The following is a 286673-nucleotide window of genomic DNA, read 5'->3' on the forward strand; positions in this document are numbered from 1 at the left end:
CATTGCAAAGTCAAATGATGGGAGATGTTTCTTTTGTGGAAAGCTGAGGAGTGCTAACAACAAAAATATGTCACTTTTCTAATCTCTTGAACTTCTCTGTCTCTCCCTGCCTTGCATTATCTTGTTTACTGTGAATGTTTTTTTTTTTTCAAATAATTATGTCTTTGTTTTATTACTGCCCCTGAAATTACCATTAAAACAGCCTGTAAATAAACATAGTTATTAATTATCAAATCTGCTACAGTTTGATGACTTCTGAGAAGAGTGGTTTATTATTATTATTTTAAATAAACTTACGAGATGCCAGTCTTTTATTCATGATCTGAAAGATATTTTTGTGGCATACAAATTGACAACACTTGGATAAATAACCTAGTAGTGTAGTTTTGTTAGGTTTAAGTACTACAGTAGAAAAATGGCTGCTACTTTATTCTCCAACATTATAACTGTATTCTTGAGATAATAGCTATCATATCTGCAGCTGTAAATATTAGTAAAAAGAGTGAAAGATTTCATGCTTATTAGTAAATCATCAAGACTGCAGTTAATGCAGCTTCATTTATGATGGAGGAGCGTATACACCAAACAAGCTGATTGTTCACAGTCTCGCAGCTCAAGAGTTGCCCTTCTTATTATCCATCCATAAAGCCCAAATAAAAGATTTATCAATAATTAATAAGGCAATTGTTGTAAACTTTACAAAGCCTTTCTAAAGTTTGCCTTGAATGTAGTAACAATACTATCACAATAAAAGTTTCAACATTCAATACTTTTGTTCTTTTGTTAATTAGAATTTGGTGAGTTCACATAAAACAAAACAGAGCCCTCAGTACACCAAATAAAACACACCTAAAACATGCTGCAAAATAAATAAATAACTGAAATGACCTGAGACAACACTATTACAACTAGTGTCCATAGATTTGTCACAGTACAGGCTCATACCATTGTCACATCTGCCTGATGGAATAACAACAACTGACTATTTTGCAGCTCTTGATTTCCTTGAAGCGCTTCAAATTCACATAACATGTTGGTACACAAACCATGTGTTTTGGTGTCATGGAAGTGACAATGGTGCAGAGGAAGATCTTCAGGGTACAATTCAATGGATATCCTGTATTTACTAGTTTTTGTGCATCTGAAACTTGTATTTACTATGCTTATGGTGTTGTATACTAACATCTAGACAAGAAAACAGGAAAAAACGACCACAACCTTTAACGTATTTATTCTTGCATTTTCATAACATGTTCTGGTGTCGTGGACAATCCCATCAACCAGAAACATAACTGTGTACGCACCTGATTCGCTGGTGCATCTTTTGCGTCCGTTCATTGGCTACTGCCATGCCATACGCGTTGTGATTGGTCTAATTTCCAGAATAGGAAGTGTCGATCAGTAGTAGAGGCTTAACATGGGCAGCTAAGTAGTATCTGGTTAATATAAAGTAAACGCTAAAGCTTTTGCATCTCGTCCTTAAACTTGGATGTCTTTGAGTTTCAAGAGGTTCTCGGTAACTAATTTTTAGACCGAGAAGTTAGGCCTCTGACAAATATTGTGTCTTATATTGGTCTTTTGTGTGGCACTAGCGTTTTAGCTGAACGTCTGCTTAGCCAGTTACTACTCTGTTAGCTTAGCTTTGCATTGGAATTTGTTAGCTTGGTTGACAGATACAGCAGCTAAAATTAACCAAGCTGGCATCCAGAGCGAGTTAGGTTCCGTTTTGTCCGGGTGCATGCATGTGCATGTGTACGTGTGTTTATTTATGCTACTCATCATAGTGGGACTCAACTGCACCTGAATGTTTGGTGATAGAAATAGCAGCAGCTACAGCTAGCAGATTGTTAGCTTGTCAATAACAGCAATGGGCTCTAAGAGGTGTCTAAAGACGACGAGAACGTTTTATTTTTTGACCATTCTGCTGATAGTCTTCATCAAAGGAATAAGATCTGGTAAGTACCTCGGCATTTGCTGTATTTCTGGGCTGCGCGAACAGAAGCAACTGTAACGTTACGTTTCTACTACTGCTGCAAGCAGCTGTTGAAGTTTAACTGCCAGCTTCGTCCATCTCAAGCTAACTCTGTCTTAACGGCTGCAATATTAACACTTCACAGATGAAGAGCAACACGGGAATGACGGACCAGAGCTGAAGGTATGTCATACTGCAGCTATTTGATGTTAGTCTTCACGTTAGCATACCAAACTCTGAGGACGATTGACTTGAATTAGAAGTTACAAACAGAAATAAACAACAAAGCAAACCTCCATACAAACCGCTGTTGGTGTCTCCTACCTGCTGTCTTTTATGGGTTGCATTTGACAAATCATACCATTGCCTTGGCTTGTGTGTTATTCCAGAGTTTTATGGTATGTTGACACTAGATTCACTTAAACCTAGGCAAAAATAAATACATTTGAAATATACTTCACCTTGATGTTTTAAGTATAAAGCATCAATGATCCACAGCGTTTGCCTTATGTAACTGTATTCAGCCTGTGTTGACATGTGACCCCTCTAATTTCAGCTGTTCCATTACAACAACCTGTTGTTTATCTTTCCAGTCTTACCATGACCCAGATGATGAAGAGGAAGACGTACATCTGGCATCAGTAATTGTGACAGGTGCCTCTGTGACCTCTGCTCATGATGTCTCCCAGCCAGAGGAGGAGAAACAGTCACCTGGAGATGGACTGGAGGGAGAACAGGCAGAGGACCTGCCTGACCAGCCTCCTCCAGCTGAGGAGAAACCTAGAGAGGGTAAAAACTCAAGCTTAAACTCAAATAGAGAGCTGTAAATAATTCACAAAGTGCAGCCAGGCAAATCCTCAGCATAAGAACTGTGTGGTGTCTTAATGGTGAGCATGCACACACAATCCCTAAACATGCCTTATTGTTTTTTATATGTGGACTGGTATAAATTAAGTTTAAGTTTTTGTACTGCTGAACATGCTCTTTTGGGCCATGGTTTGTTTCTTTGGTGTTTTCTAGGTGTCTAGCTTCAAATGTGTGTGTGAGACAGAGATCATGAGCTGGCATATCTTCTGTCAGTGGTAGCTGGCTCACTTTTGAATACGTTATTTTTACCTGTGCCATTTTAAAAGCTAGGAATGGATAGAGCAGTAGGCTGACTCAGAGGCTTTTCTATAGAAAACTTTATTTGGCTGCTTAGCAGAAGAGATGTAATCAGATGGAATAAAACAGAGCCATGTTACCTCTGCTCGTGCTGTGTTATGATTATGACAGTAGATCGTGTCAGTTATATTTTGTTACTGTAAGGCCTCACATAACTATGCTTAGCAAGGGTTTGGTGGGTTTTTAGTGCTATATTTTAGGGACCTCTAGTCTGTCAGTAGATTAATTGCCCTTGTGTTCTCACTTTGTTTTAAATTGCATCTGTTTTTGAGAATGAGCATGATCCTGGCTTTGTTGAGTTTTGACACATTAACCTGTTTTCAGCACTGCTTACTCTGAGCAAAGGCGTGTGTGGTTTCAGGGCAGCGCCTCATTGGATAAATGGTTAAATCCCATGAGAAATTAACAGTTCCCTGCACCTGTGGCTCCTCTTGCATTCAGTTACATCATTTTACTTTGGGATTATTAACTCTTTTCCTATTGGCTTTTTGCGTAAGTGTAATATTGAGCTTAATATGAAGATGATGATTTGTGGAAGTGAATTTAAATGAGCATTTTTAAATGTTTTAATGCAAAGTTGTAAATCCATAACTGTGATTGTTTGATCTATTGATCACTATAATAATCTTTTATACAGTTCCTTTGGTGAATGGAGGTACAGCCCACGGAGAGCCCTGCATCTTCCCATTCCTCTTCCAGGGGAAGGAGTACTCGGACTGTACAACTGATGGACGGGGGGATGGACGGCTGTGGTGTGCCACAACCTACGACTATGACCAGGAGAAAAAGTGGGGTTTCTGTGAGAGTAAGTCTTCAATTTAGAGCCTTGATTTTAATGAGGTAACATTTTCAAGTGTTGAAAGCTTATTTATCACACAAAGCCAACAAATGTACATACATTATAGAATTTGATTACTGCTAAGTATTTGCTCATCCAAATAAAACCTTTTTAAACAGCTACTGAAACCGGTTATGGATACTGGTTTGAGAGCACATCATGGTTTCATTTTCAGAATTATTATGGCCCCCACTGCTGCCAGAGTTTTGAAAGCCTTTATTTCATCTGTATGCTCTTATGGGCTTCTCTTCTCTTTCCATTAGCGGAGGAGCAGGCACAGCAGAGACTGCTGGCAGAGGAGGCTGAGGAGCAGTATCAGACAGTCCTGCGCATGCTCAATGCCACCACCAGGAGGACACAGAAGAAAGAGTAAGTTTCTTCCTTCTGATTCATCCCCACAGTTCTTATCAACCTGATTTTGAATCTTCTGTTTTTTAGACATGTAGGATAAAAACGTTTTGATTGTGTTCTTTATGGGGAGTAAATACAAAATTCATATTAAAACTTACCTAGAGTCAGTCAAGCCTTTTGTGTCCGGACAGTCAGCTTATGTAGCCTGAAGCTTCTTATTTACCTAGTAGATGTTATCTGATTGTAAATTTAGTTATGGTATGGCTATGCCTATTTTATGTGTTCTTTATTACCTTGTGACTTTGGTCAGGGCATCCTTATTTGATTAAGATGTCACAGTACTGTTTGTTATGCACACATCATTTTTATTATGCCTGTGTCACTCCGACTTCACCCAAGCTCTGTTTATCCAACCACTCTCTCAGATTATATGAAAAGCTGCTCAAAGTAGCAGAGAAGGGCCACCAGAAAGCCATGGAGAAGGTGGCATACGCCATGCTGTTTGGAGATTACATGAACCAGAACATCACCAAGGCCAAAGAAATGTTTGAGAAGCTTGCCATAGAAGGGTCACCCAAAGCTCAGATGGTACAGTTCCCACTCAAAACATTTACATTTCACTTGAGTGTTGAATTGCATTTTGACCTGGCATCTTATTAAAGATGCTTGATTGTTTGTGCTTCGATGATCAAATATGTGACATTTTGTGTTCCTCAGGCTCTTGGCTTTCTGTATGCTGCAGGACTTGGAGTTAATTCGAGCCAAGCTAAGGTACTTTTTCATTCTGTTTTACTTATGTCTTCAAATTTTTGATTAAGCTCGTTCTCTTTTGTAAGTCACTTTAGGGAAAAAAAACCATCTCCAAAATAAAAATAATGTCTGACACTTTTTCCAACAATTGTTCACATATTCTCTGCTTCTTAATTTTTTGTTTTGTTTTTCAGGCCTTGGTTTACTACACCTTCGGTGCACTAGGTGGAAACTTGGTCGCTCACATGATTCTGGTGAGTCCACTGGTCTGTCAGAGAACTGTTTACAGAATCACTCAGTTTAAGGTATTAAAATGCCTTTTCCTCTCCCTTTATTAGGGATACAGATACTGGGGGGGTGTGGGTGTTCCCCAGAGCTGCGAGTCAGCACTAACACACTATAGGCTTGTGGCAAATCAGGGTAAGAATTTGCTGCACTTAATCAGCAAATACTCAGCTGTCATGTTCTGGTTCTTTTGGACACATAACCTCATTAAAAGTCTTTCTCTCCCATCTGTTGTTTCTCCACTCTGCTTTCTGTCACCACCTCCAGTGGCCAGCGACGTGTCCCTGACAGGGGGATCAGCTGTGCAGAGGATCAGGCTTCTAGATGAGGTGGAGAACCCGGGCTCCACCAGCGGGATGTTGGAGGAGGACCTGATCCAGTACTACCAGTTCCTAGCTGAGAAAGGAGATGTACAAGCTCAGGTAAAAATATATAGTTGTTATTGGCCTTTGTTCGATAGAACAGACAGCTAAAGATTCATCTATTCATACTCTGATGTTATGAGTTGATGCCAATTTTTAAACAAATAAACTCAACATGGATTCATTAGGGGGAAAAAAGGGTAAAAAAAAAAAAAAAAACAACTAGAAAGATGACAAGCATCATTCTGCTTTCCTGGTCAAACAGACCTCATGCTGCTTTTTGTGACAGCTGTTCAGTGACAGTCAAATATAGCAATAGATGAAATTGAGAAAAATCTGTTTTGAAATATTCTTGGTTTCAAATAGCAGTTCCACTTGTAGTTATGATTTTGTACATCGTGTCCTCTGCTTGCCAAGTTGTCCAGTTGCTGCCTGTGATCTAATAACTGACATAATATCTTTGTTTAAACACATTTTCAGTCCACATAGTCATTGCATTATGTGAAGATTCAAATATTTGTCAGCACTTTTTTCTATGCATGGACTTATCGTAACAATATTACATTTGCATAATAAATAAAACAATTATTTATAATATCAATAATTCTTGCTTTTGTTTGTAAACTAGTCAATCTAAAAGTCTATAGTTTAATAATTTAATTTAATTTATTGTTTTATTTTTTATAGTGCCACAAAATGAACAAGCCCATGTTTTTTACTATTTCAGGTGGGATTGGGTCAGCTCCACTTGCATGGAGGACGTGGAGTTGAACAAAATCACCAGGTAACTTTTTTTTTTTTTTTTTTTTTTGGTGAAGATTGCTTTGAATTATTCTTGGGGTTGGTTTTTGCACCAGTCAATGTATTTCTGATCCTTACTGTCCAACAGAGGGCGTATGACTACTTCACACAGGCTGCAAATGCAGGGAACACACATGCCATGGCTTTCCTCGGCAAGGTGAGTGAGATAAAGCTGAATGTATTTTTCTGTTACTCCCCAGTTTTATTGATTACACCTTTCCTTTTTTCTCTTTAAACGGACCAGCTTGCTGTGAATTGCCCTTTTCTATCAAAGTATCTATTTGATAATATTCGGTTTTCTTTTTACCCATCTGTTTCACTTCTGTGTTTGCAAATATTATGAATATGTAGCCCATACTGTGTGAGAACTCAAGAGAAACAGTCACATAGTTGGAGAGAGGCAAGAGAGTTTAAATTCAGTCCAAAATAAATCAAGCCAATGATCTGGCATTGCTGTTTTAACAGTGGGCGGCGCAGTGCGTTTGTATTTGAGTTACGTTTTTGATTTCCATGTCCCTCAGATGTACTCAGAGGGCAGCGAGTTTCTCCCTCAGAACAACGAGACAGCCCTGCAGTTCTTCAAGAAGGCTTCAGACTTGGTGAGCATGAAGCTGTAGAATAATGTCTTCATCTCTATCTGAACTGGGTAACTTACCCTCCAGTGTTTGCATCAGTGTTGATCATTGCAGTTACTCTTTAAAAGAAAGCAGCACTCCTTATACCTATAGACAGAAGAGCTGTCTGTGTCTGTTAGTGCACACACTTTTACCTGTCAGGTGACAGGTGTTATTCAGCTGTCAGTATTTGCTTTGACGCGGCCCTTTTCATTTACTGGTTGTTGTTTTTTTTCCATTCAGGGTAATCCAGTTGGACAGAGCGGCCTGGGCATGGCCTATCTGTATGGAAGAGGTGTCCCAGTGGTAAGGAGCCTACAATCCTTTTGATGTTAACTCTACACGAATATAAGATTTGACCCGCTATGACTCATTTTAGTTTTTAGCTTATTTTCGTATTCTAACCTGGCAGCTACAGTTTTTGGCTCTATGAATAGAAGCAGGGAAAAAATAAATCTCAGTAGTTTAGTGTATGAGGCTTTCATTTTGTGTCTCTCATGCTGAAATGAGAGCAGCCATTTGAAAGTTGTGTGTTTGTGTCTTCAGAACTATGAGCTGGCACTGAAATACTTCCAGAAGGCAGCAGAGCAGGGCTGGGTGGACGGACAGCTCCAGCTGGGCACTATGTATTACAGTGAGTGTTGATGGCTTAGTGTGTATGAGTGTGTGTGTGTTCTATGTGGATCTGTGCTTGTGGCATACAACGTCCCACAGTGGCCTCCTGTCATAGCTTTTCCCTCTTCTTTGTTGTCTGTGTGGTAAATCCAAAGACTTGAATATCTCTTTCTTTTACTCGCCTTCTGTCTCCTTCTCTTAATTTTCTTCGCATCGATTTTATTTCTGTTGACTAGAATTATTCTTTTCTCTTCCATGTGATTCATTCTTGCTCTTTCTCTTCTTCCTCATCCCCCAGATGGCATTGGTGTGAAGCGTGATTACAAACAGGCACTCAAGTTCTTCAACTTGGCCTCACAGGCAGGCCACATCCTGGCCTTCTACAACCTGGCCCAGATGCACGCCACTGGTACTGGCGTGATGCGCTCCTGCCACACTGCTGTGGAGGTGAGCCGCCCTGGAGTTGCCGCTCCTTTCTCTTCATTATGTTGAAATGAGGAGAGATCGAGAGCCTCTCTCTGCTGTGATTCAGCAATTACTCATCCATTAAAGCCCATATGCTGCCAATTGTGTAGCTCCTCATTTGAATGAACACTGAATATTCATTCTAGTTTTCTTCCAGTGATCATTGTTTACACTCTTGTATCTTACTGCAAGTTAGGAGGTGATACAGTTTACAAGTCACAAACCTTAGAAACTGTTAAATAGACCCAGTTTTTCCATGCGTCACACTGTGAGCCTGTATTTTTTTATTTTTTTTGGTAGCTTTTCAAGAACGTGTGTGAGCGTGGCCGCTGGTCAGAGCGTCTGATGACGGCCTACGGCAGCTTTAAAGAGGGAGAGACGGATGCTGCGCTGGTGCAGTATCTGCTGCTGGCTGAGCAGGGCTACGAGGTGGCCCAGAGCAACGTGGCCTTCATTCTGGACCAGAGTAAGAAAAAACATGACTTTAGCAACATTTAGCAACATGAGAGAAAAGGAGCATTTAAGTGAAAATGAAATCGGCTTCAGTAGTCTTAGCATTACCACTACCAAACTCTCTGACACTGTGAAGCACAGTTACCTCTCTCTGTGTTTCCTTATTCTGCTGTGTGACCAGTTGGTGATCTAACAATGAATATTTTACATAGATAGTATTTACACTTGTTTGCCTTAAGTTAACCAAACAGTAGTGGAACCATTCACATGAATCAAGTTAGTCTTTGCTGTAGTTTAATCAGCTTCTGTGAAATTGATTTAGTGAAACACAAGTTGGAAAAAATGCTTCTATCTGGCTAAGTAAATTTTCCAAAGTACTGACAACCCCCCAACTTTGGGGAAAAAGAAATTCTAACCTTTCTTAAATGTTTTTTTTTGACTTTGTATGGATTGTAAAACAAAAAAAGAAGGGGCAAAGATCTTCAGTGAGAATGAGACATACCCTCGTGCTTTGCTCCACTGGACAAGAGCTGCAGCACAAGGTGAGTCCATACAAACTCTGTCCCTCATCCAGTTTACGTCTACGGCTAGATTTATTTTTTAGCATTTCACCTTTCTCCTTTGTCATGAATCCATCTGTGATCGGTTTACCCAAAGAAAACTAGTTGAATTTAGCTAAAGCTGATGCATGTCATTGTCTCTCCCAGGTTACACTGTGGCAAGGATAAAACTAGGGGACTATCACTTCTACGGCTACGGGACAGATGTGGACTATGAAACGGCTGTCATCCACTACAGACTGGCATCAGAGCAGCAGCACAGTGCCCAGGCCATGTTCAACCTGGGTTACATGCATGAGAAAGGCCTGGGCATCAAACAGGTGAGCAGAGTCTCATTGCTTTATAAATGCGGAGTATGGTTACTGAAGTTGTGGGTCTCAAATTCAGAGATGCTCAGACTGATTTGTAATCCAGGACTGTTCCGTTTTGTTTTCTGCAGGACATCCATTTAGCCAAGCGTTTCTACGACATGGCTGCTGAAGCCAGTCCTGATGCCCAGGTCCCAGTTTTCCTGGCACTGTGCAAGCTGGGCCTGATTTACACGCTCCAGTACCTGCAGGATCTTAATGTAAGTACATCCTCCTAAATTCTCAGGCTGGAACTGTGACAGTTTGGCTTTGAAATACAGGCTCCAGATAGTTAAAGGCCTCTTCATTAGATGGAGCTGAAATTGATCAGATGTGTTTTTGTCCTCTGTCCTTTCTACATTTGACTCCTCTCCTCTCAGCTGAAGGAGCTGATTTCTCAGGTGGACCTGGACCAGCTCCTGGGCCCGGAGTGGGACCTTTACCTTATGACCGTCATCGCCCTGCTCTTGGGCACGGTCATCGCTTACCGACAGCGGCAACACCAAATCATCGTGCCACCTCGTCCACCTGCCCCTGCCCCAGCTCCGCCTCCCAGACCACCTCAGGAACAGCCACAAGCCCAGGCCGAGACCCAGGGTCAGGGAGAAACGCAAGCCCAGGGCCCGGCCCACGAGGAAGAGGAGCAGCAGTGAGAGGAAGCCGGACAGAGTGAGGGCAGGAATAAACAGACAGAGGTTGTGCCAGCCCACTGCACGGAGCAGCTGGTGCTTACTAACTGAATACCTGCTAGTTTGAGCAGCACCTCTCCCACTCTGCCTGCTTCACTCCACATACTGAAAAAAAAGAAGAAAAAAAAACTACGATGGCTGCTGAACTGCTCAGTCCCACGGCTCCATTTCTCCATCTAAAATGTTCTGGTTCTGTGCTTAGAGCAAGACTCCAGAACAGTGTTGAGAGGATAATACAGGCTTGGGACTTGTTAGTCTGTGACTCAGGATACTTCGAGAAGCACCCATGTCCTCACCATGGAAATAGTCTTGCAGTTTGCCAGATCAAAGACATTTTGGTCAACATAGTTGAAACCTGATATGTGCATTAGTCTCTTCTCACTTTCCTTTTTTTTTTTTTGAGAAAATTACACTCAGTTGAACTGCTTCAATCCTAATTTTGCGCTGTATTTAGAAAAAAAAAAATTTAGTTGGGAAAATGTGAACTAAGGTCATTTTATTTGCTAGCCCCGGTCTAGTTGCTAAAACAAGTCATATTTCTGCATGTTTCACAGACTTTAGGCACCTTTTTTTCGTACACCCAGTGAGTGAACAAGTTTTTGCATTCGTTGCATTGCCATTTTGCGTTTTTAGTTGTTTGTTGACATGTTGTCAGGTCAGTGCGTTTGCAGAGAAAGACAGTTTTTGTTCATTCACCATTAGTGACCGTGCTAAAATGTACTTAAGCCATGTTATATCATCAGTATCAGAGCAAGACACATGTTAAGTGGTTTACTGTAATCGATGGAAAAGCTGGACTGGATGCTTGTTTGATAAATTATTTAATTTTAAGCGCACAGGTTGATGGTTTTATGTTTTCAACATGGCAGACATGTAGAGAGAATGAGAAGCTGCTCAGCTGTCACCAAAATCCCTGATTCCGATGCTGATTGAAAATTCACACAGACGTCTTTCACTCTGCAAGCACAGTGAAAGCAGAGTGCACAGCCTTTTTAAAAATTCATTTTAAATAGCAAATGTCAGGAAAAACCGATGTATACAGTTCAGTGAAAGGAAACAGAGAATAGTTTTTGAAATTGTGTTGTACATTGGTGTGATTGGTTTTGTTTTGTTTTTCCATCAGCATACTTTAATTCTTTTTGAAGATAGCTCAGTTGTTTCCATTTGTCTTTGTTTTTTTTTTTTTTTTTAGTTTATTAAGCCTTGTGTTGGCTGAGGCAGAAATTAGAACAGCTTTAAAGATAATACCTGCGTCTCAAACTCTGGATTGCTGGATTGTTTCTACAGTAGAGGAAGGATTTTTTTTTTCTTTTTGGTTATTTAACTTCAGCTGTTGTGAGAATTTCCGCCCCCTCACCAAAGTCCGAGTGTGCTCTGCCTACACTTTTCAGCTCAGATGGACCTAAATCTGAGCCTGAAACAAATAAAGCCATGGTTTGGCCATTCAGTATTTATCCAAACTAGATTAGAAACTTCTAATTTTGACACATTCAGTTTATTCTCCAAGCTCCATGCGATCAGTTCCACAGTATGTGCTTGTTGTTAGGATTATTGAGAATTTATCTGCCAGTACATCTGCATGAAGTGTATGAAGTCAAAAAGGACAGTAAAATGTTATTTGCAGGAAGATAGTAAATTATTTCCAAGCTGCTTCAATGACACTGATGTCCCTGCATTCATGCATTGATACCCACATAACTCACAGTTTGTCTAAACTGAATCACCGGTGACGATTGTCGTGAAGACTGCAGTTTTACCATCACAAATACAAGTTTATAAAGAAATTAATAAATGACATATGAATATTTAGTGGTTGTCAGTTTAATTTGACGTTCGGATTTTGTCCTTATTGTTAAAATGTCAGTGTCAAACATGAAAAGAGATGTTGTGGCTATCAATACCATGAATGATCGTGGCCTAATGCGCTTTAAAAATCAAACACAGTATGAGACACTGTGCTGCTGACATTGATTGAGCAGTCAAAATGGCTGTCAGTGGACCCGCGGGTTGTCACTCAGCTTTAGGGGGTGGGTGAGACAAAGAGACGGTGCTGTAAAAACTGAGCATCACATTGTGCAGTCTGTAGGGGTGACCCATTGACTGGCCCATACGCACTACTATGGAGTGGCTTTGGATCGCCGTGGCAACATGTGTGCTCGTGTCCTGCTCTGTCAAAGGTAAGTGCTAGAACAAGCAGGAGGGCAGGGCACACGTGGGGCACTGTGCCTATATTTATTGTTACAGCAGCCTCTGAAACAGGGCCCTTTTTTTCAGACTGTGGTTCACATTATATTAAGATCTGGTTTCAAATAAACATTTAGGTTAACTACAAATGTCTACGGCTAAAGTAAAGACTGGTTTAGAGCCCATTTTTGTGCTGTAAATAATGTTGAAACTACTTGTTTTATTGATACACAGTTGTCAAGAGGTGGTTTATTGGGCCATTTGAAAAGTCTGAAATGGACACTTTGGAAATAATCCTTCTCTCTAAGGTAACGACTGGTGGTGGGAGTATGAGGAGGGGATACGACACTACAGCAAGGAGGCCCTCAACAAGGTACTGTTTACACCTGCTTTCATCACTGCACATAACAAGTTCAGTGTTAAACAATGGCTAAGATCAAAAATTGAATTCTTGCGACATTACTATGTTTGCAGATGTTTTTGTTCATCATTCAAACAGTCATGTTGACTTATGACTAACTATGACCAAGAGGTCCTGACTGACAGATTAATAACAAAAAAACATGCAACTGGATAAAATGAAAACAAAACAGTATATGTAAACAATTGGTAACCTACTTTTAAGACAAGAGAGAGGTCACCATGGGGTGACAACAGACCATACCACATGGGACCAGTCGGCATCCTGAGTATGTGCAGAACAAGCACAGCCGACAGGCTAAAGACATAAGCAAAACAAGGGCCAGGCAGCTAAAGATGTTACAGTCAAACAATGTTTTAAAAGATCCCGATAGGAATCTAGATAGATTGGTTTGAAGCTGTGTTCTGAGTCCCACAGGACAAGCATTTCATCAGGACAAGGAAATTAAGGATGTGATTGATTATGATCTGACAGTGAGCTTCGTCTCTTGTTTCCTCTTCAGGAGTTTCCGGAGAAAACTCGACCGGTGAGCTTCAAGCATCCTGTGTTCCAGTGTCCAGACATGAGTCCTTCTCCCTCTGTCCCCTCATCAGGTCTGCTGCCGTCCAAATCGACCCCCAGATCAATCTGTTACCTGTGTGCTGAAACACTCGATCCGACTGATGACTCCCTCCCTCTCTTTTCCCTCTTCTTTCTCTCCTCTCTCTTTCCTTCCTTTCACCCTTTTGCTCAGTTGAATTTGTGAAGGCGGCAGATATCAAAGTCATCGCTGCCTTGGGGGATTCTCTGACAGTAGGTGTCATTTGTTGATGCTTTCTAAGCTGCACTAGTTATACACTGCATGAAATATCTAACAGAATCTAATGTTTCACCATTCATTCATTCATTTTGCTTTACTAGCTCAGAACTACTGAGGAAAAGTCAGTAACATACAGGTTTATTTGTGGAATGATCTTAAACTGCAAGCACGGGGGAGGATGAATAAGGAAAATACAACATTAAAAGCATGATGACTAAATGTTGCAGTAACAATGCAGCCAGATTAGTTATTACTGGTCTCTTGTTGTGATTGCAGCACACGCACACTCACCACCAGGCTCTCTGTATTTTCAGTAAAACTTAACCACACCATCACATCGTCCCTTTTTCTCAGAAAGTGTGTCTTTCCTTTCGTAGACGGCCATAGGTGCCAACGCCACCACTGTCCTCGGGATTCCTATCGAGTTTCGCCATGTGTCGTGGAGGTGAGAGATACCACGTGTGAAACCTGGACCACATGGACACCACATGATATGACCAATATTCTTGCACCTCAACTTTTCCGGCCACAGGCCATGAATAATTTTGTTACATGTAATTGTGTGAGATTTTCTCTGTTCATCAGACTGTTTTCTCAGGGGTGTTTCAGCCTGTAAATAACAGTGTTAGCATTATCTTTAAACAGAAATAAACATAAACACTTCTTGGTATTAATACTTTTTACTTCATCTTGCAGTATTGGAGGTTACGGGTCATTTCAGGATGTCATTACTTTGGCAAGTAAGATGTTTTAATCACCGATGATATCTCAGCCATCCCTCAACGTTATTAGTCCGCAGTCAACCAAAAAGAGAAAATTCAATACATTTTCTTTTACTTATTTACTTTCCAATTGTTTGTTTTAGACATCATCAAGCTGTTCAATCCTAATCTGGTTGGTGCTGCTCCCGGCAAGACGGTTCATGGGATGCAGGCTCACATCAGTGAAACAGGCTTCAACCTGGCTGTGACAGGACATAACACCTTGTAAGGCCTCATCTGTGGGACGAGCGCTGTTTTCAGCCTGCAGTTATTAGGAACTAATGAAATCATCCCCAGTTTCATATTGTGAACTGAGAAACCTTGGCTTATTTTGCAGCCACTAATATCATAACCTTCTATCCTTATTTTAGCTGTGTTTGGGCTTCAGGCTACTTTTACTATGAAATGATATTCTTGTACAAAAATGTATGAGCTCTAACGTTCTGCTTTATTTATTAATGACGCTCATATGGATGTTGTTGCTGTTTCCTTCTAGCAATCTCCCCGGCCAGACGAGGCATTTGATTGACACGCTGAGAGGTTATGAGGTACAGTAATGCCTCTGTTTTCACTGAAGTGGAACAGCACAGTGTTGATAGGAGTGAGCTGGTTATTAACACTTCGAATCAGAAATATCCTGCAGCGGGGAACTCTCCCTGAACCCGTTTTATATGGAGCAAATTTACACTGACTGTGTTGTCTGCAGGGTCTGAACTTCGAGGAGGACTGGAAGCTTCTGACCATTCTCATGGGCATGAATGACATCTGTGATTACTGCAAAGATAAGGTCTGCCTCCTTGTCTTTTGAATTTTTGAATGCTTTGAGAGTCGCTGAGAATGCTGAGAATGTAATTAACCTCTGAAGAATGTCCACGTTCTTTCCAGGCTCTTTTTTCAGTGGATAACTTCATTCATTATATGACCGTCTCCTTGGAAATGCTTATGAATGAGGTAAAAAAAAAAAAAAAAAAAGGAAACAAGACAAACTGTATTTGGATTGATTTTTTTTAAGCTTCAGGGATTTGCAGTACATGCTGCAACTTAGAACACGGCCTTCTTCTCCATGTTGTGCTGCAGGTTCCTCGTATGATCGTTAACGTGGTTCAGATTCTGCCCATGCAGACTCTGAGGGAGGTGCAGAAGCCCACCCCAGGGTGCCTGCTCCAACGGTGAGCCACTCTTTGAACATTTAAATGAAACTCTCCCTTCACTCAGAAATATGTTTTGCTCATTGTTGCTTCATTTTGATGATGCATGTGGAGAGTTTGACACTAGAAGGCTGTTTTTACATTTGTCACATTACAATCTCCCCCGTTTTTTTTTTTTTTGTTTTTAACTCTGATTTAGGTCTTTCTGTTCGTGCCTGATAGAACCAGTAGCCAGGTCTCCTGAACTTCGGGAGCTGGTGGAAGTCAATCTGGAATTCCAGGTACAGTTAATACATGTTTACTGAATGTGCATGTTATGGGGAACGTTTTTTAAAATCATTATCACTTCCCTTATGTATAATTGATTTTCGTGCCACTTCCATCCCTAGAAAAGACTCGAGGAGCTGCTGTACAGCGACCGTTTCTTCAGGGATGACTTTGCTGTTGTTCTTCAGCCCTTTCTCAAACACGCCGACCCCCCCCGCCTCCCGGTAATCTGTCTCACTCCGAAGGCCACAGCGGTATCAACGTGGCAGAAGTGTCTGCTTTCAGGGGATGGATTGGTGTGAAACATTACACAGTGATGGTTGAATCGTTAGGATCCTGAGTGTGACAGCTGTAGTGTTTAGATTTCTTAACACGAGGCCTGAAGATAAGAGAGAAGTCACGTTTCACCAGCAACACACTCTGTCAGTAAATCTACACAAGTGTATGTTGTGTCTTTCTGAGCAGAGCGGGAAGATCGACATGACCTTCTTCACTCACGACTGCTTCCACTTCACCATAAAGGGACATGAGGAGCTGGCCAAGGGACTGTGGAACAATATGGTGAACAATGACTTGACACTGCTTGTAGTTAAAGGTTAAAGGTCAACAATCAGCCCACTGCCATTCAGAGTGATGTACTGTGTCAGGAATTGCCATTAAAGGATGAAATAATAGAAAATATAATGGATGACAAGTGTCATAAAATGATAGGCACTCTTATTTTTTAAGCATTAACTGTTACAACAAAACCTTTTTTTCTCAATATCCTTCACTGTGTTGCTCCAAACTGATTTCTCCTCTCTGCTCTGTCACAGTTTCAGCCTGAAGGAGGAAAGATGATTGTGAGCAGTTTCTCAGACCCCATCAGTCTCATCTGTCCACCTATGGTAAGACAGGTCCCAGTATCACAGTGGTGTTACTACACCAGTGGAGCAGGTGTTACCTGTGTCTATAACCTGAAAGGTTTCATGCATTTACCATCTGATCTTCATTCTTGATAGTGTGGTGTTATATTGGGGGAAAAACAGATTAGAGCTAGCTGAATGCATTTTGTTGTTGAAGGATGTTTTTCGCTAATGCAGTTGTTAGCAGGGACTTTTTTGAGATCTTTCTCTGCATTCAGACCTCTGACACTTTCCCATCAGGTGTTTAATAGCAAACCTTTTAATGCCGGGATCACTCAGTTTCACTGAATCATTTTCACCATGTATGTACGAGTTTGCTTAACATCTGTCTTCTAGCTCTGCTTTTCCTAGAAATGTAAATGTGGGGTGTTGTCTCAGCTGTCAGAACATCTTAAATACACCAACAAAGACTTTTAAGAACAGTCCCTGCAACAATAATATAAACAAGACCAAAAGGAAAATCATTAATTACATTTATATATAGTATAATTCTATAATTTATATACTATGAGGCTCAAAACAACACAAAGCAATTGTAACATCCCATCTTCTCTGTGTGCCATCTGTAGGAACACCCGTATATCTTCACCCGACCAATCGCAGCCAAGTCAGGCCACCCTCCACTTCAGTCTGACGCTCCATCACAGGCGGCCACCTTGCTGTTCTCGCTACTTGTGGGTTTGGGACGTCTTAGACTTATGTAGCTTTGACTCTGCTAAGCTATCTTTACTGTGGAGATGATCTCCTACAGTGGATCACCTGCAAGGGAGAGTCTGTGAGCCGCTCATTGCAACTTTGCATATATGTGGCCCCAAATACCAGCATGGAGAAATTACTTCAGTTTTAAGATATCTGAAAACCCCTCTGATAAAGTGACAGTGAGTCCTGCAACCTAAATATTTAATTTTTAAGAAGCAGTTGGAGGCGGTGAAGAGTTTTAGTTGTTGTTGGTGAGCAGATTGCTGCTCCTAGCAAAAAGTTTTCTATTTTGTTTTTAAATTTTAATTTATCCTGACTGCACCACGATGAATTATCAGTTAGACCACGCTCATAACTGTGGGGATGAGACAATCTTCCACATTTCTCCCACTCTTATAAGTATGATAATATACTATGATAATATACTTATCTTATCTTATCTTATCTTATAGGTGTATTTCTTTTTAAGAAAGGTCTTGCCTAGTGCAGTTTTAACTATACTGTATTGCTTGATATAAATTGCAGATGTTGTAATTAGTGAAAAAAAAAAGAAGTAATCCTTTTTGAATTGTTCATGTGATATTTATACATTCATACATAAAACATTAAACTAATTAGACTTTGCCCAAACGTGGAGTGAATGTCTGTTAGATCAATGAAAGTGTTTTCTTAGATACTTAGTCAGTCTCAGTACCTCCACAGAATCCTGAGCCCTTCAGGGTTTCAGTTCTTCGGATAAAGTTTTGTGATGTTCCCAATCATTTTCTTGAACTGGCAACGTAAACGTTGCAACACATTGCATCAATCGCAACATCATTTTCCAATTCATTTACCTGGGAGGTCGACTGACAGCAACATGCCGTGTGTATGCACCGACACACAGAGGGGCCCTGCTGAAGGGCCCTGATCGGCTCAGTGTAATGATGTTGAGGATGAAAAAGAATTTGTCGTCCATCTTGCCCTCTGCAGATTTTCCCAGAAAGCTGTGACTTTTCAAACGAGAGACGATTTAGTCACACGTCTGTTCCTCAGATCTTCAGGCTGCTGTTGGCCCACTTTCACTTCTCAGTCCCCCAGTACCTGCATTATTATTCACTGAGCACAAGAAGAGACAAAGTAAGAGACACAGTGAGAACACTGAACAGAAAACTCTAAATATTGTACACGAGCGGTGGGATCATTGTTGTTTATCTATACACACAACATATCACCATTCTGTGATATAAGTCTATGATGGCTTTCCTATTCATCTGCTCTCTGGTTAAACAGAGTGTATAGTACAGTATGTATTGACTGTTTAATTAGTATAACTACAAGAGCAGGTGGAAGCTATATTCAGCTCATCTCAGGTTACTTTGATTCGCTCCGAAATGTTAATTTAGCTCTTGAATGGGAAAGAAAAATGTGCAGGTGTGTACTTAGCTTGGTGGTTGAATTATGTGGACTAGAATGGGAAGGTTTTCTGAAACCTGTTTCAAGGTAAACATATCTCACAGCAGATAATGCAGATAAAATCCTTTGGACACTGACTTTGAATGGGAATGGCCCCCTTTTTAATGTGTTTATTTAGTAAAACATTTTCAAAGTAAAGAAACTTGAGCATAAACAGAAGATTTGTTTAAAAAAAACTTTTTTTTTTCACCAATATTTCAGTTGACCATGCACTTTAGGATCTAAAAAGTAAATTTCCTAATCTAATGTTTTACCTTCTCTCTTAGATGCTGCACTGGGCTGAATTTCAGTCAGTCCTTGTAGCTGTCGGATTTCATAATGACCTTATTATTGCATTCAAAGAAAACCCTCTTCATGTTTAAACAAAGCTGTTGCCGGTTTATGCGGGACAAATATGGATCCGGCTCTGACGCAAATTGGCCTTTATTGTCTCTCTGAAAGCATAATGAGATCTTTGGGATCTCAGTAGACGGTGCGGTAGGAAATTTGAAACAGCAAACAGTCCAGCCCACACCGTGGAAACCTCTTTGTCTGCCCTGTTTTTTAATGAATGTGTCAGTAACAAATGAAAAGAGAAACTGACCTCATAACCCCATGTAAATGTGGAACTTGGTGCGTATGAGGCAGAAGAGAACAAACAGTTTTAGTATGTTCCATAGGTTGGTTGTACATATAATAATACATATGATCCTCTTAAATAGAAAGGCTTTATATAATGGTACTGCAAGACAGATACCTTAACAGTAAATTATTTGTTTTGTTTAGAGTCTTTTAAGTGAATAGTTATAATAAGAGTACATGACACGCAGTTAATTAATGCAGAATAATGAAACAATGCAGCCTGTATAGTGTCAAGAATTCCTGTTGATCGCCACTAAGAAAGGATCACATTACTATAAGTTTGTGTGCTTGGTTAAAGCTTAATAAATCTCACTTCATTACAGTGAGCTAAGTTTAAACAAGTTGGCTCACTCTCGTCTTTTGGTTTTACTGCATCTTTTTCCTCCAGTTAGTCCACTCCTTGATAAACCTCCAAAAAAATCAAGTGTATTAGAGGGAGATGTTGAGATTTTTGGTCTGCTGGTGACACTAGAGAAAATGTCAGGGGATCAGTTGGTAGGATTCATCCTCTGCGACCTGAATATCTGAATTTCATGCATCTCACAGCTGTTGAGATATTTCAGTCTGGATCAAAGTAGTTCCCCTTTCAGAGAGGATAATCATGAGTCATGCATGGGTCTGAAATGCCCTTTCTTATGCAATCATTAACTTATGAAGCATTAAGTGCTAACCTAATCTCATAAACTCACAGTGACTAGATCCTTTCTTAAAGACAAGCAAGTTCATAGGTATACATGATTTAAATGTGCCTTTTTTCACCCTAATATATTTCTTTATTTATTAGTTGAGTGATTATTAACATCTACTGTGTATTGTATGTTATGTCATACACAGCCTAATGTGTGCTTCTTTTGTTTGTCCACAGATAAGAAGGATAAATGTCCTGGGTTGTGAAATGGATTAAGAAATGTTTTTTTTTTTTTTTTTTTTTTTAAATCTTTCTCCTATTCAGGCCACCTGCTCACATGACCAAAGTGGGCACTGTAACAGCAATGACAGCAATAATTTTCAATATACTGTCACCTAGCAACACATTCAGGTAGTCAGGAGACAAGATCAGCAAATACAGTATGAAGATACAGCTTTGTCCTGTATGGGAGTACAATGTGATGGAGACGGAGACACGATCTGGGCGTTTTGTTCTTAGATGCAGGCTGTTTGATCAGATTTATGTCCAGACATTTGCCAGTCATACAACTGCAGTTTCTTGTTTTATCTTTTATGTTTTGGTTTTATAACAATCCAGCTTTGCAAGTCTTTTGGAGTTCATGTAACCTGGTGTACATTACCAAGCCAAAACCTGCAAACAGTTACAGTAAAATAAGATTAAATTAAATTAAATTAAATTAGATGCTGAAATCTCAACGTTTACACTATAGCATACAGGAGCCAGTTCGGCTCCATAGGTTTACCTATGAGGTACTCTAAACCTGTACACGCCCTGACAACCACTGAGGTATGATCAGGTACGATAGTAATAATTTGTCCCAGGATGATGTCACTTCCTTTCTCCACATCGTCCTATAAAAAAAAGACGGGTGCTGTTGCGGTGAGGTGTTGGTGGAGAGACCGGAGAGGACGGAGGCTCCCGGGTCACCGACGCTGCAGGAGATTTAGCTCTCCAGAAATACCGAAAGGCGGCTAAGTTTTTGTTCAGAATGCGTCCTTAATCCGCTGGACTTTCTTCAAAAGGGGGGAAGAAAAAAAAAAAGAAAAGAAAATCGAACCTTCTGAAATAAAGCTTCGCTATTTTTCGATTCCTGGAGAGCTTAACGCGCCTCGTTTCCAAACATGATCGGGAGAGGACTGCTCATCCTGACAGTACTGTCCAACTGCGGTAAGAAAACAAACAAACAAACAAACAAAAAACCTCTCTCAAGTTCAGTGATATCACCGCAGAGTCGGTTTGACGGGAGGAATCTGCAGAAAGAGATGTGACTGACTGGGTTCAGCACCAAGGACAGCGATCCGCACACACGTCTTTAATTGCAGCGGAAAGACGGAGAGATTTCACCTGCACCTCTGGCACATTCGGTCCCATGTTACTAAAACTGTCCGTGTGTTTTAGTAACACGGTAACACTGAGAAAAACAGTAGAGCTTTAGGGATTATAAAAACTGCATACAATGACATGATGACACATGTTTCTTTGCTTTTCTTGCAGTTCTGTCATTGCCAGTGACTTCAAGTCAGCTGGAGAATGAAGACGTAAAGGTAACATTTATTATCATTGTCATTATTATTATTACTATTATTATCATTTGTAATTGTATAAATAGTGATAATATAGTACTGTTGTAGAAATGGCAGTGTTACAGCCCCCTGCTACTGTTGTATGTAAGCCTATAGCAGTTGAATCTGTGCCACAAGAACATTCAGAATTCAGCAAATCATATGCATTGATAAAAATGTGCCAAATGCTGCTTCACTACAGGGGATCACATCCTTCTCTCCTGGCGTGCCACACTCAGAAGGGAAGCAGTGATTACAAATACTTGATCCAAGCAATTTATTCGCCCATTTACTCATTTAAGTACCACCTCCACTGGGAGCCGTTTCAGTATGACCTTGTTAAAATCAATACCATTCTGAGAGCAATGGAGAGCCTTGACCTTCATGATTTGGTATTGGTGGATCCATTTCACATCTTTAGAGAGGGAGAGTGTATGAGAGAGAGAGAGAGAGAGAGAGAGAGAGAGAGAGAGAGAGGGAGTAGTTTCTAGAATTGGGTTTGGAGATGAGAGGATGTGAAGGGAAGATGTGGACGATGTGTTTGAAAGTACTGTGACTTGTGACTTGTGAGTAACATCCAAAGATCTGAGAGGCAGGAGCAGAACACTTTGAAAAGAGAAGTGAGAGAAAAAAGGATCAGGCATGTGGGATGGGCTTGACATTGAACGCACAATGGGAGTGGAAGTGATTTTGATCTCTCATCTAAGAGTTTTCCGTCTTTGAATTAGTGGCCGAGTTAGCACGAGAACTGCGCTCAAAGAGATGCAGAAGAAGTTTAATCCACGAAACTGTGTAAATGTTTTTACCATGTAACCCTCAGCTCGCAGTTCTTCACTGACTAACCAAAGCTGACAATTAATACAACTGAATTCTTTAATATTTTGATCAAATAGGCATTAATCAGGCAAATATCGGGATGTCACAGCAAAGGCTTTGTCTTTGTCCACAGGTGATGAAATGCATTGTGGAGGCGTTGGCAGATGTGCTATCAAGGCCCCATCCGATGCCTGTCAGTCAGGAGTGTCTGGTCGTACTGAAGACAGGTAGGAAGACAGCTGGGTCATTCTGTCTGTTTAATTGCTTCCACACAGGGCGTCCCTATTTTTGAATGCTGTTCCTGCTGTTTCATAACCTAAGGCCTAACCTTTTTGCACATCCATTTGTCATGAAAGCAATCAGTAAAGTAATCTGCAACTCCAGCACAGGGATTTTGGTCAGGTTGTCTTCTTCACAAAATTTAATATAGAAAAAAAAAATGAGTCTGTGAGTTATGCATATGTTCATCTTCATTATGATAATCTTCATCATTATCACCATCAGGCTTCTATTAATCAGGGTTTGGCAGTTTGTTTACATCCAGCTCACTCTGTGTGAACTGAAAACTCCATAAGATAAGAACAACTGCATTTCTACAGACTCAGTATGTGCTCTCCTTTTTCATCACGAGTGCATGATGATGCCTTATGATGCCCACATCATAAGGTTAATGGATTGATGCAATGTATGCTGGGTAAAAAAAAAAACAGACTGCATAGCTACATAGCTAGTGTATTACCTTGATGCTGTCCTTGTTGTAAAAAAAAATCAATCAGAGCATTACTCACCAAGCGTTTGTTACTGAGCGAGCGCTGTGAGTGAGAGAAACTGTACACATCTAAGGGGGATGGAAAGAGGGGGAGAAAGGGGGAGTGACAGCTGTGGAAAGACAGAAAAAAGAGAGGAATATGAGGACAGGGAAAACGAAAGATCACACTCTGACATTGGAGCACTACAGTACAGCAGCTGTCTCTTTTTTTCTTGTGCTTGCTGCGTACAGATTACAGTGCCGTTTGTGGGTCAGCAGAAAGTCCAGTTCTCTCTGCTGCTGTTACTCACTGGGGGAGTCTTTGTGGGACAAATGATTAATTGTGCTCTTGCTTTGAAAGCAGTAAATTTCAGGGCAATTAACTCTGATGAACCACTGAAGCAAACTGCTGAGTCTTGTGAAAAAGTGAAGGGGAAGGACATATACCTGTGTTTTATCCCCCCGCAGGATCATTTTCATCGTCTTTTATCTGGTTTTTCTTTCATAAGCGAGGTATTTAACCACTCGTTTGCATGCATTTTAATGTGTATTTGTGTGTGTGTGTGTGTGTGTGCAGATGACAGGCTTGTTACTATCCTTCGCCATCATAACTTTCTGAAGGAGCTGCAGGAGATCGCTCTCCAAGGTGAGTCACCGATCACACACAGCTGATGGCTGTTTGTGCGCCGATCATGCTTGTTTACACGTAAATGAAGACGTGACAGGTGGCACAGACAGAATAACAGATGAGCTTGAATAACGGATCTTAATTTCAGGCGGCCAAGAGAAAGCTCAGCTGCAAAGAGACGCTGCTACACCTGACCCAACGACACAAACTCCTCAGACTACGGATGACGCATCTGGTGAGTCTCCTCAGTGGCTCTGATTCATGGTAAAGTGTCGTGAACAAACAGCGAGGCGTGGCCATACTTTGCTGCATTGTTTGCTGCCGTTTATTTCTTATCACAGTTAAACAACATTTTCCATTTTGAGGAATATATAATCAACATCTTAAAATGCACCAGCTGTCAAACTGATGTATTACTTCCATTATTTCCCATTTTCTGTTGTCAGCAAAACGGTGGCTGACAAACAGTGGAGAAGTGCTGAGGTGAATTTAAACTCTGCTGATGCTTTCTGTGGACAGAATCAGGTCATACACGCTGAGGTCCTTCCACCTGACAGCACACCTGGCCTTTTTTTTTTTTTTTAAGTCAGGGATGCAGATATGGAACGAGTAGAAAGGAAAGAACAAGTACAGTAATGACAAACATTTCTATTACATAAGGTGCATTTCTACCAACTCTGATCTGCTGTATGTTCTCTGACGTCCAGGCTTAAATAACTCTGCAGCAAATATCACATTCACCATTCTGTGGATGAATCTTATGTATTTAAGAAAATTCATATAATAATTATATATGTTGCTTAAAGGCTATCACAACTTCCTAGAGCCCATGATGTCTTCAGATTGCTTACCTTGTCCAACTACGGTAACTGTCCAAAACTTAGAAATATTCAACTGACCACGATACAAAACAGAGAAAAGGAGCAAATGTTTACATGTTTGCATGTTGCTGTGAGGTTTTAGTCAGAAACTTTAAGCATCGTGTATTCGCAATTTTTGTCATTGTCATGTAAAATCTGACATACTGACCTGCTACATTAAGCAAAAACACAAAAATCTGACAGTTATAGCACAAAATGACCAGTGTGATAAATGGTAGAGCTTTTGTGTAAGCACCTTCCTTTAACATCACTGAAAAATCAATTTCTTCCAGTATATTAAATTTCCACCCCTCCCCATTTTAGATCGATCCATGTTGGAGGCTTTAGGAGGCCCCGGTGAAAGATCCATCCTCTCCCAGAAGAGGAGGACAGGAAATGGGGAAGGAGAGGATGAGACCCTGAGAGATGGAGGGCATCACGAGGACGATGACATTATTGAAGAGGTGCAAGTGAAGAGGGAAGATGACGAGAGCCCAGGAAGTCACGTCTCTGAGTCTTCGGATGAGTGGACCGAGGGCAAGGCTGCAAAGAGGGAGGAAGAAGGAGAAGGAGAGGACTATGAAGAGAAGAGAGCAACATCAGAGGAGAATTCAGAGGAGGAAAACATGACAGAGGATAAAAAAAGTAAGAAAACATTTCTGTCTTTTGTTTGTCACGTAACTGTTACTGTCAATTTTAAAAGCACCAAAAGGAAAAATAGGTACAAAATTTAAAAAAAAAAAATGACAGGAAATATTCAGATTCAGATTTAGAGCTGGATATATTAAGGGTCCAGTCCAGATTTATTTTTGCTCAAGACATAAAGGACATCCAAGCAAATTAAAAGACTGACTGAAGTTGACCAAAGGCAGATAGCTGAGTCTTAAAACAGGCACAGTGCAAAAAACAAAAAAAAACTGCCTTGTAGATGAAACAGCCTGCCACCATGGGACTGGGTGATTGATGGAAGTGCTTCCATCTACATGATGAATTTCAGCCCCCCCTCCGCAGGGGAGCGAGGCCAATATGGCTGGCATACTGAGAGCACACCAGCAGAAGTGATTAAATATCTCCATGTCCTAGAATTTAAATGAGCTGCTGTGCATTGGTTACAGCTGGAATCATTCACCATCATCTCTAAAATCATCCTTAGATCAAAACTGCTGTCAAGATTTTGCATTTCTGTCTCCAAACCTTTCAGCAGATTAACAGGGAAAAGATTTTTTTTTTTTTTCTGAGCTACAATGGCAAAGTGCAATGAAATACGTATACTTATTCTACAAAGGGGAGCCTCAGCCAAGTCATCTGATTGCTCCCACCATGCTGTTAATTCCCATAAAGCACCGCTAGCAGTACTGGGGGCCAGGCTGCCAGTTGGCAAGAAATATTTCATTACAAGAAGTGCATTCTTGCTGATGGTGGAGACTCTTCTGCTGGTGGCTTGGAAGAAGTGTTTCAGTAAGAATACAGACCAAAAAAAAATTGAACTCTGATTTTTTTTTTTTTAATTCACAGGTGCAGCATCTGAAGATAAACCCAGGAAGAAATCAGAAGAAAAGAAGTTTGATGAAGAAGATGAGGAAGAGAAAGACAAGAGATCTGCACTTTTCTCACACAAACAAGAGGAGGAACAGGAGGAGGAAGGGGAGATGAAGAGAGGGAGCAGGGAGAGCCTGAAGCGATGGACCAAGAGAGGCAAGGGCTTGCAACTGAAGAAAAAAGCCGGCGGAGAGGAGGCGCAGCAGCTCCGTGGTCAGCAGGAAGTGCCACATCATTCGAAGGAGGTCACAGAGGACGAGGAGGAGAAGAAGAAAGGAGACACTCAGAGGAGTCCAGAGGAGAAGGAGCTGCAGATGATTGCTAGAAGAGCACCAGAGGAGAGGAGGGGGTCTGAGGAAGAGGGGAGTGCCAGCAGAAAGTCAGAGGTGAGCTTTCCTCTCCCTCTGTCTTCCAGCAATAAAATCTGACTTTGTGAAAGAGACAGAGAAAGTTTAAAGGAATAGTTCAACATTTTGGAAAATAGGCTTGATTGCACCACTCACATGTTTTTATATATTGGCTAATGACAACAGCCAATTAGCTTAGCTTAGCATAAAGACTGGAAACGGGGGGGAAACCAAGGTGACAAGCCAAAGGTGACAAAATCTGCCTCTCAGCACCTATAAAAATCACTAATGTCTTATATATATTGTTTGTTTGCATATGAACAAGAAATAGCCTGACACATAACCCAGGATAAAACTGCAAACTGTCGTTACACTTAAGTTTTTGTTCGAATTAGACAACAGAGATCTAACATCAGCAAGGTTTATAGGGGCTGGTAGTTGGATTTTTGACAGGGCTGGGCCAGCTGTTTACCCCTGTTTTCAGTCTTTGCAATAACTGAGAGTGGAATCAATGTTCTCATCTAACTCTTGATATGAAAGCGAAATGACTTCATGCATCATTTTATTTTCTTTAGAACAAGGCTAACTTTTTCTTGCTGTGGTGATGAGCTAACAGGTTTACTAGTTCAAGGCCAAAAAAAAAACAGAGTAAGGATTTTGTATTGTGCTGTTCTAAAAAAAAAATGAATTCATCCTACTCCTCGAATCCCATGGAGATGCAAAATGGCACTGTTGCTGCCTCGCAGGATGTTCAAAGGAAGTTATTTACACAATGATAGCCTTGATGGCAGCAAACTGTTACACATTTGTTGTAACAGAGAGGCTAAAAGAGGCAGCTCTGGTCACAATGTGTCCTTGTTAACAGCCAGAGAAAGAAAACATATGAAAGCTGATTATGTTCTGATAACTTTAGAGCTGTCGCGCGTGAAAAGTTTGCACATGTATATGATTGTTTGCACTCTGAGGATCTTTTTTTCCCACTTGCTGTCCTCCCATTATCTCTGCAGGAGCCAGAGATTGAAAGCCTGGCAGCCATCGAGTCAGAGCTCGAAAACGTTGCCCAGAAACTCCATGAGCTGCGGCGAGGCTGAGAGAGAGAGACTGGTACAAAGTTGACACCGCAACCTCCTCTGCCTCCTCATCCTCCTCCGCTTTACCAGCTGCCTGGTTTCTACAGATAGAGCGTGTGAATATGTGACAAGTTTTTATCTTTTGCTATTTTTCTTCAGGGTGTCCACTCCCGCCACACTGCTGCAGCCTCCCTTGTGACATCCTGTCCCTCACATAGAGTAGCAAACAGTAGATGCACACTGCGACCAGACACGCATACAAAAACACACAAATGTGCAAGTTCTGCACATTAAAAAACGTGCATACATTATTTAGAACATTCAGCAAGGCTCCCAAAGGGAAAAGTCGTTCTGTCAGTGAAGGTTGACATCTTGTTTTCCTTCATTTTCTCTGACAATCATCTCTGTCTTTCTGCAAATGTGTCTGCTTTTCAGATTATTTTTAACACTGCACACTGATTTATGTGAAAGGCCGAGGCAGATCCAGGTATACACACACCAACAAGGTGAGGTTGTACAGTAACGGCATGTATACATGTACAAAGCTGTTTCTGAGATGCTTACTTACTTATAAGGAAGAAGAACACATGCTTACTTATTATTATAGATACAGTTGACACTAGTCAAGCCAAGGCAATAAGTGAACATTTTTAGCAGATAAATAGCTGGATTGTAATCTAAAGCTGAATGAAGTTTATGAATGAAGTTTATGTAAGAAAAATAAATTGAATAGTTTATCTGGAAATCTCTGTTTGGTAAGTTCCTTTTAATGCCTCTAAAAACTAATAAACATTTGCATAATAGAATTAATGCAATAAACTCTGCATAGTAACAAATTTACAACTTCGTAGATATCTTAATAGACTGTTTAGCTGGTTCAAATGATCATTTTTATCACATGGCACCTGATTAAATGTGAGAGAAACTGGTAAATACAAGTGAATTACCAGAGTGAAGATTCATTCAATACTGTATAATATAAATACACACACTATACTGTGTTTGTACGCACACAGTCCACAGTGAACCTAGCTTCTCACTGTGCAGAGACATTAATTCACGCTGTAGTTTCAGTCTGAACTTGTTTGTGTCTGTGGGTGACGAAGCTGAGAACATGAATCATCTCACTGACACGCAAGCTGTTTATACAGTATATTCAGTTCCAAAAAAACAACATTTTAACCCTTGGTTTTGGCATCGGCATTATTCTTTGGTTGTTACTATTAAGAAGGAGAAGCCAGTGTGAATTTGTATCATACTGTGCAGGGTTAACTGTTTTTGTTTGGACAGCAATATGCTAAGCGCTCTTGAGCAGAGGTTAAAAAAATAAATAAATAAGTGGACTGAAAGGAGACAAGAATAGAATGTGGGCAGAGGAGAAAATGAAAATGTGAAAAGTTCCTCTTTCTCTGGCAGTTTGAATAAATATAGCTGCTGTAGACACAGCTGAAAACTGAAACTGTAAAAGTTTGTACCTCTGTGCGCGATCAGGCAACAACACATGCAAATACGAATTCTTAAATGGCCTGACAGAGGACAATGCTGTAACAACTGGAGATGACATAAAATATTCATGACAACAAAATGAAAAGGGCACCAGATGGCGACATTAGACTGCCTCAGTTCTCTTTTTTTTTTTTTTTCCTCTGAGTGCTGTCGGAGAGGGAGATTTGAAAGTGCACCATAGTCACGTTGGGGACTTTTTGTTCTTTGGAATCAGGGTTTGTTTTTTACCATTTTGTCTGATGTGAATAAAAAAGAAGCAGCAAATGTGCTTTACAGCATTGCTCATACAATTAAATTTAAAACACTCAGCGCAGCTTGCAAACCAACAGAAGGCCATAGTCATTTGGTAAACAGCCGCCAGTCCTGTGCATTGTTCTTTGTTGTGTAAGAACTCGCACATTTTCTACAGTTAATACATATGTATTAACTTATTTACTGAAGAAGTGCTCATCACATGAAATCTGAGGAGTTCATATGTTACTCCCAATGGGGGAGTCACAGTGTTAAGCATGAACCATAGAATATTATAGGATTCATAAAGAAAAATCATTCATGATTAACCAGTTTTCCCCATTTTATTCACTTCAGCTGTAGACCTGACAAAGTGCCTGCGTGGCTCTTGAAGAGTGAGATTTGTGTTCACCATTAATTATTACTTGCACTGTAGGAAAAGTTAAACATAAACAAATAATGTTCTGATCATGCAGGTAACTAACACGTGAGTCCTGTTTCTAAATAAATGTTAAGATGTAACATGTATAGCACAGGTTTGAAGGTAAGTAAATCCTAGTTAAGTCATATGAATGCATCAAAATTAGAGACAGAACAGCTGGAGAACACCTTTGTATAAAAAATATAACATTTTATTTCCAGCTACAAAGTAAAACATGTAACATTTTTGTCACACTTCTCAATAAAATAGTAAAAAATACTGTCAACAAAAAATACACTATCGATACATTTTGAAGCACAGAACAAATTTGGCTTTTAAATTAACTTAAACTGTACAAATATATACATCATTTACACATCCACAATAAAAAAAAGGAATGAAATTACAATTCTTCCAGTCTTTTCTTCTATTTTTTGTACAAAATAGACACTTGGTTTCTTCCTTCTGACCTGAATCAGTAATAGTCAAAGTTTTTTTTTTTTTTTTCCTCAGTGCCGTGGCAAAGCCCACTGTGTTCCATATCTAACCCGAAACTCAGCACGCTGCTTGCTTTCTCATCCACATGTTGGACGGAAACTCTGACCTTTCCTCTACTCTGAGAGCAGATTTAACAGCGTAGCTACAGACAAGGCTGACATTCAGGCCTGCGCTAACAAACACAAACACAAACACACACACACACACATGCATACACACAAGGACACATTCAGACCTGTTTGGACAGGGGAACACTGGCCTGCTGTGGTCTGCGTGCTCCCTCTACAGCTGCTTAGAGTTTGCAGGTCTGGTCTGGGCTCGGGGGGTGGGGTGGAGTTATTAGACAACTCTTTTTTTTAGAGAAGGTCAAGGTTTAGATAAGGTATGAAAATGCATACCGTAAAATGGACGGGTTTTATAAAAAAAAAAAAAAAAATTTCAAGGAGAACGGGCGGAAACCTGACAGCAAGTTTGTCAAAAATAGAAGTTATAGTGCAGGAATCTCTTGGAGCTGCTATGCAGCCCTCTGTCTGAGTCTATGTGGCTGATGTGCACCAGCCATACAAAACACAGACACTTAGACAAGTGTCTGGACTACTTTTACAATGAGAAAATGACAAAGTAAAACATGAAAAAAACATATATACTGAGCTGCAAAATGAGATGGAGTTCTTTTTTTTGTTTTCAAGTCATATGCTCTGATCGTCCTTGAGTGGCTCATGCCATGTCTCCCATCATCTTCTTGTAATACATGGACTCGAAGATGTCGTTCTCCCCAGGGCAGTTGTGGTGGCAGGCGCAGGACTTGATGAACATCATGTGTTTCTTCATGACCTGTCCGTCGGGGCATTTGAACTCCATGGGCAGGGTGGTGGTCCTGTGGGGGGTGCAGCAGCGGCCGTCCAGGCAGACGCCGCAGAACTTTGGCCTGTAGGACTTGGTGGTGGTGCAGCCAGAGATCTCAAACTTCATGGGCTTGGAGAGTCTGGGAGTACGGATGCATTTTTTTCCTTTCTGAAGGGAGAAAATAGAGGGAAAAAAACAACTTCAGCAGGCATTCTTTAGCAGTTTAAGTGTGTGTTTCTTGTCTGTACAGATTATGAGAGCAGAACAGCTTAACAAAAACTCACCCTAATGCTCTGCTCCAGCTGTGACTCGCAGGGTCGCACCATGCACAACCGGGTCTGTTTCTCAAGGCGGCATTCACGGTTATCATTGGTGACCCTGGTGGAGATCCCAAGGCCACAGGTCTTAGAGCAGGCGCTCCATTCAGTAGTCTGAACCAGGCAGTTCTCCCTCATCAAAGAGGGATCTGGACCATAGGTCTCCTCCTCTCTGTAGGCTGTGAACACAAGAGGAAACACTGGATTAGAAACACCATCCTGATCACCGGTTATCTGAGTATAAACAGCAGCAAAAAAATACTTAATGATGCAGAAAAGGGAGACTAACTTACCAGGTAAAACAGAGCCCATGAAACTGTGTCTGTAGGGAGAATCACACTCCCACTCCTCGCAGCACTTCCCTGGCACCTTGACCCGTCTGGGCATGGGGCAGTCGGGACTGGGCAGCCGGATGTCCATGGAACAAAGAGGGACACAGCCTACAGCTCCATCCAGACAGGTACACTGGTACTTGCAGCTGCTCTGGAAAGTCTCTCCGCTCTTGTACACCATTCCTCCGAACACACAGGTGGCTCCCTCTCGGGCTGTGGGACAAACAACATGGTAAAGGTAAGAACTGAGTTCACACACTAAGGATATTGAAGGTAGACTCCTGTTGTGAAGTACAGTACGATGTCACAGAAAAAGTGATTCCCTTTTATTTTTTTTTCAGTTGCTCACCTGTGCAGACTCCAATGCGTCTGTTGATGGGGGCTCCGAAGTCACAGTGGAGGCCTTTGTGTGGGTCACAGACGTCCTTCTCTGTGCAGAGCTCCCCCATCTGTTTGGCGCACACCCTGCAACAGCCGCAGCCGTCCAGCACCAGGCTCACTCCTGGGGGACACTGAGGGGGAGTGGCGGGGCACGAACACTGGCCGCTGCACTCCTGACCTGCAGCCTGAGGTAAATATCATCAGGTAAATATCATGTCAACATGTAACCAGCACATTAAGAACACAGTGTCTTTTAAAATTAAAGCTTATGTTTTAACAAATGGAAAGTTTAAAGACTCTAGGCATTAACCACACGATTAAAGCCTAAGCCTACAGTAACACAGTAACAGCAGTACAAAGCCGTTTTCAGTGATTTTTCTTCTGACTTACCATGTATGAGAGCAGGATGCACAGGAAAGGCAGCAAAATAATTTTCTTCATTCCAGCAGACATCTTTTCTTCCTTGTAGAAATAGATTCTAGTTTTTCCTTAAGCCTCGATGAGAAGGTCTTCCTTTCGTCTTTAAGAGTTTGAGCTTGAGAAACCTTTTCTGATCAAGTTGATCTCTTGTCTCGTTTGTCTCGTAGCGTTTCTCTGCTGCTCCGGTCACAGTCTTTCTTTCTTGGTGAAAGCTAGAGTTTAGCTTCGGTAGAGGAGTTGATCTGAGTTCTGACTGGAGAGGCGAGCTCCCTTTATACTCGCTGGCCCTCGCAGCACGTCACTGGGGGCTGAATGGAGAGCCAGCCCTGGACAAACATGGACATACTTGGCATTCTTTCCTCGCTTCCTGACCCCCACTCCAGACATCCCACATTCCTGCTGTCTGAAGGCAAGGCTCTGCTGCTCGGCCAAACAACACTGCCTCTCTCAGAGCAGCTTTCATCTGGAATGGGAGGTTAAGTCTGGTTAGAGACCTGGGACCCCACATTGGGAATTCCTGAAGACTGACTTCACAAACAGACAGCCGGTACCTATAAATATTAATTTAAAAAAAGGAAGAACAGAAAAAAAACTTACAACACAGTTCAGAGTTTTACATGAAAGAAGAACATTTTAAAACAACAGGTAGAAACTCATAAAAATGCATAAACATGCAATGGTTTAATAAACTGATTGATGTGTGATGGATGGTTAAGACTTTAAGCTCACAACAGCATTCCTCAGCTTTGGCTTCAAAGGCACACAGACTGCATGTACTTTAGTAATTTAACAACAAGCGGTTGGGTAAAGGAAGTTCATTCATGTCATTAACTTGAGCTGGTTATCTATCAAGGTGCTTGTTCCAGCTCAGAGACTTGGCAACTGCTACAGTCTAACTTTGTCTTCTGTACTTCTGTACTTGTGGTTACATCTGGGACACTGCAGTGGCATTTTTAGCCACTGACATCAGTGGCTGAACTGCAGAGTATTACTCATTTAAGCACACACGAGCTCATGAGCATGAATGAATGAAGCATTTTGAACACAAGTGTGGCTTATTTTGTATGACACACGTAATGTACAGATTATTTTGTAATGACCTTATTCCCTTGCCTTAGCATTCGTGCAGTGGAAACAGAATCATTTAACAGTAACAGTGGTGAAAGAAGCAGTCTGACTCTTCACTGAAAATATTAAAAATACTCCAGAATGAGTAAAAGTCCTGTATTTAAAACCCTTCTTCAGTAAAAGTACAGCAGTGTTATTGCTAAATGTACTGAGCATCAGCAGTGAAAGTACTCATTCTATAGAAAATTATAGTGGTCTACCTGTTCGAGGTGGAGCTGGTGTTAGCTACTTTACATATAGTTACTGTAGGTTTGGTACCCCTTGACTAGCCCCTAAGGGGGCTGTTTTCTGAACACTTTTGTTATGTTTAGAACTCTCTTGTGGACATTTTGACCTTTTCAGTCTTGTTTAGTTTGTTAAGTTTTGTTAATAGTTTCTGTTTTATTTTGAAATCATAGCCCTTGTGTATCTTGCCTTGTTCTACTTCCTGTCTTTGTCTTGTTTCGCTCCATTTGTGATTGTCTGCCCCGCCCTAATTGGTTTCACCTGTTGCTCATTGCCTTGTGTATTTAAGTCTCGTCGCTTCCTTGTGTCCTTGTCAGTTTGTCTGTGTTCATACCCGAGTCTGTGTCTGTAACCAAGTCTGTGTCTTCATCTGTGCCACATCAAGTCCCTGTGTTTGTTCATGTTCCTGTGCCTTGCATTTTCCTCCTCATGGACTTACCTTGATTTCCTTTGTTTGTAAGTAAAGACTTTTGTATTTTTGTTTTTGTTTTGTTCCTAAGTGTTTTTCTCCTTTGTGGATGATTTTTAGTTGTTTGAGTTTTGTTCCCTGGCCCTGGACACTTCCAGTGATTTTTGGTTTATTAAAAGACTTTAAGTTACTCCTAGCCTGTCTTGGGGGTTTTGCGTTTGGGTCCAAGTCATTGCTCCGCCGTGACAATCTGAGGGGATAGAAGATGATTATAATGGAGAAGAAAAGAAAAATGAAATAAAAGTTCTGCTGTGCAGATGTACATTTATCTTTTGGACCCTCCACCAATCTTTGCCTTTAGAAAATTTGACGACTTTGGGCCTCCAGCAGCATGTGAGATGTTTAGAAAGGAAATGTTTCTTCTGACAAGGCAAACACATGAAATTGGACAAAACAGCCCCACACTTAGTAGCCGAAAACGATTGGGAACTGCTGGTTTAATCTTTAAGCCTTTCATATCCTCTTGTAAATAGTTCAAGCTTCAATTAATTCCCTCTTGATTTAGATTTCTTTCTTTGTGATGCAAATAAATGATCAAAGTCGAATGACACCCCAGTTAGATTAATATTCAGCCAAACAGAACTGGCAAATGATGAACTGAAAATGTATTTTGTATATGCTTCTGTCATTTATTTTTGTTGCTGAATACTACAAGACGATCTTCATGAGAGTTCTTTACCTGAGCTGAATGTGTGGCCCTGCCAAGGTATGCAGGACAGGTTTTTAAAGGCTGATGTTCTCAGTGAATGGGATTTTCAAAATGGATGTTTGTTGATTTGAGCATTTGGCTGCTTTTCTTGCTTTGTGCAAAGGTAACTTTTTTTTTTTTTTTTTTTTTTTTTAGAGGATTCTGCTGAGAACAAAGGCCGAGGGATTTTATTTCACATTTGACATGACATTTTGACTCCACCGGGTCTTAGTAAGGACAAATGATGAGTAAAAAATCCTGAGCTGAGTTTAGTGAAAGTGCAGCCCAGCCCATTTGGGCATGTGGGGCAGATATTATGGGAACAAAGGCTACATGTTCCCTCGCTTCTCACCTGCCTAATGAGGTTTAGTCTGTGACCAACTTGAAAGGCCAGGTGTGCCCTGTCCCTGGCCAGGCTTATTTTACTACATCAAACCCTGGAGTGGAGGATTGCAGGAAAGAGGCTAGACGGAGGTTTGTGTATTTTTTTGAAAAAGGGGGGGATCACACACCAGGCCAGACTCTTATGAAAGGCGGCCCTGCTCCTTCTCCAGCCAGCGAATCGGAAATGAAAAACTCCCAGAGAAACCTGGAGCTGAAGGAATGTGAAGGAGAAGCCAGCAGACTGGACTGTTACTACAGAGGAAGCGTTCCCATATAAGGACGTCTACTCTTCTCCTAATATGGATATGTTCTCTCTCTATGCTGGCTCAGTACAGTAGGGACTCCTATTAGACCCAGGAAAAGCACAGCTGTGAGTGAAAGTGTGGTTTGTGTGGAGTATTCTGTCCCTCAAAACAGATCAGAGAATGTGTGTGTGTGTGTGTGTTTTATGTCAGTCATCACAGCCTCAGGGCTTGGTAATATCTAAAGGAAGCAGCTTGATGGAGGAACGCACTCCAGCCACTCTGCAAAACAATGTTCAAACTTAGCTGACATTGTTATCTTACGTGCAGAGTAATCCAGTGTCTGTCAGGCTGTTTATCTTCCATCATAGGCAAGTTTTTGAATGGTTTTGAGGCACTTCACTTGAAGATAGCAAAAGTGGAGTTAAGTCCTATTGTATTTTCTTCTCAACAAATGCACGATATAAGCATTTTATCAGACAGAATCAAATCTGGCCACGTAACTGATAATTGAGGATCTATGCATTACTAGAAAACAAAGTTAAAATTAGGTGCTCAGGATCATTTTGCAGTCAACAGAAATCTGAATGAGATTGGTTCCTGCTTGTTTTGTCCTGGACAGTCATGTTAATATTTTTACTGTAACCTGGGAACTGTAACTGCGAATGCAGAACATCAGCAGGCTGCGTACTCTCTGTTCTGCAGATCTAAATGTGTGGATGGGCTGAGTGCAGTGGCCAAAGGAAACACACGGCTCTGTGTGTGGTAGGCCCAGATATGTCTAACTAAGTATAGCCCAAGATATTTGTCTAAGAGAATAGCCGTGGGTTAAACTCAGTAATCAGAACTGTGGTGGTGATACAATGTCGGGGCAGTGTGCTCAGCTCTGTACTTGTTGGCATCAGTGTTGTAAAACATACCTGTACAAGCTGTTGGACCTATAATCCTAGACACTTTTGAACATTGGAAAATGTTCAGAGAGCTAAGTTTAAGTAGATGACACTGCTACAGTCCCCCTTCGTCCCATCACATCACATAAAAGTCACTCCTTAAAGTCTAAAATGTCAAATTGCTCTGCAGTGCCCCCATTAGCCTCGCAAACTTTTATCAACAGTGTGTGTAAATGTAGGAAAATGAGGTAATGGATGTCGGCAGGGCCAAGACTAGACATGCTGTATACAGAAACACAGAACACTGGAATCAGTCTCTCTTAATACAGCTGACTCCAGTATATTCAATAGCAGTTACGTCATGCTCATGTATTGTTTAATTGTTCGCTTACTTCCAAATGAAAATCTATCTCAGCACCCCCACCATCACAGAGAGAATAAGCTGACAAAGTGATGCTCCTAATTTAGCTCTGAGGTTACACTGATTTAAGGTCATGTGAACCTCATAGCAAATCCAAGTCAAGGCCTGCCTTCTATATTAGTCCCGGTTTACGTATGTTGCTGTCTGTCACTTATAGCCTTGTTACTTCACTGCTCATTTCATAGTTACTGTGTGACATCACAAGGCCACACAACCGGGTCAGCTGGGAAGTTTCCAACTTTAGGATCTGCGGAGATGACACATTCTGGCCAGGCTATGTTTTTATCTGCCCACATCAGGCTCTGGTGACGTCACTGTCCTCGTTCAGTCTCTCCTTCAGGCATGGAAAGTGGAAATTATTCTAAGTTTTCTTGAATACATCGTGTGTGCAGTTGCTTCACACCATGGCTGAGGATGCCATACCTGAGTCTGATGTCACAGAGGAGCCCTCTGTGTCCTCGGGGACATCTCCTGGCTGTTTCCATGGTTCCCGCACACTGCTCATATTCAGAGCAGCTGCAGTCATACCTTCCCAGCAAAAGCTAAACAGGAGGAAACACATCAAAAGCAAAAACAAAAACAAAAAAAAACAAACAAAAAAAACAGGCCAGTCAGTCACATCAAAAACCCTTCAATAAGGTTGCATTTTTGCTCCACATTGAGCCAGATATAAACGTTAATGCCACAGTGAACATTTTCAGTACACAAAGTACTACTAAAATTCTTCAATTTGTTTTGTGTACTTTCCATTTTATGCCAGTTTGAGAAAAGTGTGTGAGGTTTGGTGGATGCATTTATCCAAGCCATGCTAAAGTACTTAGTGGACTTTCTTTGTACACTCACTTGACAGTTTAATAAGTACATCAAGTTAAAATGAATGCTGCCCTGCCATAAAGTCTGTCTTCATGAAGGTTATAATGTTCCGTTTTTGTTGATTAACCTTCAAGGTCATTTTGGAGGTTGTAGTTTAAACTGCAACCAGACAGTATATGTACATGTACATGTATATGTATGCAAACCAAAGAGCGTTTTTCTCAAAACTGGATCCATATTTGAAGCTTGGGTTGTGTTATCTGCACTCAGCTGTCCATTAAACTAAATTCCATTAGTGGTAGCTGGCAGGCTATTTGAGGAATGTTCCATGGCTCTAGCCTTCAAACCAACCATCTATATACCACTGTGTAAACTGAACATGAAACCGAGATCTCAAAATGATTTTCCTGCCTGCATATTTCTGCTTCTTTGAACTCTTGGTCTGCCAGCAGAGAGACGGAAAAGTTGAAAACAACATGGCTGCAAACAGGACAGAAAATACTTTAGGCATTTTAGTTGAATTTCAACAAGCACAATGGAAAGAAGAAGTTTTTGTAGCAACAGCACACACAGCCACTTATAAGGCAGGCAGAACAAGGACACAACATTGCCAGGACAGTAGAATAAGTGCATAACATTCCTGTGTCATCTGCAATTTGTGTGCTTCATCAGCAAAGCAAACAGGCTAATAAAGACGTGCTGGGAAAATAAATTGCTGCCGTCTTTTACAATTTGCAGCATGTCTGCAAAAACACTCGTAGGCAAAATTTTAAATGGATTGGATGGTGATCTGTTGACATTTAACAATGGAGGAGAGACAGGTCCATTACTGAGAGATGAAAGAGTTGGAAACTGATGGAAGCTTTTTGAAGCCTGTCTATGAAGAGACAAGCAGTGGAAACTAATAATGGATCCGGAGCCTTGGATGATTTGTTGAGATTTAACAATGGGGTTGGTGGGTAGATGAACTGTCAAGATGGAAACTGTGTCTATTTAAAGACCAGAGTGGTGGAAAATGTTCAGACTGGAAACATGCATGAGACTCAATCTTTTTCAGGCACAGCCTGCACAAAATAGTTGGGTTTAGGATTACTTGGGGTAATGGGCCAAGGCATAATATATTGATTAATGCCAGAGAGGCATAGTTGGAAGGCGGACTGCATTTTTTGGTCAAATTTTCTCATAAATCATTTAGCTAGGGACATCTAGGGGAATGCATTTGCCAGTCTGAGTTAACAAGGGAAGGGATATCACTTTCATCAGCCTTGGACAAAGCATTTTTTTTTTTTTACTGGGTGCCTGGGAACATTTGTACAGATATAACAGGGGGATTGATGGGTAGCTGAATTGTCAAAGGCAGAGAGAGAGTGGAAACTGCCTATTTAAAACCTGTGTCCTGGAAAGTGTTTAGACTGGAGACAGTGATGAGAATTTGGCCAGTAACTCTTTCAACAAACAGCAGAAACTCATCTCAGCTGTAGATTTACTGCCACACACATGGATATGGAAGTCAGGTGGTCTTTACTTAAACACAGCTCCATGTGGGTCCAGGAGGGCCACTGTTCTGTTTCAGTGACCTTTCAGCAGGAGGTTGAGGGGGTTTCTAATCTTAGACATCATGTCGGTCATGCTGCTTGATTCTCACTGTGCACTTCCTCTTCTGGACCTCACATTAAACCATAATGGTTGGATGAAACCAGGCAAAGTCTTAGGGCAACCTAACTTCAATCCTGCATGCTGAGCCAGTTCTTGATCACCATGAAGCAATTGGTAGTAAAATCACTTATCTTTTTTCTTTTTCGTTAAATCACACTGTGAACTCTTAGGGTCATGGAGGGTCTATGACCGTAAAGATGGCCTACCCTTCACAGGCGATGGTTTCTAAATATAGCATGGGTCCTGCCACACACAGAGCTACAACTACAATAGAAGCATTTAACTGGAGCTCATTCAGAAAGACAAAGCTTGGCAGTTTGCTGAATGTCTGTTGCTTTAAAGGAATAGTCCAGAAGAAACCAAAATATTTGTGGCCCACAAATGAGATTTGGACAAACTTAAGTGTGCACTCTGAATTGACTAGAGTACTGCTTTTTTTTGGTTGGATTCCTTTGTTTTCCCTCTGTAAATCTAGAAAATTCAATCTTTGAAGGTTCGTTTAGTGGATGTCTATGAGGTTGTTCAGCTAAATTCAGCCACCTCACCAGCACTTCACGTGCATGCTCGAGCTGCCTTCTTTTTTGCCATAATCCCGCCATTTTATTTGGCCATTTCTGAAGCAGATGTGTCTTTAGCCATGGGTCTCTACAGCACCAGAATCAGTCAGTTTGAGTGTACTGTTATTTTTTCATTTCAAAGTGACTTTTATCATCAAGATACTACAGGACAAGAAAACAAATTTTCTTTTCAGTGTTCTTAAATTTACTCACTTTGTGGTCACTGGACCACAAAGTCCAGTGAGTTTTTCTTTTTTCAGTGTTTGATTTAAAAAACAAACAAAAAAAAAAATCAAAACGTGAACAGTTCATAGTGAAAGTCTTGTGTGTAAATACATATTCTGTAGCTTTCTGAGGCCACCGTTTCCCTGCAGGAATGTCAGCTTCCCCCTATTAGCTTGGCACACGACTGCATACTTCAGCTAATTAGCTTCCTGTAAAAGCCTTGAATAAAAACATCGGCTTTAATCACACACTGCTGCTTTGTCTCATTCGCTGCCAAGGTAAATGTTACTTCAAGCACAGAAAAAAACAGACATTTTGCTTTGTGGGTTTCTTCTTCCCCAACAGGTGTTTCAAGCCATGATGTGTAGCAATCCAGGTCAAGACTTCACCTTACCGTCCCTCAACATCAAATAAACTCACACTGTTTTTCTATCATTAGACTTTTTAAAGGCTTTCATTAAATTCATGTGCTTTTTTCTCTCTCATACTGAGGTTGCCTGAGATGTCAAACTGGTCTCGAAAGTGTGTGTTTACTGTCTGTTTTACTGGATGGTTTGGCTGTCAGCAGGAGAACTGTGCTGTCATACAGTTTCATATGAAGCTCAGTGGCTGCTTTTACAGTTTGTTTGTTTACTGTCAAAAACAGAGTTTACCCGCTACAGAGTTTGCTGACCAGTTTCTGATCAGTGAGCAACTGCTTGCCAGTAACACAAATCTCTATTTATGGCACCTGAATCAAACATACTGATTATTTACAAGCCAAGCTGCTTACCAGTTTTTAGCTTTGTTCATGTATGAACAAACATACACTCTTGTGCAAAACTTTATTGATTCAAATGGAATAAGACAAAAACTCTCAAGAGATTAGGAGATTTTCTCTTGTTTGATGTTTGATTTTCTTTTGTTATCTTAGAATTTTTGAGTTGTATCCTAGCCACAATAGATACTGATATGGGTTAGGGTTAGATACTTGTTCTGATGTGTTTGATCATATCACATGACCTTCAGAGCAGATTGATTTTGCTCAATTGTCACAGTATTGTAAGTGTTCAGACTTGAGCACTTGAAGGTCATGTCCACGTATGCTGATGGAGATCAGAGAAAGCTCTAGGCACTTTGAAAAGAAACCGTTTTGTCAACTGCAGTTTTCTGGGTTAAGAATGAACTTTGAAACTTAACTTTGAAGCCAATGTGGACAAGGAGTCCAAGGGAAATTTGAATATTTATAATTCCATCACAACTGAGCAAACTCAGTCTGTGGATGAAGACCATGTGATATGACTAAAAATTCCAAAATGGCTTCTAAGTGGACCTTAAAGGAGTACTCCAGTGATTTACTGTCACACGTCCAAAAAGTCAGAGGATTCACATGAGTTTTTTTAAACTGTCAAAACTGATGGAGTAGATGTTGACACATCCTGACTTTTAAGTATGGATCAAGCTCCAAAAATTCTGGATCCTACTTTTCCCATGAAGCAACTCGATATTGTATTTTTGTTAGACCCTTCCTGCCTGGTCAGCGACCATGCCTTTCTGACTCCGCAGCGGCAGTTTGTAATGCAGACTCTCTGTTTTAAATTTGTACTCTCCAAACCCTGATGACATCATCAGGCTTATTTTCTAAGACTTGACAAAACTCCTCCAGGGCCACAGAGGACATTATACAACACAGGCTAAGTAGTGCTGGGTACTGGGTTTTCTCAGACAGGTTAGTGCTCTCCACAACAAATAAACTGACCCTCATGTGCACAACCAGTTGAGTGCCCCTTTAAGCTGAGATTGTATTGTTTATAAGGCGTTAATGGATAAAATAAGAAGCTGTCAAAGTACTGATTGCTTTAGTTTGTCTATAGGTACTTTAGAATTAATAATACTGATGGGTTGGTTACTAAGTGTGTCTACACTTCTCATGTAATCAAAATTAGTGGCTGTGGCAACTGTATGATTACTGGCATGAATTCAAAAAGGTCTAACTTAAGAAATATGATGTGTGCAGTTTAAACATAAAAACAGCCCCATGTTTAGGCTTCCCATGGCTGGCACTAACATCAATGCAGAGAACAAAAAAACACTGTGATCATCTGAAAGAACAATGTTCAAGCCACAAGTGCTTTTATTAGGGAAGTGTGTGATGAGTGCCTCTCATCACTGCTGGAGTTTTGGCGTTGCCAGTGAAACCTGGTCAGACCCTCTGGCATCAGCAACAAAAACCAGCGTCTGTGTGGTGTCTGGAGTGAAAGAACATTCAAGGTCAACAATAGATCTGTTCTTTGATGAAGTTATTAGTGCTGAACACTGCGAAAGGGAATGCTGTTTTCAGATGACTAGTGGCAGTGAACAAAAGGTGAAAGATTAGTGTGAGTAGGATTGTTCTTTCATAAACAGCTGTGAAAATATTACTCTTTGAGGGCTTTCCCTTTTGCTGGGCTGTCAATGTAAACACAAATGTGTTCTTAACGAAATAAAGGATTAAAAAACAATTGTATTTGCTGCTTGATAAGACACTGGATGGAATAACGAACTGTGCTTTTGTGACTGGTGGTTTGGTGAACAAATACTCATTTTGGGAGCAAACTGTTCTCAATAAACTCTTGATAGAATTGTGCTGTGCCTTATAGAAAGAGCCTGGCCAGGTTTCCCATCTGCTCTAATTGTTTCCAGATATGCAGTTTCTGCACAGTGGCTAACAGGACCCCTCCCTGTCTGTCTGTGTGTCTGGAAACGAAAAGGCCTCTCCCCATCTGTCTGTGAGCTGCAAGGTCAGACTGCAGCCTACACCCTCGCCCCGTGTCTGTCTGTCTGTCTGTCTGGTGGCAATCTGACCCCTCTGTGCTTGTATGTGTGACTGTTAGCTGGAAGGTCACAGCACGTCTGTTGTTACTCACTGTTTTTGCTCTCCTTTGCTAAAAGTAGCCCTCACAGTCTCATGTTTTCTGTGGATCCTGAGTAGAATGGCTACTGCATCTGTGAAGGTAATGATGACCAAGAGAAACCGAGCAATGCATTTTTCATAAACCCAGTATTTCATCAATTGGGGGACAGGACAATGGATATATGTTGTAGAAGACACAAGTTAAAAAATGAAGAATAAGTTCAGGTTATGTGTAATATCTCAACTTCAGCAAATAAATGAAAAAAAAAAAATCTGATCATGTCCAGTGCTGACAGAGTGTTCTTTACCTTGCAGCATACCTGCCCACAAACTGACTGACGGTGGAAAATATTATGCCCTCATCACCTGCTTCACAACAACATGGAATATTCCCCAGCTGGAACAGCAGAGGGTGGATTCCTCAGCAAAGTGAGGAGGAAGTGATGACGCAGGAAGGAGTCATCGCTCAGCTAGCTGTCAAACCGACAGCAGATGACCCAAGTTTCACATGTTTCTCCTACCTTAGGACAGACAGCAAGAAATGTTTTTTCTACTTTTCGCAGAAATGAATCAGAGCAAGAAACGCAAAAGGTTTAAAACTTGCAAATATGCGGTGATTAAACCATGATGTCCATTTGGGAATTATTACAATGCAAACAACGGCCAACAGAAATGTTGTACGAACTATAATGTCGGCTTCAGGGATTACAAGTTTGTCAGATTTACAAATCTTAATTGAGTTAAAAGTCGTTAAACGTCACCATCTACATGTGTTACCCCCTAATGTGGCTCATGCATCAGCTGTGAGCTCACTGCTATTTTTCCAGCTGTATCCAGTCGTGGGCAGTATATAAATCCATCAGCAGCAGCAGAGGAGGAGGAGGAGGCAATGACGCAGGAAGGAACTATCACTTGGGTATCTGTCAAATCAGTGACAGTAAACTAGGATTTTAGTAGGAACTGATGTAATGCATTTTTATAGGTCTGACCACATAAAGAACACAGTATTTTCTTTTCCAGAGCATTGTAGTATTAAACCGCTGTTTTCAACTTTAAGCAAGCCACATGGGGTCACCAGGCATTTTTTACACACAGTTATTATTTCTCAATCCAGGAAACAAGACTAAAAGTTAGATTAAATCGCTTCTTAAGGGCATTTCTACAGCTCAGAGTCCTGCAGGATTAAAGATGGAGGCCCACTAGCTAACACTGAGCCTCCTGTACTATAAAGCAGCAGAGCCAGAGCCCCTTGTGAGGTCTCACTTACAGCACAATGATTGAAGGGTGCGACAGTTACGTAACTTCAAGGTGTCGTGTGATGCTGTGTGAATGTGGAGCCTTGTCCCTGTGAGGAGAGCCTTTATAGGCCATGTCTGACAGGTAGGTGTTCTGTCACAGCATGTCAATGCGCAGCCTGTCCCTGAGGCCCGTTTTAGACTCTTTCTGGTCCCAGCACATTTTCTCTTTGACCCTTTAAACACTCACTTTGCTTAATTATCCCTGAAGTTTCCAAATTGTTTCTCTCACCCAATCTGATTTCAGTTTTGACATTTTTTTTCTTTTCTTTGTCTCCTTCACCCAACTGGTTTCTCTTTTTTCTTTCCCTGTGTCTCTTTTTTTTCCCCTTTCCATGACTGGATAATGGCCAAAGATCTATTACTAGCTCTTGGTTTAATTTCACACATATGTAATGTTCTGTATTTTGCTACCAGGTATGTTTTGTCTATACTTGCAAAACCAAAACCTCACTTTTCATAATGACTTTCACTAAGCATATATAAATCGAAGATTGCACCTTTCTTACTCTGCAACCTTTTGTGGTTAACTGTATTCTACTTTACCTTTGCTTCTCACGGTAACTGTACCCAGGTATGTTATTCTCCTGCCTTTTGGACATGTGGTTTAGCATGCCTGGCAGGGCGGCAGGCAGCTCCCTGGCTCGGTGTGTTTATGCAGGTGCAGGACATTCAGGACACACCGCCCTGCAGAGTATTTTGGAGGGGCTTTTCAGAGCAGCCTACCCTGCACTATTAGAAGGGGCCGCCTATATGTGGCATTTAGTGGGACAGCCCAGAAAAGGCATTTCCTCAGGTTACTGGAAATGTAGCAGTAAAGGTTTTGAAACAGAGTCAAAACTCATCATTGTGAGAAATGTTTTAATGATAGGTGAAAATAGATGCTTAGAAATACATTGTGAGATGACAACATCATCGACAACAACAAAGCCCCTCAATGTGCATTAGATCATCCACCATTTTTTCTTAATTTTTATAATTTTGCATTTTCCAAAAATGCACGTCTCAAAAAAAGTTTCTTGAACATCTTAGTCTAGACATCCAAAGACAGTGCTTCTCATCTTACTTTTCATTCATGTATGTATCCATACATGACAATGGATGAATGCATGGAAAAACTGCTGGGTTCATATTTCCAGAGATGTTTGTCTCAGTGAAACTGAATTGACCACTGAGGTGTTGACTAACTGCAAAATTTTCACATCAGTAGCTTTGTCATACCAAAATTACTCTTTCCAACATACTTTAAATACATATAGAGGAATATGCTTTCATATACTGAGATATGAATAGATGTTTTATTCTCAGTTTTTGAAAGGATGTCTGGTCAAAGTTCAGATGGTGTCTTCACTATTGGAACAAAGTTGTGATGTACCTGACATTTTCACAGAAAGAATCACATCCAGGTAGCCACTTTACCAACAGAATCAGGCTATTCACTTTAAAAAAAAAAAAGAGCTTCCCGAAATCCGGGGTTACAGTTCATATGGCAAGAGAACAGTGGTCATCAGTAGCAGAAATAATAGGCTGATTGTATGACATGGTTTCATTGTCAGGAAGGACAGGAAAGAAGAATAGCATTGCCCTGCTTGGCTCGCTCTGTTCTGTAAAAAGTTTCCAGGATAATGAATTCCTCTGGTTTGGTCAGCCAACAGTAGAAAAGAGGAGAAAGGGGAGGAGGACTGAAAGTATGAGAGTGAAAGCCTGAGGTGTTTGTCCGGTCGGGACTGAGGGCGTTAACAAGCTTGCCGCATTGTGGATAATTGCAGATTACTGGTTAGATAAGTGGATTGACTAGAAATGAATGTGGGGGAGTCCAAAAATGTAAAACAACAGATTCAAGTTCCAGATTTTGTCTTGTCTCTGAATGCAGGGGAAATTTACAATGTACAAGTCTTCAGGAATCCTGGTGTTTCAATCAGACATATTCATTAAAATACCAGAGCAAGAAGCTCTGTTAAAGAAAATCCTGCAGCGACTGAATTGAAAGTGAATTAGAAACCATGCCTGCTGGCAACAGAGAGCAGAGTTTGGTCCAATAGGCCTCTATCTGTTACTCCTCACATTAACGACCTACTCTGGGGCTGGCTGGATTTACAGAGTTTGTGATATGCTCAAAGTTTATAATATTTTAACTCCCCAGTATGTTCCACTTTAAAGCATGTGAACTTTGGCACCAGCTTAAAATGAGCACATGCTCAATGAGCCATACTGTTGCTGCATCGGTGCAAACACAGATGCACACCTTAAAACTCAGTAAGTACACACACACACAGTACACTGCGCTTCCACATCGGAGTGAACTAGGTTGAGAAATTTGAAAGAAAACAAACAGGATTCCAGAGCGGTGTGGTGTGGCGTGAGGCTGCTGGACTGAAGCACAAAGAGAGGCCTGTTCGCAGCGTACAGGAGCATTCCAGCTAACAGAACAGGCTCTGGGACACTGTTGACCTAAGCTACTTTAGAATGTTTGTGCAATAGCTTTTGACCACTTGATTAAAAATATCGTTTGATGCTGGAGCGACCGTGTCCTAGCAAGGGGCAGTTCAGACTGGTCTGAGCAGAGCAACATGTTGCCGCATGAGGGGAGGGCTCTTATGAAGAGGTGAGCGCTGAGCCGCTCGCCTGGAACAGTGAGCCACAGTCGAACCGTTGAGGATGAGCGTCCATGCTGCCTGGCAGTTGATTCAGTAATTATATAATGTCAGTTCCGCTGAAAAATGTGTCATTTTAGACAATGTCCCAACTTTTTGACCATGACTGCATGATGGGCCAAAATCTCATACAGTAGATGAGCTGTTTCATGGTTCATTTGTGTTTGGCTCTATGAGAGCAATGTCCATCAGTCTGAATTTCGTTCAAGAGCATAGGTTTAGAGAGATTAACATCTAAAGGTTTTTGTTATGTTTCCTGCCAAAGTTTCACCTTTCACCAAATGCTGATTGTTTCTTCTAAATGTCTTTCATTGCACAAATGGTCTAGTTTCAATATGTGAAGCCTTAAGTTTAGACAAGTCGACAAGAAGAACTGAGATTTTGGATCCGTGATTTGCCATAAAAAATGTAGACCATGGAGATGAATGTGGCCTGCTCTCCTCTCCTCCTGCTAATACCATAGAATTGCCCTTGAGCAAATTTCTTTAAAGTCCAAATTGCTCTGGTGGAGCTGCCCACTGGACCAACAGAAGAAGACTGTGGTTGCAATGGACAGCAGCCAGGTATGAATGTGTGTAACTTTGTACGTGTGAAGTAGGGTGTTGATGAAAGAGAGCATGTGTGCTTGGCAAATATTCCCAGGATAAATTAAGTCAAAAAGCAGAAGCCTGTACTGAGATCTAAAAAGAAAACATTTGATGTGGTGGCAGATTTGTGCCTTTGAGGGTCGGATTGAACCGGTCACACAACAGAAACATGGGGATGGATTTAACTGAAGTCTTACTTGAACCTGTTTAGCATGTTGTGTATCTTTGGTTGAGCAGATGCTGTCTGAACCCTCAGCAGATAGAAGAATCAGATTTTCACTGTAGCAACGATGATGATCTCATCTACTATCATGTCTTTTTCTACTATCCTGTCTTCTTTCTCATGTCATTTAATCAACATGGCTAATTCACTTTCGTCTCATCTTATAGTTTCTCATCTTAACCACTCAGAAAAGTTAATGGTATCTCTATTCATATCATTAGTAACTGTTATCTTTATTCATTTCATCTCAGTTTCATCTCATTTGTACACAGTAGTTCATTTATTTCATGTCCCATTTCGTCAGCGACTGATAATCTTATTGCTTTTTATCTCAGTCCCATCTAATCAATATGATTTATGTCATCACATCTCATGTAATGTATTGTTATAAAATGTGCTCTCATTTGTTTTTTGCGTTATTTATCATTTCATACTGTCGCATACTCATCAACAAAACATAGCTAGAGCAATTCCCAATTCCGTTTTATTTGACAAAATTGTCTTGTTCAAAAACTTCACAGTAAAAAATGCACATTGGGCCAACCAGAAAGAGAAAAGTAAGCAAAAAAGGGGGAAAAAAAATAATAACTCACTTCTCAAGAAGAATCAAAATAATACACAACAAAAGAATTTGCTCTAAACTGCCTTTTTGGCTATACCCTTAGAGTTTGGGCCCAAGGCAGGAGCTGTGGAGTTATCTCTTCCAGCACACTTACAATAACAACAATATCAAATAACATCAAATAGAAGTTCACTTAAACTTACTTTAAAAACACATATTTCTTTTTAAACAAGATACTTATACTGGTCATTTCACGCCAAAAGACAAAACACCCCTCCCACTCTACCACACTTGGTTTCTTCCCCTGTGAACCCCCCTGTTAAACCAAATGGACCACCCCAGGCTAGGTTTGGCTGTTCCTGGTCTGACAGAGGAAGGAGTGCAACAAAGGAGACAGGTGAATACAATTTAAATTCAATAAATCAAATTCACGATCACAGTGTGTCTTCTCTCCTTCACCCTCTCCTCCAAATGCTCATACCACACACATCACCACCAGCAGTTCACACCAGGATCAACATTCTGATAAAATCTACCTGAGAAAGAGTGTGTAGTGCATGTGCCTTACTTTAGGGCACGGGGTCTCCCCGTGACACTCACCTTTTCAAACCTTGTTTCATCTTGCCTCTTTAGTAAAGACTATTTTATCTTGTCCTCATTGGTGAAGGTCACCTGGTCTCATTTCATCTGTTTCATCTCATCTGTATGTAATGCAATGTAAGGGGGCTGTTTTCTGAACCCTTTTGTTTTATTATGAACTCTTTTGTGGACGGTTGAACCTTTTTGGACTCTGATTTAGTTTAAGTTCTGTTAGTAGTTCCTGTTTTATTTTGAAATCATAGCCCTTGTGTCTTCTCTTGTTCTACTTCCTGTCTTTGTTGCGTTTCCTGCCATTTGATTTGATTGTGATTGATTGTCTGCTATGCCCTAACTGGTGTCACCTGTTGCCCATTGCCTTGTGTATTTAAGTCTCATTGTTTTCCTGTGTCCTTGTCAGTTCGTCTGTGTCTGTACCCAAGTTTGCACCTTTGTCTTTACCTGAGTCTGCCCATGTCTTTTCCTGTGTTAGTTCCCCGTGTTTGTGTACCTGTGCCCCTCGTTTTTCCCCCCATGGACTTGCCTTTGTTTCCTTTGTTTTCAAATAAAGACTTTCGTGTTTTCGTTTAGTTTTGTTCCTGAGTCTTTTTCTCCTGTGTGGGTGATTTTTAGTTGTTTAAGTTTTGTTTCCTGGCACTGGACTCTTCCGGTGATTTTGGTTTATTAAAAGACTTTTAGTTTACTCATTCGCCTGTCGAGGGGGTTATTGCATTTGGGTCCTCAACTTCCCTTGTGTTCCTGGCTGCCTCAGTCCTGACCCCGTGACAATCTTGTTTGTATTATCTCTGTCTAATCTTTGTGGTCTCATTTCATCTCACCAGTTCATCTGGTCTCATCTCAACAATGAAGTTGATTTCATTTCAATTTGTCTACTCTCTTCTTATCTCATCTTGCCTTATAAATTCATATTATCTCCTTTTTCATCTCATGTGTTCAGGCCATTTTTTCTCATTTCGTCTCAGTCCAATCTAATCTGTAATCTTTGTTCCTTATCTCAGGTGTTTGGTCTTCTAAACCAGCTGTGATAAACTCAGCTACATCTGGACAGTTGAACATAAATGGCAGACAGTGAAATGGAAACAAGCAGTCTGAGAATCCCCCCGGTGTGAAAACATGACGAACATATCACACCACTGTGAGTAAACCAGGGGCCTCCCTCCTTCACTCTTTCCCTCTCGTGAGCTCTCTATCTGCCTCCCTGCCCTCCTCGCCCCCTCTCTGTGTCTCACACACTCATCCTTCCTCCGTCTCTCGCACAGACTTGTGGTCATTCATATACCTGATGTGTTTGTGATGGAAAGCTGTGTTTGCTGAGAAGCTTTCACCTGACCACTGCTGCTGCCCCACCTATCAACCCCTCTTAACCTTTGACCTCTGTAGCCTTACCTGCCTGCTCAAACACACCTACACACACACACAGTCTTGACACCTCTTGCTCTGTTAGCTTTGTCCACTGCTGACGTCAAACGCCTTTCACTGCAGCTGATTAACAGGTATAATTCACTTTGGGTTCAGGATCTGTAAATAATGGCTGTGCAATCCTGCTTGTCTGGTGTTTTCCGGTAAGTGCACCACACTAACATAAATAATTGAAAAATAATAATACCTCAACAAGTATTTGAATCTCAACTTTAAATGTTACTTTGTGCAAAGAAAGGGATCATGTCTATAAAATCCATCAACAAATCCAATTTCAAAGGAATTTTCATTAAGCACAGTTTGCAGTGCTAACAGTCTTGATGATATTATCACCAGAGTGATCCCTGAATTCATATTTAATTTCAAATCAAAAAGTACTTCTTCAGGATTTGTAAATGTTAAAGTATGATAATGCTGAAACTCCAAATATACTTTTGTAATTGTATGTAATTGCTGAATGTGTTGATAGCCGTGGTAAGTTGTTAGCTTAGGTTTTAAGCGTTAAATTATTCATAAATGATAAATGAGGATCTTTTCCCGAGTTTAACTTTGATTGTTGCTTATTCAACCATGAATATTTCATGTTATAGAGAAATACTTTTTAAAACCAGGTTTTCGGGGGTTTCAAAATCAAAGCTTTGCTATGATCCTCCACCTATGTCTGTGCATCAATAACTCCCTCTCTAAAAATATTTTAGATTCACGTAGACTCTGTGTGTGTGCAGTGCACAGCAAGTAGCCTTATGCTCTGCTTTTTCCATTACAATTACATTTTTAATGCTCGCTCTTAGACAAAAAAGTCGAGCAAGTTAGACTGCACGTAGCTAGCACCATGGAAGGAAAACAAACACAGAAAATGATGTAGATTTGGTTCCCTAATTGCCTAAAATTATGCAGTTTGGATGGAACACCATTTGGCTAACTCTGCTGGCATGTTTCTCCTTTTTCGTCCAAATTCTCAAAGTGTAACTGCAGTCCAGCAGGAACCTCTAACGCAGAGCCAAATTCCTCCAGTCTCACCATGACAAACACCCACAATTTATTACCCACCATTATAGAAACCAGGAATCAAATACCTACCCCTGTACTAACCGACACTCTAATTCCTATGGTCCTAACCATGGTGAAGCCCCAGAGTTAAATCCTTACCACTGCATAACAATAACAAGAGCAGAAGCTTGGCACGGCCTTGCTACTAGTGTGTGCACTGTATGTCTGTTTATGTGTATGTGTATGTGTATGTGTATGTGTATGTGTATGTGTGTGTGGTCTGACCAGTGCCCACATCCTTCCAGAGTACCAACATGGCCACCTAGGAGACACACATCCATTCCTCAATTACTTTGCTGCCTTCCTCTATCCCTGCATCTATACCTCATTCTTCATCCCCACCAACAGCAAGGCGGTTGGAGGTTATGACGTCTGTTGAGTTACACAAGGTCACCATAGTTTGTCTTCCTGCATTTTTCCCTCTTGGTTACATTCCTCTATACAAACAGTCGCCTACATATATAGGAGATGATATGAGGTGAGCAAACCAGGATGGTATTTAACTTGCTCACACAAAATGTAAAAAAAAGAAAAGGCGAATGGGGAGGCTGCTGGAAGCCCACTTTACTTTCTCTTTGTTACAAATGAATAAATCAATGCACCGTCCATTTGACCTGTAAAATCACTAAATCAGAGATGTCTGCAGGATGAACAGCTGTGCAGCTCACACTTCTAAGACACAACTCAAGGTTTTAAGCTCATCATCATACAGGAACAAGTTTATATAGGAGACTGTAAACAGGGTATAAGAGAATTGATATGGAAACAAGGATAGGACCTTTTTTAGTGCAAACTTGGAGAGGTTTTTCACTCTGGCACCCACCCAAACTAATGAAAATATAGTGGTATCCCTATGATAATGGGTGTAGGTTTAGCTTGAACTCTGGTAAGGACATTTTTAGTTGGACAACAAATATCCACAATTGTGTCAAGTGTGCATTTGCTCTCTATATCTTTTGGGTTATTTAGCAGCTTAAGAAATTGCAGGCTAGGAGACAGGAGCAGGATGCTCCTGAAAAACTGATTAGTTCATTGTTAAATATACTTTATCAGAATTAACAAACTGTCAGATTCAATAATTCATGGTGATACCCAACTAGATATGATCTATGGTGCATTTCATTGGTGCATTGCACCAATGAAATGTGCAATGCAAATCGATGTTTTGACTTTCCCGCTCGTTTAGGGATGAGCACAATGTATGCTGTTCACTGACCATATGGTTTCTGGTTATTTAAGTTTTTCAGTCATTTACCACTTGCTCCCAACAGTAGCTGACAGCATATTAAGTAACACACTACCTGGACTTATTTGATGTCACTTATTTGTTCTTTTTTTCAGTGCAGAGGAATAAACAGGTCAGCACAGGTGTACCCAGGGTTTCTTCAGTGTAGGAATTTTAACTTTGAAACGGCAGGTGAGTGCAGCGGTTTCCTCTCAGCGTGGAACATCCTGTCACATACCTGAGAGCTACTTCCTCTGCAGAAAAACATCAATATTTACCAGAATACACAGAAGCCTCTAAATCTAAAAAAACCCCTTACCCGCTAGCATGTTTTTCTGTTCTAGTGCCAGTTGTCATCCCACCAGTGCCAGTTGTATCTCATCTTTATTTATGACTTTTTTTTTTTTTTACTAAATATTTCTTTTCAGAGAGAGTACACCACAGAGAGGACTTTTCGACAGCAAACATGCTGCATTCCTCCTGCTGGTCTGCAGCTGGATTCCAAAATAAAGTTTACATTCCTGGACTGCTGAGAGGAATGCTGCCCTCTGGGGCTCTGGACCAGACCTGAGGATTACAAGTCAGGGACCACGGATGGAGACTGGGATGCTGAGTTGCAGGTACATTTTGAAGATGTCAGCAACACAGACTTTATGTTCCAGACTTTAATGATATAACTTTTGACCATGTGTGCACTGATCAGATCTGCAGACTTGATGGGGAGAACACAGAAATGGCTGTTTTTTGTTTTTGTTATATATTTACACTTTAATGATAATTTTGTATCACTTTGTCAGTCATGGGAACTCATGGTACTATCCTAACTGTCTTGATGATCTACCTATCTTGACACAAGTGTGATTCTCTATGTTGAAAAGGCTTATTTAATATTCATCAAGCTAAATTTAACAGACACACAAACAGAATTAAAATTTTTACTGTTTAATTAACTGACTTAACATTCATACAGGTATTACTTACAGCCATAACATATCAGTACTCAGGATAATGCACACCACAGCATTAAAAACATGTCACTCTTCAAGTTTTAGTAACCCTTAAAAATACATGTGGAATCAACATTACTCCAAGATAAATGCAATTTCCATTAACATGATTGTCAGAAAACATCCTGTGGGTTTTAGCTAGCCCTCAAAATTGAGGCCAGGAGAGGAGAGTTTAAAAATAAGATTAAGTTATGAGGAGGACGAGGCTATTGCTAACAGTTTCAGCTGAAAAAATAATGTAGATTTTATAGCTGTTTTCAGTCCATCTGACGAGAATCATTATTCGCTGATCTGCACCCCAGAGCAGACAAAGGATTCATTGTCTTGCTGAAGGACACTTGTGCAGGATGTGCTGCTGAAGGGCTTGAATAAGCAGCAGCCACTTTGAAGAACAGGCTGGACTTTGATCTAAGCTATTTAACATGGATTGGACCTAAAGAAATCTCTTATCAAAGCCCTGACTGGCTGTGATAAGGGTCTGATGCAGTTTGGAAGAACTTGGTTTTGTTCTGTAATATAAGACGTATCATTCTGTTGACAAGTTTACCCTCTGCAGGTTTGCTCTACTGTAAACAGTGGGCAGTAAAGATATGCTAAATGGCTATTGTAGGTAGTTCTCATAAAAACTGTTATTTGCTAAATGGCATAATCATGGAGAGAGGCAGTCCAGAGAAAGAATGCACAGTAATGGCATTACATGATGGTACATTATGGACTTGGTGGTAATGGTTAGCAATCCAGCACTGCCCCCTGCTGGCAGCATTAATTGTTTTCTTTGATCTGATGCAAAGAAAATGTCTTTTTTTTTAAAACCAAATTTGCACATGATCATCATGGAGGGAATACGTTACAAGGGGCAGTGCACCAATTTTACACATAAAGGTTTACTTGTCAGCAGGAGCACTACTCAGCCTGTGAAATAATGTTATCCTTTTTTTTTCTTTTTCTTTTTTTCTTGGATTTGGCTTAAGATTTCAAAATTTTCAGAGAAAGCCTGTGTTACAAACTGGGGGCATGGAGTTTGAAAGGCACGAGCTTTTACCAGGCAGGAAGGCTTTAACAACAGATGCTATTGAGTTGCATTATGGGAAATGTAGGGTCCAATGTTTCTGGAGCTTTTAGGAGCTAAAAGTCAGGATATCTTGGCTTCTGCAGCTCCAATATTGGCCATTCTTTCTTTAATCTGCCTCCTGCGAGTCCCCCAACTTCACATGAGACAAATATTAAATTGTTGGAGTGTCCCTTTAAGACTTAAATTTCATCTGCACATAAAACATTATTATTATATATTCAATCCTCCTTCAACAACCAGTATTTGAGTTTCTAAAATGTTGTGTCTCCTTGCTTCTGTCTCTGGGGAAAAGAAGGAAAGTGTCACCTTCACTGTTAGAACAACATATTTAGATGAGCTTTTAATGGAAAGGAATACTAACAGTAACTTATTTATTACTTCAGTGAGCTCAGTGTTTGCCCACATGAGTTATTTATCCAATTTATCCGCACCATAGCAGAGTGAAATGTCTATGTACAGTCTCTCCTGTGAGTCCAACTTCTGTCATTATTTATGATTTTACACACCCGCAGGCAAAATGAGCTTCTGTGCTCCAGACACATTATGCTTTTATAAAGAAGGAGACTCATCAAATGGTTACCACCATCTGCAAGTTCAGCTTGGATTCTTGTTTGCTAGAATCATGTGTACCTTTGTGAAGCATTTTTCTTCAACTAGGCAGTAAAAGGAAAATGACATCGACTGAAAAACAACCCAATAATTCCTTGCAAGTGTTTGTCCACTTAAAACCAAACACCCCCAGCTTCCCCTGCAGTAACTTTGCACTCGGTCAAACTTTCCTGAGTTTCCTTAGCTGTGACATTTCTGCTTGGAAGGAAAATCCTGCTCAGCTCTTTGCAGCAACCTGCTACTTTCTGTGTGTGTGTAGCCAGCCCAAAATATTCCCTGTCCTACTGACGCCCAGTTCAACCCGTTCTCTGCCCTAGTGATGCATTTACAACACTGTGTCCAAATCCTCCTCGTCTCTCAATAAGCCAAGGAAACCTTTGCTTTCTGCGTCACAGCAGTCTGTTACTTCCACATCCCGGTCCAACTCCAACAGTGTCTGTTCTAACATGTACAGGCGAACTCCCATCTGCCCCCTGATCTCATCCTCTCAAAGCTGCCTGAAATTTAATTCCTTTGGTCTAAGGGGTGAAAAGGAGATGATACATGATGCGTATACATGATTGGCCTCAACTATCAACAAGGCATTTATTCGGCTGTGGTTAGCTTTGGATGAAGTCCAGTCTTAGCCATGAGAACTTATGTGCATTTCCTTATATGTACAAAATGGTTAATGCGCTTCTCAAGAAACAGGAACAAGGTCTTGCATCACAATCAGATATAATTGATGATAGCCTTGTTTAACAGTAAAACAAAAGCATGCAACAAAGTCAAGCCAAGAAAATATTTGTCTTTGCGTATTTGTCCAAATGATGGCTATGCATAACATACAGCTTTTTAAAAACCTTATTTGAACCTTTTATTTTCCCAGGGAAAGTCAACTGAGTACACTTGCTGTTTTTCCAGCATAACTTCACCTTACATTTACAGTCCTCTACTGGGGAACACTAAGTCCTTGTACTGAAGTTGCTGAGATAATTGCCTTGCTAAAGGGAAAGTCAACAGCAGTTATTGAGGGTAGGAAGAACATTACAGATTTATTTCCCCTAAACATGTTCCCAGTCAGTTTTTACTCTACTAACCTACTGGCTGTTCCTGCCAAACCATTTGAAGCATTTTATATGCAAAGTTTACTCTTCAACATACAATGGGCTTGCTGAAGTAACTAGATCCAGTGTATTTATAGCTAATGTAGAATGGTTGGCACAAGTGTCTTTGCAGCTTAAACTAATCTTTTAATAATTTTGCATCACATCAGATTGCAACGGTCAAAATCGCAGAGGGTCTGTTGACCACTGTTTATAGAGAGAATATGCTTCTTGAAGTGAAATTTAAAGTGTGCCAATCTGGCAGTGTGTTGAGATTCAATATATAATAAAGAAAATGTTCACATACTTATACATACTCCATTTGAATGCTCACCATCTCAGTACTGTCATAAAACTCTGGGTAGAACACTGTTATTCAAAGTCACATGTGCCTAAATAAAACAAGCACCAAATGATATGTAAAACAATGCGTCTACTGAGTGTCACCCAGCAACCAACCTGTCGTTCAGTTAGGTTTGAATGGAAAACTGAAAAACAATCTGTTTTTGCAGTAACAATTATGCTAATACAAGAGGAATAATGTAAAATAATCTAAACTCAGAGGCAGCATGTAAAATAAATCTACTATTAAATATTACATTGAAGAGGTTTAGGTTCAGTACATTCAGGTAATTTATTCGGCACATAGTAGGCAGTTAAATCTCAATATTAAAAACATAAATGTGATCATAATTTTACATGTGGGTCAAACAGTTGTGGTAGGTAGTGTTACTTACTCTACTTTGTATTTAACCTCATGTGATTTGTCTTGGCAGGTTGTGGTTCCTTCATGCAAGTGATAAGTCATTTGTCAGTCACAGAAAAGTAGTGCGGATTGGCTCTCAATACTTTTCTGTGAGCAAGGTAACGCGCACACAGAGATGTTTCCATGTATCGTGGCTGATTAGACTCTTCAGGACCACGACTGATTGCCATAGCTACAGCCACTTATGGACACCTGTGTGGTACGCAGGAGTTTTAGATAAAGCAAACCAAAGCAGGTTAAAACAAACCACAAACCACCACTCCAGCTTTTACTTGACCCTTGCCTGCACCGTCTCCTGTACAGGCTTCACAACATTCTTTGTGTGTAGTCATCTGTGGTGTAATTCGGTTTTTGTAATTTGATTTAATAAAAAGGATTATCCTTGACATACATGTAATCTCTCTGAGCTACGCAGTTAAAAACAGTTTGTCTAGCCAAAGGAAACACACCACCTACTTTAAGTAACAATAAACTCTTCCCCTTCTTATTTGATAAGGAGACTGGCTGATGATTGGCTGAGAGTGGAGTGCAATTTAACATCTTGACCACAAGATTCAGGGTGAGTATGTACAGTTCTTCCTCATTTAGCATTAGAATAGAACAACATATATTTCAAAAGAATTTAACTATTAATTTGAATTAAAGAGAACTTAAAGTACAGGAGATATTAGGTTTAAAAAAAAAGTCTGTACTGTCACTTGGAGCACTGCATTAGAATAAGCTGGATGTAGTTTGTCTACATTTTACTATGGCTACAAGGCTGGCTTTTGTCTATCAATTTAAATAGTGCACTTGATTCATTGTTAAGATGCAGAGAAACTTTTAGCATGTGAAATTTTCATATGTAACCTGATAAAAGAAAGCAGCTGCAGAAATATGACAGTTTGAAGACAAGGATCTGAAGGTGAATCCCCTCTTACCTGTCTGCACGCACTTGCTGCTTCATTGTATCAAGAAGCATTGTCTATACTAAATATTATTTAACATTCAGTTCAATGGAGATATTCTCAGCATTATCAAGGCAGCAGGAATAGTTACTCAGCAACAATGACTGCAAGTGAACACAGAAATACTCCACCTGCACTTGTGCCTTCATCTGACAAACAGTTGAGGATGAAAATCTTTACACTTTCCTGTCTAAGAAAATCATAGCTAAAATCAGAGACAAATAAATCAATTAAAGCCGATTATAACAATAAAGCTACCAGCGCTAGTTTGGTTTCACAGTGAAGGACTGTGCAATCCTGTCAATGAGGACCACAGAATCTTTAAAATATAATCAAACCAAAGAAAGACAGTCTGAACGACTCGTCTCATGAGAAGGTTGGGGCGAGAAAATGAGGAGGTGGAGGGGAGGAAAGACCGTACTTCATCCTTTGTTCAGGCTGATGACTGAAGAGGAGAGGAAGAAGCCCTCATTTGCCGACAGATCCCCAGATGATAAGTCCTATTACAACAGCAACTACAGCCAACAGTATCATCAGGATGCAAATCTTCTTCCGGGAGCTCCTCTGGGTGGGGGAGAAAAGCACAAAGTGGTTGCTGTAGCAATAAATAAATATAAAGGTATCATCTGAATTTAATGGATTCTTTCATTCAGGCTTGATGATGTTTTGAAGTGACTCACAGATGTAGCATGAGTCACATAACCTTGTGTAACTTTTTTTTTTTTTTACTTCCACTCTTATGCCTCTCTCCCTAAGCCTTTAAATAAGTAAGCAACTGACTAATAACTTTGTTACACGAGGGAGTCAATGTGCAGGTGGTGGAGAGTCATACTCCACACGTACTGCTACCTCAGAGATGCCTCGAGGAATCAGCATTGCTTAGATTTCTTCCTTGAGGTAGCAGTTACAATCTAAATTCTCTAAATACCTCTCCACTCCTCCTCTCCTTATTCATTTCCTTCGGTTTGTATCTGTCTTTACTCTCTTCTGTTAATTCTCTTGTCAATCCTCTAGGTTTTACCTGGTAGTCTGAAGCACGCGCTAACTGCTGGGTGGCGTTCTGGACATTCACATCTGCACTCTCCACATTGGCTTCGATACTGTCTGCAGAGCACACAGGTAACACACACACAGTTTTACTTTTTTTTCCCCCCACAACATAAACCCAGTGGATGCAAACACAATATGTGTAAGCGACGGATGCTCACCTATCATGTCTCCCTGCTCGTGCACCATCATGCCCAGGTCTTTGAAGATGTCATTGATATCGGTGATGTCAGACTAAATCACAGAGCATAAAGACAGATGGTTCACATGAAAGCGGTGCTTGAGGTGTCATTCGTGACTTTGTTGGAGTTGTGCAGTGGTGCTGTCTTAGAACATTTCGTTCCTCGTTTTTTTTTTTTTTTACCTCCAACTGCCTGATGGCCGACTCTCTCTCCTGAATCAGCTTCAGGTCGTCTTCAGTGATGGCTTCGGTCTGAGCCTGCACCTGGGAGTCACTGCAGTAACAAATGTAGATGCATTTATAAGAATTAAAGTAATAACTACTATAATAACAATAACAGAAAGGATAATAAACGGAAATAGAAGAGTGACCTTGGGAATGGAGACACATCTCCAAAGCCGTCCTCGGGCTGGCCTCCCTGTTTAAGGAAATTCAGAACGGTTTGAATAAACATACTTGCAAATATGCACTGTGATTATAGGTACAGCACCAACTGAGAAGGTACAGGTTGTTGTAGGGATGTTATAATGGCCATGAGCATAATGACTCATTAAATATAATTTGATTCAGTACGTGCAGAACAGGTTGTTGTCAAAAAATGTATGTATAGTGACATAAAGCAAATAAAACCTGCAGCCAAGATTTGTTCCCTACCAGCCATTTAAAGCAGTAAGGAACTGTTCCTGCTTATCTGTGTGAACACAGCAGATACAGATACTTTTCTGTGCACCGAGATAAGCGGTGAGGGAACAGAGTTGCCAAGCAAGCGGGCTCTCCCGAGGGAGCAGGTGCCTAAAACAGTCACAATTAAAAGGAACTGTCCGTGGCACAGCAATGTGAGAGCTTCCTGTGAAACTCTGCCTCAGCAGCCCCTTCCAGAAAATATTTTTTGCTACTTGGACTTAGTGTACTGCAATACAGCGCTTTCAAAAGGAAGAGAAACCTTTTTTCACATTTTGTGAAGATTACAATCAAAATTCAGATCCAGAACAAGACTGTGTGTGACTGCAGTAATACTACCATGAAGTCCAAAGAATTCCATGTACACTATAATTTAGGGACATGTGGAGGCAGACATCTGAAGTGTAGCAAGTGCTGGCAGCTCCCGAGAGCACAACAGGCTCCATCGTTGGGAAACAGAACACTAATGTAGAAATATATAATAAATTTATAATCACTGGTGTCAGTGACAATACACATGATAAGATAGCAGTACATTAATCAGTGCTCTCCTCTAGAAATAACACTCAGAAATGTTTAAAAATGCAGCCTATCCAGTCCTTTTATGTATTGCAGTTTCTTTTTATGCAGATACTGATATCTGTGATAAATATTTACTTGCTGTCTATTTCACTGGTCTACACGCTGACCCTGGTGACCTTGCAGGCGCAGCAGGTTGCTTACCGACACCCTGGAGCTGGCTCTGACTCTGGCCACAAACTCTCTCTCTTTGTCGGCCGCCTGCCGCTGGGTCTTTTGGAAGCTGTTTAAGGCAGCGGAGAAGTCATTCAACAGACGATCTTTCTGTATCCTTCTTTGCCGCTAAGAGACACAAAGAAAAATATGGCCAGATAAGCCACAGAGTTAAAGTTACAAAAGTTAAGTCTCTTTCATTTAATCCGTCCAGTGTGGAAATCTAACTAGAAACAAGAAGGGAAATTATGACTTTAAACAGCAGTTGAGGAGAAGGTTATAGAAGAGGTCAGTACCTGATCAGGGCCAACAGGAAGTGCACTGAAAGCCTTGATCAGTCGGTCAGTCTCCTTGGCCAGCTGGTTGCCTTGTTGCCGTTTCTGTTGCCTGGTGACCAGAGGAAAATGGTGTCACGTGGGCAAAATGTTTTTTTTATTCTTTATTTAAACAACAACTGGCAAGACTTTAATGTAAGACAGACATCAGGCATCATGGGACTCAGTATCAGTCCAACATTATCTTTAACAATCAATCACTTGACTACTATGAAACAGGAATGGTTGAAAAATCTCAGTTTTTGCACCTGTATTTTAAATGTTTACCATAATAGACTATTCATGCAAACCCAAACCCCAGCCTCAGTAACTTACAGTGTCTGTCGGAGCTGGCTGCTGTCCTGCTCTGTCCCCAGCAGAGACACTGCCCTCTGAAGCTCAGAGGCTGGTGAGGAAGAAAGAGAGCAGACATTTGGTTATCAGTACTGAAGCACCTCCACAAGTGATTCACATACTAGACTCAGTGCAATTTCAACACTCTAGCTGATAATGATGACTTCTTCTCTGTGTGTGTGTGTGTGTGTGTGTGTCTGTAGTGTGTATACAGTATTACTCAGCAGTGTGAGCTTCTGGATGTTGGAGCTGATGTTTTGAACTAAAGCATTGGGCTCCTCTGGAATCCCAGCCTGGTAGGCCATGATGAAGAGCTGCGAGGAAACACAACAACACAGTCTGTCACTTCACTTATTTGCTTACTTACTTACATGAGACACACTGAGATGTCATTACCACAACTAGGGCAGTTATTTCAGTTAATCTGAATAGTTTCAAGACTTTGGAACCTGCAATTTCCTGTCATGACTTAGACTTAAAAATAATAGATAACCTTAAAGTAAAAGCAACTGATTAACTTGGTCTTAGGGGGCTAGTAAAAGCAGTAAAAGCGGCCCCATGTTAACCTGAAATACCCAGGAGAGTCTACATACTTTGGTCCATATAGTGTAGCACTGCTGCCCTTAGAGTTAGAGGTAAACCATGAAATGCCAGCCACATGGCTGGTGAATCAAGCCATTACCACAGGGTCATTTATAACAGCTGGTGGAGCAGGGCTGAACATATTTAATTGCAATTTGTGATCTATTTTCTAATGTTGCATTTGCTCTCATTTATTATCTATGGCCTAAAATGAAAGGGGGTTGGATCACTGTTTACTAGAAGCCAGCCATGCAGACTTCCTGTGCTGCTGACTCAAGAAGACTGAAACCATGACCAGTATGCAAAAACCCATCTGCTAAGAAACCCTCGAAACTGAGGCCAGTAACCAAACCTGCCATTACAACGAGAGGGGTGAATTTTGATAGTGTTTATTTAAAGAAAATGACTCATTGAATAATACTTATCGCTTTGATTAGACTTGTTGCGCCTCTTTGTCTGCATGTATTTGTCCATTTAATGCAGTAGTCTGACTGACAGCGAGAAAAATGCGGAAATCAGAGGAGTTTCCAATGACAAGAGGAGGGGGGTGCATAAACGATCATTACTTATCAGCCACTTCTGCTCCTCAGACTTTAAAGCTGCTTGATGTGAACTTTAGCCCACAGCTGACTCAAACACGCAGTGGTCATTAAGTAACAACCAAAGTCAAAGCAGCGCAATTTGGAGATTTCTCTCTCTCCCCCTCTGGTTTCACGGAGAATAATTTCTCTTAATTTCTTAGTTCCTACACGTGAAAACAGCATCACGACATCAGAGTTTAACTCGCCAAAGTGTCCTTATTCGCAATCGTTCCCTAAATGTTTTGCTTTGTGTAAAAGTTTGCTGTTTTTACCTTTCTGTTGACTCGCAGCGGCGGTTTGTTTCCTGATTTTCTGCCACTCCCCCGTCACATGATGTCTGCAGCGCTGGAGGCGAAATCACTGGGAGGAATTCAAAGACACGGGAAAGATCACATGAAGCATCAAAGGTGAACTTAGAGCAACTTTTATGTCTTTCTTATGTCTTTTTCTGCTTTTTAAATATAGGAATCAGCTTGTCAGTGATTCAGTCAGAGATTCAAGAATTTAGAAGTCATACTGGTGTCTCTAAAGGTTGTAAAGGTTTATTTTTTGTTAAGTTTTATAAGTTACTTAATTATTTAGCTGTTATTTATTCCCAGTAGCCTGCAAAAAGTCCATATTCTGAGGAAGATGCTGCTCCAGTCCCCTCCTGCTGTTACATGGCCAGTGACAAGTACATGTAAGAAGTGGGAAATTATAAATAACTTGGGTTAAAATAAGTTTTAGTACTGTTTGCATTCCTTCAATGCACAATGTCTCAGAACTGTCAGAACTCAGAACTGTCTCCTTTATTTTTTTTGGAAATTTGGGAACTTAGCAGCCTACACTATACAGTGAAAAAATGACTGATGGAGGATATTATTTTGGCAGATTCCAATATTTTCAATGATTTAGTTAAAATTTGGATTATTTACATCAAGTGAACAAAAACATTTTTAGTACAGAACATATTTCTCCACCAGTATTTTATTTCTGGCAGTGAATCATGTTGGAACATTAAGTCAGAACATTAAGTGCTATTAAAGTCACAAATCTGTGATTTTATGGGACATCTGCTGTCATGTATGAGCCCAGCAGGACACAGTGTTTGCACATCGAGGTTCAGATGGGTTAACCACACAGTGACAGACTCCAGTTCCTGAGAATCCAATCCCTCACCCTCTGTTCAGTGTTAGTTTGCACACCATAAGCCTGACAGATTCACATTTGGTGCATGCATTCAGTCAGGGACTGGGATTGAAATAAAACCTATGTCAAACAGTGTGCAAGATCAATACCATACTGACCACGAGAGGACTGAAGCATATCAGCTTGCATGTCTCAAATCGGTTGACCTTTTGTGTTGAAACTACAACATGTGATAAAACTCACATGGAACACATGCGAGTTAGTTGGACTCACCCTGCCCTGGGTTTTTAGGTTCAAAATATGAGGGTCATGTCCTGTGTTATCTTAGTCTGAACTCATGGGGCCTAAAACTCTGCACACTTCTTAGAGAAAGTATAGGCAAACAGTACATTGCCGATACTCAAGGGCTTGATGTTCTGCCGATGTGGCTTCACCTCTGTCCTCCAGCAGGATGTACAGTAGGTCTTATGCTGTTATCAGTCTGCAGAAGAGTTCACAAGGCTGTGTGTGAGCTGAGTGCGTGCTCAGTAGGTTCAAAGGAATATCATGTACAGTATACACCTGTTTATTTTAAGTAATAATGGGATCTTGATCATATTACATGGATCACTGTGAATAGAATAGTTAATCACTTTGAAATTTAAAACCAATGTGGTATTGAAAGAACATTTGATGGTGTTAGATGTGACAAACCTCCATTAAAAAGGGTTGAATCATGCTGAAAGTCTAAACCTGTGCGATTTCTTTCTAAGTTGTCCTCATTCATGTTCTCACTGTATCGATTCTCTGTGTTGATATGTATATGATAGAGATACTTTCTGTTTCCAAGTATTTGGATAGCACTGAGCTCTATGCACACACACATTCTCTTATCTGTCCTTCAGTGAGGGTCCATTGAACCACGTGTCACATGGACTGATGGGAGTGCGTGTGTTTGTTTGCTCATGTGGGTCAGAGCATCTGAACGCGAGGGTACATAAGCTTTGTTTCTAAGTGACAGCTCTCAGTTCAGAGTACATGCTCTTGGCTCCATCTCTCTGTGTAGTCCCAGCTCCTCCGTCATGCTGCGTCCCGCTGTCCTCGGTCTCCTCCTGGCATGTGCTGTGTCTCTCAGCACCTCTGCTGTAATTCTAGACAATGGCATGCCCATCCTGTGGGCGCAAACGGCCAGCCAAGTGACAGACCTGCCGATACAGAATGGCATTCTGACTCCTGATCCCTGGCACTTCCTTCATCGTATGAGTCTGTACCGGCTGTTGATAGCTGCTACAGACCCATATATGGGATCTATGGGGACAAATGCTACAGACAGTCCTCTGTGGGGAATGCCAGTGCAGCTAGGATGGATGCTGACTTCAGGTAAGATGAAATATCATTTCTTTTTTTCCCCACAACATTAAAAAATAAATGCTTCATAGTTTGTTTACTTTTGCAAAGTGATGTACATGTGAAGTACATGTGCAAATGTTCACCCCTGGTAATTTTTTATTTTGAGTGAACATGACACCATAACGCCACCTACCAAAGACTCTAGACACAAACTGATGGTTCCATTGTCAAATGTCTTTGTTTGCGCAGGGCGTTTCGCCGACCCAACCGGTGCTACAACCTGTGGTCTGCAAACAGGAGATACTATGTGTATTTCTACTCAGAGTTGGTGGGGCTGTAAGTACGACAAACATACACACACACACACAAACACACACACAGAGGGAGGGAGAGAGAACACAAACTACCTCTTTATTTCTCTCCAGGTGTGAACTATTATGCCTCTGCGCTGCCCTTCCTGTCTGCTGCACAGCAGGGCTTCATGGGACCAGGAGTTCAGGTACTTGTACAGTTGGACAACAGAAAATGAGACAGTAAAAAAAGAAAAAAAAAATCAAACATTAAAAGCTGCACTCCTTGAATATTTTTAGCTGCTGTTATTTTTATGTCCTCACACCGATATTAATAGTTATGAGGATAAATGTAATGATGATTGTTATTTCATCAGGTCCAGATGCAGGTGCCTGAAGGTGTAGAGGACTTTTGCACCACCTATGTTGACTGTGCAGCTCGCTACCCTGATGCCATGTCTAAGTGGGATGCCTTTTTTCAGGTATAGGAAATACACACACACACACACAAATCCACACATCGTTGGTTTTATGTATTAACCCTTTTGAAAATACACTCAATCTGAAAACAAAATAATACACTTTTTAAAGGGCCATGCACTGATAAGACACACAATCAGTCCAGTCATCACAGAGGCCTAAATTGACTTACTTTTTCTCTTGTATCGCCGGATGTACAGCACTACATTACTTCTATGTCTGTGTTTAAAGGGTCTCAGGTCTGCATTTGAGTCTCCTCTGCCTGACGATGAGAAGAAAGACACTCTCCTTGGTCTCTACTGGGCAGCCCAAACGGCTTCAACTCAGGCCTCTGCAGCATGCCAAGCCAGGTGACTTATCTATCTATGACTAGCTATTTTACCCTGCTACCAGTCTTCATGCTGAGATAAGTGAATTGTCTCCGGGCTGTAGCTTCATGTTCAACATACAGACATGAAAATGTTTTGAATCTTCTCATCTAACTCTCAGCAAGAAAGCAAATAACTGTATTTCCCAAAATGTCAAACTATTCATTTAACCTCTCTCCTCTTGGCCTCCCTCTTGTCCTCCCCTCTCTTTCAGGCAGAGCTACTACTCCTCTGTAGAGGTGTCTTTTGCTAACAGCTGGCTGAACTCAGCGGAGTATGTATCGGCCTCACACTTCCAGTCCAATTTGGAAAAATCTGTGCTGTTTCAATCCCCTCTGCCAAGCCGAGTTTTACAGGTGTATACTTACGACCTAATCCAATCATTCATACCTAAATCTACCACATTTTTACGACTTGTTTATGCATCTGTTTTTATTCCTCTCCCATCTTATTTGCACATCTAGGTGGGCGACAGTGCACCTAACATTGCTGATTTGAGTCAGGAGGAGAACCACACCCTGTATGTTTTCTCCTGGATGCAAAACATCAACACTCTGCTTGGTAGGACACACGCACGCACACACACACACACACACACACACACACACACACACACACACACACACACACACACACACACACACACACATGCACATACACATGCATTTTATGACATAGTGTTTTGTTTTTAAATTGAATTTATGAGCCTTTAAGGATAACCATGATCATGTCATCTACCAGGTGGGACTCTGGTGCGTGTGTGGAAAAATGCCATGTGTTCAGTGACCACAAGACAGAAAGGCAGAGAGATGCTGGAGCAGCTCCTGCTCAATCCCAGCTTCGCCACAAACTCTTTCCTGTCCATCATCACTGGAATGGCTACCAGCTGCTGAGGCAAACACGCAAACACACTCACAAACAGAAACAAAGAGAAATAACAACTCCAGTTACGTAATGCTTTTCACTTTTTCATCCGATTGTTATTTAATTACCATCAAACTAAATAGTTCAAGTAAGTACTGACAGTACGTTGTGTCAGGTCAAGCAGCTAATCCTTAGTGGGTATTGCAAGTTCTTGTCATGCTCTTGTGAATGTGTCCCAGTAAAATGTCAACAATCCCTCACTTTTACTGTCATTACTTAACTTTTTTGAGGACCTTGTACCTGCATTCTAATCAGTAATACATAGCACAGCAAGATGGCAAAGACAAGACGTAGAAACTCTTACATCTGCAGCCAACTAGGGTCTCACTGATTTTGTCCCAGGATAATTACAGTATGTCACGGTGTGTGGGGTAGATGGCAGTGGTGGAGAATAACTAAGTACACCTACTTAAGTACTGCACTCAAATGCAATTTTTAGGTACTTTTAATTTACTTGAGTATTTACATTTCATGCTACTTTTTATTTTTGCTCCACTACAGGGAAACATTGTACATTTTGCCTCAATAGATTTACTAACTGTGGTTACTAGTAACTTTACAGATTTAAATTCTACACATAAACTATATAAAACTAGTATCTGAATGCTTCTTCCAGCGCTGGCAGATGAGTTTAAAGTTTAGATTTGATTGTTGCTGTGAAGTCCAGCTGAAGTGTGATGCCACTACAGCTTCCTGTTTAAAAATATGACAAATGCCATTATTTACGTTTAAATTTTCATGCATCCATGCACATGTCCTATGTGAGCTGGAGATTTACTCCAGTCCAATAGTGCCCCCTAGTGGTTACATGATGTACATACCTACCTGTGCTTATCTAGCTTTTCCAATAATAGAAAGTGGTGTGTGTGTGTGTGTGTGTGTGTGTGTGTGTGTGTGTGTGTGTGTGTGTGTGTGTGTGTGTGTGTGTGTGTGTGTGTGTGTGTGTGTGTGTGTATAAAAAACAAACCTAGAATAAATATCTGTTGGCCTAAAGTAGTGAAAAAGTTTTGGACCCACTACATTAGCTGAACAAGCAAATTAACACTGGAAAAGACAGTCACATGGTTGTGACCTGCAAGTTTATTCTGTGTCCCTGTGGTAGTACACAAAGATGTTACCAGACAGAGTGGCAGTTATATCATTGGGGGAAAATAAAGGTGAAATGACAGCTGGTCTGCTCATTCAGTTATAACTGATTCATATCAGACACAGCCATCTTGGCCAGAGCCATATAAACACTCAGCGCCTATTTTCAGTTTGTCTATACAGCATTAGTGTTTCCTGGTAATGGATTATTGAAAAGGAACAGAAACATTTCAAAGAGAATTTCTGTAAATACACTTTAAAGGAAAGATGGGAAACCAGTAGACTGAAGATAACTGGGAAACCTCTGGCTCATAGACGGTGTACGAGAAAACAAATGATGGAAAAGTTTTTTTTCTTTTTTCAACACAAAACATAACTTTTACTTTAACAAAATACAACACAGAATTTAAATCACTGTAGGTGATGGCATCAAATAAGAATGACACCCAAGACATTTTCAAAAGGAAGACACAAAGGGTCATTATACCCGCCATGGAAAAGCACAATATAAAAAAAAAAACCCTCTGTATGTTATAAACATCATATGTCTATGCTAGCTCATGATTGTCAGTGGAAAAGCAATATCAAATACAAATTCACAATAACAAAACACAAATGCAGAATGTGACATCCTGTAAAGGCCTGTACACTATGTGTATTCTAAGGACATTTATTTTTCTTTTTAGAGCTTATTCTTGGTGTTTACTCCTATTTATGGTCAACCTTGTTTCTAGAGAGCATTAAGTTAGTGCTGCCAATTTTTGCTCAGTACAAAAACATATATTACATTATTGGGCTTTCAAAGCTTTTAGTTCTCAATTTTACAGGAAACCAGTTAAACACATCCTTTACTCACATGGTAAAACAAATGCAGAATATTCAGAATGAATCTGTTTATAAAGGCATTAAAAAAAAAACTGTAAAAATTCTTACATAAACTATGCCAATTTCCACACAGGACACACCAGTAAATACTGCTTCCTCAGGACATGGACAGGCTATTGAAAATAGAAATGATTGGAGAATTGATAATACACACATAATTTACAGCAGTGGTTCCCAAACTGTGGAGTGGGGGCCCTCTGGAGGGGCGCAGAGGTATTGCTGGGATGCACATTACCCAGGGGTAAAATGTTGGGTGAAACCATAAAAGGTGAGGAGACTTTTATCACAGCAGATTATTTTGACCTGACCTGCGCAGGTTTGACCCATACCAACATTAATAATAAACCATTCCCCTGAACAGCAATTGACCAATCATAGCTTAGCAAGCCTGTCACCTTGCCTAGCGGTCCTCAGTATAGAAAGGGTCTGATGAAGTTTGTTATTTAAAAAAACCAAAAACACACGTGTCAGACTGTAAGGAATGGATTAAACTGTATGTCTAGCAGCTGTAATCTAAAATCTCCAAACTACATTATCAGACTATGTGGGTTTACAGTTTACAAAAATCCCAGTCCCACTCCACTTGGCCTCTCCTTTTGTTACTGGTTGCCTTTGTATTGTGACTGGCTGATAAAAATGCAGAGTAAAGGGCCAGTAAGCTTAGGGTTAATGACTAAGCTAAGGGTTCATGACAGCAAATGCCTGGGAACCACTGATTTACAGTAATAATGATCTCCATGACAGTAACATTGGACCATTATCAACAATGCATAAATAAATGTTTAATTCTATGCAAAGACACATCAAATATTGTGTAAAAGTGTCACACTGAGCACCATGCTATCCTAGTAACTGCAAGGATACAGAAAACAGACGTGGATTAAAAATGTCAACACGCTCCAAAAGGAATGATGGTCAGGGCTGTTTTATTGCCCCATTTCCTCTTAGCGTTGGATATAAATTTCACCAAGCTTGACAAATACTGTGAAAGATGGCATAACTAACGTTGAGTCTGTCCAGATATAAAATAGGAATGTCACCGTAAAGTTTAAACACAAGAGAGGAGTAGAGCTGGAAGGAGAAACTTAAACAAACATCAGTCAAACCCACTCAGGTTCCCCCACTGTAGAGCCTGAGCAGCAAAGGGAAGCAAGTGAAACAGCTTCAGCAAACACTCTGTGAGAAACACCTTCCAAAAAAAAAAAAAAAAAATCAGGAGAGAACAGCCAGAGATTTCAGACGTTTGGTTTAAAATCAATACGTACTTCACATACACACGTTCTACACAGTATTGGCCTTTTTCATTCTTGCTTTGGATTCTTGCCGTCTGCTGAGTGGTGAGGTAGAGAAATGACTGAATGGCAGACCTTCTGTTAGCTGACTTATGGTCGAGATTGCATGTTGATGGCGTTTGCATCTGGAGTGTTGCTTGGCTTATATGAGAGGTAGAGGATCTCTGCGCCTCACACAGGAAACTGCCCTGAGCCTGCTAATGCACTGGAGTGTGTGGGTGTGTGAGAGAGAAAGTGTGTTTGAATCTGTGTGTGTTTGATTCTATATGAGATAAAGCTTTTGCTTACGTGTTGGCATGTCAAACAGTTATATGTATATGTACAAATATATGCGTATATGTGTGTTGAAAGGAATGTCCAGGCGTTTTTATGCTTCTCCAAAGGCTGAGGCCTTGTCCTTTAACAGGTCCAGACACAAATGGCAGCTCCAGCTCCCTGTGGAGAGAGGGAGAGAGAGGGAGAGAGAGAGGGAGAGAGAGAGGGAGAGGAGGAGAGGGAGGAGGAGAGAGAGAGAGAGAGAGGGAGAGAGAGGAGGAGAGAGAGGAGAGAGAGAGAGAGAGAGAGAGAGAGAGAGAGAGAGAGAGAGAGAGAGAGAGAGAGAGAGAGAGAGAGAGAGAGAGAGAGAGAGAGCATGTCTGTGAGAGGCTGAAATCTTTGCCCTTCTTTCTCTTTTCCATATATAGCTTCTACTTGTAGCTGCTTTCAAATCTACAGCTCATGACATATATAGTATTAATCCACTGATGTACTGTATAATAAAACCTGCCGTACCTTCAGGAGGCTGGGTCATTGGAGGCTTCAGGCAGTACATATGGTATCCTCTGTCACAGTCATCACAGAACAGCAGCTGGTCCTACACACGCAGCACACAATCAACATCTTAAATAATGTATGAAATGTGCACAGGGGGCAGGAAACCAAATATAGACCCCAGTGTGTGAATCTGTGTAAATCGCTTTGTTCTACATCTGTGTAAAATGGTGCTATACAAACAAACTAGGGTGCTGATGTGGCTGCCTCCTGGATTCATGACAATACGGCTTTTTCTTCAAAAGAAGTCACAGAGTTATGTTTTTTTTAAATTTGGAATATAAAAGAAAACCTTCTAACATCATGGGTAATTTGTAAAGTATATACGAATTAAAAGTATATATATCTGCCTGGCATAAATTCAGTGTAACGTATTGTCAATGACAGGCTGGGTGCCGGTTGAGGATAGGTCACAGCATCAAAAGAAAAACATGTCAAATTTGTTGCAGTTCAAAGCAAATTCAAAATGAAATCTAGAAATAACAGTTGAACACTGATGTTTTCATACAATCCTTCCTCTGCTGCAGTGTACTTACATCGTTCTCTGAGGTTCCACAGAGACTGCAGGACTTGCACTCGATGCACTGCCACTGGTACGTCCTCACCGCCTGCATCATGTTCTCGGTGAACTGCAGGCATGTGGGGTGGCCTGCGAAGGGACGGGAGAGGAGAGACGAGAAAAGCGCAGAAGGAAGGAGGGGAGGACAGAGTGGATGGACAGAAGTGTTACCAAAGCAAAGTCAGTATCGTTTTCTTATGTAATTGTTTATAAGGTGGCAGAAGCTCTGAATCGACTGACACACTTGTAAACATCTTTATGTTCATTTCATCAGCATGGTATTTACATCATCTGTTATCTGTTTGCCCCGGTCATTCTTTGATATTGTAAATTAGTCTTTTCAATATTTTTTAAAAGAAAATTGTTTCTGCCTTCATTCAGAAAATACTCCAAGATTGTCTTTACAAGAGCCAGCAGTAACTGTAATTGCACCCAATAGTGCTGACAGTCCATTCAGCTGGATGAAAATGTAGCATCAAAAGCAATCTAGCAACAAAAGACAAGTGATTATACTGTATGTCTGAAAAACAAAACACAAGCAGTGATGTGTGTGCCGCAAAACACAGCCAAGTAGTACTCTATCATCTACCCTTAAAACTACAGCCGCGACAACACATGAAGAATGATTTTTGGTACATGTAAAATTATCTTTTTTTCCTTGCCATAATAACAAACATGTTGCCCTTTATAACCCCCCCCCCCCCCACACACACACACACACAGCCTTACAGTGCTGTCAGCATCTTATGAGTAGTTGTCTGAATCATCCTGGTATCAATGGGGTATCAATGAGCCATGAATGAGCCATAATCAGGGATGAACTGATTTACATCTAGACACGTTCCCTGTCAGCCTCTGACTGGGGAGTAAAGACAAACGTGACCTGAGGAGAATTTAAAGCTGCTGTCTGCCTCTCAAATCAAACCAAGAAATTGCAGTAGGGAAGAAATAGATTAATAGATTAATAGACGGGCCTATCATCTGAAAAGGATAGCACTTAGCTGCAGGCATTAAGATAAGCATTTCTACTCAGCAGCTACTGACAAAATGAAAGCATCTAGTCCTTAAAGACAGAGAGGAGCAATGGAGTGCCAATTGGCTCTTACCTCTCGGCTACCTGGCCTCTTTAGCCAATGGCGTGACTCAAGAGTCCATGTGCATCCCTCCCCCTGCCACCTTAGTAGCCATGTAATTTACTCCTTTTTCTCTGGTCCACCATGTCTGCTATTAACCTTTTCAGTCCAGACTTAATTAGGTTGTAGCCGTGAAGTTTAGCCTACGAGCTTGATTATCTGAGGCAAGCGAGGTCGAGTGTAAGGGGTTTAGTTTTTGTTTATGAAAAAATGGAAAATGTCTTAATAGTAAAATCCATATGAGCATGGTAAAAAAAAAAGCCACTGTATCCATCAGAGACAAAATTTTCAAGAAGACGCTGGCTTTACGTGTAAATAAAAGAGTTCAGAATAATCCGGTGACTTTTCAGGTAGAGGTGTCTTCGAGGGGAGCCTCTGTAGTCCAGTCTGTGCCTTCAATTTTTCAGTTTTCCCTCAATGAAAACATTAAATCATAAAAGGATTTTTATCGCCACCAGGTCCAACTAGTCAAGCCGTCCTGTTATCAGCTGTAGGCCACAGCATCATCATCGTCTGAATATAAAATGTCTTCCAGCTCTGCTTCTTCAAAGCCATGAAACGTGGAGGCCTCGCTGTCTGACGCGCTGCCGAACAATTCTTCTAGAGCACTCATCTTCCTCCCATCCTTCTTCTCTCCTCCTCTTCCAGCTACCATGAAAACATCAGCGTCAGAGCAACACAGATAAGGCCACACACTGTCGCAGCTGTTCTAACAAACTCTACCGTAGCAAGAAAACATCTCACTTGCTGAATTGAATAACCCTACTCTCGGTTGAGCTGATTCGAGAAATGTTTTGATGAGATATCCAGCAGATGCGGTTTTGGCTAGTGTGGGGGGAAAAAAAGAGGGAAAAGGAAAAAAAAAAGCAGCCAAATATGCCATAAGATAATGCATGAAAACTGAGCAACAAAAGAGTGAAGGCATGTTGTCAAAAGGCAGAAGACCTTGTTGATGGACGAGGCTGACATGGAGAAGCATGCAGGATGGAAGCAAGCAGCGGGGCCTATGAATCGATAATATTTAAAATGGAAAATTGCAAAGAGTTCCAGGCGGTGGTTCTCAATTCTCGTGGTCTACAAGGCTCATTGATAACCCACTGAAAAGGCACTGTAGCAACATGAAAGCTCAACTCACAACATAAATGTCTAATGAAATCTACATCATCAGCTGAAGACACAGGCTGGTTTGAACAACTATGACTTGAAACCACTATCGTTAAGAGGCTGTATTTCAGTGAACTAGACTAAACTGTGAACATTATTGTGAACTCTGAAGGCCAATATATTGTAATATATTACCCAAAGAAATTATGTAATTATTAGTTTATAGATATATTTGATGCACAGTCTTAAACTGCATCAGATACGCACCATTTTAGTCCATGTAGCAAAGATAAACATCGCAAGGAAGCGAGGAATACACATGAACAAGATTGTGGATAAAAAGGAAGTAAAGGGAAACAAAAATGAGATGTGTAGTAGACACAAATTAAAGTATGAGTCCAGCAGACAATTAACTTCTGAAAATCTTGTATATTTTATAAAGAAATAGTTTGACATCTTGGCAAACAAGGTTATTTTCCTTCCTAACGAGAGAGAAATTAAAGATTGATATCACAAAGCAAATAAGTCTATTTCTCAATATGCTGAACTATTACTTGAGTGGAATTCTCCTGCTGTGCTATTAAAGCCACTAATTTGACTGGCAGGAAAACAAAGCTATTACTTGTGGTCTAAATGGTGATGTCAGCCAACCAGAAGTTTTAACGGAAAAAGTTGTGGAGGTTGGGGGACTCACCAGAGCGTCCACAGTCAGAGCAGGACACCAGCTCCTCAGCCTGGCCTGTCTTCCTGTTGGAGTCCTGGTCTCCCAGGCAGAAGTCACAGTAGTCGTTGGGGATGATGGCGCCATCTGGGCCTTTCTGAGCTGTCAGCAGGAACAGACTCATGTGAAGGGAAGGAGTATGTGCATCGAAGGTGCTGCTGTCAGGAAAGTGTTAGGGCATTTTGGAGCTAGTTTTACAGAAAACGTCCGTTGCTCTATGTAGCATCTTACGTTTGTGGTTGTCCGAGCTCTGTGGAGGAGATGGGGGCATCTCTGTTTCTTTCTCCTCCTCACCCTCCTCCTCCGCCAGGTGAGTGTGGGTGTAGTGGTAGCTCAGGCCAGGCCGGTTCTTGTAGCGCTTTCCACAGACTACAGATTAAAAAAAAAAAAAAAAAAAATCACAGGCCCATTAGAAACATGTAAAATATTTGTGCAGCATAGAGGAGCTAGTACAGTGGACTGCTCAAAATCAACTGTCATCCCTGACTAAAGAAAAAAAAAATAGATTTTACGCAAGATGAAAATTTGCAGATACAACTCACTGTCAGTATTCATGTCTGATGGTTTGTACTCTACAAAAATCAGGTACAGTAGAAATGTTCAGTTTAACTTGACTGTCCCAGTGCTGCTATAGACAGGGTTACTTCTCCCCCAGCTGTAACTTGATCTGGAGGAAAAAGTAAAGTGCATCACTAACTATAATTGTGCTGTCACAATATATCAAAATATAAAATGTAACCGATACAGAAAACAGGGAACTAATAGATCAAGACAATCAAAGATGTAGGGCAGACATGAACAAAAACTGAAGACCACTGGGATGATGTGACAACAAAATTTGAGAATCTAGTTAGTAACAGGACACAGTGAGGTGTACTAAAAGTATCAGCCTACAACTTCTGTAACAAACAATGACTTCTTTGGGTTAGTTTTGCTTGCTTTTTACACCACTACTGATACTATCGGTTATTATAAGCAAACCATAAACATTAGAGCTTAACTTCATTCCGTTGTCACTGTACTGTGACACCATCACTTACTATGTAAATATAGTTTATATAAAAAGAAAAGAAGCAAGCATTTTGTGCACTAAAATTACACTTACACAGGCTATATATCTCATCTGGCATTGTCCTAGATTTTGGAATAATTGAGGAACCTGGCAGTGAGCACAATAAAGCTGTAGCCATCATAGAAGTTTCTCATCTATGTAGTGTCTTATTGCAGTGCTACAGTTTTACCACTTTGCAGCCACGTCTGTCTCAACTTCAGTTAGTGTGGCCAAATAACACTAAGCTGGAAAACTATCCATCCCTTTATAAATTAACTTGCATTGCTCCTGCCAGCCCACGGTTAAAGACTAATAACGATTTTAATTATCCAAACACTTCTACAATGGCTACATCTGTGGATCACATCACAGCAGCTATATAGTGGCCTAAGAAACATGCATCCCTCAGCGCAACATTAGCTGAGCTGCTGCTAAAGCATCATTTGCTGCATACCTTGCAATGAGCAAGCATTAAGGCACACGGAGTAGCGTTAGTGGCATGCAATGCTTGCACTGCAGGAGGGGATGCCTGTACTAGCGTAAAGCATTTAGAAGCATTAGATATGTTCAAAGGATTAGCATTCGGGTAAGCCATTCCCACACCAGATGCCCATGAGCAAAAAGGCCAATCATAAAGACAAGTTCAAGGTGCCCCTAGAAAGACAAGATGCCGACAGGTTCAGATACCTTCTTCAGCCTTTTTTGAGTTATGCTTTTGTTTGTATCTATCTGGAACAGAGAAGACACAAAAGCAAACAATAAAAGGAAAGACAGAACAAGACACAAAATGAGGATTTATTTGCTTGAGGCTCAGTCAATGTGGATATCTCTGTCCACATCCCCATGGCAATTCATTCTTGGGGGATTCTGTCCAAGTACATAAGTGGCATGCTAGTCAGGTCTGGATTAACAGCAAACTCTTTCTTCATGCTGCAGAGGACTGCTCTTAGAAACAGAAGAGGAGAAGGCTCTGGCTGGAAGATGAGAGAAAATGACTCTTCCGATTGATTCTTCTCTGTTTTAGAAAAACAATTTAGAGCAGGCATGTAGAGAAAGGTTTCCTGACAATACACCCTAAAGAAATTAAGTTACAGCAGATAAAATATGAGTCTTTGACTAACAAACTAACAACCTGATCACTTCATGGCACGTGATGTACAAAGAATCAGGCTTTCTTTTCTCTTACTGTCACAGACGTAAGGTTTGTCCTGGTCATCCATGTTAACAGGCTCTGTCCTCCTGCGACTTGATCCTCTGTTCTGAAAGGAAACATAACATTCATCTGATATGTAATCCTCCAACACAGGAATATTCCAACACAAAATGTTATTTAGCTAAAAGCACTGATGCGCCTAAATATCCAATCCTTGCTGTAGAGTCTTAGTTTACTTTTTTGTGTTAATGAAACTGTGTTATCACTTTTCTTTCCAACTCCACACGTAAAATCTATGTTTCTGTCTCTGACACTCACTTTGCCTCTGTTTCTGTTCTTTCTCTTTGGAGTATCCAGTTCAAAGTCTTCATCATCATGGAAACCGTCCCCATTTTCTTCCGCCTCCAGTACTCTCTATAGAGTGCAAACACACAAGAAGAAATAGAGAGGGTTAGGTGTGAAAAGAGGGTGAAGACTGAAACACAGAGGTATGGATTAATGTTCTGATATTTCTACTGCTCTCAGTTGCAAACACTGACTTCATTTCTAACTGTTTTATTTCTTTGTAACGCTGATGTCAGGGACAGGACAGGAATTTTCTGGTGACACTTGACGTGTGGGTGAAATACTGTTGACATCATAGAACACTCACCCATAGTGAAATTATTCATTTTAATACTAATGCTACTATCACATTTAATATCTGTCAAATGTTTTTTTCACCCAAGTGAGTAAGGAGAGAGAGAGACCGGGATGATGAGCAAAGGAATACTGATGAATTAGTATTATTAAATTCACTTACTGTTAAGACCTCATATGTTTAATATGGATCAAGGCACCCTGATCAAATGTGACCATGAGTGTCTGTGAAGATTCACAAACAGATTCAAGAGTCATTCAGGTCATGCTGTGTCTAGAAATGCTAAATACAGGTGCACTTGTTTGTGTACTTCTACACAGGATCTGCATCTACTAATACAGAACACAGATTCTACTTTAATGATGTCTGATACACAATAAACATAACAAAATACCTGTATTTCCAGCAATGTCTCCTCTTCCTTACTGATGCTGTTTTTTTTCTCCAGCAGGCTGTCCCCCCTCAGGAGGGCCTCCAAGGCTGTGGCCTCCCCCGGGGGCACCTCACGCTTGGGGGCTAGCTCGGCCTCTGAGAAGGACATGGCAGTGGAGAAAGAGAAAAGTACTTCAGATGGAAGGTGTGTGTGTGTGTCTGTTCTCTATAGGTAATAAAGGAAGTTTTAGTAACAGTGGCAGGGCAGGCTACCAGATTCAGGCTCTCTGAAAAAACCTAAGTTGCACCAGGTGCACAGCAAGAAAGGAAATAATGAAGAAAAACATAAGAAAACGCTGCTTGTAAACCTAAATTATATCTCACTCTCTCTTCTTGCCTTTGCCAATTTACGTTATCTTTCTTCCTCTCCCTCTTTTCATTTCCGTAGAGATGAACTTGCTGCAACATTGACTCTCTGTCCTCGTCTTTGAACTCTAATACCAGGATGAAAACAGAATGAAAGTAGGGATGTGATAAGAAAGGCAGGGAGTGAGCTGGGCTACTGAAGCTGTAAGACACTCTTATTGAATACAGAGCTGCAGTGCCACTCTGACTCCTCTTTTCCCTCCTCCTTCTTACCCCCACCATACACTATATGCCTCCTCCTTCACCTCTGTTCTCTGCTGACACCCCCCTTTCTCTTTTATACTGAAATCCCTCTTTCCTTTGCTTTCCTCTCCCCCCATTTTCTGTGCCCATCTTCTTCCCCTTTTATAACCTCCTCACCTCTTGTTTTACTCTCTGGGGCAAACAGGGAGAGAATAACTGGAGCTGAATGTTTTGCTCTGCCAGCAAAAAGCAGAGAGCATCCTCCACTCCAGGCACACATGAACAAACATTCATATACACACAATTAAATCAAATTAATCTGAATTTCCTTTTCAGCTAAACGTCAATAGACTGGCACCATCCCTGCTAACGTCCCAAAAATGTACGTAAACAGCCCTCAGTGTCGCATACCCTCATGCATGAGCTTGCACCTTTTTGACACTCTCAGCAGCTTAAACAAGGGGTTTATACTAAGGGAAGCAAAATGGCTGCTGAGGCGCAGTCCCTGACTTGAGCAGTGACATGTAAAAGAAAAAAGCAGAGGATCTACAAAAACGAGGAATTAAATTCCGGTTTCAAACTCTTTCTAAGTAACCTTGCGACAGAGCCTCTGTGTATCTTCACACACTCAGACAAACCTCTCTGCTCAGGAAGCATTAAATAAACATAAAGCATTTCCAAAAGCCCGAGAGAGGAGCACTCACATTCCTCTGTCGTGTTATGATAGATATCTGGGCCAAACTGCAGAATTGGATCTCAGGAAAACAAAACTGTAGGCTTCTAGTGTTTCACCCTCAGCTACAAAGGCTTTCCTGCCCTTGCTAACTAACTACAGTATATTGATAGTTTTCTCTCTCTTTATGTGCTTTGGTTGCTGGTTGGTTGCAGCTCTGGAGAGTTTCTTCTCTTTTTTTTTTTTCCTGAAAATGACTCTGTCCTCTGCTTAAAGTTGAATCGTTCTCGGTGGAAAGCTCTGAAGTATTATATTGCGTCTGGAAGACAGCGAGGGGGAAACAATGGTGTGGCAAAGCAGAAACAAAGACCTGCCTTTATGCCTCCCACATATTAGGTTCCTGGGGCATTCCTTTGCTAAAATCCCCAATAGCACAGACATATGCATGCATGTATGCACACACACACATGCACACACACACACACGCACACACACACACACACACACACACACACACACACACACACACACACACACACACACACACACACACACACACACACACATAGGCACATACACATACAAAAAAAGCACACCCTTCTACCTCATAAGACTTACATTCTAATGCCTCATGGACAAATGATTATAGAGGCCCAGTTAGGGTGCTTCTGTGCCGTAAGAACAAGAGCAAGAGTCTTGTGTGGGGGTGTTTGTGTGCTCATGTATGCGCGAGTGTGTGTGTGTATATGCGTGTGTGTCTACTGCCAGAGAACAGTGAGAGGAGGCATTGATTCAGGGGAGAGAATGAACCTGGGGACCTGGCGAGAGAGACGGGCTAACCAGAGCCAGATGGTCAGATAGCGAGCATTAACGCCACTGAGCACGCCTAAAGCTCTGTGTAGCTACACAAGAGCACCAAGGGCACAAACACAACATGTATGTGCATTTAAGTAAAGGAGGTCTGACTGCAAAAATGAGAGGGTGCACCACTTACTGTATGGTCAGTATTGCTGTGTTCATGGCTTTTCACTGTGTATGCATGTCAGTGTGCTGCTGGGGCTCTGTGTGTGTGTGTGTGCTGTTTGTCTTACCTAGTCGCAGCTCACACAGGCGGAGCTGGGGATCCAGAGGAGGGTGGAGTCGCCTCTTCTTCCTCCAGCAACGAGCAGGGTAGGTATACATCTGTCCTGCTGCCTGGCCTGGACACACACACACATGCGGATAGTATACGCACACACAAGCAGACACACAGCCGCACAGGAAGAATTTTAACAACCATTGGCGAGCTTACTATTTTAATAAAACTTTCACTGAGACCCCTCCACACACATGTTCACACAGCCACACACACAAAAAATACACATAGAGGACTAGTCTTGCTTAATATGTCCTGATTTCAGCGCTCAGGCTAAGGGTCCACTTATTTTGTGATATCCAGTCAAGAATCCAAATCTAGTTTATCAGATATGACAGTGCAAAATGGTTACTTAATGCGGAGAATGGTTATATTCAGTTTCACTCCAATTCACTATTTAAATAATAGTGCCTTATCACTATTTCAGCAAAGCAGGCTTCTTGTACTTTATTCGAATATTCTGGTCTCTGCTCTGGTGTCTAATCATATCCCTCCATTAGCTTAGCAGAAGACAGAGATGGAGGGAGAAAGGGTTTTTTTAAAATGTGTGCATGGGCAGAGACAAAAAATCAAGAAAAAGGAGGGGGGAGGGATAAACCCAGAATAAATGCATATAATGTGAGTTAGGTCTGCCACAAAGTATAGGGTGTGGCCTGGAGGGCTTTGCATACAAGATGGAGAGCAGGCTATTTGTGTCCAGCTCTTGGTAAAGAGCAGATTGTTCCCTTTGGCTGTACAGGCGACCCAGATGTGAAGAACGCATGCTGACTGTGCATCTCAGGAAAAATGAGCAAGTAGCAACTCATGAAATATACAACATGTTGAAATTTTATATTTTTTTTGTATTGAGGGAGGAGATCTATAAATCCATCCTGTCCATCATTAATATTTATACGTGTTTGCTTATTTGTTGTCTTGCTGGGAGTTAGATGAGAAGATTGATGCCACTCTCATGTCTGCGCATTCAAAACAAGATTACAGTGTTTCTCACCTGGCTGGCGGTGGCGCTTTTCCATCCAGATGTAGCAGTTGTTCTGTGCCACACCAGTTTGTGAGTCCAGGAAGGGCATGCGCACGCTGCGCTCGGCACAGAGACGGGCATTGTAGCTGCGACAGTGTTCGATGGCCTCCTTGTAGAACTGGTCACCCAGCCTGAACACAGACAGACAGACAGACAGACAGACAGAGAGAGAAGTATCAGGCTCATTATCATTTACCTCCGCAACAACTGCCCCATTCATTCAGCATCTGAAGTAGATTGAAAAAGATATTTATTTGTGCAACTCAAGTTACCCACAAGTAACATAACAGTCTTATTTTTGCTATTGATCCAAGCTATTTGCAGCATGCTGCTTCGATTTCCGCTTTCTGAGTCACTCCTGCTGTTGAAGCCCTATCAGTTGAATGCTAACATTTTTTTGAAAGTTAATAGCAGTAACATGTGCTCAGTGGCTGATGAGCTGATATGGTCTGCAATTCAAGTATGAGCGGGCCTGTTCAGTCCTGATTAACTTTAGCTTAATAAAACAGGCTCAGACTTCTCTCCACGTTTTGACTCGGTTTGTTGTGTAAAGTCTGGATTTAGTGCAGACATCAGATGCAGCACGGAGACAGCTGAGCTGAAAAGTAACATCTACACAGGTGGGGCATAATAAGGGCTGTGAAGGCACAAACAAACAGGAAACCATGATGGATCGTAAGAGTAGAAGAAATGTTTTCATCCCGTCAAACTGATAGATGAGTCAGACGGCTGGGTCGAAGTCCACAGAACACACACACACACATACACACTATCGACCAACCAGAGGGTATGAATCAGGATGTGAGGCATTAATAACCTCCACAATCTCAGTCTAGAGGCAAGAATCAAAATTATCCCACTTTTGCCACAGATGAAATATCCACCTTGGGTTGCTTATACTTTATTTAATTATATGGCTGAAATCCAGAGAGAGAGACAGAGGAAAGATTGTTGTAATAGGATTTGATCTTTAGCCAGCAGGGGCACACATGGCTCAAGAATGGCACTTGGATCTCTTGCTCTTGGAGATATACCCAAAGCAGCAGCATCTTGTCTTGTCTGTCCTTGTTTATGTGTATACACGTCTATCTGCCAGTCCCTCTGACTGTCCACAAGGAGAGATGGGCACTCTGTGGATTCTCTACAGAGATATGTAAAGAATGCCAAGCTGGACAAAGACCAGCACTCTGGTCACACTGAATCTCACAAAGATGTGCAGTGTTTGGAAGTGGAGGGAGCAGAGGGTGGATGGAGGAGGAAAAAGACGAGGGGGAAGGGAGAGGGGTGAGAGGGTAGAGTGAGTATCAAGAGGGAGTGATCCAGGTACTGCATGTAAAAGAGGAAGGGAGAACTAACAGAGGAGGCTACGTGGATGAAAACGGTGCTTGCTTTGCACAAGAAAAGAGAAAACAAAAATATGAATAAAAAGGCAAAATGGAGACATTGGACATGTGGAGTACACATGAGGTTCCCACCTCACAGCTGCGTTATCGCATCTTCTTTACGCTTGTAAAAATGTGAATTACACCCCAGCTTTGGCTACTGCCACATCTGGACAAAGATCAGAGGTGAATGGGAGATTTGCTGCTTTTGACATTTAGACAGTTGATGAGATGTGCTGAGAGGGAATCACACGTGGGTGTATTTTTTTCTGCTGGACAGAAACTTGATATAAGAGGACAGAACAGCTACCTTGCATTGCATTTTATTAAGAGAGGAGTTAAATTTGATCAACACTGGAACAAAAGTGGCTTTGGACTGACATCAGGGAGAGCCAGGCTATCTGTTTCCACCCAGTTTCTAGTTTTGATGCTAAGCTAACCATCTCCCGGCTCCAGCTTCACAGATTTACTGAAGTGGCTTCTATCTTCTCATCCAGCTGTTGGCAAAAAACAGTTAACTTTCCAAAATATTGAAAATCTTGCTTCTTGAGGTAAAGATATCTTTGCCTCATTTAGATTTAATTTTTAGCAGAGAAATCAGCACTAGTGATGTACACCAGAAGTCATCCAAATCATTGATGCATCTGTTCACACAGTTTGTTACAGTAGTAATAAACTGTATTTGCAGCAGCAGCACAAGTAAAAAGTAAAACCTCTTGTTGCTCTGGGTGCACCTGCAGTGCCACAGTGTATGTATGTATAACGTCTGGGCTGAAACACGTGGCGTTTTTTTTTTTTTTTGTTAGGAAACCTACAGTAATGAGGAGTGCAGCTGGTGTTTTTGGTGCTGCATTTTTTTTTACAATATGACAAACCGGCAGTCACAGTTATCTATTCAAATCCAAATCTCCAGAAGAGACTTCCTGTCACATAACTCACATTCCCAGAGGTAAAGCGTTATCTCTGCTGTCACTCTTTGTTCCCTAAACTGAAGTGTCTGTGTCTGTCTGTGTGTGTGTGTGTGTGTGTGTGTGTGTTTGGACCTACAAGCATTTCTCCTCATCTGTCTTTCCCTCTTTTCCTCCCTGTGTCATCCCATATTGCCTGTATGTTACTGTCCCATTTCCAACAACAAAGCGCCTCTATAATGTCCCTGGGCGGCTTCATAAACTCTTACATAAGTGATTGTTCGTGCCTGCTTGTTTGCCTGCTGTGAGTTTGTCTGTGTGGTGTGTTCCTGCGTTTGGTTAAGTGAGAGTAAAGAGACACCGTGTGTGTGCATATGTGTGTATGTGTATGCCTCCAGGACCATCTGTCAATGGGTTGCCTGACCTGAGACATCCTCCCCCACCCCCTCTGAACTCGATTCAACCGTCGGAGACTGTACTCTTGGTAAAGAGCCTGTCCTGTTTGTACCCATTAGTCGACTGTATGGCTGATCCTAGTGATGGTGCTTATGTAAGATGAGTTTTGCATGTCAGAGATCACATTCCACTTGGTCAACAGCTTCCTGGATACTGATGGAATCTACAGTTGCAGTGTGTGTGTGTGTGTGTGTTTGTGTGTGTGTGTGTGTGTGTGTGCGTGTGCGTGCATACATGCGTGTGTGTGTGTGTGTGTGTGTGTGTGTGTGTGTGTGTGTGTGTGTGTGTGTGTGTGTGTGTGTGTGTGTGTGTGTGTGTGTGTACCACTGTGATTGTCTCAATTGCTCCCATACTTGCACAGAGAGAGGCTTTGTGTGTGATGGTCACTCTTATCACTGCCAAGTACAGAAGCAATGATGGGCCATTTCATCAGCTAATGCTAATCGTTTACAGGTCAATGTTTCCAGGTAAAAGCTTATAGAAATAGAGAGGAGAGGGGAGGAAGAAATGAGAGGAGAGCAGGAGCCTCTCTGAATTTCAATTTCCTCTTTTGTTCTCTGTTTGGACATCAAGGGCTGTCACCCTTGCAGGTGCCCATGAATGATTTATCACAGCCATAGGGAGACATCACTGGACAACTGAGGTGCTAATTTCATTTGCATTGAACTTCAGGTGGGCCAATAGAGTCACACACGCTCCCAAAGACCCTGAGCTGAGTATGAAGGAAGAGCTTCTGAACATTCTGAGTGAACATTATGAATATTCAAACATACACTTAATCCTTAGCCGAGGGGGAGTGGAAGTTCTATGTATCAGCCTTTGTGTTTGCATGTCTGCTGTCATTCCTCTCCATCAATCTTACTCTCACTATGTATCATTCACAGCACCTTTTTTTCCTCCTTGCAAAATAGAATAATTAATCACTAAAATCACTTAATGGCATAATAAATCACTGTCACACTTATCTTGTGTTCATCAAGTTCTAAAAAGTTTCATGTGACACATCTCAGTTTCCTACTTTTGTCAACTTTTATCACTTTTGTCGATTTGTCAAGTTAATTTTTCATTAACTTCTTAACTGTGAGGATTTGTTGATTTTCTTTGTTAATACGATAGTATGATTGTTGGTCAGATTTATTTAAATATGTCACACTGAGCTCTGGCAAATTATAATGAGCATATTTTACTATTTTCTGACATTTTCAGGCCATATAATTATTCAATTAATTGAGGAAATAATCAGCAGCCCTGCTTTTTTAATTTTTTTGAAATTATGGGTACCATAGCTCCCGTTTTGCTGTATTAGATTAAAGCAAAAAAAGCTAAACAAAACAAAACAAAAAAATTTCCCTGAGGCGTTTTGTCAGTCTTGTCCTCCTCGCCTCAGTTGACCATAATCACACCTTTGTCAATCATTTTAATGAGCTCTGTACTTTGAAGCATCATCTCGGCTGATGGCTAAGGTTACAGCATCCAGGCCTTTAGGAGGATCAAAATCAATTCAAGACACAGACAGGCACAGAATTATAAAATAAAAAACATTTTGTTTTTAAGTTTTCTTATTATAATGTAAAAATGAAAGGTTTTAGGTGTTCATCTCAGAAAACAGATTGAATTTGAAATTTAAATACTAACATCAGTTTCTGGTAAGATGCAAAAGTTGTGTGGATTTCACTCTAACTAACTGGATGACATAATTCACACAGAGGCGTCTTAGTAATAAAGCTTGGAAATCTGCCCAAGGAAATTTTGAACACAGCTTATGTGTCAGGGAATGGTGGAGGTTTATCTGGGAACAAGATAGTGAGACCACATGAACTCCAGTCTGGGCGAAGAATTAGCAAGAGGCCCCAACAGAAGTGCAGGAAAGGGCAACAGCATATGGGCACTGATAGGCGTCTTTGTGGCATTTAGTAGGCCAAGTGGGTAAAGCAGACAGTGGGGAAGACATAGAGGAGGAGGAGGAGGAGCCAACGGGGCAGAAGGGGAGGGAAGAGGAGGGGTCCGATGTGTCCCGGGGCACACGTGTTCCCTTTCAAACCCTGACACACTCATTTTTTCTCCAACTCGCGGATGTGTGTACTCACGAGCGCACTCTCACACACACGCTTGTCCGTGCGCAAACAGTCACACAAAGGGAATAAAAGGGAAAGGTGCAGGGTTCAGTCGGAGGCGGGGTGGGGTGGTGGGTAGACCAAGCAGCTAAAGAGGAAAGGGTGTTGCAGAGGGGAAACCCTGATTCAGATGCTGCTGTTGTTTTGCTGTGGAGGTGGGGAGGTAGAGACGCTGAAGGCGGGTGAGGTGAAGGAGTGTGAGCTGGCGACGTGGGCTGAACGATAAGTCACTTCAACTCAGCACAGGGTCACTGGGGGAAATATGAGAAAATGTGTCTCCAAAGCACAAGATTCCTATTTGATATGTGAAGAACAACACATAGTCACATTTCACCTGTCAGGCACACGCACACACACACACACACACACACACACACACACACACACACACACACAAAAAAAAAGATAAGGAGAGGAACATGTGCCAGCTCTATGTGCAGAATGGGGGAAAAGGATTGATCACTGCACAGAGCTTTCTATAAAAAATGTTCCTGGCCATTTAATTCCCCACGCCTGGAAACCATTCCCGGACATTCTCAGTCCCTGGGCTCAGATAGACAAAGGCCAGGGTTCGCCTCTGTGCTGAGGGTGTAGTATAAATGTATGCAGTAAATGCAGCCAGACAGTCTACCCCCCTACCCACCCACCCGCAAACCTCCATCATTCACCCACGCTCCCTCTCACGTAAATTGGGGGGAGGGGCGCACAGCGCATGCCCACGCACATAACAAACATACACAATACAGACAATCCCAAACACACTGACCTCCCTCCCGCTTTCTTCTCCTTTCATTCCCCCAAATCACATCCCACATCCTTTCTATCCTCATGCAAACACAGCCACACCATTTTCCACCTGAGTTCTTTGGTTCATTATAAATCCAAACCTAATGACAAGAGCGAAGGTAGAATGGACACTAATTATGCACATAAACACATCTCTGCATATGAATTACGTGACTCATTTGAATACTTCTCATGTCAGCTCTTCATTAAGTCCCATCCCACACGGCCTTCCAGGTTTTCATAACAAAGAAGTCTTTGTAAAAATGAGAGTTTAGATAAATCAAGTAAATACGCACGGTTAAATATGACTGAATGAGTCTAGAAAGCCAGACGTATTTACTGCCAGCTGCTGACGGTCGTAATTCATCTTTCAGAGCTGAGCACTAGCAGGAGAGGAGGGCTAGATCATTACCATGTCCTTATTGACTGCATATGATTTACCGGCCACATCCTGAGGACAGATGACAAGTATGCCCCATTGTTTCAAACAGACAGTGGACTCACACATCTGTGCTGCCTGGAAAGTAGACCACAGCATTATTTCCCAGGCTAGTAACTCACATGTTACGTGATATTAGCCCTTACACTCCTACACTATGATTTCGCATACAGTTTTGTACTGTGGCATGGCTTTTCGCATGTATGTCTGTTTTGGTAGTCACACATACACACATTGTGTTCCCATTTTGCAGATATTGGATGGGGGGGGGGGGGGGGGGGGGGGGGGGGGTCCCTGCTGTATATGAAGGGCAGATGGGGCTCCCTCCCTCCATCTTTCCCTCCGCCCCAGCATCACTGTCTTTCTTTCTTTACATGTACCTCTCTCTCTCAACAGATGGGCCCAGGAGAATATTGGGATGCTCCTAATCTGCTGCTCTACATGCACAACTGCAGAAACACAAAAACAAACATACATATACCTACAGTATCTACAGCCTGATCTGGTTTGGTAGAATACAGCAGGTTAAATGATTTTCTTTTGTGGCAAATTCAGACATTTTTGGCTGTCAACACTTAGCTCTACAATATTTACAAAAAATGTTAGGTGGATTATTGCACATTATTACAAAACTGTCTTGAGTGAACACAGATCGATGATATATGTCTCATAAATCCACACCCTTCCACTTAAAACAAACAATCAAGTAAGTACCAAATTCCTGTCAAATCATGCTTTGTTGAAAGCATTGATATGGCCTCTTGCACAACAAGATTCTGTGAAGCAGTCTAACTCTCTGCACATTCCACATGATCAGTGGTAAACATCTGCTGTCAGCCAGCAGAAAGACAGACATGCATTAGCTAACATAAACAGAGCTGAAAGTTACAAATAAATCCCTGCTCACTGAATACTTTCATAGTCCATTAATAACTTAGTCAGTAATAAGGTATTTTTTCATATTTGGCAGTGTTTGCATACTAAAGATAACGTATGCGGCTGTGTGATATAATCTATAAATCAGAAATTCATGCGCAGATCATCCAAATCAACACCGTTAAAAGTCATCAGATTTTAACAACTTCAGGGAAACTGCACGCCCCTTAAATCGGTATTAACGTTGCATTCTTCCCATAAATGCATGAAAGGAGGTCAGCACTGTGTAATAACATACAATAATCCGCTATGTTTTGTGTACATCTCTTTGACTTCACGATCCGCGCAGTGAGCGAGAGTCGCCCTCTCAATGTGCGCTTTGTGACATTAATTGCATGAAATTATCTATGCAAATTCACCCGTCCAGCACTGACAAAGAGCTCTGCATGCAAACTTTCTGTCAACCGTGTTCATATAGCCGAATGTGGACAATGGCAACTTTCTGTCTAAGTGAAACCAAGTCTGAATGCAGACATTTACGCGCGGACCGGGGATGCTTTCTCTGCAGATTGTGCACGAGCGCATGCTTTTATACTAATATTACACAATACATAAACAGGCATTGGTACCTGCAGATAACACACATACACGGAGACTGTCCAAGTACATGGCAAAGTGTCAATTTTGTGATTCTAATTTAAACGCGCGTTTAACAATATATAATTCGCATGAGCAGTCACTATATGTAATCAAACCATCCAATCATTTCGTGAAATATTAAAAATGTACTTACGATTTTAGTGGATTATGAATGACAGTCGCCATTTTCCTGCAGGACTGTAACGTAATATTCCAAACCTCTGTATAGTTTGGGACCCTTATGAAAAAACACACAGCCAATGCGATCCTGGGCACTGTGCTTCCTACCAATGCAACCCCAGCATCAAGGCATTAGGCGTGGCTTCAGAGAAGTCTGTCAAAATCAATGTCCCCGTCCTTAAATTGGAATAATCCCATTAAATAAACTTGATTTACATCTAATAGATTTAAAAATAACATGAGTATGATACACCATGAGCTAAATCGGGGTGTTCTGTCAATAGTTTTGATTGCGTTAGGGTTTTTTTAAGGGCTGTTTAGAGAATAATCCACCAATTTATAATATAATACAGCTACTAATTTTCTCACTCAACTCAAAATTATCAGTGGCCCAAAGAAAGTGTTCAGAAACTAAACATTCTGAGCAGCTGCCTCAGTACATTTCATCCGTCAATCCAGTTAAATAAAATAACATAATATTCATTTTATCATACCGATGCTTGGCAGATACGCTCACTAAGAACAACCGATGAATGCCTGCCACGTCAGATATTATTCTTAGCAATAGGCCAATGGATTACCTTTGGAGGCGGGACAACATGGCTGGAACTTCATGTACAGTAGTAAGCTCATGAGGTGCTAAAACTGTAATGTTATATCAGTGTATTAAGAAAATAAAGATTGATTCACCTTTAAAGCAACGTGCATTTGACCTACTGAAACTATCTTTACATTTACTCCTGTTAAATGTTCGGCACTAATACAAAACGCGTCGAGAGGGATGTGTGGCTAACATTAGCTCAAGAGTGCTAATGATAGGGACTTGCTAACTTGTGCTAACGCGTAAACACGCTGCCTCTACTAGCTTCACACACTCGCATACACAGAAGTGAATGAAACACAGCTTAGTGTGAGGACCTTTACTACGGGGGGCTCAAACTGCAGGGATGAAGAGGTGGACCTGGCGAGAAGGGCAGCGACCCCACAGGAGACGAGGGGCTGGTCACCGCCGTGGTTGGTATAGAGACAACCGGCAAAGATCAACACAGGACGAACAGTGGTATGTTGAATGAAAAGCTGGCACATATTAGAGGTACTTAGTTTCAAGAATGCGATTTGTGTCTTAGCACTTCCCAGCATTTACAGTGTATGTAACATTTATCCTTAAATCGAGCGTTTCTTCCTTTGTTGTCACAGGTACGGGCACAGTGATGCAGGGCTGTCTCATAGAGCATCTCAGGGGAGGCACGATAACCAGTCTGCCTCTTCTTCTCCTTCTTCCTCATCTTCATCCTTATCTTCGTCTTCCTCCTCCAAGACCAGCAGTGCTGCCCCAGGTCAGTACCAGACAAAAACCCTCTCTCTAATCAAACAAAGCTGCTTCGTGTGGACTCTTGTCATGAATACTGGTAACACAACCACATGTGAAGGAACCATTAGAACACACAGCAACAGCAAAGAAATCTGGATCAGTCTATGTGTTTGAACATTGAAATAAATGGTCAATATTCCAGCTGTAACTTGGATATCAGGGGGATTTAAATTAAACATATGGAGAAAAGATGTGCATGATTGTTCTGTTGTCAGAGCTGCCTGGTTTCTACTTTGACCCGGAGAAAAACCGTTACTTCCGTCTGTTGCCGGGACATAACAACTGTAACCCCCTGACCAGAGAGCAGTTGCAAGAGAAAGAAAGGGAGAAACAGAGAAACAAGATGCTCGCAGAGGATGAAAAGCCAAGAAAAGTAAGTTTGCATTGGACGGGGAATAATCTCCAGCTTTCTATTTGTTTTCTTTTGTACTTGAAACTCCAACATATACTTTCTCTTGCCATTAGTGTATCTTTCAAGAGGAGAAATTTATGTAAAAACTGAAATGCCTAATTTGTATTTGTCATCAAAATAAAAGCCTATCATATGAATCCAATTAAAATATGTGGTCTCGTAGACTGAGCTCAGGCATTTTGGCCACAATAAGGACAGACTGTTTGTCTGCAAATTGTCACTCACTTGGTTGCTCATTTACAGTCACTGAGAGGACAGTGTGTGAGAATTCAGTGAAAAGGAACACGAAAGAGTTCACTGTTGATTTTGGTAGAAGCAAGCAGACGTCCTGTCATCTGGTTTATTTCAAGAGAAGAAATAAATGTTTTCTATTGTAAAATGACTACAGATAGATCAATTTTTTCAATTTTTTTCCCCCACCATTAGCTGGGAACGAGCCACGTTCTAAAACTTGTGTGCCTGGATGGGTTTCATCCCTGTTTAATCCCTGATATCTCCTTCTTCTTAGAAAGCACCAAGAACAGGACTGAACACTTCACTGCTGCTGCAAAAAAGGCACCTTGGTTTGTTACCTGAGAACTCCTATTGTAGGTACTGTATCACACTGATGTGTGCACGTGCATACCAGGGCGTAGAGCTGTTCCCCTTGTATCCCATACATGTTTCAGTACCCACAGCTGTAATACATTACAGAAAACAACCCCAGTGAAACAAAGACTAACTTCAATCCTAATCAGTTCTGTATGTGTAGAGTGAGGGTTCTTTGGAGTATTACCGACCACTAATAATGACACTAATTATTTTTGACATGGGTTTCAAAACAGTCATAAAAAAATAAAGAAACAAAAGCATAGTAAAACATAGTCAATATATTGTGCTGCCCAACAGTTTGAATGTTATGAATTTAATTCACCTACAGTTGCAACACCAGCCTAAATGACTGATATTAAGCCCACTGGCAAACATTTCTTTTACCTCGTATTAAATAAATAGATGCATTCACTTTATTAAATAGCTGAAAGGAAGTGAGTCAATTATCTTTGTTCTGTGGTTTGTCTGCAGACATTGGTAGTCAGAGTTGCCATGGTTACTGTGTGTCTCCAGGTTGGTCCACGAGGTGAAGGTCAGTGGAATGAGACGCCACAAACTAGAGATCCAGAGCACAGACAACAGCAACCCCAACACTGACAACTTTAGACTTATAGTGGTGAGAACACACACACAAAACACCCCAGGACTAATACATAACTTAACATATTGACTAATTTTTTTGTACATAATTTAAAGTTTTTTTTCCCCCTAGTTTACTTGCTTTTGCTTAATCCTCCCTTGTCTTCTTTGTTTTTCTCAGGGGGACTCGGCATGTGAGCGAGTGTTTACAGTCAACGATGTGTCTCACGGAGGCTGCAAGTACGGCATCATGAACTTCAGCAGCAGTAGCCGGGGCTCTCTGTCTGTGGAGATGTGTGATAACCTCTACTTCACGAACCGCAAGGTGGGAGACTGTCACTAGAGCTGAAGCAGTGACTCTGAATATGTAGATGTCTCTTGTATTTTATTGTACTTGTGCTTTTCCCCACATTGGTTTAGTGGAATTTCTATTTGTATTAAACATTAAAAAATGTAGATAAACCTCGTAAATGACCTCAGACACTTTGAATCCTCTTTAAAGTCTTTAAAGTACTGTATATCTACACAGAGACAAATTATATTATTCAATCCTAAAAAATTAAATGTTGTAAATGTTTTTAATCCAACAGCAGTGACACTTCCTCTCTGGCTGAATGTGTTTCAGGTGAATTCCATCTGCTGGGCCTCAGTCAACTACCCAGACTCCCATGTGTTGTATCCTTCTTCAGCTTTAGTAGAGCTTTTAGTCAGTCCATTTGTCTTAACCCTCAAGTGCTGCTTTGGCTTCAAAAAAGAGGATCTGTATTTAACATGCTTTTATTAGAGTGGAAATGTAATGTCTCATCTCTGTCTAGAGCAAAATAGATTCCACAGAGTCACCCCTTTATTTTTGATTTGTACAAGTGTCTTCTCAGTATTTGGTGGATGCTGCCTCTATTTCCCTTGACTGAGCTGACTAACAGGCTGTGTCTGGTCGGCGTGGCAGACACCCCTGGCTGCGTCAGTTTACTTCCTGCTTCCCTCTTCAGCAACTCCAATCCAGGTTAGATTAAATATAACATTCTTTCAAACTACCCTACTAAATTTGTATTATTCTTAAGGCAGATACTTGTAGTTACTTTGCAGAATAGTTAGTTATGGTCCATTTGAGTCCATGACTGGTTCCCGTTCAACATGCGCATATGTCTGCAGACAGAGGGTGATCAGAAAGGACATATTTCATGTTGGTATTGTTTGGTTTACCCCACATTAACATTGCTCCTCTTCAATTCTTCCTTCTCTCTCCTCAGACCAGCCTGGGATGCTGTGTAGCTTTAAGATATCCACAGCCTGGTCTTGTGCTTGGTGTCTCAACCCACAGTTTGACAAGACCTTCAGCACTGGTCTGTTCCATAACCATTCTTCTTTCTACTCATAATAAAACGTAGTAATTACAATAAGTCATAATCACTGGCATCTGTGGAGGATGTTGGTTGGTTTGGCTACAGCTATCGGGAGTTAAATAATCTCTTAAATCACACTCCGTGTTTGGACAGAAACAAAACTGCAGCAACACATGTTGGAAACAAATCATTGAATGTATCTGTAGTTCTTCAAAGGCTACGAGTGCAGAAAATCAAACATTTTAAAAGCCATCTTGGGGTTCAGGTTTGCTTTAGGGTCACAGATGCTTTTAATGTGTTTGAAAGATTGTCTTGATAGCATTTATTCAAGTGGAGTACAGAATAACTTAATTGCTGATAATTGTTGTAGATGATTAAAATAAGACAGCCCTCCACAAACGTATAAATCTAAAATAATTATGTGTTCTTGCATGTGTTGGCAGGCCTATCTCGTAGGGTAATTGTAAAAGATGCAGAGACGGGCCGAACACAGACGTACAGCGTGGGCAGCGATGTCTTGGCTCAGCAGTTTGCCCTCAGGGTGAGTCATCTGTTACATTAAAGCAATGAAAGCCCATTTGAGTTCACTGGAAATACGTTTAGTGTAGGTTTCTATTTGATATGTCTAGGAACAACACCAAGCTGAAGGAGAATACCAAGGAAATAAAAAGACCTCCCTTTTTCCTCAGGTCCCCGTGCTGTTTAACGGTTGCAGATCAGGGGAAATCTTCAGCATCGACCTGCGGCAGCGTGGCCGCAGGGATCAAAGCTGGAAGGCCAGCCGCTTCCATCAAGAGTCAGCCATCACCTCCGTCCGCGTTCTCCAGGATGAGAACTACCTGCTTGCTGCTGACATGCTGGGCCAGGTCAGGTTAAACACAACATTTTGTCAAACGGTGGGACACACTTTGAGTCCTGCTATAAACATTTGGTTCTAAATTACCAGTATGTTGATTATGTTTTGGTCCTGAGATGAGATTAATGTCCCAAGAGGAAAGATTTGGCATCTGCCACACCAGTTACGTCATTGCCAAGAAGGGCGCTGACAACCTGTAACAACTTAGTGGTCATAATGATACACAGCACTGTTTATTATGCAGTTAAATCTGCAAACTTTGGCGACTGACAAAGTGTTAAAAGAATGACAGAAAGGTATCATTAGGGTAAAGAAGATTGTAATTGAGCTGTTTTGGCTTTTTACAATTAAACCCAAGCTGTGTTTTACAGCTTTTTATCCAATACAAGTCAGTATGAGAAATTCTTTTGGACTCAGTCCAAAACTTCAGCACAGGGTCCAAATAAAATCCTGAGATTTTTCAGAATAAAATGTAAACATGTAAACCCACACTGTTATTGCTTTAACTTTGTGTGTTTTCTTCATTTATGTGTAGATCAAGCTGTGGGATGTGAGGGTGACAAAGCCAGTGCAGGAGTACAAAGGACATTATAATGAACATGCCTACCTTCCTATTCACGTCAATGAACCTGAGGGGCTTTTGTTGGCAGGTAAGTCACCACAAAACCTGCATTCACTGCTGAGACTGAGTTTGTTTTTCAAAACTCTCACTGTTTGACTGGTTTGTGTTCTCTCCACAGTGGGTCAGGATTGCTACACGAGGTTATGGAGCCTGAAGGACGGCCACCTGCTGCGGACCATCCCATCACCCCACCCAACTGCAAACGACCTCATCCCAAGTGTCGTCTTCTCCTCCAAGTTGGGCGGCTGCAGGGGGCTCCCCGGCCTGCTCATGGCTGTCAAACACGACCTGTATTACTTCCCGTACAACACTGACTACCAGGAAGGAGGAGAGCAGCAGACTGGATTTTATGAAAACACTGGTAATGCTTCCACTCACACATGATTTAAAAACAAAAAAACAAGGACAAACACACAAATGGTGTTATATTCATATACAAAACCTGTAGGTATTGTATAATTGAAAGACCTGTGTGCAGTGAATTTCCATAAGGTTGGACTGAACTTTTGTTTTGGAAGATGACCTCATAAAAGTTACATCTGTGTCTCAGGGGAATGTTGTTTTTCATAGACTTGTTTTTGCCAAAAGGAAATAGAAGTGCTACATACATGAGTGCACACAATTACTACTAGTTTACTGCAACCTTTTCAAAATAAGTGTACTTACTTAAGACATGATTGATTTTAATTTGTAATGTAATTCAGGATTTTTCTAATTTGAATTTGTGATCAACACTGTGTTTATACTGTAGATTGACAACTTTTCCTAATTGTTGTTTAAAATAATCATTAAACACAGTGATCTATTGAATTATTTTAGTTCTCTAAATGATACACAAACACTCACAAAATTAGTTTCTGCAGTTTAATACATACTGTATGAGCATACATGAACATAAAGGTATTGATTTGTTCCATGTGATATCTGTAGTCATTGATCATCTCTCTCTGAGAGGATGAGACAGTTCATTCTTTCAGGTCAAAGTCTGTTCTTTCAAGCTTATTTGTTGACATCATAATCAAACCAACTCTCCCAGTCAGTTACTGAAAAATATCCCAGGTTAACTAGCGATACAGTCACACCTAACAAAGCCTACGTGTGACAGCATCATTTGTTGCATTTATAAGACAACTGTCCGATATGATCTCAGCCGCAGCTCACTTGACGCTGCAGCTCATTAAAAGCTCCTCTCTAACCAGCTACACAGCCTGAGTTGACAGAGTAAAAGATTTACTCTTCTAATTCTCTCCTGTTTTGAGGGGCCAGCCTCAAAAACAATGGGTTGAAGTCTTCTCTCTACCATATTGCTACTGTGAGCCAGCCACTCTATAGAAGCAGTTTCTGTTGCATTTTATCCCACTGCAGTCAGATTTGTCTTGTTAACAGATAGTAGTTTTGACATTTTAAAAACAAAACAAGGCCATTTAGAAATTTCCCTGTTAAAGTAAACATTTTTTTCTCCATATATGTATATTCTATGTAACAATTTAAACAGTCAATGTGGACAGCATTATTAAGGCTGTTCTATTATCATCCACCCATTCAAATGCACAGACAACCACAAAGGATCATGGGATTATGTTAAGTCGTTATTACTGAGTAATTATATAAGTTGGAATGCATCTCGGTGCTACAGTACATCAGTGGCTTCTGATTGTTGTAATTCTCCTGAAGCCAAAGAGTGGCAGGAAAGCTAAAGCTAGTAGGGCTGGAGCAGAGGAAAATTACAGTACATCCAGTCAAACGTGGATCTGAATTTATTGTGGTGGATCATTTTTCAGGTTTTCCCATCATTTCCTCTAAAACCAGTCCTGAAAGTTATATCCAGGGCTCCTGCAGAAACAATCATAGACTAAAAGTGCTTACCTGGAATCAGTTAGTACTATTATTATTAAACGGTTTACACATGTAGCCCCAGACTAAAAAAAAGGTGCTAATAGTTCTAGTGTGTCACACTGGGAGGGATTGTCAAAGGGGTAAGGGTTTCATGTGCATCAGTACAAATTTGAAAGGGTCTAAAGGGGCACACGGAAATTCACCTGAACTCAACTGTAAGCAAGCATTTACTGTACAATACTCACTTTCATCATCTCAAGTTGTTTCACCTCATCTGTCTTCTTGATATTCAAGTCTCACTCTGACTGGTATTCTTCACAGTGTAAAATATAGGCATATTAAAGTGAAATAGCATCGACTGAAGTCGATCTGAGGGCCGCGTTTAAAAACAAAAAAACAAGAAACAGAGTCCAACCTGTCACCGACTGTCAGGTGGCAGCCAAGAAAAGCCACTAAAAAAAAACAAGGATTTGAAGTCTTTCAGCTAGAGTCAAAATTCCAGTTTTTGTAGAAGTTGGCGTCCTTAACCGTTTCCACTCTTGAGTCCCGCTCCTGGTCCTGCTAGAGCTCCCCAGGTTTCTGGCTGCAGCCGTTGCAGACCCTCACGGGATGATCCCAGCCACGGGAGGGCACTGAGCGTCGCTCCTGAGAACAGTCGTCACACACCCCCTGGCCACAGGCACGGCAGTGGTGGATGGAGAGACGTGGGGTGAACTCCCTCTGGCAGTCGCAGCAGGAGTGGATGTCCTGATCTGGGACCCAGTAGGCCGGGCGAGCTGCATCCTTCACCAAGCCTGGAGACACATAAGAAAAGGGAATGTCATGGTAAATATAACTGAACAACCAGGGAGTCCACTAATAGAGCTATTTGTGACTCTGTTTTGTTTCAGGAACTGTGAAAAACCAGTTACCCAATAATTATAGCTTTGCTCCTCATAATTACTGGACCCACTGAGGGTAAAAGAAAAAAAACAACAGCAATTTCTTTCTACCATAATGTTCTACCACATTTTACAGAACCAGGAGTTAATAAAACTTTCATTGTTGAACAATAGCTGGAAAGAGCAACAATTTCAATTAGAAGTAGTCTTGACAAAGCAGTTAGATCTAATGCTCACCGAGAGGTATGTCGATAGCACCGACTACAGCTCCTAAAGTGTTCTGAACAGCCTCCCCGACCTTCCTGGCTATCAGTGTCCCTCCTTCCTCTTCCAAGGCAGCATCCAGCAACTCTACAACCAGAAAACAAGAACTTATCAGCTGAGACACTCTCAGACTGTTCAGAATCACAACCTGAAAACTGATATCATGTCACACAATTAAGAAGGACTTGTGTAAAAGTGTCTCAGTACACAATGGTTCCAAGTGGGACTAATTAGCATACCTGTTGGGATTCCCCTGTTGTGAAAACATGCATCGCAGACTCGCACAGGTGCAAGACCCCAGCCCCTCTCCGGTACTGGGCGGGTTTTGGAGGAGCAGGCGTCACAGAAACCCTCTCCGCAGGCACGGCAGTGGTGCTTGGTGTCGTTGGGCTGGAACTCTTCTTCACATTTATGGCATTTCTACATCACATACAAAGAGGATAACAAGTGAGTCTGATGCCAGTTGCTAGTGGAACATTTTGATGATAAGTTTTCACTTAACAACATGGATATTTTTATCAAATCCGGTTTGTATAGAGACTACAGGATGTAACGCTTGTGTAACAATCTGGGTATTGGCTATTGTATGTGCATGTGGGTGAGGACTCTGTGATCTAAATCTCAACCATCTGTCCTCACTTCCCAAACCACCCCCCACAACCACTGCTGCATCTGAGCAACAAATGTTCCTCATGGAAATCACACCTTTGTTTTAGATGTTGCAACACTGCCACTACAGTCTGCCATTACACTGGCAGACTACATTTTAGTCATGTACCAGGATAAGGGAGTTGGGTTTCCAGTAGGCGGGAGCAATCTGGTCAGTAAGCCAAGAGGTGACTGCTTTGGCAGGCTTGACGCTGAGTTCAGACACTGACTGAGAAATGTATTTCACTCCATCCAGCAACCTCTGAGCAGCGTTGTTGTTGTCTTTCAAAAAGCCGTCAGACTGAAAAAAAAAAGGCAAGGAAAGAACAACAGAGTTAAGGTACAAAGCCTTACGGGATGACAGCAACAATTTATTCATGGCGTTTGTGCTTCTCTACTCAGCACCAACAAAATTTTGTGTTACTTTCCTGGGCACCTTCACACACGTCCAACTGGCAAGAATTAATGACAAATGAAGCTCAGAGTGGATGTGACAACATCCATTCGACTTAAAACCTTTAAGTTCTTGGATTGCGACTTTGTTTAATTGGTTTAAGCAGAATCTCATTTAGGCTGTTCCACTGTGGCCTTACCCCAGGCCAGATGTGCTGGATTTCTGTTCTGACCACTGTTTCCACTGGGTCTTGGTTTCCATACCAGTACTGCCTGCTTCTATAGATCACTGCACAGTTGGGGCATTCAATTACGTACCTAGACAAAGACAAGAAAAATTATCTCAGGTCGAGTATCAGAGGGACAGATTAGTTAGAGTATAGTCAGAGTACTTTCTCTTGTTACAGTTCAGCAAAGCAGTCAACAGTAAATGGACAAATGATTCCAGTTTAACAAGTAGGCGGAAAACACTTGGTAATGTTTTCCAATTTTTTACCATAACGAAGAGGGATGTATTAAATTATTTGTGCTTGCGAGGAAGCTATTTCCAATCATTGTCCAAATGGCTCTGCGGCAGATGGACTCACCCAGACCAGGCGTAGATGGCCAGGCCAAACCATGGTGAGTCAGACGAGGCCGTCGTTTTGGGAACCACTATTACCTCCTTCCCTCGCTCGTAGCATGCCTGAGAAGTTCAGCATAGACACTCAGACAATCACCACGCAAACCCCCTTAAACACACGTATGTGTGGCGTTGTGGGTTCATACTTGCCTTGCACGTGTAGATGCGATTGTCGTACTGTGCAGAGTAGCGGCAGCGATGTTTGGCTTCGTGGTCGAGACCCTCCTTTAAGTGATTCATGCTTCTCTTACAGCCTGAACTGAAAGAGGGAGCAAACCAAGTCAAACACAAAGGCCAGAAATTCTTTGTTTGCAGTTTTAACAATAAACTTACCAATTATTTTTCAAAATAAAATGCAGCTGTGATGCTTAGTCATATAATTAAAAACTATTTATGTAGTTGTAATTTATAGATTCCCCCAAAGGGAAAGTACAAATGCAAAAGCAAAGTGTTTCATAGACACAAACTTAAGACTCCTGTACTCGTGTTTTTCAAAAGCTCAGTAGATTTCGCTGTCTCTGACTGAAAATATTTCTTGCTTACATAAACACAAGTAAAGGTCACAGTAGAGATGCAGTGACTGAACAATGGCACCCACAGCTGGGGGAATTAATACAGTTAAACCACTGAGTGAAACTAAGAGAACAGTGTACAACCCATAGAGAAATGAATGTACCAGTACACTGTGACGTGTTCCTTAATTATACCTCAGAGATCACATGTGAGAATTTTTCTGTCATGTTTGTTTTTCTGCGTCATGAATAATTTCTGTTTACAGGCATGGTCAATAAGTGAGAGACACGTACCCACAGCTGAGGCAGATGCTAGAGCAGGTGAAGTACTCATCTGGAAAGAAGGAGTTACTGGTCATGTGCTCATCTGGAATCTCTCCACTGAAGCGCTCACTCAAGGCCTGAGGTAGGGAAGAGTCAATAATACTCACTTTAGACAATTCTGGCTCTAAATTAACTGTTCCTTCATTGTACATAGCCAAATGCCCAGATACATGGCTATACAATTCACATTTCTTCATGCAGGAAAACATCACTACCTGCAGGGCCTTGTAGATGACACTGGCAGAACGTGGTGAGCGGGTGGTGTTGTTATCCAGCTGTTGCTCCAAACTGCGCAGCAGGCCGCTGAAGTCTGTGGGAGGGTTGTAGGTCCGAGTTCCTCGGTACTGGATGGAGCTGAATGCTTCTGGAAACAGACCCAGCTTCCTGAAACGCTCCTGAAGCAGACGCTCAGCTGATTCAGATGGCTTGTCTAGAGATGGTGAGACAGACAGACAGTCAAGAAGAGGTTAACCTGAGCATCTCTAAACAATCTCGTGCTTGTCTTTATAATTTAATTCCTACAAAGTACAGTCCAAATCACAAGGGTTGTTTGATGTACCTGATCCTAGTAGCTTGGTGTGGACGGTCTCATGGAAGATGATCACCGCAGGGCCCAGAGTGGACAACGGGACGTCCAGGCCACAGCGGCTGGTAGTTGCCTTCAACTCCCTAGTGAAATGTTTTAAGTAAGCATCCGACGCATCGCCAAGGAACTTGAATAGGTCGTCATGGAGACGGTCAGCATGGGTTCTGTAGATGACCACATCAGAAATAGCCAGGACCTTGAGAAGCAGCCGGGTTCGCTGACCCTGATTGGCTCCTGGTGACCAGTGTGAAGACAACAAAGAAATGCTATTAACTGTGGAAAAGAACTTCCCCCTAACCTTGTTAGTTTCATGATATAAGGCAAATCAATTCTTTGTCACATACCAGCCCCAAGTAGTCCCTCTGTGTCGATGACCACCACCCAGTGCACAGGGTCCATAGCTGCCCAAACACCCACAGTGCAGGACTCCTGGGTGGGCGAGGTCTTGAACACTTCTCTCCCAAGGAAAAATGTGTGGTTCAGGGTGTGGGACTTGCCCTCCCCAGTGTTCCCGAAGATGGAGACCACCTTGAGGAGCTCATCTGGCCTGCAACCCAGTCGTCTGACAAACTCCTCCTCATCCTTCACCTGAGAATCCACCATCATCAACATCAACATCAGCCACATCATCTTAACATCACATTCACAAAGTGTGAACAAAAGATTAATAACGTTTTCTCACACACTTACCTGCATCTCCTCCTTCTCGTCCACCAAGAGGAAGCTGCACACCTTCTCCAGCTTGGCCTTCAGGATCTCCATCTCTGACTCCCCAGCAGTCACGCTGTTTTCCTGGGGAACTTTGGCTGGAGGATAAGGTGTCAGAGGGTGCTTCCTCTTGTTGACTCCACTGTGGGTGCGTTTCTGGCAGTCCAAACACAAGTTGATCTTACAACCCTGGCAGCGCACCACAGCTCTGAGCCGTCCGCCATTGACAGAGCAGCTGCTGTCGCCTTTACAGGAGTCACAGAAAGGAACGTGTCCTGGTGCAATCCGAACCCGATCATGATTCCTCATTCGCTCCTGGCGATGGAGCTCCAGTTCACAGCGTGCACATTGCAAGCTGCCACATTCATCACATTCAAACGCAGCCTCATCTGAGCCCCCACAGGCGTAGCTCTCCTGACAAACTAGGATTGTGTTCATTCCTTTATCTATAGCTGGACCTTGACCACTCGTGTCAAACCTGACAGATCAGGACAGGACACAACCACCGATGTTGATAAGAAGAGGGAACTATGACTTTCAGTATTACTGAGAGTAACTAGGATTGCAAAAGCAATGCAGGTGGAAGACACAAGGTTATGGCACGGTTAAGCAAATCTATAACCAGATGTGATGCAACCTTTTTTGTTCAAATTGTCCGAATTGCCAATTCACTTATGTGTAACACTGTTGAAAAATAAAATGAAATGTTCAGCTGACCTTGTTAATGCTCATTACCAATGAGGATATTCAGTCTGTAGTAAAGTCCACGCAGCAATTCAAAATTCACTTGTCCAGATTAGTAATGACTTTATGTTTTGGCACAACAGTTTGCTAGCTAACATTAGCTGCCCTGCACCTCTTGTCTTGCTTTAATAATCAGCTGTCGATGCCAAGTTGCTATTTAACAGCAGCTTGGCGTGTTTTTCATCATGCCTAAACAATACGCTATGAAACTCAGCAATAAACAGTCACTAGCTACAATTAGCTAGACGACGGGACACACTTCTGAAGAAACAAACAACCTTCATTTCAATCGACTGACCTAGCAGCGGCTACTAGTCCAACGGGTGACTCGTTAACTTAAACGCTGCCTCAGCAGAGGCTAAAAGTGGACACGTACACTGTCTAACACCATACCGCCGACTGCCACATATAGAGAAGGCTAGCTAGCTGCGCTGTTTTGTCTCAGACCTTGTAGATGTTGTTGCTTTTACATCAGCTGATCGGCTTGTTTTTATCCAGAGGTCAAAAGTCATTAAACACAGTGCATTTTGGGTAATGAAGGAGTTATCCGTTGCATAGGAAAACAAGCACTTTTATTCTATTTATAAACTTATGAATTATATTTTATAGTACGCATAATAACGTAAACTCCTCGCATGGTTTCTAAACATACTTTTACAAAAGCTACTTAATCAAATTGCAAGGCTCACGGTGAGAGGATGCTAACCGCTGCCCATAATGCTTTGCACCTTCCAGCGGCTGCAGGGTTTGTTTTAAATTTTGTCCGGCGTACACCGAAACTTCCCCATGTGGACGGAGACAACTCTTGGCAGCAACACGGTGTACCAATATCAAGTGCTACATCGTATAGGGTTTATTGTTAGACGGTGAGTTCCTCTGTTTGCTGTGGAGCACGCAGGTCTCCACTGTTAGCTAACAGTTGGTCTTTATTTTAGCCGCTTGAACCACAATGAATCCGACTACCCCGGTGTAAAAAAAGGAGCGCGGCTAATGTGCGGATTGATTTGTTTTTTGGCACCGGTCTACTTGTTCTTGTGCTTGCAACGTTCTCTATTTCTGTCTTTTTAATTTTTTCTTATTTTAGATTTAACTGGAGCAAGGCTATAACCTTAAGTATGTATGCATAGTTTCCCTTTTACTGTCGTTAAGAAAGCACCGCTGTCTGCCTTCATATGTTGCTGACCTTGTCTGTTCACAGCCGATAGCCAACGTTAGCTCAGCGCTAACCTAAGTGTGTTTCTGAAACTTCACTCAGTGCTCGGGTTTTTCTTTACTTTCCCCGTTTTTGTTGCGTTCATAATGGAAGATGAGGCCTTCACAGACATTAATGGTAAACCAATATCTCTAGACTGTCAGAGTCACTCCAGCTTTTGTAGGGAGTTCACTGTCAGCTCGCCCAAAGTGTCCATCGGAAAGGTGATGGTTTACACCTGCTCTGTTTGGCTTTTAGCATACGCCGTGTTCTTCTTTACACAGGTAAGACCGATGACTTGCTATTCCTGTTTATGGTTTATTGCCTGGTCCTTGTTTATAACCAGTACTGTTCAGCTCCATTAGCTTTCATGGCAGTGAGATATTATCTTGATGGTGTAACCAAGACATTTCTGGTGGTCAGGCTTCTCTTTGTGATCTGTAAATCTGAATGATACTCTGATCAAAACCTGCATTTGAATACCTTTCTCTTGCAGAACACTGCTGTTCTGTCCAGTGCCATACTCATCACTTTGGTCGGCATGATGCTTCACATCCACTTTGTGAAGGTGGACCACGAGTCCCTGCTCGTCATTGGGTCCTTAGGCATTCAGGTGTCCTCCAGCTACGCCTCAGGCCGCGAGACCACCACTTTCATTGAGATGAGCAAGATCAAGGATATTGCCATCAATGAAGCAATTTATATGGTGAATAAGGACCATTTCTGCTGTGTGCAGCAACATTATTCATATCATTGTATGCTGCTCATTCCGTGGTTATTTCAGTTTATGTTTTTGTGAAAAGTGGACTGATGTCTAATGTTTTCATTTCAGCACCAGATCATCTACTATCTTTGTGTATTGTTGAAGGACCCCACAGAACCTGATGCAGTGTCAAGCGTTGTGCCATTGTTTCAGGTGAGGATGAATGCTCCTGATGGTGTATCAACAGCTCAGACAGAAACTTGCTTTTGGCAAGAGTGTTTCAGTGTTGTTTCTCGTTTTCCTCCTGCATAAAAGATTTTCATGTACACTGTGTAATTCACAGTGACATGTTTCCAGTGAACACTGTTTATTTGTCTTTCAGAGTTCAAAGCCCAGGCTGAACTGCTTGGTGAAAGTTTACAGAAGCTGTCAGGAGATTCTTTCAAAGTGCTGACGACTCACAAGTCATACGTTAGAAATGTTTGTGGTCATGCAGCATGCTTTTAATTTTTCTTTGCTTAGGTCATTTTCTTTCTTTTCAGTGGATGAAAGCAGTAAGTATCCTTCCATCCATGCACTGGCTATACCAGTTGTCCTTTTGAAGGTCATGGGCGTGGGAGGGGGCAGGGTACAGGGTACACCCTGGGCAGGTCGCCAGTCTTTCACAGGACATATAGAGTCAAACAACTTTAGAAAGCAGGCAGGTTTTTTTTTTTTTTTTTTTGATTTGATTTACAGTGTATTTTGATAAATTTCCTCCTTTTTGTCACCTGTTTGAATACACACGATGAGAATAGAATCTGTTGAACACAAAAGAAAGCACTGCCTTGTTTTATAAGATAATTATTGGTGTTATAATGTTGTATTTTGTTGTGTAACTTGAATAACTAGTCTTAGACTACTTTAAACCCAAAGAGCCAAACTTTTTAGCTGACACTGTATTAAAAGAATTTCTATTTAACAATTTAGCTTTTTTACTTATTTATTCATTAAAACTTGAATTAAGTAATTATGCCAGTTTATGTATTTTTGTGCATTCTTACACTGTAGTTTTTGATAAAAATAAATTTGATTAAACATTAAACAAAATAATTTGCAGTCACTGGTAAATAACTTGCTTGTGGTCAATGTTTTTGAGGACCTTTACTCTCCTCCCCCAGTAGGGGGCAGCATCACACTAATTCAAACTTAAACACTTCATTAATCAGACTGAAGAAAACTGAATCAAGCTCTATTATTTATAAAAAATAGATACATGCACATGCTCATCTTTTCCCACAGTTAATCCTGTAAACAAACTGCTTCTGAATTGACTCTGTATGTCTGCAGGAAGCTTTAGAAAGAAGTTACTAAATGAGATATATAAATGTGTAGTGTCAGTTGTGATGTGTCTAGAGTATATTTTTGTAAATAACATCCCCGCCTTCTTCCTCTAAAACATTTTCACTTCCTCATAACTGTACCTTTGTAGAGACATTTGGTCACGTTTACCTCAGTTGTCTGTTACCTTACTTGTGACTGTTGATATTACCAGACCTGTTTTCAGAAATGTTACTCGAGGTTAACTCGCTCACCAAATAACAATGGCAGTGTGTGTAGGCTCAGCTTCAGAATAAGTTTCGTTTCAGAGGACTGACACCAACAGTTTGCTGAAGAGTATTGGCATTAACTCCTGATTCCCGCAATTCATAAAGTGTAGAAGAACATAGATACTGACCTGGCATTACTTTTTGTCTTATAATCTTGTTGAAGCGTATTTTTTACTCACAGGTAATGTCAATGTCAAATACTTTTTTATTATTCCTAGGCAAAGAAGCAAGGGCTTAGCAGAACCGAGTCAGGTACATATAATGTAAACCATTTTGTTTAAGTCCTGTATAAAACAAACCAAACTATTCCACACAAAATTTACTCGTGGTCGCAACTAATTTATAACAGTGTGACTGAAAGTGTAATAGGTATCCACTGCCAACAGTTTGAAGTTCAGAGCCCTTGTTTTCACCACCACTCGGCCTGTATTCCTCACCAGGCCTTATTTTTTCCATCCATTCTAATTCTCAACGGCCATCTGCAGCTCGCAGTCAGACCTGTGTGTGAACTCTGTGCTCCACAGGCCAACAAACCAAGCAGGAGGGTGTGATTTTTATGGGGCAAAGCATTATGCTGCTGTGGAGAGTGGCCCTCTGACGGGATAATAGTCCCTCCTGGAGGTGTGAAATGGCCAGGAACCAGCTAGGGGAGAGAACCTGGGAGTGACCAGGAGTGACACCTCAGGGCTTCTGAATAGGCCTCATAAACAAGCAGCAAACCCCGAGTGTAAATCACAGGTGGGGTAAAGGTTTGGCAGGGCAAAAACACAGTGAGGCTTTCTTCAGTCAGAGGTGCGGACTGTTAATTACCCTTCTTTATAATAGGGTTGTAATTGCACATTAACTCTTTTGGTTCAACTACAGTATTTCTGTGGATGTTTTTAACATTAAAATACTCATCAGTAAAGACAACCCCTGTGGTCTTACTTGTTGCTGCAGGTTTTCGTTAAATTTGTGTTTTTTTACATGATGCACATACTTTTCTGTTCTCTTAATGGTAACCATGTAAAATCAGCTTATGGTGTTAAGGGTGTGAGAATCTCATGGTTTAGTGGGAGAGGAGGGATTAGAGTCCCACTGAGACGGGGAGTTGCCCCTTTACCTCCTGCAGAGCGTGCACACACACACATGTGCACGCAAAGTGTGGATGTGTTCTACACAAAAACACATCCACACTTTGTAGTTCTACATTTTGAAAAATGCACTTATTCACTTTCTTGCTGAGACTTAGATATGACACCTCTCTTAGAGTTGCCTGTTAAATATGAAGCTGTAGCCAGCAGCAGATTAGCTTAGTTTAGCACAAAGACTGGAAACGGGGGAAACAGCTAGCCTGACTCCCTTGTCAACACCTTTAAGGCTGACTAATTAACATATGTGTATGTACTGTATTGTGTGCATAACATTGTATTTTGTTTGCTTAATCTGTATATAAATATGAGCATAAAAAGACAATGCATGGACATTGCTCCCAGCCAAGAAATAGTGCAGCACATAAATCTCTGTCAAATTGCAAGTTGTAGTTTTTCCATGCATGGATTAAACAAATGAGGTTAAACATGTTAATTAGTGAGCTTTAAAGGTGCTGGTAGTTTGATTTTCCTACCTTCCTGCAGAGCTGGGTGAGCTGCTCCCCTCTGTTTCCAGTCTTATGATAAGCTAAGCTAACCAATTTTTACATATTTTCCATATAGATGTGAGAGTGGTATCAGTGTCCTGATCATGCTCTCAGCAAGAAGGTGAGTAAGTGTATTTCCCAAAACACACAGAGTCACACATTTACTGAATGTGCCCTTTATTCTGAGGTACATAGGAGACCCAGCTCAATGGATTTAAAAAGACAATGTGTAAATTTATAATAAAGTTCACAGAAATTGAATTCAAAGGCCAGCTGGGTGTAAGAAAAACTCTTTTATCACCTTAATTCTTTGTAGTTTTGTGTCTTGTGTATTGAGTTCCTGGCCCACAGGAAAAAGAAGGAAGGAAAAAAAAAGTACTATGGTATTGTTTGAAACATGTCCGTTTATCCGCTCTACCTACCAGTCCATACAGGCAGGTGTAACTTGATGTCAGTTTGGATTTGAATCTCAAAAACTCCCTCCCTGCCTCACTGGTAACGTCAGAGGAAGTCTTACCGGTCACTTCGTTCTCTCTCACTAAACATGCGTGTACATGTGTTGTGGTCTCATATGGAAGTGTATTCTCCTGTAGGACATATGTTTGCATATTCCACTGACAGCTTTACTCTGTTATGGAAAGTTAGTGGAGAAAATCTTTTTTTTATTATTATTTTTGGGCAAGAAATATTGTGAGGTTCCCTTATCAGTTTACCCTGACTGTTTGTCATCAGAGCTTACCTTGGGGACTCTTAACTGCCGAACCTTATTGTTCTCCCTAACGCTCAAAATGTACCCGATCACCTTTCTGTCCAAACAAGTGCATCACTTTGTTTATGTGCAACCAGCATAGACGGACCAACGCAGCCTGATCACCGCAAGAAAAAGAAAACTGTAGGGAAAATGTCCAGAATTAATACTCTGAAGACAATAAAATATTGAAATAAGTACATATTTGGTTATAAAATAAAGACAGTAAAAATATATTTTCACTAACTGACACACTACTGTTCAATGGTATCAACAGATACATGCAAATTTACAGAAAACACAATCTTTTGTACTAGTTCAACAGTGCTCAGCCTCCTCTACACAAAACTCAATTGTGTTCACATTAATAACAACAGAAGAACAGATAAGACTAAGCTATAGGCTGGAGGATAAGCCTGGTCTGCTGGGTGGCATTGCAGAACCGGTCTCGGCACAAAGGAGCATTTATCAGACTCTGTGGAACCTTTTTGGTAACATGATCCACTGACTACAGGCACTGTACATTGTAGCTGCTATAGCTCACTGCGGGATAAAGTCCATGATATAAAACAATGAGTCATTTCAAATCCTCCTCTAGCCCCTCTCTTTAGACCGTCTTCTTTAGTGACACTGAGAGTCTTTGAGTTTTTTTTTTTTTTTTTTTTTGGTAGTAATATATCAGTATATGTTCAAAGACTTGTATGTTTATGTAATCCATCCTCCCCCTTACCAAAGGCTGTGACATTATACTGCTTTTGACGTCTGCAACCACAGTGATAAATTGTTTTGGTTCTTCAGGGGAAGACTTGCTCTTTTATGCTCAGAAACCAGTTTCCTTCCTGGAGAGGAAAGTCCAGTACTGCCCTTGATCTGTCCTCTGACAGAAGAGGACGTTGGACCTCAGTGTTGAGGCTGCCAAAATGTATTTACCCAAGCTTTTATCACCTAATCCAGCCAGCCAGCTGCTATTGTTGCTGCTCAGTGAAACTGTTAATGGTACTGTCAAAATGACTTGATGATTCAGTTGAGCCTTTAACCTGGTGCCAGCCAAGCTCCCTCCTGAGTTTTCTAATCGGCCAATCAGTTTAAATGCAAATGATAAAAAAAAAAGTACAATGAAACAAATGCAACTGATTCATCTCAGGCCACACCCTCACAGCGTCACCTGGTCGATGTGAGGTAAGCGAGACGAACTTCTAGTCAGACCAGCTGGCAGAAGATAAGAGAGCCAGAAGCCTGCTCTACAGGTCTGTCAGGAGAGCTGACAGCAAAGAGCTACCTGCAAACACACATCCGTTTTCTCTGTTTGCCTCTAAAGAAAAGAGCTGAGCCATTGTCATGAGTGTATGTGGTTTTGTGTGTGTTTATGTGTGTGTGTGGAGGCCGGTCTGAACTGCCATATTCAAATGTGGCCACATTTGAGCTGTTACAATGATGTTTTTAATTGGCCTAGAATTATGTGATTTTGTGTGTGTGTGTGTGTGTGTGTGTGTGTGTTTGTGTGTGTGTGTATCTTCATTACATTGCTCTGGTCCCATTCCCATATCAGTAATATACTATTGCTGTGTGATGACAGCTGCTCACTTTCTTCACTTTAAGTGGTGCCTCGGAGTCTGTGACCAGTGATTGAGTCAAAACTAATGTTGTTTGCATAAAGCTTTAAAGGCAGTGAATTAAAAAAGGGTCTTCTAATTCGTGGGGTGTTTGTTTAGTTTTATTATTTTTACAGTAAATCATGAAGAAGAAGCACACCACAAACAAACCCACCAACTGTTATGGTTTTTGGTGATGCCGTGTAATGTTTTTGTGGTGATTCACATCCATAATTTTGTGTCACGTCTAATTGTGAATCATCCGGACAACAAATACTCCTCTTACACCACTACCAATGTAATAACAGGGCTGTTTGCTTCACGTATGATAATAGATAGGCACGAGCAGATATGTATGTCAAGGATAAGTATGCGCGCTCTGTAATCTGCTGTTGCAGAGATGCGAATTTTGAAGACGTCATGCCACTTGTTCAGAAATACCCTCATGGTTACCACACTCCGGTGGCATGCGCTCCTCATGTGAAATGACCTCACATGTAGCAGACAATGGACAGGATGAGTCAGAGAAGATAAGAAAAAACAGTGAAGATGAAAGATAGGAATACTGTACTGCAGTCTGTGTTCTTTGGAAAATCTTAATTTCTATCTGTCATTAAGGTTATAATGAAAACCTGGTCCTTCATTAGTGGATGCAACATGTGAATGACCGACCAATAGTAGAACAAATCTGTTCTCTATTAAAGTTGAGTTAAAGCAAATATTCCTTTAAGTTAACACACATGAGTTACAGTTAATGAAAGATTTTTGGAGATAGTTTAACATGAAAATTACTTTATATCATGTGATTAAAGATTAATCTGTTGGGATTAATCTCAGATTTATTCAGTATCAAAAGTGAAAGCCAAATTCTGTAATGAGGTTCATCCTGGAGTATCAAGGTGTCATGATCCTGACTCTTGGGAAGCCCCACAGCAGGTTTCTGTTACTTCATGAGTACGTGACACACCAGTGGTGGGCAGTTATTCAGTACATCAAGTACAGTTTTGACGTACTTGTAAAACACTTGAGTACTTTTTTTTTAATGCTACTTTACAGTCCTGCTCCATTACATTTCATAGAAAACAATTGTATTTTTTACTTGACTACATTTATCTGACTGCTAGATCTGCTAGTTACAAAACATAAAAACTTCTAAAATTTGATGAGTTGTTCAGTTAAAAAAAACTGCCGTATGTTTGGTTTGATTTAGTGAAAAAAAAAATCCACCTGTGTAGGAGGTATAGTTCAAGCCGTTTTCCCTGAAAATCAACCTGTTTCAAGAAATTTCTCAAGTCAACTCTTTCAGAATTCTAATCGTTCATTGTCGGTGGAGCAGTTCCTGGCTGACTGAATCTAATTATGTTCCTATTAGTCTCATTTCCTAATGATATTGGATTGTTGTGTTTTAACGGAGACATGCCAGATGAAAAAAACAAAAATGGACAGATTCTTATGAAAGTGAAGTTATCTCTTTCTTTTTTTTTTCTTCCCAGTGAATGTGCCCCAACCACACAGACGCACTCCTTCAACAGTGGTGACACAAACAGCCTGAGTAAGCCGATTTACTGTGCTGTGAGTAACCGGACAGCAACCAGTCACTCTCTGCTGAACATGTTCTGACAAAACTTATCACACTCTCAGAAAGTTGAGTGACACACACAAAGTCTATTGCCATTAACCCATTAGGCTACATCATGTGTTGGCAAACAGTCATCAGTGTCTGTCTGCCTGAGAACCTGTGTGTACCTGTATGCACATTCGTACCATATATTCAAATATATGTTGTTTGGGGTATGTTGACACTGGTGTGAGTGCATGTATGTGAATCCACATGCGTGTAGCAGAGGTTACATGGGACAATGGGAGTTGTGCTGACTTGCATCATGCCCTCACTTGCTCACTGCCACCATGTGTGTTGGGGAGATGTCACAACACCCCCCCCCACCCCCACCCCCCCCCCCCCGCCTCCCTCTTCTCTTCACCCCCCACCCCGACGCCACTGTGAGAACACTTCACCCCCTTGATTCCCAGACGTGAACACACCCAATGTACAGACTCACCTCCAATCAAATCTCACACTTCCCTTATGCAAATGACGCTCAGTATTCCTTTCTAAATGTGGTTAACTGTCACTTCTCAAAATATACTCACACAGTCAATTCAAAAGGGCCTCGGTCCATCTCACCATCTCCTCTCCAGTTTAGCTACAGATTAAGATGCAGCTTGATAAGCAGCATGAAACCAAACTAAATCTCACTGCTGGGACACGCAATTTTAATTCTTTACTTACTGTACCTTTCATATTACAGTATATAGACTGATTTGATACAACAGGGAATCAAAATTGGCAAGATCAGCCACACAGCTTTAATCTAACCTAAACACTTCTCACTGTAATACAATATTGTATCTTTCTTTTTCCTCCACAAAAGTAATTGTGCACGTTTTTTTTAAATTTAAATAGTATTTCTTTTGATTTTTAGTAGAAATCCCTGATAAGTAATTCCGTCCAGTAAGTTACAGTTCCAAAAGAAGGGGATCTGCAAAGACACTTTTTGTTACCAAAACAAAGACGGCTGTTTGGCTGTTTAATCCACGATCAGTGTGTATCTCACACTTGATAATAATGACTGGATTTGTTTCTCCCTGCGACCCCCGACTAAGTCGTTCAGGACAAATAGCTGTTGAATCTTTTAATTCAAATCAGAAGGAAGGTGTTAAGATCTGACTCCTACTCTCTATTCTAGTAAGATAATACAGTTGTTTGCTGGCGATCTTCAAGAGAATAGGTCAGCAGATGTGTCCTATAGAGTGGGTAGTGTGTTGATAAGATTGTGTCACCTTTAGTGAGTAAACCATTACTCAGACTTTTGCCAGATTATGCCTTTTCATCAATGAAGCAAGCTTGGACATACAGAGGGCTGAACATGATGGTTTCACAATAAACAACAACATCAGATTTATACTGTATGTACAAGTCATAAGCAAAATTAGCAATTTACAAAATAAATGTACTTATTTTAATAGTACTTAAAGAAAACAAGATGCATACATAAAAATACAGTCAGAATTTATGAGAATTTGCTAATTTATAACAATAGAATTTCAATTTTTTTTTTTTTTAGTTTTTAGAGCAAGTATAGAAGATAAAGTGTTTTGCACCTATGCATATATTAGTACTTACATCCTGTACTTGTGTAAACAGGTTAGTGATGCACAGTATTTCAGCTGTATTGTGTGTTTCAGTGTGTATGTCCTTTTTGTGCTTAGAGAATACTTACTATAATGAAGTCAGTCAAATAACAAATGTCACAACATGATTGTGAATTCAGGGAAAGCACATTATAACAGCAGCACTTTTCACACCAGTTTCTTCTCTTAACACTACAAACACAACGGCTGATTGCACTACTTTTTCACAGCTGTAGTATCCTGTGTGTCCTGGGCTGTGTGTGGAGAGCTAACAATGTCCAGCATGTCTACAGGTCGTCAGTAACATAATGAGACCTGAGAGGAGGCCTGATTGAAGTGCTAATGCCCTAATCATTCCCTGAGTTCTGAATGCGCTCTTCAACTGTCTCATCTCGAAAGCTGCATGTACTTCAGCTCTGCACCACTTTGATCATGTAAGGTCACTGATGGTCACTATGAATTCATTATGTCCTTTGATGACTAAAGAGTAAGATAAAGGCTAAAACTGACAACATTCTGTGTAATGGAAAGAACTGTAGCTGATAATGCAGTGAATGGCTCCAGTGTAATTCAGTCCCTTAGATATGACATTGCAGGGTCCAGCAATGTAAAATGAGCAGAGGATTGTGATTATCCACAGCTGTCGACTTTGCTTGCAAGTGTTGGAGGCTGTTTGCATATCAGTCTTCCTGTGTGTTACTCAACTGCATGAATGACCCAGAGGATTCATGGAGGCAAACTAAAGCTGTTAACTGTGGGACAGAAATAATCGTTGTTGCCTCCAGACACAGTCAAAGTCAGGAACTGGGACAATTCTCGTTGGCTTTGCTTGACACCGAAACTGACAGTTTATGTTTTCACAAAAATAATGGGAGTTTTTTTTTCCCCCAACAGACTTGCGCAGTCAATATGTCAGTGACAGGTTGGCTTTTGGTATGCCAATGAACTCTACAAGAGAAACACATGGGAAACAGGAAAATAGACAATTATATGCAGTGATAAACAAAAAACACAGCCCCCCAATTATAATGTCCCGCACACCTGTCACCAATTCTCAGAAACATAGGTCTAGGTAAAGATAAAAATACAACAACAGCAACAACAAGAAAAATCAGAGCAGAGTTTTTCTTTTTTCCTTTCTTTGTTTGTGTGAAAGAGACACTGTGAGCCTTGCCAAGTCTTCCCCAAAGCATAACTGTTCAAACTGCCAATTTAGATGACCGAGGAGCAGCAGTAGTGAGCCAATAGGCTTTGTCCTCGTCCAGGCAGACCTGTCTGTGCACCTGCTGATTCCCAGGCCTCTTTGCCAATCTTCGACTACAGTGAAACCCAGCAAGAGTGAAACTGGCCCAGAGCCAGAGGAAGACCTGGTTGACTACTCCTGACACAATTGCTAAAAGCAGGGGATCCTGGGAGGAGGACCAGCCCTAAGTGTGGAGATGAGAAAAATAGATGACTAACCATGAGAAGAGAAAGAGAGGAGGAGGAGGAGGAGAAGGAACAGTTCACTGAACTCCTGGGAACCTAAAACCTGTCCGACGTGGCCTTCATGATTGCTCAATGATTGTGCTATGACTGCACAATCTGTATGAGTGTTTGTGTTTGCATCATGTATGAGTGGATAACCACATATTCTCTATATTGTTCATTTTTTTTATATTTTATGTTTTTGAATGAAAGTGAAAGATTTTGCAAAACATCTGTGTTGTGAATGAAAGACCAGAAAACAGTTCGTGTGGAAAAGAGTCATAAATAAGACATGACATTCAAGGTTGTTTCTCACAGGACTCTCATGGCCTGTCTTGACCCTGGGCTGCTACCTTTCAAGATGTTAACAACCATAGTGCCCCTGACCTTTGCCTGCCCTCACACAAACCTGAACATCCCTTACCTTTCTGCAAAACACAGAGCCACATGGTGTAAAGCAACAGCGATGGGATGAATCTTTTTATGAACAGTGATCACATTTCAAAGTGTTCCTTTGACTCCTTCCGAGGACACTAAAAAAACAGAGGAATTAAGACTGTCTACATTTAGATGATATTTCCAGTTTGTTACAAATTTGTGTTCCTTTTTTCTCCATTGCATACATAATTTTTCTCAATCAGGACAACAGTGCACTCAATAAATCAATTGCTGAAACCTGGAAACATAGTGACATTGCTGCAACAAAGTCTGTCAGGGCAAGAAACACAAGCAGTCAGACAATCAAGCAGGTTGTAAACAAGCCAACAGTTTAGCTAGATCACCATATAAAGTTTGTATGGCTAACATATTATCAAACAGGGGCTTATTTGCCTATCTAGCAGTCATGGGGTAACATTAACATTCATTTGGGGTCACTTTATCTTCCCCTGGTGAATGCAAGTCCAAAATTCACTTTCCTTTTAGCTCTGTTTTGGTCTCCACCAACTTCTGAGGGCAAAATTTGGTTTAGAGCCTTTTAGCTGAAAACAGGCTGCTCTTATCTGTGTCCAGAAACGATGATAGAACTGTGAGAGTGAATTTAAATAGTAATGTTGTGGGCCTTAAAAACAAAACAATGAGCGAAAGGACACCAAAACATTCAATGGAACTGAGGGAAATTGCAGAGTTGGGAGATAATTCTTTGTGTGTTCATGATTACAAGTGGCCCCTTTCACATTGTGCAGTCATTTGATTTGCTTTTACTACAAAAATATGAATATATTAGAAATATATTTCTAATATATTCATATTAGAAAATATGAATTTAAATCCTTGTATACCTTTGATATTCTAAGAATGTCGGTGGATCAAGCTTTCCAAACGGCCATGACTGGTACCAACTGCTCGCTGTGAGTCAAATCAAAGTTCATCATGAGTCCACTTGTGTCAGCGGTGTCAGGTGACAAAGCACCAGCTCCTTTCTGCGACCTCTCCATACGAGGTCATCAGGCCGAGACGTAGGATGTCCCGCTTTAACCCATTGATAACAGCCGTTCAAACAGAACCCTGACACATGAAGGCATGATGGACAGCGCACTGACTAATGGCAAACAGATTGCTGATGTATTGGGGTGAGTGTGTGTTTTTAATCCTCTTGCTCGTCTGTGACTCATCCACCCTGCTCAGAACAAATGCACTGCAGAGCTGCTAGGTCCACAAGTCTTTTATAACCCCTTGATTCTTCTTTCCCTGTCATGTTAACCCCTGTTTGCTGTACAAGGAATCGTCCGTCCACGTTCATTTTACTCCAACTCTGGCTAAAAACATACACTGAAGGTCTTTTTATGCAGCTAGGTTACTGAGGTTGTCAAATTTTATTAACAATGTGCCTACCACCATTGTTGTAACAAACCAGCGCACTGCTGCTCTTTATTTGCAACCGGTGAATCTGACTCAATCACTCCTCTGAATGCCACTCTCCCGTGTCTCTAGCACTTTCAAAAAAGGCACAACCAGGCGCAGCAATCAGTCACAGCATGGCACTGCCAGACCATATCAGCAGTCATGTGGATTGCATTAGAATTGGTCAGCCCACGGCACAGCTGGAGACCAGAGGTTACTTATCATATCCTTGGATAGGGAGACGGTTCAGGAAAAGTACCTGGTGTGGTGATGAGGATTATTCAGACTTCCTGTGGAGAACAGTGCTTGCTGCTTTTTAATGCTTTTGGTGTCTCTTTTTAAAAACACTTCCCTGAATGCAAAGTAATTGTTGCTATCAGACGTGATGACTGATCATGACTGCGGATTGTGGACTCATAACACTGCAAACATGCCGTTCTAAAAATACACAAAACACAGAAGCTATCATTCGCACTTCATTTATTTGCATCACATCACTCCAACATGTAAAAAAGACGCACAGGTCAGAGAGGGCAGATGGACAGTGATATAAAATTGAACAAAACCACTTTATGGAGAGCATCAATGCATTTAAAATCCATGTCTTATCTAATATTTCATAAACATAAACATTACATATGAACTGTTTTAACAAACAGAATAGGTTATACAATGAACAGACTTCCACAAGAAGCATAGTAAAGCATTGCCCTGGTTCTGGTCACATACATACACTTGTATATCCACCAGGTATCATTACACTGGATTGCAAAATATGATTTTCTTTTGTACAGTTATCACAAGCACAACGCCTTTTCTTTTAAAAAAAAAAAGTGTATTACCTACACTGACACTCACACAGTGGCTGTTTAGCATCCTCTAACTCTGTACACGCTGGGCTATTCAGAAGATAAGGAGTGTATTGAGCATATAAACAAAGAGGGGCATATAAAAAAGCCAGGCCAATGGTGGAGGTGGTGGGAGGATCCGCAGGGTGGAAGTAAAGACTCCTGCAGTGCTTGCTTATACAGATGCAGATTGATGAGAGACGGGAACAAAAAGCCAAAGGTTACTGCTCCCATGCAACCTTTCACATCAGACAACAGGATTTTCTAGCAAGTTCCTATGCCAATCTGAAGATTCACACAAAGGACACACATACATTTGTTTCTGATTTGTCTCAAGTAAAATCCTCCTGCTGTGCTTCTTTATCAGAAATGTTAGAGCTGATAAAATTCTAGTCAAGATGAATGTTAGGGGTGATAAGGATTGTCAGCCAGAAAATACCCTCCCAAACCAGCCAGGGGAGCTTTCACACACAGGTAAGAATGTGGCACCTCGCACTGCAACCTGAACTTGCAGCTCCTGCATATAAAAAAGCTGGTGCAGCCAGACTGCAAGAATACAACAAAGAAGTGGCTAACGCCCATCTGCTCAAATAAAAGCCCTGACACTTTCTGTTTCTATCTTGCTTACATTAAAAGGCTGCAATTGGTTGCAAAGCTCCCAATGCAAATTCTTAGCATTTACATGATGGCCTGGTTTTTCTTTCTGTGGCTGTATGTTCAGCAAGTTACCCTGATTCACTGTTCACCTCCTTTAAAGGTTCAATTCACTGCTCTTTTCTCTCACCAGTAGTGGATACACATGAAAGAATATGCATACTTAAAAAAAAGTAGACTGTCTTCTGTTGTTCTAGAACAATATTCATTTGAATATAATGTGAATAACACTGCTGTTCTGAGGTCTATCTAATGGAGAGTGAAACCAGACCCTGCCTGAGAATGACCCAGAATCCTCTCTGCCTTCTCCACTGATGTTTGTTCCCAATGCTCACTGTGCCCATGTCTTGCTTCTCTTACACCGTTTGGCAACCCAGAATAAAATAAGCCAAATAATTAACAAGAGGAAGATGCTAAACTACCACAGATAGGGCCTGTGACATCAAGTCAAAGTAAGGAATTTAAATAAATAAAATATTTGTCCACGACCCACAGGGTTAACGGTCTGAGTTCAGATGAAGCAGAAGAACTTCTTCCAGCTGCACCTGGAAAAAGCTTTGGTGCGCCTGTCAGAAAACCTCCTCTTCTTGGTCTTGCGAGCTTTGTTCTTAATGGCGGCAAAGATGGCCGCATCAAATGCCTCCTTCAAGTTCTTTTGCGTGAGTGATGAACACTCAATGTAGTCCGTAGCCCTGATCTTCTCCGCCATGCTCCGGGCTCGGGAGTTCAGCACTGGCTTGACATTAGATTTGTCCAAGTTGATGAGGACGTTCACGTCCAGTAAGAGGTCCGACTGCGTCCCAACAAGTATGATGGGCGAGGATGGGTTGTAAGCCCGAATCTCTGGAACCCACTTCTTGGTGATGTTGTGAAACGAGGTGGGGTTGACCATGCTGAAGCACAGGAGGAAGACATCCGTGTGAGCATAGGATAGAGATCTGAACTCATCAAACTCCTCCTGGATGGAACATAAGGACAAAAAGCAGAGTTAGTGTCAATGAAACTATGAACAGATATGTTTGTGGAATGAGTGAAAGTCACTGACTCTGAAACGTCAGGAAAAGATCACTCATTAAAATGAGTGGTGAAATCTTGTTACTGAGTCACATTGGATTAAGCAGCAATGTGGCACAGTTTGCACCTTCATAGTCTCTTGTATTGTATTAACAATAGGGATCTGATGCTATATATTATGTGTAACATAAATTATCAATAGATTATCAATTATCAATAGAAGAATTTAGTATTACAAACTGTATACTAAAAAAACCCAAAACAACAAGCTGTGCTTGTCTTACCTGTCCAGCAGTGTCCAAAAGCTGAACTTTGACCGGAGATCCTTCTACTTGGACCTGACCTGTTGGAAACCACAGACATGTTTATTTATTTCTGACATATTTCAAAGAGATAAAACATCAATAGGACATACTGAAGGCAAGACACCGAATAAAATGTTTTGAAACTTACTAGAGCTACCTTCAAATATTAGTATTAGTAACTAACCTACAAACAAACATCATTTCAGAATAGCATATTTAGATCTGTGTAACTATTAAATGTATGTTGTATTAATGTGGAAGTAGTGGCACATAATTGCCTTTAGGTCCAAACTAGATTAGTAACACATCACACCAGCACTCATGCAGTTACTCTATTCTTAATACAACTCCTCACTCTATATTACACTGTCAGAAAAAACACCTTGGAAAATTGGTCAAAGCAAAAATACGAGTTCAGATCACTCACCGGAGAACACATCAAAGCCTGTCTGCTTGTACTCTGTCGGGTAACCATTGGAGGTGTAGCTGACAATCATGCTGGTCTTCCCGACGGCTCCGTCTCCGACCAGCATACAGCTGATAACACCGGGCTCCAGCTCATCCTCCCGGGTCAGCCCGCAAGCGGAGGGCACTCGGGACTCGTGATAAAAGTAATCCATATGAGGTGGCATGTCGAGACGCACATTAAACTTCTGACTGCAGACTCCTCTCCTGTCTGATCCTAGAGACTAGATACTGAGAGAGTCAGCTGAGTGGTCTGTCTCTCACATATCTCCAGGCTGCTTGTCCTGCTCTGACTGACGGGCGACATGTGTGGGATGGGACGTTTGTTGGGCAAGTTTGTGCTCAGATATGTTCTGATTTGCATAGACACTCCCACAGAGAAAAAAAAGCTTCATGGGCAGACAGACAGACAGACAGACAGATAGAGTTCCAATTGTACCTCAAATTACCTAAAAATATATGAATTTAAACTTGAAAACTTCTCATCTATCATTTACTATTATTTATTGCTGTTATTTTAACGTGTATTTATTAATGTATTGCTTCCCGTCTTTTTTCTTTTGTCACATTTTCTTGTTATATTTAACTTAATGTATAATTTATATGGATGTATTCATTTGTTTTTTGCGAGAGGGACAGATGTCATGCACCTCCAATGCCACGGTTCTTATAACACAGTGTTATCACGTCTACGCTCTAATTTTGGGCGAACTGCGCCCCCCTGTGACAAAGATGGGCACTACACACTAAATGTGATCACATGATTCCCTGTGTCACCTGATTGTCCGAGTCCACCCTGTGTGCTGTGCAGTCGGAAGCTAAGTTAGCTGTTATGATAGCGCGAATGGTTGATATTTCATATATTCATATGTTTATGTTCCAGTGTATAATATATTCTACACTTTGCATCTCAGTTTAGATGATGCGGTGAGAGGAAATGCGTTGGTGAGCCCTGAACTGGGGGGAAGTTGTGATAGCTAGTTAGCTAGCTGTTTAGCCATGTCGTCTTAGAATTGACTCTTCGCCAGCGTTTCTCTCTGGAGAGAATTTATTTCACAGGTGTTGAAATAAGGTGAAATAAGGTACATTAAGCCATGGCTTCAATTCTTGATGAGTACGAGGACTCGCAAAACACAAGGCAGAGTGCGCAGCAGCACAGCCGCCTGTCGAATGCCAACATCGGGATAGCACATTCAGGTAGGTCGCCCTCCTCTCGGGAGATGCTCCGTCAGATCAAATACATGCAAGGATGTATATTAGGATTATCAATGCGTAATAAACGTTAAAGTTCGGCCGCCATTTTGTGGAGGCATCCTTGTACTGACAGAAACGCTTTCCTTCTCGTTAGGTTTTGTGAATGTGAGACTTGAGGAAGAGAAACCGATATTCAACAAGCAGAGAATCGATTTTACACCCCCAGAGAAGATAAACCATCTTGCGGTCTGCAACAATCAGCTCTGCATGAGCCTGGGAAAGGACACCCTGCTGAGGCAAATAACACTATCATAAACACTTAAAACACTGTGTTAATGGTCACTAGTGTTTGTATGGTTTTGATTGGATTAGTTTGAGTTAATGGCTGTTCTTCACTGTGATTAGTACTCATTTGCTGTTATTGTTGTTTACTGAAGCCTCTAAAAGAGTTGTTATTGCTGCTGATAGTAATGTTTTCATGTTCTGTTGTGTACAGGATTGACTTGGCCAAACCAGATCAGCCTAATCAGATTGAATTAGGAAGGAAAGATGACAGCAAAGTGCACAGACTATTCCTGGACCCCACAGGTGAGAAAAGTCACACCGTGTATTCAGATTTTCAATTAATTTCATTTCATGGATCATAATTACATGAGTAATTTACTATATTGTTCATTGTTGGGTACTCTGTCGTAATTCATGAGGTAAAATTATATGGGAATATTATCAGCCATGAAACTCGTGTCTACTATGGCTTAGCTTGGATGAATGGAAATCTACTTTTAAGACAGCATTTTTAAGTTATTAAGTAAAAATGTTTCAGAGTCTACAGCAACACCAGTGCCCCATGCTCGATGCTATTGAATAATTTATAGTATAACTCTGGCAGTGTCATGGTTATGATTTATTAACAACAGCAGCCATGTCCCTCCTCCATATTTTCCTACTGCAGGCTCCCATGTGCTGATCAGCCTGAGCACCAGCGAGTGTCTGTACCTCAACAGGAACACCCAGAAGGTACGCAGTCTGTCCCGCTGGAGAGGCCACCTCATCGAGAGCGTGGGCTGGAACAAGCTGCTGGGCAATGAGACCAGCACGGGACCCATCTTGGTTGGCACCAGTCAAGGCATCATCTTTGAGGCTGAGATCTCTGCAAGTGAGGGCAGCTTGTTCAACACCAATCCAGACCAATACTTCAGACAGGTCAGAGAATGTCTTATTGTCTGAGACGGCAATATTTGGTCATAAGAATGTACATTTTTTGCATATGTACTGTTTGAAGATATTGCTCGGTTTACCCATGTTACTATAAGTAATACTGACCCACATGTTTTATTCCTGCCTAAACAATTCCATGTTCTTATGCTGAGGCAGGTCCACGCCTTGGAGGAGGATGGGAAGCCAGCACCTGTCTGCTGCCTGGAAGTGGAGCGTGGCCTGGAGAACAAGTACTTCATCATCGCCACCACCCGGAAACGCTTGTTCCAGTTTGTGGGTAAGGTGGCCGAGGGGTCAGAGCAGCAAGGCTTCAGCTCCATCTTCAATCAGAACCAGGACCTGCTGCCCAGTTTCCAGGAGTTCCCAGCCAACATGGGCTACAGTGAGATCACCTTCTACACCTCAAAGCTGCGGACCTCCCCTAAGGCGTTTGCCTGGATGATGGGTAATGGTGTTCTTTATGGTCAGTTGGACTACGTCAGGCCTGATTCCCTGCTGAGTGATGTGCAGGTAAATGTTTGCGTTTGGGAGAGTATTCACATGTCTCAATAATGTTTACCTCTATCTAATTTTCATTTCACATACTTCTCCATATTTCCTCCCTGGCAATCAAACAGGTATGGGAGTACACCCCGGACATTGACCTTACTGTCAAAAAACCAATCTCCATTGTGCTGACACAGTTCCACTTCCTGCTGTTGCTGCATGACCGAGTTAAGGCCATCTGCACTCTGAACGGACAGGTGGTATATGAGGATGTGTTCCCAGATAAATTTGGCACCCTCAAGAAGATGATCAAGGACCCAGTTGGTGGGTTGGTGTGGATCTACACTGAGCGGGCAGTTTTCCGGTATCACATCCAGCGCGAGGCCAGGGACGTCTGGCAAATGTACATGAGCATGAATAAATTTGATTTGGCAAAGGAGTACTGCCGTGACCGGCCTGAGTGCATGGACATGGTGCTGGCAAAGGAGGCTGAGCACTGCTTCCAGAATAAGCGATACCTAGAGAGTGCCAAGTGCTACGCACTGACACAGAACTACTTTGAAGAGATAGCACTCAAGTTCATCGAAGCCAAACAAGAGGAAGCCTTGAAGGAGTTCTTATTGAAGAAACTAAATAATTTGAAACAGAGCGAGAGAACGCAGATCACCTTGCTCGTCACGTGGCTAGCAGAGCTCTACCTGAACCGCCTCGGCCAGCTGGAGAGTGATGGCAACAGCGTGATCTTTCAGGAGACCCGTGATGAGTTCCGCCACTTCCTCAGCAGCTCCAAGCACAAAGAGTGCCTGTTCAACAATCGCAGCACCATCTACGACCTGCTGGCCAGCCACGGCAACGTCGACGACATGGTTTACTTCTCAGTTGTCATGCAGGACTACGAGAGAGTGATATCCCACTACTGCCAACATGATGACTACAGCGCCGCTCTGGATGTGCTTTCCAAGCACTGTGATCAGAAGCTTTTTTACAAGTTCTCCCCCGTCCTCATGCAGCACATTCCGAAAAAAGTAGTGGACGCGTGGATTCAGATGGGCCAGAAGCTGGACCCAAAGAAGCTCATCCCAGCTCTGATGAACTACAGCCAGATGGGCAGCACCCAGCAGATCAGTGAAACCATCCGCTACATGGAGTTCTGTGTGTACGAGCTCAATGTGACTGAGGAAGCAATCCATAACTACCTGCTGTCGCTCTACGCTAAGTATAAGCCGGACTCTCTGCTGTTGTATTTGGAGCAAGCAGGTACACACGCTTCAGAGATACACTATGACTTGAAGTACGCTCTTAGATTGTGTGCTGAACATGGCTACCTCCGGGCCTGTGTCCTGGTTTATAGGATTATGGAACTGTATGAGGAAGCAGTGGATCTTGCTTTACAAGTAAGTGATGCATAATTACTTACAGAAAATTATCCAGATCATTATTAAAAATCCCTGTTCTTTGTAATCTTTGACAAAATTTGACAGGTCCACTTACTTAAAATGCATTTATTACCCATAGGTAGATGTCGACTTGGCCAAGGCATGCGCTGACCTGCCTGAGGATGACGAGGAACTGAGGAAAAAGCTTTGGCTGAAGATTGCCCGGCATGTTGTGCAGGAGGAGAAAGATGTGAAGAAAGCCATGAACTGTCTGTCCAGCTGCAACCTGCTCAAGATTGAAGACATCCTGCCCTTCTTCCCGGACTTTGTCACCATCGACCACTTTAAGGTTTGTAACCTTGTATTTCCTTTCAGGTCTTTTGAGGAATGTAATCATTTGTAGTCAAATTCTATTCACCATGGTTTCTCAGGAGGCCATCTGCATCTCCCTGGAGGAGTACAACCAGCACATTGAGGAGCTCAAGCAGGAAATGGAGGAAGCTACAGAAAGTGCTAAACGCATCAGAGAAGACATCCAAGAAATGAGGAACAAATACGGTGTTGTGGATTCCCAAGAAAAATGTGCTGCTTGTGACTTTCCGTTACTCAACAGGCCCTTCTATTTATTCCTGTGTGGACACATGTTCCACTATGACTGCCTGTTCCAGGTAAAACCATTTTATAGAATATCAACTCAGCTCCAAAAATTCTGAACAGGTTCAGTGTAGTAATAATTCCCATATGTTCCTTTTCCTCCTTTTAGGAAGTGACCCCTCACCTGTCGGCCTACAAGCAGAGTCGCCTGGACGAGCTGCAGAAAAAGCTGGCTGCAACCACGCAATCCTCCAAGTCACGCCATCGCCCACTGCCCAAGGACGATGGAGACACTTCCAGCCTGGGAAAGGGCACTGCAGGCACAACCCGGGAGCAGATAAAATCGGACATCGATGACATCATTGCATCTGAGTGTGTGTACTGCGGCGAACTAATGATCAAATCCATCGACAAGCCTTTCATTGATCCACAGAAATTTGAGGAGGAGAAATCCAGCTGGCTATGAATGAGGCCTCCTGTTCTCCCCATGTGGAAAAGAGACACGACAGTCCACTATTTGTATGCTTGTGAAATTGCATCATCCATAGAACAGACCCAGTCAGTTGATACAGACATTAACCTGATTACCTGTTGGTAGTGCCTACTGTTGAAAACTGTGTCAGCTTCAGTTGCTTTCCTTAGAATACACTTCTTTTGATGGTGGTATATGAAGCTGATTTAAAGACCTTTGCACTTTGTATGGAAGCATTTAGTGAAAAGTGCACATGAATTGACACTGACGATGTGGTGATGTAAATTAATGCCAGGACTCTACAGTACATACATGTGCCTGAACCTCTGATTATATTGGTTGAAAAAGATTCAGATTTAACTACACCATACACTGATTAACAGCATTAGCTTATGCACTTGTTTGTTCCATTAAAATATAACATGCACTTGAACAATATCTGTTTCTCTCTAGCTGAGTTCAGCTTCTCCAATCTACAGCCTGGTGTTCATCTAGCAGTTAATGTGGGACAGGTTAATAAACTGATACTTCATATATTCTCTGTTTTGCAGTTCAGTTGTGGCAAATTAAAGAGCATCAGTACTGATGGACTGATTATTCTGGTTGTTTAAAGTGTAGTAAATATTTAAGAAATGATTTCAACTATCAGCTGCACTGAGAGAAATCAAAACAGTTCTTCAGAAGGCCATCTCCAGAGGAATTAAAAAAAAAAAAAGCTGAAGCAGAACATGGAAAAGAGCATATTTACACAGCACAAGAGGAAGATGTGTAACTGATGGTTTGGGATTGAGCTGTGGTTTAACAAAGATTTGTTTCGGCCACTTTGACGGCATTATTGGTTTGATCTACCTGCTCCATGTGTTTATTTTCTGATTTAAAATGTGGTCTATATCACATAATCATTACTACTATAAATTACTAAATTTTATTATACTTATAGATATAAATAAGCATTTAATTTTTGAAAAATGCCATTCACTGTCAACACCTGAAGCCAGATAAGTTTATAATTGTCACGTTTTTGTGGGCATTAAACTGCCTCACCTAAAACGGAGTTCCCTTCTGATGACGTAAGACGTAGCTCGGTAATCTTCGCAGTGAGCAGACACTATTAATCAACATCGGAAATTCATCGATACGTTTGCATTAGTTGTGCCTATACGGCCCAGAACGGTATATATGGTGGACGTTTAGCGAACTTTATTAACTAAAGGTAGCGCTGGGATGTCTTGTCACAGTCGCGTCCTTGGAGATATCGAAGAGCGAACGACCCTCTCTCTGCGATTGATTGAAACGCCTGCTCCTTGCTGTATCCTCGCCATGGCGTCGTGTCTCTGCTCTCTCAGTAACAGAAAGTGGCCGCCTCTCTGCTGTTGCTGCCGACTCAAAGCTCACAGACTCGCTCGGCGCCTCAAACCGCCATTTTGGAGTCAGAGAACCGAGAGTCGGCAGCAGCGACGAGAGAGACGAAAAGGGGGACACGGGGCCGAGGTGAGAGACTCCGTGGTGGTTGTTATGGCGAAGGAGCAATGGGGGAAGATGGCCGGGAGGGAGAAAGAATTAAAACATGGGGATCATTCGTTCACCAGGCAACCGAGTCCCCGCTCGTGTCCGCAACAAGGGTACGAGAGGCGCGGGCGGAGGGCCTGGCTGTCGCTGTATCGCAACTAACTAGCTAAAGAATCGCCATTAAACCAATATCATATCTTAATACATTGTTTAGGAAGGGAGGTGGTAGCCTTAAAGAGACAGGGCCGATTTGAATACTTCATATTAATGGTGTGAGAGGACGTCTGAGTCAAAACGCTTTAGTATTTCATAAGCTAACGTTACTGATGACAAGCTACATTAGACAGGAGGTAGCAGGGAGGTAGTCGTACTGTACCAAAGGTTGGATGTTGGGCAAACCAACTACCAAAGCTAATTGATATCTTTAGCGTGGCATACTTAAACCAACAAGCTGTCTGCGAGTGTATTCCAGCACCTTGACCCTTTAGTATCATTGATCGGAGGCAGTGCAGCCTGTGCTTACATAGCGAGGCAGCTAACGGTCGTTAGCTTGCAAGCTACAATACAGTGCACCATCCAAGGTTAGCTAGCAAAGCCTGGCGAGTGCTAGCGTGGACCTGCTAGCTAAATATATTATAACGACACAATAGCAAAAAGAAGGAAAACACAGCTCTCAGGTTTTCTTCATTTGAAAAAGAAGACCAGACTCTTGCTTGGCTTTAGTTCTTGTCATCCTCCCATATACAAGGCAATGAACTTGTCTCAGAAAGTCTGAGCAGTAATTACAGACAAGTTGTATAAGTTAACCACACAAAATGTTACAGTCGAAACAGTCACCTGTCCACTTAGAAATAAAATGAAATCGTAGACACTACTTTAATATTTGGCAGTCGTTAACCGTATAATTGATTATATGAAACAATTTACATTAGATCAAGTATAATTGCTTAACAGCTCTTTATTGCCAGTGATGCAAGAATAGGAAATAGGTAAAATCAAGTAGACATCAGCTAGCCCTTATACTTTCTTTTATATAGTATTTATATTATAAACATTGTAATTATTTACAATTTATATATTAATAGTAGTGGATAGTAGTGGAGAAATTACGTGTTGTTTATTGTTTTATTATTTGACATTTGTGAACAAAAAATGTTTTATGGAAGCAGTTCTTTATTTTATAGTCAGGAACACTCACATTTGCTGTATTGCACATTAAAGCAAATTCCCTTTAAGCAGAACACATAACATGTAAAAGTGCACTAGCCTCTCCATGAAAACACTTTTCACACTTGTCATTTCAATATCTGTGTGTGACAGCGTGTTTCTTGTTTTGTAGGGTTTTTCACCTTTGTCTGATCATTTCTCTTGGCATCAAGAACAATGACATCCTTTATTGAGAAGGTAGGTCCACTATGCTGTATTTTGAACTACAAATTTTGAGCTGGTTTAATTCTGCATGCCAAACCATTGGAGGAGGGTAACCTTATATTTGGAATAAATTACTCTGACAACATCTGAGATGTGGGTGGTGATTGAGAGGTTTGTAACAAGGCTGTAACGAGAGTTTCTCCTGCATCCCAGATTTTGCTGGCTGGGAAAATCTGGATAGGGATAACAAAGGCATAATTCAAAAACTGCCTCTGAACATCAAATGAGCAATTTACAAATCCTTTTAAGCTGTATGAATCTTCATACCTTTGGTTAGGTGGATTACAGCAAACAGACAAAGCCTTACTCATCCTACAGTTAGCACTGTCCTGTGCTGCTCATTGTGACCTTGAACTGTTTGCCCATCCATGTTTCTCTCTTCTACTTCTCTCTCTTCAGTAAAAGTTCCTGCCCTGCTGGGCAGAGGTGTCTGTGCTGCATGGCGTCAGGGCAGGGTGGCCGGCTGGATTTGGGGGTATCAGGGACCTCTGGCCTGGCCAAACCTCTCTACTTGCAACGCTTAGAAAGATCCCTGAAGTTGGACAGTTTCCTGCGCCAGACTGCCACCATCTTCAACAGAGACGTAACCAGGTACAGGCAGAGGGGAGTTGAGGGTGGGCATACTCAACCACTGGTTTGTTCCAGGGTACAGCCTAGGACCAGTTTCAGTGGGTATTGCTGTTTAAAGACAGCTCTTCCTTGGATGTAGAGATTAGTGCTGTCAGTGCAATTTTTTTGTTACAGGCTTGCAAGCTGAACCAATAGCAGCTAGATGAATAAAAAACATTAAAGTGCATTTTTGCAATCTTCCATCAGATCTCTAGACCAACTGTACTGTTAAATAAAGCAAAAATTTAATTTCAGAGGGACTTAAGTTCTTTTCTGTTTTACATTACATGTGGTAGATCCGGTCAGTAGTACGCAACGCTGTACCACAATATGTTCCCCTGGCGCTTTCCCTTTCATGGCTGAAGTGCCCTTGAGCAAGGCGTGTTTGTGTGTATTCATTGCTCCTGGTGTGTGTGTGTGTGTGTTCACTACTCATGGATGGGTTTAATGCAGTGGTCAGATTTCCTGTGTGTTTTAAAATTATACTTGTACAATAAATGATTCTTCTTCTGTCATGCATATAGTGTTTATATGACCAGATACATATCCAAGAATAAAAGTGAGATACAGGATGCAGATGTTAGGCTTACAGCGATGTATTTCTCATATTCTAGTGATGACAGTGATGACAACGATAGTGCACTGGGGACAGGGCTATCACTGGACCACTCCACTCAACATACAGCTTTGACAGTGAAGAGTGAGTCATGTGAGCAGGGGGATGGATTGACGGAGGGCAAACCCCTCAATGGAGTTCTGCTGCAAGGTAAAGGTACGATACACACAGACACTTTTAATAATGTTATTCATATATTACAACAGAAGCATGTCCTTACTGCTGTCATTTACTCTGTCATGGCAGATATGGCTAATGTATATTCATTTACTCAATCAGATTGTGTATATGATGCCATTCTGTTCTTATAAACCCCACCTACAGATCAAAAGTCAGATAAAACAAGCCTCTACAATTTCTCCAAGCTGAAGAAAAACAGGAAATGGCTCAAGGTATTTTATAAACATATTCCTATCATGCTGCCCATTAAAGCATTCAGTCTGTTTAATAGATTAAGCTAAATAACCAATAAATTAATACACAAAGATATTAGGTGCGGCCCTACTTAATTTATTCTCTCACTTTATTCTCTCACTTACTACCCTCAGCTTCCTTTAACCACATTCCTCCTCTGTCTCTTGCAGAGTATCTTACTGAGTGATGACACTACAGACTCGGACACCGACTCCGATGACTCTGACTTCAGTTTGTCTCGGGAGGAGCTGCATGACATGCTGAGGCTACATCGCTACACAAGGCAGCACCAGAGCAAGTTCCACTCCGACCGGGAGGTACACATCCTCATATATACGGTACCCAGAAATATTTAGAATACAGCTAAACATATGTTTTTGAAATGTCATCGTTGTGTTTTTTTTCTGTCGGTCTATACCTGTCCTACAGCTTCACCAATATCAGTACTACAGCACTGGACTCCTCTCTACGCATGACCCCTTCTACGAGCAACAGCGACACCTGCTGGGTCCAAAGAAGAAGAAAATCAAAGATGAAAAGAAATTCAAGGGTAAAGACAAAAAAGAAATCTCTGGAATCTCCTGGAGTCATGATCGTGTCAATGCAGCACAGGAGAATGAACTGGATAAGTACTGGAATAGTTGACTAGATTTCAGCTTTTTAAAATGTGACCCCTTTTTTTTTCAGCCAAACTGAAAAAGGTGAAGAAGAAGAAGAAACGTGGAGAGGGAGAATTTCTGGAAGAGGGGCGTCCTTATGTCACCAAGATCTTCGCCAAGTTTTCCCATGATGCACCACTGCCCATGGTGAAGAAGAAACATCTGACCATTGAGCAGCTCAATGCGCGGCGGCGCAAGGTCTGGCTCACCATCGCCAAAAAGGAGATCCCCAAGGTTAGTATGAAAGACACTAATAAAGAAAATGGTCAGTCATTAATCCTCATTTTCAGAGGTTCATTAGTCTTAATTCTCTTATTTATACCTATTTTGCAGTCTTTCAAGCAGAAGACTTCCGCTAAGAACTTGGTGTTGACCAATGCTAAAAAGGTAAGTCAAGTGTACACACTACTGCTTTGATGGCACTAACTTCTAAAGATTTTATCCTGAAAAACTGTCAAACAGACTTGTGGAAAAATACTTCAGACTGTTGCAATTTTCAGCTGATAGTCGACTTGTTGACACCAACTCTCATTGCTTAAAAGTGCAAGTGTTAATTGTAGCTTCATTCAAACATATAATCTCTGTTTTGTTTGTACCAGCTGGCTCATCAGTGCATGCGAGAAGTGCGGCGTGCGGCTATCCAGGCTCAGAAGAACTGTAAGGAGACGCTACCCCGGGCTCGACGTCTTACCAAGGAGATGATGCTTTACTGGAAGAAATATGAAAAAGTGGAGAAGGAGCACAGGAAGAGGGCAGAGAAGGAGGCCCTGGAGCAACGTAAGCTGGATGAGGAAATGAGAGAGGTAAGTGGAATCGAAATTGTTGTCTTTAGAGGTTACTTATTCGGCTTTTGCTTTCCACAGCAGATTCTGTATTGCAATAATTGCACCACTGAAAGCACTGAAATATATATTAAAAAAAAAAAGTATAGATTTCAGATATACTACCCTCTGAAATTCCTGAATGGTGATATATGCTTTCCTCCGTCTCTTGCAGGCCAAACGTCAGCAGCGCAAACTAAATTTCCTCATAACCCAGACAGAGCTCTATGCTCATTTTATGAGTGGTAAACCCAGCGTGGGGGGTCCAGGAGGAGACACAGCTCAGGAGGAAATTCTTAGAAAGCTTGAAGACACTGCAGCTCAGAGACAGATAGACATTGGAGGAGGCGTAATGGTCAACATGGGACAGGAAGACTATGGTATGAATATCTCAGTCAAGTTTGTTGTTGTTGTGTCCGCTGAACAGAACTGGAACTCTGTAGTAATTGTTTTTATTTACGTTTCCTGAGTCCCTTTGTTTAGATGTTGACCAAGTTCCCCTGTACGATGTTGTGTAAATTTAAATGCCAACATGAGACAGTTATCAGTGTATTTATTGCCTCTTTAGCCAGTTTTCTATCTGTAGATTATATTTAATGTTTTTCCCCCTGTGTAGTTTTACTATGCCTTTGAGCCAGGACCTCCTGAAAATATGAAGGAGGTCGTTTAGATGACAGTGTTTGTCAATCAACACTATCATTTGTCATTGCAAGTTACAATCTGCTGCTTCCTAATAATAAACTACAATTCATTAGAAAATACATGGGAATCATTCCTGGTAGAATTCCATTGTTGTAGGCTTGCTGTGTGGAATAGGCTTTTGTATGTGGGAAAGAAATGTCAGATTGAACTAGATTCTGTGGTTTTATGCACAAGTTGATTGTATGCGATTTCAGATAGTGAATACTACAAGTCTCAGGCCCTGAGGAATGCCCAAGAAGCTTACCAGATTCATCAAGAGAGAGTAAGTAGATGCATGCACTCCCTTAGAGGTGTACTCCTCCCACACAAACATACACACACTGATACTACTACCCTTTCTATGCTGTGCCAATCCCCAAACCTCTCCCTGTAGACGCGAATGTTTGATGAGGAGGCAAAAGACAGCCGCAGCGCGTCTCTGCATGCAGCTGGTGGCTCGTCCTCAGCCGCCGGCTCTGGGTTTGGAGAGAGCTACAGCCTTTCCAACCCATCCATCCACGCCGGTGAAGACATTCCTCAGCCCACCATCTTCAATGGCAAGCTCAAGGGTTATCAACTCAAAGGCATGAACTGGCTGGCAAACCTCTACGAACAGGTGTGCATATCTCTGTCTGTCTGTCATCTCTGTGCCTAAAATTCAAGACCTGTCTGGATTTGTGTCTTAGGTTCATGGGAATATTTTCTGTGACCCTTAATGTTTTGTTTGTTTCGGGTTTCCTAATGTTTATTATTGAATTAGAAAAACCTAGAGTTGCAAGAATTATTTTCAGTTACTTTGTGTGCAGCCACCAATCTAACACATAAGTTGCAGTATAACTTTTGGCCAGCAGATGTGCTGCATGGGTTCTCAGTTCACTGTTTCTGAATCAATTCAAACACACAGTTTTTAGGGTTTTTTTTTGTTTTACAGTCATTGCTGGGTGTTTTTTGGGCATTCAGATAATTTCATATTATGCTGTACTTGATTTTACATGTTGAATGATTTATTTTCTCCTTTGTTTTCTTATCTCTCTGCAGGGAATCAATGGAATCCTGGCAGATGAGATGGGACTGGGGAAGACAGTCCAGAGTATTGCCCTTTTGGCACACCTTGCAGAGGTGAGAGAGAACATCGGGCCAAAGGGGTTCATTCACCACACACTTCAAAAAACGTTGTGGAATATTCAATTGTCTCTGCTGTTAATACAGAGTTATGAAAACATCTGACATCCAGCTCCTTTGTGCACCTGCATCCTTTAAAGAGTCCCTGGTTTCTGGCTGAGCCATTTGCAGGTGTTGGAATATTTCATTGAATGAGTCAGATGACTTATTTCATTGTTGTGAACAGCTGATCTGCCAGCGTTTTTGGTCCCGTAACTCCAAAGGGAGAAAAAGTGGAATTCAAGGGAAATGATCGTTTTTCGGTGTTGAACTATCGCTGACAGGAAGATGCATGCCTTGTTCCTCCAGGGTTTCCTGTTATTGGGTGCTACTCACTCATGCACATCCAAAGAGACCACCTGTTGCAGCGGCTGACAGTGTATTCTCTTTTCTCTTCTTGCACAGAGAGACAACATCTGGGGTCCATTCCTGATCATCTCTCCAGCGTCCACGCTCAACAACTGGCATCAGGAGTTCACCCGCTTTGTGCCCAAATTCAAGGTGAGAATGCACGGCACTGCTGAGTGAGCATGCTAACGGAAACACCTGCAAAAATGTGTCTGAAGGAATCCTGGCGTCCTTATTTCCGCTGCTTTTTTGCGCTCCTCTGCTGAACCCAGTGCTGTTTTGTTCTTGTGAGAAGTGCTGTTAAACATCTGAGAGCAAGCACACTAAGTATTCAAAGATTCAAACATATCTAGAACTATCCACTAGGAGGCAGTATTGTATTAGGACAGTTGTAGCATTACTTCCGTTAACGCTTTACTTCGAAGTTGTAAATACTTTGATTGTTGAGCGGCTGTTCTTAAAAAAATCTTTTTGCAAGCTTTAACCAGCTTTTGACAGGCTGGATTCTTTTAAACTAAAGGCCATTTATCAAACACATCAATATGTCAGCTGTGCTTCGACACACACAAATAACTCCTCGATGTGCTCAGCACTCAACTATGCCCATTTTCTGTGCTAGTTTGGAAATAAATCAATTCCAGTCTGTTTTGCTAATGAGGTGTGAAAAGACCCTATTACACAATTTGAAGATAAGCTTCCTGAACACTCAAAGCAAGACTGATCAAAAACAATGGAATACCAGCTTGTGTTGAGTGATGTAATGATGTTTAAATCTTTTCACATCAGATTCTCAACAACTGAAGCTGTGATTCATACTCCCTCTCCGCAACCCTGTTTTTCTTAAATTGCTCAGTGTAACGATAAGTGTTTTGGAAGAACTTATTTTGAACATCGTGTAGATGAAGAAGATTCACACAAGTGATCGTTGTTTAATTTATTGGCAGAGCTGAATCTCTTCTTCCCCTTGTTTTTAACATTACTCATATGTCCACCAGGTGTTGCCATACTGGGGAAACCCTCACGACCGCAAGGTGATTCGGAAATTCTGGAGCCAGGTGAGGATGAAATGATGTTGATTAGGAACACAGAGTTTGTGAAGATTGCTGGTAAAGTATTGTTTGGACAATAAAGGCTGCATTCCTTCATTTACTTAATCTTTTTTCCTGCATCTGCCAATATTTTATTTATTTATTTATTTTTTACAGAAAACCCTTTACACACAAAATGCACCATTCCATGTGGTTATCACAAGCTACCAACTGGTGGTCCAGGATGTCAAATACTTCCAGAGGGTCAAGTGGCAGTACATGGTTCTGGATGAGGCCCAGGCACTGAAAAGCAGCACCAGGTAAAGCATTAACTTGACAAAGAATTGTTATCTGTAAATCTGTACAGTAGTAACATGAACAGAGTCTAGTAGTTGCTGGAAGAGTGGAAAAACACATTCTTCTACGTAGTTATGGTTCAGTATGCTGTGGGAATTGAATGCAATGGAACACAGTTTGTAATGAAATAGGCAATAGGAAATAGTTGCTCATGTGTTCAACAGTACATACATGCATACAACACGTATGCATCATGCCAGGGCGACTGCTGGAAACTGGCCAAAATCCACAAATCTAGTCAGAAAATGTTAGTTTGAGCATGTGTGTGAGAGAAATGTATTCCCACACATAGAAACAGTTTTACAGTTGTGAGTAATTCATGGGATTATAGCACAGTTAAATGTTAAATAATGATGATAAACCCATGCAGTTGTTGCACTACATCACCAGTCAATGTTTCTGTCTGTTGTCAGCGTTCGGTGGAAAATCCTCCTGCAGTTCCAGTGTCGGAACAGACTGTTGCTCACTGGGACGCCCATCCAGAACACGATGGCTGAGGTGAGCGACGTGTGTGTGTGCGTGTGTATACAAGTGAGTTGGTGTGTGCAAGGCACAACTGTTAACGGGTGTATGTTATTACTGTCTCTCAGCTGTGGGCCCTTCTGCACTTCATCATGCCTACACTGTTTGATTCCCATGAAGAGTTTAACGAGTGGTTCTCCAAGGACATCGAGAGCCACGCTGAAAACAAATCAGCCATCGATGAGAGTTAGTACAACTTATCTCTGACAAAAAAATGTTCCTCTTAGCTGAGAGTTGAAGTTCTCTCCTAGTTTTCCAGCTGACAGCACATAATGTTTTTCAGCTTATTTGTATGGAAATTCTATAATTTGTGTGCCAGCGCTGATCTTTTATTCCTGCTCACTGTTACATGTAATATGTTTTGTAGCTAAGCGCAGTTGTTTGACGTTTGTGTTTCAGACCAGCTTTCCAGGCTGCACATGATCCTTAAGCCTTTCATGCTGCGCAGGATCAAGAAGGATGTGGAAAATGAGCTCTCAGACAAGGTAGAGGAGAAAAGAAACTTCTCTGAATCGCTGAAATTTAATTTAATTGGAACAATATTTGACACAAGTATGTTCATGAAAAAATGCAGTTAAAAAAATCCAGTTTGAATGAAATTTTTTTTGTTTATCTAACAATACTGCAAAAGTAACTTCATTTCTCTCCCGCACCCTTCATCCATCTGTCTCCCTGTATGCCCCATTGACACAGAAAGTGTTGTAATACGCTTCTGAATGATTCCTGTGCTGGCAGATCCTCTTGACAGATGTTGGACTGTGGCTCTCTTGCTGTCACACACGACGCACACATACTCACTCACACGCTGTGGGAGTCTCGATACACAGAGTCAGAGGAATGGCAGAGTTCACCACACCCCCACATCTGTCTTTTTCACTTTCCTTCGCACCCACATGCAATCCTGCCAGCCACTTAGTTTTCTTCTCCACTGTTGTTGTTTTCTTTTGTTTTGTAAGTCTATTGAAGCCACTAGTAACTGTTGAAGTTCATTCACGGTTCATGGTGTTCAGGTGGGATTTTTTTATGGTATGTTGTTGCTCAGTTTCACTGTTTTGATCAAATCGTGATGCCAGATAAAACCAGATTTTGATGTGTGTTTTGAAGAATGTGGATCAGGCGGAGCATGAAGTCTGCAGCCGTAAATTCATTTTTGGTTGAGTGAAAATGCTATATGTGTTTTGTTTTTGTTTTTTTTTAAGGCATCGCAACATGATGGAAATACTGAATCAAAAACTGAATCATTTGCTTTTGCTGTGGGCTTATTTTATACTTTTATTTTATGCATCAGTCTTTTTCCTGTCAAGGGCCACAAAAAAATATTTTGATTTTGATGTATTTCAATGTACCAATGTATTTTATTGGTCCCTTGCAGATTGAGATCCTGACCTACTGCCAGCTGACGTCCCGACAGAGGCTGCTCTACCAGGCTCTCAGGAACAAGATCTCTATAGAGGACTTGCTGCAGTCTTCCATGGGCACGGCCCAGCAGGCTCACAGCACCACCTCCTCCCTCATGAACCTGGTCATGCAGTTCAGGAAGGTAGGAATTCTTGCCTGTTATACTATCACTTTGGTTTCCAGTCCAGAAACAGTATAACCTAAACGACTACAGCTATAAAGGGTTTTGATTTTTTTGTCAGATGCGGCAGTTATGATGATTGATCACAGTCATGTTAGTAGTATTCTGATCATTTTTACAGTGGACTTTGAAAGTTTTCAAAGGAATTTTAATGTACCAATAGTAATAAACGCACTACATTTTATTAGCAGGAACAAAACTCTTAAACAAGAAACTGGCAGTCTTAGAATAAACATGAGCCTGAGTAATGTTTGTTCCTTTTGTACATTTTAAGAACGGCACTGTCTTTGTTATGGTTCTGTGAAGGTGTGTAATCATCCTGACTTGTTCGAGCGGCAAGAGACACGCTCTCCTTTCCACATGTCCATCAAGCCCTACGTCATGTCTAAGTTCCTCTACCGTCGTGGCCTCATCCACGCGCACAACCAGGCCAAGAACAAGTAAGCCGTAACACACAGACACACTGTCAACCCACGCACACGCTCAAAGACACTCTTGGTGTTGGTCTGGACACATATAACCAAATCCAATGTAAACAGGTAAAAGCAAAATTGCTTAATGTGTTGTTGTAAAATTACTGTAAATTTGCTGTCAGCTATATTTGTTTTCATAGCAAATCTTTCTAATTTTGAATATTCACTGATTTGGGACTCGCAGAAGGCTATTATCCCAATTATAGCTTTCGCACAGAAATTTTGTGGGTTGGCCTTGGATCAGATTATCACCCCAAATTTAGTCTCCTGCTTTTTCTCACATTCAGAGGTGTAACCCTGTCTTTTTCTCTACATCCTCCTCAGATTACTTCAAGTGCTGTTTTCTCCCTTCTCTCCAAACCACATCCAGCAGTCTCTCTTTCACAGAAAAGGTGAGCACAAATAAGGCTTTGATCCCAGATTATACATGGCTCTTGATGGACTCGAGAGTTTGTTTTCTCATTTCAGATGATCTTTTTTATTTGACATTCAAGTTTCATCCCAGTTTCTCTCTTCTGCCTTTAATGTTTTTGTCATTACTTCCTCTAATATGCTATTTCCACATTTTGTCCCTTGTCTGTCTCTGTTCATTTTTATATTTATCATCCTGTATTTTGTTTTACTCTCCCAGGTGATGACAAAGGAAGTTGTTTCTCCTTCCTGCGCTTCATCGACGTGTCGCCTGCTGAGATGTCCAACCTCATGTTGCAAGGCACCTTAGCAAGGTGGGCTTTAAGTTTCCATCTCATCAAGTTCTTTTTAAAGTATTTTCTTTCAAAGTTTGGTTGCAAATTTCTCTCTCCTGTCTCCTGGCTACCCCTTTCACAGATGGTTAGCCCTTTTTCTGTCCCTGAAAGCTGCATACCGGCTCTACTACCAACGCCTATTTGGCCTTGAAGAAGAGAGGGAGGACAGCGCCAGAGACGGGGAGGGGGACAGAGGAAGGTTACAGCCCAGGATTAAGTGTCTGTCAAGCAAGGACTTGATTCTGTGGCTGAACAGACCCACCGCCTTCCCCAACACGCACACCAGCCCTGTCCTCCAGGTAAGACACATACAAGACACACAGACAGACAACGGTCTATGTACAAGATACTCTTGCGTAGCCATCTGCGGTACACATCGGTGTGTGTGAGAGAGGTGAAACTCCAGTAGGGATGCGTGTGCCGCTGACAATGCTGAAACTCTCCCCAGAGCATCAGTCTATGTTGGGCCACACAACGTGCTCTCTGCCCCAGGTTTCCTCTCACTCCTCTGGGATCCAGTGCGAAACCTAATGCCTTTGTAGCCCTGTGACCCAGTAACACTGTCCTCCCGCCCTCTGTATGTCTGAGTCTGTGTACACCAGAGTCTGTCTGTACTTCTACTGTCAGACATGTAGGGAAATGCTCCAGAAATCATGAAGCACATTTTGAAGATTAAAAATAAGGAGTCTTTGTTTAATAGGAGACTAAAGGCTACACCGACAGTATTTCCCTAAACACTTTTAGTCTTCCAGAATAGGTGCACTTCTATTTCTACAAATGTGTTAAGCCACATGACACTCAAAGCAGCATGGAACTCCTTCTGTTCCAAGCAGGGACTTTTTGGGGGGTAAAACCATTTCCCTGGAGCTTCATTTAGACCCTGTTTCCTCCAATGGAAACGCCGTTAAGGGAGCAGAGTTCCCCGAAACGGTTTGGCTTACCGCTGTTCCCTCAGTACCTCAGAGGCTATAATGCTGACACTGACGGTGGTAACAGAAGTTGGTAAATGGTTGTTCATATCCAACACTGTTGTTTTGGGAGAGATTAAAATTTGGCAATACCTGTCTTGTAGCTTAGCAATCTGCATTGCCTGTCAGTTGAGTATCTCAAAAGATAAATGTACCGCACCACAGTGCTTTTTAGCTGCACTCAAATGTTTTCATATGTGTAGGGTTCTGAGAACCACGGGGGTTATGGTGAGACAGCAGATATTTCCTCTATTTTTAGAATTATTTGGCAATTTGGAAATCTAATTGTTATTGGGAAGGAGACACAGCAAAGCATAAGTATCAGTTAAAATAAACCGATAGCCGCAAAGAAAACTGAACAGCTGCAGCCTGCAGATTCTCTACTCGGTCACTGCTCCGAGTGTGTTTTAATTACTCCACTTAGCTAAAAACAATCTTTGAAAACACATCTCATCTAACCGTTCGTCCAGCGAACAGTTACCTATTTCCAGATATGTATCACATTACCACCAATTCTAACTTAACTTGCTGGGTGGAAAATACTCAGGAGAAAATGCTGTCGGGGTAATTCCATCCTCGTCTTCCTCTCCTGGCCTCATCACACTGAGTCAGACGGCTGCCTAGTGTCTTAGGTTCACACCCCCCTGGAGCGGCTTAAAGAACGAAAGAGCAGAAAAATACAAGAAGCGAGTTCAAGTATAAGAGAGAACCAAAGAAACTTACAGACACCTGGAGAGCTAATACTGTATATGTGCTGAGTGACCATGCTGACCCTAGACTCCCACTTGAGCTTCTAGAAATTACTCACTCCCACAGTTTCCACCAACTTCTTTTAACTCCTCATGTTTCTTTTGAAGCTGTGTGTAGCTGGCATGCAGAGCCTCTTCTCTCTGCTTGGCTCATCTCTCTCTGGCTGGGTACTTGACAGTGTGGTCAGTATTGCTTTCAGCTTTCCTGCCGTTCTTGCTGAGGAACTGAGAGAACCAGGCAACTCGGAAAGCTTCTCACCATGCCCTGAGTTTTACCCGTGTGTCAGTGGGGCACTGCTTCAAATGGGCTCTGTTTCCCCCTGTATCACTCTCTTCCTCTGTCCATCCCAGTATCATGTTGGGAAATCAGAACTTTTTCTTTTTTTACAGTTGTAATATATACCTATGATAACATGTCATTCAGTATGTTTCTTGCCATCTCTCCATCCTACATCTTAAACCAGCAGCACATGGCTGCACTTTACTGCCTCTTTAGTTCCCACCACACAAACATTAAGCTGCATTGATCCCACTTTTGCAATGGCAACATAGTTTCTAAATCTGATGTCTCATCTGATGCAGATGAGAACAATTGACTCATTGTTTTTCCAAAGAGGTTGAAATTTTCACTGCTCCCAGTATCATGTCCCAGTAAAATCCCAGTAATTTCCAGTGGGCATTGGCTTTAGAAACAAGTAAGTGCATTGGAATTTGTTGTTTTACCATTTGTTTGTTTTGGCACAGAAAGGAGTACTTGCTAAACAGTGGTGAAGCGGATGTCATTTTAAAATTTCTACCATTAGGTGGCACTGTGTTTCCACCAGTGTTGTTGTATAACACAGCACACACAGTAACATGCATATAACCTGTAGACATTCTTTTAACACCTACCACTGCATAACACTTATTCATTTATTCAGCACTTATTCAATACTTATTCCGCCTATTCGTCATTACCTCTTTAGCATTAACCTTTGCTCAGAATGTATGTTCTTGAGTTAGACCATGTCTTTCCAACATGTAAGATTACATGATCAGTCATCCAGTTTATCCTGTCACATTACAACTAAAATCATATAAGCTGCATAATCATACATTTTACATAATATTTTAAGCATTTAGCTGAACTTTTACATAACACTCCAGGCATATATCCAGTGAAAGTTAAATATTATGTTGGTTATAAAAACCAAGTGCTGCACTCGGTAACCTTTGTGTGCTTCAGTTTGTTTACCTCTGTTTTGCAGCACTTGTCACTTTTGCTGGTTATTCTCTTTCATTCTCTTACGTTTCCTATAATTAGAGGATGGTGTTTTCTTTTATCTGCCCACTTTGCCACAAATCAAAGCAGGAGTCGGTTCAGCAGGAGGTTTAACATCACTTGCGATGTTTCTGAAATTACTATAATTTAAAAACATTTCCCCACTCCGATGTAATCACTGTATTGGGCAGTTTTGGCATGAATGAATTGGCATTATGAAACAGGATGGTAATGTTGATATTTTTTGTGTGTGTTTCAGGATCTGGTGTTCACAGCCTTGAGGCCCGGCATCGTGGGACACACAGACGTGAAAATCCACAGCAGAAATTCTGCCACTTCCACGCTGCGACCCTACCAGCCCACACTGCCACCAAAATTTCTGCTCGCTGCCACGCCCAGGGTATGTGTGTGTGTGTGTGTGTGAGAGAGTGCACAGGATGCAACATGAGAGTGTGTGTGCATCAGTAGGTCAAGTGTTACATTCAAAATGAAAGGAAGGTTTTGGAATAACAAATTATGTATCCTAATGTTGTTACTTAAAACCCTCAAATAAAACCCTTCCCATGTCAACATACTTGTAGCATGTTATCCTAACATCCTCCTTCTCTCTGCTCTACACAATATTATCTTTTGTTTTAAACACTATCTTTCTTTCTGGTTTCCTAGGTGACAGCAGTTCCCATGGAGCTTTATTGTGACGACCGCAGTGCTGAGTACGAGTGGTGGGTGACACGCAGTGGAGGGGGCACAATCTTCAAACAGTGTTTCCTCTATGGTTCCCCTGAACTTGCGTCAGACTGGAGTGTGAGGTCCAATGCCTTCCACCCGCAGTCCCCTGGGGGTGTGATGGGCCTCTACCCTCGCCATGGATGGTCCTTCATTCAGATACCCGGTAAGAATTGTGTGTGTGCATGTGTGTGTGTGTGAGATTTCCCTATTTTTCTCTCAGTGTTTTGTTACTATATTTTGAACGGACTTCCTGTTGTTGCATCTTCATAAGTCAGGTGTTCAGCTTTGCTGGAGCACACAGTTTCTACCCTGAAGCAATGTGGGTAAAGGGTAAAAATTAAATGAGCATCTACTAGTAAACAATAATCAGGGCAGCCAATAAAATACTAAGTCCATTAGTAAATACCACATGCTGTGAATGTTAGTCCACAGCAGCTGTCTGTGTTGCCGTGGGAAAAGATAGTAATGCTCACTAAAACTCACTGGACCATAGTTCGAAAATACAGATGATGCTGTCAACAAGTTTGCTCTAAATTCATCTGTTCATTTGTCTGGTTTTACTAACAGTTTTATCAAATGGTTGATATCCAGTTTTGGGGTGAAAGGAGAAGTAAGGGCCCGTGGGAGAATCCACAGAGGCCGACGCAGGGTCAGCAGAGCAGAGCAGAGCCGAGCACATCACCCTCCTCTGTCTCTGTCTGTCTGTCTGCCAGGCAGCCAAAGCCTTTACAGTCTAATGGAACTGCTGAGATAAAAAACTTCTGCAGAAGTTCACTTGCATAAACACACACCAGTGATTTCCATTAAGGTGTGAATGCATGATTGTGTATGCGCCTGTGTACGTGGGTGTACATGTGTGTTTACAAGCGCTTTATCAGAAGAGCTTGGCTTGTTGAGTTAAGGGTCAGCTGGAGCAGAGTGGGAGCTGATTCGCTGCCAGGATTCAGATGACTGATGGATGTCCAGGGTGAAAAAGGCCATTACAGTTTTACAGACAACACTTCCCTTCTCACTGACCTGTTCAGCCTTTCTACCTCTGATAAACTGTCTCTGTCATGGATTATGATGACGGCTCTCTTTTTGTTTTGTGTGGTAACACAGGTTCCCAGCACAGAAAATGGACATGTGTGTCCTTTTCTATTTGTTTCATAAGCCTTCAGTACACAAATATTGTGGATTTTAGTACTTTAAGGGACACTGTTACTTGATTATGTTAATACATTTTGTTATTACCTCTTGTACTAAAATAGTTAAATCCCTAAACTTGATATAAAATCCTTTAAATCTTAGATTGCAATATTGTAATACTTGATTTTTTTCCCTCTGCCTATCTGTGTATACATGTACTTCTGAGAGTGTTTGTGTGTAAAAGTGAGAAACAAAACAAGTATTTGTGTGTCTGTGTGAGAACAGTCTGAAAGCTCTTGTGAAGTTACACGGAGGCAGACAAAGCGAGGAAGTTTAGCTACTGGTCATTGTTCAAGTGCTCAGTTAGGTAACACTAATAGATGGTCCGTCTGTGTGTGTGTGTGTGTGTGTGTACATGTGTGTGTCTGTGTACCATAGAGTCCATTCAGGGAACTGTGCCGCGCTCACACGGGGCTTGAGGTGTCTCTCACCTCTCCCCTCACACACTCTCCCACGCTCAGGAGCGTTGCCTTTCCTCACACACAGACCGAGGACAAGTTTCACCTCCGTCTCTCCCACTAAGAGACACAACTGCGCACTGATCTGAAATCAGTATCTGGCCTCAGCCTTGCAGTCCGTCTGGTCTCCCACTTCTTTCTCAGCCTCGGTAGGAAGGAAGTGACCCAACACTCCGGCACCCGTCCTCCGCTGAACACATTGTTGCCACATCAAGGCCCAGATATGTACAGTAGCCCAGCTGAAGTTTCCCACCCTCCCTCTCCTCCACACTCCCAGCCCCACACCTTTAGAACAAATGGCAGAGCTGAATAACTGTTTGTTTTGAGCGCCATGGCGTGAGTATGGCTGCCCACTGATATCGACAGAGGAATCTAATCAGAGGACTTAATAGGAATCAGGCCTTACAGGAGGAAAAAACAATTGAGGGAGCAACGTCTTGGGCCTCAGATTTTTTTTATTTTTGATCTTATTGTGATGGTAGAATTTCACTAAGGGAAAGCCACTGTTCATTCAAAAAAGGTTGAATTATCTCTGTTAATAATAGTGATATTTGAGAGCCCACCAGTGGTGATGACAGAGAAAGCAAGATGCACACAGAGTTCTGTCAGCCAAGAACTGTACCCATGCAATCACCCAGTCTGAGCCACCAGGACGCGACAAGAGAAGAGGTTTTGACTGTAATTACAGAGACGTTCCGGTCCCGTTTGTTTTGCTAAATTGCTGCAGTTCTGCGGTCAACTCTCTTTCATTCTCCGGAAACTTCACATAAAGCTTCAGTTGGGTCACTTTATAGTCAAAGGGGGAACGGTTGTTATGCGTCAGGTTAAAAATCAGTTTGAAAGGAAATATTTTTGAACTTGCGTGCTGTAGGATTATTTGCAGAACATTCCTGTGTCACAGAAATAACCTATCCTTGCTGTCTGTGTGGCCCCTGTGTCGCTTACAATAATTAGAAGCAGTTGTTCCCCAAAATGACGGCTTTCTCACTATAGCACAGCCTCTTGACTCTTTTTCTAGCTTTACAGTGAGTTGGGGATTGACTGTCACCATTGTGGAGAGTGAGTGTGTGTGAAGGAGATGGTAAAGAACTTTGTACTTATGTATGTCTTGTGCAGCTTATTTGAATGCGTGTTGTGTGTGTGTGTGTGTGTGTGAGTGTGTGTGCGCATGTGTATCAATCTGACTGTGAGAGAGAGAGCGAGAGAGAGAGACCGGTCAGGTCTGGCCCAGCAGCCCACATCAGGCTGTGGGAAATGCAGTTCCACCTTCCTGTCCCTTCAAAGAAACTCTGCTCTCCAGCAAAATGGCAGGAAGCTTCCCCGGCCCTCTGATAGACAGGCACAAAACAACACAGACAGCCAGCCTCACCACATCACCGTCTGACTTGCCCCTCTCAATCTGCATTAAACTGGCACCGGTAACTGTCTGTGGAATGCAGTTTTTTCTTTTTGGCATGCGGAGAAAAAACAAAACAAAACATCCAGCCAAGTTTGTAAATGGACACAGACGTTTTGAATTCTTGGTCCAATTTATGGCTACTAATGTGTCCACAAGAAGGAAAAATAGGTCTCACTGATACTTAAGAAACTCAGAATCCCTAAGTAGACTGAAGGGGGAGACATTAGCCACATTATACCCCTATGATGAGATCTTTGAACTTGGAAGCCAAGCAGTATCTAACTCACTCTGTCTCTTAGCCAGCTAGCTTTCATCTGTGGTGTGTGTTGAGTCAGTGCTGGCCAAGGGTAACTAGCAGTAATCTATCTTAATGACAGAGTTCACAGTGGGCCGCTGTGGTGTGGTGAGGTTCCCCCGCTATACCCTGAGTGCGCATCAGACTGTCTGTCTCTTCCCCTGCTTAACGACTCCTAGAGAACCAAGGGAAGTGCTGCTCTTGCATGTTTGAGGGAAGACAGTGATGTATGTGCAAACAGGCTCCATATATACACACATAAACGCACTCCATCATTCATTTTCTGTTGCATGTAGTCACGCAGACACATTTTTGGGGCTTTCTGGAATGCGTGTTTGTCATTTGGCTCCTCTCCAGAGCTCCAGAGTGGAGATACTGTGTTCTAGATGCAGACAGATTTTGGTGTGGCATCTGTAAAACTTCACAAAGCCCTAACAAGGAGCTAAAAGCTCCTGTTTTCTGTCACTCACTTCACTTCTGTCTTCCAAAACCTCCTGCTGGCATCTGGCTCTTAGCTATCCTGATGCTGCTGCTGCGAGAAAATTAAGTTTAAGTCTGGTTTTTGTCAATACATGCAGAAGCAGCAAAGTAGTGTCAGGCTAATATTTCCATCATCAGCAGTGCTGAACAAGTGTTGCCCATTGACTTATTGATTGCAGTGTAATGTATCATTATACAGTGAGGGGCCGACGCTTGGTTCGATCGTTGATTCGACCTGTTCTGTGGCCCCCCATCTGTCTCTCTTTCTCACATAACCATCCATCCATCTTCCTTCATCAGCTCTTGATGTTTTTTTTTCACTCTGCAGTCTCTCTTCTGTACATCTCCTCTTTTTCGATCGCATCTGGCCTGTTTCCCTCCCCTGTTGAGGGCGGCTCCGCTCTTGGCTTTGGCAGCAGCAGCAGAGGGGAAGGGGGACAGGACAGGGCAGAAGATTGTAGTGGCGTATTAATGAAATTAGCGCCGTAGTTGGTTTGGGAGTATCAGGCGCCAGGCACCAGGGCTGGGCCGGGGTTAATTAGCTGGCAGCAGGCCTCTAATTGGGTCAGGACCGTGTCAGGCCCCTGGCTCTGGCCCTACAGGGATTGGATTACACTGTCGGGGGACAGACAGTAGGGGAAGGGAGAGAGGGTGTATAAGGGGGAGCAGGAGGGAGAGGATGTATTGGTAAAGGAGGGAAGGATGGAGAGGGAGCTGGAGGGTGCAGTGGATGTGGTAGAAAGGGAGGGAGAGGAGAGACAGGGGAGTGTAGCCTAATCTGCCAGCAGGAGGTAAGGATAGGAGGAGATGGGGAAGGGCTGGCTGGCTGAATACCACTGTTTGACTGGATTGGATTGGGGGGGGGGGGGTACGGCAGGGCAGGTGGTGAAGCTTGATATGTGTATCCATAGCGACAGCAGAGTGGTGTGACACCACATGGGATTTGCTTGTGTTTTTTGGGGTGTGGTCTCAACACAGTCCTTGTTCTTGTCAGCCCATGATGAAGTTGTTTTGTGTCCATTTGAGTGTATTTTCATCCAGATTTTTTTTTCATTTTGTCTCCCATGTATTCGCAAAGAAGTATGTCATCCAAAAATGTCCTGCTGTTTGGGTTTTGTGTGAGATGAATTGAGGCTCTTTTTGTTTTCCCTTCAGTTACATAATGATGCCGTTTCCATGCGAGCAAATTCTGACAAGGCCAATTCATTTAAAGCGTCACACGAGTTAGATGTATAGACATGTCCATTTTATTCCCTCTAAGCCTCCCATAATTCATGTTACATGTATGGTTACTACATCCAGTTTGCTCACATTTATGACCATTGGTCATGCATTTCACTGCAGCCACATGTAGCTTATAATGTAAGCCATAAGTGTTATGTTGGAATGAGACAGACCACCAAAGCCCTCCCAAATCACTATTATTCGTTTTCTTGGCTTCGCTTTATAGGGTATGGCAGAGATTTTTAGAAATGGGGATTTTCTGTATGCAGCACTAAATGTTTTGAACTCAGCCACCTCTCTCTGTAAGCCACATCGCTGGGCTTTAGGGAGTTTGGATAGTTGCAGGGACTGGATTTTTTTTTTTTTTTTCAAAAAATCTCACCATTTCTGTTGGACATCTGTTTCCCTGCCTTCCTTTGATTATTTAGCATATTTTTTAATATGCTGATTGTTTCCTTGTAGGTTGAATGCTATCAAGATTCAAATAGGTTGGTTATCAGATGTTGCCCTCAGCCAGTATGCAAAGATCAAAACGCTGGAAACATCAGCAGTGTAGTCAAACATCAGAAGGTGGTTTTCTTAAGAGGAAGAGCAGCTCTCCTTCATAATGTGACATAAGCTAAGTGATTACCCTGACTGACATGTCTCTTCATACAAAAATAATAGTTTTCAACTGCTTAATATGGGATTTTCAGACTTTCAGTTTATGCCCTTCAAGAATTAAATTAAATACATACAACATTTAGTCCTGTTAGGCCATAGAAATCCTCAGATAGGGGCTTTAACCCATCTTCCAACATGACATTGGAGTCTGGAGGCTTAAATATAATCTGCTAAACAGAAACAGATTTGGTGTCAGGGGTTGAGCAGTATTGCCTTATATGAGTATTTGCATCTTTGCCAAGCAGTGGTTTGCATCTGGGTGGTTGGCAGTGTGGCCCGCAGCGCTGGTTGGTGCCCTTGACTGAGCAGCGGCCCTGGTTAGACTGGCACCTGCGGTGAGGAGGCCCCGTCTGATCTAAACCACAACATCACCGCCGCCGCCACCACGCTAATATCGCCTCGCTGTAGCCGGAGCCACCACAGACCCCCTTCACTTCCCGTCTGTCCCTCTCTCTGTCTGGACCTTTTTCCTCTTCTGCATATGTGCAGTCCTCTGTATGTATCACGCTTTCCTCCTTTTACTTTTCAATCCATCCACTTTGTTGACGCCGAGGACAATTATAGGCCTTTGATGGTGGGATACAGTGTTTTTGTATCTCAGGGCTGGGGTACACTGGTCTCTTGGTAAGCACCAAGCTGAGCCACATCAGTGTATAACAACCGTGTACGGTCCAATAAATCTAGGCTCAAGTTGTATCTTTAGTTTATTGTCTCTTGCCATTAGTGTATTATCATTATCTTTTATTATCCTTCTTTGTCCCTCTTCCCTTTTTCTCTCCCCATTTCTCCATCTTTCTTTCTTCTTTGGAGGAATGAGAACAATAATGAAAAGCATTTATACTTTGCCCACAGCACACCAGCTGTCTGGTGGAAAACCAGTGGAAGACATAAATATAACTTTGATTCCAAACTCATCCTGTCAACACTTTCTCATGAGCTCTAGGTCTGTGTATTCCACACAACTGACACCACTTCACAGTGACCTGTAGGTGAGGTCTCCAATACCTCCCCAGAGTGTTTCCCTTGTTCATCTGTTCTATTAGTTCCTCTTTAACACCTCTGCAGGGCCTGACCTTTTTTGGGGGGCTATGCTAAAAGGTCACAGGTCAGAGTTCAGCCAGAGTACTCATCAGCATAAAATGCTACTGGTTTAAAGTCAAGAGGGTTCCAGTGGGTTCCAGTGGGTTTTGCTGGATCGTGGATCGCACTTTAGCACCTTTGACTGTCACTTTTATATCAGTGTTTTACAGATATAGAGGTAGGACATTGTCTTATGGGCATTATTACAGCCTCAGTTTAAATTATCTGGCTGGAATGTGATTTTAATGCGGTTGGTTACATTACATTGACAAAGCAAGGAAATGAGACTTGGAAATATTTATAAGTCCAGTTTTTCACTGTACAAAAGGGGGCTTGGGAACAAGTGTCCAACTCGAGCGCAAAGCAGCCAAGCCTGACTCTCCCCTAGGGACTCTCTTGTAACCCTGGCCCGACCCTGTCACCTGACCCTGGACCTGGCCTTAGGTTCTCCCCACTCTGGGTCACGACCCCTTGGTCAAACACCATAGTGTGCCTGTCACTGGGTCGATGGCCGCCCCGGCCCTTTTCTCATTCTGCCATTGTGCCAGATGACGTTAATTCCTCATCAGCTGGACATGGAGGGAACCGCTTCAACAGTGGACCCAGGGTCAGATTGCTGCCCATGTGCTGCAAAACACCTGACGTGGTGTTGGTAATAACGTGACCGAGACCCACTGCCACTGTTCATCTTTTGTGCCATTGTGTTAAATGTAAATCGCTTTTTCTCACAGTTTCTCTTTCTGTCTTGTTCCCTCTCTTTCTCTTTCATTTCTCTCCCACTGTCTCTGCTCTCATCAGCAGTTCAGTCAATAAGGGCACATGCTTTATTTAAACAGTCACCAGATCAGGGATAGGTTTAGGAGGATCAATCCCAGGGCTGGTCTTTATCCCAAAGAATACAGAGTCTTATTGAAGACTTGTATTGATTAGGAAAGAGTTAATAACCTCTGAATGGAGTGGGCTGCTCTTCTGTATTCTGCCACTAAGCAGATGTATTACATTATAGTATGTTGAAGCGCACCCTAAGGAAAAAAAATGATCATTGATTTCTTTACACGAGAAAAAATCCCTGTTGACTTTGTTTACATATTTGAACACGACCACTAACAAAACAAATTCAAATTGTGTGCTGGACTGTGTAAAATGAGTGTAAAGTTGAAGTACCAGTCTCTTACTATCCAGGTTGTTCAGAACTTACACTTCCTTGCTTCTTTCTCTTTCAGATAAGGAGAGTCTGATCACAGAGAGTGGCAAGCTCCACACACTGGATATCCTGTTGAGTCGTCTAAAGGCACATGGACACAGAGTTCTCATCTACTCCCAAATGACTCGCATGATAGACCTGCTCGAGGTACACACACACACACACACAAACTTCATAGTCTGTTAGTATTGTGTTTAATCTAGTTCATTTTGTTTTAATTTTGCCATAATTGAAGTCTTCAGAGCTGTGGAGGAAAAGTCAAATGTGGTCCACACGTATGCACATATACATCTGCCAACCACCAAGAATTCTAATAAAAACGTTCCTAATCCTTCTCTCAGAAAACACACCTTTAATGTGTCATTTGCATACATCCGTGTTGTTCAGAGCAAGTTGTTTAACTGGTCCGCTTTGACTGGGGAGGTATTGAGCTTCTTTAATCAGCCTGCCTGTCCCTCGTTAGTGCACTCATTAGACGGCTAATTAACAGGTCAGGGCTAATTAGCGGGGTCTCATCTGCAGGGGAGGCAGCCAGATGGGAGGGATGGCTGTGAGGAGAGGGGAGGGGGGGGGGGGGGAGGGGAGAACCAAACGATGCAGGAAACTGGAGACAAAGGTAGATGAGGAGTAGAAAGATGGAGCAAATAAAGAAAGATTCAACTAAAAGCAAGAATTGAAAACGCTTGTTTTGATTTTTAGGGACCCATATTACTTCTATCTACACAGGATAAGTGCTGTAGTCTGCTTGGATGGGCACAGAGTCAGTTAGGGTCACGTTGAAGGTAACACTACACCATACTCTGACTGACACTTTCTCTGTGTTTAAGCTTCTTGGCTAGCTCTAATCGGATTCAAGGTCAGTGATTATCAGGGCTGAAATTCAAATAAGGATCAAGGTGTAAAATATGCGTCACTGCTCTCTCTCCGTAGGAGAACAATAGCAAAGCAACTCGGCCGTCAGCCACGGGTTCAGTGCTCTATTGTTGCCTCCATATTTGTTGCAAACATCACTATGGAGCCAAAAGCCTCTGGCATGATGTCATTGGGAATTCCTTCCTCATTCACACAGTGCAGTGCTGTGTTTCCACAGCCAAATCTTTTGATGGCAGATGGACCCAGCCCAGGTGGTTAAGGACTGTCTTCCTGTGTGTCTGGAAAACAGGGAGAATGACTTGTGTTTTAAGGCCAAAGGAAAACAGCAGTGGTGAGAATGCTCGAGATGGCTTAGATAAAGCAGGCCACCCTTTCAGTGTTAATGTTCTTCTGACTGGCTGTTCCACCTTTAGTCGTCCCTCCAAGCTATGATTTCCTGTTCTAATGGTTCAATACTACAGTGCTTTGTGTGACCTCATGCAGTAATGGGCTCTGTGACAGCAACTCCTCTGCTAATGGCTTAAAGACACCCACGAATGAAATCATGTACTGTATTCAACCAATCTGGCTTCGGTTTTCCTCGACCATATTATCTTTCTCATCGGTCGGGGGATAAAAATTCTGCAGATGGAGTTGATTTCCTGAACATGAGACTGTGACTAAGAGAAAGAGTGAAAGAGAGGCTGATGCTAATCTCTGTCATTAGCGTCATTGTTTTCGTCGCCGGTCGGTTGCCGGGTTCTTCTGGTGACATGACGTCGTCGGGTGATGGATCGTGAAGATCCGGGTGGCCTGAGGCAAAATAACAGTGCTGGCTTTCTCTGGCAGCAGTCGAGTGTAGAGCAGGGCCGCCAAGTCACTGCCCTCCTGCTTGAGTTATGTGTCTGTGACTGTTTAGGTGGCATTTTGCTGTACTTCAAGTCTGCAGCTTATATTACATCTCTGTTTAGAATGATCTGTCCCTTCCTCTTTTTCATAATTAACAAACATAAAGTGGGATGCAGTGACCTATATGCAATATAAAGCATGGATTCAGTTTTGATTGTTTTATGATGCATTCTGACTTGTTTTATTATCTATATTTCTGCCATGTGTGGCTGTAAATACAATAGAAAATGTGTAAAATGTGACAAGAAGTTAAGAGCCATGTTATAGGGACCATGGGTCATTAATCTTTATGTCATGGCTGTATTGTGGCTGTCAGCTTTGAGGCTCTGTATGGCAGATAGTTGTGCAGCTTTTTCCAAGCTTCAATCACAGTCCACCTTTGTGCAATAATCTGAACTGTGACAGTGTTCTTTGATCAATGTATCTGCAGTTCCTGGAAAGTCTTAAAAAGCACTCCGTTCAGTTTCTTAAAAAAGGTTTATTTCATTAAAGGCACAAATATCATCTCCTGTGTGTATCCGACCAAAACTCTATTTACTATAATATGACCAAAAAAAAAAGTGCAAATACTTGACATCATTGCTTGAAATGTGGCTGAAACAATTAATTGATCATCAAAACAGTTGCAGATTTTGTTTCAATGGACTAATAAATGAATTAACTAATCGTGTCAGCTCTCAAAAGAATTAATTATTTGTAATTGGTTAATCCACCCATCCATTCTGCTGCTTATCCTCATCCTGGTCAAATTGATTTAATTAATTATCTCATTAGAAATTCTTGTCAGGCTATGTACTGCTGGGAAGCACAGAAAATGTGTTATAATAAACTGCACAAGGCCATATTATCTCTACTTCCTTCATACTTTCATACTTTTACGAGTGTAACGGTGAAACAGGTATTGAATAAGTACTAAATTTCTATTTGGTATTTTAAAAACCCTTAAATTTAACTTGGTGAACACTGCAGGATACCAGTAGATGTGACTCACCCAGAAGCTACTGTAAGTTGCTTTAGCATTGTACTCCTGTGAGACTCATGATGGACAGTTTAAAATAAAAAGGATCAAAATCAATGCAGCAGAACTACAGATACTATCTCTTGCATCCCACACATTCTTCTTCCTTGTTAAAATCTGGCACCTACATTGCCCACAATGCAACTTGACCTGCCCTTAGTTAAGTCTAAGATTTGGCTGGTTGAATATGTTGGTACTGTGTGTATTTATGGCACTGGAAGCAGTTATGACGTTTGGGTGTGAATTCCAACTCTGCTGTAATGAAGACTTCTGTTACAGCACTGGCAATCTATGCTGTTCACCAAATGTATTTATAGTGCCACTACTTCATGTTCTTTTCTTTCAGTAGTATTTATTGCATTTGTCAGGTGTGTGTTCTCAACCTAAGAACTGCAATAAATACACACTGTGAGCCTGCTCTTCTGAGAGTTTTTGGGGACACATTATTGTTTGGGAAGTTGAGACCAACCAGACTGCCTCGTGCTGTTTGTTCTAAGAGATGGTTTTTATGCACTTCCAAGTGCCAACTCCAGAGACTTCAAGTATAAATGCAATTTGAGCGGAAACAACTATTGGACAGCAAAGAGGACGTTTCATCATGTTTTTAAACAAATCTCTGTTCTGCCATATCTTTTTATATATATATACACACACACACACATTTGCAGTGGAACACATTACAAAACCCTTGACAAACTGCAGAAGTATAGTGGTGTCACTTCTGTGTAACTCTAACTCAAACAAAATATGAGAGAAAATTGCCAGCTGTTGAGGGATAGATTTCAGCTTGTGAAGCGCATAGCACACAACACTGATGCAGGCTTTGACAAGCTTTAAAACATGATACAGAGCAGATCTTGGGTGATCTCTTTCTAAAACTTTGATTTTGATGACTTTGATGTAGATTAGGAATGGCTGAGTAAGGCTTTCGGAAAGAGCGGCAGTATTTGCAACACCCTGCTGGCAAGATATCAAAACCCAATTCAACAAGGTTAGCAGCATTTTGGCGAGCACTGGGGCTAATGTTCCCTAATGTAGTGTTCACTCAGAACAGATGGGGCTGTTGGGAACAGAGCCAGACACATGCACACAGGAGGGCAGGCCCTGCTGGGACTGAGGCCCTGGGTGTCACGACAGGGGTTTGGGGAGGTCACTGAAAACATAGTGTCAAATCATCGATATCATCGGTAATAATTGTGTGAGGTGCGTTGTGACTTGTGCCAGTAATCATGGCCGGTTCATTGGTTTGGGGCACTGACATGTTTCAGGCAGGGGGTCGGAGGTTAAGGCAGTGCTTAAAGAGGGATCAACGTGTCACCTCATCACTGCTGTTGTTCCTGACCCCCGCACTTAAGAACCCCTCCCATTAGACCTAACACCCACACACAAATACACACACACACACACACACACAGAACAGCTTAGCAGACTTTAGGGGGATAGAATATCCATTTCTGCATTTCTCAGTGTCTCTCTGGGCTCGGATTGAGGTTTCAACTCCAACAAATATGCATAAGAAATGTGGGATTTTGATGTTTTGGACACAAAGTTGCTGTCAGGCAGAAATTCTTACATTACAAATTCATATTCTTTGACCTTTGGAACTTAACAAGTGGACCTGAAGGGTTTATCTGCTCCTCAGAGACAGACTTCCTTATGAAGCTTATGAAATTCAGTGTATACTTTCTGGTGACTGTTCTCTGAGCAGAGGCTTAAAAAAAGTTTGGATGGTGTGTTGGTTTCAAAATCAGTGGTAGAGGTGATTCAAGAAGTTTCTGTAGTACAAATCTATGAATTCAAAAACTTTGTTTATGAATCGTCTGTTGAGCCAAATCCATTTTTTTTTATTAAGACAGTTTGAGAACTCAAATAGTCAGAAAATAGTCACACTGATTATATATGACAACTTTGTTATGGTACCAGACAAAATAGAAAGCACAAGACCACAGAACCGTCTCATCAGTTTTCCTAATAATTTTCTCCTTTCTTTCTAGGAGTACATGGTTTATCGTAAGCACACCTACATGCGCCTTGATGGGTCTTCCAAGATTTCTGAACGCAGAGACATGGTGGCTGACTTTCAGAGTCGGTGGGTAAAGGCTGATACAATCTGCAGTGTGTGTGTACGTGTGTGTGCATGAAACCAAGCACCACCGTAAATCTGCCTTTTTGTATATTGCAGCAATCAGCGGACAGTTTAATCTTACATGTGTACGTCCAAATATGTGTGTGCCTGTATGTGTGTGTGTGTGTGCTTGGATTTCCTATTGAGTCCGCATGCTCTGGTTTACATTAGTGTGCAGCTCTGAGGTGCTGGTGTTACTCTCTGGTGTTGCTCTTTTTGAAGGGGGTGGAGGTGAGAGAGTTTGTGGTTTATTGAAACAGCTTTATTGTGCGGGGCCGTACTGCTGGTATCAAGCGCATATTTCATTTCCCATGCCACTTCTCCTCTGAAAGTTTTAAAAGGCTGTTATGCCCAGTTTTGCCGCTGTAAATGATATCTTTGGATTTTGTGCACCTCTTCCTCTCCCTCCCTCTTTGCCCCCCCCACCTCCACCTCTCACAGGACGGATATCTTTGTGTTTCTGCTGAGTACGAGGGCCGGAGGGCTCGGCATTAACCTGACTGCTGCTGACACTGTGAGTCACCGACACACTCAAGGAAAAACACTTCACTGACTCTGTATCATGGCTTAAACAGTATTAATATTTCCTAAATATATAAACAAAATCGAAAGCACTCTACATTCCCCGCATTGTGTTTGCCTTTTAATAATGGGGTCAGGAAAGAGAGACTTTGGGATGACCAGTATGTCATTATTACTAACATGACGATGATATAGTGTAGATGTGTGTGGACTGAGGGGGGGGTGAACATGTATACATCAGTGAGGATCGCTGTGCTTATCAACATCTCTCAGCATAATCTCCCTTTGTGTTCCTACAGCCCTGTTCAAGTGGGATTAGCTTGCCTGACAATGAGTTAGAAGTGATTGTTAACACAGGACATCTGTCATATTAAAGGGCAGTTCACATGAGATAACCGCTGCTGTAATTAGTCTCAGAAATTACAGAGAAGGCTGTGTCTACTTCACATCATCACAGGAATCAACTTGTGGTAAAGGATTGTAAAAGGAAAAACTGAAACTTGACCAAGCTAGACTTTGATGTCTTTGGTTGCACAATTTTTTCCCAGGTTATCTTCTATGACAGTGACTGGAACCCCACAGTGGACCAACAGGCCATGGACAGGGCTCACAGGCTGGGTCAAACGAAGCAGGTCACCGTCTATCGCCTCATCTGTCAGGGCAGCATCGAAGAGAGGATCCTGCAACGGGCCAAGGAGAAGAGCGAGGTCTGAAACACAAGCACTTATTTGGTCAATAAATAAATAACACAAGTGACAGTGTTGCCAAGGTGGTCATCATAACACAAATATGAATTAATCAATGGTGTGTTCTTGTGTAATAAGATCCAAAGGGTGGTGATCTCTGGAGGCAACTTCAAACCAGACACACTCAAACCCAAAGAGGTTGTCAGCCTACTATTGGATGATGATGAGCTGGAGAAGAAATGTGAGTGTTTGAGGCATGCACGCACACATTTTTGCTGTGATTTATTTGTTTATTTACTTTGCACAAAAGCTCACCCTTACCAAGGAAGGAGGAAAATAAAAGAATGCATCATGTCTTTTCTTGTAGTGCGGCAGAGACAGGAGGAGAAGCGGCAGCAGGAGGAGAGCAGCAAGGTGAAGGAGCGCAAGAGGAAGAGGGAGAAGTACGCTGAGAAGGTACTGTTCAACACGATCACCTGAAACCTCTGCAGTCACCTCTGTTTGCAGTTGTATTCTGAAACAGAGCATGTGGAAAAATGTGCAGAATAAAAAAGGAAAAAACTAGTTTGGGAAGTAACAAGGTGAGAAGGGAAGGAATGACGTAATGAAGAAAGGAAAGGAGACACTGAAGAGGAAATATTTTTTAAAAGCAACACATCGACTTCACCATCCCAGTACTGATACCAAAAATTGTTACTTCATTTAAATACTAACTGCTTTAACTCAAACTTGCATAGATTTTAATGTTACTTGTGTTTAAGTGTTGAGTTTGGCCTAATGATGAGGCCAGATGAAAGGTGAGGGGGTTCACCCAAAACACTAAGATTTATTCTCTGGGGACCACAGTTATTCACAGCAAATTTCATAGAAATCCAAGTATTCATTTGAGAGACCTTGTCATGGGCCAAAGTAGTGCTAGATGTGAGGTCAGGGGGGTCACCGAAATCATTAGAAACCATCCTCTGGGGACTATATCCGTACCAGATTACATGGCAATCTGCTGCATAGTCACTGAGTTTTCTTGCTCTAGTGTTGGACAGACGGACAGGCCAAGCAAATGAACACTCGATATAGCCATCCTTAGGTCTCAAAGAGAGGACTAAAGGATTATGAGCTTTAGCTCCGACGAGGAAATGGAATGAGTGTAAATAAGCATTAAACCAAACCTGTGCCTTCACTTTCTCTCCTGCTCCCTTTTAACCTGCAGAAGAAGAACGAGGAGTCAGAGAACAAGAGGAAAAAGGAGGTGAACCTGGTCATTTCCCATGCACCCTCAGCTGACAACTCCAACCTCTCTGCAGATGGAGATGACTCCTTTATCAGCGTGGAGATGGACTCAGCCATGCCCAGTCCCTTCAGTGAGGTGAGGGAGTCTGATGGAAAAGCAGAAGCAACTGAGGATGAAGTGGTTTTATCAAAGTGAAGAAAGTGGAGGAGAAGGGAAATAGTCTTCTCCTTCTATGTGTTGCTTCTTTCTTTCATTCTCCTCTTCTATCAATCTTGCTGTCTGTTTTTCTTCCGTCTTTCCCTCTTGTCATTTCTTACTTTCTTTATCCTGTGTATTCCATCTTTCCTTCTCCTTCCTTCCATCTCCTCTTTGTTCCTTGGACTGTTCCTGTATTCTTCCCCTTTACTCTACCGGCCCGATTTCCCTTGTTCCCATGTGGTGCTGACTCCCAGCCTGTGTGTATGTCTGTGTGTGCTCCTGTGCACGGCCAGATCTCCCTGAGCAGCGAGCTCCAGCCTGGATCGTTGCCGCCGGACGCCGATGCGGACGAGAGCAGCAGTGACATGCTGGTCATCGTGGATGATCCAGTGTCCTCTGCACCGCAGTCTCGTGCCACAAACTCCCCCGCCTCTGTGTCTGGGTCAGTTTCTGACAACATGAATGGTAAGAGAACAAATGACCTTTGACCTTTGTGTTTGACTACAGCGTGAGTGGATCAGTACACTGTGTACTTGCAACACGGAATGTAATAAAGTACATTCTTTTTATACTCCATCACAGGTAGAATGACTCACACACTGTCAAAATGTACATATTTGATAGTTTCCTACATAAAGACAATCTTTGTACATTTAATCTCTTCAGCTGCCCCTCATTCTAAAAACTCCACACCTGCCAAATAAAACATAACCTCTGTGTTATCTATGAGACTGTATTATTGTGTTGGAAAAGCAAATTAGTGTTAAGGTCATGGCTTATTATGTTCTTTTCACTATCAGGACCTGTGTTTTAATAGGCTTGTGTCCATAGAGACAAGTAGTCCGTTACCTCATTTTTTTTACAGTATTATTCAGCTGATTATTTAGATTTATGAGGGTTATTTTGGCTTGGCTGCAAGGTTTCAGTATGTTCTGTACTGCAGGATCCAGATAGACTGTGAATGTATAGTTGTTTGCCTCTATATCTGTACTTTGGATGCATTGCAATAAGGTAATCCTTCCTAAATACATGCTGCTTCATTTAAGCCCATTTGTGATTTTTGGTGCCATGGTAAGAGGCTCCTGCCAGTAAGATTATTGATGGCCCCTGCTAACCAGGACCAGTGGGAGCGACGCATGGAGAAGACATTATAATGAAAGGTTTGGAAAACAGCATGAAGGTTAGAATGAGCGAGGAATTGGTGAACTTGAACAAATAAGTTAGAAAGGGAGGAAGAGTGAGATTAAGGGCTCTGAAGGGAGGGTAAGACCGAGGGATTTGTGAAGGGTTTTCATCTGTGCCTGTGTGTTAGTGATAGGATAGGCTCATCTCCTTCCATAGAGGGGTTTTATACCACAGCGTTTGGAGTGAAACATGCAAAAAAAAAAAAAAAAATGCAGACCAGCAGAGAGATGTAAGGAGTCAGAGAAAGGGGAGAGGGTACTGGAGGATTAGGCACATTACCAATGGGGCAGACACTGGCTCTAATTCTGCAAACATTATGGAAAATGAGAGCATGATTCTTATTTTTGCTTGAGCCTGTACTTATGGTAATGATGATTAATGTTTAATGTGTAATAATTCTTCTTTATTACAGTAAAATTACCACAGTATCTTTGAAGGATTGGGTTAAGGCCAAGCCAGACAGTACATGTCTCTTTCAGTGCTGGGTATTCTGTCTGGTCTGTCTGTAAACTGTTAAAATGAACTCAATAATAACTCAATAAGCAAGTCAAAATGTACTCAAAGAATTCGCAAGACAGTACCAGTGGATTTATTTAAAAAGGCATATCAGTTAAAATAAGGGATTGGCATTTCTCCTTTCATGTGTTCTGTCTTCAGGTGTTTCAGCCTCAGACACGATCAGTCCCGGCAGAGGAAGGTCGGGGCGGAGTCGGGGACGGCCTAAAGGATCAGGAGGTGGGCCCAAGTCAGGAGGAAAGGGACGTGGGCGCAAGTCAACAGCTGGCAGCGCGGCAGCTATGGCGGGAGCGATGGCCGGTGCGGCAGCTGCATCAGCTGCAGCTTATGCTGCTTATGGCTACAGTGTTTCTAAAGGTTAGCGAATATTGTAAATGCTCTCAGGCAAATTTATGCGTGCACATTTGCAGTCCACATCTTCAGAAAAATAACTTTTATGTTGTTCTCTGTCCTTTTATTTATATGTTTCTATACATTTCTTAGTCAAACATTTCTGATTGGCTATTGACATCAGGTTGATATTTTGTTTGCCTGTATCTGTAACCAAAAGCAAGCTAAACTAATGTTGTTTCACTAAAAACAATTGTTACAAGAAGAGAAAGGCCAGTGTTTCTTGTTACAATTGAAGAGAAAGGGCAGTGTTTCTGTCAGCTACATAGCGCTGTGTGTGCCTGTTTTCTGCTGACCTGGCCCAAACATCATTCTCAAAACTTCTCGTTGAGTAATTTTGTCATTTTGGCTAATGGCTGCATTGAGATGTTTTTAAACTAAGATCTTCAAATGTTGTATTGGAATGCTGAAAACTTTCATTATTACTGTAAGACGATAAGAAGATAATTAAGATTATAAGAAGTAAATGGCCACATGTAGAAGTCTCCCCGGCAGTGATATAGATGATAAGCTGTGTCCCTCTTCCATACGGCACACTAATCCTAAGCAGATTTTGAATATGTAGTGTGTTCACGCAGGAAACATGACAAAATTAAGTCCACTCAAAAAAGTCAGTATGCATACTAAAAAGTCTTAGCTGCTGTCTGTGCTGTGGGTTGACCCTATTTTCCCATGATGCATTGCACAAAACACAGCTGGAAATGTTTCACAAATTATGGATGGTGGTAAAACAGCTCTGTGAACACCCTATAAAAAATAAACAGTTAATGATAATAATCTGTAGCCTGTACCTATAGCCCACTACAGCAGTTCACCTGGAAACGTTAGTATTATGGACATTGCCCCTGGATTAATTCAATACTTAATTATTTAAATTAATTATTATTTAATTCCAGTTAGCAGAAACAGTGTTTTCTTGCTAGTCATTTCTTCTTTGCTGTACTTCTGACCAGCGTTAAGCTATGGTCAACAAGACTCAACGCTCCCTAATGTTTTTCACATTAAAAGCCTACTTATAAAGCTGAAAGCTGCAAGACTTTTAATGTGAAAGTTCAGGAGGAATAGTCGAGTTTCTTTCACGAGAGCAACCATGCCCGTGTCTTTTCCTCCTTCCAGCAAGCCTCTCTGCGTCCAGTCCCCTGCAGCCTTCCCTGGGCCGGTCTGGTACCAGCCCAGCCTTCAACCCCAGCAGAAGCTCGTCTCCCCAGGCCAAAGGAGGCACCTCCACCCCGAGTCCCCACAAACAGGTGGCCCACAGCCACCACCACAGCAGCCACAGTGCAGTCAGGAAGGGCAAGGGCCCTGGTGGTCCTGGGGCTCGATGATGCATTCATAGACACTGTACACCCAGGAATGTGCACTCAAACACACACCTTTCACAACTGACTCACTATAGGACACACACGCACACAGATAACAGACCTTCTCTCACTGTGATCCCCCTAGGCACCCTACGCTTAAACTAATAAATAGAGAGTACAGTATTTATAGTAACTGAGGCTCACTTCTTGGAGGACCATGCTGCAACAGCTGGCTCAGCACCTAAAAGGACCCTCTTCATGCACACACACACACACACACACAGATACACCTGCTTACACAGTCATTTGAAGGTACAATCCATACCAGCCTCCACATGTCTTGTGTCAGTTTTATTTTAATGTGTCCAGGTGTGTGGACAAAATCTGCCTTGAGTATTTTTTGTTTGCATCATGACAGGAGAATTTCCAAGTGCTTTTTTTGAGAAGACAAACTGTACTTTTCTATTCTTGACAGGAATCTCTTTTGATTTGCTACCGAGCAGTGATGTTACGATAAAGATGCGGACGAACGTGTAGCTTAAAGGGCTTTGAAATCCTTGTGTTTGCCAGCATAGTGAGACAAAAGAGTTTCTGTCAAATGCACTGAGCCACGTCTTCCATTTTTTTTTCTTTCTTTTTTCTTTTGGTGTTATTGATTCTCATACATATACGTTAGTTTATTTAATTGTTCTGTAGATATGCTCAGCAAACTGGTGGATTATTCTGCATTTCACAGAGCTTAATGTGAATCCACACCTCACCAACCCTCACTTTACCAAACAGCTTTTCTACTAAAGCTCTTATTTTTATAAGAAAAGATGCAAGTACCCAAACCAACATGGCAGGTCTTAACATTTTGAAAAAAAACAATTGTCCATAAAATGTATTCCAGTACAGATGGAAATGAAAATCAATAATATATTTTTTGCCCAATGGGAAAATGAATGAATGGATGATGTGAAAATGATTTTCCAAAATGAGGGGTACTGGTTGATACGGCAGTGCTGCTAACAGTAAATTTATTAATTCTCTCAGATTATTTGGTTGTCTAATATTTAAGTTATTTGAGCTATGTTGAAAATGGGGCAATTCATGATAATTGCAATTGGGATACTCACCTGTAAAACTGTGTAAATTATACTGAAGCCATTTTTCATTTTTCAGAAATCGTTTTTTGTGATGAGGAGTCTGTGGTTCTCTTTGATGTCATTGATGTTTTAGAAAAAAAAGGTTTGCATCAGTGTCCTACGTTGAGCACTACATCCGTTATATTATAGTTTTGTTTTTGTGTTAATAGTGTGATTAAAATATGATGTTCTATATTGATGTACATATTGATGAGAGCGACCTTTCCTCTGGCTTTTCCCTCATTTGCCTGTCTATTTTTATAGGTCACGTGTACATATGAAGAAATGCATCTGCCATTTTACTAACAGGAGGAGCCAACTGAAAATAAAAAGAGTGCTAAATCAGTCTTTCTGCTTAGTTTTTCATGATATTCCTGTATTTATTGTGTTCATTATACTTGCACTGCTCACTCAAATATGCGTTGTCCTCATTTTCACCGAGATATGGCTAAACTCATCGGTCCCAGATGCTGCCATTAGCCTGGAGGGGCTTACCACACTCAGAGGCTGCGGGTGCAAATCACTGAGAACTTAACCTGGTCCCTCAACACCACCTCCCTGGTGAAAAAGGCACAGCAGCGCCTGCACTTCCCGCACCGGATGAGGAGAGTCTCCCTCCCCCTTCCCATCCTGATTACCTTCTACAGAGGCACCATCGAGAGTCTCCTGACCAGCTGCATCTCCGTCTGGTTCTGAGCCTGCAAGGCCTCTGACTAGAAGTCTCTGCAGAGAGTGGTCACGACAGAGGCTCCCCTCCATCCGGGACACTGGGAACATGCGCTGCCTAACCAGAGTCCAACGTATCTTCTCTGACCCCACCCACCCCCACCATAGAGGCAGAAGGTTCTGCAGCATCCGCAGCAGGACGTCCAGATTCGGAGACGGTTTCATCACCCTGGCCGTAAGTCTGTCAAACTCTCACACACAATAAATAAACTCTCATCTATAGACTGTAATAACCCCCCCATGTCACTGTTGCTCAGGACTTAAGTGTAGGCAGTGGGTAAATAAATTAAGCTCCCTTAATCAATGACAATCAAACAATGGGAACTTGAACAGGTGGAAGGTGTTCCTCAGCCATCATCGGATGAGTTCTTAAAAAAATAAAGTTGATGACAGATAAAGTTGATGAAAACTATTACCAAAAATGGTTTGTAGATGTGGGAGACCAAATTAGAAGTTTATTTCAGTCCTGACATATTAAAGCTGCTGAGACCAGTACTATAACAAGGTTTCATATTCTTTTGCTGTTGCATAACCATACAGAGCAGTCATGGAGTTAGTCATGGAAATACACCGGTTAGAAACAGTTCGTCAGGCCATATTACTTTCTTCTGTTCCTCCTGGGTCAGTGGCTGCCATAGATAACGGCTCTGTGAAGCTCAAAATCGGCTTTGTTGACACTATCACAGAGGTATTGAATCAACCGTGGCTTTTTGAAACCATAATTTCGTAATCTTTGGCAAATCACATTTAACACTGGACACAGTTCTCCAAATCAGAAAACAATCAGATCTAAAATCCCATTTGTAAAATCTTTCTATTTACCCAAGGGTAATTTCCAGTCCTAATTTAATTTGTAGTGCTCTCAGAATTCAAAAAACACAAAAAGAATTTCAGCTGTAGCGTTTCCAAACATAATGTCCCTGTTCCTCTGGATGATCTACAGATCTCGCTGTGGACAATTTTCATTGGAATTACTCTCTATTGAAGAAATAGACTCTGTTAAAGCTGTTCACAGAGAGGCCTCGGCAATTGGGATGTTGTTTTTGGAAAGGGACCCTGACGTTGAGTTTTCCAAATGAAGACTTTAAGCTCTTTGAGTGGTAAAAGCCAAATGCCATTCACCTCAATTGTACTGGGATGGAATCAGAAACCACAGAGGCAGAGACAGAAAAATCTGACCCCTGAAACTGAAGTTATCTAAATGGCTCAAAGGATAAGGGATTTTTGTTTTTGTGTGTGTGAGTGTGAGTGAGAGATTTTAGGGAACTGACCCTTTAATAGATACAGTGTTGGACTGAGAAATCAATATTCTGAAGTGCACCTGAATTCCTGATTGTATGTGTTCACATGGTTTGGTACAGGGCCAATTAGATTTCATCTCGATGAGGGCCTCAGCAGCTTGTTCTTCCCGGTGCACTCTGACATGACCGTGGAACAGACTGTAAACACAGGACTTCCAGGTCTAGGCTTGTTCCCGGCCAGCGGTTATATAAGCCCCTGCACCTAGATAGACTCTCTGACTTGAATCACGTCCAAGGTACAAGTTGCTCCTGCCAGTGTTTGGGAGTGTCCAATGTATGTCTGTATATGTGTGTACTCCAGAGCAGGAATATGCTCCAAACAACAGGTTTACTAAGTTATCTGGATAATTCTGCTGAGTAACATCCTGTGTAGAAAGGTCTTGAGCAGTTTCAATAAAGAGGTTTTTTTTTTAGCTTTAACTTCTAAGACTGATGTGGAGGATTTTTTTTTTTTTTTTGACAGAACCCCTGTTATAGGGGGTCTGGACCACTGGTCAAGGCTATATGCTTTCTAGATTACTTTGCACATCAGCCCGTGTGGCTTTTCCATACATGGATGCACACACATCCCACTGGAAGCATTTTCCTCACCACAAAAACAAAAGAAAGGAGGTAGTAAAAAGTTTTACTTGGAAGTGTTCCAAGGCTATGAACCACATGTCATATGGAATGTTTTTTTTTTTTTTGTGCAAATCAGCAAAAGATGACGGCACTAAAGTTTATTAGCTCATGTTCTGAAGAAGATGGCTCACAGTTCCTGTAAGGCTCAAACAGCAGTGACAAATGAGTTCTTTTAAATTGTTTTTAATTGGGGCTTGTTATTACATGATGGAAAAAGATGCCACCAACAACTTTTCCCAAAACAGGTCTACACAGCAGCAATTTGGTGACTTTCAAACAGGTTTGACTACTACCACAGTGAATTGCTGTCCCGTCTGAATGCACTGGACGGAATCTGAACTGTGCAAATGATAATAACAGAAATAAAAAAAAGTTGGTGTTCCCTTTAAAACAGATGCTTTTACAGTCAACAAGTCAGTGATCATGCTTCTTGTAGGTGTACAAACATGTATCAGGTTTGACATGTTACATTACAATGTGAACATGAGGTCAGGAAGGTTCAGAAGAAAAAAAAAACAAAACAAAAAAACCCAAACCCTTAATATCATATGATGTTATTTCCTTTTCTTTTTAGCTTTCAGTTGATTAAAGTACAGTGCATGGTAGTGTGGAGATAGATTTTACAACATACAACACAGGTGGACTGGAGTGACAGATGAAAAGCCTCAATCTTGTGTGTGTGTGTGTGTGTGTGTGTGTGTGTGTGTGTGTGTCTATATCCACTATAAGCTAATGAGACAAAGGGTACGAGCCACTGGATTTTAACAGATAGGACACCATGGCCACTGCTGCTGCCTCGATGGAGAACAGGTGATGGTCTTCCACATGTGGGCAGCTGCTCCTCATGAACTGGGCCAGCCGGAGCAGGTACTCCAGGTTGTGCCCTGTCTTCCCACTGCACATGGCGATCTGGATGCCAATCTCCTCTGGGCTGGCCGGCCCCAGGTACAGGGGGTTGTCGGAGGTGGCGATATAGACCAGTGCCTGAACCGGTGACTGGTTCTCCCCCTGGGGGAAGAAATCCACCATCTTGGTGGCATAGCCGCCACAGACCGTCTCGCGCACGTTGAGGTACTTCAGGGACTCCTCAACTTGAGAGCCTGTCACCTCGAACGCCACACCCCAAGTGCTTGCCTGTGAGACCAAGAAGAAAACATGTTGATTAAAATCATTCCAGCTGAATTCCCCTGAATTTTCTTCAGCCTGGAAACTCCCCCTGTGGTTTCTCCAGCATCACCAGTAAACCAATAGGAAATAAATATTTCCACTTACGTCATCATCCTCAATCAGCGTCACCACTCTTCCGGGCTGCGGGGAAAGGAAGAGAAATGGGTCACGACATGGACAACGCCTGATCAACAGTCTGAGGCAAGCAGTTCACAATCTACAGCCGCACAGCAAATCACCATGTGTCAAAATAATAACAAATACATTAAGCATCTCACCGACTTGTCGTTCCCGCGATGGAAGTTGTCTCCGTGCCAGAAACGTCTCTTGTAGCCTTGAATGTAACCGACCTTGCTCCTCTTGTATTTAAAGTCAGGTTTCCACACCAGCGACCCGTACCCGAAGATCCACAGGCTGGTCTTCGAGGCGATGATGTCTTGAGGCTTCATTTTGATCGATAGTGTTGATGACGTTCAGATGAATCGATGTTTTTCTTTCTCTCGCTCTTTCTAGCTAAGGTGACTAGCTTGCTAGCGTTAGCTTCCTCCTGTCCAGGAGCAGAGGTACCGGCTGGCTCGCAGGTATACCGCGGACGGTATTTGAGCCCAACTGCTTAGCAGTTGCGAAGATGGAATTTCGCAGTTGATTTTGCCTTGCACGATGCATCGCCATTGCATTAGAGGTGCCGCATTATGCCTTAAAAATCCATGGCAGCCGCTTTGGCCTTCAGATCAATAACGGGAAAAAAATTCAAAAACCGTTTGGGCCAGCTGCTTCGCTGGCCTGTGACAGCGTGGATTTAAAACTTACGAATAAAAAGATCGAGGTTTGATTTGTTGATGGTGATGTTTCAAACGCCTCCCCCTTATTCTTGCCCGTAACTAAGGGCTCCTGCGGACCGAACCGTTTCCTCGATAATATGGCGAAGCAGTGCTCAAGTCTTTATACCGTGAAGGGCAGATGGGCGACGCCATCCCAGCGCTTTCGACCAATAATATTTAAGGAAGACTTGTCCTGGATATAATTTTACCCAATCAAATTTTGGTGCGCCGAATAAGGCGGGTTCTTGACTCAAACTCGTTACACTATTGGCTCAAAGGCGACTTGAGACGCGCACCAAATTTTCAAAGTGATTGGCCACTAAACTGTCACTCTAATCGATTCCAATTATGATTGGTCAACTGCGTTGTCATTCTCTGAATATATTTCCATTTGTTCAGACTTGATCTGGCTGATGCAACTTCCCACGGCGTTTCAGGGCCACAGCAGCAGCCAGGCAACATACCAAGACATTGCATCAGATTTGCTCAAGTCCTAAATAGGAGTGATACTTTCTATCTCTCAGTCTATGTATCTGTCTGTCTATCTACCTAAGATAGAAATAAAGGAACTATATAAATTTGTATTGAAATTAAACATAACGCAAATAAGTATTTCTGTCTGATAGGGTGAAATTATCTGACACAGGGGTGATACAGGTCACTCTTGACATGTGAGGGAGTTAATTAGCTCGCTACATTTATGTTTACATGAGCCAGAGCATGAGAGGACTGTAATATAGTGCCACAACTCAAAGGCCCAATGGAGAGTCAAAGGTCAGTGGCAAGTGAGGATCCCTCTTCTCACTTTATGCCAGTCCTCAGGAGCATGGAGCATTGTTAAAGAAAGGTGTGTAGGTATTTCTGTCTTCAGAAATACTTGTATATATATATAAGTATAATATTACAGTTTCAGTAATTGTTACCACTTTTATCCAGCAAGGAGGGAGGGTCACTCTGACATGTCACATGTGATTGGCTGGCTCACCAGTGGGTCAACATCAGAAATCGTACTCTTACAGAATTATTCTAACTTCACTGTGTGTGTGTGTGTGTGTGTGTGTGTGTGTGTGTGTGTGTGTGTGTGTGTGTGTGTGTGTGTGTGGCAAGTACCTTTTTATACACTTTACTCAACAAACATCATACTTTGGCAGTCAAATGAAGGGTCATAGAAGGAATAGCTGATTTCTGAGTTTGTTGCAGGTTTAGACTGTGTGTGTACAATCCATGTATGTTAATAGACTAATAAACCAAATATTTGAAAAAATAGAAATGGCAAAAATTAGAAAAATGCAAGAGTGATTCAAAACCGCCAAAACACTGACCACAGCGGAGACTCAAGACAGATACTTGATCAAACCGATGTCAGACTTGATCAAATGTACAGAAATGCCCACCACTCCTGGCGGATCTGATATAATAGTAGAGGCTTATCTGTTCTCATTAAATAGATTATCTATAAATAGCTGGCATTACCTGTCTTGATAAGAGGACAGACAACTGTATCAGCTCTTCATAAATCTAAAGCAGTACACAATCCAGGCCTTTGAGTGACCCTGTGTCATGCACAAGCCTCCATCCCATTATGTCGTGGCCTTTCATGTCCATCCACCCCTCGAGCCTGCTGCTATAGTACCTCAGGGCTGCTCTCACCACAAGCCACCAAAGGCTTTTACTGACAGAGCTGCCTGTAATCTAATCTTGTGCGCTACTGCGCTGTTTTGATTAGTGGACTAATCAAATACTCACCTGTCTATTTGTCTTCGCTGTCAAACTAACAAACTAACAGATACTTCAAGCCACAAACTAAAATCTTAATCTGAGTTGGAAACATTTGTGAAGTTTTTGTTTTCACTTCTCGTGTTTCAGCTTTTTCAGATCACAGATTATGAAGTAAATCTAGACAAAAAAGGATTTTAGTCTGGGTATAGGTGGAGGGAAGCACGGTATATGCAACCTCCGTACTGCAGCACTGAAGGTGGAGGCTGTGTTTTTTTCAGCTAGATGTAAACATTCCTTTATGGGTCAGGAGCTTGAGGCCGGGTTACTGGGGCAGGTCAGTACCATCTAAAAGTAGATCCTACAGAGTAAGACAGCCCTTGCGAGATGACATGGGCAAAACATGTTTATTTTAGCTAAATAGGTCTCACATTCTCAGAGTAGGCTTGTCTGAATCACTGGATGCACCATGGATTTTTTTGATTTACTGTTGAATTCAACATGATATCCATATTGAAATAAGCCTGTTCCATGCTCTAAAGTGTTGAAGTTGTGTGCTGCTGTTTAATTATCTTGCTTTAGACTTGACCTTGAGTGTGGCTGGGGTTTTATTTTGGCATGTGCTGACCACTTATTTCCTGTGTGTGGGTTTCTTACTGACACCTAGTGTTAATTAATGAGACAACCACAAGGGCAGTGCAGGGCAAGGTTGTAGAGCGCTGGATAACAGCAGCATGTAGTGAATCAGTATAATCTGCATTCACACGCACATTTGAAAACATGAGTAGTCAAAACAAAGTGATCAGATATTGAAAAGAAACCAGGACCAGACCCATGTAGCAGTTTTGCACTCTTGACTGTGATTTCGCATCACAATCTTTGGGGGAAAAAAAGGAAAAGTGTTCTGTAGAGGGACTTCCTCATTCCTCATAAAGAGATAGGAAGATTTCCAATCTGTTTCCTGATTCTCCACTTATGACATCAATTCATGAGTTTTCCCATTTCCTCCTCCGGAATAAATAGTGCTGATTAGTTTGTGTGTCTGCGCTCTCACTTGTTTTGAGGTTGTTTCCTGAAAGCCAGAGTCATCTGCGCGAGCGAGTGCAGACCGAAGAAAGCAATGCGTGAGAAAAACAGTTGGCCCTCGCCGGCATGTTCTGCATTTTTTAATCATGGAGGAAACAGGAACTGATGTCACTGGGTCACAAACAGGATGCTGTGATTATAACACAATGAAAATGCCTGGCCATGCTATGGAGACCCAGAGGCCAAAGAGCAGAGCCCTAGCATGTGTTTGCCACTATGATCAAGTGTTGTGAATGAGGGTGTGTGGCTGCTTTAGGTGTCAGTATGATGATGGTGGGAAGAAACTCCTAAGTTCTATCAGGCTGGGTCAGGTAACAGGTGATTAATCATTGTGATAACATGTATGTTTTTCCTGAACAGGGCCGGAAGTTTTTTTCTTCTACAAACACACACACACAAGCCTTTGGATGAGGATGCCTAGGTCAACAGGCTAACAGGATGTGTGTGAGGGAAAAGCCATCCAGATTCTTTGCCGAGTGTTGATTGCTGCTGATTAGGGGGTGTTGACTGTTGCGGGATTTCTGTTAATTGGAGGCAGGAGAGGTTTTGATAATGTGGATGATATGTTGCCTAGACAACAAAAATGGATTTTCAGACATACTGGAAACGCTTTTAAGACAAGTCCATGGGCCATATCTCCTCTGCATTGCAGAATGGTGGTATATTAGGAGCAAACTGCATGGAACAGCAGTTTTTTCCGAAAAGACATGAAGGGCAAAGGGCAGTAAGATTGACCAGATTGCTCTGACAAGTCAACTTTTCTAAAATAGAGATCTTTTTATTTATGTGGATTCATAGCAGATCCACTGGCTCCCATCTGGTTTCCCCTCCCCTCCCCTGACAGCCCAAGTGCCAGGCTTTCTCCCTAGCTTTGTTTGCAGGAGTGGGTGGTACAGAACTGGGCATTGAAATATTGCTAGTAACCCTGAAGGGAAGGCAGGCAGTTGGGGAGCCTGTAAGTGCTCGAGTGTGTTGTTTTTATGGGAGGAGGTCTGTGCACTCTGTATGTCATGCACACGAGGCGAGAGGCCTGGCATATGCTGCTGTTTTTATGGCACTACAGATTCACTCTGTGCTCCCCCAACGACATCTGTTTGATTGGTTGTGTGTGTGTGTTCGTGTGTGTGCGCAGGCGCGTGTGCAAGCATTATAAGGGGTGGGGGGTGTGGGGTGTGGGGGGCGTTCCCCTTTGCCCTGTGCCTGGCTTTGTTTCGCCATTTCCAGCTTGAGGGGGTGGTATCCGTGGAAACGGATTTGAATTTCAAGCCAATTTAGGGCCAGAGAGAGGACGAGGGGTGGGTGAGTGGAGTGGGAGCCAAAGGCGTTTCCAGGAATTACTCGAGGTAGTGATGCTACAGTCAGCGAGCTTTATGTCTACCTAATGTCCAAAACATTACATATGATGTTGTGTAAATGTAGGAAAGCAGCTGGATTTCATATTCACAAACCTGTTCTCAATTTCAGAGGTCTAAGCTGTGCAATCTACATTCCCCTTAAATTAAACCACGAGCAAAAAGAAATACAAGACACATTTGATCATCATTTGTACTCAATTTCTTTCATTATTTAAAAACACCTCAAAAATAATTTCCTTTTCTATTTACTGACATCAAATTAAAAACAGTTTCCAAGGAAGTTTTATTCTTCAGAAGTTTGGTCCTTATAAATATGCATTATATACAAAATAATATTATAAAACATATAAAGAGCAGTGTGTCATATTTAAATTAAACTCTGGAAATAATCATTTTAAAAAATTACATTATTGGTTCTGTATTTTTGAAATTTATTATAGGCAGGCAGTGGCGTGACAGTCCCTTCTCTTTGATTTTCTCAGTTGGGTTGCATAAAAACAATTTTCTATGCACACTTTTCCTTTCTCTTGGATCTTGCTGGCACAGCACTGACCATTGCGCTCCTGTGGTTTTCTCTTCAAATCGCTGTTGATTAAAAAGTATTTTTGCCCCCCATTTGTTTTTATTTTTCCTTTTTCTTTTTTTTTTTTGTAGTGCAAATGATCCAAGAACAGACAAGGGCACAAATTTAGCATTCAAACCCCCTCTTTTAAGGCTTCTAGTGAATTTGGGCTGCATACAATCTTCACCACTGCATGGAAAAATTCCAACCAGTCATTTTCACGTGATTGACAGTTGAAGATTAGTTTCAGACATTCATAACTCTCAGTGTTTATGAGGTTGGATTTTGACGGTGGGTGAGTTCACTCGTCTCGACCCTGAGTCTTGCATAGCAGGCGAAGCTGGCAGGAGTGAGTGTGGGGGAGTGGGTGGGGGTGTTTGGAGGGGTCACATCTTAGGCACCTTTTGTTACTGATTGGTTGGCTGTCAGAGTCATGATTATCACACAAGGCCGGGTCAGATACGAAGGGCAATGATCCACCTGCGCCTCTTTTTTTTTTTTTTTCTTTTTTTTTTTTACTGTCCAAAGATGGCTGAGATTATAAATTAATATTTTACCGATGCTCTGTCAGTCTTCACACCTTGTGTCCTCAGTCTTTTCGCCAGTCCGTTTAACCTTTGTCATACAACTAAGAGAGGTCCTTCACTGTACATGTTTTGCATACAAACACTCGGTCAACAGAAAGTTTCTCAGTTCTTTCAGTTCTTCTTTTTGCAGAGCAGAAGTTTCTGCCCTCTCCAGTTCTCAAGTGTTCCAGAGCAGCAGTGGACATCTAAAACAATCTCCAGTCTTTTCTCAGCATTTGTAAACAATCCAGAATATTGTATTCTGCCTTGATTGTGTCTTTTTCCTCATCCCCCTTGCTTTCAGACCCCACACAGTTTATACCTGTGGGGAGAAGAGAGGGAAAAACTTTAAAATACAATAAAATAGAATAAGATAATAATCCTGCATTTTTTTATACAGTGCTTTTTGAAGTGTTACAGCTCACATGCTTCAGTATCACCATTATATTTTGCTTGGAAATTAACATCTTACAAAAATTCCTCTAAATGCCACAACAGTAAAACATAGCACCTTGGAGACCAAGCAGAGCCAAACATGTGTGAGGAATCAGTATAAGGTCTGACTTTAGGGTCACATGGCCAAGATAAAGAATAGCCAACATAATTTACAGAAACCAATAATGCAGTTATTAGGGCTCTCCCCAGCTTAGATCCAAATACCACACCGCAGGCATTCTAGAAATAGCATCATCCCCCATCATAAATGTTGGTGCAGTAGTGAGGGATAGTGCACTTGGGATGAAATCATGCATTTCAAATGGGGGATCAACGGAAATGCTGATGAAGATGTTTTTTTTTTTTGGCTTACCTCAGTTGCTATGACGCATTCTCTCCTTTCCTCTGCTATAACAAATACCGACTGGTACATGGAGTCTCTTGAGGAACATATTGTTGATATCCTACACTCTGGCTTTTCACTGCAAACACAAATCACACTTTGTGTTAACACAAACTAGAAGCACATGGGAGTGCTATGCATTAGATATACAAATATACAGTGAGGCAGCAAAGAGGACAGCGGCAGTTTGCAGCAAAGCAGTTGTCAAACATAGCAACATATATAAACTCAACATGGATGAAGAACAATCTATGCTTTTCAGTGTTTGAAAAACACAATGCTTGGGTTCAAACGACTGAACTGTGGTGTGGTGAGTGAGAGCTCTCATTAACAGTGATTTCCATTCAGCAGGGTGCCATATATCCACTACTGTATAAACACAATATATAAAGGAGACCTATAGAAATTTCCTAGCACTAAAACAAACATTTTTGCTGTCGCAGAGAAGATCAGTATTACTGTGTATTAGTAAAAGCTGGGGATTAAATTTGCATGATCTGAAGTACAGTAAAATATAGTGTAAAAATGATTCCTCTTACCTGTACATTCTACTCAAGGGCATTTTATCTTCTAAACACTTCTCATAAATAAGACTTTTATCCTCTTGTGACTTTTCATCCTTGAACTCCTTTGATTTAGAGTTGTAAGAGTCCAAGTGATAGTTTTTATGGATAAAGTTTGATTTCTCTGAATCACAGTCCACCTCCAGGCCGATTTTCTGGTTGGTGTTTTTCAGCTGGGACGCTGGGATCAAGTTATCCCTCTGAAAATTAGACAGGTTGTTCATAGTCTCTGTGTCTCCTCTCTCCTGTTGGGCCTGCCTGTGGATGTGCCTCAGAGCCAGGCCCACCATACACAACAGCACTAGCAGTGCCACCAGCCCCAGAGCCAGAGAAACCGCTGCCCACTGGAAGCCATCTTGAATCTCTCCGCTGGTCACTGGAGAGGTGACGGCGGCGAAGAACTCGCAATGAGGCCCGGTGAAGCCAGAGGGGCAGATGCAGGAAGTGGGAGGCTTGCCTGGCCCGCCACCCCCAGTGCAAAGACCCCCGTTGAGGCAAGGGCGAAGGGAGCACTCATCCAGGACTTTGTCGCAGTTTCGTTCACCATAACCTGAAGGACAGGCGCAGATGTAGTCGTTGATTCGGTCTTGGCAGGTGCCTCCGTTGAGGCAGGGGTTACCGGCACACTCATTGATGTTGATTTCGCAACGCTGGCCGGTAAATCCTGCGCGGCAGCTGCACATACGCATGCCACCGCGGATCAGACACAGACCCCCTACAGAAGAGTAGGTGGACAGTTAGTATCAACAAGTTCAGTTTTTCTAAGTGAGTCAGAAAAGCTTTTACTTTTAGCATCCTCAGTGACACAGATGTTGCAACATCAAGGCAAAATCAGAAGGGACATGATCTGCATAAACCTTCCCATGAGTCCCCTTCAGTTCACACATCCCCATCAAATCCACAGTGTGACCGCAGCACTTTGTATGTGTATTGTGCACTTCCACGTGTATTGTTCTCCCAACACAGAACAATCCCAGAGCCCTCCGTGTTTACAAGAGGACAGAAATCGAGCTACGCTGGAAATTTGTCCCCTTTCATCAACAACCACAGCGAGCTGTGGTGACATTTACAAGCTGCTGGTCTGAGCTGCTGAGTGTTTATATGGAGGACAATAGACACCAAGTTCCCACCAATTCCTGTTGTTCCACACTGCTTCCAGTTGCAGGAATGTGAAGGGGGGAGAAAGAGTGAGGGGAAGTTCAGAAAGGGGGGGTAAAGAGGGGAGGAAGACCGTACCATTAGCGCAGGGAAGCGACGTGCACTTGTCCACTCTCTTCTCGCAGTTGAGTCCAGTGTAGCCCCGGGGACACTCGCACATGTAGCTGCGGCCATTGTCCTTCTCCCAGCATTTGCCACTGTGGAAGCAGGGGGAGTCGGCACATGTCAGCAGGCTGTGTTCACAGTGGGAGCCCTCGAAACCCTGGGGACATGTGCACATGTAGCCACTTTCCAAATTCTGAGGAAATGGAAAGACAGAGGAAAAGTTAGTAAGCCAGTTAAAAATAAAAATCTGTGAATGCAAGAATGTAAATATCTATGACTCCAAATATTTTATTCACTCACTGTGCATATCCCTCCATTCCTGCAGGGGTTGCTGTCACACTCCTGCATCTCCAGCTCACAGTTGACCCCTGTGAAGCCTGGCAGGCATGTACACGTATAGCTTCCCTGGCCTGTGTTCATACAGGTGGCGCCATTCACACAAGGACGGTGATGGGTGCAGAAGTTTAGGTCTGGGGGAGAGAAGAGTGTATGTTTACATGGAGCCTGCAGGGGATTTAAAAAGAAAAAAAACCTATCTTCCCCGGATGTGTATAAAGCTATGAATGGAACACTTCAGAGCAAACCTAATTTACTAATGCTTTCAAGTTAATACAAATGAAAACAGTGCACTAAGTAATATGAGAGGATCTTTTAAAAAGGAACAACAGCAGTGGTCCAAGTCGTCTGGTGTACCTTGGTCACATAATAGGCCTCCCCAGCCCTCCTGACAGTTACACTGCCACGGCAGCTGGCAGGTACCGTGCTTACAGGCTGGGTACTTCTTACACTCGTCACAGAATGTGCCTTGCCAGCCTTCTCTGCATCTGCAAAATGAGAAAGTATGTTCCTTGATTAATCACTTACTCATTTTGTTGCTCTTGTAAAAACATATCTAAATTTGGCACTTAAAACTGGTCATTTTCATTTCTATTACACATGCGATCAGTCAACTTGGATTAAATGAGAGCAGACAACTATGCTTTATAGGCCTGTCATGGATTAGCTGGCTATTACATTAAGTCATTAATCACATAACACGACATTAACAGCTTCACCACAGTTGGATACAATCATTAAACTCTCATATAAATCCATCACTGAATTCAAAGAGTGCTACTCGTGGGACTTAATATCGTTATATCTTACAGTGGTTAAGCTTTTATCAGAAAGAATACCATGTGTGGAGTTTTACAGTGAAAAACTGTTTTGTGGAAAGCCATGTGAATAATAATATCAGCGCTGAATACGTTATAAGAAACAACAGAATAAACAGAGGCCAATGTTGGGCGTCAAACTATCGAGGAGGTACGCAAAGATTTTTGGCAGGAAGCCCACAGTCACAGCTTTTTAAAAATTTTTTAGGTTTCCCATGAATATCCATTTCTCAGCACAATGCACTGCAATCTTGTTGAACTGTGAGATTTTGGGACTTAAGATGTACTTTTAAGGTTCCAACATTTTCTGCTGAGTGAGCAGAGACATGGGAGCAGCTTTACGGTGTTGGGTATCTAAAGGGTTTAACCTCAATTTGGGTCAGTTTTAGTGGTGGGAATGGTGGATTTGTGTCTAAAAAGAGGGCAAAATAGGATTCAGGAGGACTTTCTCACAGCGAGTGGGTGAGTGAGTGTGAGTGTGTGTGTGTGTGTGTGTGTGTGTGTGTGTGTGTGTGTGTGTGTGTGTGTGTGTATTATCTTTGCTGCTGAGTGAGTGATTGAAAAAGGCTAGTGACAAGAAGGGAACATGGGAAGCAGTGAAGTCAATGAGTGACGCAGGGAGAGCCGAGAGCAGTCCCGGACTGGGGTTTTGTTGATTTAGTGAACTTCAACCCTGTTTAATGAATGATATGGACGTAAGAATAGCTGATGTGAATCTTCAAACGATGGAATATCCTGCTCTGATTGGTTATATATAAACATGCTGTGTGAGAGAAATGAAAATGGAGTTTAGAGACACACAACCAAGTTTTTCCACATGGATGTAACCCACACTATTCCCATATGTGTTTCTTCCTACACAACGGCCAACACCTCTTTCAATATTTCATTATTATTAATACTTACACACACTCGCCAGGTCTGGAGCAGTTTCCATTACTCTCGCTGCAGCCCTCCAGACAGATAGCTAAAGCAAAAAACAAAACAAAACACAAACACACATAAGTCTGCTGCTGTTTTTGTTAGTGCCCACCTGGCTGTAACATAACTATGCCCTGTGTTAGTGTGTATCAAATAATGAATGGTAAAGAACATTTTCACAACTTTTTCAAACACATTGGCCTAATCATATTAAAGGCTGCTGAAAAGACATAGTATATGTCTTTTTTTTTTTTTTCTTTTTTTTTAAGAGTCTTTAAAATAACACTGTTGGAGCCCCTCGCTCTCTATTACAACAACCAAGGCCACAAAGCCCTCATTTTCTTGAAATAGCAAACCGTGGGCCTGCGTGATGACGTACGCGAGCCCTCAATCTGTCTCGACTTTCCTCAGAAGCCATTGGCCGTTCATCATTTGATCTAAACCTGTCCGCCACACCCCCGGATGAAATCGGTTGAGGGTTTGTTTGTCCTGTTTTAAGTGTACCGGTCTTGCATGACACTGATTCGCAGGGCAGCATATCAGGCGACTGACGGTAAGCGGCCGGTTTAGTCCAGAACAGATGCTTGCTCTCAATAGCAGACAGCTGTCACTATTGTTGTTTGTGGTCTGCCAGAACCATATTTGCAGCTGCTACTACCGCGCGCCCAACAATGGAAGGGACTAAACATCGGTGGCGCGTGGCTGATAATAATGCAGCGATTAACCTTGGCGCGTGCAGTCGCCTGTGCTGCTCCTATCAATGCCTGCGCCCCCCCCCCCCCTCGCCCTCTCCCCTCCGCCTGCGGATTATGTTACCGGGCACGCGCGGTACTGTACTTTCTGAAGGTACAAAAACACGTTTTTTTTAAAAAAAATAGAAACACAACTTTTCCATGTGACTTTGTTTTAACGCCAGGTAAATGCACACCTGTGTGTATCATCATTTAGGCCTTAACAACTGTGTTTATTGGCCCTTTGTTTCCAATTTAATTAGCAGTGTTTTGACTACTGTTACTGTGTTTATCTAACATTTAAAATGTGGGGTTTCTGCAGTAGTGTGCTTGAACTTTCCAAAATGTATACTAGGCCCAAATGACAAGGCTTGTTTAAATTGATGTATGGGAGTGTGAGAGAGAAGGGAAATTATAGTGTCTGAAAGATGCCCAATCTATCTTTCTCATGTATATTTTCTGTAGTCACCGACGATTGATGTGTCTGTAATCGCAACACGTGAGCCCATCTGGTTAGAATTTGGCGCCACAGTCAAAATAGTACATGCCAATTTCTCTTTCACCACCGAGTGACACGGATGACAGATCCGCTGTCACCCATGTGGCCACATATCCAGCACATGGTAACTATTACTCTCACGGTGCCTCCTTCCAATCTACTCTTTGATTAATTTGTTTTGGTGAAAAGGGCCCTTGGTTATTGTGGAGCCAAATGGCATCGGGCCTCCTCATAGGCCCATTCAGAGCCGTCCAAAACATGGGAGTGTTGGTCTATGATTTAGCCAAGTGGGTTTGCACAAGTATAATGTGCCTGTTGTCATGCTAAGCCATCTGTCCCTCAACCCATATTCAATGAGTGTTCACAAACCCGCAAGCAATTACACATCAGAATTATATGATAACAAATTATATATGGCAAATATCTCTGAAAAATGCATCCTACACCAAAATTGCCTATCAGAGTTGCCAGATATCATTACATCATGTCTTGTTATAGTGCTCATCATCTTGTGGCATTGATGATGATGAGCTGTGTGTTACACATCTAGCATTAACTGCTGATATCTGTAACTTGCATGCTCACAGATCTTTTCTCTTTTTAGGGACAAACCATAATGAAGGTTAAAGGTCACACACCATGAAGAGACAGGATCGTCAGGCCCCTGCATAAGTAACAGCTCTTTAAAGGTAAGGATTCGCCACCAAATCCTACAAAGGATTCTTAATGTATTAAGTTCCAAAGCTAGGCCAAAACAGGTTCCATTATTTATAACTCATTTGCAAACATCTGAATGATCCCAACGTATTCAAAAATACACAGACTCGGGCTCAGAACGACACTACAAACTACAAAACTCCAGTGTCAACAGACAGAAATGCTAAAAGAGAGGAAGACCAGACTGCTGATAAACAGTAAATTAGATAGATGTGAATAGTAGAGGATATTTTTTGGATTGCTTACGTTCTTCGCAGTATTTCCCCTTCCAGCCAGGCAGACAGGATAACTGTCCATCTCGGGTACAGGTGTAGTGGCCAAATCGGTCGTCCCTTGGCGTGCATTTTTTGGAACAACTTTCTCCGTAGTAACTTTCATTGCAGATGAACCGGTAAGAATACCTTAGCTCTGTCTGCTTTCCAGTCTGGGTATCCTGTGACCAGTCATTCCCTACACCCAGCTGTCTTTGGGTGGCAAAAAAGCTAATCAAAAAGTCTGGGTTGGTGGTATCTGAAAGAGGTAAAAAAAAACAAGGAGGGGGAATCAGAATTAATGTAGGATAGCCTATCTAAGCTTGCAACCTGATAATATCCTGGAATTATTATGGTTTTATGTCAAGAACTGCATCATAAATGGCTGCGGGTTCAAAAGTCATCCACTTTCGCTTTAATAATCTGCCCAGTACCAAGCTGCATCCCTTATCAAATCCCATACAGCTTAGATGAAAGATAAACTCAGGTTGAAATTTCCTCTTTCTTTCCGTCAGCAAAAACATTCCCAGGCCCAGTCCCCTCTTCCAAAGGGCGGAACAGAGTAAGGTGTAAAATACAGGAAGATGTAGTCAGGGGTTTTTGGCAGGCACTGTGTATTCTCACCAAAGCCCACAGCTCTTTCCCACGCCAAAAATAAACCAGAGGAAGTTCAATTGTATTGGGTATAAGAATGAAAAAGGTGTTCTGAAGTTCATAACAAAGGAGTGAATAGGCGTGAAAATGTGTGAAATTATGAACAATTAACAAGAGGTGGAGAGGGGCATGTTGGATGACTAAGCTACATTTAATACTTTGATTCTTTTGTGCATGTGTTTGTGCAAAAAATGGTAAACTAGTTGGAGAGCCTCCTGTGTTAAATGTACAGACAGAGCTCCCTCCTGTGGTAAAAAAATGCTGCACTTACCTACAGGTAGATTTCCATAAGGTGAATGCCAGGCTTCAATTATTAATGAAAATGACCCCTAAGGAGAAAACACAAGTAGATAATTAATATCCAAATTGCTTTTTCCCCTCAGGTTCAGGAATAAAGGAGAAAAGCTCACATCTTTTCTCTTATTTGGTAGACTGCTGATTGTTTAAAATAGCTATTTCAATTAAACTAAAGGCTGCATGAAGACGTGTTACAATGATCAATGCATGACCCTCTGGATTTTAAAATGAACGACGTCGTTGCAGTCCAATCTGTTTGTCTACAGAGTATTACCTAATGATATGGATTAGATGAGCTGACCAATAACCGGTGCGCTCCCAAAATGCATAGCAGTTCCCTGAAAACAACATAACAGAATAGCGCTCGCAGGAAGAAAACAAATGAAGTGGATGCACTGCTCCACGCTCTTACCGGCCATCCAAAGTTGAACGGTATTTGAATCGGTCTAGGTAAAGTGCCACTGTCCTTTGCGCTGAAAGAGTTTGTCCCCAGCACTGGTGTCATTGTACTTCCAAAGATGCAGTCACCTGGTGAGACCACAGCCTGATAGTTCTTCAAGCAAATTCTAAAATAAGTCCTGCAGCTGGGTTTGCATGCGTTCCCGTTTGCCAGCAAACCTTTGTGATTTTTAAATTCGTGAAGATCGAGCTCAAAAACACCGGATCCAAATACCTAAAAGAGAAGGAAATATAATTTAAGAAAACGTCGGCAACATTTAGATCATTTCTTTTTGGAAAAAAAGAGAAAAAAAAACACTAAAACAACTGGCTCTCCATCTGTTTTCGGCGAGGTCTGAGGACCACCGGGGTGGATGTATTATCCTCCTTCATACCTGTGTTATCAACGTGGTGCTGAATGCGATGGTAAAGGTGAACCAGGCTGCCATCCTTCTCGCTTCTCCAGGGCAGCCGCGTCACCAGCCAATAAAGCAGCAAGCAAAACCTCCCTATTCCAAAGTATTTACACCGAGGTAAACAAATGAAAAAAAAAACTCTAAAACAAATATAAATCCTTCTTCACTCCCAGGGAGTTCTCCCGTAGCTCCTTGTTGCTGTGCGTCAAAAGTGTCCAGAGAGCTTCAAATCTCCAAGTTATCCAAAGGTGAGGGAAGACTAATATCCACAGCCGTGCTTCTGTCTGTCAGCAGGCGTCCTCTCCTCGCATGGTACTGTACTCCACAATGGTCACTCCGCTGCGTGTGCGCGGCTCAGGGCTTGTTTTGGTGCTGAACTTGGTGCGTCAGTGCGCCACGGATGTTCATCACTCGTCTTATTACTAGTGAATGAACCGTACTGTGTCTCCTCCCAGATATATAAACTTGCACTGCGCTGCTCATTACATAAACTGTCAGTCACGGCACTGACACCGCCCACTTTACATATTCAACCCCCTTCTCTTCCAACCCAACAACAATTATCCAGATTTAATACCCACTGGCACTGCGCTGACTGACCACCATGGATACTGGGCGATTATTAACAAGCCCAAACATCTGTTGACTTATTTTTAGCGCACAATACGCCGGACACACACATTTGCAGAATATGGACAGTGAGTAAGGACAATGAAGGGGAGCCGAAACTTCGAGAACAGAAAGGAAAAATTCAATCACTGTCTTACTCCATGCACCCTTTTGCCCTTGGTTCCACTCAATTGCACGTCTAATTAGCCCGTACTACAGCTTTGGAGCCGTGCGCACTATTTCCTCTCAGACAGCTCTCTCTCGGCGCGGTCATAAGTGTCGCTCCCTCGGGCTGTGTCACAAATAATGATAGTAGAAATGCGATTAAAGGAAAAAAAAATCTTTCCAGTATTTGTTATTTTTTTCCCGTTGAAATTCATTTTTTTACTCTTTACTCTTTTTTTTTAGAAGCAAACGAATCCTATAGCATACCAAAGAAAATATCTCAATGGAATAACATCCTAAATTTACCCCAATGAATGTATTTTTTCTTTAGTGTAGAATTCTGCTCAGCACCAATAAAAAACATTGCCTGCTGTTGACTTTTACGCACGGATACAGTGGCCTACACTGTGTCCAAACTCACATTCTTTTTTTTTTTCCTTTTCCCAAGATGTTATTTTGGGTGTGTTTCATCTTGTTGGTGGCGTGTGCCCCTTCATGCCCACCCATGCGTTTTACGGTTTAGTGGCAGCGTGCCTCCTATTGTTGCGGCGCGTGTCCCTCTCTCGCCCTCATGCGGGTGTAAAATGTGCGGGACGGGAGACATAACTATTCAGCTGTATGCAAATGAGCTCGCTCGCTCTCTCTCCCTCTCTTTTTCTCTCTCTCTCTCTCTCTCACACACAGACTCACATACACACACACACACATCACCTGCATCCGTAAAATTGGTTTATTCTTCCTCGTGGCCTTTAACAGCTAATAGGAATGACACGGGGCTCGCGCGCAGCGAGGTCCTCAGGATTGAGATAAAAGATTTAATTTGATGGCCTGAAATTGGCAGTGGTGATGCGCGCGACTAATAAACGGACGATTTCTTCCTCCCTGAACCAGTTGGCCACGACAAAAAATAACTTTACACACTCTTTGATGTTGAAGGACGCTATTAGTGCTGCTGAAATACATATAATGACTAAGTAAACACACCCCTCTACCGTGTTAAATTAATTAATTGTATTTTACTTATAAACTAAGCAGTGTAGCCCAAAGGGAAGAAATTAAAAATCAAATAAATTCCATATGAACAAATTAAATGACCGACAGGCTCTGGTTAGGACAATGAATTATATGAATCTTTGGCAAATAAACGCATTCCCTTAGTGTTTTCTTTCCCTATATACATGGGTTGTTTTTAATAATCTGATTGGTTGTATTTGTTATTCGATCGCCCCTGTCTTTCTCATTTACCATCTGGTGGGAGACTGGCAGCCCCGACGCACCGTTTTCTCTCGTCTGTTCACGGAGGGGACGAGCCAGTTTTCTCCAACCTGTTCATCTAAATTCTGTTTGGCATCAGTGGTGCATTTGTGAGAAGGAACTACAGTAATCCTGTAATAACATTCAGAGGGATGTGTTTTTTCCCATAGTGTAGACGCTGGAAATATCACAGAATTTAATGCAATGCAGCAACAGAATTTGTCCATAATTATTCTACATGAAGGATACAGTAGGCTCCTGACATATATTATAATAAGGTCACTGAGCGTACAAATATTACAGTATTTTCTGTTTGTGGTGAGCCTATAATCTGTGAAATTGTGCCTCTATTTTTATGTTAATAATATTCAAAAACTGCATAGAATTCAACGATAGGAAAACATTTCTTCTTCTTGTTCTCTGAGTGAGATTACTATCATCAGATCTATCTAGTCGTTTTCCTCAGTGGCTCCTGTGTCACTGACTAATTTGTGAGTTGAATTTTGATAACTTTTGATGTACTTTGTGTTTAGAATCTGTTAAAATTAAGTTGTTCTGGGAAGCTAACACAGCTTTCCTAAAAAAAAAACTTGCCTCTAACGAAACCAAAAGTGTTTATAGACATGCAAACCCTCTCTGTCTCTCCTCGTGCTGTGTATTATCTAGCAATTATAGGATGATATTATGCTTTAAAAGTTAATGTAAAATTGATTGTCTCTCAAGGGAAAATAATTGTCATGATTTCCCCTTGAACTCTACATGATCTTTCAATGTTTGCGTTTCATCTGTTGTTTTTGTATGGTAGCTGTGTGCTGCTGAGAGTGAAAATGGAGAGCATCTATATTTATTCAGTGTTTATATGAGGCAGACATAGTGGATTGGCTGAATGCTTGTCATATTGACACACCTGTTGTATCTCCAATGGGTCCACAGAGACACAATGGCATTGGGCTCGGCCAGCCTGTGTGCCAGGCAGCTCTTTTTTGTGTCTACTCGCCCTCGGCTGCTGATTCTGTGACTTGTTGACATTGATAATGTGGGTTATTCTTCGTGATTTAATGATATGATATTTCAAATTTCAGGTTTTGATACTTCTCACAGATTAGCTGCATTACTAAAAACAATTATTGGCACAGTCTCTGTGTGTGATAAACACAAACACTATTCATCTGCATTTAATGTGTTTGTTTTTTGTCCCGGTTGGGTGACTTGAGTTGTGATTCTAGGTTTGCCCTCATTATTGCTTCGCCTGTCCTGCCAATAATGGTTTCTAATGGTGAATATTATCTAGCTTATCTCCTTTTATAGCCATATGTCTCCAGTCCTGCTATCATGAAACTGCCATAAAAAAGGTGGCAATTGCAGTTTATAGTAGGTTTAGCGGGTGAGTGCAGCTGATAACACAAAACTCTGTGCGCTTGGAGGAGTAGTGAATGACATGTGAGCCGTATGTTCTTTTCCACAAACCTGAAACAAACCATACACACTGGCTATACTTTATCATAATGCTGTCACTGTCAGATGGTCTCTGCTTTTATTATAGTGCTTGCACTGGACACACATCTCACATATTGATTTACCCTCAATTGGCCTATTCATTCATACTGAATGAATAGTATGTATTTGGCCAAAAAGAAATATAAATGGTTTATGGCAAAGGAGCTGAAAACCCATTTTTTTTTAAAATAATAGGTTCAAAGGCAGAAAAACTCTAAATTGCAATTTATGAAATTTAAACATGTTGCACGATGTCTGTAGCCACAAACATTTCCAAAAGAGGATCTGAGGGAGAGTTGAAGCTGCTGTCAACAAATGCTTTCAGTGGTTTTATTTATAACATGCCTCCCTGAAAAAGCATTGTATTATTACACTCTTATGCAATGCCAGGCAGCAACTGGAGCCTACAACAAACCAAGTGCTCTGGTGCGGCTCATACCAAGGCTATTTGGACCCATTTACTAAACCACAAGCTGGGACCCTGCATATATTAAGATGCTGCATCAAAGCTCTTTGCTTTCCAGCAACACAGCAGGGTCTTGACTGACCAGACTTTAGTTCATGCTCAAGTCTTCGTCCAAAAGCTTTGATGTTTGCATGTGTGTATGAGTACGAGCTTGTATGTGGGTGTCATGGAAGATAAAGTAAGCATCTCGTCTCACATCTCATCTGCTTCCTCTCGTCTCTTGCTCTTCAGAGAGAATGGGTTTTCAGGTCTACTTCAGATTGTTCCGATGCTTTTCCAGTTGTTTGTGGATTTGAGGGACGCTGTGGAGAGAGGCACAGTTCCTGTTCTCACCATTCTGAATAAACCGTGATCTTCTGACAAGGAAGTGTAAAGAGTTCCGGTTGATTGGTCAAAGAGCGGACACGAGAATATCTATTGTTGTCGAGGGAATGTGAAGAATGCTGCTGTATTAAATATGAAGCAAGAATGCAGCCATGACATCAGCCTCCCATTTTATCACCTGCTTTTTATGAGTCATCTGAAAATCAAGAGTGAGAGCTATATATTCATAGATCTTATTTGTCAAAAAAAAAAATTGCATATTCTTAAACCATTATTTCTTCATGTTGCTTGTATTTCATCATAGATCTATCCAATACAATTCTATAGACATAATTAAACTGTTCTACATGTAAACATAAAACCATAACATGTTCGGTCTTTTAGTCTGCAGACAGTGGGGAGAAGAAAGGAAAAGCTCCTGTCGCTATCACATAACACATGGATTCATTTAAAGCCTTGACAGTTTTTACTTGTCTTAGCTGCAGACATGACTTGGATGCATGTTACAAAAAAAGTAATAGAAGCTTGTCAGGTGAAATAGATTTAGACTTCACATTATGGGAATATGACAGCAGACTGAATTGGCGCTATATACTACATGTCTGTGCCGGTCGGTCATATTTATTTGATCCTGTTAAACTGGCTGATGGGCCACCTGTTATATTGATCAGGAGGCCCCAGCCATATTTGCTCTCCTCAGTGCAGCTTATGTTTGAAGTCCAGCTGGACTATATCGTAAAAAGTATTATAAATCTTGATTTAAACGAAGGGAGGCCAATATGTTGCAGCAGATTGACAGTGACGTCGGCAGTAAGACCAGAGGTGGACGGTAGATTTATGACTTGCTCTTCAGTGGCACAGGGCACAGGTTCAGTTCCCTGGCTGTACCCTGGGTCCCTCTGTGCCACACCTGAAAGAGCTGCTTTCAGGAAGTCACTGGCGACCTATATAAAAGTCAGAGAAAATCAGTCCTCAGATTTGAGTCTCTCTGGAGTTCTCATTTGGTGCAGTTGCAGGTGAAGGAAATGACCCACAGAGGTCAAGCAGTTAAGATCTTTTGGTCTCTTTGATGAAAGCCAAATGAACGTGGAAGTTGAATTTTGGGAAGCATTGTTCAGCCTGTACAGCCTTTATTTTGTGTTTGAACTAATAAAAACATGTTTCGATCTTTCTGTTATGGGAACCCAACAGAGTAAAAGTCAGACTCATTTCAGGAAATGTGGTGTAGATGAGGATAAAAATTTAATGTCAATACCTGTGGCTTAATAATTACAATCACTGTTGCTGAATAAAGAAAACCAGTCACACACTGAAACTAGGAAGAATTCTCAAGTTAATTTGTTTCCTCTTGACATTAAAGAGCATAATGCCTCTTCCATCTCATCCGTCTGCCTTTATAATGTTCTCCCCATGTTCTGTTTTGGAACTTTCTTTCCCTTTCTCTGACTTTTTGGTGTTTACTACAAACATCAGTGTACCAGCACTGACCTGGCCTTTTGACGAGTACACTGGCAACATGAACCAACAGGGTTGTTTAGCCGTGCTGTGAAATACATGGAAGGTGTCGTCGTCATCGTCATCAAAACTCACCTTTTCTGAGAACATTGTGATCTGGAGGAGGGGGTCTAAGTCAACTGTACTAAATTTACGTGGGGTGCAAATATATATTTGAAAGCTTATGTTTTAGTGTGATAATGCAGATCTGATAAAGGCAAGGCAAGAATCTAAGTTGTCTTAGTTGAGGCTTGGTTGGGGCTGAAAAAGAAAGATATACATAATGGATTGGAATTGAGTGAACCTGCAGAGTCACTTATTGTGAAAGTCAAACAAGCGTGCAGCATTCAGTTTTATTTAAATGAAGCTTAATGTTTAATGGAAAAAATCTCAATTAATTTAAAATAGGAAATATACCTCTTCTTTGAAAATTGTGGTCAAAATGGACTGAGAGAGATTTTGGAAAGCCCCTTTAAATTGGCTGCAGTATGTGGGTGAGTTAATGAAATTTAGGTGGGTTTCTGTTATGGGACCCAGGTGGAAATGATCCAAAAGTCAGACACACATGTTGTGATTACTGACATGATGTCAGAGAATATAGATTGTATAAATTTGCTGCCTTCGCCAAACTCTTGTAGCCATGGAAACACAGGCTATATAGGCTAAATATAGTGACAGCAGCTCCTGAAGTTCATAAAAGCATCGACTATCACTCACTGTGAACAGAGAGTCTTCATTATGCATTCAGATGAGTGGAAGGACTCACACTGCTCTCTATAATTAATGCTCAAGATGAATTTATAAAGCATGTAGTTCAGGACCAAATCCATAGATTAGTGAGGAATCCTGCAGTAAAATAAGAGTTTTAGCATTCAGTGAATGAAAAATGACAGTTAATACTAAACTTAACTAGTGTCACTGCTTGATTTGGGTGGTTTAATTAAAAAAAGGGTAATTTAGCAGTAATAAGATTCATGTGTTTATCAGTTTGAGCTTAAACGGTAGTCCTTCAAGAGTTAAAACCACCCATAAGACGTGCAGCGAGTGAGAGAACCCTCTATACAAATCCCTCCTTGGGCATAAATATCCCAGCGGATTGGTGCCACAAATGCGAGTGTTTGGGAGTGAGAGTGAAGTGGGTGTACACAGTCTCTCCAAAGCCTTAACCACAATGAGATTAGTGTCAGTCGGCAGCATTAATCCCAATAGTCTCCCAGCAGCAGCACCAAGCTGGCCCACCATTAGCTGAAGAAAACACCATGGGGAGACTGAAGGGAGTGGGCTGTAGCGACTTAACCAAATAATGGATTAATCAGATACAGCTAGAGGAGGACACGTTGCTCTGCTTAATATGTAAAGCAAAACAAATGCTGGGATGTCAGTGATACAATAGTGTCAGATGGAGCAGGCTAAGTGACATCATGGAGAGATGTTTAGTAAAATACTGGTTTATTAGGGTGTGAATGGTGTGGCCCTAAAGTAGGCTTAATGGTGCTATATGTAAGTTTTTGCTGTCGCTGCAGAGCCAACATTAGCATTAACAGCTGTTTACTTACCAGGATAGAAGAAATGTTGCAAGTTGAGCATCAAACTCCTCATTTTAAGTCTCCAGCGGTGGAAAGCAATATTTTTTCGATATTATTTTTGGTCCATAGCCATTCACCAGTCCATGAGACATTGCATCGATCTGTCTCACCTTGAGCTGCAGCAATTAGCTGATTAATCAATTAGTTTACTGTTTTCAGAACTGATTTGGTCATTTTTCAAGCCAAAATGCAGAACATTCACCGGATCCAGCTTTTCAGATGTTAAGATTTGTTGCTTTTCTTTGTCATACATGACAGTAAACTGAATATTGGTGGGTTTTTGGAGTGTTGGTCAAATAAAACATGCCTGTTTCAGTATATGTCCTTGAAATTTAAACTGGCATTTTTCACCATTTTCTGATGTTTTATAGACAAAATGATGAATTGGCAGATTAATTGATAATTAAAACAATCATTAGTTGCAGCCCCAGTGGCATCTATTTAGTCTCTTGATTTTGTTTTTTGCTTTGAATAGCACTACTCGGTGCTGTTATTTTATTTGCAGAAGAAGACAGTAAGATGTGGTTGAAAGCTCAGAAAGGCTAGTAAGTGGACTTTTGAGCTTTTGTTTTATATGATGGTTCTAAACATCAAGAATATGCTCAAGCGTATTAATGCTGTATAGTGTTACTGGGTCATGCAAAGATCAAATGCTCATGGAAAGTGTTTTCAGCTTTTGTCCGTTTGTGACCCACAATTTAATAACACACCTATCACATCTGTTTTTTCAGATATTAAACTTGCTCTGCTCTTTTGGCAAAGCAGCAGCTCTTTTGCCTCTTTGTGCTGCAAAAACTCTGTTCTACCCACTGATTCCCCACCAGAGACATCCCCCAGCTCCCCTCCCTTCCCCTCCGACGTTGGTACGATCCAAAAGCCCGGCGGTTTGTTTGCTTGGGAAAGGAGAATATCCTCTGAGGTCAAGTCAAACAGGATGTGCTAGAGTGTGGTCCTTCTCTCCTATTGGCTCTTTGTAATAACGCTCTCAGTGGGGCGAACACACAAACATGTTTGACCGTGTGTGTGCACATACACATCTGAAATGCCATACCTCACAACCACAAACTTAGTTTTGTGAAATGCCTATCTGACAGGCTATCCAGTTGTATTTACCTTAAAAGAGGAGTTTGTGATTAAAGCAGCGTGCTGGGAGCAGGCTTGTTTGAATAAGACGCTGCGTTGGGAAAATGTCAAACACTAAAACTAATAAACAGAAACTGCTGCAGATGAAGACACCACTTAGTGAAAGCAGGAGCTGGACAACGCAATCAGAGGAATTGCTGCATCAGCAACTGGTCAAGGCTTACTTGAAGTCACAGATTTCTTTCCACCCCTAACCTCCAAACAGAGTTCATGAACAGTCCTGGAGATGTTTGTTAAGTCAGTGGATCTAAGCAAACATAAGATTTTGTTATTTTCTAAAGAATCTCCTGAACAGTTAATGCCACAAAACCCAGAAATTTTTTCACCCACTTCAGGCTAAGAGCCAATAAAAGAAAGCGAGATAAAGTACAAGCAAATTTAAATTGTCGTTTGTTTGGAGTGGTCTGCAGTTTTTGTCAAACAAGTGCACAATGGGCAAGGTTTGCTAACTGTTTGCCATATTGCCATAAAATATTTCAGTCATGGGCGGCACGGTGGTGCAGTGGTTAGCACTGTCGCCTCACAGCAAGAGGGTTCCAGGTTCCTGGTCTGGGCCCTTCTGTGTGGAGTTTGTATGTTCTCCCTGTGCCTGCGTGGGTTCTGTCCGGGTACTCCGGCTTCCTCCCACAATCCCAAAAACATGCATGGGTTAGGTTAATTGGCTACTCTAAATTGCCCATAGGTGTGAGTGTGTGCGTGTGTGGTTGTCTGTCTTTGTGTGTCAGCCCTGCGATTGACTGGCGACCAGTCCAGGGTGTCTCGGATAGGCTTCAGCTCCCCCGCGACCCTGACAGAGGATTAAGCGGTAGAAAATGAATGAATAATTGTTTCAGTCATACTGATACCTAACAAAGACCATAGAATGAAACCTTATCCATTACTGCTTTGATATGAGGTAAGAGCTATGAGCTATGAGTAAAGTTTATACTATTTAGGAAGGTAAGAGTGAAATGAATCACTCATCTAGATTTATAAATATGATCCGCGTGCTTTGAGTCAAAATGAAACACTTTTCCTTGGGCAATGTTAAGCAGTTCTCAAGTGCAGTAGTGAAATGTCTTGTATCCATTAGAAGTTTGGTCTAATTTGATCAATAGTCAGTGGTAAATGAGTGAATAAACAGACATAAGAACAAACAGAAGGAGACCAATCTGGAGTCCTCACAACTAGTTTAATTACCCTGATGTCATATTGTGTTTACATGCACGCAGAAATGGGTCTGACTTGGGTTGAATTGTTAAACACCCATCAGACATGTTTCCTATATATATATCACTTCGATAATGGACACTGACCTTCACTGGGACATGATAACCAGTGACAGACAGGGCAACGTGTGTGTATCTGATTGTCACCAGTGTAGATGTGCATCTGTATTGAGTTTTTTACCATCAGGAAAATAACTTTGTTATTGTGTTTTTAACAGAATATTAGTGTAAAATGCAGTGTTGAACAGGAACTGCATTTACATGCTACTGAAGCAACAGTTCTGTTATCTACCCGGTGCCTGTTTTGTGTGACAGTCTGCCTGGAGCCTAGCACAGGCAACGCCTGAAGGCAAAATAGTGGTCACATGGTGTCTGCCACTAGTCTGTCTCCAACTTATGACACAAGGTTTGGTGGGCAAATCCAAAGCAAATCAAATGTACGTTTGCAATAGTCGCAATGCAGTTTTATAACTGATCCTTAGAAACCAACTGCCATAAATGTGGCTTCTCTTTTTGGTGTTAATCCCACTGCTGAGATGGAGATTATCATGTGTGAATACAAAGCAACAGGATATCATGCAGGACAGTTTCTGAGTGCATCTGTGGCTTAAGATGTTGTTACTGTATGTTGTCATTGAGCTTAGTTAAACTGGAGATGACCACATATTTTCATTTTTTCCATTTACAGTCCCGCGTCTGTGTTCTGCTTGAGTTAAACAGATGACGCCACTGTGTCAATAAAAAGGTTAATTATGTTGTTTAAAGATTGTAGGCGTTTTTAGAGACATTGTGCATTTAACTGACATCACTTGTGGGTAGGATGACAAAGCTTTAATAACACATCAGTTCTCCCAAGTGGACAGCATGAAGAGTTGTCCTTTTTTGGAGACAAGGGGAAGGAAAACTGAGCATGAGGTATGGGTCTATTAGAACATCCTAATAGGAGACCAATGGCTAGGAAATTGAATCAATTAGGAAGAAAAGGTCAGAGGAAATGACCTCAGGGTCAGTGAACCCAACCCTTAGTCACAGGAAGGACTCTGTCATGGTGCTGTCCCCTGGATCTGACAACCTGTTAAATTTATATCTAATGAAAGGAGCCATTCGTATTGAAAAAGCTTATATTAACTTAAATTAATAGGTTTGTTATAGATGGTCCAGCCAGCCTAATAAAGTTTTCCCCCACCTTTTTTTAATATGTACATCTCTTAAAAGCTGACACATTAAGGAAGCAGCAGACTGCTGCTCTCAACCTTCAGACATGTACTTGTGCTATTATGATGCAATGCAAAACCATATTGTACCACTATTATAGGAAGATGACATCATTTCTAACCAAAAGGGAGAACCACTGGCTGGGTGTGTGGGAGTCTGGGCGTCTGGTCTGCTACGGAGGGGCTCAGCCGCTCTACTTAATGCTGATTGGTCCAGGGCCTAATGTGGTTCATAGTTAGACCTTTAGCGTGGCTCTCCGGACCTATGTGAGAGGCTGGTTGGAAGGAATGATCTGAGGAGCAATCTTGAGCATATATATATATATATATATATAATAATTGAGCATATATCCAAAAGCCCTGCTATTTGAGAAAGTTTCCTCAATGCTGAGTAGCCAGCAACAGAGTTGAGGAGCGGAGGATGAGATGAAGGAAGTGTGTAAGGAAAACTGTCCTGAGCCGGAGGATGAGAGTAATGATATTTCTGTTTATCTGCGGAGATGGTCCTGAGGTATTTTTGGATGGCTGCTGTTTTTTCCTCCGTAAATTCCAGGTTCCGGCTGTTTTTCCTTCTCCTTGTTCCCAGCCTGTGAATGCAGGGCCGCTTCCTCTCCCTCCTTCCTATTCTGAGCCTCTGATTGCATGGAGGTGGGGGTGGTTAACAGGATAGAGTGTATATTTGTGTGTGTGTGTGTGTGTACGTACGTGCGTGCGTGCGTGTGTGAGCAGGAGGGAGTTGTGCATGTTGTTAATCTGGAGGAAGGAATGTTGCAATATGTATTTTTTCTGTCAGTCGGTTTAAACTAATGAAGGCGTGTGTGTCTGAGTGTCTCGGGTGCTGGGTGTGGAGGATGTAACCATTAAAGAGATCAGCGTGTCAACTGTTCCCCAAGTGGTGCTTTCTCTGATCCAGCTGGCGATGGGAGGTGTGTGTGTGTGTGTGTGTGTGTGTGTGCGCGCACTCGATGCCCTACACGCTCCTCTCAGCACGGAACAGACAGATGGATCTTTGCTTTGGCCAGTGTTGTCTGAGTCTGGCTTCTGATCTAACTGTACAGTCCTGCTGCAGGCCAAATTACTCTGCATCTTTCCCTGTAAATTAACCTGCTTTTATCTAAATGAGCGGCAAGCTGCACGCACCCCAGAGGAAAAGATACATGAATGTAAATAAAAGGTTTGAACCTTTATTGCATAAAATGATCAAAGTCAGTTTTCTGTAATTGCATTTGAGCATCATGATATTTACTTTACACTCATTTCATGTAGTTGCCTGTCAAGCAATAAACATCACATAAACATCATGCAGCATTTGTTCTGTTGCCTGTGGTTGCCATGCAATCGCACATGTTGATACAACATTAATCTTGGTAAAGCATTTTATTTGACAACTTGGAACGGGGTTATTGGATTGGCATCTTATCCACTGATGTCTTCTATTTGTGCTTTTTAATAGTTTATAAACTCTGCTCTCTTGGACGAGTTAGAAAATGGAGGGTGAATATTTATGTGCATTTGGCTGCAAGGTTAAGGAACAAAACGTCTTGTTGCGTTATTGTGTGATTTTCATCCAAAAGGAAGCTTTTGCATATTTAAATAGGATATTTCACGCAGCCATTGCGGTGTGAAACATTGCATCTCGATTGCTAGATGTTATTGTAAACACATGAAAGAATCAAGTCTTGCACAGAAATGCATTTCTAGTCCAAAACTTTGGTTTGTCAGGATCCTTGACACTCTTCGCTATCAGCTCTGCCTCTGTGTTTCTGTCCTCTCACAGCATATAAAGAGCAATGTATTTCTCCTGTTGCACAGCAAACACATTACTCATATTGTACATAACACAGGTCAAAGTACAGTTGAATTCATATTTGACTTTCAGGGAAATAAACCTGAAGTGCAACGGAAAAAAAGAGAAGTATTTAAAAGTGTAGTCTCATTCATACCACTGCCAAACTCTCAGCCAAAATTAGTTAATTTTTATCAGTGAAATCTTAGTCATACTGGACTTTATCCATTGTTCTTCCAAATCAATGTTTCCTGTTTAATTAATTAATTAATCTTTTACTTTTGTATTCTTAAATTAAAAGATTATAAGTTTGCTTTTTTTAATGTAAATTATTTAAATTAATGTAATTAAAAAGACTTATGTTGACATTCAGGCACATTTAAAAGGCAGATATAAAGTAGTGTAATAACCTTAATAACCTTGGCAACAGAAAGCACTCACATATATATACACTAAGTTTGAAGCTACCACTAGCAGGTGGTTACCTTAGCTTAGCATAAAGGGGTAAAGCAGGGGAAACCTGGCTCTGTTCAAAGGTTTAAAAAAAAAAAAAATCATCTGCCTACCAGCACCCCTAAAGCTCACTAATTAACACATTGTTTCTTGTTTGCTTAATCAGTTGCCTTTGTGCAGAGTCGGCATAGCTGTTCCCGTCCTGTTCCCAGGCTTTATGCTGTTACCCTGCTGCTGGTGGCAACTTCACATTTAACACACAGATATGAGGGTTGTATCAATTTACTTATCTAACTCTCAGCCAGAAAGCAAAGGAGGGTTTATTTTTCAAAATGTCAAACTAATTCTACTAACATCAACAACATTTGGAGCAGGTGATATACAGCAGTGGGTTAAAGGGAACAGACAGAAAGACGTACGTGTGTGTCCTCTGGTCCTCAGGATGAGCAGCTCATTGTTGACATGAAAACAAAGGCACACTGCAGCCTGCTTCTCTGTTTATTGCACAACAAGCCGTCTAAACCACTGCCATATTGTTTTTTCTTCCCCCAGTCTGCAGTTTTTAGCTTCATGACCAAGCTATGCTGTTTAATGTAGAGTGTAAACACCCTGACATGCACTTGAACACACACACACAAACACACAAGGTGTGTAAAGCACCATGCCAGACTTGCAGTTCCTCTGTGGGGGAGGTCTCCCATTTATCTTCTCTCATGTCTCCAGACTGCACTTGAGTGTTTTACGCAGCCCAAGTTATCAGATTTATAGTTTGATGAATCTCTCCAGCACTTCGAAAGAAGATGATTTCCCTGAAGACTAGTGAGGTAAACATCACTGTGGTGTTTCCCCAGATCTGCTTTTACTATCATTTGGCATTCATGCTCAGGAAAGTGCATGGTAAATTTGTACAACTATTGTTTGTATCTTTCCCATCGAGCTCACAAAGTAAATCCTATATTTTCCTCTATGTCTGCTTCCTCTCAGGGACTTTCAGGGATATTTGGACCGACAGCAGAGACGCCTAAACTCTTCATCATTCTAGTCATATCTAGATGGGAGATAGGAGCTGTAGCGTTTGCTGGGGATTATGAAAAGATATATACTTTACCCTCTTTCCCTATCAGACCATGGTTGTCTGGAATTTCCAGCTGAAAGTAAAGTGATAGGGGTAGTGTTATCTGTGTTTAGACTATAAATGTTTATGAGGGATATATTTTGGAATATAGCAAAAAGCCCCAGACCTTTCTGTGTGTGAGTTTGTGTGCATGTTTTATTGTATATAATGTGTTCATGAAGACCAGTGTTCCAGGTTAGAAATGGATAAATAGGCAACTCACCACTGCAGAGGTTTGTTTTACAGGGATAGAAGGAATTTGTCTTTTCCTGGACTCATACATCAATATGGCAGATGTTTCCTAAAGGATGGATCATGAGGCCTTTCAAAAGGATTCACAAACTACCTTAATTGCTGTTTGTTTTGTCTCCCTTCAGCCCCCCAAGCCCCCGCCCCCCCCCCCCCCCCCCTCCCACCACCACCACCACCATCCTTGGTCTTGCGTCAAACATCTGAGGAGCATTTTGAAGAACAAAAAGGAACTCATATTGCCGCTGCGTATTTGGCTCCCTGACACACAGGGAACTGGGTATTGTTTCCAAGCTTTTATCCATCCACCATTTGATCTTCGTTCCTAGTCTGAAATGTGCTCAGCCTGCACAAGCTTTCTCATTTTAAGTGAATAGTGAATCCCATTCATGGTGTTTTTCCATGCCTGAGATGGGTATTGGGTGCTGATAGGATATCAAGCACACCTAAGTGCTTCCCTTTCCTCCCCCTCTTTATTTTCTTTCCTTTTCTCATCGGCCTCTGCCTCTCTATCAGGCCCCCCACACATGCTCTGTGTCACGTCCTGTCGCGAACAACAGCCCTACCTTCCCTGGAAGGCTGCCATAGATCAATCCTCTACATGTGTACAAGACTGATGGAAAACTTGGAGAGAGATTTACTGTGGACATTTTTTGGAAGACAGCAAGATTAGTCATGTTTTATCCCTCCAACCTTAGTGTTCTCTGTCATTCTCCACCCTTTTCTTTCTGATTCGCACACATAAAGACTCACTTATAGATGCACTTATCTTTTTTCTTTCTTTCTTTCTTTTCCATCCCCCCTCATTTCACCCTCTTTCTGTGTGTTTATTGACCAGCAGCCATCTTTCAGCCCCCATTATCATCAGGTAGGACTGTGTTTGTTGATGTTGTCTTGGTAACTACATGGGTTGCCAAGAGTCGTCCAACCCCTGCTGAAAAGCAGCAAGACCCTAAAGCTTTTTGTTTTAAAATACCCACAACTTTAACATAATTTCTTTAATCATCAGGGAGGTTCTTCATAAACTCTCCACTAAAGGAGAAAAATTTAAAAGATTCAAGATCTGTTGAATGCTTATTGAGGTTGTTCAGGCAAATCCAGAACTAAGATGCAAGTGTAATCACTTAAACTCAAGTGCATATTATCCATAGCTGTCTTTCCTTGGAAATGCTAGATTTACTGTGAGGCACATGCTGCAAGGGCTTTCGAACAGGGCAAGCTGTGTCCTGACTGGCATCTTGGTTTCACATCCAACAGGGAAAAGGAGTCACTTTGAACATCATGTTGAAGTGAGTCAACATCTCTCTTAAGTAATACTCTAGGTGCACAGCAATATCAGTAAATGCAGCATGATAATGAAATAAAGTCCGAAATGATGCAGTGATGCATGTGACTGACTGGCATTGCTTTACATGGCATTGAGGGGAAGGAATTAGCTCATTGCACAGTGAAAGGTATACTGAGTAATTTGATTATACGTGAGTTAGGAGTGTAGTTCATAGCTGCTGCCAGCCCCTCGCCCTCTCTGTGGCAGCGGTGATTCATGTGATTGAGAAGAGTGTGGGAGGGGAAGTGGGGTGGAAGGGGAGGAAGAGAGGCAGGAAGTAGGGGGGGAAAGCTGGTCTATCAACGAGGCCTGATAATGGAGACCCACAGGAAACCACTGAGGAGGATTTTCCACGATGTCGCACAGGAGCCCTGGCACTAGAGCTGACCAACACACACACACACACACACTCTTTTTTTTTAACCCCTTCCCCATCCCGACCCCACCTCTAATCCCACACAAACAGGGCCACACACACCCACATGGGTGTCATGTTATACAGCAGCGTTCCCTCAGCCAAAAAGCAGCCTTGCGTTAACCTTCTCAATCAATGTTTTTTAAGTTGATCGGCAGATCTGTCAGCATGCTCTCCTTATCTCCTATTCTGGCTGCACCTGCTCCAGCAGAGCACCGTGCCAGCTCCCATCCCAGGTCATTGGCTGGTGGCTCTCAGGTCCACCATGCATGTTGGGCAATAAACAAGATGAAAAGTGAGTGTACACAGAGATAAAGGTGTTCCTCTTCTTCCTCCTGATCTGAAACTTAAAGCTTAGGTCGCACAAGCTGAGCTGAGCTGAGCTGCACTGCGCTGTGTCTGATCTCACATCAAAACATCTTCTTCTAATATGAGACGTAGCCAATGAAACACACACATAAGAGAAAGGTGTCCAAAAGGATCTTGGCTCCCGTCCAGATCAGCCTGAAAGGAGAGCTAGTCGGCATGTGTGTTAATGTGTGTGTGTGTCGAACATGTTTGTCCCATACTCGGACAGGGAGGGGTCCTTGTTTTCCTTCTGCTCTTCCCTTTGGTTACACTGTTGTTTCCCAGGCCCCCCTGTATACAACACATCCCATTAGGAAGGCTGCTGCTGAGACCTCCTTGTCACACACACACACACACACACACACACACACACACACACACACACACACACACACACACACACACACTCTTACACACACTTGCACACACACACCCAGGAGGAAAATCAATGCTGAGAAGACCTTGCTTCTCTTCCTATGGTGCAGTCGTTAGGGAAATGGAGGCAGTTCCATCTGTGTACGCCTGCTGCTAACAACATCTTTAGGCTCTCCGGCACTGGTTACCTGCCGCTGCTGTTTTTCCGACCACTGGTCATGGTTAGAGCATCAGCCGTGGTGTATTTTCCTCCCATTAACATAAACAGCTGCCTTTTGAATATGTGCCAGATGGAGATTTAACTGTTACAATTCCCTCACGGTTACCTTATTGATATTTAATGTCTGTTTTTGATGGATGGGACATTTTTCTGTTCGTTTTCTCATCTGCTGTCATGCTGTTATTTTAGCCTTTAGGGGTTTTATGATCATTTGTATTGCATGTGAGCCCTGTGTATGTGTCTTGACGTGGTGTGCGGCTCGTCCCCCATTTCAGAAGCTTACCATTCTCAGGACGTCCTGTAGAGTAACCCCCCCCAAAAGAAAAGAAAAACACACACAAACAGACACAAACAGACACACACATACTTCATCTGAGCGACCCCCCTCCTTCTCTCTCACAGCTCCAGCTCCTTATCTTCAGCGTCCAGGCAGCTGCGTGTTTGTCTGTGTGTGTGTGTGTGTGTGTGTCTGTGTGTGAAAGAGAGGAGACAGACAAAATGTGTGTGTGTGTGTGTGTGTGTGTGTACATCCATGTGTGTAAGTGCTTTTGTGTGTGAAGGCAGAGAAATAGGTGTGAAGTACAGTCACCGAGGTTGCCTTTCAAGTTCTCCTTCCCCCTGTGACTGTGGTCAGTTGTCGGAGCTGGGAGGGAACAGGATTAACAGCTGCACAGGCTCGGTGAGTCTGCCGGTCACAGACAAGGGAAGGACTATGACTCGCTCCAGACAAATGTCCACTCCAGTGAGCAGTATCATAACCAGAGTTCATCCTAGGACTTTGTCTGCCAGCAGAAGAGTCCAGCATGATGTCATTTTTCAGACACAATGAAAAAGCTGACTGTAAACATTCAACATGGGGCTTTTACAGACTTCGTTAGAAAAATCTGAGAAAACTGCTTTTAAATGAAATTCTTAATTATACTTTTCAGATTTTGTTAATTTTCTTCAGGGGACATTTTCATTACATTTACTTCCTGCTTGAATGACTTATGTGACTTTCCCATTGGGATTAAATTGGGCCTGGGGATTGTTGCAATATTGTTATCAATGCCACACCTTCACTTCAGTTCAAATCAAGACTCACAGACTTATGGTGCTTTCACACATATGGATACACACAGGGAATTTACAGCCATGTTCAAATGCTAATGCAGCTAAATGCTTACGTGAATGTCCCCATCAGGAAATTTTATGGCAGTCTATCCTTAGTTGTTGAGACCTTTAATTCCAGAGCACAAATGTCAACCTGCTGGTGGCACTAAAGGAAGAGTCATAATAATTAAGATGCACCCTCTGGGGACTTGAATGTCTGTACAAAATTTCATGACAGTCCATCAAAAGAGCAATGCAAGGCTTGAAATTATGCTATATGCGTATTGTTGATGTGTGTCGGTTTGTCTGTCTTTGAGCTGCACCTCCAGCATTTTTTAGTGTAGCTGTAAGGTATCCATCATATACAACTATTGCTTATGTCAAACATGAAAAGAAGGTGAAGACGTGGAACCGTCGAAGGCAAATGCTGAGAGGAACTGTGTGCAGATGGTTTATCACAAGTAAGGGAATCCCTACAGTATGTTCCTTCATCTGTGTTTGTAGTGCATTAAAACATGACTCCAGCTGTTTACAGGCAGAGTGAGAGGTTCAGAATGGATTTATGTGGTCTTGACACAGATCAGGTGGCTAAAGAGGGAGTCCTGCTGTTGTAGTGAAGCACAAAGGGTGCCGTTGACTTCTACCAATAAAGAAATGCGATGCTTCAATTCCATATGCTGGGTTCTCCAATGAAGATATATAGGAACATCACTTTTTCAAGTCCTGTGTGAAAGACACGATGTTACCAAGTTGGTAACACTATCCTGTGTTTATGCCTTTGTGTATCCTTCTCTGCTCACATCTCTAGTTGTTTCTACATGTCTGATTCTGTGTTTACTGGATTGTTTGTGTTCACAAGTCTTTCATTTTGTAAATCGGTGCACTTGATGTTCTCTTTCCTTGCCGTGCGGCTCTCTGCTTGAATGTGGGTTGTTTGTATTTCTCCGGCGTGTTGTTTTTGAGGTTGTTGTAAGTTTGCGCAGGGATTCGGGGTCACTTGTCCATGTTATCTGTCACTTTGTGTCTTGCTGTGATTTCAGATTGTTTGTCTGTGTTTTTGCCTTGATTATTATGGGATGCAGCTTGCTGCTGAGCTACTTCCTGTTTATTGCCCTCATCCTGGCCCCGGGATCATCACTGACATCACAAGGTTGTTTACGGTGTGGGAACCAAGGTAGGCTATATTTACCAGGAGTGCAAAGCCATCTCTTAACCTTTGACCTTATAAAAGTCAACTGTAGTATTCTTTATATTGAAGATATTGTAGGAGAGAGAAAAGGTTGACTTATTATTGGATTAGTCCACTCTTCAGTCTCGTTCACTGTGAATCAGAAAACATTGACCAAAATAGTTCCATTCATCATTCTTTCTTCAACTTGTGGCCAAGTGACAACATGTCAATCTAGTACGTTTTTTTGTAACGGAGTACAATTAATGAGAATGTCCCAGAGCAACATATTTTACATGTCTGAATCCTGTTCAGACAATGTCTCCTTCAGATGTCTGCAGCCCTTTCATAAACTTTAGTACATATGGTTTATATAGTACATACATAAATCATTAACTTGTCTACTAAGCACACTTAAGAACAGTTTACACATGTTTGACCACATCCTTTTTTACTGATAACAGAACTTTGTGCTTTCTGTTCTAACATGGGTGCATGTTTAAGTTATAAAGGAAAACTTAACACGTTGCATATGAAGCCCACCAGCCATTGTAAAACCTGGCTTGTAAATTTTATTTTGACAGGGGTTGGTCACTACAGATTTTGGAATGTGTATACAGCGCATTTAGAGAGTTTTCAGACCCCTTCACTTTTATCAACATGTTATGTTGCTGCCTTATACTGAAATTACTTAAATTCATTTTCCCCCCACATCAATCTACATTCAGTATTCAATATATATATCATAATGAGGAAGTGAAAGTTCTTGTTTATTAAAAAGGAAAAACTGATAAATCACATTGACATAAGTATTCAGACTCTTTGCTATGAGGCTCGTGCTATAAGATCGTGCAACTGACAATGCATATCAGAGCACAAACGAAGCCACGAGGCCTAAAGAATCAACTGCAGAACTCAGAGACAGGATTGTGTCGAGGCACAGATCTGGGAAGGGCTGCAAAGAACTTCTGCTGCACTAAAGAGCACAGTGACCTCCATAATTCTTGAAAAAAAATCTTGATTCTTCTTCAAATGGAAGGAGTTTGGAACAACCAAGAATCTTCCTAGAACTGGCCCGCCTGGCCAAACTGAGCAAGTGGGGGAGAAGAGCCTTGGTAAGAGAGGTGACCAAGGACCTCTGGGTCACTCTGGCTGAGCTCCAGAGACCCTGTGTGGAAATGGAAGAAACGTCCAGATGGACAACCATCACTGCAACACTCCACTGATCTGGGCTTTATGGCAGAATGGCCAGATGGAGGCCAAGATTCTCTGGGCTGATGAAACGTTTCAAATGTTTTGCCTCAAGTGTCATGTCTGGTGGAAAATAGGCACCGCTCATCACCTGCACAATACCATCCCAGGGGTGAAGCATGGTGGTGGTAGCGTCACGCTGGGGAGGTGTTTTTAAGTGGCAGGGACAGGGACACTGGTCAAAGTTGAGGGAAAGCTAAGCACACAGCCTAGACAATGCAGGAGTGCAGAAGAGATCTGAAAATGTTTGTCCACCGATGGTTCCCATCCAACTTGTTAGAGCTTTAGAGGATCAGCAGAGAAGAATGGAAAATACTGGAGACAGGGTGAAACAGGTAGCCTGGCCTACCCTAACGCCTTTTGTATGGATTAAACAGACAAGATATTTTGAGTTAGTGATCTTTAGAGGTGCTGGAAGGCATATTTGGTTACCTTTGGACAGAGCCAGGTTAGTTGTTACCAGTCTTTGAGCAAAGCTAAGCTAATTGGCTCACACAGACATGTGAGTGGTGTTAATGTTTCTACTCTGGAAAGCTAATATTATTTTCCAAAATGCTTAACTATTAGATAAAAATAAAGCAAAAATAGCTGATTAATTGGTGTCTGGTTAGCATATGATTCAAAGTTAACAGCAAATATTTTAAAAAAGCCAGTTCAATGGTGCAGTTGTAAAACACAGGATGATTGTGGATTGCAGCAGAGAAAGAGGGCCAGAGGTAATGAGAGAAAGTTTGGCAACGCAGCGTTCTTTCTGAGTCACAACGCAGGGTGGAGACCGTTTGCTGCCTCAGTGCCAACCAGGCCGGGCACTGCGCTGCCAACTTCTGTTAAAACAAAACAGAGGAGTGGGGCGCAGCCAGCCCCCCCTCCATTTCCCTCCTCACCCCCCTTTCTCCTCTCCTTCCTCCGATGTCCTGCTTTCATTCCTCACCCCATTTCCTCTAAGATCGCAGCCAGCTTCCTCTTTCATCTCTTGCCTCGTCTTGATCTCATCCACCTTTACTGTTACACTCTGACGTCTGTGTGTAAATGCACACAGAGAAAAAACAAATCTCTACTTACCTGGTTAAGTGACCTTTCAGAAGATTTTTGTTGTTGTTGTTGTCAGAAGGGACTTTACTTTTCATGCAATGATGGACAAAATATGTTTTATCACATCAGCAGAAAATCCCCTTTAGTAGCACTCATCCTTGAATTTAAAGATTAAATGTTCAACGAATCAAATACCAAGTCACTGTCTCACATCTCTTGACTATGCCGCTCTTATTACCCATATTATTGTTCTGATCAGCATGTTTCATTGTCCGCCTCTGTAGCGTAGCTTATAAATGATGGCTGAGAAACTCAGAGTCTCTTCCACAGCTGTCGTTCAGGTTACTTAGACCATGGAAAAATAAACACATGGATAATGATTTTGATGTAGTATACAGTAAATTATATTTATTGATGTAGCCACAAATAACAGATTTACTCACTTTATTCCTCTTTTACTCCCTGTAGTAACTCCACACAGCACAGGATGGAAAAAAACCCCAAAACACTTCATTCTACATACGTCACTCCAGATTTAATCTTTGTCTATAGTGCATGTTGGGATGCCAGATCCTCCCTGAGAGAGCCATGAAGACACAGTGCCACATTTTCCCTGCATTCTTTATGATCTTTCTACAAGATCAGCACAGATTTTAGTGGGATTTTATGCAAACACTCCAGGTTCACAAGGGCATATAAAATGGTTATTGTGTGAAGCAAGCAGCATTAGGGATGTAATGTTACTGGCTATTAAAGCAGCACAATAGCAAAGGTTTGTGGCTGCTGTAAATGAAATATTGCCTAGTGCTTTTTACCCTCCTACCCAGTTTTATGAATCAGCTGCTATAGATTTCACCAGATACAAAGTTTATTTTAAATTTAAACTAATTAATTGTAGATAAGTTATGAATGTGTTCAGAAGACAAAGGTCTCCAGTGCTAGAACTGTAAAAAAACACTTTGTCTCAGTTTCTGTATAATCATGAAGTTCGTAACTAAACACGCAGTTCCTGAAAATCTGACATTAGTAAAATCTTATTTGATCTAATTCTTTTTAGCATAATATACAACATATTTTGGAATGTGGCTTCTAGAGTCAAGTCATCAAAACAAGTGAGCTAAGAAACACTGAAAGTCATCGCTTCAGGAAGTCTGTTAACTGTTATGGATGTTTACAATGGACAGTTAAACTAATGACTTTATCGTTTGCCTTTGTTTTTCTCTTACTAAGAAATTTAAAAGTGAGGACATCAGGGTCCGGACCTGTTTTCCCCTACGCATTTCCACAACCTTACTTTATGAATGTTAGTAACTAATAGCTTACAGCTTGTCAAGAGGCCACCCAGGTCTGTTCCTGCCGATCTGGGCCAACCGCAACCTCGTTAGCAGCACATCAGTAGGAGGACAGCAAAAACTTTGCTTTGTTTCAGTTTTACTTCCCTAAAATGGCCTGAAAGAGGCACATTAAGGAAGTAAAGATTTGCGTGCCAATATCACATCTTCTATTAAAACAGCTGATTAGTCTGATTAGTTTTTATACAAAGAGCGGGAAGGGACAACAATGTATTAATGAGCAGGGGACTGAAGTTAAACCGGCTGTGGAGCGAAGGCGGGGGGGCACTGTGACAATGAAAGTTGAATCTGTACTATATTACAGTTCACCTGGCAGAGAGAGAGAGAGAGAGAGAGAGAGAGAGAGCCCTGGATGCTGGATGTTGAGACTGGCTGTTTGGATGTGTGATTTAAGGCCACACCCCCTCTTCCTCCATCCAACTAATCAGCCTCAGGAGTTGTAGTTGAAGTCGCCATGGCTACAAATGCTCCTGGTAGCACAGGTTTCCTCTCCCCTCTTACCTTTCTTCTCTCTGTCTCTCTCTCTCCCTCTCCCCCTCCATGCTCTCGGCCTTATACCTCCAAGCCTGGGAGCGGAATTCTGGGAACATTTTTCCATGTGAAACAGCGAGGGTCAGTGCAGGGGTGTGACGCCACAGCATTGTTCCCGCTGCGAGGAGAGGAACCGTGCGCCGTGAGGCCAATTCCTGTCCGCTCCAAAAAAACAGCCACTTTCTCACACCGCTTTCCTTCCTCCGCCAGACAGCTCAAAACAATCCCAGAGTGTTTGTGGGTACGAGGTACAGCGACGCAGGCCAGAGAACAAGCGAACAGAGGGAGATGTAGAAAAATTAAATTAACAGAGGAGGAGAATGAGGTCTTTTTTTGCGGGTTTATCCAGACTGTTTATTTAACAGGGGACTCGGTCTTGCATACGTGCACCTCTCGGCACTGACTCAAAGGATCCCTATCCTCTCTATTCTGGTCCCTAACCCCAGCTGTCCCCTCTCACGACCCCCTCGAGGACTGTGATGGTCCCATTGTTTTAGTCCACTATGCAATCTGCACGTATGGACACCTCACAGGCCGCATTCCTCCCTGCTTTATCATTGTTCATTTATGGTATAGAGCTGATACAGGGCGGCCTGGCAGGAGTCCCTCACTCTTTATTCGATGTATGCTTTCCTGTACACTGCAAGGAGGAAACATAATAGGAAGGATGAGCCATCCAAATCCCTCTTGTACGTAAAACAGGAGACATTCCTATTTTGGTGCTCAGTTTCCTTTTAATACCTTCTTCAAGGTTTATTTGACTTTTTCATCGTACCCCTGTTTACCTTTTGGAGTTTTTTTTTTTTCATGACTGTGATTTTTTTTTCCTACCTGTTTTGTCCAGAATGGAAACTGAGAGCATGAAGGAGGAGAGAAAATAGCAGTGGCTGCTCTCTAGAGTTTCCTGCCTGTTGTCAGGCTTGTCTGCGTGCGTGCCCTGTCCTCCGTCCTCCTTGGCCTGCTTGTCCTCCCCACCCCGCCTCTCTTGTCTGAGGATGCATGCATGTGTGTGTGCGTGGGCTGGATGTCTGGGAAAGCCTCTGACACAGCTGAGGGAGGAGATGAGCAACGGGCCTAATATAGTTTGCAAGTGTGTGTGTGTATTTGTATATGTGCGTATGTGCGAGTGTGATGTGTATCATTAAGGAAGCACCTGTCCCGTGTGACCGTAAGTTCTGTTGCGTTTATCTGACCCCTCTCACATCAGGTGGCTTCCTGGTTTGCGTCAGATGCTGCTCCCCGAGGTCTGCTGGGATTGGTTGATATAAGCTCCTCCTGTTCCTTTGCTGGTGTTCATTGATCTTTAGAGGGTTGTTACCTCCCTCACACTTCTTCCAAGGTCCAACATTAGACACAGATCAGAGGTTTTTTTTTTCATTCATCCTTCACAGTATTGAAACTGTTACATGAATGGGACATGCTTGGATTTAATGCATTTTTGTCTTAATATTCTAGTTTCTGAATTTAAATTTAACAAAACAGTCTGAAAACTAATAAATTGATTGATTGAACTGATTGATTTCTGTACTAAAATACCATAATGTACAAGTTACTTTTGTCAAAGCAGGAATCATTAGCATTTCCTATACAAAGCCTCCACAGTTCTTTAAATTAGTCATACATCAGATCTACCCTGTTTTTTTAACTTCCAGCCAACAAGGTTTTGAACTCTGTTTGTTTACCAGCAGGAGTCTTTCCCTTGATCCGTTCAAAGGCGGCCTACTGTATTCTCGGATCCAAGTCCAAGACGAGGCCAGCTGGGTTAGTGCACACATCATTTGCGGAATTAAATGATGGTGGGAGCACAGCAACAGCAAACCGACTCAGCAGACCCCCCCCCCCCCCCCCCCCATCTCCCTTTCCTCCCTCTATCCAACCTCCACCCATCAGATACAATCAGGTAGTCGAGCACTGGTGTGTCCTGCAGAAACAGCTGGACAGTCTGCTTAATAATGTGATACATTATTGATCCCTATAATGAAATTCTCTCATCATTTACTTTCTCAAGGACCCTTGAATAATGTAGTGCAAATGACTTCTAACTAAATCCATGTCAATGAAGAGCAATCAGTTGATTTATGAAGCCTTTTTAGATGTTGTAGAAGTTTCTTTTCTAGAGCAAACTTGAAAGCTGTGACTCACACAGTGGACTGTTTACTTTATACAGTATCCATAAATATTAACCACAGCCTTCATCTTCTTTCTTTTCTCTGTGTACTTAAGAAGCGCAAAGAGCTTCACAGTTTCCAAGCAAGCTCGGTAGCTTGAAGCTGTTCGCATGTTTACATCAAGGTCAGACTGGGAGAGGGGACCAGATGTGAGTAAGTAGACAGTAATAATAATTTGGCTGAAAAAGCACTTTTCTTCATTGTCCTTGGCTGGACAAGGACAACCCTCCCCTTCACCACCTAGTATTGTGTAAAAATCCACTGTGACACTGTATTTTGACAATAACAGTTCACTGACAAACCCATATTGCTAAATTATACCTACTGTTATTCCTTAAGAGCATCCTGACCGCCGCTCTGACTTGATAAATGGACCCATAGGACAGCTAACCTAAGTGCATTTATGAGTGGCAGTAATTGAATATGGCTTAAAGGAAGTGATTCAATTACTTTTGTGTGTGACACGACGTGCCCTCTTCCTTCTTTCTCTCAGTCTAATGGTATGGTGCCTGTAAAGAATGCAGTCCGAATGGCCCCCTGTCATTGCACTTAAGGAGGACAGTGGGATCTATATTTGGGAAATGCAGAGTGCTTTTCAATAGTCTAAAGTGCCCTCAACCTTGCCTCTTCTTTCAAAGATGAGTAAATGCTAATTTCATATGTGTATTGATCATGACATAGGCCTATTGACACATTCTCCGTATTTATAATACCCTTATAACTTTTACTCTATATATAAGTGAATCAGTTGCAGCTACTCGGTGCATTGTTAACAGGGATATTGCTCACTGATACAGCCAACCCATTTAGATGATGCAACAGAAACATATTGTTTTACTTTAAAACTGTTTTTTTAGAGCATTTTAGTCTTTATTTGACAGTTTATAGCGAAGTGGTGACTGGAAATGAGGAGTGAGAGGCGGGAGATAACACGCAACAGAGATTCCTGGCTGGGCTCGAACTGGTTTTGATTATACACTCAGTGTCTTATACTCCCTGGGTTGCCCAGAATGCCCTTTACTGTTCATATTTTACAAAATCTTGAGAAACTATAACAGAGAATAGGGAAGAATCTTCCTAAATTTCAAGTTCTCTGAAAATATAATCAGGTATTAGTGAATAAAATGACAGTGCATGGACATGGGTGTTTAGTGAACCGTCATATATTTTCATTTATTCTTGTTGAGCTGTTTATATTTTGTATATTATAGTTCCACATTTTGGGACATATGCTTATTTGTCTTCTTGCCCAGTGTTAGGGCAGGACTTCCTGACAGAGCCAGTCTATCTGTTTCCCCCTGCTTCCCATCTTTATGCTAAGCTAAGCTAACTGGTTGCTGGCAGTAGAAAACTTATAGGCACAAAGAATTTTTATATTGCTGCATGCAGTGCAGGGCACAAAATACATGCAGTATAATAATGCTGCCCGCATATAGTCTGGTGTGGCAGATAACAGACACCAGAGCACAACATGTTTGGAGCAGAGCCCGAGCAGGGCCTTATCACATCTAGATAGCTTTTGATGTTGTCACTACAGTCTGGTTTGTAACAAAGTCTCACAAAGTCTCCCACCATAATCACAGCATTGTCAGAATGTTGCTTTCTGTTTCTAATCAACAACACGGATACAACGCACGACAACAAGCAGGTTGTTTCCTTCTTGTAAACTGGCCTGTTTTCTGGCACTTTCCACAGTCAGGGTTGTGTCCATGTTGTTATCAAGCAGGTGTTTACCCCCCCCCCCCCCCCCGAGCTCCCCCTCTTTTAACCCCCTGTGACACACCGACTGAAACAAGTAACTGTTAAAGGTAGCTAGTTCCCTTATGGTACCCCATCCCCCCAGTGCTGAAGAAAAAATAATGAGCCTAATTGACTTGAGGGTAATTTTCGAGCAATTTCCTTTTTAATGGGCAACGGTTTGATGCCATTTGTTTGGTAAATGGCATGTGCCCTTAATGGTCTCCCTGTGAATGGACCCTCCCCCTTTCTCTCAAGTCCCAAGTGATCTTCAGATCCTGAGAGGGCTTAAGTTAAAGAAAAAAAAAGTGTAATTTTTTTTTTTTTTAAAGCTGGGCTGTATACCCTGGTGGGACAACAACAAATGTTGCAGCGACTGCTAATTGTGTCCAAGGAGTTGGCTTCAGATCAGGTTTCAGTACAAGCTCATTTGGAGTCAAGGTGGTCACCTCTGCATCAGATGCTCTGTATTGTCTCTGGTTTGTCTTAATTGCAGATGAAGTGAGGTTTGGACCAATCCCCTCTGCCCCCGAGGCAGAAGAGTGACATTGGCCAGAGTGTGATTTGGTGCAACACAGCCCCTACATCATACAGTGGAACACATGGCCTCTCATACACACTCAGTCACACACAAACACACACACAGCCATCTGGGCAAGGCAAATGTCAATTACATCCAATTCACCTCATGTCACTCAGGAATTGAAGTCATGGTGTGGCATCATTAAAACAATGATGTGTACTGTACTGCCGTGACATATTGTGGAGACAAATGGGCAATAAATTTCTTTTCAGCTTACCTGTGGAAGATGAAAGACATATCCTGTAACACTCATAGAAAAACATGAAAATGTGACGACTACTGGCTCGCTTAGATGAATGGCATGTCAGCCTTTGGCCTCGCCTCTGTACTTCAGTGGAGGAACTGTATTTTCTGATATATTGTCTCAATTATCTCAGAATGATCCAGCTGTGAGAAACAAATATTTCAGCAGTTTCACGATGTCAGAATTACGTATGTGAAGGTAAATGTGTGTTTCTGGGAGTGTTCTGGGAAATGTACATGTAAGAGGAGCTAAAACTTTTGGAGTTGTTGAGACCTACAAGCCCCCGCCCCCTCTTGTTCATGGGTAATTTGGTGACACAATTTAACGTGAATGGCGTCAGTGGAGCTCAGACAAACCTATGAGCACAGGGGGCCCTGTGTGATGGATACCACTGAGGAGCAGTTTCCTTATAAATGGCCCATGGAGTTTTGAACATGGAAGTGATGTCACCTGGACCTCGCTGACTCGACTCTGTAATTCTGTGGCGGGACTATTTTTTTATCTGAATGTTAATCATTAAAAATAAATGAAATTCTTGGGTTTTGCTTTAACTTGAGTGTCTACATATTTCTTTTCTCAATAGATCAAGATAAAGCTAAACCTTTGGACTTGGGCTTTGGGCTTTGTCTTTTAATCATGTACTATTTGTTTTTTTTATATGGAAAGCGTGTAACTTTTTTCTAATACAGGAAATGTAGAGATATTTATAGATATGCTATCTGTGCATTGTTGCACTGTGTCTTTTTCTAAGGTATTTTGGGGGGTATTATATGCCTGTAATAGACAGACAACAGGAAATGAGTGGAAAGAAGGAAGGAGAATGACATGCAACAAAGGTCCCAGAACGGACACAAACTGAGGATATTGTGTTCACTCTCATTGCCTTAACCCTTAGGGCACCAGGGCACCCAGATTTCAGTGTCTCCACACTATTAGGGGAGCGTGGATACTCATTCATGACTTCTGAGACACATATTTGTAGCAAATAATCTAAACATAAGATCCACTTCTTGGTGCTTTTGACTGGCTCTTGGCTGTTGGATACTGATACTGAATTTTTTCAGTTTACCACATAAATACTGTGAGGTGCTGTGGTCCCAGTGTCCCATGTATGCCAGTTCTTTTTTTCAAAAGCTGACTTTGACTTAACTTTCCCCAAAAACTGTATTTTCTCTTTGTTTTGTAATCATTTATAGTTTCACGTGTACTATATATGCATATATAGTATGTAGTAGTTTTGCGCAAGGACACATGCAGACACATACAATCTTGATTCCCTGGTTCCAGCACAGATGTAGCAAAACCTAATCATTGTCACTCCGGACTATTTTTTTTCTTTCTCCTTCTTTCAGCAACAGTTTCAACATTACAGAAACAATCCTGCACCGACTTGCACTGCGTCTTTTATGAAAGTCACGTCAACGTCATTTCTATCTGACTGCTCATAGATCAGAGTCAGGGCACTTTCAGTATCCCCTACTTTGTTCGAGTCCTACACAAGCAGTGCAGTATGGACACTCTGCTTATCTCTTGTCCTGCGTGTGCAATCTTGTTTTGGAGCGTTCTTATCTGTGCTTCAGAGAACCATGACACACTGCACAGATCTGCAATCTGCACAGAGCTTGAGGGAATTTGTGGAGTTCAGGGTATTTCTCAGAGGAGAAATTCAATTAAGTGCATGGATAGCACTGTGTAGTTTGACTTTACTCAAGCAATGCATGTCCCCCTGAGAGCTTGCATGACAGGAAGATTGATAGTTTATTTCAATCCGGTTTGCTGCAGCAACACACTTTAGTAAACTTCAGTACTATTATAGGCTATAAACAAAATACATTACACACAAGTACAATACACCTGTATTTGTACATGCAAGCATTTGGCAGATATTCTATTATATTGAACTTCTGCCATTGGTGACATTTGAGAATGATTGGATTCGAGAATCCATCTTTTTTTTTTCCGGTAATTGATTTTGTGATATGTGTGTGTGATTTTCCTCGGCTTGCATTGGAAAAGCAGTGTGCCACTACAGAAGCCTGAATGACAAAGTGTAAATGAATTGTGTGTGGCAGCAGACCCTCATCTGTAGTCCCATAGTGCTGCCTCTGGCCTGAATCAGCCAAAGTCAAAGCGATAAATTCCCCTTCCTGTCTCCCCATGTGTGTTTTTTTTTTTTTTGCAGCTGTATTTTGTATTTCACACAGCAACGTGGACGACATCGTCTTCTAATCAGTCTGAGCTCCGAACTGGAGTACGTCTAAGCTGATGTCAATATGTCACAAATAAACCATGCCATTTTTTTTCCCTCTCTCTCAACCTTTTTTTTTTTTTTTTTTTCTTAACATGTGAAATCAGCAGGAGGTTTTCAGACATTCCAGAGGCTGGAAGAATGACAGCTCGCCTGGTGATTGTCTGGATCTGGGTTTTGAGTGGAGGAGAGAGAAAAACATAGCAGGCCAAAGAGCAACAAGGGAGGAACCTTCAAAATGCAGATTTCTCATTAGATGGGGAGAGAAAGAGGGGAAAAAAAACTTGCTGTTTTTGGAAATTCACTGTCACATGCAATATAAATCACACTCGAGACGCATTTAAGGTACAGAAAGAACAAGAATTACTCCTCTGAGAAAGTAATGAAATGACTTCTTGGAAAAGGTGCAGTTGTGAATGTCCTTTCTGTTGCATGACAGTAAGTGGTATTATAAACAAGTCATATGCAACATGTCATTCCGTGATAGCTTTAGAACAATGGAACCATCAATTTAAAAAGCTTTTTCCGCTTCAATCTATTATCACTGGCCAAAATATTTCACAGGCTTGGAGAAATATAAAAGGAATTTCCTTGCAGGCGAGCACAGCTGTCCAGAGCTCTTGAGGGGGGTCAGCTCAAAAATTCATATTAATGATTTTAGGGGAGACCTTTTTTCTTAGAAAGAAAATGGAAATGTGAATTGGTGATCATAGTATGTTCCATTTAACAGTCTTTATTCAAACCATGTAACAACACCCAAGATCAGATTGTAAATCCTGGCAGTATGGTGCCTTGTTCTGGCCACTGAATACTCACTTATTTCCAGTGGCTGATTAAAAAAAAAAAAAAAAAAGAAAAGAAAATAGCTTTGGCACGATTCATTAAAGATGCAGTTTGCTGCTTTGTGAGCTGAGTTCGGCCTCCATCAGTTGAGGCTGCTGTATGGATGCATGTTTATCAAAAATGGTCCAAATAGTTTACATTAGCCCTTATCGAAATATCGCATGCACATTTTAGAAACGCTGTCATAAACTGTTTTCTGTCACTTGTGTTCCTTCATGCATTGTTATTCTTATCTTCCTGACACCATGCTCCTGGGAGAACAGACCATGGCACAATGAGAATTAAAAAAAAAAAAAGAGTGGAAAGAAATGTGATCTCTGTGTGCCCTTGAAAACAGTTTGTGTGTGTATATGCATCCTAGTTTTTTCCATGTGTGGTATTTCTTTTTTTTTAAGCCTATATTACAGCATACAGTGTATGTCTTAGTGTACACTGTACACCAGCCTCACCTGGTGATGACAACACGACAGGCCAAAGGGCAGTTTACTTTTCCATTATTTTATCGTAAATACAGCTTGGGGCTGCGGAGAATGGTCTTGCTTAGAAAGTGAAAACACAGGCAGACACCTGGAAACAAAACAGAAGGGAAGAGGTTGGGGGAGAGGTTGAGGGAGAGGTTGGGGGAGTGGTGGGTGGGGGAGTGGGGATTGAAGCCTGAAAATGTTCCGCTCCATCAAACCGCTACATTCGACTCCGCAGTCAGTTGAGTGTTCAGCGTTTTTGGCAATCACCGGGCTACAGCAGCGATGATTAGGTTTCAGCTTATTGAGCATTCTCAGCAACTCCGTGAGGTGGATTAAAATCTTAACAGCATGCTCACATCATAAAAGTTTTCCCTTAAACACCTTTTTATTACACTTCCTGTCTCCTCATGGAGCGGCTGAAGTTCTGGAGTAAAAAATGGAGCCCATTTACGCTCAGGTTCATGCTCTTTTTCTGGGTCTACAACATGGTAGCATGACTGAAACACCTTCTTGTCTACTTCAGGTGGCTCTCCCTCTGTTTAAACCATTAGTCTAGAAATCTGGTAGAGCACAATAAGTGCAGGGGACACAATGGTGCCGACATATGCAGACAATAATGGAGTGAATTTATATGGCGGTTTCCCAGCCCCTTGAAACTCTTTACATTGTAAAAGAGGGGGAACTCACACATGGAAAGCTTAGCAGAAAGCAGTTCAGGTGGCTTAAGGAGCTAGACATGCAGCGTTGTTTGATCCTACAAAGACTAATGCTAACGTCTGGAAATCATAAGCCTTTTAAAGCTGTTTTAATGTTACAATACAGGTCAGTATTCTCCTCTGGAGGAGGCCACTTTCTTTAAGCTCAGTGGCTTATTTAGTGGTAAGCAGGAAATTGTAGTTTTGTTAAGTTCACTGGTCATATAGTAAGAGAAGTGTACTTCTTCTCTAAACCTAAAAGTGAAAGGCACCAACTTGACTTTTGCACCCTGCACAGGAGCAAGTGCTGCAGTTTTTGAGCTCTTACCTATGCCTGACCTGACTGACCTACTCAGCTGAAATATGACGCGCCAGCAAGCAGTTCAGCTCTCATCGCTTGTTAAGCAACCTGGCAAGATAGAAGATGCAACAACTCAGGCATCAAAGGCTGTCTTAAATAACAAGCTGAGCAAAGGAAAAGTAGTTTGTGTTTAGAAAATCCCAAGAGGTCAATCAGTCATAGGAGAGACTGAGGAACGTTTGGAAAGGGACCAGTCAATATGTTTGTTTTCAGTTGACGTGTTTGAGTTTGGGAAGTGTCTTTATGAGTCATCTCCTATGCAATGAAAGAAAACACCTGATGCTGCTTCGGCACCATTGTCAAATGGATCCAACTACTTTTTTCTCCCTAATTTTTCATTTCTGTTTACATATCTATGTCCTGTTTCACAACCAAGTAGCAATCAATGGCATTTTTAGCCATGCTTGTAGCATAGCTCTGGGAAAGGCAGTGTTTGCCTGTCTGTGGGACCGCAGGTTTGGTCTAGACTGAAATATCTCATAGGGTGGATTTCCATGAAACTTTGTACAGACATTCATGGTCCCCAGAGGATGAAGCCTACACACTTTGGCGATCCTCTAACTTTTCCTCTAGCAACACCATGAGGGTGGGAATTTGTGGTTTTGAGTGAAATGGCTGAACAACTATTTGAGGGATTGTCATGAAGTTTGGTCCAGACATCCCCTCATTTCCCCTCAGGATGATTTATGGTGACTTTAGTGAACCTGTGACTTTTTATCTAGTGCCATCATCAGGTCAAAATTCTCTTTGGTTTAAAATCAGATACTTGCAGAACTGAATGTGGTAAACTGCTTAACATCAGCATTGTGAGCATGTTAGCCCACTGACATTAACATTAAGCTTAAAATCACCATGTTTCCTGAGCACAGTGGCTCACAGAGCTCTTAGTCTTGTCATCTAAAAAGTTCAAAACAAAATACATGCCTCACACAAAGCCAGAAATATTCTATGTGAGAGATTTAGTTGTTTCCTAACAACCACAATCATAACACTCAAGGTTTTTTTTTCCCCCACAAAAAGCTACTAAACAGAAATAGAAGAATTTGAAATAGAAACTGCTGTTTTGTAGTTTGATGATAGATGCACACTCTCAAGTGTTTTCCTTTGGTCATGACCAAGGCAAACTGGTAACACTAAAAGCATTTTCCAAAACGAGTGTTGTAAGCACACACTCCCACTTTCTTACAACTGCTTACCCAGTATGATCTCCTTCTTTCTCAGGTACTTTCCTTACCCATAATCTGGCATTTTTAGAGGCAGGTAAATAGAAAACAGATGCTGGATCGCACACAGGAAGCGTTTTAAAAGTTTGGATGTAACCGTTTGTGACACGCTGTGACGATGCTGCGGGCCAGTCTAGGCCAGCTGTGTGCTTTTCTTGGGGAATGATAAAGGGCGTAGTAGGTGACGTTGTGTACATCTTCACCTGTGTCTAATATAAGGATGACGTTTTTGATGAGAGCATCCTGCTGCAAACATGCCGTGACCAAAACCAGGCCGCTGAGCAAAAGGAGCCAAGCTTAAAATGATTGGTTTTGCTGGAAGGAGGAATTTCTGTGGGTATAGTTCAAGTTATTAAAATTTGCACACAAGATTTTTAAAGTTTATTAAAGATACTCTCCAGGGCTGCTGTTTGTGTGAATAGAGGCATGTCATCCTTTTTGGGTGGGATATAGTGTGTGTGTGTGTGTGTGTGTTAATGTGTGTGTAATGAGAGAGATGACTGTGATGTCTACATCTGTGTTATTCTGTTTGCATATGTAGCTCTGTTTGTCACTGCAAATGTGTGTATTTAACTGGGCTTTTATGTTCTTTTTTGGGGGGTGAGGAGGTCAGATTACAATTTGGGTGTTCTTGTCTGGCCACAGAGAGCAGTGCTATCATCAAACAGGGATACACATTGTTCTCATTTAGCTTTGCATGGGAGAATAGAGGCTTGGCAGAAAGCAGCAGAGGCCCCCTCTGTTGATACAAAAAGGTCATTTAATATAATTTAAATGACGTTTAACTGGAAACATTTGACAAAAAACTTATCTGAGTATGTAAGTGATGAGTTAAACAACTAAATATGACAACATTTTTTTGTCAGATTTGCACATGTAGGACTAGTCTGCAAACTAAATGGTGATATACAGTTTAGTCCAGTTTGATTCTCTTACTCTTGATCTAATCCCTGGAACAATTAGTTTTCAGTATTTGTTGATCAATGTTTGACTCATATATGACTGAAAACATGTGCACTCCAAATAGTTCTTTCATCTCATAATCAGCAACAGCAGCTTTAAGTTGATTTTTACCAGATGTAATTCCAATTTTTCTTTTAGAAGGTGTGTTTACAGAAAGACTGCTTTGATGAATTGACAGTTGTCCAAAAATTACAGTGAAACAAGAATTTTCTGGTGAATCTGCATAAGAATTAGCCAACTGTCTGGATATTTATAGTTTATAATGGGGCACCATGGTGGCTTGAGGTCTATGATGTGTAACATGCAGCTGCAACATCCCTGGTTTGAATCCAGACAGTGTTTCTATTCCCTCATTTCCAGCATTGTCTTATTATAGAATGGACATACAGGTATTTACTCTTACATTGTGGATGGTATGATACTAAAGCAACAGGGCCATGGTTAAATTTCTGAAAATCTACTTTTCAGTTCAAATGTACAGCATGTTGATGGGTCAAGTTGATGAAGCATGAGAATAAGATAAGTTGCCTTATATTCTAAAGCTGTATATTACATCAATGGTGTAGCCCCTTGTCCCTCATATAAGGTAATGTGGCGCAGCCCCTCTCTACATCTCTTATTCTGTTCTCCTTGATGGCAATCTACTCATTCACTTATGCAGACATGCTTGGAGGCTGAGATTGCGAAACAAACAGCTTAATCCTCCTGTGGTTGCAGTTCTGTGTGTGTAAATGTGAGAGAGTGGTGAGAGTCTTAAGTAACAGCGACAGTAGTGGTGTGGTCTGGAGACAGCTGGCACACAGTCTGTCCTCTGACTCACTGAAAAGGATGCCCTCTTAGTGATGCTCCAGGCATTTAAGCCAGTATTTACAAAGGTTTAGCACACTGAAATGTTTGATATTACTAGATTTATCTGCATCTGCATGTTTGGAAATTCATCTCCTAACATGATTCTGAGCTTGATGTTATGCTGCATTTGGCTGGACCGATGGCTGAAAAACCTCCACAACAAAAAGATGAGAGTCAAGTTGAGTGTTTACCAATATGTAGACTAGTGATCCATTAAATTGGTTGCTGACAGTGGCAGCCACTACAGGGCCACTGAGTGTAATTGAGTGGAAAATCTGGTTCATGCTGTAGTGTGTTTGTGGTGTGCTGACAGGTGAGAACAGTAGGAGTTTGGCTGTCACTTGGGGCTTGGCTTTTTTATCGGGTTTTAGTGCCCCACTGCTGCTGCAGTGGAAAACAACTACAAACAAGTGTTTGCAAAATACTGTTTCATACACTGTTCTGTTGGTGGTGCAGCTGAACCTCTCAGCACTGTTAAGGCACAATACCTTCTAGAATCATATTCATCATGGTAGAAAAAAAAGGTATGTTATTTTTAAAGGAATAGTTCAGCATTTTTAGAAATACTTATTTGGCTTCTTGCTCGCTACCACTCTCCTGTATGTACAATAAATATAAAACTATGGCCAGCAGAGTTTTGGCTTAGCATAAAGACTAGAAACAGTGGGAAACAGCTACCAAAATACTAAAATCTGCATAGCCTCAGTCTATGCTAAGCTAACTGTCAGCTGTATCTTTATATTTATTGTGGATATTAGAGTGGTATCGATATTCTTATTTAACCCTTGATAAGTGTACTTCCCAAAATGTCAAACTGTTCTTTTAAGAATTTAATTACATAGTTTATGCAAAAACATGATTCCTTGTTAAAATCCTGGTTAAAATCACATCCCACTGTAGTAAAATCATCATTCAAGTGTCATCTTACTGCAGTGGGGAAGAAAGATGGAGGTTCCACACATCCAAACCGTGCCCAAACATTCAAATGCCCTCTATCTGCCCTCTATACTGAATCTGTCTGTGCCACACTAATATAAACTTCACCTTGCCAGTAAATTTCTCTTTGATTCTCGCTGAACATATTCTAAGGAGTGCCCCAAAATTGTTTACTACTCTTTGTTGAGCAACTGGCAGACAACATTTGGCACTCCAGAACCACAAAGGCACAATCTGTTCTCTCCCAGTAAACCACAGAGAGGTCAGAGTGAGGGCACAGAGGGCCAAAAGACACAGGCTGCTTTCTCACTTATCATCTATGTAGTATTCCCACCATTTTCCGTTATAGTGTGATTTAAAGCTATTGTGTGGGAATGAGCTTTTACTAGTTACAATAATGTCATTATATGATTTGCAGCTCGAGAGCTAGTACGGCGTAGTCGCTAAAGCTCCCATTCCCCCGATGTGGAACTGTTGTGCTTGGATTCACAGGGGAGCTGTTTACTGTGGCACCACTCATTCTAGCCATTGTTTCTGCACTCTTAATGACAGACTCAGCCACAATGGAAATCAAAATGGAGACTCTGTGCCAATGTGATATGCATGCAAACTGCAAGTTCACAGGGCCAGAGGTGAGGAATGGGCTGTGATGAGGATTCAAAAAAGTCATAAAAGCTGAGTGACTCAGAGTTGAGTAGATTCAGATGGATCCGGAGCATTATTACATGTTACAGACTGTATAAATATTATGAAACGGCACTCACCCCCATGGCTTTAAACCGCGTTTCATTTATTTATAAGTCACAAAATATTTTTCCATTGCTTTATTTCATTAAATGTGTGGTAACAGATGTCTACTTTCTCCCATTGAGTGATGACTATAATTAGCCCTAGCACTGGTGTCTGGATTGTCCATGTAATCTGCTCTGTTCAGTCTCTGGGATATTTACACGGTCCTGTAAGTGAATCAGTCAGCACATCTGCAAATTAATGAGGCATGCTACTTACAAGTTCATTCCTCGCAGATGCAGACAAGCCAGTGAGTGATTTCTACTGAAAAATGTGTCATTGCTGATGACTGAGGTCTTTGCTTTGTAAGAGACATAATTGACATATCTATATATTGCTGCAAAGTGTGAGGCAGGTTGTCAAATTTGGAACATGTGCCTTTGTATTATTGTGCTCAGCCGCTGCAATCCCAATTAGTTTACATGCTGTCACTCGGCGCTCAGAGTAATAACTACATTTCAATCGCAGTCTTATTTTCCTGTCATGCCAAGGCCAAGTAATGCAGTCTGAGGTGTGACATTCTGTGGGGAGTGCCTCTATTTCAAGCCTATTAAAAACACTGGTCTGACAGGCAAGTTTTCCCTGTAGGGCTTGTCAGTTACCCAGCCCAGTCATGTTCTCCAGCTGCTGATCAAGCGCCAAAGCTTACAGAAAACAAGTGCGGATTTTGTAAGACAGGTTCCAGTGACCCTCTGTCCCGCGTTTCCTGGTAAATCAGCATTTGGTTTTCACCCAGACTGAGTTTTAAGACAGGCAGAGAGAAGGGAAGCAGAGCAGGGGAGGAGGTGCGACTGCTATCCAGCTAGATAAAGGCTTGTGCCAAGGCCTGAACAAATAAACAAGGGGATGATTATTTCAGCACACACGACTCGGCTAATTCAGAGTGAATTAAGAGTGCCCAGCTCGCAGTGCAGATAAGCCAAACCCCTGTCGCTCTCAGCCCTTGCCTCTGTTTTCTTAACTAATGCCCTCCTCGCTCCGTCCCTGGGCCTGTTTAATCAGTTTAAGATCTGCGTTGGATCTATTCACCATTCAGAATGAAAACGTCAAAGCAAATTATGTGAATGAGCCAATTCACACATCCTATGTGTGTTTTCAGACCAGATCAGTGTGTTGGATCTCATTGTATATTTACTGTAGCTTTCTCTGTGCTGAGCTGCTATGCTGTCACTTTATTTGCTAATAGCCAAACCTGCAACAGAAGCTGATGACACATGGACTTGGACTGTTATTTAGGAGTTTGGAGTTCCTCTGTCCTTCCTGAACTACAGACAGTATGAGAATTTTTTTTTTTTTGAGGGGGGGGTTCAGCCAGTTTCCTCACTTGAAGTGACATAATAATTTATACATACTCCTGGCAAGCAGGATCGGGATTTACTTTATGTGATGATACATCACAGCCATGCATTTGTTGCTCAATATAAATAATGATTCACTTAATAACTACACCAAACAACTACTCCTCTGAATAATCCAATTAATCCTCCTCTTTTCAGGCAAGCTCCCCTTATTTTGAGACTCATTCCAAGTGGATGGTTTGCAGATGTTTCCTCGGTGAGACTCTTCAGTGAACTTCACCCCGGCTCACTGCTGTACCAGGGCTTGGATTACACTCTTTTGGTTTTTCTCATGGTGAGATGGAGCTGAAGGTAGATAAAAGAAGGAGTGTTATTCTATGATTAGAGCCGGAGCAGCTCCTTAATGACCCCCTCCCACCCTCCACCACCACCACCACCACCACCGCCTCTCCCTCCTCCTTCCAGATCAGTCATCGGCCGTCTGGTCTCTCTGGCCAGCATCACGTAGACCACAGACCTCTGGTCCCCATTAGTCCCCCCTCCCCTTGTATAGTATCTCTGAGTCCGATGGTTAAAAGACCCAGGCGGGTTCCGTTCCACATTAGTTTTGGCCTGGTATCTGGCCTCAGCAGCGTGTTTGTGGCACTGCCCTGCAGCAATCCATGATGATTGAGTGGCGCTGAGTTTCCCCTGCTTTGATGCCCAAAAAGGTCCCTGATAGAGAAAGGATAGATTGTGACATTTATTACTGACTATTTGTGCTGTTTTCTTCAGTTTGTGATGGATATAAACGAATGTTGTTGAAGTGCTTAGTGTGTCTTTATATGTTCTCATTCATTAACAAGGGGGTGAATCTGTATGTGTTCCTATGTGTCTTGCTCTCATGGTCCAATGGCACTGAGTCAGAGGAAACAGAGCTGGGGGGAAATGAGTGTGTTAATCAGGTCCTGTTCCTGTTATCGATGTTGTCACCATGACCAACAAGAATCAAATAGGAAGACATGACTTCATCACTATTGCACTGGAGCTACGTGTACTCCTTGACAGGATCTGAATCAGTGTCACAGTGTGGACAGAGACACCTTGTCCACATCATTTCCACTTGTGACTTAAGAAAGCTGTATTTTCCCATTCCAGGTGCGAAATTTCAGGACTACAGCTCCACAGATAAACATGGAAAACCCACAATTAGATCATAAGGAATTTTTTACTGAGTGGATTTAAACCACATTCAAAACATAATATTGAACCTGGAACAAGGAAAGTTCAAAGATTACCTGTTCCCTACTTTTTGTGTGCTAAAACAGGCTATGTCTAAGCATATTCTAGGAACAAAATGAGGCAAATTAAAAGCAGCACAAAACCAATATTCGCTCAGGAATTTTAGGGATCCAAGAATAAAACTGGAATTGCACATGACAACACCGAACTGTTCATTATTTTTGGAAGCTTTTGGTATACATATTTCTGTCAAGATATGCTCATATTGTAACATACATTTATTTGAAATCTAGATTGTAAATAACATTGGAAAAACAAATACTCCCTGTGCTCGACATAGCTTTTTTTGGTGCCTTAGCGGTGTGGTCCACTTGAATGTTGTTACTGGTTATCCTCCAGGCAGAGGACAAGATTTTGGCTAAGACAAGTAGGTATCTTATCAGCTGTCTCTGACATAAATGTCTGATTGCTGGTCAAGTGGAAAATCTCACCGTGTGTGGTCACAAGTGCTGGTGACGTTTCATTTTCTCTTCCTCTCTGCATCTGCACGTCTCTGTTTTCCTCCATCTCTCTACCTGAGGGGAACTCAGGGCATTTTCAGGAACTGGTGCTGGCATTGAACGTTAGGTACTTTTAGAGGAAATATTGTCGTTTGACATAATATTCTTTTTCTTTATGTTTTGTCTCTTTTTAAAACAACATGCTATTACAAAATGCACAGTGACAAACTCAGTCACAGATACAATCATTTCCTTCAGTGGATTTCTTTTTCTTTTTCTTTTGGTGCATTTACTTATACTTTCACAGATCATATGAGGGAGCACATGGTGTTATATCATGGCTTATCTGATATGCAAATGAAGGAGCAATACTACAGTTTGCCTCCAACCACTTTCTCTGACATTTTTCCAGTTTAACAAGTAGGACCGGCCAGTATTCACAAATGTGCATATTCTAATTGTTGAATTGCATAACAACAGTGTCTGTGGTTGTTGTGAGTACTGGCCCTCTCTTTGTTGGTCAAAATAGTACAACAACCAATCAGGGAGCTCTCCTTATCTCTTTCCATCCTTGGAAATCTGCTGAGTGACAGTGGCCATGGCAACAGCCCGGCTCTGTGCGGCTCCCTTGCACCCCCGCTGTGCAGCGTTTGATGGCAGTTAAATGTGTTGTGGAGTAATTGGGTTGTGGACCGGATGAGATATGTCCCCTAAGGTGTGACAGAATGTGAGAAATGGAGCAGGTGGTGGAAGCCCAGAGGCTCTTCCATACGCATCGCAACATTCAAGCCAATGGTTATTTCCTTACCAGGTGTAAACCACTCCGCTCTGTCATCCTGTCTGTGTGACAGCATGGAGTGTGTACAGGTCTGGAGAATAAAATCAACTTATACTGTTGGACAGGGATGTACGTATATACTGTAGCTTGATGTATGGTGATACAAAAAAGTGATAATCTACATATTTCAATATTAACTGAACCTGACTACTTAGGACTTAGAAAAAGTACAAATTTGTGCTTGCAGGCACTAAAAATGCCATTAATGTCATGGGCTGTCTGAACTGCTGCCTGAAAATGTCAACAGCCTAATAAAAATGTCCAACTCCAGAAATGTTAGATCTGTTTGTTAACTCAGAGTTTGTAGTCAGCGCAAATATTTGAAGATTTTTTTCTCCAACTAAGTTCATACATTTTTGCTTTATGGGACATTTTCATTCTTCACTTATTCCGTTCATTTTTTAATTTAAGATAATCACTTGCATATTGCATTAAAACCAGTACAAGAATATTTAGCTCAAGGTCCATTTACTTGTTTGTTCTGTAGCTTTTGACCATATCACACAGCTTTCATCAGCAGAGTTTGCTCAGTTTAAATAAAGTAGGAATGTTGTGCTGTACAGTCGCAATTCTTATTGTTCCTACCTTTGGAATTTGACCATACTGCAAGCATGACTTGTACTATGGTCAAAAGAGATAATAAGCCACTTGCAGCTTATTCCTATGTTAAACTTAGCAGCCATTTGGTATTCCAAAAATGCACATTTGATCCTAACCAATTGACAGAAGTGATCCAAATGCATTTGCATTTTCTGTGCTCTGGCTGTAAGTGCTGTAACTGAGTAGCATAAGCCTATCAGCGTGTGTAGAGACGACATCAGACGGATGCCATGTGAAAGGAACGAGCTGTCACACTACACTTGTACCAACATCCACGAACAGTGCCAAGGCCATGCCAAACACGATCGGGTGTCACGGCAGCGGCAGAGGCCGGCCAGGTGCGTGACATCACCCGGTATCACAGCCTAGTGGGGCGATGCCAGCCGGGCTGCCATGTGGCACAGCAGGAAGCATGCAAGGAGGAGGCCAGGGCCAAGGATGATATCAGTAGGTCTTCTCCTCTTTTTGTTTTAGGGAAAGATCTGAAAAGTCCATGTAAGAAAGACATGTTTCTCCCCTTCATTAGTATTTAATATTTTAGAGAGGTTTAGCTGTTCCATTAATCCATTACATTTCAGAGGGAAATACAGTCATTTTTGCTGTGCTACATTTATCAACAGCTGTAGTTACTGGTGACTTTATAGATTCAGTTTTTCCATACAAAACATATAATCAGCTTGTAAAGTAGCATTCAGTTTTAAGGATTAAACATCAATCTAGATGTATATAGAGTAGCTAACATTAGGGAAATACAACATGAAAATGCTAACAAGTTAATAGGTTAATAGGAATTTTAAGTTGCATGGTAGAATATGAATATATCTTCTACTATGCAACATTTCATAGTAGAAGATATGCAGAACAGTGGGGACCCTCAAGGAGTTGCACACTGGTGTGTGAGATGTTTAGTAAGATAGGAAGAAAGAAGACAAAATATTTCTGCCTCACAAAGTGATGTTTATTTTTCCAGAGTTCTTGCAAATCTTTGTTTTTTTTTGGTAATATCTCTTCAGGGCTCCAAAAACTACTGCAACCTGTGATGAAAGGTCAAGAGAGTTTGTTAGGGAAGGAGAGAGCACCTCACAGACTATCTGACAGTATCCTATGCAAAAAATGTTAATCAGTGGATCATCATGTCACATTTTCCTCATGCGTTCACACTACATAAAACGTATAGACACTGGGTATGCAGGCATACAAAGACTTTGCTTAAGCCTTTGGAGCCATGAACCCAAACTGATAAACAAAAGACTCCCTTTTCCTGCGCTTGGCACCATGAATCTCGTATGTCCAGAGCATGAAGGAAGTATGTTTAAATCATCATTGAAGTGCTGTTGCTCATTCATAGAGAGAAATACATTTCCATAATACCTTTAAGGTAAACATAACTACTGGACTGAGTGGGATACAGTGGTGTGAAATTGTACCCTGGTGCAAGACATCTAGCCGGCATAGCAACGGCACAGCACAGTGTGCCAGTCAGAGGGATTAAGTTGTTTTGAAGCCACAGTTGATTGTACAGCAGATAGTGAGAGGGAGCAAGCCGGCCCATACAGCTAGATAATGGTGTGAGATAGCCTCCAACAAAGCTGCATAGCCAAGAGCCTGGCTATACTGGGAAGTGTGTTTGTATTTGTGTGTGTGTACCTTACTCAGAAGAGAGTATGTGTGAGTGTACGTGTGCTTACGTACGCACTTCCATCTGTTTGTATACACATGGTAATCTGAATCAACTGCGAAACCTGAGCAGGCTCGCCCACCACGTGTTTAATTATTCAAGGTGCTTTGGCTGAAAACCCGATCACCTGGAGGATCCGCTCTTACCAGTGCCCCCGCTTGCTGCTGCCCTTGCAAGAGAAGGGAGGAGGGACAGAAAAGGAGACCACTGGAAAGGAAAGGGGATACCACACTTGCTCTCTGTGGTATGTTCACAGAGAGCGAATGTGTCAAACAGGCAGAATGAATTATCCAAACATGGTGTATAATACCTAAGGAGCCATTTGTAAATCTGCAAAGCTGTCATTGCCGTGTAGAGGAATTATTAGATGCACTGAGAGATTGCAAGGGGATTACATACAGTAACATCTGCTGTGGAAGGAACTTAATTAGGGCCTGAGAACAAAATTCGTGCAAAGCCCTATTATAAGGGATTATTATTATTCTCCTCTTTTATTTTACTTCTGCTGCTTTGTTGGCTAATTTGACCCCCTGAACGTACTCAAAAAGTCACCAAACTTTGCCCCTAATGAAAATTCTTGTTTGACACTGTCCATGCGACCAGGGGCGGCCAAACGGCTCTGCAGCGCCCCCTAGAGTGCAAAAATGTTCAGAAAATGTTCAGAAATCAGTACACAGTTGCATCAGGTCAAGACGAGAAAAAAAGCCTCTTGAAGAAAAATTCCACAATGTACAGGAAGTTGGCCATTTTGGAAAGACTGCACCATTTTGCCTTTCGCACTCGCCATACTTTGACGAACTCCTCCTGGGGGAATTGTCCGATTGTGCTGAATTTTGGTCAGATTGCTCAGAAGGCATTAGCGACAAAAAGTTATCAAATGTTTTGATGTGGGTTACACGGTCTGCCCCTAGCGCTGCCACGAAAATGACCCTTCGCCAACACACAGGAAATGGATGTATTAGTGGGTGTTTCTCCCACATATCATAATCATAATCAGAAAAACTTTATTAATCCCCGTAGGGAAATTCTTTTGTTACTTACAAACTCCTAATTGAAAATGAAGAAAAGAAGAAAATTGCACATAGAGTGTTCACCAAGAGAAAAATGTTATAAATGTCTAAAATAAATAAGATTAATGAAGTGAAACAAATAATAAAAAGTATAGTACAATGAAAATAAAGTAGAAATATACTCCAATATTAAACAGAACAATATAATACAAAAAATATAAAATATACAAATAATGTACAAAAATAGAAAAACATAGACTTCTTAATATTTGCAGATATGCACAGGAGGTTTGTGGTTTAGAGGTTTAAGAATGAAGTATACACAGTATACTTAATCTACTTAAATACTTAACATTTTGAGGCCGTTTTAAAGTATGACTTTTTTTTGGCCGATTTTGACGCCTTACTATACTATGACGTTTTTTATGACATTTTGAGGTCAAAAAAAATTTTGACTTTTTTTTGGCCAATTTTGACGCCTTACTATACTATGACGTTTTTTATGACATTTTGAGACCAAAAAAAAAAATTACTTTTTTTTGGCCGATTTTGACGCCTTACTATACCATGACGTTTTTTATGACATTTTGAGACCAAAAAAAAAATTACTTTTTTTGGCCGATTTTGACGCCTTACTATACCATGACGTTTTTTATGACATTTTCAGACCAAAAAAAAAAAATACTTTTTTTGGCCGATTTTGAGGCCTTACTATAGTATGACATTTTTTATGACATTTTGAGACCAAAAAAAATTTCTTTTTTTGGCCGATTTTGACGCCATACTATACTATGACGTTTTTTATGACATTTTGAGGCCCAAAAAATTTTTTGACTTTTTTTGCCCGAAAAAAACGCCATACTATACTATGACGTTTTTTATGACATTTTGAGGCCCAAAAAAATTTTTGACTTTTTTTGCCTGAAAAAAACGCCATACTATACTATGACGTTTTTTATGACATTTTGAGGCCAAAAAAAAAATTGACTTTTTTTGCCTGAAAAAAACGCCATACTATACTATGACGTTCTTTGTCACTTTCTGAGGGCAAAAAATTTTTTGACTTTATTTGCCCGAAAAAAACGCCATACTATACTATGACGTTTTTTATGACATTTTGAGGCCCAAAAAAAATTTGACTTTTTTTGCCCGAAAAAAACGCCAAACTATACTATGACGTTTTTTGGCACTTTCTGAGGACAAAAAAATTTTTTGACTTTTTTTGCCCGAAAAAAACGCCATACTATACTATGACGTTTTTTGGCACTTTCTGAGGTCAAAAAAAATTTTGACTTTTTTTGCCCGAAAAAAACGCCATGCTATACTATGACGTTTTTTATGACATTTTGAGGCCAAAAAAAATTTTGACTTTATTTGCCCGAAAAAAAACGCCATACTATACTATGACGTTTTTTATGACATTTTGAGGCCAAAAAAAAATTTGACTTTTTTTGCCCGAAAAAAACGCCATACTATACTATGACGTTTTTTATGACATTTTGAGGCCAAAAAAAATTTTGACTTTTTTTGCCCGAAAAAAACGCCATACTATACTATGACGTTTTTTATGACATTTTGAGGCCAAAAAAAAATTTGACTTTTTTTGCCCGAAAAAAACGCCATACTATACTATGACGTTTTTTGGCACTTTCTGAGGTCAAAAAATTTTTTGACTTTTTTTGCCCGAAAAAAACGCCATACTATACTATGGCGTTTTTTATGACATTTTGAGGCCAAAAAAAATTTTGACTTTTTTTGCCCGAAAAAACGCCATACTATACTATGACGTTTTTTATGACATTTTGAGGTAAAAAAAAAATTGACTTTTTTTGCCCGAAAAAAACGCCATACTATACTATGACGTTTTTTATGACATTTTGAGGCCCAAAAAAAAATTGACTTTTTTTGCCCGAAAAAAACGCCATACTATACTATGACGTTTTTTGGCACTTTCTGAGGTCAAAAAAAAATGTGACTTTTTTTGCCCGAAAAAAACGCCATACTATACTATGACGTTTTTTGGCACTTTCTGAGGCCAAAAAAAAATTGACTTTTTTTGCCCGAAAAAAACGCCATACTATACTATGATGTTTTTTGGCACTTTCTGAGGTCAAAAAATTTTTTGACTTTTTTTGCCCGAAAAAAACGCCATACTATACTATGACGTTTTTTATGACATTTTGGGGTAAAAAAAAATTGACTTTTTTTGCCCGAAAAAAACGCCATACTATACTATGACGTTTTTTGGCACTTTCTGAGGTCAAAAAAATTTTTGACTTTATTTGCCCGAAAAAAACGCCATACTATACTATGACGTTTTTTATGACATTTTGAGGCCCAAAAAAAATTTGACTTTTTTTGCCCGAAAAAAAACGCCATACTATACTATGACGTTTTTTGGCACTTTCTGAGGTCAAAAAAATTTTGACTTTTTTTGCCTGAAAAAAACGCCATACTATACTATGACGTTTTTTGTCACTTTCTGAGGTCAAAAAATTTTTTGACTTTTTTTGCCCGAAAAAAACGCCATACTATACTATGACGTTTTTTGTGACATTTTGAGGTCAAAAAAATTTTTTACTTTTTTTGCCCGAAAAAAACGCCATACTATACTATGACGTTTTTTGGCACTTTCTGAGGTCAAAAAAAATTTTGACTTTATTTGCCCGAAAAAAACGCCATACTATACTATGACATTTTTTATGACATTTTGAGGCCAAAAAAATTTTTGACTTTTTTTGCCCGAAAAAAACGCCATACTATACTATGACGTTTTTTATGACATTTTGAGGCCAAAAAAAATTTTGACTTTTTTTGCCCGAAAAAAACGCCATACTATACTATGACGTTTTTTGTCACTTTCTGAGGTCAAAAAATTTTTTGACTTTTTTTGCCCGAAAAAAACGCCATACTATACTATGACGTTTTTTATGACATTTTGAGGTAAAAAAAATTTTTTACTTTTTTTGCCCGAAAAAAACGCCATACTATACTATGACGTTTTTTATGACATTTTGAGGCCAAAAAAAAATGTGACTTTTTTTGCCCGAAAAAAACGCCATACTATACTATGACGTTTTTTATGACATTTTGAGGCCAAAAAAAAATGTGACTTTTTTTGCCCGAAAAAAACGCCATACTATACTATGACGTTTTTTATGACATTTTGAGGCCAAAAAAAATTTTGACTTTTTTTGCCCGAAAAAAACGCCATACTATACTATGACGTTTTTTGTCACTTTCTGAGGTCAAAAAATTTTTTGACTTTTTTTGCCCGAAAAAAACGCCATACTATACTATGACGTTTTTTATGACATTTTGAGGTAAAAAAAATTTTTTACTTTTTTTGCCCGAAAAAAACGCCATACTATACTATGACGTTTTTTATGACATTTTGAGGCCAAAAAAAAATGTGACTTTTTTTGCCCGAAAAAAACGCCATACTATACTATGATGTTTTTTTATGACATTTTGAGGTAAAAAAAATTTTTTACTTTTTTTGCCCGAAAAAAACGCCATACTATACTATGACGTTTTTTATGACATTTTGAGGCCAAAAAAAATTTTGACTTTTTTTGCCCGAAAAAAACGCCATACTATACTATGACGTTTTTTGTCACTTTCTGAGGTCAAAAAATTTTTTGACTTTTTTTGCCCGAAAAAAACGCCATACTATACTATGATGTTTTTTATGACATTTTGAGGTAAAAAAAATTTTTTACTTTTTTTGCCCGAAAAAAACGCCATACTATACTATGACGTTTTTTATGACATTTTGAGGCCAAAAAAAAATGTGACTTTTTTTGCCCGAAAAAAACGCCATACTATACTATGACGTTTTTTATGACATTTTGAGGCCAAAAAAAATTTTGACTTTTTTTGCCCGAAAAAAACGCCATACTATACTATGACGTTTTTTGTCACTTTCTGAGGTCAAAAAATTTTTTGACTTTTTTTGCCCGAAAAAAACGCCATACTATACTATGATGTTTTTTATGACATTTTGAGGTAAAAAAATTTTTTTACTTTTTTTGCCCGAAAAAAACGCCATACTATACTATGACGTTTTTTATGACATTTTGAGGCCAAAAAAAAATTTGACTTTTTTTGCCCGAAAAAAACGCCATACTATACTATGACGTTTTTTGGCACTTTCTGAGGTCAAAAAAAATTTTGACTTTATTTGCCCGAAAAAAACGCCATACTATACTATGACATTTTTTATGACATTTTGAGGCCAAAAAAATTTTTGACTTTTTTTGCCCGAAAAAAACGCCATACTATACTATGACGTTTTTTATGACATTTTGAGGCCAAAAAAAATTTTGACTTTTTTTGCCCGAAAAAAACGCCATACTATACTATGACGTTTTTTGTCACTTTCTGAGGTCAAAAAATTTTTTGACTTTTTTTGCCCGAAAAAAACGCCATACTATACTATGACGTTTTTTATGACATTTTGAGGTAAAAAAAATTTTTTACTTTTTTTGCCCGAAAAAAACGCCATACTATACTATGACGTTTTTTATGACATTTTGAGGCCAAAAAAAAATGTGACTTTTTTTGCCCGAAAAAAAACGCCATACTATACTATGACGTTTTTTGGCACTTTCTGAGGTCAAAAAAATTTTTGACTTTTTTTGCCCGAAAAAAACGCCATACTATACTATGACGTTTTTTGTCACTTTCTGAGGTCAAAAAATTTTTTGACTTTTTTTGCCCGAAAAAAACGCCATACTATACTATGACGTTTTTTGTCACTTTCTGAGGTCAAAAAATTTTTTGACTTTTTTTGCCCGAAAAAAACGCCATACTATACTATGATGTTTTTTTATGACATTTTGAGGTAAAAAAAATTTTTTACTTTTTTTGCCCGAAAAAAACGCCATACTATACTATGACGTTTTTTATGACATTTTGAGGCCAAAAAAAATTTTGACTTTTTTTGCCCGAAAAAAACGCCATACTATACTATGACGTTTTTTGTCACTTTCTGAGGTCAAAAAATTTTTTGACTTTTTTTGCCCGAAAAAAACGCCATACTATACTATGATGTTTTTTATGACATTTTGAGGTAAAAAAAATTTTTTACTTTTTTTGCCCGAAAAAAACGCCATACTATACTATGACGTTTTTTATGACATTTTGAGGCCAAAAAAAAATGTGACTTTTTTTGCCCGAAAAAAACGCCATACTATACTATGACGTTTTTTATGACATTTTGAGGCCAAAAAAAATTTTGACTTTTTTTGCCCGAAAAAAACGCCATACTATACTATGACGTTTTTTGTCACTTTCTGAGGTCAAAAAATTTTTTGACTTTTTTTGCCCGAAAAAAACGCCATACTATACTATGATGTTTTTTATGACATTTTGAGGTAAAAAAAATTTTTTACTTTTTTTGCCCGAAAAAAACGCCATACTATACTATGACGTTTTTTATGACATTTTGAGGCCAAAAAAAAATGTGACTTTTTTTGCCCGAAAAAAACGCCATACTATACTATGACGTTTTTTGGCACTTTCTGAGGTCAAAAAAATTTTTGACTTTTTTTGCCCGAAAAAAACGCCATACTATACTATGACGTTTTTTGGCACTTTCTGAGGTCAAAAATTTTTTTGACTTTTTTTGGCCGAAAAAAAACGCCATACTATACTATGACGTTTTTTGACATTTTGAGGTCAAAAAATTTTTTTGACTTTTTTTGCCCGAAAAAAACGCCATACTATACTATGATGTTTTTTATGACATTTTGAGGCCCAAAAAAAATTTTTTACTTTTTTTGCCCGAAAAAAACGCCATACTATACTATGACGTTTTTTGGCACTTTCTGAGGTCAAAAAAATTTTTGACTTTTTTTGCCCGAAAAAAACGCCATACTATACTATGACGTTTTTTATGACATTTTGAGGCCCAAAAAAAATTTGACTTTTTTTGCCCGAAAAAAAACGCCATACTATACTATGACGTTTTTTGGCACTTTCTGAGGTCAAAAAATTTTTTGACTTTTTTTGCCCGAAAAAAACGCCATACTATACTATGACGTTTTTTGGCACTTTCTGAGGTCAAAAAAATTTTTGACTTTTTTTGCCCGAAAAAAACGCCATACTATACTATGACGTTTTTTGGCACTTTCTGAGGTCAAAAAAAATTTTGACTTTATTTGCCCGAAAAAAACGCCATACTATACAATGACGTTTTTTATGACATTTTGAGGCCAAAAAAAATTTTGACTTTTTTTGCCCGAAAAAAACGCCATACTATACTATGACGTTTTTTGTCACTTTCTGAGGTCAAAAAATTTTTTGACTTTTTTTGCCCGAAAAAAACGCCATACTATACTATGATGTTTTTTATGACATTTTGAGGCCAAAAAAAAATTTGACTTTTTTTGCCCGAAAAAAACGCCATACTATACTATGACGTTTTTTATGACATTTTGAGGCCAAAAAAAATTTTGACTTTTTTTGCCCGAAAAAAACGCCATACTATACTATGACGTTTTTTGGCACTTTCTGAGGTCAAAAAAATTTTTGACTTTTTTTGCCCGAAAAAAACGCCATACTATACTATGACGTTTTTTATGACATTTTGAGGCCCAAAAAAAATTTGACTTTTTTTGCCCGAAAAAAAACGCCATACTATACTATGACGTTTTTTGGCACTTTCTGAGGTCAAAAAATTTTTTGACTTTTTTTGCCCGAAAAAAACGCCATACTATACTATGACGTTTTTTGGCACTTTCTGAGGTCAAAAAAATTTTTGACTTTTTTTGCCCGAAAAAAACGCCATACTATACTATGACGTTTTTTGGCACTTTCTGAGGTCAAAAAAAATTTTGACTTTATTTGCCCGAAAAAAACGCCATACTATACAATGACGTTTTTTATGACATTTTGAGGCCAAAAAAAATTTTGACTTTTTTTGCCCGAAAAAAACGCCATACTATACTATGACGTTTTTTGTCACTTTCTGAGGTCAAAAAATTTTTTGACTTTTTTTGCCCGAAAAAAACGCCATACTATACTATGATGTTTTTTATGACATTTTGAGGCCAAAAAAAAATTTGACTTTTTTTGCCCGAAAAAAACGCCATACTATACTATGACGTTTTTTATGACATTTTGAGGCCAAAAAAAATTTTGACTTTTTTTGCCCGAAAAAAACGCCATACTATACTATGACGTTTTTTGTCACTTTCTGAGGTCAAAAAAATTTTTGACTTTTTTTGCCCGAAAAAAACGCCATACTATACAATAACGTTTTTTATGACATTTTGAGGCCAAAAAAAAATTTGACTTTTTTTGCCCGAAAAAAACGCCATACTATACTATGACGTTTTTTATGACATTTTGAGGCCAAAAAAAATTTTGACTTTTTTTGCCCGAAAAAAACGCCATACTATACTATGACGTTTTTTGTCACTTTCTGAGGTCAAAAAATTTTTTGACTTTTTTTGCCCGAAAAAAACGCCATACTATACTATGACGTTTTTTGTGACATTTTGAGGCCAAAAAAAAATTTGACTTTTTTTGCCCGAAAAAAACGCCATACTATACTATGACGTTTTTTATGACATTTTGAGGCCAAAAAAAATTTTGACTTTTTTTGCCCGAAAAAAACGCCATACTATACTATGACGTTTTTTGTCACTTTCTGAGGTCAAAAAATTTTTTGACTTTTTTTGCCCGAAAAAAACGCCATACTATACTATGATGTTTTTTATGACATTTTGAGGCCAAAAAAAAATTTGACTTTTTTTGCCCGAAAAAAACGCCATACTATACTATGACGTTTTTTATGACATTTTGAGGCCAAAAAAAATTTTGACTTTTTTTGCCCGAAAAAAACGCCATACTATACTATGACGTTTTTTGTCACTTTCTGAGGTCAAAAAAATTTTTGACTTTTTTTGCCCGAAAAAAACGCCATACTATACAATAACGTTTTTTATGACATTTTGAGGCCAAAAAAAAATTTGACTTTTTTTGCCCGAAAAAAACGCCATACTATACTATGACGTTTTTTATGACATTTTGAGGCCAAAAAAAATTTTGACTTTTTTTGCCCGAAAAAAACGCCATACTATACTATGACGTTTTTTGTCACTTTCTGAGGTCAAAAAATTTTTTGACTTTTTTTGCCCGAAAAAAACGCCATACTATACTATGACGTTTTTTGTGACATTTTGAGGCCAAAAAAAAATTTGACTTTTTTTGCCCGAAAAAAACGCCATACTATACTATGACGTTTTTTATGACATTTTGAGGCCAAAAAAAATTTTGACTTTTTTTTCCCGAAAAAAACGCCATACTATACTATGACGTTTTTTGTCACTTTCTGAGGTCAAAAAATTTTTTGACTTTTTTTGCCCGAAAAAAACGCCATACTATACTATGATGTTTTTTATGACATTTTGAGGTAAAAAAAATTTTTTACTTTTTTTGCCCGAAAAAAACGCCATACTATACTATGACGTTTTTTATGACATTTTGAGGCCAAAAAAAAATTTGACTTTTTTTGCCCGAAAAAAACGCCATACTATACTATGACGTTTTTTATGACATTTTGAGGCCAAAAAAAATTTTGACTTTTTTTGCCCGAAAAAAACGCCATACTATACTATGACGTTTTTTGTCACTTTCTGAGGTCAAAAAATTTTTTGACTTTTTTTGCCCGAAAAAAACGCCATACTATACTATGATGTTTTTTATGACATTTTGAGGTAAAAAAAATTTTTTACTTTTTTTGCCCGAAAAAAACGCCATACTATACTATGACGTTTTTTATGACATTTTGAGGCCAAAAAAAAATGTGACTTTTTTTGCCCGAAAAAAACGCCATACTATACTATGACGTTTTTTATGACATTTTGAGGCCAAAAAAAATTTTGACTTTTTTTGCCCGAAAAAAACGCCATACTATACTATGACGTTTTTTGTCACTTTCTGAGGTCAAAAAATTTTTTGACTTTTTTTGCCCGAAAAAAACGCCATACTATACTATGATGTTTTTTATGACATTTTGAGGTAAAAAAAATTTTTTACTTTTTTTGCCCGAAAAAAACGCCATACTATACTATGACGTTTTTTATGACATTTTGAGGCCAAAAAAAAATGTGACTTTTTTTGCCCGAAAAAAACGCCATACTATACTATGACGTTTTTTATGACATTTTGAGGCCAAAAAAAATTTTGACTTTTTTTGCCCGAAAAAAACGCCATACTATACTATGACGTTTTTTGTCACTTTCTGAGGTCAAAAAATTTTTTGACTTTTTTTGCCCGAAAAAAACGCCATACTATACTATGATGTTTTTTATGACATTTTGAGGTCAAAAAAATTTTTGACTTTTTTTGCCCGAAAAAAACGCCATACTATACTATGACGTTTTTTATGACATTTTGAGGCCAAAAAAAAATGTGACTTTTTTTGCCCGAAAAAAACGCCATACTATACTATGACGTTTTTTATGACATTTTGAGGCCAAAAAAAATTTTGACTTTTTTTGCCCGAAAAAAACGCCATACTATACTATGACGTTTTTTGGCACTTTCTGAGGTCAAAAAAATTTTTGACTTTTTTTGCCCGAAAAAAACGCCATACTATACTATGACGTTTTTTATGACATTTTGAGGCCCAAAAAAAATTTGACTTTTTTTGCCCGAAAAAAAAACGCCATACTATACTATGACGTTTTTTGGCACTTTCTGAGGTCAAAAAAATTTTTGACTTTTTTTGCCCGAAAAAAACGCCATACTATACTATGACGTTTTTTGGCACTTTCTGAGGTCAAAAAAATTTTTGACTTTTTTTGCCCGAAAAAAACGCCATACTATACTATGACGTTTTTTGGCACTTTCTGAGGTCAAAAAAAATTTTGACTTTATTTGCCCGAAAAAAACGCCATACTATACTATGACGTTTTTTGGCACTTTCTGAGGTCAAAAAAATTTTTGACTTTTTTTGCCCGAAAAAAACGCCATACTATACTATGACGTTTTTTATGACATTTTGAGGCCCAAAAAAAATTTGACTTTTTTTGCCCGAAAAAAAACGCCATACTATACTATGACGTTTTTTGGCACTTTCTGAGGTCAAAAAAATTTTTGACTTTTTTTGCCCGAAAAAAACGCCATACTATACTATGACGTTTTTTGGCACTTTCTGAGGTCAAAAAAATTTTTGACTTTTTTTGCCCGAAAAAAACGCCATACTATACTATGACGTTTTTTGGCACTTTCTGAGGTCAAAAAAAATTTTGACTTTATTTGCCCGAAAAAAACGCCATACTATACAATGACGTTTTTTATGACATTTTGAGGCCAAAAAAAATTTTGACTTTTTTTGCCCGAAAAAAACGCCATACTATACTATGACGTTTTTTGTCACTTTCTGAGGTCAAAAAATTTTTTGACTTTTTTTGCCCGAAAAAAACGCCATACTATACTATGACGTTTTTTGTGACATTTTGAGGTCAAAAAAATTTTTTACTTTTTTTGCCCGAAAAAAACGCCATACTATACTATGACGTTTTTTATGACATTTTGAGGCCAAAAAAAATTTTGACTTTTTTTGCCCGAAAAAAACGCCATACTATACTATGACGTTTTTTGTCACTTTCTGAGGTCAAAAAATTTTTTGACTTTTTTTGCCCGAAAAAAACGCCATACTATACTATGACGTTTTTTGTGACATTTTGAGGCCAAAAAAAAATTTGACTTTTTTTGCCCGAAAAAAACGCCATACTATACTATGACGTTTTTTATGACATTTTGAGGCCAAAAAAAATTTTGACTTTTTTTGCCCGAAAAAAACGCCATACTATACTATGACGTTTTTTGTCACTTTCTGAGGTCAAAAAATTTTTTGACTTTTTTTGCCCGAAAAAAACGCCATACTATACTATGATGTTTTTTATGACATTTTGAGGTAAAAAAAATGTTTTACTTTTTTTGCCCGAAAAAAACGCCATACTATACTATGACGTTTTTTATGACATTTTGAGGCCAAAAAAAAATGTGACTTTTTTTGCCCGAAAAAAACGCCATACTATACTATGACGTTTTTTATGACATTTTGAGGCCAAAAAAATTTTTTACTTTTTTTGCCCGAAAAAAACGCCATACTATACTATGACGTTTTTTATGACATTTTGAGGCCAAAAAAAATTTTGACTTTTTTTGCCCGAAAAAAACGCCATACTATACTATGACGTTTTTTGTCACTTTCTGAGGTCAAAAAATTTTTTGACTTTTTTTGCCCGAAAAAAACGCCATACTATACTATGATGTTTTTTATGACATTTTGAGGTAAAAAAAATTTTTTACTTTTTTTGCCCGAAAAAAACGCCATACTATACTATGACGTTTTTTATGACATTTTGAGGCCAAAAAAAAATGTGACTTTTTTTGCCCGAAAAAAACGCCATACTATACTATGATGTTTTTTATGACATTTTGAGGTAAAAAAAATTTTTGACTTTTTTTGCCCGAAAAAAACGCCATACTATACTATGACGTTTTTTATGACATTTTGAGGCCAAAAAAAAATGTGACTTTTTTTGCCCGAAAAAAACGCCATACTATACTATGACGTTTTTTATGACATTTTGAGGCCAAAAAAAATTTTGACTTTTTTTGCCCGAAAAAAACGGCATACTATACTATGACGTTTTTTGTCACTTTCTGAGGTCAAAAATTTTTTTGACTTTTTTTGCCCGAAAAAAACGCCATACTATACTATGATGTTTTTTATGACATTTTGAGGTAAAAAAAATTTTTGACTTTTTTTGCCCGAAAAAAACGCCATACTATACTATGACGTTTTTTATGACATTTTGAGGCCAAAAAAAAATGTGACTTTTTTTGCCCGAAAAAAACGCCATACTATACTATGACGTTTTTTATGACATTTTGAGGCCAAAAAAAATTTTGACTTTTTTTGCCCGAAAAAAACGCCATACTATACTATGACGTTTTTTGTCACTTTCTGAGGTCAAAAAATTTTTGGACTTTTTTTGCCCGAAAAAAACGCCATACTATACTATGATGTTTTTTATGACATTTTGAGGTAAAAAAAATTTTTTACTTTTTTTGCCCGAAAAAAACGCCATACTATACTATGACGTTTTTTATGACATTTTGAGGCCAAAAAAAAATTTTGACTTTTTTTGCCCGAAAAAAACGCCATACTATACTATGACGTTTTTTGTCACTTTCTGAGGTCAAAAAATTTTTTGACTTTTTTTGCCCGAAAAAAACGCCATACTATACTATGACGTTTTTTGTGACATTTTGAGGCCAAAAAAAAATTTGACTTTTTTTGCCCGAAAAAAACGCCATACTATACTATGACGTTTTTTATGACATTTTGAGGCCAAAAAAAATTTTGACTTTTTTTGCCCGAAAAAAACGCCATACTATACTATGACGTTTTTTATGACATTTTGAGGTAAAAAAAATTTTTGACTTTTTTTGCCCGAAAAAAACGCCATACTATACTATGACGTTTTTTATGACATTTTGAGGCCCAAAAAAAATTTGACTTTTTTTGCCCGAAAAAAAACGCCATACTATACTATGACGTTTTTTGTCACTTTCTGAGGTCAAAAATTTTTTTGACTTTTTTTGCCCGAAAAAAACGCCATACTATACTATGATGTTTTTTATGACATTTTGAGGTAAAAAAAATTTTTGACTTTTTTTGCCCGAAAAAAACGCCATACTATACTATGACGTTTTTTATGACATTTTGAGGTAAAAAAAATGTGACTTTTTTTGCCCGAAAAAAACGCCATACTATACTATGACGTTTTTTATGACATTTTGAGGCCAAAAAAAATTTTGACTTTTTTTGCCCGAAAAAAACGCCATACTATACTATGACGTTTTTTGTCACTTTCTGAGGTCAAAAAATTTTTTGACTTTTTTTGCCCGAAAAAAACGCCATACTATACTATGATGTTTTTTATGACATTTTGAGGTAAAAAAAATTTTTTACTTTTTTTGCCCGAAAAAAACGCCATACTATACTATGACGTTTTTTATGACATTTTGAGGCCAAAAAAAAATGTGACTTTTTTTGCCCGAAAAAAACGCCATACTATACTATGATGTTTTTTATGACATTTTGAGGTAAAAAAAATTTTTGACTTTTTTTGCCCGAAAAAAACGCCATACTATACTATGACGTTTTTTATGACATTTTGAGGCCAAAAAAAAATGTGACTTTTTTTGCCCGAAAAAAACGCCATACTATACTATGACGTTTTTTATGACATTTTGAGGCCAAAAAAAATTTTGACTTTTTTTGCCCGAAAAAAACGGCATACTATACTATGACGTTTTTTGTCACTTTCTGAGGTCAAAAATTTTTTTGACTTTTTTTGCCCGAAAAAAACGCCATACTATACTATGATGTTTTTTATGACATTTTGAGGTAAAAAAAATTTTTGACTTTTTTTGCCCGAAAAAAACGCCATACTATACTATGACGTTTTTTATGACATTTTGAGGCCAAAAAAAAATGTGACTTTTTTTGCCCGAAAAAAACGCCATACTATACTATGACGTTTTTTATGACATTTTGAGGCCAAAAAAAATTTTGACTTTTTTTGCCCGAAAAAAACGCCATACTATACTATGACGTTTTTTGTCACTTTCTGAGGTCAAAAAATTTTTGGACTTTTTTTGCCCGAAAAAAACGCCATACTATACTATGATGTTTTTTATGACATTTTGAGGTAAAAAAAATTTTTTACTTTTTTTGCCCGAAAAAAACGCCATACTATACTATGACGTTTTTTATGACATTTTGAGGCCAAAAAAAAATTTTGACTTTTTTTGCCCGAAAAAAACGCCATACTATACTATGACGTTTTTTGTCACTTTCTGAGGTCAAAAAATTTTTTGACTTTTTTTGCCCGAAAAAAACGCCATACTATACTATGACGTTTTTTGTGACATTTTGAGGCCAAAAAAAAATTTGACTTTTTTTGCCCGAAAAAAACGCCATACTATACTATGACGTTTTTTATGACATTTTGAGGCCAAAAAAAATTTTGACTTTTTTTGCCCGAAAAAAACGCCATACTATACTATGACGTTTTTTATGACATTTTGAGGTAAAAAAAATTTTTGACTTTTTTTGCCCGAAAAAAACGCCATACTATACTATGACGTTTTTTATGACATTTTGAGGCCCAAAAAAAATTTGACTTTTTTTGCCCGAAAAAAAACGCCATACTATACTATGACGTTTTTTGTCACTTTCTGAGGTCAAAAATTTTTTTGACTTTTTTTGCCCGAAAAAAACGCCATACTATACTATGATGTTTTTTATGACATTTTGAGGTAAAAAAAATTTTTGACTTTTTTTGCCCGAAAAAAACGCCATACTATACTATGACGTTTTTTATGACATTTTGAGGTAAAAAAAATGTGACTTTTTTTGCCCGAAAAAAACGCCATACTATACTATGACGTTTTTTGGCACTTTCTGAGGTCAAAAAAAATTTGACTTTTTTTGCCCGAAAAAAAACGCCATACTATACTATGACGTTTTTTGTCACTTTCTGAGGTCAAAAATTTTTTTGACTTTTTTTGCCCGAAAAAAACGCCATACTATACTATGATGTTTTTTATGACATTTTGAGGTAAAAAAAATTTTTGACTTTTTTTGCCCGAAAAAAACGCCATACTATACTATGACGTTTTTTATGACATTTTGAGGTAAAAAAAATTTTTGACTTTTTTTGCCCGAAAAAAACGCCATACTATACTATGACGTTTTTTGGCACTTTCTGAGGTCAAAAAAATTTTTGACTTTTTTTGCCCGAAAAAAACGCCATACTATACTATGACATTTTTTGGCACTTTCTGAGGTCAAAAAAAAATTTGACTTTATTTGCCCGAAAAAAACGCCATACTATACTATGACGTTTTTTATGACATTTTGAGGCCAAAAAAAATTTTGACTTTTTTTGCCCGAAAAAAACGCCATACTATACTATGACGTTTTTTGTCACTTTCTGAGGTCAAAAATTTTTTTGACTTTTTTTGCCCGAAAAAAACGCCATACTATACTATGACGTTTTTTGTGACATTTTGAGGTCAAAAAAATTTTTTACTTTTTTTGCCCGAAAAAAACGCCATACTATACTATGACGTTTTTTATGACATTTTGAGGCCAAAAAAAATTTTGACTTTTTTTGCCCGAAAAAAACGCCATACTATACTATGACGTTTTTTGTCACTTTCTGAGGTCAAAAAATTTTTTGACTTTTTTTGCCCGAAAAAAACGCCATACTATACTATGATGTTTTTTATGACATTTTGAGGTAAAAAAATTTTTTACTTTTTTTGCCCGAAAAAAACGCCATACTATACTATGACGTTTTTTATGACATTTTGAGGCCAAAAAAAAATGTGACTTTTTTTGCCCGAAAAAAACGCCATACTATACTATGACGTTTTTTATGACATTTTGAGGCCAAAAAAATTTTGACTTTTTTTGCCCGAAAAAAACGCCATACTATACTATGACGTTTTTTGTCACTTTCTGAGGTCAAAAAATTTTTTGACTTTTTTTGCCCGAAAAAAACGCCATACTATACTATGATGTTTTTTATGACATTTTGAGGTAAAAAAAATTTTTTACTTTTTTTGCCCGAAAAAAACGCCATACTATACTATGACGTTTTTTATGACATTTTGAGGCCAAAAAAAAATGTGACTTTTTTTGCCCAAAAAAAAACGCCATACTATACTATGACGTTTTTTATGACATTTTGAGGCCAAAAAAAATTTTGACTTTTTTTGCCCGAAAAAAACACCATACTATACTATGACGTTTTTTGTCACTTTCTGAGGTCAAAAAATTTTTTGACTTTTTTTGCCCGAAAAAAACGCCATACTATACTATGACGTTTTTTATGACATTTTGAGGTAAAAAAAATTTTTTACTTTTTTTGCCCGAAAAAAACGCCATACTATACTATGACGTTTTTTATGACATTTTGAGGCCAAAAAAAAATGTGACTTTTTTTGCCCGAAAAAAACGCCATACTATACTATGACGTTTTTTGGCACTTTCTGAGGTCAAAAAAATTTTTGACTTTTTTTGCCCGAAAAAAACGCCATACTATACTATGACGTTTTTTGGCACTTTCTGAGGTCAAAAAAATTTTTGACTTTTTTTGCCCGAAAAAAACGCCATACTATACTATGACGTTTTTTGGCACTTTCTGAGGTCAAAAAAAAATTTGACTTTTTTTGCCCGGAAAAAACGCCATACTATACTATGACGTTTTTTGGCACTTTCTGAGGTCAAAAAAATTTTTGACTTTTTTTGCCCGAAAAAAACGCCATACTATACTATGACGTTTTTTGTGACATTTTGAGGCCAAAAAAAAATTTGACTTTTTTTGCCCGAAAAAAACGCCATACTATACTATGACGTTTTTTATGACATTTTGAGGCCAAAAAAAATTTTGACTTTTTTTGCCCGAAAAAAACGCCATACTATACTATGACGTTTTTTGTCACTTTCTGAGGTCAAAAAATTTTTTGACTTTTTTTGCCCGAAAAAAACGCCATACTATACTATGACGTTTTTTGTGACATTTTGAGGCCAAAAAAAAATTTGACTTTTTTTGCCCGAAAAAAACGCCATACTATACTATGACGTTTTTTATGACATTTTGAGGCCAAAAAAAATTTTGACTTTTTTTGCCCGAAAAAAACGCCATACTATACTATGACGTTTTTTGTCACTTTCTGAGGTCAAAAAATTTTTTGACTTTTTTTGCCCGAAAAAAACGCCATACTATACTATGATGTTTTTTATGACATTTTGAGGTAAAAAAAATTTTTTACTTTTTTTGCCCGAAAAAAACGCCATACTATACTATGACGTTTTTTATGACATTTTGAGGCCAAAAAAAAATTTGACTTTTTTTGCCCGAAAAAAACGCCATACTATACTATGACGTTTTTTATGACATTTTGAGGCAAAAAAAATTTTGACTTTTTTTGCCCGAAAAAAACGCCATACTATACTATGACGTTTTTTGTCACTTTCTGAGGTCAAAAAATTTTTTGACTTTTTTTGCCCGAAAAAAACGCCATACTATACTATGATGTTTTTTATGACATTTTGAGGTAAAAAAAATTTTTTACTTTTTTTGCCCGAAAAAAACGCCATACTATACTATGACGTTTTTTATGACATTTTGAGGCCAAAAAAAAATGTGACTTTTTTTGCCCAAAAAAAAACGCCATACTATACTATGACGTTTTTTATGACATTTTGAGGCCAAAAAAAATTTTGACTTTTTTTGCCCGAAAAAAACACCATACTATACTATGACGTTTTTTGTCACTTTCTGAGGTCAAAAAATTTTTTGACTTTTTTTGCCCGAAAAAAACGCCATACTATACTATGACGTTTTTTATGACATTTTGAGGTAAAAAAAATTTTTTACTTTTTTTGCCCGAAAAAAACGCCATACTATACTATGACGTTTTTTATGACATTTTGAGGCCAAAAAAAAATGTGACTTTTTTTGCCCGAAAAAAACGCCATACTATACTATGACGTTTTTTGGCACTTTCTGAGGTCAAAAAAATTTTTGACTTTTTTTGCCCGAAAAAAACGCCATACTATACTATGACGTTTTTTGGCACTTTCTGAGGTCAAAAAAATTTTTGACTTTTTTTGCCCGAAAAAAACGCCATACTATACTATGACGTTTTTTGGCACTTTCTGAGGTCAAAAAAAAATTTGACTTTTTTTGCCCGGAAAAAACGCCATACTATACTATGACGTTTTTTGGCACTTTCTGAGGTCAAAAAAATTTTTGACTTTTTTTGCCCGAAAAAAACGCCATACTATACTATGACATTTTTTGGCACTTTCTGAGGTCAAAAAAAATTTTGACTTTATTTGCCCGAAAAAAACGCCATACTATACTATGACGTTTTTTGTGACATTTTGAGGTCAAAAAAATTTTTTACTTTTTTTGCCCGAAAAAAAACGCCATACTATACTATGACGTTTTTTGGCACTTTCTGAGGTCAAAAAAAAATTTTGACTTTATTTGCCCGAAAAAAACGCCATACTATACTATGACGTTTTTTATGACATTTTGAAGCCAAAAAAAAATTTGACTTTTTTTGCCCGAAAAAAACGCCATACTATACTATGACGTTTTTTATGACATTTTGAGGCCAAAAAAAATTTTGACTTTTTTTGCCCGAAAAAAACGCCATACTATACTATGACGTTTTTTGTCACTTTCTGAGGTCAAAAAATTTTTTGACTTTTTTTGCCCGAAAAAAACGCCATACTATACTATGACGTTTTTTATGACATTTTGAGGTAAAAAAATTTTTTTACTTTTTTTGCCCGAAAAAAACGCCATACTATACTATGACGTTTTTTATGACATTTTGAGGCCAAAAAAAAATGTGACTTTTTTTGCCCGAAAAAAACGCCATACTATACTATGACGTTTTTTGGCACTTTCTGAGGTCAAAAAAATTTTTGACTTTTTTTGCCCGAAAAAAACGCCATACTATACTATGACGTTTTTTGGCACTTTCTGAGGTCAAAAAAATTTTTGACTTTTTTTGCCCGAAAAAAACGCCATACTATACTATGACGTTTTTTGGCACTTTCTGAGGTCAAAAAAAATTTTGACTTTATTTGCCCGAAAAAAACGCCATACTATACTATGACGTTTTTTATGACATTTTGAGGTAAAAAAAATTTTTGACTTTTTTTGCCCGAAAAAAACGGCATACTATACTATGACGTTTTTTATGACATTTTGAGGCCAAAAAAAAATTTGACTTTTTTTGCCCGAAAAAAACGCCATACTATACTATGACGTTTTTTATGACATTTTGAGGCCAAAAAAAATTTTGACTTTTTTTGCCCGAAAAAAACGCCATACTATACTATGACGTTTTTTGTCACTTTCTGAGGTCAAAAAATTTTTTGACTTTTTTTGCCCGAAAAAAACGCCATACTATACTATGATGTTTTTTATGACATTTTGAGGTAAAAAAAATTTTTTACTTTTTTTGCCCGAAAAAAACGCCATACTATACTATGACGTTTTTTATGACATTTTGAGGCCAAAAAAAAATGTGACTTTTTTTGCCCGAAAAAAACGCCATACTATACTATGACGTTTTTTATGACATTTTGAGGCCAAAAAAAATTTTGACTTTTTTTGCCCGAAAAAAAACGCCATACTATACTATGACGTTTTTTGTCACTTTCTGAGGTCAAAAAATTTTTTGACTTTTTTTGCCCGAAAAAAACGCCATACTATACTATGATGTTTTTTATGACATTTTGAGGTAAAAAAAATTTTTTACTTTTTTTGACCGAAAAAAACGCCATACTATACTATGACGTTTTTTATGACATTTTGAGGCCAAAAAAAAATGTGACTTTTTTTGCCCGAAAAAAACGCCATACTATACTATGACGTTTTTTATGACATTTTGAGGCCAAAAAAATTTTGACTTTTTTTGCCCGAAAAAAAACGCCATACTATACTATGACGTTTTTTGGCACTTTCTGAGGTCAAAAAATTTTTTGACTTTTTTTGCCCGAAAAAAACGCCATACTATACTATGATGTTTTTTATGACATTTTGAGGCCAAAAAAAAATTTGACTTTTTTTGCCCGAAAAAAACGCCATACTATACTATGACGTTTTTTATGACATTTTGAGGCCAAAAAAAATTTTGACTTTTTTTGCCCGAAAAAAACGCCATACTATACTATGACGTTTTTTGTCACTTTCTGAGGTCAAAAAATTTTTTGACTTTTTTTGCCCGAAAAAAACGCCATACTATACTATGACGTTTTTTGTGACATTTTGAGGCCAAAAAAAAATTTGACTTTTTTTGCCCGAAAAAAACGCCATACTATACTATGACGTTTTTTATGACATTTTGAGGCCAAAAAAAATTTTGACTTTTTTTGCCCGAAAAAAACGCCATACTATACTATGACGTTTTTTGTCACTTTCTGAGGTCAAAAAATTTTTTGACTTTTTTTGCCCGAAAAAAACGCCATACTATACTATGATGTTTTTTATGACATTTTGAGGTAAAAAAAATTTTTTACTTTTTTTGCCCGAAAAAAACGCCATACTATACTATGACGTTTTTTATGACATTTTGAGGCCAAAAAAAAATTTGACTTTTTTTGCCCGAAAAAAACGCCATACTATACTATGACGTTTTTTATGACATTTTGAGGTCAAAAAAAATTTTGACTTTTTTTGCCCGAAAAAAACGCCATACTATACTATGACGTTTTTTGGCACTTTCTGAGGTCAAAAAATTTTTTGACTTTTTTTGCCCGAAAAAAACGCCATACTATACTATGATGTTTTTTATGACATTTTGAGGTAAAAAAAATTTTTTACTTTTTTTGCCCGAAAAAAACGCCATACTATACTATGACGTTTTTTATGACATTTTGAGGCCAAAAAAAAATGTGACTTTTTTTGCCCGAAAAAAACGCCATACTATACTATGACGTTTTTTATGACATTTTGAGGCCAAAAAAAATTTTGACTTTTTTTGCCCGAAAAAAACGCCATACTATACTATGACGTTTTTTGTCACTTTCTGAGGTCAAAAAAATTTTTGACTTTTTTTGCCCGAAAAAAACGCCATACTATACTATGATGTTTTTTATGACATTTTGAGGTAAAAAAATTTTTTTACTTTTTTTGCCCGAAAAAAACGCCATACTATACTATGACGTTTTTTATGACATTTTGAGGCCAAAAAAAAATTTGACTTTTTTTGCCCGAAAAAAACGCCATACTATACTATGACGTTTTTTGGCACCTTCTGAGGTCAAAAAATTTTTTGACTTTTTTTGCCCGAAAAAAAACGCCATACTATACTATGACGTTTTTTGGCACTTTCTGAGGTCAAAAAATTTTTGACTTTTTTTGCCCGAAAAAAACGCCATACTATACTATGACGTTTTTTGGCACTTTCTGAGGTCAAAAAAAAATTTGACTTTTTTTGCCCGGAAAAAAACGCCATACTATACTATGACGTTTTTTGTCACTTTCTGAGGTCAAAAAATTTTTTGACTTTTTTTGCCCGAAAAAAACGCCATACTATACTATGACGTTTTTTGTGACATTTTGAGGTCAAAAAAATTTTTTACTTTTTTTGCCCGAAAAAAACGCCATACTATACTATGACGTTTTTTATGACATTTTGAGGCCAAAAAAAATTTTGACTTTTTTTGCCCGAAAAAAACGCCATACTATACTATGACGTTTTTTGTCACTTTCTGAGGTCAAAAAATTTTTTGACTTTTTTTGCCCGAAAAAAACGCCATACTATACTATGACGTTTTTTGTGACATTTTGAGGCCAAAAAAAAATTTGACTTTTTTTGCCCGAAAAAAACGCCATACTATACTATGACGTTTTTTGTCACTTTCTGAGGCCAAAAAAAATTTTGACTTTTTTTGCCCGAAAAAAACGCCATACTATACTATGACGTTTTTTGTCACTTTCTGAGGTCAAAAAATTTTTTGACTTTTTTTGCCCGAAAAAAACGCCATACTATACTATGATGTTTTTTATGACATTTTGAGGTAAAAAAAATTTTTTACTTTTTTTGCCCGAAAAAAACGCCATACTATACTATGACGTTTTTTATGACATTTTGAGGCCAAAAAAAAATGTGACTTTTTTTGCCCGAAAAAAACGCCATACTATACTATGACGTTTTTTATGACATTTTGAGGCCAAAAAAAATTTTGACTTTTTTTGCCCGAAAAAAATGCCATACTATACTATGACGTTTTTTGTCACTTTCTGAGGTCAAAAAATTTTTTGACTTTTTTTGCCCGAAAAAAACGCCATACTATACTATGATGTTTTTTATGACATTTTGAGGTAAAAAAAATTTTTTACTTTTTTTGCCCGAAAAAAACGCCATACTATACTATGACGTTTTTTATGACATTTTGAGGCCAAAAAAAAATGTGACTTTTTTTGCCCGAAAAAAACGCCATACTATACTATGACGTTTTTTATGACATTTTGAGGCCAAAAAAAATTTTGACTTTTTTTGCCCGAAAAAAACGCCATACTATACTATGACGTTTTTTGTCACTTTCTGAGGTCAAAAAATTTTTTGACTTTTTTTGCCCGAAAAAAAACGCCATACTATACTATGTTTTTTATGACATTTTGAGGTCAAAAAAATTTTTGACTTTTTTTGCCCGAAAAAAAACGCCATACTATACTATGACGTTTTTTGGCACTTTCTGAGGTCAAAAAAATTTTTGACTTTTTTTGCCCGAAAAAAACGCCATACTATACTATGACGTTTTTTATGACATTTTGAGGCCCAAAAAAAATTTGACTTTTTTTGCCCGAAAAAAAACGCCATACTATACTATGACGTTTTTTGGCACTTTCTGAGGTCAAAAAAATTTTTGACTTTTTTTGCCCGAAAAAAACGCCATACTATACTATGACGTTTTTTGGCACTTTCTGAGGTCAAAAAAATTTTTGACTTTTTTTGCCCGAAAAAAACGCCATACTATACTATGACGTTTTTTGGCACTTTCTGAGGTCAAAAAAAATTTTGACTTTATTTGCTCGAAAAAAACGCCATACTATACAATGACGTTTTTTATGACATTTTGAGGCCAAAAAAAATTTTGACTTTTTTTGCCCGAAAAAAACGCCATACTATACTATGACGTTTTTTGTCACTTTCTGAGGTCAAAAAATTTTTTGACTTTTTTTGCCCGAAAAAAACGCCATACTATACTATGATGTTTTTTATGACATTTTGAGGTAAAAAAAATTTTTTACTTTTTTTGCCCGAAAAAAACGCCATACTATACTATGACGTTTTTTATGACATTTTGAGGCCAAAAAAAAATTTGACTTTTTTTGCCCGAAAAAAAAGCCATACTATAATATGACGTTTTTTATGACATTTTGAGGCCAAAAAAAATTTTGACTTTTTTTGCCCGAAAAAAACGCCATACTATACTATGACGTTTTTTGTCACTTTCTGAGGTCAAAAAATTTTTTGACTTTTTTTGCCCGAAAAAAACGCCATACTATACTATGACGTTTTTTATGACATTTTGAGGCCAAAAAAAATTTTGACTTTTTTTGCCCGAAAAAAACGCCATACTATACTATGACGTTTTTTGTCACTTTCTGAGGTCAAAAAATTTTTTGACTTTTTTTGCCCGAAAAAAACGCCATACTATACTATGATGTTTTTTATGACATTTTGAGGTAAAAAAAATTTTTTACTTTTTTTGCCCGAAAAAAACGCCATACTATACTATGACGTTTTTTATGACATTTTGAGGCCAAAAAAAAATTTGACTTTTTTTGCCCGAAAAAAACGCCATACTATACTATGACGTTTTTTATGACATTTTGAGGCCAAAAAAAATTTTGACTTTTTTTGCCCGAAAAAAACGCCATACTATACTATGACGTTTTTTGTCACTTTCTGAGGTCAAAAAATTTTTTGATTTTTTTTGCCCGAAAAAAACGCCATACTATACTATGATGTTTTTTATGACATTTTGAGGTAAAAAAAATTTTTTACTTTTTTTGCCCGAAAAAAACGCCATACTATACTATGACGTTTTTTATGACATTTTGAGGCCAAAAAAAAATGTGACTTTTTTTGCCCGAAAAAAACGCCATACTATACTATGACGTTTTTTATGACATTTTGAGGCCAAAAAAAATTTTGACTTTTTTTGCCCGAAAAAAACGCCATACTATACTATGACGTTTTTTGTCACTTTCTGAGGTCAAAAAATTTTTTGACTTTTTTTGCCCGAAAAAAACGCCATACTATACTATGATGTTTTTTATGACATTTTGAGGCCAAAAAAAAATTTGACTTTTTTTGCCCGAAAAAAACGCCATACTATACTATGACGTTTTTTATGACATTTTGAGGCCAAAAAAAATTTTGACTTTTTTTGCCCGAAAAAAACGCCATACTATACTATGACGTTTTTTGTCACTTTCTGAGGTCAAAAAATTTTTTGACTTTTTTTGCCCGAAAAAAACGCCATACTATACTATGACGTTTTTTGTGACATTTTGAGGCCAAAAAAAAATTTGACTTTTTTTGCCCGAAAAAAACGCCATACTATACTATGACGTTTTTTATGACATTTTGAGGCCAAAAAAAATTTTGACTTTTTTTGCCCGAAAAAAACGCCATACTATACTATGACGTTTTTTGTCACTTTCTGAGGTCAAAAAATTTTTTGACTTTTTTTGCCCGAAAAAAACGCCATACTATACTATGATGTTTTTTATGACATTTTGAGGTAAAAAAAATTTTTTACTTTTTTTGCCCGAAAAAAACGCCATACTATACTATGACGTTTTTTATGACATTTTGAGGCCAAAAAAAAATTTGACTTTTTTTGCCCGAAAAAAACGCCATACTATACTATGACGTTTTTTATGACATTTTGAGGCCAAAAAAAATTTTGACTTTTTTTGCCCGAAAAAAACGCCATACTATACTATGACGTTTTTTTTGTCACTTTCTGAGGTCAAAAAATTTTTTGACTTTTTTTGCCCGAAAAAAACGCCATACTATACTATGATGTTTTTTATGACATTTTGAGGTAAAAAAAATTTTTTACTTTTTTTGCCCGAAAAAAACGCCATACTATACTATGACGTTTTTTATGACATTTTGAGGCCAAAAAAAAATGTGACTTTTTTTGCCCGAAAAAAACGCCATACTATACTATGACGTTTTTTATGACATTTTGAGGCCAAAAAAAATTTTGACTTTTTTTGCCCGAAAAAAACGCCATACTATACTATGACGTTTTTTGTCACTTTCTGAGGTCAAAAAATTTTTGGACTTTTTTTGCCCGAAAAAAACGCCATACTATACTATGATGTTTTTTATGACATTTTGAGGTAAAAAAAATTTTTTACTTTTTTTGCCCGAAAAAAAACGCCATACTATACTATGACGTTTTTTATGACATTTTGAGGCCAAAAAAAAATGTGACTTTTTTTGCCCGAAAAAAACGCCATACTATACTATGACGTTTTTTGGCACCTTCTGAGGTCAAAAAAATTTTTGACTTTTTTTGCCCGAAAAAAACGCCATACTATACTATGACGTTTTTTGGCACTTTCTGAGGTCAAAAAATTTTTGACTTTTTTTGCCCGAAAAAAACGCCATACTATACTATGACGTTTTTTGGCACTTTCTGAGGTCAAAAAAAAATTTGACTTTTTTTGCCCGGAAAAAACGCCATACTATACTATGATGTTTTTTGGCACTTTCTGAGGTCAAAAAAATTTTTGACTTTTTTTGCCCGAAAAAAAACGCCATACTATACTATGACATTTTTTGGCACTTTCTGAGGTCAAAAAAAATTTTGACTTTATTTGCCCGAAAAAAACGCCATACTATACTATGACGTTTTTTGTGACATTTTGAGGTCAAAAAAATTTTTTACTTTTTTTGCCCGAAAAAAACGCCATACTATACTATGACGTTTTTTGGCACTTTCTGAGGTCAAAAAAAATTTTGACTTTATTTGCCCGAAAAAAACGCCATACTATACTATGACGTTTTTTATGACATTTTGAAGCCAAAAAAAAATTTGACTTTTTTTGCCCGAAAAAAACGCCATACTATACTATGACGTTTTTTGTCACTTTCTGAGGTCAAAAAATTTTTTGACTTTTTTTGCCCGAAAAAAACGCCATACTATACTATGACGTTTTTTATGACATTTTGAGGTAAAAAAAATTTTTTACTTTTTTTGCCCGAAAAAAACGCCATACTATACTATGACGTTTTTTATGACATTTTGAGGCCAAAAAAAAATGTGACTTTTTTTGCCCGAAAAAAACGCCATACTATACTATGACGTTTTTTGGCACTTTCTGAGGTCAAAAAAATTTTTGACTTTTTTTGCCCGAAAAAAACGCCATACTATACTATGACGTTTTTTGTCACTTTCTGAGGTCAAAAAAATTTTTGACTTTTTTTGCCCGAAAAAAACGCCATACTATACTATGACGTTTTTTGGCACTTTCTGAGGTCAAAAAAAATTTTGACTTTATTTGCCCGAAAAAAACGCCATACTATACTATGACGTTTTTTGGCACTTTCTGAGGTCAAAAAAAATTTTGACTTTATTTGCCCGAAAAAAAAACGCCATACTATACTATGACGTTTTTTATGACATTTTGAGGCCAAAAAAAAATTTGACTTTTTTTGCCCGAAAAAAACGCCATACTATACTATGACGTTTTTTATGACATTTTGAGGCCAAAAAAAATTTTGACTTTTTTTGCCCGAAAAAAACGCCATACTATACTATGACGTTTTTTATGACATTTTGAGGCCAAAAAAAATTTTGACTTTTTTTGCCCGAAAAAAACGCCATACTATACTATGACGTTTTTTGGCACCTTCTGAGGTCAAAAAAATTTTTGACTTTTTTTGCCCGAAAAAAACGCCATACTATACTATGACGTTTTTTGGCACTTTCTGAGGTCAAAAAATTTTTGACTTTTTTTGCCCGAAAAAAACGCCATACTATACTATGACGTTTTTTGGCACTTTCTGAGGTCAAAAAAAAATTTGACTTTTTTTGCCCGGAAAAAACGCCATACTATACTATGACGTTTTTTGGCACTTTCTGAGGTCAAAAAAATTTTTGACTTTTTTTGCCCGAAAAAAACGCCATACTATACTATGACATTTTTTGGCACTTTCTGAGGTCAAAAAAAATTTTGACTTTATTTGCCCGAAAAAAACGCCATACTATACTATGACGTTTTTTATGACATTTTGAGGCCAAAAAAAATTTTGACTTTTTTTGCCCGAAAAAAACGCCATACTATACTATGACGTTTTTTGTCACTTTCTGAGGTCAAAAAATTTTTTGACTTTTTTTGCCCGAAAAAAACGCCATACTATACTATGATGTTTTTTATGACATTTTGAGGCCAAAAAAAAATTTGACTTTTTTTGCCCGAAAAAAAGCCATACTATACTATGACGTTTTTTATGACATTTTGAGGCCAAAAAAAATTTTGACTTTTTTTGCCCGAAAAAAACGCCATACTATACTATGACGTTTTTTGTCACTTTCTGAGGTCAAAAAATTTTTTGACTTTTTTTGCCCGAAAAAAACGCCATACTATACTATGACGTTTTTTGTGACATTTTGAGGCCAAAAAAAAATTTGACTTTTTTTGCCCGAAAAAAACGCCATACTATACTATGACGTTTTTTATGACATTTTGAGGCCAAAAAAAATTTTGACTTTTTTTGCCCGAAAAAAACGCCATACTATACTATGACGTTTTTTGTCACTTTCTGAGGTCAAAAAATTTTTTGACTTTTTTTGCCCGAAAAAAACGCCATACTACACTATGATGTTTTTTATGACATTTTGAGGTAAAAAAAATTTTTTACTTTTTTTGCCCGAAAAAAACGCCATACTATACTATGACGTTTTTTATGACATTTTGAGGCCAAAAAAAAATTTGACTTTTTTTGCCCGAAAAAAACGCCATACTATACTATGACGTTTTTTATGACATTTTGAGGCCAAAAAAAATTTTGACTTTTTTTGCCCGAAAAAAACGCCATACTATACTATGACGTTTTTTGTCACTTTCTGAGGTCAAAAAATTTTTTGACTTTTTTTGCCCGAAAAAAACGCCATACTATACTATGATGTTTTTTATGACATTTTGAGGTAAAAAAAATTTTTTACTTTTTTTGCCCGAAAAAAACGCCATACTATACTATGACGTTTTTTATGACATTTTGAGGCCAAAAAAATTTTTGACTTTTTTTGCCCGAAAAAAACGCCATACTATACTATGACGTTTTTTATGACATTTTGAAGCCAAAAAAAAATTTGACTTTTTTTGCCCGAAAAAAACGCCATACTATACTATGACGTTTTTTATGACATTTTGAGGCCAAAAAAATTTTTGACTTTTTTTGCCCGAAAAAAACGTCATACTATACTATGACGTTTTTTGTCACTTTCTGAGGTCAAAAAATTTTTTGACTTTTTTTGCCCGAAAAAAACGCCATACTATACTATGACGTTTTTTATGACATTTTGAGGTAAAAAAAATTTTTTACTTTTTTTGCCCGAAAAAAACGCCATACTATACTATGACGTTTTTTATGACATTTTGAGGCCAAAAAAAAATGTGACTTTTTTTGCCCGAAAAAAACGCCATACTATACTATGACGTTTTTTATGACATTTTGAGGCCAAAAAAAATTTTGACTTTTTTTGCCCGAAAAAAACGCCATACTATACTATGACGTTTTTTGTCACTTTCTGAGGTCAAAAAATTTTTTGACTTTTTTTGCCCGAAAAAAACGCCATACTATACTATGACGTTTTTTATGACATTTTGAGGTAAAAAAAATTTTTTACTTTTTTTGCCCGAAAAAAACGCCATACTATACTATGACGTTTTTTATGACATTTTGAGGCCAAAAAAAAATGTGACTTTTTTTGCCCGAAAAAAACGCCATACTATACTATGACGTTTTTTGGCACTTTCTGAGGTCAAAAAAATTTTTGACTTTTTTTGCCCGAAAAAAACGCCATACTATACTATGACGTTTTTTGGCACTTTCTGAGGTCAAAAAAATTTTTGACTTTTTTTGCCCGAAAAAAACGCCATACTATACTATGACGTTTTTTGGCACTTTCTGAGGTCAAAAAAATTTTTGACTTTTTTTGCCCGAAAAAAACGCCATACTATACTATGACGTTTTTTGGCACTTTCTGAGGTCAAAAAAAATTTTGACTTTATTTGCCCGAAAAAAACGCCATACTATACTATGACGTTTTTTGGCACTTTCTGAGGTCAAAAAAAATTTTGACTTTATTTGCCCGAAAAAAAAACGCCATACTATACTATGACGTTTTTTATGACATTTTGAGACCAAAAAAAAATTTGACTTTTTTTGCCCGAAAAAAACGCCATACTATACTATGACGTTTTTTATGACATTTTGAGGCCAAAAAAAATTTTGACTTTTTTTGCCCGAAAAAAACGCCATACTATACTATGACGTTTTTTATGACATTTTGAGGCCAAAAAAAAATGTGACTTCTTTTGCCCGAAAAAAACGCCATACTATACTATGACGTTTTTTGGCACCTTCTGAGGTCAAAAAAATTTTTGACTTTTTTTGCCCGAAAAAAACGCCATACTATACTATGACGTTTTTTGGCACTTTCTGAGGTCAAAAAATTTTTGACTTTTTTTGCCCGAAAAAAACGCCATACTATACTATGACGTTTTTTGGCACTTTCTGAGGTCAAAAAAAAATTTGACTTTTTTTGCCCGGAAAAAACGCCATACTATACTATGACGTTTTTTGGCACTTTCTGAGGTCAAAAAAATTTTTGACTTTTTTTGCCCGGAAAAAACGCCATACTATACTATGACGTTTTTTGGCACTTTCTGAGGTCAAAAAAATTTTTGACTTTTTTTGCCCGAAAAAAACGCCATACTATACTATGACATTTTTTGGCACTTTCTGAGGTCAAAAAAAATTTTGACTTTATTTGCCCGAAAAAAACGCCATACTATACTATGACGTTTTTTATGACATTTTGAGGCCAAAAAAAATTTTGACTTTTTTTGCCCGAAAAAAACGCCATACTATACTATGACGTTTTTTGTCACTTTCTGAGGTCAAAAAATTTTTTGACTTTTTTTGCCCGAAAAAAACGCCATACTATACTATGACGTTTTTTGTGACATTTTGAGGTCAAAAAAATTTTTTACTTTTTTTGCCCGAAAAAAACGCCATACTATACTATGACGTTTTTTATGACATTTTGAGGCCAAAAAAAATTTTGACTTTTTTTGCCCGAAAAAAACGCCATACTATACTATGACGTTTTTTGTCACTTTCTGAGGTCAAAAAATTTTTTGACTTTTTTTGCCCGAAAAAAACGCCATACTATACTATGACGTTTTTTGTGACATTTTGAGGCCAAAAAAAAATTTGACTTTTTTTGCCCGAAAAAAACGCCATACTATACTATGACGTTTTTTATGACATTTTGAGGCCAAAAAAAATTTTGACTTTTTTTGCCCGAAAAAAACGCCATACTATACTATGACGTTTTTTGTCACTTTCTGAGGTCAAAAAATTTTTTGACTTTTTTTGCCCGAAAAAAACGCCATACTATACTATGATGTTTTTTATGACATTTTGAGGTAAAAAAAATTTTTTACTTTTTTTGCCCGAAAAAAACGCCATACTATACTATGACGTTTTTTATGACATTTTGAGGCCAAAAAAAAATGTGACTTTTTTTGCCCGAAAAAAACGCCATACTATACTATGACGTTTTTTATGACATTTTGAGGCCAAAAAAAATTTTGACTTTTTTTGCCCGAAAAAAACGCCATACTATACTATGACGTTTTTTATGACATTTTGAGGCCAAAAAAAATTTTGACTTTTTTTGCCCGAAAAAAACGCCATACTATACTATGACGTTTTTTGTCACTTTCTGAGGTCAAAAATTTTTTTGACTTTTTTTGCCCGAAAAAAACGCCATACTATACTATGATGTTTTTTATGACATTTTGAGGTAAAAAAAATTTTTGACTTTTTTTGCCCGAAAAAAACGCCATACTATACTATGACGTTTTTTATGACATTTTGAGGCCAAAAAAAAATTTGACTTTTTTTGCCCGAAAAAAACGCCATACTATACTATGACGTTTTTTATGACATTTTGAGGCCAAAAAAAATTTTGACTTTTTTTGCCCGAAAAAAACGCCATACTATACTATGACGTTTTTTGTCACTTTCTGAGGTCAAAAAATTTTTTGACTTTTTTTGCCCGAAAAAAACGCCATACTATACTATGATGTTTTTTATGACATTTTGAGGTAAAAAAAATTTTTGACTTTTTTTGCCCGAAAAAAACGCCATACTATACTATGACGTTTTTTATGACATTTTGAGGCCAAAAAAAAATGTGACTTTTTTTGCCCGAAAAAAACGCCATACTATACTATGACGTTTTTTATGACATTTTGAGGCCAAAAAAAATTTTGACTTTTTTTGCCCGAAAAAAACGCCATACTATACTATGACGTTTTTTGTCACTTTCTGAGGTCAAAAAATTTTTTGACTTTTTTTGCCCGAAAAAAACGCCATACTATACTATGATGTTTTTTATGACATTTTGAGGTAAAAAAAATTTTTTACTTTTTTTGCCCGAAAAAAACGCCATACTATACTATGACGTTTTTTATGACATTTTGAGGCCAAAAAAAAATTTGACTTTTTTTGCCCGAAAAAAACGCCATACTATACTATGACGTTTTTTATGACATTTTGAGGCCAAAAAAAATTTTGACTTTTTTTGCCCGAAAAAAACGCCATACTATACTATGACGTTTTTTGTCACTTTCTGAGGTCAAAAAATTTTTTGACTTTTTTTGCCCGAAAAAAACGCCATACTATACTATGATGTTTTTTATGACATTTTGAGGTAAAAAAAATTTTTTACTTTTTTTGCCCGAAAAAAACGCCATACTATACTATGACGTTTTTTATGACATTTTGAGGCCAAAAAAAAATGTGACTTTTTTTGCCCGAAAAAAACGCCATACTATACTATGACGTTTTTTATGACATTTTGAGGCCAAAAAAAATTTTGACTTTTTTTGCCCGAAAAAAACGCCATACTATACTATGACGTTTTTTATGACATTTTGAGGCCAAAAAAAATTTTGACTTTTTTTGCCCGAAAAAAACGCCATACTATACTATGACGTTTTTTGTCACTTTCTGAGGTCAAAAATTTTTTTGACTTTTTTTGCCCGAAAAAAACGCCATACTATACTATGATGTTTTTTATGACATTTTGAGGTAAAAAAAATTTTTGACTTTTTTTGCCCGAAAAAAACGCCATACTATACTATGACGTTTTTTATGACATTTTGAGGCCCAAAAAAAATTTGACTTTTTTTGCCCGAAAAAAACGGCATACTATACTATGACGTTTTTTGGCACTTTCTGAGGTCAAAAAAAAATTTGACTTTTTTGCCCGAAAAAAACGCCATACTATACTATGACGTTTTTTGTCACTTTCTGAGGTCAAAAAATTTTTTGACTTTTTTTGCCCGAAAAAAACGCCATACTATACTATGACGTTTTTTATGACATTTTGAGGTCAAAAAAAATGTTGACTTTTTTTGCCCGAAAAAAACGCCATACTATACTATGACGTTTTTTATGACATTTTGAGGCCCAAAAAAAATTTGACTTTTTTTGCCCGAAAAAACGGCATACTATACTATGACGTTTTTTGGCACTTTCTGAGGTCAAAAAAAAATTTGACTTTGTTTGCCCGAAAAAAACGCCATACTATACTATGACGTTTTTTGGCACTTTCTGAGGACAAAAAATTTTTTTGACTTTTTTTGCCCGAAAAAAACGCCATACTATACTATGACGTTTTTTATGACATTTTGAGGCCAAAAAAAAATTTGACTTTTTTTGTCCGAAAAAAACGCCATACTATACTATGACGCTTTTTATGACATTTTGAGGCCAAAAAAAAATTTGACTTTTTTTGCCCGAAAAAAACGCCATACTATACTATGACGTTTTTTATGACATCTTGAGGCCAAAAAAATTTTTGACTTTTTTTGCCCGAAAAAAACGCCATACTATACTATGACGTTTTTTGGCACTTTCTGAGGTCAAAAAAATTTTTGACTTTTTTTGCCCGAAAAAAACGCCATACTATACTATGACGTTTTTTATGACATTTTGAGGCCCAAAAAAAATTTGACTTTTTTTGCCCGAAAAAAACGCCATACTATACTATGACGTTTTTTGGCACTTTCTGAGGTCAAAAAAATTTTTGACTTTTTTTGCCCGAAAAAAACGCCATACTATACTATGACGTTTTTTGGCACTTTTTGAGGTCAAAAAAAATTTTGACTTTTTTTGCCCGAAAAAAAACGCCATACTATACTATGATGTTTTTTATGACATTTTGAGGCCCAAAAAAAATTGACTTTTTTTGCCCGAAAAAACGCCATACTATACTATGACGTTTTTTGGCACTTTCTGAGGTCAAAAAAAAATTTGACTTTTTTTGCCCGAAAAAAACGCCATACTATACTATGACGTTTTTTATGACATTTTGAGGTCAAAAAAAATTTTTACTGTTTTTGCCCGAAAAAAACGCCATACTATACTATGACATATTTTATGACATTTTGAGGCCAAAAAAAAATTTGACTTTGTTTGCCCGAAAAAAACGCCATACTATACTATGACGTTTTTTGGCACTTTCTGAGGACAAAAAATTTTTTTGACTTTTTTTGCCTGAAAAAAACGCCATACTATACTATGACGTTTTTTTATGACATTTTGAGGCCAAAAAAAAATTTGACTTTTTTTGTCCGAAAAAAACGCCATACTGTACTATGACGCTTTTTATGACATTTTGAGGCCAAAAAAAATTTGACTTTTTTTGCCCGAAAAAAACGCCATACTATACTATGACGTTTTTTATGACATCTTGAGGCCAAAAAAATTTTTGACTTTTTTTGCCCGAAAAAAACGCCATACTATACTATGACGTTTTTTGGCACTTTCTGAGGTCAAAAAAATTTTTGACTTTTTTTGCCCGAAAAAAACGCCATACTATACTATGACGTTTTTTATGACATTTTGAGATCAAAAAAAATTTTGACTGTTTTTGCCCGAAAAAAACGCCATACTATACTATGACGTATTTTATGACATTTTGAGGCCAAAAAAAAATTTGACTTTGTTTGCCCGAAAAAAACGCCATACTATACTATGACGTTTTTTGGCACTTTCTGAGGACAAAAAATTTTTTTGACTTTTTTTGCCCGAAAAAAACGCCATACTATACTATGGCGTTTTTTATGACATTTTGAGGCCAAAAAAAAATTTGACTTTTTTTGTCCGAAAAAAACGCCATACTATACTATGACGCTTTTCATGTCATTTTGATCCCCAAAAAAAATTTGACTTTTTTTGCCCGAAAAAAACCGCCATACTATACTATGACGTTTTTTGGCACTTTCTGAGGTCAAAAAAAATTTTGACTTTTTTTGCCCGAAAAAAACGCCATACTATACTATGACGTTTTTTATGACATTTTGAGGCCAAAAAAATTTGACTTTGTTTGCCCGAAAAAAACGCCATACTATACTATGACGTTTTTTATGACATTTTGAGGCCAAAAAAAAATTTGACTTTGTTTGCCCGAAAAAAACGCCATACTATACTATGACGTTTTTTGGCACTTTCTGAGGACAAAAAATTTTTTTGACTTTTTTTGCCTGAAAAAAACGCCATACTATACTATGACGTTTTTTTATGACATTTTGAGGCCAAAAAAAAATTTGACTTTTTTTGTCCGAAAAAAAACGCCATACTGTACTATGACGCTTTTTATGACATTTTGAGGCCAAAAAAAATTTGACTTTTTTTGCCCGAAAAAAACGCCATACTATACTATGACGTTTTTTATGACATCTTGAGGCCAAAAAAATTTTTGACTTTTTTTGCCCGAAAAAAACGCCATACTATACTATGACGTTTTTTGGCACTTTCTGAGGTCAAAAAAATTTTTGACTTTTTTTGCCCGAAAAAAACGCCATACTATACTATGACGTTTTTTATGACATTTTGAGGTCAAAAAAAATTTTGACTGTTTTTGCCCGAAAAAAACGCCATACTATACTATGACGTATTTTATGACATTTTGAGGCCAAAAAAAAATTTGACTTTGTTTGCCCGAAAAAAACGCCATACTATACTATGACGTTTTTTGGCACTTTCTGAGGACAAAAAATTTTTTTGACTTTTTTTGCCCGAAAAAAACGCCATACTATACTATGGCGTTTTTTATGACATTTTGAGGCCAAAAAAAAATTTGACTTTTTTTGTCCGAAAAAAACGCCATACTATACTATGACGCTTTTCATGTCATTTTGATCCCCAAAAAAAATTTGACTTTTTTTGCCCGAAAAAAACCGCCATACTATACTATGACGTTTTTTGGCACTTTCTGAGGTCAAAAAAAATTTTGACTTTTTTTGCCCGAAAAAAACGCCATACTATACTATGACGTTTTTTATGACATTTTGAGGCCAAAAAAATTTGACTTTGTTTGCCCGAAAAAAACGCCATACTATACTATGACGTTTTTTATGACATTTTGAGGCCAAAAAAAAATTTGACTTTGTTTGCCCGAAAAAAACGCCATACTATACTATGACGTTTTTTGGCACTTTCTGAGGACAAAAAATTTTTTTGACTTTTTTTGCCTGAAAAAAACGCCATACTATACTATGACGTTTTTTTATGACATTTTGAGGCCAAAAAAAAATTTGACTTTTTTTGTCCGAAAAAAACGCCATACTGTACTATGACGCTTTTTATGACATTTTGAGGCCAAAAAAAATTTGACTTTTTTTGCCCGAAAAAAACGCCATACTATACTATGACGTTTTTTATGACATCTTGAGGCCAAAAAAATTTTTGACTTTTTTTGCCCGAAAAAAACGCCATACTATACTATGACGTTTTTTGGCACTTTCTGAGGTCAAAAAAATTTTTGACTTTTTTTGCCCGAAAAAAACGCCATACTATACTATGACGTTTTTTATGACATTTTGAGGTCAAAAAAAATTTTGACTGTTTTTGCCCGAAAAAAACGCCATACTATACTATGACGTATTTTATGACATTTTGAGGCCAAAAAAAAATTTGACTTTGTTTGCCCGAAAAAAACGCCATACTATACTATGACGTTTTTTGGCACTTTCTGAGGACAAAAAATTTTTTTGACTTTTTTTGCCCGAAAAAAACGCCATACTATACTATGGCGTTTTTTATGACATTTTGAGGCCAAAAAAAAATTTGACTTTTTTTGTCCGAAAAAAACGCCATACTATACTATGACGCTTTTCATGTCATTTTGATCCCCAAAAAAAATTTGACTTTTTTTGCCCGAAAAAAACCGCCATACTATACTATGACGTTTTTTGGCACTTTCTGAGGTCAAAAAAAATTTTGACTTTTTTTGCCCGAAAAAAACGCCATACTATACTATGACGTTTTTTATGACATTTTGAGGCCAAAAAAATTTTTGACTTTTTTTGCCCGAAAAAAACGCCATACTATACTATGACGTTTTTTTGGCACTTTCTGAGGTCAAAAAAATTTTTGACTTTTTTTGCCCGAAAAAAACGCCATACTATACTATGACGTTTTTTATGACATTTTGAGGCCAAAAAAAAATTTGACTTTTTTTCCCCGAAAAAAACGCCATACTATACTATGACGTTTTTTGGCACTTTCTGAGGTCAAAAAAATGTTTGACTTTTTTTGCCCGAAAAAAACGCCATACTATACTATGACGTTTTTTGACATTTTGAGGCCAAAAAAAAATTGACTTTTTTTGCCCGAAAAAAACGCCATACTATACTATGACGTTTTTTATGACATTTTGAGGCCAAAAAAAATTTTGACTTTTTTTTGCCCGAAAAAAACGCCATACTATACTATGACGTTTTTTATGACATTTTGAGGCCAAAAAAAAATTTGACTTTGTTTGCCCGAAAAAAAACGCCATACTATACTATGACGTTTTTTATGACATTTTGAGGCCAAAAAAAAATTTGACTTTGTTTGCCCGAAAAAAACGCCATACTATACTATGACGTTTTTTGGCACTTTCTGAGGACAAAAAAATTTTTTGACTTTTTTTGCCCGAAAAAAACGCCATACTATACTATGACGTTTTTTATGACATTTTGAGGCCAAAAAAAGTTTTGACTTTGTTTGCCCGAAAACAACGCCATACTATACTATGACGTTTTTTGGCACTTTTTGAGGCCAAAAAAATTTTTGACTTTTTTTGGCCGATTTTGACGCCTTACTATACTATGATGTTTTTTATGACATTTTTAAGTCATACAAAAGTATGACTTTTTTTGGCCGATTTTGACGCCTTACTATACTATGACCATTTTTATGACATTTTGAGGCCAAAATGGTCTCATAATTTATAGTGTATAGTGGAGGCATTGGTGCAGTTGAGTTCCTTTTACTTGGAAATATAAAGTGTGCAATGTGAGCTATATAATGGAAATACCTATATTCTACATCGATGTGTTAACATGGAGATGTCATGACAAGCTGTTTAGATTTAGTATTTTGTGTGGATCTTACATCATCAATCTATTAGCAGGGCACTGCAGGGAATTGAACCCCAACCTAGTGTACTAGGTGTACCATAACCAGTGCCTTTTGCTTTTTGAAGTGATGTAAAGGTAAAGCAAAACCTATATTTTAACAGTATTTCTTAAATATTGTGTTATCAACATATCTAGTTGAAATGAGATATGGCATTCGTGGAAATACTGTTGTAATGTAGGAAAGAAAACCTTACTTTGAATAATATGACATATATATAGGTATTACTGCTATAGCATCAAAGCATGGATTTATGACATAATCTATCATGTGTTATTTATTTTGCATTACGCATCTGTGGGTAAGTGGTGATGTACATGACTGTATATGATTTGAAATAGTTCTTAATTGTTGAGAAAGTAGAGAAAGCAAAGGATTTGGACATGTAAAGAGCACACAAACACAGTAGAAATGTAGAAAATGCACCAGAGCTGTGTTGTGCTCCAGCAATAAAAACACAGTATATATAAAAATATAAGTTCAGAAAAATAGGTAAAAAAGACTGCAACATATCTCTGTTCTGCATCACCAATAGAAACAGTCAAAATAAGAATATAAGTAAAGGACAAATGCTAAAAATGGCAGCGCACATCTCTGTTGTGCATGACTAAATTAAAGATTAAAAAGGTTGCAACACAGCTCTGTTGTGTATCAGTAATAAACACATAGTAGAAATAAATTATTAAGTAAAGATAAAAAGGAAAAAAGGGCTATGATGCCCTTGAGAAATAATAAAATTGTGCCTCACAAAACACAAAATGAGTTGTGTTTTGTGAGCCATCATTTGTTATTTCTTTTTTTGTAATGTATTTTTATCTGTTTATGTACACGGTTATGTTCAATGAGAAACTTGGAAGGAACTTGTATGTGTGAAAGAGCACAGAATTCCCTCATGATCACTAAAATAAGTTGGTAGTACAGTGGCATGTACATTAACTGTTTTCACATAAACATGGTCAATAAGTGTTCCTCTTTCTGTGGTGGGTTGCTGTACTAGTTGGCTGTACCCTCTGTGAAAAGTGTGCAAATTGTAGAAGATTTGAAGATGTCCTCATTGAAATCTCCCATGACAGCTATGGTGCTACTTTTTGACTGTAGCCAATCAAGTAATGTAGCAAGACTGTTTAAACAGAGATATGTGATAAGTTGGTGGACGACATATGATGGCTACTAAAATTTTGTGTGTAATACAGTTGTGCACCATATACTCCAGATTTGCAAGGGGTATGTCCATATTATTGCTGGCTGCCGTGTTTGTTGTGTAAAGACCTACCCCTCCATGTTTTTGGCTTTGTGAGGTTGCTACTGTATGACACACTACATGGACGACTATGGAAAGTGTAACCTGGTATATTTATAACCTCTGCTGAGATGTCAGTGGATAACCATGTTTCTGTTACAGCAATGTAGTCACAATGCAAGGTTTTCACACACAATGCCAAATCTGAGGCATGCAGAGGTAAACTCTGCACATTCATCAGAAAAACAGTGACATAATGTTTCCTGTGTTGTTGACAGCATGTGCACGAAACAGTGGGGCCATCTGTCCAACTACATCTTTTATGTTTTCTTTACAATATATGCGTTTCTCGTCAAAATCTTGATTAACTAGACCAGCCAAGGTTTTAACTCGACTTAGTGCCACATATGCCTGTCCGGGAGCAAATATGTTTTTCAGGCTCACTACAGCTTTTTCAACAGTAATCCCTTGTACCTTATGTACTGTGCATGCCCATGCAAGTTTAAAAGGAAATTGGCGGCGCATGCCCACTTTGTTGGTGACTTTGTCTTCTTCAGGTTCTATAGGTGCAGAGTTTCTTAAATGTGCAGAGATATTTCCTGACTGTCTTCTCTTGTTTTGACCAATTTCATCATCATCAAACTTGACATATATCTTTTGTGGACCATTGTTACCAGTAGCTATATGTGTCACAATTCCACAAGCATTAACTAGGCCATCAAGGACATCAATGTTTTTGAGCAGCATCACACGTGCATGTTGCCCCAACAGAAGTTGTTGTGGTAAACATGTGCCATATGTCTTAGAATGATGGCCTTTGAGTAGTTGAAGCTTTCCGTTTTTTTTTTTTTTTTTATCATTGATGGAGTCTTGAGCTCTTCATGCTCTTCATGCTCAGGACATAAAGCCAATAACTGAGTGATGTTATACTCATTTGTGGGAAAGATATGTAATGCTGAGCTGTTTCCTGGCCTGCACCTATTTCACGACTTTTTAGGATGGTCATGTCAGTTTGTGACATAGGGGTATCGTGCTCTTATTGTATTCAATAGCTATGCAAAACGGTGATCATTCTGCCTCACTATGTCTTGTAATTCCACAACTTTAAACAGACTGGACCACAGGTTAAATCTATCACTGTCTACAAAAAGTGGTTTACCTTTTACAGGAGGCAATTGGAAAAAGTCACCCACTGCAATAACACTTACATTTCCAAAAGGAGAAAAGCTACCTGTTTGTTTTATCTATTGCAATCTACCATGAATGTAGGCAAGTAAATTGTGATCAACCATAGAGATTTCATCAATGATTAAAATGTGGAGATCCATATATTTAGTGCGCAAAGAATTTAGCTTTTCTTCACTCAGTGGTGTGTACGGTAAGCGTACATCTCTGCCAACGCCAAATGTGATGTGAATAGTTGATGCATTCACATTAAGTGCTGCAATTCCTGTTGGAGCAGTTAACAATACGCATGTGTTATCTGGATTATGTGATAGTGGTAACAATAATCTCATTGCCTCATATTGAATTGCTTTAATCAGGTGACTTTCCCTGTGCCTGCACCACCTGTGATAAAAACATGTAGAGGTTCTGGAATTTTCCCAGAGATTTTATCTAAATACCATTGCCGAATATGATAAAACACTGACAGCTGTTTTTTGATCAGAGTGCAAATTAATGCCAAACCATCCTTTCGACAGAAAATGTTATTTATTTTTTCCACATTGGAAACTTGCTGATAGAGCATGGCTAAATCAGGAATTGTTCGTGATTCTTCTTCCAGTCTATGTTTATTACCTTCTTTTTCTTGGATACATTCTAGACGCTCTAGCTCCTGCTCAGGGCATAAGTTACACCATGCATCTTCAAATACAACATTATTGTCAAGTATAGTCTGGATGTTGTCAAGGTCTTCTGCTCCTTTTTCAAACAAACCTTTGATTGCACTGAACCACTGACAGGACAGAATGTGTAGTTCCATCAATAAATGTCACAGAGTCGTTTTTGTAAAACTGCTCAAATGTTTCAAACTGTGGTGGATTCAGCTGTGAATCGTCACGATATGGTAAAAACAACTGCAAAAGACTTTGATAAAATAATTCTGGATTTTTGGTCTCAGAGAAATGTGCGTATCGCAAAATTGCAAGCATATGCATCCACTATATACTGAATATCAATGTTGGCATTACAGCATTTTAGCAGTTTCTTACTGTATTGGTTCACCCAAACTTAATTTAAGTTTTTTTTCAACACCACTTGTGTTACGTGCAAGTTTCTGATAGGCCTCTTCAAATACAGCCTGATCAATCCCTAAGGAATGAAACTGGTGGTCTACTGTGTCAAATGTTTTGTTTGAATCTGCCAGAGCTGTCTTGATTTCTGTCAAGATGTTACTTGCATGTTCTTTTTTCATTTTGAGTGACTGTGACTGAGCATTGTTACATGTACATTCAGTTGCATTGCCAGAGTTATCAGCTCTGCATGTACATGTGTTTTGTTCATTTTCTGTTTTGCCATGACATATGAATGAACGACCAGATGCAGGCTTGGGAAAATTGAAACGACAAATTTTGTTTTTCTTTTTACAGGTTTTTGAATGGCGTTTTGAGTGCTGCTGCACTGATGTGACTATGTCCACCAATGTAGGATCTTCTGCAGGAAGTTGACATGTCACATATTGATCTATAAAGTCAACTACCTCTTCATCTGTATTTGTATCAAGCAGTGGCGTGTTCTCAACCCAAAATAAACAATAGATATGAGGTGAACCACGTTGCTGAAATTCAACACGATGGCCAGACACGCTGTGGCTACTGTGTGTATGTGGTGGATCAAATGGTTGAGACATGCAAAATACAAGACTACACTGGTCCCATCTGTATCTCCCATTCCCATTCCTTGAGCATCACAAGAATGGGAGTCTACAAGTGCATATTGACCGTCTCCTGCAATAAGTGCACACGTACAGCCATACATTGTCAAAAAGAATGTATCATACTTTCCACACATCTCTTTCAAACCCTCCCTTAAAGTAACACACCCCATCATCAATGGCATCTCCCTCAACGATATCAACATCTCTGGACACAACTTTACCGTGTTCCACTGTAAACAGCACCCTGTCAAGACACCACTGCTTTGGTTATACACTGTACTCCTGCGTACACAAAACGGTGGTGTCCCAGATAAAATGATCCTCTGACTACTCTTGTAACCATACTGCTGTCATCCAAAGCTAAATCTTCACTATCCTTAGCAATACAAGATTAATTATAACATAATTCCCACCACACACTTACTATGTAGTATAAATATATAATATGTAAAAACCACACATGCAAATCAACATTTGTACTGCCAGAATAAACACCATCTAACCAAAAACCAGCACACTATACAAATTATACAAAAGCTTTAACTATTACCAAATCATCCACATGGCAAAAATGTCTACCTAAACTCACCTTGTTGTTTTATTCACACGGCAGAATTCCCAAAACAAAAGGGGATGTGGCCACAGACATCATTCATCAATCATAAGACACCAATGAACCAAACAACTAGTCCCACTCAAATAAAGTCCCACCTTCCTACATTTAATCATGAAATGTGTATGGTTAAAATACAAATTATACAATGCTTGGAAAAACAATGTCTAACTTTTAACAACAGGCTCCATTAACCTGCTTCATCAGCAGCTCCCAAACACACTGACTGCGTGAGTTATCCTCTGACAAACTTCATGATACTTTTTCTTAACGTGCAACTTTCTTGTAACCACATTACACATGTAGTCACATAAACACAACTCACTCAAAGTACAAATGTCCATTAAAGTTAACCTTTTCATATATATATATCCACAAATACCAGGATATATTTGACCAAGGACATCCTGGTATTCTTAACATATGTGGCTAAAAATAACACTATTGACAAGTCTACACAAACTCCAAACAACACTGAAGTAATTTACAAATAACTGTATAACACTGTCCATTAAACCAAATTACATGTTTGCTCTGCACAGATAATCAGGATGACCTTCACACTCTCAACTCATTTATATGCTCATATGATGATACACTCATAGCGCCCCCAGCTGGGAGGGGGCCATGTCTTTTCTGTTGCTGTATACTGCTGTGCTTCTCTGGGGAGAAGAGCAGGAGAGAGGAAAGGACATAGGAGGACTCTTGTGCGTGGCTGTGCTGGCTGTGACTCCCGCGGCTCACAGGGGGTGCGAGGGCCCGCCCATCGCTGCTTGCAGCTTTAATTTTCTTTATATTTTCTTAGGTTAAATTTTCCTAGAGTTTTTCTAAAAATTGCTGTGTCCCTGATGGTTTGAATCAAAACATGTCAACTTTTAGTATCCTCCTGATCCCCCACAGTTCACCAGCAGCTGCCTTGATTTCATCCAACCTAATTTGCAGAGGAAAGTAAATTGTGGGCATTTGACCATCTGGTCCTACGCCTATTCCCAAAAATTGAGTATTTTCCTGCCCAGTCAGTGGTCCCAATTTTATTAACACACTGCACTGGGCAAAAGACACCCGGGAATTAACCCTCTCCCTAAGTATACCATGGGGGCAAGAGCCCCGGCTCTGGAGGGGAAGTCAAGCCATGAAAATAGTGATTTGTCGGTGTTGTAGCTGTGAAAGGCGTCTTCCCAGGGTGCAGAGTCGCTCCATAAGCCTCCAACTGGCAGGGAATTACTTGGTTCAGTAGACCAGGGTGTTTAGGCTGTTCAATACCCCTGTGCCATACAGGCCTGCAGGATCATGAAGCCTCATAAGGGCCAAAAAGCCCACAGCTACTTATTCTGGTTCCTGTCAGGCCAGCCAACTCCCACCATGGTTTTGATGAAATTCTGTGGTGAACTTTTCAAGGAGAATTTAGGCTAAGTGTGTGCATTTACTGTACAGTATTATCATAATATTAGCTACGCCTGGCCATTCATGCTTTTCTTTCTTATTTCCTATTATCCCAGGGTCATGGAGAAAATTTATAGTTATTTTGAGCCAATATTCTGTGGTGTAATGTGCTGTTATTTAATGATTTCATTGAAACAATGTGTATCACACAATGATGTAGTGCTCTTAAGAGACATATCCTGAAAACATGTTACATTCTTTGCTGGCAATAAAATGAACCTCATGTGTTTGAATGGGCCCCTCAGCCCTCACATAAACCCCTGAGGCAGCAACACAAACATCGGTGAGCCTACGATTATCTGGCCAGCTTAATGAATATTCACACTCAGCAGACTGACTGTGAAGCTGAGATAGCAGCTGGGGCCCGGGGCCTGGGGCCCAGACACCCCGCAACTGCTCTTTGGAAGAGCTGCTATTCATCACTATGAGGAGATAACCACTATAGCCAAGCTCCCCAACTGTTGCCAGGACAGGACTGGACCAGGAGGATAGGAAAGAAATAGGTTGGATATTACTCTACCATGGCTTAGCTATTCCTCACTAGTGATCTCTAGTATGATGACATTTTAATCAGACTGCAGCAGCCACACAAAGGCTTGATGTTTTAAAGCTATGATATTATGAAAATGATGCACAATATAATTCATTATTACTACTCAAGTGAATAAAATAGATGATTAAACTATGAAATCTGCTTCAGCTGAAACAGATACTCCATTACCTTGTTCAGAATCCCCATTCTGTAGCTTCTGTAGATTGATTACTCTGGGATACAAATTTATAGTCCAAACAGGCATCTTTAAAAACTCCAAACTAAAGATCTTATTGAATGAATGTTTAGTTTTAACACACACTTAATGTGCAAGTTATTCAATTAATGTTTTAAGTAATTTTGTAGATTTTACAGGATGGTTGAAGAAACAGTTTGTGACTGTTACTGGTTTAGTCAAATAAGGACCAGTGATGCAAACGTAACGAAACACCTGTCACGTCTCTCACAATAATAATATAAAATGGCACGACTGAGCCAACTGCAGCGACCGCTCTGGCTTTAATTGCTACCTGGAAAAAAACACACAGGTGTGCTTTAACTACAAGTCATAAAACAACTGTTCCTGCTGGTCTCTGCTTCACATGATGGTCTTTATTAGATGTTTAATCAGTGATTGTTACTGATAGTCATCCATTAAACTATTACTGGCCAAATGTTCCTTTTAACATTGGAACAAGACTAAACTATAGCTTTTTTTTTGTATCCTCTCTTGTAAGTGTTTAGTTGGCTACAGTACAAAAAAATAAAGTGTGACGTCAGTCAAATGTCTTTTAAATCTTCAGGCTTATAAAGTCTTGATGGCTTATTGTAGATGTATGGGGTCAGATGTTACAGTGATGGGGAAAATGTGCTCCAAAAATTTGTAGGTTTGATGAAATAGAATCTAAATATGAGTGTGAATGCGTCTGACTGTGTTAACACTCTTCTAAACTGATGATCTGTCCAAGCTGGACCCTGGCTGCTGCCCAATGCATGCTGTGACCGACTCCAGCCCCTGAGATGCTGAACAGGATGAGTGATGCAGAAAATTGATAGATGGATAGTATTACAATGCACTTGTCAATACAGAGCTGTCTTACTTAGTACAGTCAAATTAGAACTGAACATTTAAAGGACTCCAGCTCTGTGCCCCGTCAAATGCCAAGACAGTTGCTTTTGCTGCTTGTGTATCTAACACACACGGGACAATACAAAACGCTCCACTTAATGGACACCTTTGCGTGAGTAGTTTTGTCTGTATTACACTGTGCATCAGTCAACTAATACTTTTTTATGAGGCCATTTGTTGCTGTTGTTGTCACACACACTTTATACTGTAAGTGTCCCTGGTTTTCCTTCTTTAACTAGTGATGCAATCCTCTGACCCAGTACCAAACAAAGCAGTAAATATCCCTTCGTTGTTTGAACTCTGAGAAAAGGAAGAGGCTTTGATCACTTTTCCTGGAACACTCAGCATACATGCACAGAATCAGGGTGTTTTTTCCTCACTGATGGAGATTTAGTGGCATAGAGGTAATGAGCATCAACTCAGAAACAACAAATCAAATCGAATCATTATGTGTGACCAAACAAAAGGGCAGTATTCATATTATCATTGCCACCCCTAAGGGGTGCAATGTTAACACAAGAGAATCTGTATCTAGAATTTAAATCCAAGTCAGTCTTCCCAAATGTTTTCACTGAGGGAAAACAGGGTATAAATAAATAGATAAAAGTGTACGCCAAAGCGGGTTTAAACTGGCATTTGATACAAGTTGAAGACTGACAAGCTCGTACTGAAAAAAGCAAAGGCAAGCTGCAGATACTTCAGTAGTGTACTATATAGTATAGTATGGTATGGTAAGGTATAGTACATAGTACTGTACTGTACTGCACATATATAGTACAGTACAAGTACAGTACTGGCTACAGTACAATTTAGTATAGTATAGTAAGGTGAGTAAGTATTATAACAGTGAATGTCATTTGAAAAATAATAATTTGATGTTTTCCACTAAAATTATAAACATCTGCTTAAGCCCTTAATTTGCATATTTTAGCTGACCTGCCATCAGCTTGAGTGAGGTGGCTCACTGAACAGACCACTGTAAGGGATCAAATTTCAGTCGGAGTAACCAGGTCGCCAGGTCATACAGTACAACCTGTAATCAACAGCCCCCAGGATGGTTGTGTAAAACTGAGTCCTATCCACTTACAGTGCATACATACAATATAGTAATGCTGCATACACACTCTCATACATACACACACACACACACACACGCGCAGACAAACAAGGCCTCATCCCAGAGGAGCAGTAGAGGATCAGAGAGCAGAGACAAGAGGATATCCATTAGGAAGTATCTGTAATTGGGCTGCAGTGGGGGGCAAAGACTCATGCCGAGAAGCAGTGCAGAAAACAGGCTTTAAAACTAAATTACGACCTGCTGTCCACACATTTAGGAAAGCCACAAAAAATGCATCCAGTACCTCCTGGCCCAGATTCTAATGATGATATTAATCTTTCTGAATTCTTCTCTCAATGCAACTCTCATAAATCTTTGCAGCCCATCAAATGGGGTGGATGTTCCACAGATGTTGCCTTTCTGTTCCTCCTCACACAACTGGGGCTCATCTGTGATAAAGAGAGATGTGTGAGAGTGACAGCAGTAAACTGAGTCATCTTGAGCTGTCGCGTTATCCAACTCAGCTGTCACCAAAGTCTGCTTTTTACACTTGTTGGACCACTGCTGCTGTGCTGGTACTTCACACCATGCTGAATTACTTGGGAAGGGAGGGGGGCTGCTAAAAGATGAGCTTTATCTTCGCTGGTCGATTTGGAGAGCTCTGCAACAGATACACAAAGGACTTTTGACTTGTAACTTGTTTATGGCTTTGAAGAGTAGCACTGGCTTTAAATCTGCTAAATCACTCCTCTGTCACTGGATCAAACTATTATCTGTTATCCATTAGCAGTCCACTGGGGAGTCCAGCAGGGGTTCAAGTGTGAGGTATTGTTATGAAACATTACAGTATCAGAATCTCTGCCATACGCTGCCAAGTCATGACGTTTGATTTCCAGGGGAGCATAGGTTGAACATTCTTCACTTTTTTCTTTCTATTTGTCTTTCTCCATCCCTTCCTATCACTCTTTGTCTCATTTCCCTTTTTTCTATCTTTTCATCTTTCTCTTTGTCTCTCATCTTTGTCCATTTAAATCTGGCCATCGTTATTCTCTTTTCTGTCTTTTTTTTTTTATCACTCCCCAGTCCTATCTCCATCCATTCATCCTGCCCGCTGTTTGACAGGGCGTGTGTGTTGTTTTTATCCGAGTGACATCGGGTCTCTTCCCAGGGCACGTCCCGGGAACAGCGAGTTCAGCCTGATGACTCCCCTGGGTCCTGCCCCTTCATGAGTCTACATGTTCCCTTTGTAAATTACAACCTGTCTCACGCGCTCACAAGCACTCATAGGCATACGCACACTCACCCACCCAACCATGTACACACACTCTTACAAAGACTCCTAATCATGTAATCCATACAGTGTGGAAGCAGCAGATCCCAAGACCACATGTACAGATATGCACACACACATACACTTACACACAAATGAGAAGAGGACAACAATCATTTGTAGGAGCATGTGGGCTTATGATGTGCACGTGTGCGAATACACATACGCACACAGTGCATGTTTATTCAGGTATATCCTTCCTGACTGCCAGTAATCATGCGACTATCTCTCAACCTTTGTGAGAAAGACACAAAAAGAAGGAAAGGAAAGGAAAAGAAACAAAAAGAAAGGTCTCAAACAGCCAGGGTAAGAGGTTTCTTTATGAGTGAACGGTTTTGTGTTACTCTGTGTGTCATAAATGCTGTCTGAGAGAATGAAAAATGAAAGGTACAAAGATTTGGGTCACTGAAATGAAAGAGAAAGAGATCGTCTTCGATTCAGAGTGCAACAGATCGACAGGGAGTGATTATTTGTCCAAAGAGGAGACTGTAGAAAAAGACTAAAGAGACCGGGAGTGTGGGCGACAGACAGATAGAGACATTGCCACAGGCTCTGTGATAGCAGCGCTCTAATTAATAGGTGGTAAAAGCAGATGAGCGGGGAGGATGGAGGATGTCAGTGTCATGGTACACACACACACACACACACAAAGCCTGCCCATTAGAGATAAACACAGCCACTCTGTGGTAAAGGCGGAGTCGTCCTTCTTCTTGATTTTATGCAGGATGCTCCCATGAAAAATTAAAACATCTCTATGGGCTTCAACAGAGCAGGAACCAGAGTGAATGTAAATGAAACATCTGCACAGCTCACACCTTTACTGACACGTCTGAGTCAGTTCCTGATTGTTACCTAACAGACACGTTTCCTAACCTTTGTACTGGGAAAAACAATCATGATGATGGATTGGCTGTCCATACTGTATACTCCATTAGCCCAGATTCTAATCCTTGCTAATAAACAAACATGCAACCCAAAAACAAGCGGACAGGAGAGCAGGCCTGCAGTTTATCTGCAGTGCTGTCAAACTATTTTATGTCTGTACTTTGACCCTTGGCAGCTTCACTACAGCTCAGTAGATATACACAGGTACCATATATCCTACATCTCTTTACAAACAATGTTATACTCCTCCACACTGTTTCTCACTGGACCCAGAGCCCTAGATCAGTTGAACTCTCTCGTCAATGTTTTACTTCTAAAGCTGAATCTTCATTTATGATTATTTATGTGTGTGCGTGCTGTTTTCCTCCAGCGTCCTCCTTCACCATCACACGCACTTCCACTCTTTGCCATTTGGCATTGCAGTTAAGAATTTTATTCAAAAGCACTGTGACAGCAGGGGAGAGCAGTACTCATTTCCTGCTACTGTGACATCTTTCAACTCATTGTCCCTCTGAGTGTTTTTTTTTCCCTATACGTATCAAATTGCCAGTTCTTTGTTTCCATTGCTGACAAAGTGTCTGATTGTGCTCGTCTGACCTGTGGAGTTCCCCAGGAATCAATCCTAGAAGTTTTAGTTCTAGTTTTATTCTCCCTTTAGGGGGACGTTATCTGACGTTTTGCTGTGTTTCTTATTATTGCTGTGCAGATGATGTCCAGCTTTAAGGGAAACTTTCAAATGTGGCCATTGAACACAATTGCCCTAAGGATGTTGGTGTCTGGATTGTCTCAGAGATCTCTGCAGTTAAACTGCAACAAAACTGAAGTTCTGTTCTTAAAACAGCATTTAGCTTTCCTGGCTTCTGAATCAAAGTTGTTTTTTTTAAATTAAGAAACAGGGCCAAAATACGCCGCTTATGATCTTTCCGAAGCTCAAACAGACAATTTATTATTTCGTCTCCTCAGGTCTTGATGTATAACGCTCTGGATTATTGTTTAAGTGAAGAAGCTGTAACATGTTAACAAAATTAAAGATTCTGCTGCACAGTATTCCATTCTGTAGCACCTTGGTTCTGGCTTTGTTACTACGTTAAATTCAAAATCCTTCTCTTCTATCTATTTTTAAGGAGCTCCACAAATTGGCTCCGTCATAAATCAGTGAGTTGCTGATCCCATACAGATCCACTAGGCCTCTCAGCGCATCAGAACAAGGTGTAATATGTTTATATCTACAGGATATTGTTGTCTTACAGACCATCTTTTCTGAAAACAGATTCCTGCTTGTTCCACTGGACATTAATCCTGTCTCAAACATTGTCCACCTTTGTCGTAATCAGCCACAATTTGCATGTTGAAAAGGTCAGTTGTGAATTCATCAATTGGCCATTTCAGCTTTGTGTTCCTCCTCCCTGTGGACCATCACCTTTACACACACATACACACACCTTAATGATGAAACGTGATAGGGACCTGCGTGTGTGAGTCTTACAACCCCCTTTTCTTTCTGTCCCGCTCTCTTATAGATCATAAAGGTGCATGTGATCCTAATGGTCACCCACTAATAACACAGAGACAGCATATTGTTCAGTATGTGTGTGTATATTTGTTTGTGTGTGGTGAGGAGAGAAGGGCTTTGAAGGAGTGATGGCGGGGGTCGAAGGAGGAAAATGATACTGCAGTAATCCACCTCTCCTTTCACCTCCCTCCTCCTATTTTCTATTGACAGCTACCACTCTTTTTTTCCCTCTCTCCTTTTATGCATCTCCCGCTCATACCACACATACTGGTGTCCATTTCTTTCCATTACTTCCTCCTCCTCTTTCCTTCTGTCTTTATTTCTTTCTCTTAATCTGTTTGGAGTTTTTTTTCCCCTTGTACATGGATGTGCAACTGAAGACTCTTTTTTAATGTTTTACACATCTTTCCTTTTCAGCTTCTTTGTGAGCTTTGTGCCGTTCTCCTTACCCATAATGCCGATATCAGAACATATTTTTGACATAGTTTCCATAGTAACAGATTGTAGTGCTAGAGGAAAGGCAACTTGAAAAGTCTTACAATAGAGCATCAGTGCATCCTCTTGCTTTCTTTATCTCTTTCTCTGCAATGCCCATCTATCTATCTATCTATCTATCTATCTATCTATCTATCTATCTATCTATCTATCTATCTGTCTATCTATCTATCTATCTATCTATCTATCTATCTATCTATCTATCTATCTATCTATCCATCCATCCATCCATCCATCCATCCATCTATCCATCTATCTATCTATCTATCTGCTTTTATAATGGCTGCTTTACTAGCTGTATACCCACAATGACATTCAGGGCATGGACTTTGTGATGGTCATTGACCCCTACTGGTCACCTCCAGAACAGCGTCTGACATTAAATTATGCAGTGTTAATCACTGAAGCTGATGCTGAAGATTAGAAAATGCTAAAACAATCACACTTTAATCACACGTGTGCAAAATGTGTTTTTAGTGTAAGACATAAAGCTAACAGTCTCAATCCCTGGTTACAGATGTAAACACATGGATTTGGGAGTGTTAACAAAAGCTAGTGTTGCTTTTAGATTCAGCTTGAAACGAGGAATAAAGGACAGTTTTCTCTCTGAGCTGGTCCTTTGTCCAGATCTGCTTTCAGCTCCATCCCTCCCTCTCTCTCCGGCCCACTCAAACTCCTACGCACCGCTTATCTACCTCTCACCTACATCCTCCTCTCTTCTTTCTAACTCTCTCTCTTTATCTGTTAACACACATACACTTCTCCAAACCCCTCTCACCAGCCAATCATTGACACTTCTATGCCAACATCCACAACAACAGTGTCCTGTTATAACTTCATATCTCAAAAAAAAAAGTAAAAAAGAATATAGAAATACTCTGTGACTTTTCCTCCTGACCGGTGTCAGTGGGCTTGCAGTGATCTGGCTTTGTTACAGAAATAAAATGTGAACTGCAGGTGACAGTATCAGTTCAGCAGTTTTATTTTCACTGAATGACAAAGAATAAGGAAATGAGAAAATGAAAAGGGAAATTTCTCCGTAATGTTAAGCTTATTATTAGACTGAGAGATATTTGCTTAGAAACCTTTGAAAACTGGATTTTTTGTTCTAGATATAATCCACTATTCACTCCTCTAGAGATGATAGCTGTGTGCATAAATGCCTATAATTTGCATGTGGACACACACATGAACACACACACACACACATTCTGAGGGTAAGGCAGTGGAGTGGCTCCCATTTACACACGACTGTAAATTACCCAACACTTCTCAATCAATTATTCATAATCCGTAATTAATTATGAAACGATCAGTAATCCAACACCAGTCCACTCTGCTTGTGGTTGCCTAGTAACCATGACCCATATTAAATGCCACCATTGTTGCCCGTAACCAGAGCGCCAATTTTTTTTCCCATAGGGCTTCGGGCCTGAGGGTATTATAGTGGAGAGTAAATAACGTGTGTGTGTGTATACATGCAGGATGAATGCGTGGATGCCCTGGTGTACGCGTGTGGCCATATCATACTGGTTGCTTTGAAGGTTGATCACACAGGGTAAACAAGCGAGGCTGGTTAATAATGCAGTATTTTGGCTTGTGCCAGGAATGAGGAGTTGTGGCCTGCTAGAGACCACTAATGGGACACGCCATGGGGAGCACGAGCAAAGAGCACGGCGCTCACAGCCAGACAATGATGCTATAACACGTCTATGGGGACGCATAACCGCACAGTGCACTACTTTGTCGGCACTTGTTCTGGAACTGCATCAGCAAGTTCCCATATGGTGCTCTGGAGGCCTGAATGAATGATTTATAAAAGAGGTTTTGGGGTGTTGAGTGGCCATTTTTAGGAGGAGAGTGTACAGTAGATCACTTTCCCTGCACTTTACCGCAACAGCACACTGAAAATTGACTATGCTTTTCTTTCTCTCTTCTCTCTCTATCTCTGTTCCCTCTCATTATTTCTCTCTCTACTGATGGCTCTTATCCCAGCTTACTCCAAACTCTCCACCGCTGTCTTTTTAAATACAACTTCCACATCCTATTTCCACACCAGGAGATAAACACAGCCTGTAAATATAGAACCAGTGTTTTTTACTCTTCAAACCATGTCAGTGACATGTGAAAATATCCTTCGATCTGGGGAACATCCTGCCTCCAGTGAGAAAACATAGCATGTTTGTTTGTGTGCGTGCCTCCTGCAAGAGGTAGAGAGTGTGAATCTGTGTGGGCCTGTGTGGGAGGTAAAAAGAGACAAAGGTGAGAGCAGTCAGGAAAAAGTCAATGACATAAGAGAGACAGAGAGACAGAAAAACTGAAAGAGCGAGAAAGGGGGAGAGAAGTGTGAAGAATGGAGAGAAGGAGGGTGGGGTGGAGGTGGGGGGAGGAGAGCGGTGAGCACCGTGTGACCAGACTGCGGTTCCTTCCTCGCCAGCCTGAGAACCAGGAAGTAGAGCTGCTTGTTCCTGCATTATTGGACTAACAGGAAATGCAGAGGTCTTCAGGAGGGGGTAAAGTGTGTGTGACTGTGTTTGCGTAGACAGTCGCTTGTTGTTGTCAAACACAGTAGCCATAGTATTTTGAACAGGCCAATGCACCTTATTATAAATATGAATCAAAGCAGGTATGAGAATTATTTTCATATAAATAATTGTCTGAATGACTGAGTGTGTGTTAAAGGAGTCATTTGTAGAGAATTATCACCAACTCTGCAGTTCTTCTCAGCTCTTTGTTTTGCTTTCGTTGCCCACGGCACTACTGACTCTTACTGGTCTCATCAGTGTCAGATCTCAACACAGCAGCCAGCTGTTATTAGCCAAAAAAAACATCTAATAAACACTCAGTACACTACTTGCCCAGCACCATATGGGAAAGATAGTAACTAGCTGGTTAAGATAGCGGAGCATCTTTAAGCTTACAGGCCAGATATTTCTCTCAGCAGTTGATAAAGAGCAAAACTGAGCTAAAAAGGGGTGAAACCTGGACCTACATTCATCAGGAGGACAAAAGCACCGCTCCAAATGAATGCTAATATCACAGCTGCTTGCGAACAAGTCAGTCATACAACTTAGATCATGATAATTTATCAATTTTGTGTTTTCCCGCAAGTGGCCAGAAATTTAGTTAATCTGATGAAATCCTGTGGTTTGCAGCTCAGTAGCTCAAGCCACTTTTTCCGTCTGTGAAAATGAAATAACTTTGCATTATTTCATATGGCAACACAGAAGGGAAATAATTTGTCCAACTCAGCTGTTACCTGCTAATCACCCAAGAACCTCTTGTTTATTGTTCCTCTTCTAAACCGCAGCGCAGCTGTCTTTCCCCTCAGTACCGTAGTGTAATTGCTATTTATGGACTTTTTTATGATTTTAAATTGTTTTATATTTAAGCTGCCTCCAGAGGCAGTTTTTGCCCTTCTACAGCAACACACATATTAAGAAGCACAACAGGATTCAAGAGTTCAAGAGTTTGATCTGCCCCCGTTTCATTCTGTTAGTGAATGTTGTCAATGCCTTCATATCCTCCAACATATCATCAACTCAAATCCGTCCAGCCAAGTTCCCACTGAGATTCCCTACTTTGATGAGAGTGTAGAAATTAGGCTGCAACACGTCAGTGGGGAGCCATCACTTTAGGCAACGCCAAGCATGTCGCAACTGTCTTTGTGTGGATTCAGGGTCTGCTCTGATTGTTGCTTTACTCCTGGGCTGGGTCTTTTTGTGTGTGTGTGTATGGCACTTCCAGCACATTTCCAGCTGAATAAATGGACGACATCTAGAGGGAGATGTTAGATCAGTGGATATGGCCTGCGATGTGGGCTTCTAGCAAGCCAAGAGATCATCAAAATAATCACTGTTGCCTGTGCAAACAGTGTGCAGGTGCTCCGGCACAACACAAGACGACACAGGGCCCCCCACGCCAGCTCGCAAGGGCCAGGGAGCAGCAGGTTGCCTTGGGAACCCACGGCTCCCTCTTTCTTGTCATTACTCCTTTGCACACTCCCCCTTTTTTAATCTGCACCATGCTTTCAGTGACAACCCCCATCCCCCTTGATATATACACACAATACATGCATGCACACACTCACATATAAAGAAGCCCTGACACACAAGTAGGCAGGCAGAAACATGGGTACATGCACACGCATACACACACACACACACATGAACAACAGGCCTATAAAGATAACCATGCTATTATATTTGTCACTGAGCCTGTAAAACCTCTATCAATCTGTCTGTGCCTGCTCTCTATTTAGATTTCTGGCAGGAATTAAATGAAGCCATTGTAAAAGAGTATTCATCTTACATACTTTATTAATTAATCAGAGAACAGCTTTGGATCAGCTTTAGAGATGCAAATTTCTTTGTTCTAAAACATTTATTTAATATGATTGTATTCCTGTCTATTCATGTAATTGCATTTTAGATTTGCCCTTATTTAGTTGTATTGCTCTATTGTCTTGTACCCTTAGTGACAAACCTACCCTTGTCTTTCTTGCTTTCAACCTTAGCCTTCATGATAGTATAATCAAAGCCCCCTTGAACAACCCCCAACCCCTCAGGTCTCAATAACACCCCCCACCATCAAGCCACACATTTACTTATGTATACATAATATATACAACACTCAGGTCACCCGGATGAGGGTGTGACCTGTGCAAAGCTTGCTCTGATTGCCCATTCAAGAATAGAGGGAGAGAGGGAAGGAGAGAGAGAGAGGGAGAGAGAGGGAGGGAGGTGGGGAGGGAGGGGAGGTGGTTGAAATGATGTTGGCAACCTCCGGCTAAGTGCCCTGGCTCATCACCAAGTGAAATGACTGCACTTGAGCTCCTCAAGCTGAAATTGTTCACATAGTAAATCTTCATGAAATGATAAATAGCAACCTGTTATTGTTCCAAGGTATGACTGTAAATCAAAGCACAAGTGTAAGATCTGGACTAAGTGTGTGTTTTTCTTTTGATAGAAATGCTCGTTTTATGTACTGTGAATGTAGGCTCAGAATATTACAGTGATATATCAGCACTGCTCTGCAGCCTTTGGTATGAAGTGTTTTATTTAGGTGAATTTGGGGCTTGATTGAATATGGCTTTGCCTGCAGTATATCAAAAAATATTGAATGTGTTTATGATATGCTTGGCTCCAGGCAAAGGCAGCACTTAGGACTGTATGGGCGGTGTGCTTTACATTGGAACTCTACTGCCTCTCAGTGGGCAGTGGCTGACTCAGAGCAAGATCGCTTTGATCTCGCATCCAGAACTGAAGACTAGGAGAAAAAAAAACTGTTTAAAAAGAATGAAGGAAATCAGAAAAATATGTTTTGATTTACACTGGATAAGTTCATATTCATATTTAAAAAGGCATTATTTGATAATTTATCGTTTAAGTCAATTTCAAGAAAAAAGAAGTTCCAGCTTCTTAAATGTCAGGTTTTGCTGGCGTTCTTTGGCTTATATGATTGTGAACTGAATAAATTTGGGTTCTAGACTGTTGGGCAGACAAAAAACAATTAATTATCAAGAAAAAAGTTGCCAGATTGGTTGCAGCCCTAACTCTTAGTCGCTGCGTAATGCAGCCACAGGTTTTCAGGGAAACCATTCTATGCCCTTTAATCTAAATCATAAATTTGACATCTACCTTTGTTTCTGTGTTGGAAGCCTCTCAGTTTTCTGAAAATTTGTGTGTGTTTGTTCATATTTCAGGGTCTTAAGCAGAAAGCAAGGCTAGTTGTGAACTAAACTGCCAATAAGCTTTGAGGATTAAGTTCTAAAAACTGGTAACACTTCATAGCAGCCCAGCTGCACTGAAGGTGTGATTACCTTCATTTTGTATCCTAAAGTTCAAATCTCCTGCATGTTTTTTTTTTTTTTTTGGTTGTTTTTTATGGGAGGTACACACTGTAGTCTAAACTCATGCAGGGAGTTGGCTGGGTCAACACACGACACTCCTGGTTATCTGGCTGACACTGAACACACGCCCACACACACATTCATACACATCCAGTCATTTTGGGTCATGGGAACGCGACGGTGTGCTCACACTGTGTTTATTCTGTATGGTTTCCTATTTGAATGTGTCCTTCTCACGGGACTGTTAATGGCTTTCCCTTTCCCAGGGCAGGGCAGTGCGATCAGACCTTATGCAGGTCATGCCAGGAGGGCAGGAGGTACCAGGAAGAATGAAGTAAGTCCTAGACCCTCCGTCCTCCTCAAGGACTCCTTCTTCCAAGGTTTATCCAGGAATTGAAAGAGCAAACTTGCCTCAAGAAATATGAAGTGTGATTCTTGAGAGCCTGTGCACTTGTTGGAGAGGGTTTTGTAGCTTGTTGTTGTTGGCGTTATTATATGCATTCATTCATTATGTCTGTGTTTTTGCTGAGATAACTCGGCAGACTATTGAAAATGGATTTATCTCATGGAATACATGGATGGGGTACAACAGTGGATCTGCTATCATGCTGAACGAAAGAGACGGTTGTAGATGCATCCGATTTGTTTCACTTTTGACCCAGAAAAATGCTGAATGATTTTATTGTAGGAGTCACTTCATAGCCTACAGATGATTTATTGACTGAGGTCCGCCGTGGCAAGAGGCCTTATCCCTTCAAATCTCTAGCCTGGAGGTAAAAGGATGTATCTTAGCAGAGAGCTGTGGGGGGGCAGGCTACTCCAAAAGAATGCAAATGTGACATTTTGGGTTGAATAATCTTCAGTGGTCTGGACAAATGTTGACATTTTGTGAAAGTGAGGCAACTTCAGAGACTGACAGTAAGCCATGCTTGTATCCCGCTTTAGTTTCAGGTGGAATTTTTGACGTAAAGAAAAGGTAAAACTCCATCCTGTGCAATACAAATTAGGAGGCATGTAGATCCCAGTAGAGGAGAAGGTGCAGGGAAACTTTTCACCACATGAGGGAGCTATTGTTAGATGATTGCCACTCTGTCAAACAATGTAGTATGCACAACTTCCAGAGCAGCAGATGTCACACAACTTCAAAACATGTTAAGATGACAAAGTGCAGTATACATGCTTTTATAATTATAATGAATCGTACTTGTTAGAGGCAGAAGATAAAAATAGTCCAACTGAGGTCTCTGGCATTTATCTTAAATATGTTCATCCTTTATATACATACACACTCACAGACACACTCACACGCACGCACACACACACACACACACGCACACACACACAGAGCTCAGAGCACAGCATTTTCCAATGCACATTCACGCAGGGCCCCTGAGGGAGTTTGCTATTCAGCATTCTTGCATAAGGGATTGATAATGATGTTAGACACCACAGACAAGAACATCTCACACCCTCTAGTTGCCAGCAAATGGGCTGAAATATTAACTTCAGTATTTGCCGCCGCCCCCGGGGGTTCAAAAGGTGCCCGAGGTTGAAAGAGGAGTGAAATGAAACATGATAGGCACTTTAACTAGAGACGTGAGGTGAAAAACAGCCACTGGTATCTCATTAAAAAGCCAATGTTTAGTATGGACTATATTAAGGCTGGTATTGATCTCTACTGAGCTGTGCACCTGGATCGATCCGCTCAATGTGGGGGCTTGCTGGGTAATATCCCTGCCCTGTAGGTGCTGAGAGTAAAGGTCATACCCCTGCCTGCTTTTGTTCCTCTCCTCCACCATCTATCTATTTTTTCATCTACCCCTGTCTCAGCCCAGATGTCTTCATTTTGGTCTTGTTCAGATTGCATCTCATTTTTCACTACTACCTCTTATTCTCCACAGAAAGCGATCCTGATTCCATTCAGAGAAACATCATTATCATTGATTGAACTGGCCAAATAATCTACAGTGTTATACAGCTGCTTGTATTTGGCCATTACAGGTCTTTTCACACTCTGTAGATTTCAGATGAAGTGGTAAACGGTGAGTGGTTTGCGTTGCTGGTTATGTGAACGATCCAGCTTCTGATAGATCTGTTTATTCTTTTTTCTCCAAACCTCATAAATCTATCCCATTTACTTTGTCAAATCAGCGGTGATCAATATTTTTTATCATAATAATGGATGAAATTACTTTGTGTAATGTGACAGGGGTTGCTTGTAGGGAACCTGTAGAAAATAATCTCCTGACTCTGCAATGCTCATCAGCTCTACAACGCTTTTTGGATGATGTTAGCATCCTGCTGGTGAACACTATAGCATTTAGAAACTAAAGCTTTTACTCGCATAAGAAATACACGGTTGCCAGGCAGAAATGCAACAGTATGAGTCAACCAGAAAGCTATTCACTTGAGTGTCAGCCCTTGATCTGCTTGATAAAATGAGAGGGGGAGGACATCTTCATTAGAGACCCTGGTTAGCTCCTATAGCTGATTTTCAGTTTGTGGTGTGTGACTGCGAGGCTCCAGCCCAGCCAGGACATTAACATAACTGACAAATGTTGATACACTGACTCTGGTACTAATGAAATGTCGATATAGACCACCATCTACTCTAATCAAATGTTAATTGTGGAAGCGATGGATTGTGGCTGCAAGGTTTGGTTCCTATGTCTCTTCTTCTCCCTGTCTGTGTGTGTCTTTCCTGCCTTTCTCTGTGCTTGTGTGGGAGAATGACAAAAGTGTCAAAGCACATATAGACTGTGTTGAGTTTTTAATATGTAACACTCCCATATTCCCCCAACTGAGCTATGTCAATGTTAGTGTTAATTATTTTGTGTCACCTAGTCCTTGAAAACTTGTGTGTCAAAAGCCTGTTTGGAAACCATGGAGAGACATCACACTGTCACAGGAAAAAAAAAAAACATTCTCTTCATGATGTTTTTAAAGCTTCTTTCTGATCCGCACCTTTCATACATAGTGCAGAGCATAGCCTACTGTGCTGTCCCAATTGTGACGCACTGTTGAAAGATGCAGGGGTTAGCGCACAGAGGTTGACATCATCTACATAAAAAAATAAAACACATAAAAAATAATCAGACAGGCTGGCACTAAGTCCTCATGGGTGAGTAGCTCACCTCTAGATACAATCTTCATGAAAGTCTCTGGTAGGTGGTGGTGCCCTTTAAGACAATAAACAGAACCTCAACTATATTCATCTTCCTCCTCATGAGTGCTGCCGCATTAACTCGGGCTCCAGGCGTAGAAATAAACTCACTCGTGTCTCCAGATAGCAAGGATAAAGATAAGTAGCAGAGCACACTGGGGTCATTAGTGGTATGGAGGAGAAATGGAAAAGGTTAGTAATTTTTGCTTGTGTTAATTGGCTATCAGCATTAATGAGATGCAGTGGCTGAAGAGAGGGCGAGGGGGGTTTAAGTGTCGGGCACAAAATGTCACGAGCAAGTTCACCTCACCTCCAAAATGGAAATGTCGGCTCACTTTTTTGTGTATATATGAGTAATGGTGTGTCTGAGTGTGTGCGTGTGTGTGTGTATGTGTGTGCATTGATTCATATCTGGTGAGAAATTAGATACTCTGTCTTGTTAACATCGACCTTTAGTCTAATTACTGTAATTGCTAATTACGACCTCCCTCCCTTTCCCCTGTCCTGCATCCAACACACACACACTTGACATCCTTGCCACAGGGAATAAAATAATTAATTATGCTGCCTCAGTTAATGAGGAGTTGTACATCTGCAAACACTACGTGTGTTGCAACTATGGAAATCATATATTAGTTACAAAACATTTATCAAATCATTTTTTCTCACAGCACGAATGTCAGGAACTGTACAAACCAACGTCCCTTCACAAAAATGACAATTTAGTGGAGAAAATTAATCTCCAAGAGTGAGAGTGTTCATCATGTCCATTTCCATGTTCGTCCAAGTGCTATTTGTGCTCCACTATTAGATATAATCTGATTTAGTATATCTGATAGTTCTGTGTGTTTATCAGCATATGTCTTACAAATGGAAATTCATAAACATATGTTAACATGGCAGCTGCTTAGGGTCCTGTAGGGGCCCCTAAATGAGTGAATTATTTATAAATAATCATAGGTTTTCTGTACTACTTTTGCATTTGCACTCTAGTTTCCATGATGTGCTGTGTTACTTTTCAGAGCACAACATTCCTACTGGCGCTAATGTTACTTTCAGTATCACTTAATTGCAGTAATTTACCGTTGTTTATTTCGGTCTTAAGGGATCAGACAATATGCGTGTGTGCAGAGGGGACTGATTCTGCTTGGGGCCAATGCTGACATTACAATGCATACACTTTCTCTGTTCAAATGAATCATGTTGCAGACCCTTTGTGTGCTTCAGCAGGCAGTACAGCATGATGTAGTTCTGGGCAGAGTCAGTGGGGGGCAGTGAATATCAGCATCTCAGCAATACTTGACTGTAAGTATGAAACTGTGAGAGCATTAAATGGAAATATGAGAGTGAACGGTGTTTCCTTTCCTCCAGCTCTGGGTTTGAATGGTGATGGCGTGTCATTTACAGTAGATTTAAATTTGACGGCTAGTTTGATGGTGACAAGTCCAGTCTCTGGGGCCCTAAGCATCTCAAAAAAAAAAAAAAGAATGCTGTGATGAAATAGCAGAGGAGTGAATTGGGAGCAGGAAGACACAATTTGGCAGCTACTGTGGAGTGCTGGAGAATGTGAGTGGATGGAGGATGCACAGCCTGGATAATCCAGGTGTTCGAGTTTGT

At 40.2% G+C, this 286673-nt stretch overlaps 15 protein-coding genes across 23 annotated transcripts; 8 read left to right on the forward strand and 7 right to left on the reverse strand.

Annotated features, from left to right (window-relative positions):
- The first annotated feature begins 1398 nt into the window (after positions 1-1398).
- sel1l (SEL1L adaptor subunit of ERAD E3 ubiquitin ligase) lies at positions 1399-10448 on the forward strand. Its single transcript, XM_041064717.1, has 21 exons — positions 1399-1955; positions 2118-2155; positions 2566-2761; positions 3774-3941; positions 4238-4343; positions 4751-4913; positions 5043-5096; positions 5270-5329; positions 5414-5495; positions 5628-5782; positions 6450-6506; positions 6612-6680; positions 7045-7122; positions 7381-7443; positions 7684-7771; positions 8051-8199; positions 8518-8683; positions 9138-9212; positions 9378-9550; positions 9670-9798; positions 9958-10448. Exons 1-21 carry the CDS (start codon positions 1868-1870, stop codon positions 10228-10230), a joined length of 2430 nt encoding a protein of 809 aa, XP_040920651.1. The 5' UTR covers positions 1399-1867; the 3' UTR covers positions 10231-10448.
- Positions 10449-12385: 1937 nt separating this feature from the next.
- LOC121199979 (phospholipase B1, membrane-associated-like) lies at positions 12386-17855 on the forward strand. The gene is made up of 16 exons (XM_041065005.1): positions 12386-12443; positions 12759-12823; positions 13374-13464; positions 13605-13663; positions 14048-14115; positions 14367-14410; positions 14536-14656; positions 14928-14979; positions 15138-15218; positions 15317-15382; positions 15509-15600; positions 15779-15860; positions 15969-16070; positions 16312-16407; positions 16662-16733; positions 17321-17855. The coding sequence occupies exons 1-16, from the start codon at positions 12386-12388 to the stop codon at positions 17453-17455; spliced, it is 1284 nt and encodes a 427-aa protein (XP_040920939.1). The 3' UTR covers positions 17456-17855.
- A 3235-nt stretch (positions 17856-21090) lies between these two features.
- chga (chromogranin A) lies at positions 21091-28673 on the forward strand. 2 transcript variants are annotated; one of them, XM_041064533.1, is made up of 8 exons: positions 21091-21360; positions 21688-21737; positions 22705-22798; positions 23897-23965; positions 24096-24182; positions 25132-25452; positions 26323-26732; positions 27701-28673. In XM_041064533.1, exons 1-8 carry the CDS (start codon positions 21315-21317, stop codon positions 27782-27784), a joined length of 1161 nt encoding a protein of 386 aa, XP_040920467.1. In that variant the 5' UTR covers positions 21091-21314; the 3' UTR covers positions 27785-28673. The 2 variants fall into 2 exon arrangements, with proteins under 2 accessions (XP_040920467.1, XP_040920468.1); XM_041064534.1 differs by having other exon boundaries at positions 26329-26732.
- Positions 28674-30110: 1437 nt separating this feature from the next.
- ccn2a (cellular communication network factor 2a) lies at positions 30111-32955 on the reverse strand. Of its 2 annotated transcripts, XM_041064784.1 has the most exons (5): positions 32686-32955; positions 32264-32480; positions 31876-32127; positions 31550-31761; positions 30111-31433 (listed from the first exon to the last, which is right to left on the reverse strand). In XM_041064784.1, exons 1-5 carry the CDS (start codon positions 32746-32748, stop codon positions 31137-31139), a joined length of 1041 nt encoding a protein of 346 aa, XP_040920718.1. In that variant the 5' UTR covers positions 32749-32955; the 3' UTR covers positions 30111-31136. The 2 variants fall into 2 exon arrangements, with proteins under 2 accessions (XP_040920718.1, XP_040920717.1); XM_041064783.1 differs by having other exon boundaries at positions 31550-32127.
- A 24330-nt stretch (positions 32956-57285) lies between these two features.
- stx7l (syntaxin 7-like) lies at positions 57286-63174 on the reverse strand. The gene is made up of 10 exons (XM_041063901.1): positions 63128-63174; positions 61913-62006; positions 61675-61744; positions 61321-61411; positions 61016-61153; positions 59983-60029; positions 59795-59885; positions 59592-59664; positions 59405-59487; positions 57286-58947 (listed from the first exon to the last, which is right to left on the reverse strand). Exons 2-10 carry the CDS (start codon positions 61995-61997, stop codon positions 58852-58854), a joined length of 774 nt encoding a protein of 257 aa, XP_040919835.1. The 5' UTR covers positions 61998-62006; positions 63128-63174; the 3' UTR covers positions 57286-58851.
- Positions 62575-67569, forward strand: LOC121199329 (protein LEG1 homolog). Of its 2 annotated transcripts, XM_041063899.1 has the most exons (10): positions 62575-62646; positions 63146-63262; positions 65029-65342; positions 65562-65648; positions 65738-65811; positions 65980-66084; positions 66314-66432; positions 66665-66806; positions 66915-67011; positions 67192-67569. In XM_041063899.1, exons 2-10 carry the CDS (start codon positions 63186-63188, stop codon positions 67341-67343), a joined length of 1167 nt encoding a protein of 388 aa, XP_040919833.1. In that variant the 5' UTR covers positions 62575-62646; positions 63146-63185; the 3' UTR covers positions 67344-67569. The 2 variants fall into 2 exon arrangements, with proteins under 2 accessions (XP_040919833.1, XP_040919834.1); XM_041063900.1 differs by lacking the exon at positions 62575-62646 and having other exon boundaries at positions 63137-63262.
- An 814-nt stretch (positions 67570-68383) lies between these two features.
- Positions 68384-89460, reverse strand: dpf3 (D4, zinc and double PHD fingers, family 3). Its single transcript, XM_041063898.1, has 12 exons — positions 89373-89460; positions 81589-81749; positions 80554-80661; positions 78203-78336; positions 77487-77582; positions 77202-77274; positions 76703-76744; positions 75196-75333; positions 74938-75066; positions 71984-72096; positions 71409-71490; positions 68384-71072 (listed from the first exon to the last, which is right to left on the reverse strand). The coding sequence occupies exons 1-12, from the start codon at positions 89402-89404 to the stop codon at positions 71005-71007; spliced, it is 1176 nt and encodes a 391-aa protein (XP_040919832.1). The 5' UTR covers positions 89405-89460; the 3' UTR covers positions 68384-71004.
- A 536-nt stretch (positions 89461-89996) lies between these two features.
- Positions 89997-96033, forward strand: wdr21 (WD repeat domain 21). The gene is made up of 13 exons (XM_041064162.1): positions 89997-90458; positions 90596-90735; positions 90986-91143; positions 91691-91773; positions 92287-92389; positions 92534-92677; positions 92978-93027; positions 93276-93355; positions 93603-93695; positions 94139-94236; positions 94385-94561; positions 95087-95201; positions 95292-96033. Exons 1-13 carry the CDS (start codon positions 90346-90348, stop codon positions 95555-95557), a joined length of 1620 nt encoding a protein of 539 aa, XP_040920096.1. The 5' UTR covers positions 89997-90345; the 3' UTR covers positions 95558-96033.
- A 6-nt stretch (positions 96034-96039) lies between these two features.
- Positions 96040-102433, reverse strand: zfyve1 (zinc finger, FYVE domain containing 1; the record flags this gene model as incomplete). Its single annotated transcript, XM_041065006.1, has 12 exons — positions 96040-97803; positions 98128-98241; positions 98394-98574; positions 98933-99103; positions 99396-99513; positions 99783-99880; positions 99968-100076; positions 100624-100730; positions 100869-101083; positions 101213-101473; positions 101584-101827; positions 101930-102433. Coding segments are annotated over 12 exons (2355 nt in total), but the record flags the coding sequence as incomplete, so codon positions are not given.
- A 1108-nt stretch (positions 102434-103541) lies between these two features.
- pigh (phosphatidylinositol glycan anchor biosynthesis, class H) lies at positions 103542-105785 on the forward strand. The gene is made up of 4 exons (XM_041064532.1): positions 103542-104167; positions 104380-104589; positions 104716-104799; positions 104969-105785. The coding sequence occupies exons 1-4, from the start codon at positions 103991-103993 to the stop codon at positions 105038-105040; spliced, it is 543 nt and encodes a 180-aa protein (XP_040920466.1). The 5' UTR covers positions 103542-103990; the 3' UTR covers positions 105041-105785.
- An 11312-nt stretch (positions 105786-117097) lies between these two features.
- On the reverse strand, positions 117098-120226 carry rhov (ras homolog family member V). Its single transcript, XM_041064855.1, has 3 exons — positions 119883-120226; positions 119435-119493; positions 117098-119094 (listed from the first exon to the last, which is right to left on the reverse strand). The coding sequence occupies exons 1-3, from the start codon at positions 120085-120087 to the stop codon at positions 118648-118650; spliced, it is 711 nt and encodes a 236-aa protein (XP_040920789.1). The 5' UTR covers positions 120088-120226; the 3' UTR covers positions 117098-118647.
- Positions 120227-120701: 475 nt separating this feature from the next.
- Positions 120702-125846, forward strand: vps18 (VPS18 core subunit of CORVET and HOPS complexes). The gene is made up of 9 exons (XM_041064834.1): positions 120702-121117; positions 121269-121410; positions 121611-121702; positions 122067-122317; positions 122489-122842; positions 122950-124212; positions 124334-124543; positions 124626-124862; positions 124958-125846. Exons 1-9 carry the CDS (start codon positions 121015-121017, stop codon positions 125252-125254), a joined length of 2949 nt encoding a protein of 982 aa, XP_040920768.1. The 5' UTR covers positions 120702-121014; the 3' UTR covers positions 125255-125846.
- A 776-nt stretch (positions 125847-126622) lies between these two features.
- ino80 (INO80 complex ATPase subunit) lies at positions 126623-162312 on the forward strand. 4 transcript variants are annotated; one of them, XM_041064935.1, is made up of 37 exons: positions 126623-126751; positions 128109-128173; positions 128600-128791; positions 129424-129581; positions 129750-129817; positions 130010-130156; positions 130269-130389; positions 130527-130732; positions 130832-130885; positions 131098-131301; positions 131495-131699; positions 132216-132283; positions 132395-132616; positions 133039-133119; positions 133567-133662; positions 134505-134564; positions 134715-134857; positions 135308-135392; positions 135485-135602; positions 135816-135901; positions 136789-136956; positions 137302-137435; positions 137793-137860; positions 138100-138193; positions 138297-138513; positions 141452-141592; positions 141859-142084; positions 149932-150059; positions 154686-154780; positions 155258-155330; positions 155887-156045; positions 156163-156265; positions 156392-156480; positions 157232-157387; positions 157744-157915; positions 159293-159508; positions 160658-162312. In XM_041064935.1, exons 3-37 carry the CDS (start codon positions 128640-128642, stop codon positions 160864-160866), a joined length of 4722 nt encoding a protein of 1573 aa, XP_040920869.1. In that variant the 5' UTR covers positions 126623-126751; positions 128109-128173; positions 128600-128639; the 3' UTR covers positions 160867-162312. The 4 variants fall into 4 exon arrangements, with proteins under 4 accessions (XP_040920869.1, XP_040920871.1, XP_040920872.1 ...); XM_041064937.1 differs by having other exon boundaries at positions 129424-129575; XM_041064936.1 differs by lacking the exon at positions 126623-126751 and adding an exon at positions 126777-126882.
- Positions 143441-166708, reverse strand: chac1 (ChaC, cation transport regulator homolog 1 (E. coli)). Of its 3 annotated transcripts, XR_005896479.1 has the most exons (5): positions 166063-166708; positions 165890-165925; positions 165290-165751; positions 144702-144722; positions 143441-143462 (listed from the first exon to the last, which is right to left on the reverse strand). XR_005896479.1 is itself a non-coding variant. In XM_041064940.1 (3 exons), exons 1-3 carry the CDS (start codon positions 166231-166233, stop codon positions 165347-165349), a joined length of 612 nt encoding a protein of 203 aa, XP_040920874.1. In that variant the 5' UTR covers positions 166234-166708; the 3' UTR covers positions 164476-165346. The 3 variants fall into 3 exon arrangements, 1 of the variants encoding a protein (XP_040920874.1); XR_005896478.1 differs by lacking the exon at positions 143441-143462 and having other exon boundaries at positions 144702-144732; XM_041064940.1 differs by lacking the exons at positions 143441-143462; positions 144702-144722 and having other exon boundaries at positions 164476-165751.
- Positions 166709-171344: 4636 nt separating this feature from the next.
- Positions 171345-181043, reverse strand: dll4 (delta-like 4 (Drosophila)). The gene is made up of 11 exons (XM_041064939.1): positions 180612-181043; positions 180191-180451; positions 179753-179810; positions 178823-179086; positions 176615-176675; positions 175248-175378; positions 174855-175024; positions 174528-174747; positions 173268-174006; positions 172699-172807; positions 171345-172212 (listed from the first exon to the last, which is right to left on the reverse strand). Exons 1-11 carry the CDS (start codon positions 180663-180665, stop codon positions 172207-172209), a joined length of 2073 nt encoding a protein of 690 aa, XP_040920873.1. The 5' UTR covers positions 180666-181043; the 3' UTR covers positions 171345-172206.
- Positions 181044-286673: the final 105630 nt, after the last annotated feature.

The sequence above is a fragment of the Toxotes jaculatrix genome, chromosome 19 (genome assembly GCF_017976425.1).
Source record: "Toxotes jaculatrix isolate fToxJac2 chromosome 19, fToxJac2.pri, whole genome shotgun sequence".
NCBI classification, from domain to species: Eukaryota; Metazoa; Chordata; class Actinopteri; family Toxotidae; genus Toxotes; species Toxotes jaculatrix.

What these genes read in the sequence shown, in the direction of transcription:
- sel1l (XM_041064717.1), top strand. Translation starts at nt 1,868, where the DNA reads ATGGGCTCTAAGAGGTGTCTAAAGACGACGAGAACGTTTTATTTTTTG. An exon ending in TGAGGAGAAACCTAGAGAGG is followed by an intron (nt 2,762 to 3,773) that starts GTAAAAACTCAA and finishes TCTTTTATACAG; the next exon opens with TTCCTTTGGTGAATGGAGGT. An exon ending in AAGGAGATGTACAAGCTCAG is followed by an intron (nt 5,783 to 6,449) that starts GTAAAAATATAT and finishes TTACTATTTCAG; the next exon opens with GTGGGATTGGGTCAGCTCCA.
- dpf3 (XM_041063898.1), bottom strand. Translation starts at nt 89,404, where the DNA reads ATGGCGACTGTCATTCATAATCCACTAAAATC. An exon ending in AAAGCGCCACCGCCAGCCAG is followed by an intron (nt 80,662 to 81,588) that starts GTGAGAAACACT and finishes GTGTGTGTCCAG; the next exon opens with GCCAGGCAGCAGGACAGATG. An exon ending in GTGGAACCTCAGAGAACGAT is followed by an intron (nt 71,491 to 71,983) that starts GTAAGTACACTG and finishes CTGCGTGTGTAG; the next exon opens with GACCAGCTGCTGTTCTGTGA.
- rhov (XM_041064855.1), bottom strand. Translation starts at nt 120,087, where the DNA reads ATGCCACCTCATATGGATTACTTTTATCACGAGTCCCGAGTGCCCTCC. An exon ending in AGGCTTTGATGTGTTCTCCG is followed by an intron (nt 119,494 to 119,882) that starts GTGAGTGATCTG and finishes GGTTTCCAACAG; the next exon opens with GTCAGGTCCAAGTAGAAGGA. An exon ending in TTTTGGACACTGCTGGACAG is followed by an intron (nt 119,095 to 119,434) that starts GTAAGACAAGCA and finishes TGTTCCATCCAG; the next exon opens with GAGGAGTTTGATGAGTTCAG.
- LOC121199979 (XM_041065005.1), top strand. Translation starts at nt 12,386, where the DNA reads ATGGAGTGGCTTTGGATCGCCGTGGCAACATGTGTGCTCGTGTCCTGC. An exon ending in TTTCGCCATGTGTCGTGGAG is followed by an intron (nt 14,116 to 14,366) that starts GTGAGAGATACC and finishes TTCATCTTGCAG; the next exon opens with TATTGGAGGTTACGGGTCAT. An exon ending in CCAGGGTGCCTGCTCCAACG is followed by an intron (nt 15,601 to 15,778) that starts GTGAGCCACTCT and finishes ACTCTGATTTAG; the next exon opens with GTCTTTCTGTTCGTGCCTGA.
- ino80 (XM_041064935.1), top strand. Translation starts at nt 128,640, where the DNA reads ATGGCGTCAGGGCAGGGTGGCCGGCTGGATTTGGGGGTATCAGGGACC. An exon ending in GCTTTGTGCCCAAATTCAAG is followed by an intron (nt 133,663 to 134,504) that starts GTGAGAATGCAC and finishes TATGTCCACCAG; the next exon opens with GTGTTGCCATACTGGGGAAA. An exon ending in TGGCTACAGTGTTTCTAAAG is followed by an intron (nt 159,509 to 160,657) that starts GTTAGCGAATAT and finishes TCCTCCTTCCAG; the next exon opens with CAAGCCTCTCTGCGTCCAGT.
- vps18 (XM_041064834.1), top strand. Translation starts at nt 121,015, where the DNA reads ATGGCTTCAATTCTTGATGAGTACGAGGACTCGCAAAACACAAGGCAG. An exon ending in GGAAAGGACACCCTGCTGAG is followed by an intron (nt 121,411 to 121,610) that starts GCAAATAACACT and finishes TGTTGTGTACAG; the next exon opens with GATTGACTTGGCCAAACCAG. An exon ending in ACTATGACTGCCTGTTCCAG is followed by an intron (nt 124,863 to 124,957) that starts GTAAAACCATTT and finishes TCCTCCTTTTAG; the next exon opens with GAAGTGACCCCTCACCTGTC.
- chac1 (XM_041064940.1), bottom strand. Translation starts at nt 166,233, where the DNA reads ATGAAGCCTCAAGACATCATCGCCTCGAAGACCAGCCTGTGGATCTTC. An exon ending in ATCGCGGGAACGACAAGTCG is followed by an intron (nt 165,926 to 166,062) that starts GTGAGATGCTTA and finishes CTTTCCCCGCAG; the next exon opens with CCCGGAAGAGTGGTGACGCT. An exon ending in CGCTGATTGAGGATGATGAC is followed by an intron (nt 165,752 to 165,889) that starts GTAAGTGGAAAT and finishes TTGGTCTCACAG; the next exon opens with GCAAGCACTTGGGGTGTGGC.
- ccn2a (XM_041064783.1), bottom strand. Translation starts at nt 32,748, where the DNA reads ATGTCTGCTGGAATGAAGAAAATTATTTTGCTGCCTTTCCTGTGCATC. An exon ending in GCATCCTGCTCTCATACATG is followed by an intron (nt 32,481 to 32,685) that starts GTAAGTCAGAAG and finishes TATTTACCTCAG; the next exon opens with GCTGCAGGTCAGGAGTGCAG. An exon ending in ACGCATTGGAGTCTGCACAG is followed by an intron (nt 32,128 to 32,263) that starts GTGAGCAACTGA and finishes TTTGTCCCACAG; the next exon opens with CCCGAGAGGGAGCCACCTGT.
- stx7l (XM_041063901.1), bottom strand. Translation starts at nt 61,997, where the DNA reads ATGGCCTACCAGGCTGGGATTCCAGAGGAGCCCAATGCTTTAGTTCAA. An exon ending in TTCCTGTTGGCCCTGATCAG is followed by an intron (nt 61,154 to 61,320) that starts GTACTGACCTCT and finishes TGTGTCTCTTAG; the next exon opens with CGGCAAAGAAGGATACAGAA. An exon ending in CGAGCAGGGAGACATGATAG is followed by an intron (nt 59,488 to 59,591) that starts GTGAGCATCCGT and finishes TGTGCTCTGCAG; the next exon opens with ACAGTATCGAAGCCAATGTG.
- chga (XM_041064533.1), top strand. Translation starts at nt 21,315, where the DNA reads ATGATCGGGAGAGGACTGCTCATCCTGACAGTACTGTCCAACTGCG. An exon ending in TGGAGAATGAAGACGTAAAG is followed by an intron (nt 21,738 to 22,704) that starts GTAACATTTATT and finishes CTTTGTCCACAG; the next exon opens with GTGATGAAATGCATTGTGGA. An exon ending in GCAGGAGATCGCTCTCCAAG is followed by an intron (nt 23,966 to 24,095) that starts GTGAGTCACCGA and finishes TCTTAATTTCAG; the next exon opens with GCGGCCAAGAGAAAGCTCAG.
- wdr21 (XM_041064162.1), top strand. Translation starts at nt 90,346, where the DNA reads ATGAAGAGGTGGACCTGGCGAGAAGGGCAGCGACCCCACAGGAGACGA. An exon ending in TCTACTTCACGAACCGCAAG is followed by an intron (nt 92,678 to 92,977) that starts GTGGGAGACTGT and finishes AATGTGTTTCAG; the next exon opens with GTGAATTCCATCTGCTGGGC. An exon ending in CTCAGCAGTTTGCCCTCAGG is followed by an intron (nt 94,237 to 94,384) that starts GTGAGTCATCTG and finishes CTTTTTCCTCAG; the next exon opens with GTCCCCGTGCTGTTTAACGG.
- LOC121199329 (XM_041063899.1), top strand. Translation starts at nt 63,186, where the DNA reads ATGATGTCTGCAGCGCTGGAGGCGAAATCACTGGGAGGAATTCAAAGA. An exon ending in AGGATGGATGCTGACTTCAG is followed by an intron (nt 65,343 to 65,561) that starts GTAAGATGAAAT and finishes TTGTTTGCGCAG; the next exon opens with GGCGTTTCGCCGACCCAACC. An exon ending in TCTGCAGCATGCCAAGCCAG is followed by an intron (nt 66,433 to 66,664) that starts GTGACTTATCTA and finishes CCTCTCTTTCAG; the next exon opens with GCAGAGCTACTACTCCTCTG.
- dll4 (XM_041064939.1), bottom strand. Translation starts at nt 180,665, where the DNA reads ATGGCAGCCTGGTTCACCTTTACCATCGCATTCAGCACCACGTTGATA. An exon ending in GGGGAAATACTGCGAAGAAC is followed by an intron (nt 176,676 to 178,822) that starts GTAAGCAATCCA and finishes TTTTTGCTTTAG; the next exon opens with CTATCTGTCTGGAGGGCTGC. An exon ending in GGAATGGAGGGATATGCACA is followed by an intron (nt 174,748 to 174,854) that starts GTGAGTGAATAA and finishes CCATTTCCTCAG; the next exon opens with AATTTGGAAAGTGGCTACAT.
- pigh (XM_041064532.1), top strand. Translation starts at nt 103,991, where the DNA reads ATGGAAGATGAGGCCTTCACAGACATTAATGGTAAACCAATATCTCTA. An exon ending in CCGTGTTCTTCTTTACACAG is followed by an intron (nt 104,168 to 104,379) that starts GTAAGACCGATG and finishes TTTCTCTTGCAG; the next exon opens with AACACTGCTGTTCTGTCCAG. An exon ending in GCGTTGTGCCATTGTTTCAG is followed by an intron (nt 104,800 to 104,968) that starts GTGAGGATGAAT and finishes TTTGTCTTTCAG; the next exon opens with AGTTCAAAGCCCAGGCTGAA.